Source organism: Nomascus leucogenys, chromosome 22a, assembly GCF_006542625.1.
Source record: "Nomascus leucogenys isolate Asia chromosome 22a, Asia_NLE_v1, whole genome shotgun sequence".
In the NCBI taxonomy this organism is placed as follows: Eukaryota; Metazoa; Chordata; class Mammalia; order Primates; family Hylobatidae; genus Nomascus; species Nomascus leucogenys.
Genome location: NC_044402.1, coordinates 138,338,772 through 138,585,694, shown reverse-complemented (window position 1 = coordinate 138,585,694; position 246,923 = coordinate 138,338,772). Strand labels below are relative to the sequence as shown.

At 49.3% G+C, this 246,923-nt stretch overlaps 4 protein-coding genes and 1 pseudogene across 10 annotated transcripts; 1 reads left to right on the top strand and 4 right to left on the bottom strand.

The window, feature by feature from the left end:
* Nucleotides 1-7,791: 7,791 nt before the first annotated feature.
* KLHL30 (kelch like family member 30) lies at nt 7,792-20,269 on the bottom strand. Its single transcript, XM_030803605.1, has 8 exons — nt 20,233-20,269; nt 17,454-18,297; nt 16,030-16,162; nt 13,877-13,963; nt 13,032-13,187; nt 10,815-11,003; nt 9,694-9,839; nt 7,792-8,111 (listed from the first exon to the last, which is right to left on the bottom strand). The coding sequence occupies exons 2-8, from the start codon at nt 18,225-18,227 to the stop codon at nt 7,860-7,862; spliced, it is 1,737 nt and encodes a 578-aa protein (XP_030659465.1). The 5' UTR covers nt 18,228-18,297; nt 20,233-20,269; the 3' UTR covers nt 7,792-7,859.
* A 6,878-nt stretch (nt 20,270-27,147) lies between these two features.
* Nucleotides 27,148-58,603, bottom strand: ESPNL (espin like). The gene is made up of 9 exons (XM_030803343.1): nt 58,310-58,603; nt 56,890-57,080; nt 54,175-54,361; nt 51,064-51,246; nt 42,830-42,961; nt 32,880-32,994; nt 31,130-31,242; nt 29,965-30,162; nt 27,148-28,752 (listed from the first exon to the last, which is right to left on the bottom strand). Exons 1-9 carry the CDS (start codon nt 58,601-58,603, stop codon nt 27,148-27,150), a joined length of 3,018 nt encoding a protein of 1,005 aa, XP_030659203.1.
* Nucleotides 58,604-59,610: 1,007 nt separating this feature from the next.
* SCLY (selenocysteine lyase) lies at nt 59,611-101,836 on the bottom strand. Of its 6 annotated transcripts, none has more exons than XM_030802565.1 (12): nt 101,803-101,836; nt 94,616-94,728; nt 90,930-91,030; nt 89,609-89,789; nt 77,461-77,588; nt 77,088-77,252; nt 75,946-76,052; nt 67,706-67,742; nt 64,994-65,077; nt 64,428-64,530; nt 62,064-62,139; nt 59,611-60,763 (listed from the first exon to the last, which is right to left on the bottom strand). In XM_030802565.1, the coding sequence occupies exons 2-12, from the start codon at nt 94,716-94,718 to the stop codon at nt 60,610-60,612; spliced, it is 1,239 nt and encodes a 412-aa protein (XP_030658425.1). In that variant the 5' UTR covers nt 94,719-94,728; nt 101,803-101,836; the 3' UTR covers nt 59,611-60,609. The 6 variants fall into 6 exon arrangements, with proteins under 6 accessions (XP_030658425.1, XP_030658422.1, XP_030658427.1 ...); XM_030802562.1 differs by lacking the exon at nt 101,803-101,836 and adding an exon at nt 97,940-98,189; XM_030802567.1 differs by lacking the exon at nt 101,803-101,836 and adding an exon at nt 97,940-98,063 and having other exon boundaries at nt 90,930-91,026.
* A 14,738-nt stretch (nt 101,837-116,574) lies between these two features.
* On the bottom strand, nt 116,575-191,258 carry UBE2F (ubiquitin conjugating enzyme E2 F (putative)). Of its 2 annotated transcripts, none has more exons than XM_030802560.1 (10): nt 191,071-191,258; nt 184,969-185,102; nt 171,210-171,239; nt 164,397-164,462; nt 140,593-140,660; nt 131,748-131,818; nt 126,520-126,577; nt 124,885-124,917; nt 121,184-121,246; nt 116,575-117,869 (listed from the first exon to the last, which is right to left on the bottom strand). In XM_030802560.1, the coding sequence occupies exons 2-10, from the start codon at nt 185,084-185,086 to the stop codon at nt 117,819-117,821; spliced, it is 558 nt and encodes a 185-aa protein (XP_030658420.1). In that variant the 5' UTR covers nt 185,087-185,102; nt 191,071-191,258; the 3' UTR covers nt 116,575-117,818. The 2 variants fall into 2 exon arrangements, with proteins under 2 accessions (XP_030658420.1, XP_030658421.1); XM_030802561.1 differs by lacking the exon at nt 191,071-191,258 and adding an exon at nt 190,515-190,816.
* LOC115832579 lies at nt 128,093-128,184 on the top strand (annotated as a pseudogene).
* Nucleotides 191,259-246,923: the final 55,665 nt, after the last annotated feature.

Sequence of the window (246,923 nt, the reverse complement as noted above, 5' to 3'; positions counted from 1 at the left end):
TCCTGGCCCTGGACCCTCGGCCCTCGCGACCCCATTTTCTTTGCGGGGAGCCAGGCGCTGCCTCCTCCCAGCCGGCCCGAGGCATCCTTTCTCCCCGCTCCGTCCCCAACGTCCTCTGCAGGGAGCCCCGAGGTACCCCCTCCCCATTCTCCTGGCCGCGCCCCGCGAGGCCCAGGCCTCTATGACACAGGTGGAGCAAATCTGAGCCGGGGGACCCTCAGGGCCCCTTCTCAGCGCCCCTTTCCCAGGCGGGAACTCCCCTTTCCAGGCCGCCCTCCCTCCATGGCTGGCGTGCTGTTCTTCCCCACCTGTAGCAACTGCCGGGACCGAGAGGATGCAGGGAGCCAAGAAACAACTCAGGACAGCTGCCCTGCCCTGGTGGGGCCGAGCGGGGCCTGGGCTGGGAGAACTGACCCCTATCGTGCCCTAGGGGGGTGTAGGGGCAGACCAGACCGGAAGCCGGGCTGCCCACCGCCCACCAGAGTCTTGCCCCCAGAGGTGGAACAGACCCTGCAGGTCTCGGAGGTGGCAGAGAGGCCTCTGGGCGGCCCTATGGGAAAAAGCCAGCCCCCAGACCCACCCTACCCCTGGCTTTGTTATATCGCATGCCCTTTTGGCTGTCTGCCCCACCACTGGACGCTAAGCCGAGGAGGGTCGCACACTTGGCTCGCTTGCCCCACCCCCGAGGCACCTGCCCCTGGTGGGTACACAGCACTTTTTGTTAAAGAACGGGAGAAGGCTCCGCTGGAAAAGCACCTCCCACTCACACCGAGGGCTGCTGTTCCCCTCTTTTGAGAAGAGCCCGCTGGGGAAAGGAGGCCTTACCCTGTCCTGGTTCACAGGATGTGGCAGCAGGGACTGAAAGGGGCACCAGCAGCTGCAGGTGGTGCCCCCCAGGCTTGGGGATGGGCCAAGGTCCGTCCTCAGGTGCAAGCTGGCCTTTGTCGCCTGCCTTTTCTGGCCACTCATGCGATGTTCCACCTGGCTGGCCTCATGCCTGGCAGGTGGGGAAACCAGGAAATACTTCATACTTTAGGAAAAGCGTGGGATCAGAAGGTAATTATTCCCTGTGATTCCACCCCTTTTCCCATAGGATATGGGAATGGTGTAGAGTTGGGTGGGGAGGGTGTTTAAAGAAAAACATACCTTGCCCAGCATGAGAATCTGTCTGGCAGGGTTAAGTCCCATGGACTTACTCTGTGAAGATGCCTTTCAATGGCAGGTGAAGACACAAGAGGGAAGTCCTGCCTTTAAAAGCCACAAATGGGCCAGGCGCGGTGGCTCACGCCTGTAATCCCAGCACTTTGGGAGGCCGAGGCATGTGGATCACCTGAGGTCAGGAGTTCGAGACCAGCCTGACCAACATAGTGAAATCCCGTCTCTACTAAAACTACAAAAATTAGCTGGGCGTGGTGGTGAGCGCCTGTAATCCCAGCTACTCAGGAGGCTGAGGCAGGAGAATTACTTGAATCTGGGAGGCAGAGGTTGCAGTGAGCCAAGATCACACCACTGCACTACAGCCTGGGTGACAGAGCGAGACTCCGTCTCAACAAAAAGCCACAAATGATTTTTTTTTAAAAAAGAACAATACAATGAAAACATTTGAATTCCTATAAAACATGCAAGTCTTTAAGACACATTTGAGAAATATGAGAAACACTGGCTTAGGTCATATGTACCCAGCAAGAGATCTGAACTTATTTCATCGCAAACATTCTGCAGGTTTGTCACAATTAAGGACATTTGCTCCCAAATTCATGCATATGAGGGGGATGTCTTAAGGCCCTCAAAGAGTGAAGGGTTTCTCTGGTGGCTTTTCATGTCCGGTTCTATTGGAATGTCTATTAAGAAGCCTGATGTGTAGAACTTTGTCATGACATGTCTGAATGTGACATGCACATTCAGTGTAATGTGTTAACATTTCATTCGGTTTCACTTATTCAAAGGGCCTGTATCTGTGGACCACAGGACCCTGGCGTGCCATGTTCTCCTGTGCTCTGCTGGTAGAGAGGGACTCCTGTCCCCAGGAGTTGCAGCTGTGTGAATGGTACCTTCTGGCTTCTGGAGAAGCTCATCCACACCAGCACCTCATTCGATTCCCCAACAATTAGCCCAGAGAGGTGGGCAGCTTGCCCAGGACGCAGCCCCTGGGCAGAGCCAGCGTGGGGCTGGAGAGGCCCTCCTGCTGGGCAGGTTACATCTTCACAGCCTTATGTTTGGCTTGTTAGGGTTCCTCCTATTCTAGTTGGTGTGAAAGAGCTCCGTGATGAGTTGGAGCATTACTGCAGAAAACATAGCCCCATCTTTTCCCTGTGAGGAATGGGTATCCCACAGGTCTGAATTCCCTCTGGGGCCCTGGCTGCAGCTATGGCTCAAGGTGGATGCTGTTTGGCCCCACCCGAGCCCTGGGAAGGTGAGGCTCAGGCTCTGCCATCGTCGGCAACACTGAAGACACGCAGGGATGAGGTGCCCCGATTTGGGGGACATTACCCTTAAGATACTGGTGTGATGTCATTCCCCTTCGCAGTGGGGGGCCCCAGCTTTCAGGCCAGCATTGAGGACAGGAGCCGTTGCCATGTGAAAAAGTTATTTTCCCAAACAATGAACAATCCTCATGATGTCATGGGCCCTGCCAGAGGCCCAAATCCAATCGGTTCTGGTGCTGGGGCAGCCTCCTGTAACACTATCCTGAGGGCATGACTCCGCCTGGGTTGGGGGCAGAGAGCAGAGAGGCCGGGGGTCTTCAGGTGGGGCCCCTGCATGTGTCTGTGTTCACATTTCAAAGTGGCTTTCACTCAGAGGAAGGTGGAGCCTAGCAAAGAATTGCGCAGATCAAGGAGCAGCAGAAATGGGGGCCTCCCCCTGCAGGAGCAGCCCATGGGTCAGAAGTGGGGCTGGCATCGGGGTGAGCCAGTGCATCCCAGGGTGGAAGGACTAAATGAGTGGCCACAGAATGGGGATCACTGGAGCAGGAGGTGGCCTCCCCCACGCGCCTTCACGCCTGGCTGAAATCTAATCCTCATTCTTGGGCCCTCATGTCACGGCCCGGGCCTGGCTTCCCAGCAGCCTGATGCAGCCAAGCTGTTCCCACTCTTCTCTCTTCCTCCAGAGGAAGGACCTTTGCCGATGAAGTCATGGGAATAAAAGCTCCCTCTGCCCCAAAAACAGTGGGACCGTGAAGTCAGCTTGTTGTGTGGCCTCCCGAGGCCCAGGCGGGCAGCCTTCGCTGTTTACTGGGCCTTGCAAGCCCGCGATGTCATCTAATTTGCAAATCATGTGATTATCCCCATTGCACAGATGAGGAAACTGAGGCTCAGATCTTGGGATTGGCCCAAGGTCATGGAGCCATCAAATGAAACCACATCCAGGTCTGGCCCCTACAACTTGAGGTCAGTTGCTCTGGAGAACCCACAGATTTAGCTCAGTTCAGTGAGCATTTGTGCAGTTGTGCAGTTCCCGTGACGTGCCAGCACCAGGCCAAGCGCTCGGAATACACTGTGGCCTCCTGCATGGGTGTGTGGGCAGTCTCAGGTCTCACAGGAGACAGTCCTTTCTCACTCCTGCCCAGAAGGTCTCTTGAGTTTTCTGCTAATTGTCTATATGTTTTTAATAGATTAATTAAAACAATCATCTTTAGCTCTCCTCTCAGTTGAACGCAATGCCATTTTGGAAAGAATCACATTCTTAAATGTGACTGTGATCAAAATCGCCTTGGCTTCTGAGGGAGTCACGATGGCTCCTGGGGTCTGTTCCAAACAGGACACTTCCCCCATGGAGATTTCTGTCCTAGTCTGCCTCACTCTCAGTGACAGCCACACACCTGGCTGCCCTGCCACGTACCTGGTGCTGCAGAGCCTGGGAGAAGCAGCCACACTTCAGACCAATCAGCCAGCACCGCGCGGGGCACTGGGGAGGGACGGTGAACGACACAGCCCCAGAGGTGCAGACATCTTTCCTGTGTACGTGGCTGTGCCCTCTCTCCTTAAGCCATTGGCACCATTCTCCATCCATACACATGCTTTCAGCTGGATAAACTGATGGCCCAACCAACTGGAGTAGTGGCCTGTATCCATCTGTTTTCTTGCTATAAAGGAAAATGTGAGGCTGGGTAATTTATAAAGAAAAGAGGTTTATTTGACTCACAGTTCTGCAGGATGTACAGGAAGCATAGTGCCAGCATCTGCTTCTGGTGAGGCCTCAGGAAGCTTCCATTCATGGTGGCAGGGGGAGGGGAGCAGGTGTGTCACACAGTGAGGGAGCAAGGGAGAGCAGGGGAGGTGTCAGGCCCTTTAACGATCAACTGTCCTTGAACGCACCAGCATTACTGCACCACACCATGCCTGAGGGATCTGCCCCCATGATCTAAACGCCTCCCACCAGGCCCAACTCCAACACCGGCGATCAGACTCAACAGACTCAACATGAGATTCAGAGGAGACAGATCTCCAAGCTATGTCATGGTCTACACTGACTATGGAAAACTGTCAGGTGACCAGTCCATTTAATTACAGTCACATGAGGGTGTCAATGGCCCGATCCAGAGAAGATGCTGGATAATAAAAGGGGCCTGTCTGGGAGGGGTTGGAAAACTCAAGTCCAGTGGAAGTGGCTGGAAGCATGCCTAGGCCCCGGCTTACCTGGGGACCCGGGGAAGCTGAGATAGAGTTGGCAGTGCTGGGCCTGGCCGAGGGCCCTGAGTGCTCACTGAAGGCTGAGGGGCCTCAGTTTACCCAGCATCCTCTGTGCGAAAGACAACACGCACCTACCTGGAGGACATGAGCACGTGGGGCCGGGAGGTGGGTTTCACCCGCACACCCCGTGGGCTTTTGCACATGTTCCAAGGCTACACGCTCCCCTTTCTAGAAGCCCATATTAGCCTCAAGCCTTCTAATGAGTCCTTGCTGTCCTGGATTTTGATGACAGAAAGGGATGCCTCGGCTGCCCTATGGCTGTCGCTTGGTGAGTGAGTGCATTAATGTCCCTTCGTGCAAAGCTCTCAAGTGGGTGATGTGTGCCAGACCTTCTGGCTGCCGTCCTGGTGCCCTGGCCACCTTCTCCACCTGTTCTCTGTCCCCAAGTGGCCACTACAGCCTGTCAATGGCCTCTCTTCCCTCTGGGTTCTGGTTGGGTTTGGCCTGCAGGAGGCGCTAGTGGGAGACAGGGGGCAGGCCAGAGAGAGTAGGAAGATGGACTCTGCCACCTCCTCCCAGCTGGGCAACAGGGGTGGTGGCTGCGTTCCTCCGCCAAGGCCCTCTCTCAGCAGCTCCCTGGAGTCTGCGTCTGCCCTTTCCCTTCTCCCAAGACAGAAGAGGTGGCACTTCCCACTGCTGCTGTCCTGGGACGCCTCTCCAGCCACTGGGCTCCCTTCACCCTGCCCACAGCATGGGGAGAGGCCGTCGTGAAACTCTCCTTAGCCACTCACCTCAATACCCAGCAGACGCCCCTTTCCTCCTGGTGCCCTGAAGGCTGCGATGGCCCCCTGAATCAGGAGCCCAGCTGATCGGACGAGGTGCACTTTGGCACCTCAAAGCTGGGAGCCAGGCCCTGGAGAGGTCCACGCCCTCCACCCGAGGACCGCCCATATTCCCTCAGGGTGTGCAGGGGTGGAGAGCAGGCCTTGCTCTGGCATGCCGCCCTTTTGGCTACTTTGTGATCAAAGTCAGCCTATGTTGACATTTCATGTCTTCGGTATATTTTTATTTATTTTATTTTATTTTATTTTATTTATTTATTTTTTTGAGACAGAGTCTCGCTCTGTCGCCCAGGCTGGAGTGCGGTGGCGCGATCTCGGCTCACTGCAAGCTCCGCCTCCCGGGTTCACGCTATTCTCCTGCCTCAGCCTCTCCGAGTAGCTGGGACTACAGGCGCCCGCCACCACGCCCGGCTAATTTTTTTGTATTTTTAGTAGAGACAGGGTTTCACCGTGGTCTCGATCTCCTGACCTCGTGATCCGCCTGCCTCAGCCTCCCAAAGTGCTGGGATTACAAGCGTGAGCCACCTCGCCCGGCCATATTTTTATTTATTTTAAAATATTCTTGCAGAAATGGTTTACGTGGAGGCTTTGTTTTTAAACAGCCCTTTGGCTGACCTCCTTCCATCACTGTCTAGAAGACATTTCAGATTTCCACATGGAAACAGAGCCCAGGGCCCCAGAAACCCTCACCCTTGCTACATCTGATCCATCTGCTGCCGAAGGTCTCCTCAGCTCCGGGCTCTTGTTCCTTTGGAAGCACCCAGAGGCCACACTCTGTCTGGCCCTCCAGGGTCAACTCTCTTCTCCCACACCTTGTAATCCCAGCACTTTGGGAGGCTGAGGTGGGAGGATCACCTGAGGTCAGGAGTTCAAGACCAGCCTGGTCAACATGGTGAAACCCCGTTTCTACTAAAAATACAAAAATTAGCCAGGCGTGGTGGCGAGTGCCTGTAATCCCAGCTACTTGAGAGGCTGAGGCAGGAGAATCGCTTGAACCCGGGAGGTGGAGGTTGCAGTGAGCCAAGACGGCACCATTGCACTCCAGCCTGGGCGACAAAAGCGAGACTCTGTCTCAAAAAAAAAAAAAAAGCTATGAGAGGCAGGTCTGGGAGCAAAGCAGATCCCTACCTATGGAAGCTCAAGAGGCTCAGGGGTTTCCGTCCTCAGAACCCAAGGATGTCAGAGGCCCCTCTGGTCCCCAGGGACAGGGGTTGTTAAGGAGGAGCCCATGGGCTGGTCCTGGAGAGGAAGCCTGGATCCGGCGGGAGACGGGAGCTGCCCAAGGCCTCTGCGGGGCAACACCAGGGCCTGTGCCTGGCCGGGCCTGACTCCTGACTTCTAGCCCCATGTCCCAGGGCGGAGCCTGTGACAGGAAGGACATGCCATTGGGCACCCAGGGAGAGTCCTTCATTGTCTCCTTAGCTACAAAGATGGGTGCCTCATTCAGGATGAGGGAGAAGCCACTTGGAGCCTGAGCCAGCCGGAGTCGGGCTGCGTGCTGGCAGGGGCCCATCAGATGCTACCCCTCACCCTCAGGAGGCTGCCACCAATGCACCCAAGAGTCATCCCTGGTGGGAAATTCCATTCTAATGAAGAGCCTTTGTTCTGACACAAAGAGACGGAGGCAATCCCTTCTGAGAGCAGTCTTTCCTGCTCACCTCCCTGGGACCCTCCGGCTCCACCCCACGCCCTGCCTCCCTCCTTCCTGGTGCTTCTGTGGGCACCGCCCTCTGGGTGCAAGAGATGGGTGGGGGCCTCCTTTGTCCACAGAAGCAGAAACACAGCACCAACATGCAAAGGCTGGGTGGGGACCCAAAGCCCACACAGCCAGCCCCGTGTGTGGTGGACACGGAGCTTGAAGCCCAGAGAGGGGAGGTGGCCGGCCACGGTTACGCTGCTGTGAGCTAGGCAGAAGCAGGCCCACGAGGACCTGGTGCTGACCCCATCTCCGGGGCCTGCCTTCCCCAGCAGCCTCAGCTTTCTGGGACACTCCACGTTCACCCTACATTCATGCAACTGCTCCAAAAGCCCCTGCTGGGGTCCAGGCGCAGGAGTGGAGCTCACAAGCTCTGGGAATGCTGGCCCAGCCCCCGGCTCCCCTCTCTGAGGTCTTGGGAACCCCAGGGGCAGCAGAGCTTCCTGTCCCCGTTGTGCCGGCGCCCGGCACTCAGGCCCTTGTCACAGCTCAGCTCGGAGTTTAGTGTGGTGGCCACAGAGACCAAGGCTGTCCTCCAAGCAGTGCTGTCTGATCAGCCCTGGTGGCCCGAGTCCAGGTTGGAAGGAATGGTAGCTCCAAGTGAACGAATAAGTGAAAATGAAAGGGGCCGTTCCACAGGGTGATGAGGGGCCGCTGTGGGGACCCTTCCCCGGGGAGCCCGGCCCTGGTTTAGTGCTCCTGGGTGGGGCTGAAGGGCTGGGTCCACTTGGAGACATCCAGGAAGACGGTGGAGGCCCCGTGGTAAAGCCAGAGCCGGGGCAGGGCGCCATGGCGGGTCCAGGTGTCCCGAACTGTGTCGTAGGCCTCCATCTCCACGTGGTAGTCACCTTCCATGCCCTGCCAGCGGCCGCCTGTCACGTACAGCGCATCACCCAGTGGCACCAGCGCGCCGTTCTCATGCAGGCTGTGCTGGGACTGCACCTGTGCACCATCAGCCGGTTAGTGTCCGGTGGGCGGGAGCCGGAGAGCAGGGCTGAGGATGCCCTCAGCAGGGTCGGGGGAGTGGCAGAGAGGACAGCCGGCCACCTGGCCCAGATCCCCTCCAGGGCATGAGCGCAGAGTACCTGGGCAGCCCACCCCAGCCCCTCCAGCCTCCTCAGACTCTTCTTTTGGTGGGGAGGTCCCTTTCCCTCTCTGACCCTCAGCCTTTGGGATGACACTTCTACCCCCTGCAGTCAGAGGGGGCCCTGAGGCCTGAGCCCAAAGCTGCCTCCCAGGGAGGTCTGGGCTGACTCGAGACCTCACTGAGGCTTCGCTGTCTCACAAGAGGTAGGTGTGGCTCAGCCCTGGCAGACACTCAGGAAGAACCCAGCCCACCGTGGGTTCCCTTGCCTCACCCCTGCACCCCCTGCTCAGTCTATGGCCTTGGGAGTGCCCCCGGGAGGGGTTGTGGGGTGAGGGCCGGCGGCTTCCCAGAGGCTGGAGAGAGCTGCAGCTTCAGGAAGAGCCCGGGCGGGTGGGAAGCGGGAGGCCGGTCTGTGGCCTCCAGATGAAGACAGGGAAGAGATGAGGACCCATGCCCGGAGAGGGTGAGGCAGAGCCCTGCTGTGCTGGAACCTAAGCCTGGGACAATGGCCTGGGCTGGAGGAAGGCCTGGCTGTGGCCCAGCTGGGAGGGCCCAGGCAGACACGCTGGCCTGGCAGGGCCCGCCCTGCACCTGTCTCACCGCTGTAATGGGGACCCTGGGTCAGCTGAGCAGTGACGCCAGGGGACAGCTGTGGGCAGGAGGATTGCAGAACTCCTGCTGTCACCAGGCCAGCAGCCTGCAGGGGGGCTGCAGGAAGGAGTGCCACCTTCTCAGCCTGCAGGGACTGGGAGTCTTGGGGCAGGTGGGCAGGCCCAGAGCATCTGGCTTGGTGCCAAGACCCATCCTCAACTTCCTGGGCACTGTCCCCTCCACCAGGGAGGCCACCCAGAGGCCCACCTCCCGCCCCTTCCTCAGGGAGTGATGGTCAAAGAGCGGGCCATGGTGGGATGGTGCTGAGGACAACAGGAAAGCCCCCTGGCTGGTGGCTGTCACCTCACCCTCAGCTCAGGAACCCCCTCCCAGACTTGGCCACCCTGGGGCAGAGGACGCCCTTCCTCCTGGTCCCTATAGCACCCTCCGGCTGAGCCTGGTTTTTCTCCCTGAGAAGGAGGACAGGCCACTCCTCTGTAGGAAGCTGTGTGTGCAGGGACAGAGCACCAGTGGCCGGCAACCCAAACCGCATTCTCCCACCATCACCGTCACCCCTGTCCTCAAGGGGACTCGTGCCAGGGCACTGGTGTCACCTTGTAGCCTGGGGGGATCTCAGCCTGCACAACCCCTTTCATTGTGGGCCCTCTGTGGGCACCCCAGCCTGTGCCACCCCCTTCACTGTGGGACCTTTGTGGGCACCCCAGCCTGTGCTGTCCCCTTCACAGTGGGCCCCCTGTGGCACCCCATCCCTCACTTCCCAGGCTGGCTCTCTGATGTTAGGAGTCCCGGGCAGGGGCTCACACATGTTGGGGGAGGGCCGCCCACCTTCTGCCACAGGTTGGCCCCGGGGTCATACACGTAGACCTTCTTGGTGTTGTCCCCGATGAGGTAGAGCTCCCCGTGCAGGGCGGCACAGCGTGGCGAGGACAGGTACTTGGGCAGGAAGGGTGAGGCGATCACACTCCACGCATCTGTAGGGGGCATGGGCACCGGCCACCGTCACCAGGGTTGCCAGGGCGGGCACTGGCACTGTCCCCCCCTCTGAGGGACCCAGACTCAGTGCCTCTCTGAACCTCAGTGAACCTGTCTGTGAAATGGGAGTAGGTCCCTGCGGTGCAGCTGGGAGGGACCCACACCTGCCTCTCACCCCGCCTCGATCTTTCCCTCTGGGGACAGTGACCCCTCACGGGCTGCGGCCCTGTGGAGGGTGCAGGGGTCCCTCGAGACTCTCCCTGTGGTGGGGGTGCTTTGGCCTGGCTGCTGCCCAAACAAAACAAAACAAAACAGTCCCCTGACTGGGGACTGCTGGGGGGCCCCTCCCTGCCCAGCCCCCAACCCCGGGCCTGGTACCCAGGTGGGCCTTGCCTGGACTCTGGGCCCAGTCAGTCTCTTGAAGGACCCTCACATCCATGCCTCAGAACAGGGCCCGCCACCATCTACACTGTCCAGAGGGTGAAACAGGACTGGAGACCAGGGCTGGGGTGGACGGCTCAGAGCTCAGGGAGGCTGCGCTGGGCCTCAAACTGGCACAGAGTCCACAGCCCAACGTGGGCCTCGAGGTCTCGGAGGTCGGGGTCACCATTCCCGGCCCGTGAGGCCCTTTTGGGCAGAAGAACAGCCAGGCAGCTGCCAGGTGCTGGGCTCAGGTCACTGGCACCCCACCCCCAGCCCTAGCCCACCGCTGCCCTAAGGCCTGAGCAGGACAGACGTGCAGCTCGCCTCTGCCCTGGGACTCTGTGGAGGTGACGCAGTGGGTCCCCAACCCCTTGGGCCCCTGCCTTCCTCCACGTCCCCTCCTCTTCGTGAGAGGCCTGCGGCCGCTGGCTCTCTCCACCCCGGGCCCCGTCTATCCTCAGGAGCCCCCATCCTCACCATCACTGCGAGTGGACTGTCGCCAGTCAGAGGGGCCTGTGGTCCTCTGTCCTCGGTCCCCGAGCCCCACCCACCTGTGGCAGGGTTGTAACACTGCAGGGCCAGGGCGTTGTACTTGCAGGCGCTGGAGCCCACCAGGTACAGCCGGCCCCGGCAGCCGGCGGCCGAGAAGTTGCTGACGTATTTGAGGGCCGGGCTGATGGGTGTCCAGCTGTCCGTGTAGGGGTCGTAGCTCTCCACCTCCACCACGTCCAGGGTGGTGCCTGCGGGGTGAGGGCGGGGGCAGGTCAGGGCAGGGGAGGAGAGGGGAGGCCTGGAAACTCAGGGGCTGGGGCTTGGTAAGGCAGCAAAGTGTTGGGAGTCGGGGCGGGCTCCCCATTTCACAGACAGGGAAGCTGAGGCTCTGAGAGGTGCCGGCACCTCCCAAGGCCACCCCGCCAGGAAGTGGTGTGGGGGGTGGACACTCCGGCCTAGAAATGCCCCACTCCAGAGCTCGAGCTGGGGCCGATGTTCGGGAACGGGGTGGCGGGGAGCTGTCGGGAGGCTGCCCGCCCCCAGGCCCCTCATGTGCTGGGAGTCATTTCCTGGGGTGCTCTCTGAACTGGAATGGAGGACGCCAGCCCTGGGAGGGCGGGTTGGGAGACCCTGGAGCTGTAGGCAGCTCCCTCCCAGTCCCAGATACAGTCTGGGTGTGGCAGTGATGGGGACGCCTCCTGGGGAGAGCAGGCCCTGGCCTGGGCCTCTGTGAGCACCTGGGGACCTCACAAGCCCTGGGCTCGGGGACCCTGGGTGCTTTCTGCTCTCTGGTTGGGGACACGGTAGCCACTGAGAGAAAGGGGACAGCTGGGACAGGTGGGGCATTAGAAGTGGCCTCAAGACCAGTTCATCACCTACAGAGCTTTTGGGCCACATGTGTTTTGTTTTGTTTTTCTTTTCTTTTCTTTTTTTATTTTTATTTTTATTTTTTTGAGACAGGGTCTTGCTCGGTCACCCAGGCTGAAGTGCAGTGGCGTGATTACGGCTCATTGCAGCCTCGACCTCTCAGGCTCAGCGATTCTCCTACCTTGGCCGGCACGTGACACCATGCCTGCCTTTTTTTTTTTTTTTTGAGATGGAGTCTCACCCTGTCACCCAGGCTGGAGTGTAATGGCTCGATCTTGGCTCACTGCAACTTCTGCCTCCCGGGTTCAAACAATTCTCCTGCCTCGGCCTCCTGAGTAGCTGGGATTACCTGTCCAGCTAATTTTTGTATTTTTAGTAGAGACAGGGTTTCACCATGTTGGCCAGGCTGGTCTCGAACTCCTGACCTCGTGATCCGCCTGCCTCTGCCTCCCAAAGTGCCGAGATTACAGGCGTGAGCCACTGCACCTGGCCTGGCTATTTTTTTTATTTTTTATGGGCTGGGGGCAGTGGCTCCCTCTTGTGATCCCAGCACTTTGGGAGGCTGAGGCGGGTGGACCACTTGAGCCCAGGAGTTTGAGACCAGCCTGGACAACATGGTGAAACCCCGTTGCTACAGAAAATACAAAAATTATCTGGGCATGGTGGCATGCACCTGTGGTCCCACCTACTCAGGAGGCTGAGGTGGGAAGATTGCTTGAACCCAGAAGATGGAGGTTGCAGAGAGCTGAGATCACTCCACTGCACTCCAGCCTGGGTGACAGAGCAAGACTCTGTCTCAAAAATAAAAAATAAAATAAATAAATAAATAAATAAATAAATAAATAAATAAATAAATAATTTTTAAAAGGGAGACAGGGTCTCTCTGTGTTGCCCAGGCTAGTCTCAAACTCCTGGGTAACATAGAGAGACCCTGTCTTCCTCCAAGCAGTCCTCCTGCCTTGGCCCCGCCAGGTGCTGAGATTACAGGAGCGAGCCACCACACCCGGCCACATTTTGTTTCTCCATGTTCCTTTAATCAGTGAAGGCTCCTGGGTGACTCCTTGCTGTAGCTGCAGGTGCTGGCGGGTGGGTGTGGCCATCCCCACTGGCTGCTCCTGCAGGATCCCCTCCTGGGGCCTGAGTCACCATCTTGCTGTCGCTGTCCCAGCACAGCAGAGGCAATGGGAGCTGGCCAGGGAGGACACCCGGGCTGTGGGTCTCAATGGCCCACCTGGTCAGGAGCCCTGCCCTGTGGCTTGCCCGCCCCACCTGACAGCGAGCCCTGAGGGTGGCAGTGGGAGCGGCATCTCTGTGGTCTCCGAGGCCAGCATGGGGCTCTCTGTTCCTGTTGCTGCAGGGATGAGAGGCTAGAACCAGGCCCCAGGGAGGGGTGGAGAGGAAGGCCTCACCGCCGATGACGTAGATCTCCCCATTGAGGGCCGCGCTGGCGTGGTTGGTACGGGGCTTCAGCATGGGCGCCACGGGTTTCCAGGAGGCCTCCTTCAGGGGGAAGCACCAGGCCTGGGTGGTTGACCAGGTGTCTGTCTTTGTGCCCCGAGAGCCACCTGCCGGGAGAAGTGCTGTCTACGTGGGTGCCACCAGCTGGGGCGCCGGGCCAATGGGGTGTGGATACCAATGTCTGGGGGCCTCCTCCCATGCCAGGCCATGATCTCCAACGCAGTGAGCCAGAGGTGGGGCCAGGGTAGCGCAGCCGAGCTGTGTGACTGCCCAGGTCCCTCCATCCCCCATAAACAAGGACGACAAAATCAGTGGTTTCAAGCCCCCATCAGCAGAAGCTTGTCCCCTCCCAAATCTTACAAGGAACCCCAATTTCTGAGATAGGAAAGAGCAAAGTGACCTCTGCATCACACAACTCTTTCTGGGGACCAAGACAGACACCTGGTCAACCACCCAGGCCTGGGGCTTCCCGCTGAAGGAGGCCACCTGCAACCTCGTGGCGCCCCACGCTGAAGGCCCGCAGCAGCCACGCCAACGTGGCACTCAGCGGGAGGTCTGGAGCCCCCCCTGAAGGAGCTGTGTGATGCAGGGGTGGGCCCACACAAGCCTGTGTACAGAAGCGTCTCCCAGCTCCCACGAGTGACCACGGATTTTAAATGTCCTTGTTTTCACATGCATGGAAAGGCCTCGGCAAGCCTGGACTAACCATCAGGGACCCCACGGAGTGCGGGGAGTTGCACTGAGCCCGGTGCTTGGCTCGGCAGTGCATCTCTGGAAGGGTCCCGGGGCTGCCCACCTGTGACATAGATGTTGTTGTTCAGGGCCGCCAGGGAGAAACCCCACTTGTGGTAGTCGGGGAAGTCTGGAAGTGCCATCCACCTCTCTGGCAGGAAGAGAGAGGCAGAAGGGTCAGGCTGCCAGGCTCCCTGCTGGGGCGGTCCCCACTCCCCCTTCCCGGGTGCCTTTCCATGCACCGGGTGCAGAAATGCCCCCCTCACTGGTGGGGAAAGGGAGGGGCAGGGTGACACTGGTACAGGGGCCCAGGGGCTCCTGGCTGCTCTGGCTCATTGTATCTCTCCCACCCACTCCGCAAAGCCTGGCACTCAGAGTGGACACAGGATAGCCCCCTGGAGAAGGAGCAAGACTTTGGAGGCCGGGGTCTCACCTCGACCCTGCAGTTGACCCCACTGACCCCAAACGGACCATTCAGCCCCTGGGTCTGGTCTGTCGGTTAGATGCAGTGTGGGTTAAGTGGCCTGATCTGTGGGTGTCACCAGTGGGTGATAACATCAGCAGCATGCCTGCCTACCTGCCTGCCTGCCTGCCTGCCTGCCTGCCTGCCTGCCTGCCTGCCTTGCCTGCCTGCCTTCCCTCCCTCCCTCCCTCCCTCCCTCCCTCCTTCCTCCTTCCTTCCTGCCTTCCGCCTTCCTGCCTTCCTGCCTTCCTGCCTTCCCGCCTTCCTGCCTTCCTTCCTGCCTTCCTGCCTTCCTTCCTGCCTTCCTTCCTTCCGAGCACCCTCCCTGCCCTCCTGGCAGCCAGGCACATACGGGGGATCAGGCCCTGCAGCAGGCAGAGCAGGTCCAAATCTCAGCTGTCATGCCCCAGCTGTGTGTCGCTGGGCAAACCCCAGCCTCAGTTTCCTTGTTGTAGAATGGGGATGACCCCGGCCTCCTGGGAGCTATGGGGACTTCACATAACTGCTCAGCTGATGACAGCTGTTAGGATTATTGTTCCTAGGGTCGTGGGGCAGAGCAATGTGCCCAAGTCAGGCCTGCCTTTTGGAGCTACAAGAGATAAACTGAGGCAAGAGATGAGAAAATGCTTTGGAAAATCAAGACAAGACAATAAATGTGGAAATGGTAAAGTCCTGTAAATGGACATATTTTGGATGTTTGTGGAAGAGACACAGGCCTTCGGGATGTCCCCTAGGAAGCCTCTGTTTACTGTTTATGACCATTTTTGGGAGATGCGGAATTCCAGGCCTCCCTGGGAGCAGAGCCTGGCACTGTGGGCAGGGACCGTGTCCCTGTGACTCATGGCTCTGTCACCCCAGGGTGGGGGTTGCCCAGCTGTCAACAGGCTCTTCCTGCCAGCGTCCCCGCCTCCCGGCCAGGTCTGAGAGACAGCTGCTCCCTCCTGACGTCAGCCCCAAATCCCCTCTCGTCAGCCCCTGACCCGAACAGCTGGCCTCGGGCTTCCTGGAGCCTGCCAGCCACTGATGCCAGGGAGATGGTTGGCGACCTGCCTGGTGGCCCCACGACACCAGCCAGCCTGCATCAGCCCTTTCCAGAGCACCTCCCGGGGCCAGTGCAGGGGGCCTCCAGGGCTGCTGCAGGGCCCCTCATGCCTCCTTTCCCGCCAAATGGCAGACTGGCCTCAGCGCCCACTTCAGGGCTCCCTACTGTGTGAGGAAGCGGCAGGAGCCCATTTCACAGATGAGGAAGCTGAGGCTCAGAGTGAGGTCACCTGTTTGAGGGCTTGGATTAGAACCCCGTTTGGGCTGACCCAGAAGCTAAGCTCTCACTCCTCCAGCTGCCTGCACCCCTTCACCCCCCTCTCCACTCTCCCCTTGGGGTCTCGACTCCCCTGGCAGGTGCACTGAGCAGGGAGCATGGGGAGGAGGCAGTGGCCGGGCCGCCCACCCCACAGGGTGCAGTCTGGGCCATGGAGCCCTGTACACCGGCCCCAGGGCCTAAAAGGGACCAGAGTCCTGGGCTGCGGCTGCAGGGAGAGGGAACAGCAGTGCCCCCCAGCCTTCCCCGCCACTGGGGTGCCCCAGGCTCCTCTGCAGCCCCCAGGTGAGGCCCACCCAGGCATGCCCCTCACAGTGGCCTCACACAGCTCCGGGTCCTCTGCGAGCCTCACTCGCTCCACCTGCAAGGTGGACACAGCGGCTCCCACCGGGACAGAGGGACAGCAGGTGGGCCCGGACGTGGGAGGGGTACTTACTGGCCTTGCTGTTGTAGAAGGCGAAGTTCCCAAGGCGGGGGGTGGGCTCCTCACCTGCCTCATCCTCCTCCAGCGCCTGCCCGCCCACTACCACCAGGACCTCCTCCAGCTTCTGCTGGAGGGCAAGTGGTGCCTGTGGGGTGGGAGGCCAGGGTCAGGGCAACAGCAATGCCTCCCCATGCCCTGAGCCCCCGCGTGTCCTGGGCAGGCCTCAGCATGTGTGTGCATGTGTGCATTCATGTTGCTGGAGACGGTGTGTGCCCGAGTGCACCAGCTGCTCCCTCCTTGCACCATGTGCCTTTCGGGGGCATTCCTGGCATTCCTGAACCACCTTCAGAACCGACCCCACAGCAGGTCTGCAGCGCCACACATGAGCTTCTCCCTGCCCCTGCTCCCTGGGTGGCCTCCAGCAGGCAGCACAAGGGTGTCCCGGCTCAGTGGGAAATGCTGGCCGTCTTAGGAACGGCCGGTAAGCAGTCACTGCCTGGGGCTCCCAGGACCCCAGGCTCTCCGACAGCCATCCGCCCTGGCCCCCCATATGGAACCCCCAGATCTCCCACTGCCAGGAATTAGAAGACAAGGTGACCGCCTACGGTCTGAAGCTTCAAGGCTCTGAAGCTCCAGCAGGAGGCCGGGCGCTCTGTGACTGGCTGGAATCCAGCGGGGACAGGGGTTAGGGGTTAGCCCACTACTCACTCCACCCTTGGCCTGAGGACCATCAGCCTGAGCCACTCTTTGTCCCCGGACTTGGCTCTAAAGGAGTGCCCTGGGGCAAGGCCCCTGAGCAGGGTGCCCAGCAGCTGACCGAGCAGCCACTCCGAGACCTGTCACTCCGAGACCTGTCACTCCATCATGACCTGCCATGCCTGCCAGGCACACTGCCAGCACAAACAGGAAGTAGCACCCCTAAAAGCTCAGGCGGACTGCCAGGCCTGTCTGTGCCTCCTTGCCTGTGCACAAGCTGCACCATCTTCCTCGATGGTTTTCCCCTCTTTGCCTCCTTGTGAGCTCCTATCCCTCCTCTAAGGCCCAGCTCAGATGCTGCCTCCTCCAGAGAGTCCTCCTTGACTGCCAACCCCTCCCAGAATGCATCCTAGGCCTGTATTTGGCCCTTCCACACTGCCTGAGGTCTGTTTCCAGGCTTGTCCCACTGAGCTGCAGGCTCCTTCAGGACAGGGTCAGATCTTACCACTTCCACATTCCCCTGCCCCTTGCACCCAGGGTGTGACACACACAGAGGCATGATCTGCACTTGAGGGGTGAATAGTGATGTCCTCATAGGGAACTGGCCCAAAACAAGGAGCACTGCAAGGTCAGAGCGCACCTTGGAATGTCCACTCCTTACTCGGTCCCTACTCAGGTGGGGCCTCTGGGGCTCTCCTCCCTGCTTCCCAGGGATGGGGGCCTGCCAGCCACTCACTCACCCCATCATGGCCCCGGGACAGGGCTGCCCGGCATGCCTCTGACTCCTGGATCAGGGGCTCTGAGGCCAGCAGTTGCTGCACGCAGGGCCTGGGCACGGCGTCCAGGTGCACTAGGCTGAGCAGCTCGGGCAGGTGGGCAGCCCGGGCCCGCGGGTCGTGGCGCACCCAGCGCAGCAGGGCCTCAAGTCGGCTTTGCTCTGGTTGCACCTGCAGCAGGTCGCTGGCCAGACAAGTGACCAGCCGGTCTCGAGGAAGCTGCAGGAACTCGTCCTCACGTGCCACAGCCTCAAAGTTCTCTCGCAGGAAGGCCCAGGCCTTGGCAGCCACGCCCAGCAGCCCTTGCTGCTCCCCAAACTCACAGATGCCCAGGCAGTTGGCAGCATCCAGTTGCTGCTGCAGGTAGCGGCCGCAGACCTTCTGCACCGAGGGGAAGTGCAGGCGCGCAGCCGTGCGTGTCAGTGCCTCCACATTGCCCTGGGTGATGGTCAGCCGGCCTGTGTATACGAAGTCCACCAGTTGCCCCACCACAGCTGGCTCCACGTCCCGCAGCTCCACGCGCGCAGAGAAGCTCTCGGCGAAGTCACCGGCAAACATGGCATGGAAGTAGGGGCTGCTGAGCGCCAGGAGGCCGCGGTGGCATGGCAGCTCCCGGCCGCCCACCAGCAGCGTGACATCCGCCAGCTTGGGCTGAGAGCGCAGCCGCTGCAGGCCGTCCAGCATGTCCTGGGCATGCGAGGGCAGGTGGAAATCCAGGTCATCCACGTTCCGCACCATGACGCCGTGCCCAGGGGACCTCAATAGTCCACCCACTCAAGGGAAGAAGTGCCTGGAGCCGCCCGAGCTCCTAGGAGAGAAGACAGCAGGGTCAGCCGGTCAGCCAAGTGGGGAGGGTCTCATTCTCCCGAGCAGCCCACCCGGTCTGTCCATCAGCCCTTTCCATCTCGATAAACACAGGATGAGCATCGACCATATGCCAGTCACTTTACCCACCATCTGCCTCAAGCCACCCCCAGAACCCTGCAAGGTAGGGCAGGTGTCATTCCCATTTGCAGTGAGGAAATTGAGGTTCAGAGAGGGTGGGAGACCTACCCATGGCCAGGCATTCAGGGAAGGACAGGGTTGGCAAGAGAACCCATGCCCTGGGTCTGGTCCACAACCCTGGGCTACACTGAGCCCACCCCCTAGGGGCCCCGGAGGCACCCAAACTCCCGGGAGGCGTCCTCTGTCCCAGATCCCACATTGCTGGGGAGGCCATTTGGGGGCTGCAGCAGCTCCCGCTTCCGCGGTGCTCCCAGGTGCCAGGCCACGTGCCAAGCATGCAGAGAAGCTGTGCATTCACCACTCAGCCCCACAACAGTCCTGGAGGGTGGGTGCAATCATTGCCTCTTTTACAGCTGGGGAGACTGAGGCACAGAAGATTTCAGTCACTTGCCCAAGATCACACATTTAGGAAGTGGTGGAGCTGGAATTTGAACTCAGAGCTAGGCTTGGGGGCCCAGGCTCTGAACCCTGCATTCCACGTGGCGGGGTGGAGGTTGCTAAACAGAAACGGCCAGAAACGGCAGCGTTCTGGAGGGTTTCACATCACCACGCCCGCATGGTTGAAGTCAGCAAGGCCGCTTTCAGGCTCATGTAATTATGTGCATGTGGTTTATGTCCTTCTGGTATCGCACCCTACGACAACCGTCCCTAGGAGAAATCAAGTCTGTGCACAAGCCTTCGACCCGGGTCACCCCAGGGCGAAAAGCTGCGCAGCGGAGAGGCCGTTCGTCCGCTAGGGGGCGCCTCGCGGGGCCATCCCGGGCAGGAGAGGCGGCCGCGCGTCCACAGGCACAAAATGCGTGGGAACGCCAGCGGCATGGAAATGACAAAGCTCAGCTGGAGAACGAGGAGGCCAAGAATCTGGCCCGGGCAGCCACAGTGCAGGTACAGGTGCAGGCAGTGGGAGCTAGGGCACCCCGACTTCCCGACCCCGGTGCCACCTCTTGACCCCAGAGCAGGGAAGCACCTGGGAGCTCACAGGGCCTCGCGCACCAACCCAGGCTCGCGCACAGGGCAGCTCAGGCGGCCGGCGGCCCCACGCCCCCGCATCCCAGCCAGTACACGAAGTACCCACCCAACACTGCATGCATGGGGGTCCTGCCTGGCCCCTCCCCAGGAGGCGCTGGCCCTGGTGAAGGCGGCTCTGCCCTCCCCCGGCAGCTGGGAGATGAGCTGGGGCCTGAGTAGGCGACGGGGCTGTCCCTGGGCCACCGCCTGCAGGCCTTGCATTCCCGTCATTGTTGTGCTCCCTTGGGCTAGCTGCTGCCGGGCAATGGGCCGGCAGCCGTGAGCGCCCCCACTTCCCCTGGAGGCCTCAAGGGGTGCCTGCTGACACCTGTCACCCTGTAGTCCCTGCATGGGTTGGGGCTTCCTGAGGGTCTCAGAGCCTCACCCCAGTGCCTGCCCAGGCCCAGAGTGAGGAAGCTGAGTGGGCAGGACAACAAAAGGCCTGAGCCCAGCCAGGCTGGCGACTGTGGCCGAGTGTCCCTGGCTGCCATCCGAGGGGTGACCCAGCCTCCCCCTCCCACCTCTCCAGCTGGGACACAGAGGGAAACCTGTCTCCTGGGCCCCCACCCTGAGGAGCCTGTCTTGGCCGCTGGCAGGGGCCGGGGGCGTCTCCGAAGCACCCTGCTGTGATCCCTGGTCTCCGAGGCCTAACCCACCCTCCCCGCTGCTCCTAGCTGGGTTCCCCCTGCCCTCTCTGCTGTCCCCTGCCCCAGAGCCCCCTGGATCCTACCTCTCACTCAGCCTGGACCTCGAAGCTGAGAACACAGACCCGAGAGAGCAGGACTGCCTAGCCGGTAGCCAGGGGACAGGGAGGCCTGCAGGGCGGGGCAGGGCTGGTCTGGTGGCCACGTGGGGAGGGTATTTTTAGCCTCTGTCTGCAGGGCGAGGGGAGGGTCAGGCAGTGAGGGCTGGGCTGGTGGGGGAAGGAGTGAGATGCCGGCTCCTCGGTGACTGTTAGCTCAGAAAGCCCACTGAGGCCTTCCAGGGACTTGTAGCCTAGGACAGACATCAGGAAGGGCTCCAGGGCGAGGACAGGTGAAAGCTGTGGCGGTTGGGCTGGCTGGTGGGGGCAGGGATGCAGCTTCCCCACCTGTTTCCTCGTCTACAAGGTGGGGCCAGTGGAGCCCGTGGTGGGGGCCCAGGGTCACAGAGAGCCTCAGCCCAGGGCCAGGACACAGACAGGCACTGCCCTCACTGTTGAGGTCAACGGCACCTATGTGTCCTCTTGTTCTGTTGTCACATGGGAAAATGTGATTATCATGAATAAGCACAGGTTGGTCAGCAGAGGCTTTCCAAGCTTGGGGTCCATGGTGGCGGTGGGGAAACTTTGCCCAGAGAGGGGAGGCACCACCCTCAGTTGCCCCGCCCTGCTAGCACAGATAGGGGAGATCCTGGGGCTCCTTGCCCTGCTACCCCATGGCCTTGGCCTCGGGGCTGCCCAGGATGGCTAAGAAACAGGGTCATCTAAAAATACAGCGGACTCTCAGCCTCCCGTCCAGCGCTTGGTTCACCGTAGTCGCAGGGGGAAGCCCTCACGCCTGGGACGGAACTGGGCTCAGAACCGCAGGCCCTGACCAAGGTCAGGTGAGTTGAGTTGGGGACCGGGAGGCCACTGGACATTTCTCACACCAGTGGCCAGAGCAGAGCTTTGTGGCTGAGGGGCTTCAGGTGCATGGGAGAGAAGCCCTCAGCCGTCAGCCCTCTACCCATCCGCCATGTGGGCCTGACCAGTATGACCATTTCCAGGTGTGCTGCGACCTGGAGGAGCTGGGGAGTGTTGGGTCCGGCTGTGGCCTCTCGATGCTACTAGGGATTGTCCTAATGCTTTTACAGACCAGAGAGGCCCAGGTGGCCCCCAGGGAGACAGAACCCCACTCCTGCTCCTGAGATGCACACAGCCTATGGAGGGGAAGCTCACCCACAAATTACTGCCAAGTCTGCAAGGTGCCCTCAGGGTTACCTTCCACAGAGGTTCCCTGAGTCCATGCTTCCTCTACAGCCCAGCCTGGCCCAGCCATAGCCCAGCCCAGCTCAGCCATAGCCCAGTCAGAGCCCAGCCAGAGCCCAGCCATAGCCCAGTCCAGCCCAACCATAGCCCAGCCCAGCTCAGCCAGAGCCCAGCCAGAGCCCAGCCATAGCCCAACCATAGCCCAGCCCAGCTCAGCCATAGCCCAGCCATAGCCCAGCCCAGCCCAGCCCAGCCCGGCCTGGCCCCCGCTCCTGCTCTTTCCCCTGCTCGTGTCCCACACTGTCACAGGATTTTCCCCCTGGCCTTGGGCATCAGCCTCATGTTGGGTGGGGGACCCTCATGGAGGACCCCAACTCTCGCTGTGTCCAGGACCACTATGGGGCGGGCGCTAGAGTGTTGGGTTTCCATACTGTGCCCCCTGTTTGCAGTCCCGGCTCGGGCTGGAGGAAATGAGGACAGGGGATTCTGATGACAGGCTGCCGTCACGGGGAGCTGGCTCTGCTCGGGGAACAACACTGCTTGCCAAGTGTGGAGTCCTCACGGCAGCCGTCGTGGGGCTCGGAGCCCCAGCACCTCAGATGACAGGTCAGTCTGGGAAACTCAACACCGGGGGCGCAAAACAGATCCTCCATCAAGAGATTGCTACTGAGTGGCGCAGTTTTTAAAAATACACCGCTTGTTTCTTTTTATGAGGATAAAAATAACACAAGTTCCTTTTGGAAAACAGAAAAATAAAAAGCAGAAAGTGTCACCAGTAAAAGATCATTTGCCATTAATATGCTTCCAGCTCTTTCCTGTTGTCAAAATGAGCCTGCCTGCGTGTGTGAGTCAGCGCCCTTTCCTCACACCTTGTTATATTGTGGGCGATTCTGATGTGATCAGCACTTGAAGATTTTCAATTTTTCCAGGTGTGGTGGCTCATGCCTGTAATCCCAGCACTTTGGGAGGCTGAGGCGGGTGGATCACCTGAGGTCAGGAGTTCGAGACCAGCCTGGTCAACATAGTGAAACCCCATCTCTACTAAAAATACAAAAATTAGCCAGGAGTGGCGGTGCACACCTACAGTCCCAGCCTGCAGACCCTCCCGCCCCAGGCCAGGCTTCCCATGACTGCAGTTGGGCTGAGCACTTCGTGGGACCCTCCTGAGACATCCTGAGGTGCAGCCACCCCACACACGTGCTCCCGAGGAGAAACTGAGAGACGATGCATGTGACCATGCGTGTGCGCTGTTCTAGGACATTGGATTTCAGGCAGTTGACTATGCAGCGCTAGGTCACTAGTGCAGTGGACAAAAACACGTAAACAGCAGAGCAATGGGGGGCTTCCATCTCAGATACGAAGACGTCATCATTACAGCATCATATGCCATCAAACAAGGTGGTTTTGACCCAAGAATAAACAAATCCCAACAGCGAACGCACAGAAAGCGGTGCCACAGCAAGTCCGCAGGGAAGGAGGGGCCGTCTGACGTGTGAGAGTGCTGGTGAAAGGGAAACAAGGACAGCCCGATGGAACCCAGGCCCCAAATCACCCCGGATGGAGTGAGAGGTGCTGTGCAGGGCTGTAAGGCCCTCGAGAGGTGGGCAGACTGATATGCGGACCCGGCCTGGGACGTCCTCAAGCGGGAAGGCCCCAGCGCAGCAGAGGGGAGCTCACTCACAGAGTTTGTTTTTTTTCGGAGATGGAGTCTCGCCCTATCACTCAGGCTGGAGTGCGGTGGTGCAGTCTCCGGTCACGGCAACCTCCGCCTCCCGGGTTCAAGCGATTCTCCTGCCTCAGCCTCCCGAGTAGCTGGGATTACAGGTGTGCACCACCACGCCCGGCTAATTTGTTTGTATTCTTAGTAGGGATGGGGTTTCAACATGTTGGCCACGATGGTCTCCTGACCTCAAGTGATTGCCTGCCTTGGCCTCGCAGAGTGATGGAATTACAGGCGTGAGCCACTGCACCCGGCCTTACACATTTTAACTTGGTGATTTCACGCTCAGAATCTATTCTGAGGTAATAAGCACACAGGTGACGCCACCTTCGTTGTAATAGTCCCAAATGGAAAACAGCCTGCGTGTCCACGAACAGAAGAAGGTTATCACTCCCAGCTTCACAAAGAGCGATGTCATCCTATTGAGATGAAATTGAAAATCTTTTTTGTTTTTGAGACAGAGTCTTGCTCTGTCACCCAGGCTGGAGTGCAGTGGCATGAGCTCAGCTCACGACACCCTCTGCCTCCCAGGTTCGGGCAATTCTGCCTCAGCTTCCCGAGTAGCTGGGATTACAGGTGCCCGCCTCCACGCCCAGCTAATTTTTGTGTTTTTAGTAGAGACGGGGTTTCACCATGTTGGCCAGGATGGTCTCGATCTCTTGACCTCGTGATCCACCCGCCTCAGCCTCCCAAAGTGCTGGGATTACAGGCGTGAGCCACCGTGCCCGGCCGACATTGACTTTTTAAATGAGCTGGGCTTTGCATTAAGCCTGTGCACCGACATGCAGGGAGCCTGCCCCTCTGCACATTGACCCAGCTGTGAGGGAGAAGCTGGGGTTCCAGCACTGCCCTTGGGGAGGGTTTCTGTTTTTCCACATCTCCATCCTGCCCTCATCTATGGGCTGGGGACACAGGGCTCCCTTTCTCCTGGATGTTTTTGACTCATCGGGAAGTCCCCAGGCTTTGCGCCTTTGCTTTGCATGTGGCCGCCTCACTGATGTCGGCACCTCCGGGGCGCTGTGGATGCCGTCTCTGGTCCTCAGTGAGTTTTTTGTCAATTGAACAACAGATTTATAGGCACCAAACGGGCCCTACAGCTGTGAGTGTGGCGTTATAGGGGCCAGTGCCTGCCTGCCCCGGGGACACGTGCTTCCCACAGGTGAGCTGCTGGTGGGCCACGGGTTCCAGCTGCTGGGAATCAGAATCGCCTGGAATGTCTTAAAACCCCAGCTTTCCAGACCCACCCCAGGCCAAGGGAATCAGAATCCCTGGGGCAGCTCCCCAGAGGCCGGGTATTGGCAGAAGGTCATTTAGGGGTCACCCCAGGGCACCCCAGCAGCACTCCATGGGCCCAGCCTGGATCTGAGCCACACCTCACCCCTCGCCTGGCATCCCATCCCAGGCTTTCCTGGGACCCCTGATGCGTGTGTCCCCTGCTGGCCTTGATCCAGCTCCTCAGCTGGGAAACTGAGGCCTGGAGGCTATGGAGGACTTGCTCAAGGGCACAGCCAGTGGGCAGGGACAGCCGGAGCCAGGAGGGCCGACTCCCTGCCCAGTGCTCTCTCTTGAGCACCCTCGGCCAGGGAGTGACCTGAGGCCTGCTGCCTCTGCCTCCAGCCCCCTCCTCTGTCAGGGCCCTCAGAACAATATTGCCAGCAACTGGTGCGTGAGGGGATCCCAGGAGACATGAGCGCCCAAAGCCAAGGGCTCTCCCTAGACCCACCTGCTGCCCCTTGCCCTCTGCCAGCCCTGGGCAGTGGCCGCACTGGGTGGAGCAGCCCTCCTCTGTCTCCACTGGGCGCGTGTCGTGGCCAAGAGCCAGGGCCCCACTGACGGAGAAGCAGTGTTCAGGATGCTCCTGGCCGCTCCCAGTGCCCTGCTCTTTAGAAACAACTCTGAAACACCTGTAATCCCAGCACTTTGGGAGGCTGAGGTGGGCAGATTGCTTGAGCCCAGGAGTTCAAGACCAGCCTGGGCAACATAGCAAGACTTTGTCCCTACAAAAAAAAAAAAAAAAAAATTAGCTGGGCGTGGTGGCTGACACCTGTAGATTCGGCCACTGAATCTACAGAAAAGAAAAGAAAGAGAGAAAGACAGAAAAGAAAAGAAAAGAAAAGGAAAGGAAGAAAGAAAGGAAAAAAAAGAAAGGGAAGAAAGAAAGAGAAGGAACTCTGAAATGCTGGCTGCACGTTGGTGCATGTCTGAGACGATGCTGATTCCCCAACACAGAGGCCCCTCCCATGTGGGACCTCCGTCCTCTTTCACCACAATCCCAGAAGCGTGAGGTCCACACGCACCCCAAGCTGCAAATGAGAAACCAGAGGCTCTGAGGGACCAAGGACAATGGCCCTGGTATTTCAGCAGAGCTGAGATGAGGACTCAGGTTTGGTACCGGGCTCTGTGAGGGCGTAGGCGGCTCTCAGGGGTGGGTGAACAACAAGCACAAGAGAGGGGGTGGGCTAGGAATGGGAACCTTTATTTAGCAAACACATGTTCAGCTTCAGCTCTACGGCAGGGTCTTCAGCAGTGGAGGAAGCTGGAGCGGGCCGGCTGCAGAGCAGGCCCTTGGGGAAAAGCCACTGGCTTGGGGCTGGGGCCAGTGCTAGTTCCCTTCCCGGCCCTGCCTGCTCCAATGCCAATACCACCCCTCCCAATCTGACATCTTCTTGAGTGTCCCTCCCCTTGGGCCCTGGTCAGCTGCGAGAGTCTCTCTGTTCCATCCAACAGCTTGCCCGCTGCCCTCCAGGTTCTGCCTGGACAATCCCCAGGGAGCGAGGCGGGGAGCCCTGCCAAGCCTGTCCCCTGACTGCACCCTCCTCTGTCCCAGGGGGCCTAGACGCCAGGAGGAATGAATATTCCTGAAGCCTCCCCTCCCTGCCACTCCCTGCTGGGCCATCTCACAGCTGCAGAGCCCTGCCTCCAAAGTCCCTGTGGGCTTGGGCCCAGCCCCCCTCAGCCCCAGAGCCTGGGTGATGACCCATTCTCCTGGATGCCATCAGGAGCTGGGGACAAGCCACACCCTATGCCAGCCATGCCCAGCACCATATGCCCATACTCGGCAGCACTCAGAGCCCCCGAGGACGGAATCCATCTCCCTTCCTGCATCCCTCCCTCCAGTACCCAGGCCCCCGTGAAGAGATGCACTGTGGGTGACACCCAGGTGCCCTCACGGAGTATCCACGTCCCACCGAGGTCCGGCTGCTGCCCACCCCTGCCGGCATTGTCCTCTGTGTGCAGCAGCCTTTGAGAGTGGGCGCCAGCCACCCTGCCTGGAGGACTCTCTCTCAGCCACTGCTACTCCCACGTCCCTGATCTCTGGCCCTGCTGGGGCCCATGACTAGGCCGGGGCTGGTCAGGCTGGAGGACAGGGGCCCCATGGGGAGCCTTCCTTTGAGGGAGCAGGGCCTCTGGAGCACCCTGGGGTTGGGGCACTGGCCTGGCGGGTGTCAGTGTGTGACCAGCAGGGATGGCCTGGCAGGAAGGCCTCCTGCCCATGGAATCTGTCCTCGGAATCACTCCAGCTCCCCCAGATTCACAGACGGGAGGTGAAGGGGTGTGGCCCAAGGTCAGCAGGAGAAACAGGGGCAGGACCAGGGCCTGGGGCCACCTCAGACTCACGTGAAAGTTGGATGTGGCCGAGGCCACCAGCACCACAGAAACTGAGGGACAGGACGCCAAGGTAACTGGTGGCACTGGGGAAGAACACGCAGGAAACAGGCAGCATCCCAGGTCTCGGGGGCTGGCTGGGCAGAGGTGCCCTGGGCTGGGGTGGCCCATTGCCTCACTTCAGGGCCTGCCAAGGAGTCTGAGTCCCGGCTCGGAGGAGAACCATGCCACAACAGAACTGTCCCGCAGCCTCTGATAACCGGCAGGACTGGAGGCAGCCTTGCCTGGCTCACCTGGCCACCAAGGGTGTGAGCAAGGATAAGAAAAGAGAAACCCCAAGTCACCCCCAAACCACATTCTGGAAAGCAGGGTCATTCTCCAAAGCTGAACATCTCAGCTTCCTTCTCTTTCCAGAAGGCAAAGCTGCGGTTGATGTAGCCGCAGATGTCCTCACTGTTGAAGCTGCCCTGCTGGGAGCGGAACCCCAGCCGCTGTGCTGTGGGCTCACGGCCGCTGCAGGGGATGGTGGCGTGCGGCAGGGGCCCGAGCAGGGTCAGGCCTGACTTGCGGCCAGGCTCCGTATCCCAGGCAGGACGCTGGCTGGAGCCAAAGAAGCGGGCTTTGATGTCCTCGAAGCCATCGGTCCAGGCCCGGCGGCCGGCGGCCACCTCGTCGGTCACGGCCTTATGGAAGGCGCGCACAGCCTCCCAGCCGTGGGTGCCCAGGTGCTCGAAGACCTCGAAGCACAGCAGGTGGCGCAGCTTCCGCTCCTCGGCAGGCAGGTCGCACTCCAGCAGCTGGAAGTAACCCAGCATGAAGAGATCCAGCGAGAGGCTGCTGTAGGGCATGGGAGCCCCATCCACGTGGGGCAGGAACTGCTCGGGGGACAGGGCCCCGCGGGGCCGCCGGCTCAGCCGCCGCAGCTGCCGGGCGGGCACGTGAGCCATGATGGCCTTCCAGTTGCCCAGCAGGTGGGTGATGGTGCTGCGCTGCTGCCACAGGTGGCCCAGCCGGGGGCCCTCGCTGGGCGGGGAGGGTGGCCCAGGGCTCCTGGCGGCCTCCTGGCCCCTCGACCCCACGTGGCGGGCTCCGAGGGTCCTGCAGGCCGCTGTCTTGAGGGCCGGTGTGTAGGCTGACCTCCTCCAGTGGCTGAGGAAAAGCATGATGATGCGCTCCTTGCGCAGGCTGGCCAGGTCCGGGCCGGCTGCGGCGCCCGCCTCCGATGGCACCTCCTCGCAGCTGATGCCGGAGTCGCTGGCCTCCTCTGTGTCACCAGGCCTGGGCTCCCCTGAAGCCGGGCCACTGCGGGGCTTAGGCAGGGCCGGCCAGCAGCCACTCAGGCACTGCCTGCGCTGGGCCCCTGGCTCGCAGGGGCCAGGGTTGAAGCCACAGAGTGGGCCGGAGGCCGACTCGAAGTTGCCCCGCAGCGTCCGCACAGACACCCCCCACTCCTGGATCTGGCGCTGGGCCTCACTCCGAGCGGGGCTGGCCGAGGCCTCCCTGCAGGTGTCCTGCAGGGGCTGGGTGGCCGGCTTCTCATCCCCCTGTACCAGCCCATGCACGCCCTTCAGCAGCAGGGACAGGCTGCGTACCAGGCGGGAGATGTGGCTGCACCAGAAGGGCAGGGGCTGCCCCCTGGGGGCCACCTCCGAGGCTTCCGCAGAGCCTGCGGGCTCAGCCGCTGGGGTTGAGAGCTCCTCAACATCCAGTCCCGGCGCCCGGGGCAGGAAGTGGCTGTTGACCGTGATGCTGACCAGGGGCTCGGGCAGCAGGGCCTGCAGCTCAGCCGCCAGCCGTCCCAGCTCACTCTCATACTCTTGACAGCGGCGCCGAAGCTGCAAGTCTGCAATCTGCTTCTCCAGGTAGACCAGGTCGTCCTCCGTCAGCAGCTCCCCAAAGGGCCCCAGGATGGCCTGATGAGTCTGTGAGTACCTCCAGGCCGCCTGCTCCATGGGGCCTGAGCTCCCACCGTTGTCCTGGCCACAGGAAGGGCAGGGTGAGCAGGGTGAGCCCGCCCACCCACCATCAGCCCACCTAGCTTCCAAGTCCCTGAGTTCTTAGCATCTCTGCAGAGCCTCTGGTCCTGCCCCAAGGTAAGACTTTAAAGGGCTTCCCAGCTAGGGCAGAAGCCCCTGACCTGCTCTGCCCCAGTCTTGCTCTGCTCTCAACCCTGTGGCTTTCAGCCCCTATGGCTTCCGGCCCACCAGGCAAGGACAGGCTGGGCCCTCAGACAGGGCTGTCCCACAGTCCTGAGACGATGGAGACGGGCTGTATTCCAGCAGCCAGGAGCCACCTGGGACTACAGAAATGACAGGTGGCTGGTGCAACGGAGGGGCAGGACTTTTACTTTCCTTAAATTGTAATGAATTGCAATGGCTGCCTGTGGTTGGCGGGATTGCGCTGGGCACAGCGCTGGACCAAGGGCGCAGAACTCAATCATCCTGACAAAATCGTAGGCCTCTGAGGGCACAGTTCCTGAACTCTTGTCTGCACAGCAGCCGGGGGATCCAAAGCACATCACAGCCCTTCTCTGCTCAGATTCTCTGTGGCTCCCCACGGCCTCACAGAGATGCAATAATCCCAGCCAGGTTCCTCTCCAACCTCAGGCGCCCACTGCACGCCAGGGCGCCTCCTCCTGCTCCTCCCCTGGCCGGCCAGGCCTCAGGACCCTTGCACTGGCTGTTCCCTCTGCCTAGGAGGTGCTTGCCCCAAATTCCCACAGGGCTCCCCCTCTCTTCCCTCTGGCCCCTGCTCAAGGCCATGTCCCCAGAGGGGGCTTCCTAAGCACCCATATATCATAGTCCCCCAACTGCTTTGCTTCTCCAGCAGTGGGAATCGCACCCCACACACCTGCCGGCACCTGCCCATGGGCCACCGTCTTCCCTGCTAGACACTGCGCCCCAGGAAGGCCTAGAACAACGTTTGGCATAGGCAGGCATGTGCCATAAATCCGCCAAGTGGAAGGATACGTGGGACCCGTGCCACCACAGCAGGTGAAGGGGCTCTGCTCAGAGTCCTCCGGTCAGGTTCACTTCATCCTCCAGCGGAAGCAGCAGTTGAGGCCACAGAGGAGAGGGGCCCCTGGGTCTTGGATTCAGTTCTGGGCTTCGGGCGCCCTGACTTCCACTTCCACCTACCTGGAAAAGGCCCCGCCCAGCCCACTGGTCCCGCCCCTCCCCGGGGCCTACCTGGGCCTCTGCGGAGCTCTCTGCACCCAGGCGCGCCTGCAGCTTCCGCACCATCACCTGCCGCTTCCACTCGGGGATGGGCCGGCCGCGCTCATCCCGCGTGGGCACCAACCCGTCGATGTCGCCTGAGGGCAGCCCATCCAGCTGTAGTGCGGCCAGGCCATCTGAGGTGTCCCCCGCCAGCACCGTCTGTGTCCCCTGTGCAGAAGGGGGTGGGTCACACAGGCCCGAAGGGGACCCAGGCCCTGAGTGGAGGGAAGATCCGAGAGGACGTGGGGGGTTGGCTCCGCCCAGGGCACGCTAACAGGGCGCCCTGAGAGGAGGGACAGTGGGGGCCACGGACAGCACCCCACCCCCTCATCCGCAGTTTAAGAGTGACGCCTCGGAGGGGAGGGACTGGAGGGGGGCGGGGTAAGATGTGTGTGAGGGGATTGTTGGCAGAGAAATGAAACCAGAGGTCCCTCCCCGTCCCCTATACAAGCCCAGCAGATGCTCGCGGAGCACACCGTGTCCCTGGGCAAACTTGCTCTGGGCGCAGCTACATAGACGAAGCCTGGCAGCCAATCCTGTGCCGCAGAGGGCCTGTCAGAGCCTTCGATGTGCTGTGCACACTCCAGCTCTCCAGGATGGGCAGCAGCGCCACGTGGCATTTCTCAGACTCCCGCAGGACATCTCAGTGGTTGAGAATCTGCAGTACCACTCAGGGAAAGGCTGGGCTGGCTTTCTAAGGGCCCGGCGCCCAGGAAAGGGAAGGTAAGGGGGAGCAGGACCCTTCTGCTGGTCTGGGCTGGTGGAGGCCCTGAGGAGGACAGTGGCAGCGGGGCCCTGCCCAGGGATGGCTGCTGCAATCTCCGCACTCCAAGAGGGCAAGGAGCACCCTTGAGCTCAGAGGTCAAGGAGAGGGGCTTGGGCCACTGCAGCCCTCTGGGATGACAGAGAAGGGTCCCCGTATTTCTGTGGTGGGGGGACAGCTGCCGTTGCCCTGACACTCCCGTCTCCTCAGAACTCAGCGTGTTCTTGAGAGCAGCGGAGTGACGCAGGCAGCCTGGCATCCACCCTTCAGGAAAGGCCTGGCTGTGCTGGGGGCTTCCCTGGGCCCCTGAGGATGGGAATGGAGGCTGGCTGGGGGCCCCGGGAGACAGGAATGCAGGGGTGGGGGACGCACCTCGGGGTCGGCCGTGGCACTGGTGGTGATCCTCGGAGGGGCCGAGCTGGTCATCTGCTCCCTGGGAAGAGGCTGGTCAGGATGGCCAGGCCAGGCCAGGCTGAGGGACATGGCTGCCAAGAAGAAGGGGGGTGTTGCAGAAAGGGCAAGGGCTGGGGAGCAGAGACCCAGAGCCTGGGAGATCCGGCCCTGGGGGCAGAGCTGACCTCCTCAACGATCTGCGAGCTGGGAGCTGACCCCAGCCCGCCCTGCCCCAGAACGCCTCGGGGGCCCCACTGGACCTTCTTTGGGGAGTCAGTGGGGCCCACCCCCGCCTGGTCGATGGGAGAGCCTGCGGCACACCCCTGGGTCACGCTGCGGCCCCTCCTGCAGCAGGGGAGGAGCTGGGAAGGGCTTGAGGCCTGGAGGTCACCTGCCCCTAACGCAGCTCTGCAGGCCCCAAAGCTGGTTCCTTTGCTGCCCGCAATGCTCCCTGCCCCGATGAAAACACACACTTCAGTGTCAACCTCGAGTGAAGAACACGTCTGCAACACAGCCAGGCAGACACACACAGACACAATCACATCACATACAGACACAGACACAATCATACACACAGACACAATCATAGAAACACACACAGAACACAAACACAATCACACACAGATACACAATCACACACAGATACACAATCACACACACACAATCATACACAGACACACAGACACAATAATATACAATCACACACAATCACACAGGCACACACACAGACACAATCACAGACACGATCATACACAATCACACACAGATACACAATCACATACAGATAATCACACACACACACAATAACACAATCACACACACACAATCACACACATACACAGGCACAATCATACAGAGACACACGATCACACACAGACACAGACACAATCACAGTCAGACACAATCACAGAGACACACAAACACAAACATACAGACACAGACACAATCACACACAGACATAATCATGCACAGAAACACAAACACAATACACAGATACACAGAACACACACATATTACAGTCACCACATACAGACACAATCACACACACGAACACAATCACACACAGATGCACACAGACACAATCACACAGACACAATCACACACACACAGACACAACATACACGGATACACACAGACACAATCACACACAGACACAATCACACACAGAAAATGGTCCCCGTATCTATGTGTATCACACACAGAACACACATACACAATCACAGAAGCACACTCCCACATGTGAGTACAGGGCTGCAGCAGGGCCTGTGGAGGAAGCTCGCCCTCACTACCTGTGGCACCTGTTGATCATTCCAGTCCAGTCCAGTCCAGTCCAGTCCACTCTACTCCACGCTGGTCACAGACCCCTAATGGTGGTGGCCCACAGTGTGAGGACCGTTGCTTGCCCTGCTAGCCCATGCATGCGAGGTGTGCTGGGGTCTGAGGGGCAGCAGCCCATCCACAGGGGGCCTGGGCCCAACCGGCCCGTCTCCCCGCTTTTACCCCTGGATAAGTTGCTGTGACTGTAGGTGCCCACCATGGAAGATGCTAATCCTCACCTTTGTAAAGCACCAAAGACAGTCAAGGAAACCTGGAGGCACCTGGCGAGGGAGGGTGATGGGGCCCGGCCGCCCGCAGACTTCCCCACCGGCCCAGGACCTCGGAGGGGAGGCCAGTGGCACCCTCTCCCAGGCCCATGCCCCGGGCGGCCCACGTGGGGCTGTGCACTCACGGCTGGGGTTCCCCGGCCCTGGGCCTCCTCTTCTTCCATCCTCCAGGGAGCGTCTTGTGGCCAACAGTGGAGGTGGAGGGAACGGCGGTGGTGGGGGTGTCATCAGCAGGGGCACCTGTGGGTGGATGGACCTGGTCAGTGGGGGGCCCCCGTGGGCTCTTCCCTGCTCACCTAGACAGGGGCGGGAGCACCCAGTGGGCGAGCCTTGGGGAGCTTGTGCATCTGAGAAGGGCTGGGACAGGTAAGGAGGTGGCAGGAGAGGGGCAGGTCCTTGATCAGGGTTCTGTCCCAGGGTCATCTCCTGCCTGAGTGCCATCACTTCCGGGCACCCCACCTTGGTTCCCCGCCCACTGCCACCTCTATCGGGTGGGCCACCCCCATCTCAAAGCTCAGCTTCCAGTCTCCGTCTGGAGGCAGCTGAGCTCTGGGGCTCTGGGCACTGGGTTAGGGCCTGGTTTCCAGCTGTGCCCAGCATCCTGTGGTCTCACAAAGACGTGTGCACGTGTATGTGCATATACTCTCCCGCACACACACACGCATATACTCTCCCGCACACACACACGCATATACTCTCCCGCACACACACACGCATACCCCCGCCCACCACGCATACTCTCCCGCCACACACACGCATATACTCTCCCGCACACACACACGCATATACTCTCCCGCCACACACACGCATATACTCTCCCGCCACACACACGCATATACTCTCCCGCGCACACACACGCATATACTCTCCCCGCCACCCCAAACCCCCCCACCACCGCATATACTCTCCCGCCACACACACGCATATACTCTCCCGCGCACACACACGCATATACCTCCCCGCACCACACACGCATATACTCTCCCGCACACACACACGCATATACTCTCCCGCACCACACACCACGCATATACTCTCCCGCCACACACACGCATATACTCTCCCGCGCACACACACGCATATACTCTCCCGCCACACACACGCATATACTCTCCCGCGCACACACACGCATATACTCTCCCCGCACACACACGCATATACTCTCCCCGCACCACACGCATTACTCTCCCCCACCACACGCATTCTCTCCCGCCACCACACGCATAACTCCCCCGCACACACACCAACCCCCCCCCACCAATACTCCCCGCCACACACACGCATATACTCTCCCGCCACACACACGCATACTCTCCCGCGCACACACACGCATATACTCTCCCGCGCACACACCACGCATATACTCTCCCGCGCACACACACGCATATACTCTCCCGCGCCACACACGCATATACTCGCACACACGCATATACTCTCCCGCACACACACGCATATACTCTCCCGCCACACACACGCATATACTCCCCGCCCCCCCCCCCCCCCCCCCAATACTCCCCCCACACACGCATATACTCTCCCGCCACACACACGCATATACTCTCCCCGCACCACCCATACTCCCCCCCCCCCCCCCCCCCCCCCCCCCCCCCCACCACCCATACTCTCCCGCACACACACGCATATACTCTCCCGCACACACACACGCATATACTCTCCCGCACACACACACGCATATACTCTCCCGCACACACACACGCATTACTCTCCCGCACACCACACGCATATACTCTCCCGCACACACACACGCATACTCTCCCGCACACACACACGCATATACTCTCCCGCACACACACACGCATATACTCCCCGCACACACACACGCATATACTCTCCCGCACACACACACGCATATACTCCCCCCACCACCACCCCCCCCCCCCTCTCCCGCACACACACACGCATATACTCTCCCGCACACACACACGCATATACTCTCCCGCACACACACACGCATATACTCTCCCGCACACCACACGCATATACTCTCCCGCACACACACACGCTATACCTCCCCCCCCCCCCCCCCCCCCCCCCTCCCCACACCACGCATATACTCTCCCGCACACACACACGCATATACTCCCCCACCACACGCATATACTCTCCCGCACACACACAGCATATACTCTCCGCACACACACACGCATATACTCTCCTGCACACACACGTCCTGCACACACCACGCATATACTCTCCTGCACACACACACGCATATACTCTCCTGCACACCACACCCCCCCCCCCCCCCCCCACACCACACGCATATACTCTCCCGCACACACACACGCATATACTCTCCTGCACACCACACGCATACTCTCCCCACCACACGCATATACTCTCCTGCACACCACACGCATACTCCCGCACACACACGCATATACTCTCCCGCACACACACACGCATACTCTCCTGCCACCACACCACTCCCCACCCACGCATATACTCTCCGCACACACACACGCATATACTCTCCTGCACACACACACGCATATACTCTCCTGCACACACACACGCATATACTCTCCTGCACACACACACGCATACCTCTCCACACACACGCATATACTCTCCTGCACACTCACACGCATATACTCTCCTGCACACACACACGCATATACTCTCCTGCACACACACACGCATACTCTCCGCACACCACACGCATATACTCTCCTGCACACACACACGCATATACTCTCCGCACACACACAGCATATACTCTCCTGCACACCACACGCATATACTCTCTGCACACACCGCATATACTCTCCTGCACACACACACGCATATACTCTCCTGCAACCGCATACACTCTCCGCACACACACCTCCTGCACACCCAGTACACTCTCCTGCACACACACAGCATATACTCTCCTGCCACCACACACCATCGCATGTACACTCTCCTGCACACACACGCATATACTCTCCTGCACACACACATCCTCCTGCCACACACCATTACTCTCCTGCACACTCTCCTGCACACACACGCATATACTCTCCTGCACACACACCATATACTCTCCTGCACCACACCAATACCCCCACACCACGCATATACTCTCCTGCACACACACCATATACTCTCCTGCACACACGCATGTACACTCTCCTGCACACACACGTACTCTCCTGCACACACACGCATATACTCTCCTGCACACACACACGTACACTCTCCTGCACACACGCATGTACTCTCCTGCACCCACACATACACTCCAGCACACACACATGTACACTCTCCTGCACACCCCCCTCCCCGACTGCCCTGACTCCTGTGCTGTGGTCCACTTGGAACTTCAGCCCTGACATGGGGCCTGTCAGTGTCTTGGGGGTGGATGGCCCCGTGAGAAACCTGGTGAGGAGAGGGAAGGGCAGTGGACTAGGATGGGGTCCCCGATGTGCCCACCAGCCGAGGGCATGGGCAGCCCTTGTCCCCAGCCAGCAGGGCCGCATGCCACCGTCCCTCTGGGCACCTCCCCCCCATGCCTGTCAGACCAAAGTTCTTGTCCCTGCCCTCCAGTGGGCACTGGAAGCCAGACGTGGCCATCAGGGCTCCAGGATCAGTGCTAGTGAGAGCCCTGGGCAGAGCAGAGCACTCAAATCGGCCATGATTCCGGACGTGTGGCCTGGGCCCAGGGCCTGTCGTGAGAGGGGGAGGGACCCTTGCTCGAATGCACGGCTGTCTCTGCCTTCAAATTCGTTCTCCTTTCCCAATGAAGGGCCCCCATTTTCATGCTGCACTGGGGCCGGCCTGCAGTGAAGCCAGCCCTGCCTGAGCAAATCTTTGGCCTCCCTAAGCCTCCCTTGCTCATGGACGAGGTGGCACAGGCTGCCTCCCAGCAAGGACGCTGGGTGGCCCCTCAGCCACCTCTCCTCCAAGACCCTTACCCCACTGGGCCACTGGGGAGGGAACACAGTCTGAAAGCCCATCTGCCCGGCCCCCACGCACCTCACTCCTTCCGGGAATCTGTGCCCACAGCCCAGGAACCCTGCTGCACGGTGGGCTGGGGAGCCACTGCCCAGCCCCAGCCCCGGAGGCCCTCAGACGCAAACTGCGGAGTGCAGGGAGCACAGCCGTCCTGGGACACCGGGGGCTGCTGAGGCTGCCGCCCCCAGGAGTGGGAGGTGTCACATGAATATTTGAAGGCCGAGGTGTCAGGTGGCCAGGCGGGCTTGGGCTGGGTGTGGGATCTCTTACCACGGCACCTTTAACTCTCCACAGAGCAGGGGCCCGGTAAGGGACGCTCTGGGAGATGGAAGGGGACCTGAGATCCCTGGGCCCCATGAGAAGAGAGACCTCCCAGAGGAATCCCCAGCCCCACGGTATGGCTCCCAGGGCACAGATGGGGAGATTGAGGCTCAGAGAGGGCAAGGGGCTTTCTCAAGGCCCCACAGCCGGGCTGCCGCAGAGCCGGGATGACAGTCTCACTAGAGACCTCGGTCTCTGCTCCCTCCAGTGCCCCTGAACAGCTGCTTCCTTGGTGGGGACACCACAGAGGTCGGCCTCTGGGGAAAGACCAAGAACACAAAGCCTGGCTGTCCTTTCTGGGCCACTTCTGAGGGCTGCGTGTGCAGGGAGTGACCGAGGGACTAGGAGCGACTTGCTCTCTGCTGAGCGACAGCGTGTTCCCCAGACCCAACGGTCCTCGGAGGATACAAGCCTGCGCGGCATAGCTGCCATTCGGACCCAACTCGCACCACCTGGGACTCGGGGGCAAGGGAATGCCACAAAACATGATGCGTGCTCCCTGCCGTGCTGAAGGAAGGTCCTCCGTCTTGGACCCAGGAGTCTGGTGTCTTTCTCCACGTTCAAGACATAGTGAGAGGCTGGCTTCGCGGCTTCAAGCAGGGCAGAGTCAGACTCCAGACCAGACACGGCCAGAAAAGCCAGACACAAGTGGTGTCACCGACAGAGGTGGGCTGAGCCCTGCCTGGAGTGGGCCCTGCAACAGCAAGGCCACCCCAATGCCGCCGCACTATCCCCTGCCCAGCCAGGACCGAGCCGGGAGTGGGATGGTGCTTCTTGCCTCCTCTCTGCCCCTGCCTGGGAGCCCTCAGCCCCCTCCCTGAGATGGAACCTGCTGTCAGTGGGGAGGGGCCACCCCTGGCAGAGTGAGGGCCTTGGCAGGATGGCAGCGGCCCTCTTATGCTGGGGAAGACAAAAGAGGTGGAAGTTAGTCTGGGGCTCAGGGGACTACTGGACTCTGGCCCCAGCACAGCACCTGTGGCTTGGGGGACCTTACTCGAGGTCCCTGTGGTCCAGCCCTGCTCCACTCCTCACCAACAAGAAGCCCGGGACACCACCCCCTGAGCCTCCATTTCTTCGCCTGTAAATCAGAGTTCTTGGAAAGTTGAGGGACCATGGAGAGCACCTGGCATGGGCCTGCATGACGGTGGCATTCAGACCTCGACACTGCTGCCACCGTCGGTATTAGGATGGTCTGAGTTTAACAGGGATGAGAAGTCTGGCTGTGGCATTTCCCCAGCAACGGGAGTAACCACACCCCTGGCTCCCATAGGAAGGCCCTGGACACAATGGAGCCTCAGGGATCTGGAGGCACAGATGTTGGGGTCCTGTCCATTGGGGTCTGAACATTTAGACATGTACTGCCCCGAATCCCAGCATTGGACAGTTGCCCTGAGGTTGGCGGTCATGTGGCCCCACAGCCCCGCCCGCTGTCCCTGTCCCTGGTTTTTGGTGAGATTTGAGCACCGCAGAGGCTCCATGCATTATACATGGAGAGCATCATGGTGAGCCAGGTCACAGGCCTGTAATGCCACCCGGTCGGAGAGAATCACGGCCCACGGATGGGTGCCGGACACCAGTTGCCATGGCTGAGATTCCATTACTGGCTGCATGGGTGCCACCCTTCTCAGCAGGAGGACAGTGCCCAGGAAGCCTCTCACCTTCTCTGGGCCTCAGTTTCCTCATATATAAAATAAAGATGTCTTAGTACCTTTCTGGACCAAAGGGGAGGGAGTGCACCTGTCCCGAGGGCCCACCAGGGCAGACGCCTCATTGGCTGCTCGAGGAGCTTCTTTACCCAAAAAACAAGGCTCTGGGCCGGGTGCTGTGGATCACGCCTGTAGTCCCAGCACTTTGGGAGGCAGAGGCGGGACGATCACTAGAATCCAGGAGCTCAAGACCAGCCTGGCCAACATGGCCAAACCCTGTCTCTACAAAAAATACAAAAATTAGCTGGGTGTGGTGGCGCACACCTGTAGTCCCAGCTACTTGGGAGGCTGGGGTGGGAGGATCACTTGAGCCTGGAAGGCTGAGGCTGCAGTGAGCTGAGACTGTGCCACTGCACTCCGGCCTGGGTGACACAGACCCTGTGGTGAGAAAATTGGGGTTTAGAGACGCTCAGAACTTGCCAGTGCCCCATGCCCAGGAAGGGCAGCACCAGTGCTGGCGGGTGGGGGTGAGTGGGACAGCCCTGGACACCATGGGAGATGCCAGAGGCTCTGCTCCCCAAGCATGGAGGGTTCTATGCACCATCCCTGCCCAGACAGGGCGCTCAGAGCCCCACAGCCAGGATCCCAGCTCCTTAGCTAGCAGAGGGGCAGGGGCCTGCCTCGAGGGCAGCCCCTGGCCTTCAAGACCCCATCCCTCATTGTGTGGAGAGGGACCCCAAGGCCCAGGGAGGGGCAGGGCTGGCCTTCCGTAGCACCCTGAGCAGACCCCGAGCTGGGTGGGCCCCACAGACACAACACAAAGGAGGCACCGAGGGGACACCTCCCACAGGGCAGGTCTCAGCACTACTGTCCAGCATTGCTCCCCAAGCTGCTGCTGCTGCTCTTGGAATGCACGAGTCCCCTGGGGGCAGACACAGGCTGTGCTGTCATGGGGAAGATGATGGATTTCACCACCTCTTCTGAGGCCAGCTCGGAGGCGGCCGGTGTGAGCAGCCCCTGCGGATTGCATTCCCATCAATATTGCAGCAGGCACATGGCCTCCCCCGGCCCACAGCTGACAGCCTGCCCTCCCTCAGAGGCCTGGAGAGGGGACAGCTCTAGTGGTGAGAGACAAGCCCCCCTCCGCCCCCGTCACCAGACCCTCCCAGAGGGAGAAGACAGAGACAGGCTCCAGTCCTCACCCCGAGCTCCCAAACCGGCTCCTGAAACACACTGAGGAGCCAGGAAGGCCCTGGGGTTGGGTTTTCATGCACCGGGCGGGGGGCGCCCAGGTGCAGGCAGGAAGAGACTGTGGGTGGGAAGGACGTGACAAGCCTAACACGATCCGTCCTCCACTACCACGGGGTCTGGGGACAGAAGGCAGAGGCGCTGCTTGGACAGAAAGCCCAGGCATGGGACCCCAGAGTGGCTGGGGCGGGAACAGTGTCAGAGACTCCCAGGAGGTCGGGCGGGGCTGTTCCCTTGTGCCAGGGGCTTGTGGAGGCTGGGATACCGGCAGAGCGGCTGCCCTCCCCACCTGCTAATCTCGGCTGCCATCCAGGCAGGAAGTGCAGGGAGGGGCTCAAAAAAGGCCGAGGCCAACCCAGCGGCCTTGAAGGAGCTGTGGGGAGACCCAGGCAGCCGGCACTCCTGGGCTGTGGGCCATGGAGCACCATCTTCTGCGGCAGAAGCCAGCAGAGCGCTACCACCTTCTCAAGCCATGCCAGAAAGACAGCCTTCTGCTGAACCAGGATCCATCAGACGTCTAGCAAGCCCACCATTTAGTAAATACATGACTTCCAACAGTGACTGAATTCTAGTTCCTGAAACTGCTGCACCAGGGCAAAACCAGGGCAGAGCTGTGCTCTCCGGAGGCCACCTGAGCCACCTGCGCAGCACGGCAGGACCAGTGTGGGTTTCCATCAGTGCTAACAGAGGCCTCGGTGGTGGCAGTGTGACAAGAGTCCAGCAGGCCCCAGGGGCTGGGGGCCGGGGGGGACTGTGGCTCTGCTCCAGTTGGTCCCAGATGCTTTGAGGGGACACATCGGAGAAGAGGAGGCACAGCAACCCCTTGGGGAGACAAAGGGTTTGGGCGGTGGAGGGCAATGACACCTTCCGGGCCTCAGTCCCCTCACCGGAAAAGAAGGGCCAGGTAATTTCAGAACACCTTCCTGAAGGGGTGGCCACTAAAAGAGGTGTGGAAGAAACTGAGGTGGGTTAGATGGATTTGTTACAGTAACTGCCCTAGGCCTCCCCTCCTCCATCTCCCCTCCTCCATCCACCTCCTCCATCCACCCTTCTCCATCCATTCCTCCTTCATCTAACCTCCTCCATCTCTTCTCCTCCATCCACTCCCCTCCATCCACCCTCCTGCATCCATTCCTCCTCCATCCACCTCCTCCATTCACCCTCCTCCATCCACTTCCTCCATTCACCCTCCTCCATCCACCTCCTCCATCCATTCCTCCTCCACCCACCCTTCTCCATCCATTCCTCCTCCATCCACCCTCCTCCATCCACCCTCCTCCATCCATCCTCCTCCATCCACCTCCTCCATCCACCCTCCTCCATCCACCCTCCTCCATCCATCCTCCTCCATCCACCCTCCTCCATCCATTCCTCCTCCATCCACCCTCCTCCATCTCCCCTCCTCCATCCACCCTCTTCTATCACCCTCCTCCATCCACCCTCTTCCATCTGCCCTCCTCCATCCATTCCTCCTCCATCCATTCCTCCTCCATGCACCCTCCTCCATCTCTCCTCCTCCATCCACCCTCCTCCAACTACTCTCCTCCATCCATTCCTCCTCCATCCACCCTCTTCCATCCACCCTCCTCCATCCATTCCTCCTCCATCCACCCTTCTCCATCCCCCTCCTCCATCTCCCCCATCCACCCTCCTCCATCTACCCTCTTCTATCTGCCCTCCTCCATCCATTCCTCCTCCATCAATTCCTCCTCCATCCACTCTCCTCCATCCACCCTCCTCCAACCACCCTCCATCCATTCCTCCTCCATTCACTCTCCTCCATCTCTCCTCCTCCATCCTCCGTCCACCCTCCTCCGTCCACCCTCCTCCAACCACTCTCCTCCATCCATTCCTCCTCCATCCACCCTCCTCCATCCACCTGCTCCATCTGCCCTCCTCCAACCACCCTCCACCATCCATTCCTCCATCCATTCCTCCTCCATCCACCCTCCTCCATCCATTCCTCCTCCATCCACCCTCCTCCATCTATTTCTCCTCGGTCCATCTCTCCTCCATCCACCCTCCTCCTTCCCCCCTTCTTCGTCCATTCCTCTTCCGCCCATCTCTCCTCTGTCCACCCTCCTGAGCTCTCCCGCCTCCATGTATCCCTCTCCTCATTTCTCACTCCTTTGGCCTCCCTGCCCCATCCATTCCTCCTCTGTCTGTTCCCTCCCCACCCATCCCCTCCTCTACTCACCCTCATGCATCCACCTGCTTTTCTATCCACTTGCTCATTTGTTCATTCAGCAAACACTTGTTGAGCCATGTCATGTGCTAGGGGCTGGGGACCAGTGGGACAGACAAGATCCCTGTCCTTACAAATGGGGAAATGAGAGGCTGTGGGGTCCCAGGCTGAGAGATAAGAGCCAGGGCTGGAATCTGCTGCCTTCCGGCAGCTGCAGAGCTGTTGGCCGCCTTGCAGTCACCTCTGGGAGGTTCTGCTCCCACTCCTGGGGCTCATCACCCACGAGGAACTCTGGCCACGGAGGCTCTTGAGTCACAGATGTGGTCTCTGTGACCCAGATGAATGGCATGGCCTGGCCAAGTTCCAGCCACAAGCCCAGGCCGGGCCCTGGCCACAGCCATGGTCCCAGGCCCTGTCACATGCCCTCTGTCCTGACCCCTGTTACAGCCCCTGTCCTTATCACAGCCCTGGCCCCACCCTTCACGGCCCCTGTCCTGGCCCCTGTCACAGCTCCTGTTACAGCCTGGCCCTAGCACTGGCTGCCCTGTGGTGCCTCAGTCCTGCCCAGGCCCTTGCTCCTGGCTCCGATGCCATGTATGAGTTGGACATGGTGAGCTTCCCAGCTGACTATGCTGCAGGTTCAGCAGTGGGGTCCTGGCTGGGATCTGGGCCCACCCCCCATGCCTCCAGGGCAGCTGGAGACCGTGAGCCTTACCGGCTGGGCCACCTCCCGCAGGTACTGGGCACAGTCCCGGTGTCCGTGGTACTCTGCCAGGTCTGCCGCCGTGTAACCATCTTCATCCCGCAGGGAGGGGTCCACGTGGTGGGAGACTAGGGTCTGGCAGCACTGCAGTGAGGAGGGCACACGTGTGACCCACCACGACACAAACTAGGTGCCCATGGGACTGGCCCTGTGCAGGCTGCTGCCCTGATGCCCTTCCCAGCAGGGGCAGGCCTTGAATCTGGGCCGTGGGGTTCCAGAGACCTGCCTAGGAGCCCCCAAGCCTCATCCCACAGCCACCCCGTCCTGGCCCAGACAGTACCAGGCACTGCATATGAAGCAGTGCTGAGCTGACAGGCATCAGGGTGCCCTGTCCAGACCCCTCATAGCTGCCATGGCCCAGGTGTTAAATGCAGAACCAGTTTCCATGTTTGCCACCCTTGGAGGTGTGGATCAATGCACATGAAGAAACGAGGCTCAGAGAGACAAGCAACCGGCCCCTGCCCCGGGGACTCAGGGCTACCTCCCGCCACAGCCCCACTCTCCGTGTGACCATCCTCCTGGCCCCATGAGGGTCCCCCCTAGCGCCCGGAGCACCAGCTCATGCCTGACCAAGGCCGCTCACCACCTTTGCCAGCCACATTGCATGCTCCTACCCAGCCAACTTGGGGCCAAGACCCTCCTATCTCCTTGTACCTGATGGGCTCTTGTGATGGGAGTGGGGAGGAAGAGGGGAGGGAAGGAAGCTGGGGAGGGAGTCCACAGGACTGGAAGGCTAGAGGCCATCTGGGCCTGTGAAGGATTCAGATGGGAGAGGGACGGGGGACCTCAAGAATGAATTCTGTACTTTATTCTATAAACATTTCTGTGTCTCTTTTGTGGTACTAGGGAAACACAAAAATGAACTTGAGTTAGGCGAATGCTGTGTTCACAGAACTGTGCCTTTGACCCAAACGTATCTCTGAGATAGACCAGCTGGGCCTCAGCATCTTTGGGTGACACTGAATTGAACTAAGTAAGAAGTTGTGAGACCCTTGGCCGGGCGCAGTGGCTCATGCCTGTAATGTCAGCACTTGAGGAGGCCAAGGCGGGTGGATCACCTGCAGTCAGGAGTTCCAGACCAGCCTGACCAACATGGTGAAACCCTGTTTCTACTAAATACAAAAGATTAGCCAGGCGTGGTGGCGGGCGCCTCTAATCCCAGCTACTCAGGAGGCTGAAGCAGAAGAATTGCCTGAAGCCGAGAGGTGGAGGTTGAGGTGAGCCAAGATGGCACCACTGCACTCCAGCCTGGGCAACAAGAGTGAAACTCCGTCTCAAAAAAGTTGTGAGACCCCAAAGGAATTTTTAGCTCCTCTCTGGACTGCAGTGCCTCACCTATAAAAGGCGCAATTAGTGTTCATTCTCTACAGATAAATACAGGTTCAGCATGCATGTGGGGCGGTGGGTGTGCCACACCATGAGTAAGCACAACGTGATGCTGTCGTGGGTGGCAGGGGGCCTGGCAGCGAAGTCCAGTGGCCTTGAGCTCATCTGGCTCTGTGACTTGCTGGTCAGAGAACTTGGCCAGCTAACTGGGCATGTCTGTAAAGTAGGGACAGCTGCACTGATCTATGGCCGGCACCACCAGCCTCGCTTGCCCCTGGTCCCTACCGACACTCAGCTGTGCAGCTAGCAGGTCAGCTCGAGACCTCAAGGATGAGTGCCTCGTCCTGGGGGAATCCTTCTCTGGAGGGCTTCCCTTCGCTTCCTTCCTCTGCCCTGAGTTCCATGGCCTCCAAGGTGGCCACAGCCTGAGGAGGCCATGGCACCACCAGGGGAAAGTGGACAAAAAGATAGAAAGAGCCCTGCTCCCTGGAAGCCCTGCAGGTCCGAAAGACCAGTGCCAGAACCACTGCAAGATCAGCGCCAGAACCATCGCAAGATCAGCACCAGAACCGTCGCAAGATCGGTGCCAGAACCGCCGCAAGACCAGCTCCAGAACCACTGCAAGATCAGCGCCAGAACCACTGCAAGATCAGCGCCAGAACCGTCGCAAGATCAGCGCCAGAACCACTGCAAGATCAGTGCCAGAACCGCTGCAAGACCAGCGCCAGAACTGCAGAGCCACAGGGCTTGTCACTGCCTGAGGATGATGACCCTGCGCCTCTAAGCCGCGGACTGGGGTGTCTGCTTGCACACTACCTGCCTTCCTGGGTGCCGCACTACCCTCCAGAGAGTAAGCAGCTCAGCCCGGGGGCCACCAGCTCTGGCACAAATATGCAACCCTGGTCGTGGTGCGAAAGCTGCCACCCATAGCTTGGCCGGGTGCCCACAAGGCTTTATTTGTGGACACTGACGTTTTAACTTCAGATGAGTTTCATGTGTCATGAGATGTGATTCTTTTTCTTTTTCCCCATTTAAAAAGGGAAGAACTATTTTGAGCTTGTGGGGCCACACAAAATCAGGCGTGCACGCACCCCTTCCCGGGGGCTGCTGGGAGGCTTGCATCAGATAACGCCTGAAGGCTCTTGGAGGCCCAGAAGGGCTGAGCCAGTGGCTGGTGTGGCTGAGGAAGCAGGAAGCATTTGTCAGATGTGCAAGGAGGCTGGGGCAGGTCGCTGAAGCCAGTCGCTGGAAAGCAGCACTGCTCCCGGAGGCTCTGGGCTGGGGGAATGGCAAAGGTCTGCCAGGACATGGTGGGTGTGTGGGTGGGTGGAGGTGCAGCGTCCCTAAGGAGCTGTTGCTGGGAAGAGGAGGCCAGGATGTGGAGGAGGGGAGTTACGGGGTCTGCAGGAGTATGAGGGGTGTCACAGCAGAGGAAGGGGGACAAGTGTCGGACCTGGCCCCAGATGCTGCTGGGGAGAGAGGGCAAAGCCCTGACAGGTACAGAGCCATGGGGAGGAGGAAGGGAACCTCTCCCCCAGAGTGACGGACCCCATTGCCACTGGGATTGTCAGCAGAGGGTGGGTGGTGACAGACAGACAGAACTCTGTCTGGAAGTCTGTGCAGAGGCCACAGCAGTGGAAAAGCAGGTGAGCAGATGGATTCACTCCAAGGAGGAGAGAACCAGGTGGGTCAGACCAACCCACTGCCCAAGGACGTGAAACACGGATTCACTGTAAAAGTCACCTGCCGACAGCCTCAGTAAGGTAACACAGAAGTCAGGGAGGAGTGACCCGGCCACACTCAGGAGAAAAGGAAAGCCTCGGGAGTGAGGGGTGTGGGGGAGCCCAGCACTCAGAACTGCCCTTGCCCTGAGCCTGGGCTGATGCTGGAAGAACAGTTACATGACATGTTGTCCTCCAGCAGCCTCAGGGGACCAGGGAGGCTAGAAACAGTGCCGGTTCCACCAGGGGTGGGGGCTCTGGCTGACCACCTCCCAATGTAGGCCAAGGGCTCCACCCTCAGAGAAAATGGAACCCAGACACCAGCCAGGCCCCGGGTTCCTGTCACAGAGGTGGTCCTGGGAACTTCCTGCCTGGAATGCGGATTAAGATGATCCTAGGCCCACATGTGCCCAGCAAAGGCAAATAAGATATTGCCAAGGCCTCCAGTTATGCCTATGCTTCATTTTTCATGTCAGCATATGTCAACAAAAATAAAAATACAAGGAAATAAGATACCATGAACGAGAACCAGAAGACCCAGCCCACAAAGAAATAGAAATAAAGCTCTGAGAACTAACAGACAAAAAACAACTGTGCTTACTACTTTTAAATAAAGAAAAACCCAGGCAGCCAGATCACATCTCCTCAAAATAACAGAGTAAAAATAAACCCCTAAACATTAGTAATTATACTGACTATAGATGGTCTAAATGCACCAATAGATAAAGACTGTCAGGCTGATGAAAAAAATTAAGTATGACTGCATATGCTTAACCAGAGGTACTGGCAAACATGAGGATTCAGAAGGCTGAAAGTAAAGTATGAATAAGCTTCACCATCAAATAAGTATAGAAAGAAAAGTCATGTGTGTACATATATCAGATAAAACAGACTAGATATGGGGTTCAAAATATATAAAACAAACGGTGACAGGATTATAGGGAAACACAGACAAATCCAGAATAATAGCCAGGAATGTTCACACACTTCTCTCGAGCCATTTGAAATCCAATAAGCTAAAATATGTACCTATGGAGATCTGAAGAACACAATGACATAATGGACACATAGAGAACAATCTGCAAACTCTACAGTCTTTCCAAGAACACACGCAACATTGATAAAAATTGACCATACACAGGGCAATAAAGTAACTTATCAAAAAATCAAAGGATTGAAATCACCAGAGCATATTTTCTGACCACAATGCAATTTGGACAGAAATTAATAACAAATAGAACACCTGTTTGTTATGGAAGGAACACCTTCATATCTGGAAATTAAGAAACATAATTCCAAGGAATCCCTAGGGCAAATAACAATCAACATGGGAATTAGAAAATATTTTTAACTGAGTAATTATCAAACAGTGGGATACAGCTAAAGCAGTACTTAAGAGGAAAATTTATAGCCTTCAATAAATATATTAGAAAAGAAAAAAGGTTGAAAAGTAAGTGAAGTAGGCACCCATCTCAGTAATTTAGGAAAGTAATAACAAAGATAAATGCAGAAATTAATGAAAAAAACAAACGTACATTGGAGACAATTAAATGCTTTTTGGGGGACCTTGAACAAGTTAAAACCTGATGGTTGGAAAAACTAGTGACTAACATCTAGTGAGGCTGATTGAGACAAAAAAAAAGAAAGACGAAAATAACCAATATCAGGAATTAAAAGTGGGGAAATTACTACATACAGACAATAAAGGATCATGAAGGGATATTAAAAATAACTTTATGCTAATACACTTAACAACTTAGATAAATTTGATTCCTAGAATATTTCTAGGAAATAAATCCTAGAAAAATATAATTTGCTGAAACCAACACATAAAAAATAGAAAGCCCTAGTAGTTCTATAATTAAATAAATTGAATTAGTAATAAAAAAACTTCCCTCAAAGAAACAGCCAGATTCAGAGGATTTCACTAGTGAATTCCACAAAATCTTTAAAGAAAAAAATAAGTCTAATATAACCAAAATGTCTCAAAAAATAAGAAAAAAAGAAACACTCCTTAATTCATAGCATACTTTGATACCAAAATCTAACAAGAATAAAACAAAAAAAGGACATTCCATGCCAATTTTACTCAAGAATGTAAGGCCAAAAATCCTAAACAAAATGTTAGCAAACTGAATTCAGCTATATTTAAAAGGAATAATATGTCATGTTGAATTTATTCCAGGAATGCAAGGTTGGTGTAACATTTTAAAGTAATCAGGGTAGATCCAGGTATTCTAATGCTGGGTATACATATCCAAAAGATTTGAAGGCTGGATCTCAGAGATATTTACACACCCCTGCTCATGGTAGCATGACTCACAACAGATAAAAGGCAGAAGAACCCAAACGTCCATTAACAGATGAATAGAGAAAGAAAATGTGCTATATACATACAATGGAATATTATTTAGCTATAAAAAAAGAAATTCTGACGTGTTACAACAGGGATGAACCTTGAGGACATTACGCTAAGTGAACTAAGCCAGAGACAAACGGATAAATACTGTACAATTGCACTTATATGAGTTATCCTAAGTCATCAAGTTCATAAAAAACAGAAAGTAGAATGTTGCTTGCCAGGGGCTGGAAGAAAAGGGAGGTGGAGAATTGCTGTTTGATGGCCACAGAGTCTCACTTTTGCAAAATAAAAAAGTTGTGGAAATTCTGCTGCACAACAATGTGAACAGACAACGCTGCTAAAGTGTATGCTCAAAAATGGCTAAGACGGTAAATTTTATGTTATGTATTTTTTAAATCACAATTTAACAATTTTAAAAAATAATTAGTGTAATTCACACCATTCAAAGAATAACTAGGCCAGGCACGGTAGCTCACTCCTGTAATCCCAGCACTTTGGGAGGCCGATGTAGGTGGATCATTTGAGGTCAGGAATTCGAGACCAGGCTGGCCAACATGGTGAAACCCTGTCTCTACTAAAAATACAAAAATTAGCCAGGCGTGGTGGTGCGTGCCTGTAATCCCAGCTACTCAGGAGGCTGAGGCAGAGGTTGCAGTCATTTGAGGTCAGGAATTCAAGACCAGCGTGGCCAACATGGTGAAACCCTGTCTCTACTAAAAATACAAAAATTAGCCAGGCGTGGTGGTGCGTGCCTGTAATCCCAGCTACTCAGGAGGCTGAGGCAGAGGTTGCAGTCATTTGAGGTCAGGAATTCAAGACCAGCCTGGCCAACATGGTGAAACCCCGTCTCTACTAAAAATACAAAAATTAGCCAGGCATGGTGGTGCGTGCCTGTAATCCCAGCTACTCAGGAGGCTGAGGCAGAGGTTGCAGTGAGCCGAGATTGAGCCTCTGCACTCCAGCCTGGGCGACAGAGTGAGACTCCATCTCAAAAAAAAAAAAAAAAAAAAAAAAAGAATAACTAATGTGATATACTGAAACATAAAACCTATTAAAAATAACCATCATTCCTCTTTAGAGGTTGCTGGAGGATCAACTCATTGTTTTGACATTTTATTTTTAAATGGGAAAAAGCTGTCGGAGCCAAGAGGCATCTAAGGAGACTTGATAACTAAATATAATATGTCATCCTAAATGGGATCCTGGGACAGAAAAGGGACATTCGGTAAAAGCTAAGGGCATCTGAATGAAGTGTGGGCTCTAGTCAGTAACACTGTGTTAGTTTGGGTTCACTAATTGTGACAAATGTACTGTACTAACATAAGTTGTCAAGAATGGAGGAAAAAGCCGGACACAGTGGCTCACACCTGTCATCCCAGCACTTTGGAAGGCTGAGGTGGGAGGATTGCTTGAGCCCAGAAGTTCGAGACCTGCCTGGGCAGCATAGTGAGACTCCCATCTCTACAAAAAGGAGCCTGAGGATTCAGCTGATTTATTAAACTTCTTGGGCTCCTATGGAATATTTCATTTGAAAGAAGATTTTGCTGCTTTAAAAAAGCTTGAAAACCACTGCCCCCTTCTGAGCCAAGGTCTCCTGGGGGCCTGCCTGAGCCACTCAGCAGAGCTCCTCCTGCCACCAGCTACCTGTTGGGGACACACCTCCCATGGCCTGTGGGTCACCCCTCCCCCCACTTCCTGTCTCTGTCTAGGTTGGGGACAGAGACTGGGGAGACAGGGCTGGGTTGTACAGAGCTGAGTGGATGGGGGATGGTGAGAGGAAAGGCGGTAGTTGGGGGGCCTCAGAGAAAGATGCTTTCAGCAGCGCTGCTGGGAGCAGGGATTGGATTTCCTCTGCATTCTGCCAAAGGCTCAGCTCTGCAGGGAGTGTGTGCCTTCCGATGGATGGCTCTGCGCTGCACCGTGTGTGATTGTTTCAATGGCACTGCTGAGACTGGGTGACCCGGGGACCCAGGAAGACCTTGGGTTCCAGCTGGGAGCAGTTGTCTAGACTCGCAGACCCAGAAAGCGATGGCTGGTTGCACTTCCACGTAAGATCCCCCCAGACTAGCCTTGCAGAGGCCTGGAGCACACTTCTGGCTCCAGACTGAGCAGCCTGAGCCCAGAAGACTTCATGGAGGTGAACAGACCCGACACTGCTCAGGACTAGATGGGGCTGGGGAGAAGTAAACTGTGTGCATTCTCCCAAGATGGGGCCTTGCCTTTAGATGAGGTCGACATCGGGTGGGCACCCGTGCAGGGCCAGCGGCTTATGGCTGCGCCCACCCTCAAAGGCTGGGTGTGGTTCTGATGTTGTTGAACATTTGAACACCATCCTTGCCTACGTGGGGTTTTTGGATGTCATGTCCTTGAGGCTGGGCCATGTGAGCCCCCAAGATTTATCTGGGTAATAGCAAAGGGGCTGACATCACACCCCTACCACAGCTCTACTCACAGGCCACCCACGGCAGAGGGTCCGTCCCTAAGGGCTGTTCTGAGAAGACTGTCACCAAGACCAAGCCCTGACCAGGCACGAGGGAGTTTCTGCGTGAAGGGAGGGAGGATGGTACGCAGGACGAGAGCATAGAGCTTGGATCTTTCCACTTGACCCTGGGCTCTTGACCTTGGGCAAGTGACGGTGCCACTCTGAGCCTCAGTTTACCCATCTGTAAAAGGGGGGGTCATCATTCTTACAGGGTTGCTGTGAGGGTCAGTGACACAGCAGTGGGCATGGCTGGCACTTGTGACTGCTCACCCTTTCTCCCTCACGCCCACCTTACCTCCATCTGCCCGTTCTCTGCTGCGTCGTGGAGGGGGGTCCCCCCCCAGGAGTCTCTCAGGACAGGGGCACCCATCAGCAAGAGTCGGTCTAGAATGGGCGTGTGGCCGCCTCGGGCTGCAAAGTGCAGGGCCGTGGCCCCCTCATTGTCCCGTGCCGTGAGTCCGATGTCAGTGAATGTGACCTGGGGAAGAAGGAGCAGAGGGAGCAGCCACCCTCCCAGGGAGGAGGCACACAGAGTGGGAGGGGCTTGGAGCAGAAGTGAAAGTGGACTCTGGCTGTGCCTCTCAGGGCACAGGGTACAACCTCAGGAAACCCTGGACAGGGCTGGCTCAGCACGTGCGTCCCCGTCACCCTGCGGCAGCAGGACCTCTGGGGTCCAGGTGGGGATGAAGTGAGCGCAGTAGCTTAATTTGGAGACACCATGGTCCCAAATCTGAAAGCAAACATCATGGCAAATGAAAACACCTAGGGAACAGTAAACACGTGTTTGCTATGAAGGAAGGAGAGAAGGAAAGAAGGAAGGGAGGGGGGGCAGGGGAGGAAAGAACTTCATTTGGCCCGAGGGTGGCACTGCCTTGTTGGGCATTTGCACTGAGCCCCTTTGCTGGAGCAGCAGGTCCTGTGGCCTCCCTCCAGGGCCTGGATTCGAGCCAGGCAATGAGGTTTGGGGCCCTGACCTGCCGGCCACCACTGCTGGAGCGACCTGAGGCCAGCCCTGCCTCTGGGGCCTCATCTGCCTTCTGAAGGGCCTCTTGCTCTGGTGCACAGCACCAGCCAGGTGACAGTCCTTTACACTGACTCGCTGAAACCTGTGCAGCTGGGACAGCCACGGGGCCTGGGACTGCCAGTGGGACGCGGGGGTCTTCTAGGACAGCCTGCCTTCCTGACAGAGGGGTGATGGGCGTGCTGGCTCCCTGCCTTCACCCTCCTTCCTGCCTTGAGTGTGCCCGCTTTCCCCACTGGGGAGGCCGTGAGAACAGCAGAGCCGTCAGCAGCCCCTGCCGCCTTCGGTGTGAGTGCCTCCTAGTGCAGCCAGGGCGCTCCTGACTGATCAGTACTCAGAAGTGTCTGTTGGGCAAAGCACAATGAGCTGGAAACAGACATGGCTGCCATGGGGCTCCTTCACATCTGGAGTGTCCTCTCTGGCCCTGAGACCCTGAGACCTGCCCGCTTTCTCCCCAGGAAGGGCCGCTCATGCCTCAGCACGGTCCCGGGGGCTCAGTGGACCCCGTGCAGTGAGCTGCTGCTGCTCCGCCTGCTGTATGCAGCCACCGCTCATCCCAGGAGCCAGCCATAGTTTGGGAGGCTGAGGTCTGGAGTGAATGGGTCGGAACTGCTGGAGGGGCGAGGGGAGGATGGCCAGGGTGGGACCCAGGTCCAGAGAGCTTCCTTTGGGGGAGGCCACTCCAGCAGGAGGAGCTGGAGAGGCAGCCCCAGGGTGGGGAGGGGTGCCCTTGCAGGCGAGGCACCAGGAGGGGCTGCAGTCTCCATGAAGGGAGGCTAGAGGCCAATTCAGGTGACCTCGGGGACAAAGTGGGCAGGCAGGCACCAGCCTGAGGACCTTGGGGCCAAGGGGAGCAGGCCAGCACCATCCTGAGCGCCCAGGGGCACGGTGAGCAGGTGGGACCCGTCCCAAGGGCCTCAGGGCCACGGTGAGCAGCAGGCGCCATACTAAGCGACCAGGCCCCCTGTTCCTTCACTTGCCCATTGGTTCAGTAAACATCTCCCGAGCCTGACCGCGTGCCAGGTGCAGGGAACGTAGCAGGTGGCAAAGTCCTGCACCCACAGAGCTTCTGGCGCCTACAACCCGGCAGGTGGAAACCGCCACCAAGGCCAGGAGTCAGACGTGCCATGTGCCCAATGCTGGTGCGCCGGGGGTGGGGAGGAAAGCAGGAGTGAGGACGGTCTGGACAGGTGGCTCCCCCCCATAAACCAGCTGGGCAGGGAAGGCCCCAGGGGCGCCTGGGGAGCTGTGTGCCAGGCACAGGGTGCAGCACATGCAAAGGCCCTGGGGGCAGAGCCAGCCTGGCTTGCTGGAGAAGGAGCTGGAGCTGAGTGGGTGGGAGCCAGGAGACAGGAGGCCCCAGGCAAGCATGGGAGGTCTGGGGGTGGGCAGCACTCACTTCTCCACCAGCAGCCACAGTGACCTTCCAATATGCCAGTCAGATCCTGCTGCTCCTGGCTCCGAGCCTTCCATGGCTCCCCAGGACCCTCAGGAAAGAGCCCCAGTCCTCCAGCGCCTCTGTCTGCCTTCCTGCTCACCCCCGGGCCCCATGGGCCAGGCTCTCCCCGCCTCTGAATGAGCTGTGCCCCCCTCAGGAAACTGCTTTGGGCCCTGCTCCTTGTTCAGCCGCCTCCTGTCCATCCTCAGTTCTGCCCCCAAGTCCCCTCCTCAAAGAGGGCCTCCCCTACTTTTTTTTTTTTTTTTTTTTTTTTTTTTTTTTGAGACGGAGTCTCACTCTGTTGCCCAGGCTGGAGTGCAGTGGCGTGATCTTGGCTTACAGCAACCTCTGCCTCCCAGGTTCAAGCAATTCTCCTGCCTCAGCCTCCCGAGTAGCTGGGATTACAGGCCCCACCTGCTCTGCTTTTCCGTTGTAGAGGCAGGAAGTCCCCAGCCCCCTCCCCCCTTGAAGATGGCACCTCCCCAACCTCAGCCACTCTGCTCTGGGGTCTCAGGTCTTCCTTCCCCAAAGAGGCCAGAAGTGGAGAAATGTGGAGACTGGCCTGGGGATCTCAGGCGGCAAGGCCTGAACAAGTGGCCGATTGGCCCAAACTGGGCACTGCTGGTGTGAGTGCAGACAAAGCACCTGGGCCACCACCAACTGTGAGAGCACCCGGGAGGCCTACCAGGACTTCCAGGGAGAGAGGGACTAGGAGAGCCCCAGGGGAGCCATGGCACGACCCCACGGAGCAGAGTGCACTGCAGGTGGTCAAAACTTCCGGGGCCCAGCCTGGCCGGGGCTGCAGAGTCTCAGGAGCCATGGACCAGCTCATCGGATGCCCCAACAGCCCTGCGTGTCCCCAGTTCCCTCATCCAGGCTCCAGGCTCTGCTTGCTGCAGGGCCCACACTCCCTGGATGTCCCCTTCCCACCTCTGACACCTACTTACCAGCCAGACGACGAGGGAGTAGTGGCCGCGGGCAGTGGCAGCATGCAGGGCGCTCATGCCGTCGAGAGCACGAAGGTGCACGTCAGCGCCACAGTCCTTCACCAGGAACTGGGCCAGGTGCAGGTGGCCCTCCTGACAGGCCAGGTAGAGTGGGGAGGCGCCACTGCGTGTCCGCCGGTTCATGCTGCTGCAGGGAAGGGAGGGTTTGGAGGCCCAGTCCATGCCTATGGCTGAGCCCATCCCTCGGCTGCTTGGATTTCACCGCTGCCCCCTGGCCCTGCCCGTGATGACTGAGTTTCCCACGTGCTTTCCAGCTGCTGCTGCGGGGATCCCCCCTCCAGGTCGCTCCCCCAGGTGGCTGTGCAACCCCACTCTCCTATCCTTCTGTCCTTCTCTGGGGACTCCTGGGTCCAGGTCTGAAACACGCATCTTAGACCTGAGGGGTCACAGTCTTGGCTTCCAGGTTCTCAGTTGTTTCAGTGGAGGCCCTGGATTGACCCCCAACTCCCTTAGGGTTTCCCTCTGCCCTGTGCCCTGTGGCAGGTGGCACTGGGTGCCTGGTAGCTGTGGAGCTGAGGGTTGCACTGGCTGGGCTGGGGTTGCAGTGGCGGCATGGAGGCAGGGCCAAAGTCACTGAGGAAGGTCAACTCTCGGGCTGGTGCCTGCTTTCCCACCAAGCCTGCTGACCACACCACCCTGTCCCAGACCCTCCACCTCCGGGCCCTTCTCCTCTCAGGAGGGGAAGCTGGGGAGTAATGAAGGGATCTCACAAGCACCCCCACACCTGCTCCCCACTTCCGATAGATGAATCTGAGCAACTCAGGGTCCACCCCAGAGGAGAGTCCAGTCACAGGCCTCAGCTGGCAGAGGGGAAACAGAGGCTGGGAGCTGATTTGTCCAGGGGGTTGCACCTGGGTTTGAACCCCCCTCCCCTCACAAAGTCCCTGCCAGTACCAGCCCCCTAGCAGCCTCTCCCCTGCTCCTAGCAAGGGGGACACAGGACCTTGGTGGCTGTTTCCTGGCCTTGGACCACACAGGGATCGTCCCCTGCACCTACAGAGCCTGAGGGTCCACTCCATCATGGAATGTGCCCCAAAGGGCTGCCAGTATGCCTTGGTGCCCTTCTCAGGGGAGGGTCTGTGCTTTCACCGGACTCTGCCAGGTGTCCTTGAGTGCATCCAGGGTTGGAACAGGCAGTGTCCAGCGCGGTGGCTGGGAGCAGGCCATGATGCAGCCAGTGGGTCAGCGGCAACTGGAGGGGGCATGGTCTGGCCAGGGGCAGCCACCTCTTGGCTGCTGGTCAGTGCCAGGCGGGAACTAGGCCAGGGGTACAGGGCCTTCCCAGTTGTGTGTGTGTGTGTGTGTGTGTGCGTGCATATGCATATTAACATGAAGTCTCCTGGTTTTCTTTTTTTTTTTTTTTTAGACAGGGTCTTGCTCTGTCGCCCAGGCTGGAGTGCGGTGGCACAATCTCAGCTCACTATAACCTCCGCCTCCCAGACTCAAGTGATCCTCCCACCTCAGCCTCCTGAGTAGCTGGGACTACAGGCACTCACCACCATGCCTGGCTAATTTTGAAATAAATTTTTTGTAGAGGTGGGGGCCTCACTATATTGCCCAGGCTGGTCTTGAACTCCTGGGCTCAAGCAATCCTCCCGCCCCAGCCTCCCAAGATGCTGGGATTACAGGCATGAGCCACTGTGCTCAGCCCAAGTCTCTCAGTTTTCAATGGAAACTTCTTTAAAAGCCGTGTGGGTCTGAGAGAGACTGTGGCCAGCCAAGGCTGGGGGTGGTGTGGACGCTCTGGGGAAGAGCCACAGAAGCGAATCTGAAAGGCCTTTGCCAGGCAGTCCAGGATGGGAACACCCGGGAATGAGAACCCGATTCCACAAGCAAGCTGTCGGGGCCTGTCCTGGAGCTAAGGAGGTGTGGGGGACCGAGGCCTCTGGGGCAGCGACAGGAAAATGAGATGCTCCCTCGAAAAGAGAAGAGCCATGGTCAGAGGTAGATGGGTCCCTGGGGGACGGGAAGGTTTGCCCTCAGCCAAGACCGTAGGAGGCGGAGGGCCTGTCCCTATGACAACAGTGACCTTTGTAAGTGGGGCAAGGACTGGAGGAGCTTCCAGGTGGGGAGGGAGGCCGTCGGCCTCACTGGCTGTCCTGACCCTGGTCTATCCTCGTTGCCCATCCACCAATTGCAGCAGGGGGCACAGGGCCCCGGAGATGATGAGGCCAGTGCCCGGCTCTAGGGGTCCCAGCACAGGGGTGTGGCAGTGCAGAGGCAGCTCCAGCCTCTGTGTCCCCAAGTCCACTAGACAGTCCCCACTCCTGTCAGATGATGGGAGGGTGCCCTCACAGGTTGCCAGCTGCCCACGTCCCCAGCTGTTTCAGGTCCCGAGATGCCCCCAGGCGGGGCCAGAGCTGCCCTGGACATCACAACAGCATCTTGCCATCGTCACCGCCCCCAGCCACTCTCCAAGCTGAAGCACTGGCCTGTGTCCCCTTGGGCCCTGGCATGGCACCGCCACTGCCTGGCCTGTGGATAGAGGCCTCATTGCCCTTGGCTCCTGCCAGCTCACCCCCACAGTGACAGCATGCTCGCCTGCAGGATTCACCTCAAAGGCCACCAGCCTGTCCTCTTGGCCCTCCTTGGTGCAGCCTCCCCTTGGCCAGCTTGCCCCAGGCTGCCCCCCAGGCGGGACTCAGGGCTCCTTACCTGTCATGCGCAGCTGTCAGGAGCTTCAGGCAGGTCAGGTCCCCACTGACGGCGGCGTGGTGCAGCGGCAGGGCTCCCTCCCGGGTCTCTAGCGTGGCCGAGTGGCCCTCGTGGAGCAGCCACTCCACCAGCACTGGGTGTCCAAAACGGGCGGCCAGGTGCAGCGGGGAGACACCCGAGGCATCTTGGTCCTACCAAGCCCCAGGTAGGTCAGTGAGTTGGGGGTAGGCTGTGAGGCCACAGCCAGCTGCCGGAGGTGGGCCCTGGGCGAGGGCTCACACTGCCTGCAACCCAGTGAAGGGGCTTCTAGCTCTTTCCTGCTTCCCTCCGTTTCTGCCTGCAACATGGAGGGAGGTGCTCCCTGCTGGGACTGAGGTGACAGGAGGGCCAGGACTCAGGTCCAGGGCTTGGGAGGCCACCTCTGGCAACCCTGCCCGCTCCTGGGCTCCTGTCCCCAGTGTGGAGAAAGAAAGCCCTTTCCCACTCAGTCGGGTGCCCGCAGACACCCGCCCACTCTGCTCATGGTCAGAAAGTCTTCCCAGGACACCTGCCTTTGGCTGGTCCCCTGCCCCAGTGCCCTCCTGCTGGCCACAGGGTGCCGGGCCCAGGGAGCGTTCCCACCACAGGTGTCAGGGGCCCGGCAGACCTGGGCCTTCTCCGAGGGCCCTGTTAGAATGGATCCCCAGGCAGCCACAGCTCCCGCCTGCTGCCCTTGGGTTTGGCGGAAGGGTCAACAGGAACAGGATGCTGGGCCGGGACTCTCCGGCACTCTGGCGAACCAGTTGCTGGGGAACCTTCCTGCTCTGTAGTCTCAGCAGGCTCCACCGGCCCCCACCCCAAATCTGACCTCTGGGCGGCGTTCTAAGGCCGGTAAGTCCTACTCGCCCTCAGCCCTGAAAGTTCCACAGGGCTGAGCGACAGCCCTAAGGCCCTCGCCTGCACAAAGGGGACTGGGAAGGCAGGATAGGGGAGGGGGGCCCCGTAGAAATGCTCCGGACAAGACGATCACCATCAGCAGCCCTCACTCCCGTCCCCCAGAGCTGGGATCCCAGCTCTCAAGCCCGAGTTCCCACAGTGCTTCTGTAAGGATCCCTTTCTAGACCCTTTGGGAGGCAGGCCCTGTGGACCAGGCCTGATCAGAGACAGGGGTCCTGATATCTGGCAAGACCCCCACTGGCAACGCCCAGCTTCCTGGCAGGGGAGGTGATAAGAAAATTTAGGAGGTGTTCTTGGCTCTCAAGCCTTTGTGCTCTGAGAGGCTGGGGCAGAGACGGCAACCACTGACTGAGTCCCTAAGAGAAACAAAGGGCCCAGGGCCGTGGAGCCCGGGGTGGCCAGTACCCTGAGCCTCCGTGGCTCACACCTCCCTGGTTCCACCCCAGCCAGGTTCGTGGAGCCAGGCTGCCCCATCCCCGCTCACCTGCAGACCGCAGCCCCCCTCGCGGACCAGCCAGCACAGCTCGGCCAGGCTGCCCGTGGCAGCAGCGTCATGCGCTGGGGTGGCCCCATTGTGGGCCCGCTGGTTGCCCGGCAGCTGGGCCCGCTGCACCAAGAACTTGACACAGTCCAGGTGGCCAGCCCGGGTGGCGTGGTGAACCAGGCCGGCCCCCAGAGCATCGGTGATGCCCGGGCCCAGGGTGCCAGCCTCCAGCAGCCGCTCCAGTGTCGCCACATCCCCATCCTTGGCAGCCACCAGTGCCCGCTGCTCCTCCATCCTCTAGCCCGGGCTCTCGGTGGTGACTCATGCACAGGCCGGGCTTCCTGTTTCAGACGTGGATGAAGCTGCTGGCTCTGGTTACCCGATAAGCCGCCACAGGGCAGATGGGAGGCGGCGGGGCGGGGTCGGGTGGGGGGGACAGGCCTTGAGGACCTGCCCAAGCCACTCCCACAGTGCGAGAGTGCCAGGTGTCTGGAGCTGGGAGGATGGAGTACAGGGCACAGGGAAAGGCCCACACCAGGCTAGGTCAGGGCTGGGTATGGCCAGCAGAGAAAGGAGGCTGGCCCTGAGGCTGTCAGATCTGTCCAGATGGCAGGAACCCGCCTCTTCATCTGCGGAGCGAGGGCTGAGGCCATGTACCACTGAGCTCACAGGAGCCCCGAGTGGCCTGGGAGACGGTTCCCCTAATTCTCACAGAAGGGCATCCCCCCAGCCACCACCACAGTGTGTCTGAAGTAAAGGGTGCCCAGTAGGTCTACATGTTTGGCTGTGTTGACACCCACAGAGCTGAGCGCCCCACCTCTGGATCCCGGCCCTCGGCCCTGGAGGCTCCTTGGAATCTCTGGGGACACAGTGGCTCCACAGGGCCTGCGATGGGCTGAGGACCCTGACTTGGGTGTGTCCAGGCCTCTGAGGCCAGAAGGTGTCAGCCCCTGCCTCGGCCCCCTCTCCAACTACACTGACCGAGTCTCTGGGCTGCAGCCCCAAGGGCCCAAGTACATTTAACTCCTTTCCAGATTGTTCTGGACAATCCATAGTTCTTTAAGGAAGTCAGGACCACCACAGCCTCTTCCTGGCAGCGATGGGAAGCTGCAGATGGGGGACTCACTACATTTGTAGGGGCTTCCGGAGACGCAGCCTCAAGCTGGATTTCTGGACTAACGCATCATCACACAATGGTGACCTGCGGGCTGCTGCACCCCTGGCTTCCCCTCCACAGGCTCCGTCAGATGACTTTGCGCCCAAGTGCAGCGCCCACTAGAGAAACCACAGGATCCCCAAGCCGGGCACTGAAATCTTTTATTCGTTAATTTAATTTCTGGCAAGTGTTTCCTCAAAATCATCATGTAGTTCCTTGAACTGTAAAACCACACATTAAAAATGTTATTCCACTGAAAATGACTCCTATGCAAATATCGACATGTGATGTGTGTCCAAATGCCAGAGCATTTTGAGAAAAGAATCCTCTGCAAATAAAATTAAGGGAAAAGCTGAGTCAGGGATGATCCGATTCCTACCCCAGGAATGACCCGGAGCTGCACCAGCTCAGCGAGGTTGGAGCTGAAACCCTGAGTTAATGATCAAAAGGGACAAGACAAGAAGGCCTGGGGACTGTGGATGGGGAAGCGCGCAGCCCTGACTGCCAGTGGGCGGAACAGGGTCAGGCTCGGGGAAGCAGGAGGGCTGGTGGGCGGTGGGCGCTGAGCAGATCAGGCCTGGCTGAGGCTGGGGGCCACTGTGCACTGAGGCCAGAGGAGCAGGGTGGTGGGGGCAGCTTTGGAAAGGGACTAAAAAGGGCCTGAGAAGAGACCACTCTGGAAAGATGCATGTGCGAGGCCATGATCAAAACAAAAAAATCGAGTTTCCTATGTTCATGATAGCATTTGGCTGACAATGAGTTATAAATACTTGGATTCTATCTTCCAGATAAAAACACCTTCCAGGAAAGGGCACTCACAACAGGCTTGCCCAGTTCCCAGTGGGGAGGGTGGATGAAGCTGAAGTGTTTCCGTCCTTCACTGGAGAACGGTTCTATGTGGGCGGTCCTATGTGGGCGGTCCTATGTGGGCGGTCCTATGTGGCATTGGTGTCCTGGGCCCTGTGAGCTCTGCAGGGGTACAGGGAAGGAAACTGGGGGTGCACACTCGCACGCACTCCAGGACAAAATGCAGAGGGGGCATGAGACAGTCATCCTGGCACAGCCCTCAGGAGGGAACTGGAGGGACAACCCTGTGCCCTGCCACGGGCTTCCTAGAAGCGGGGTGGGGAGGGCGGCCCTGGCGCTAGGCCTGGTCCTCCAGCTGCGCCACGGCCTGCTTCAGGTCCTGCACGACGAGGTCCACCTCGGCCCTGGTGGTGCTGCGGCCCACGCTGAGCCGGAGCGCGTTCCTGGCCACGTCGAAGGGGACGCCGTAGCTCAGCAGCACTGGGGATGGCCTGGGGAGGGTGAGACCGAGCTGCAGCTGCTGCTGAGGGCACATGGAAGAGACACAGCCCCCCCTGCTCTGGACCACTCCCCCAGTGGGGCTCTGCCCACCCGGGTGCGTGCCTGCCCCACCTGGCATCCACCTCCTGCTGAACTCCCGGACCAGGCACACCCCTAAGACCACCCACATCAAGGTGCGGCTCAAAGTCGCCCCCGTTCTCCCTGCAGAGTTCTCTTGCACTTGGCACTCCCAGGTGACACTGCCTCCCTCTCGCACTGAGCTCTGGGGCCAGGGGCTCTCCTGTCCGTGAGGGGTCTGAGGTCCTGGAGAACACAGATGCCAACACAGACAGTGCCTCACCCATGCGGCCCACCTGAGCCACTTGGTGACTTCATGGCACCTGGCACAGGGCTTTGCAGACACTAGGGACCCAGTCAGTATCTAGCCATGAACAGATGACTGCGTGGGGACGTCCTGAAGCAGGTCTGTTGGAGGCTCGAGATGTGGGCTCTGTCAAGGGGCCTGCCCTCATCACACCCGGGCCCCTTTCCTCCCCTGCCCCTCCTGCAGCAGGGCACTGCCCGCCCCCCCCAAAGGGCCCCATCCTGCCCCTCCTTTTCCCTGGAGCCAGGCCCACCACTGTCTCGCTCCAGGTGCTCCTGCACAATCCCTCTGCCCTGACCTTGATGACCACGTGCTCCTGGCTACAGTTCTGCTCTCTCCCCAGAGCCCTGAGTGTTCCTCCTGCATCCACTCCGACCTCCCATAGGGGCCTCACATTTTCAGCAGGCCAGACCCGGAACAGCTTCTCCCCTGCTGCCAGCAGGCCGCTGCTTGGGTGACCCACGCCCTCTACCCCACAGTCTCCGCCAGGCAGCCCACCCGCTCACCCGGGCCCTGCTATCTGAGAATCTCTGCTGCATCTTGCAGATGGCTGATCTGACACCTGAGTCTGCTCACACCATGGCCCTCAGGGCTCCCACTTCCGTGAGGTTTAAGGGGCCATCCCCGCCCCAGCCCACCCCAGCCCTCCCCAGCCCTGGCCATGCTGGCCCTCCAGGCCCTGCCCCCGCTGCCTTCAGAACTGAGCATGAGAAGCCCCCTTCTCCCGCACAAGTCCTAGTCCTTCAGATGGCAGCTTGGAAGTCACTTCTTCCAGGAAGCCCTCCCTCTGCCCCTTCTAGGGCCCAGACAGGGCTGTCCTTCACCAGCCAGAGTGCGGCCCAGTGGCCGGATCCTGCTGCCTGCCCACCACACCCAGTGCCCAGAGGACCCCTATGCCCTGGAGTGGGTTTGTGAAGCGCACTTACTGGTCCCCGTGGTCCGAGTGGCACGCGGCCCCCACACTGGCTATCAGCACTCGGCACTGCGCAAGCACCACGCGGCCTGCGGAGACAGAGCACACGCCCCTGAGATGGGGCTCCAGCCAGGCCACCCTTCTCTCCCTTCCTGGGGTCCTGCTGGGCGCAGGATGCTTCCCTCCCTCCGTGCCACCTGGTGGAATTCCAGCGCCGGCCATTCTGGCAGTTGGGGAGAGATCTCACAGCAGGAGCCGAAGAAAACGCTTCCTTTCTCCCTTGGCTGCAGAAACGCAGACACTATTCTGCCTCACAAAGTTGGCCTTGAAAACCGCATTTGTAATCAACTGCCTGCTAAGACACCTGGAGTCCTGACCCGCTCCTTCCTTACAAGCTGGCAGTCCCAGCAATATCATGTCTCCACCTGTGTTCTGGATGGTAGCAACACGTGGGAGTTCTATTAAGCCAGAAGGCATTTCCCTCTTCTTTCACAAGCACAGCGATTAATGACTGCTGATGTAATTAACATGAGAATTTCAGCCGGGTGCAGTGGCTTACACCTGTAATCCCAGCACTTTGGGAGGCCAAGGTAGAAGGATTGCTTGAGCCAGGAGTTTGAGACCAGGCTGGGCAACACAGGGAAACTCTATCTCTACAAAATATTTTTTAAAAATTAGCCATGGCCGGGCACAGTGGCTCATGCCTGTAATCCCAGCACGTTGGGGGGCCGAGGCAGGTGGATCACCTGAGGTCGGGAGTTCGAGACCAGCCTTGCCAACATGGCAAAACCCCATGTCTACTTAAAATAGAAAAATTAGCCCAGCGTGGTGGCAGGCACCTGTAATCCCAGCTACTCTGGAGGCTGAGGCAGGAGAATCGCTTGAACCCGGGAGGCAGAGGTTGCGGTGAGCCGAGATCACACCACCGTACTCAAGCCTGGGCAACAAGAGTGAAACTCCATCTCAAAAAAAAAAAAAAAAAAAAAGTTAGCCAGGTGTGGTGGTGCATGCCTGTAGTCCCAGCTACTAGGGAGGCTGAGGCAGGAGGATCACTTGAACCCAGAAGGTCAAGGCTACAGTGGGCTGTGATTGCGCCACAGCACTCCAGCCTGGGTGACGACAGAGTGAGACCCTGAGTCAAAAAATAAATAAATAAAATGAGAACCTCTGTCTCATTTAAAGTAACACAGGTCGTCATTGAATACAAAGTCTGACCCCAGAACAAGGGGAACGTTGACAGAGGACTCTCCTTTCCACGGTGAGGAATTTGAGATGGTCAAGGAGACCCAGGCTTCACTGCCCACAAGAATGCATTTCAGCCCAGGTTCTCATGAACGCGGCCATCATGACGGTTACCCACCGGCTCTTCATGGGCCAAACACGACTGCTGGGTTTCTCTGTGCGATCCAGGAAGAAGAAAGAAGCAACACTTTCATCTTCTGAGAAGTCAAAAACTTGTCTACAGGTGCAGCTCATCATGATCTCAGGGCCACTATAACCTCCTCCCAAATGACACACGGCTGGTCAACCACCTGGACTTCCACTCTCAGGGAGTCAGGGCAGACCAGGTTTTAGGTGCATCTGGGACGGGGGTGATCCTAACTGCTCCTAGCCAAGACAGATGTCGCAGGAAATCCAGATTTGCACTTGATCCTTACTCTGCCAGTTATTTTTGTTGTTTTTTTGTGTTTGAGACAGACACAGTCTCACTCACTCTGTCGCCCACGCTGGAGTGCAGTGGCTCAATTATGGCTCACTGCAACCGCCAGGTTCAAGCAATTCTCCTGCCTCAGCCTCCCAAGTAGCTGGGACTACAGGTGCACACCACTATGCCTGGCTAATTTTTTGTAGTTTTTGGTAGAGATGGGGTTTCTCCATGTTGGCCAGGCTGGACTCAATCTCTGGACCTTGTGATCAGCCTGCCTCGGCCTCCGAAAGTGCTAGGATTACAGGCATGAGCCACTGTGCCCAGCCTCTGCCAGTTTTAAAAACTGATCACCTCACCTTTCCCTTACTCTAATAAAATATTTAATAAAAACTGCCAACAAAATAGACAAATGTCTAGAATTTAATGTTGCTTCCTTCCCTGATGGCTTTTGGGATGGTGCTAATGCCAGACACGAGAGTTCGCCACGGTCCACATCCCAGCAGCAGCAAAATGAGCCACGTCAGGGAGAGGAGGGGCCGGCGGCGAGAGCCCTGTGGACCACAGCACAGCCAACTGAGCCTGCTCTTGGCAACCCCTGCAAGGCCCTCTGACAGCCCGAGCTGTGTCATGCTCAGGGCAGGGCAAGTGGGAGTCGCTGGCTCGGACCAGAATCCATGCACCACGGGAGCTGTGCTCACACTCGGAAAGGCCAGGGTGAGGGGCCATCACCTTGAAGCCGGGGTCCCCGGATAGAGAAGTTGCAGGTGTTGGGAAGCCGCTGGGTGCCTGGAAACTGGCTATTCAGATGGATTCTCTTTTGACCGAATTCAGCCTGAAAAAAATAAGTGAAATATTTGGTGACAGCTTCAAAGACACCACCACCAGCAACTGTTTGAAATTTAGACTTCTCCAGAAACACAACCTCAGCAGGTGCATACTTTTCAATCAGCATCTACCCAGAATAGTTACGGGGACGGACTATGGAAAGCAAAGTTAATTAGGAGAAAAACCAAATATTTGGAAACATATGAACCTTCCACATAAACCATGAAGTATCCCACCTCTGCATATTTGATCCTGTGTCTCTGAAAAAGATCATGCCCCTGGCCTAGGGTCCTGCTTTCGGGGTTTCTGATCCCGCCACTGTTCTTTCTTCCCTCACTGCATCCTGCCGAGTTCCAGGTTACGCTGCAATCCCCACAGGTCCTGGGGTCCAGGAACACCACGCCCCCTCTCTCTGGGCACCTGACCCATGCACCCTCCCCCTCCTGGTGCCCACCCCACACTGCGCTCACTTCCAGCCTCTCTTCCAGGTAGTCGCGGACGTCCCTCATGTGGGCCTCATAAGCCTCGCAGTTCTGGGTCACCAGCTCCGCGGCCTGGGGGCAGACACACAATAACGAGTGGATGCACAATTCTTGCAAAACAGAGGGCAAAAAAGCTTTCAACGGCACAGGTGGCATTTCCTGAAACTGCTCATTCTCCTGACAGTCACAGGCAGGCCATATTTTTTGAGTGCTGCCATTTGGAGGGTGTGGAAGTGCCCCAGAAACTGACTTCACCAGGTACCTCCTGACAGCACCAGGCACTGGAGATGCCTCAGCAAAGCAGCCCTGAAAGGGATCCCAACCCTCGAGGAGCCAGCATCCCAGAGAGGCAGACGGACAAAAGCAGGGGAAGAGGGAAACAGACTCCTACCCACCAGTCGGCGCTGTGATGGGACCTTGCAGGCCCAAGGTGGGGTGGTGACAGAGATGGCTGCACAAGGGCAAGGAATGGCATCCCAGCAAGGGCTTTGCAGGGGACAGAAAGCCATTCTGTCTCTAGAACAGAGGGGCCTAGTGTGGCCAGTGGAGAGTGCGGAGGGGGTGAAGGCACAGGGACAGATCGACAGGCCCTGCAGGACCGGCCACAGGGCAGACGCAGTGAGGCTCTGAGGGAGGGATGCAATGGTCTGACTGGCCTGTGTGTTGGTCACTCTGTGGACGTGTGGAAAATGGCAGCAGCAGGCCCCCAGGAGGCCATGGCAGGTGTCCAGACCCTTGGTCTAGGGTTGGTGGCCATGAAAATGGACATGAGGCCGGTAGTGGGTGTATTCTGGAGTCCAGACAGACAGGACAGGTGCTGCATGAGAGGCAGGGGACGATGACGAGGGACTGAGGGCATCTCCTGGACTTCAGAGGTGAGAACCTGGATAGCAAGAGGTGCCCAGGGTGGGAAGAGGGTGGAGGAGAACAGTCGGGACAGGTTTTGAACTCAGAGGAATGGATCTCTCAGGAGATGGGCCAGGCCCTAGCTGAGATGTCAAGTTCAAAGGCAGGAGCACAGGCTAGCATCACAATGACAGGACGGACAGACGGATCCACAAGGGCTCAGGTGCAGGGAAGGGCCGCCAGCACGCAACCAAGGCAGAAAGGAATGGGTGAGGGAAAGCACGCTGGGGAGGGTGTGTGCAGGACGAAGTCCAGGCTGGGCAGCAGAGGGGGGCTGTCTAGAGTGCTGGTGGCACTGGGGTCTGGGCTGGGCGAAGCTGAAGAACTAGTGGGGTTGTGGTGCTGGGGCTGGGACCAAGCTGTGGCACTTGTGCCATTACAGGTGCAGATGCAGCCGCAGGAGCACGGAGAAGGTCAGGGGCTAGGGGGCTTCCAGCACTGTGAGCTGAGGCTCTATCTAGGAAGCTGTTACCATGATTTCCATCCAGGGGGGATAGCCAGGACTCAGGGAGTTCCAGCAACCTGACCCAAGGCACATGGTGAGTGAAGCTTCGAGCCAGGATTTGAACCCTGGGTATTTCAAAGCCTGTGGACCGCACCACTACTTCATCATTCAGGTCAATACGAGCAGGTACTGGACTCCACTTAAAACACACTCTTCCGGCTGGGCGTGGTGGCTCACACCTATAATCCCAGCACTTTGGGAGGCCAAGGCGGGTGGATCACCTGAGGTTAGGAGTTCGAGACCAGCTGGCCAACATGGTGAAATCCTGTCTCTACTAAAAATACAAAAATTAGCCAGGCATGGTGGCGCATGCCTGTAGTTCCAGCTACTTGGAGACTGAAGTGGGAGAATCTGTTGAACCCGGGAGATGGAGGTTGCAGTGAGCCAAGATCACGCCACTGCACTCCAGCCTGGGTGACAGAGTGAGACTCCATCTCAAACAAACAAACACACTCTTCCTTCTAGTAAATGCAGCCTTAGTTATCACTGTTAGTAATATAATTTTGAATATTCTAAGTAACAGGGAATCCATTCATACTCTTCCCAAGGCCCGGCCTCCTGGGCGCCAAGCCCTTTCTCTGTACTGGGGATACTGAGGCCGACATGGCCAAGCCCCTGCTCTCCCGGAAGCAGGAGGTGGGGCATACATCTGAACACACTACAGAGAAACATCAGATAGGGGAAATAAAGCAGTGTCAGGGATAGAGAGTGACAGCAGGGGACATGGGGGGACCCATTGTAGCTGTGGTTCATGGAGGGTTGCTTGAAGGTGGTGGCCTTTGACCAGAGGCCGCACAGTGAGGGAGCAGCCTGCAGACGCCGAGGTGTGACAAGTACCTCTGCCTTCGCACGGCAAAACCTGAGCCTGGTTACTGTCGCAGAAGCAGGACAGGCCCCAGTGGAGGGCTGGCGGCAGGTGCTGGATTGGCCACCCCACAGACCAATCGGGGACAGAAAGTCGATGGTGCGGGGGCTGCCGACACCTTTGGGAATGGTGAACCTGTGGCCTGACGCTTCACCTCTGCTGTAACAGTATCACTGTTTCTCATGTCAGAAGAGACAGAGACAGGGAGTTTTTCCCTTTTAAATGCTGAACAAGTGCCACTAATCCACAGATCTGAAAAAGTACAGCTCTCCAGGTTGATAAATCAGATTCTAGGCTTTTTCTTGTCAGTCCGCTTATGAGGTCACAAATATGATCTCCCTAAAGCCCCAGAGTCCTACTAGAGCCGCTGGGGACACTGATGAGAAAGCAATCAACTCATCTCCTCAAGCTCACCAGGGCTCACCTTCCCAAGGCCGGCAATCATTGGGGTGTTCTCTGTCCTGTAAGAAACAAGGGATTAAGCAAGAATAAACAAATGTCTCAGGAAGGAATCCCGTCTCCATGAAAGTCATTGTGTTAAAATAAAAACAAACTCATGCTACATCTTTCCTAAGCACGCGCCATGTGGCTATCTCAATGGCAGCTGCAAACCCCAGAAACCTCCCCTGCCAAGTTTTCACTTGCCCTGGCCCAGTGAAGGTCAACGAGGCCCACTGTGGGTGACGTGTTGGGTGTTCACTGTGACAGTTGTATCTGGACCCTTTTCCTACCCAAAGCAAGCACTCTGCCTCCTGCAGGCCCCAAGGCACAGCTCTCTTTAGTCCTCACTGGCAAACCAGTCTAGTATGGAACAGGGGAGAACCCTTTGTTCTCAACATTTCAGGCATCAGCAAACAAGAGGGGTGTGTGTGTGCGCGTGTGCGCGTGCACGTGTGGGTGTAAGCACACCCAGGAGATGGGCAAGAGACCCCTAAAGACAATGGCTTGCATACTCTGACCTAACAAACCGAAAAACAGAACTCATTGCCCTATTTTCAGGAAAAAAAATTAACTTAATAATTTCTTAATTTTTTTTTTTTTTTTTGAGACGGAGTCTCACTCTGTCACCCAGGCTGGAGTGCAGTGGCGCGATCTCGGTTCACTGCAAGCTCCGCCTCCCGGGTTCACGCCGTTCTCCTGCCTCGGCCTCTCCGAGTAGCTGGGACTACAGGCGCCCGCCACCACGCCCGGCTAATTTTTTTTTTTTGGATTTTTAGTAGAGATGGGGTTTCACCGTGGTCTCGATCTCCTGACCTTGTGATCCGCCTGCCTCGGCCTCCCAAAGTGCTGGGATTACAAGCGTGAGCCACTGCGCCCGGCCAATAATTAATTTCTTAATTTTTTTTTTGAGATGGGGTCTCGCTCTGTTGCCCAGGCTGGAGTGCAGTGGATCTCAACTCACTGCAACCTCCACCTCCCCGGTTCAAGTGATTCTCCTGCCTCAGCTTCCTGAGTATCTGGGATTACAGGCACGTGCCACCATGCTCGGCTAATTTTTGTAGAGACAGGGTTTCACCACGTTGGTCAGGCTGGTCTCGAACTCCTGACCTCGTGATCCGGCTGCCTCGGCCTCCCAAAGTGCTGGGATCACAGGCGTAAGCCACTGCGCCCGGCCCAGTAATTTCTTAAGTTTGCCTGAACAAAGTTTTCTTAAACCTCTGGACCCAGCTATTGCTTGTTTACCAATAGATGTTTTCTCTGTGCCCTCACCAGCATTTGGTGGTGTTTCTATTCTTATTTTAGCCATTCTGATAGGTGTTAGTGACATCTGGTGGTTTTAATTTGCATTTCCCCAATAACTAATGCTGTTGAACATCTTTTCCTGTGCTTGTTACCTGCGTCTTCTCTTTGATGAAATGTCTGTTTATATTTTTTGCCTATTTTCTGATTGAATTTTTTATATTATTTTTGCTGTTGAATTTTGTGAGTTCTTGATATATTCTAGATACCATTTCTTTGTCAGATATGTCATTTGAAAATATTTTTTCCTAGATTTGGCTTATCTTCCCATCCTCTTAATATGGTCCTTCCCAGAGCAAAAGCTTTAAATTCTGATGAGGTCTAATTTATCAATTTTTCCTTTTATGGATGCGTTTGGTGTCAAGTCTAAGAACTCTTTGCCTCGTCCTAGAACTTGAAGATTTTCTCCTATTTTTAAACAGTTTTATTGCTTTATGTTTTACATTTAATATCATGATCTATTTTGAGACACTATTTTATGAGGTGTAAGACAGGGGTGTCTAATGCTTTGGCTTCCCTAGGCCACACTGGAAGAATTGTCTTGGGCCACATATAAAATATACTAATGATAGCTGATGAGCTTTAAAAAAAAAAAAAAATCGCAAAAAAAAAAAATCAACGTTTTAAGAAAGTTTATGCACTTGTGTTGGGCTACATTCAAAGCTGTCCTGGGCCGCATGCAGCCTGCAGGCTACAGGTTGGACAAGCTTGGTGTAACACTTGGGTCAAGGTTCATCTTTTGCCTATGGATGTCTAACTGCCTTGGCACGATCTGTTGAAAGGCTAACTTTCATCTGCTGAACTGATTTGCGTCTCCTGCGGTTGTATCTGCACCCGTAACTCATATGGGCCTATTTCTGTTTGGGTCTATTCTCCTCCATTGATCTACTTGCTGGGATTTTGATAGAAACTGTTAGGCTTGTATATCCATCTTTGACATCTTTGGTATGTAGAATCTTCCCATCTATGAACATGGCATGTGTCTCTGCTTAGATCTTCTTCTCATCCACATTATATTATTTTCAGCATATAAGTCCTTTATATTTTGCTAGTTTATATCTGAGTAATTTTGTTTCATTGTAAATGGTATTATATTTTTAATGTTACTGTCCACCTGTTCATTACCACTATATAAAAATAAGATAGATTTTTGCATGTTTATCTTGTGTCCTGCAACCTTGCTATACTCACTTATTAGTTCTAGGAGTTTTCTTGTACATTCCTTGGGATTTTCTTTATAGATAATCGTGTGATCTGATTAGAAACAATTTTACCTCTTCCATTCTGATCTATATGCCTTTTGCTTCCTTTTCTTGCCTTACTACGCTGACCGGAACTTCCAGCACTATGCTGGATAAGTGTGGTGACAGTGGACATCCCTGCTTTGTTCCCCTAGCCACAGGAGTAAAACATTCAGGCTTTCACCACTAAGTATGATGTTAGCTGTAGGTTTTATGTAGATGTTCTTTTTCAAGTTGAGAAAGTTCCCCACTAATCCTATTATTCTGAGTTTTTAACATGAATGGTTGAATTTTGTCAAATGCTTCCGCTGCATCAAATATGATCATGTTATCTTCTTTATTCATTAGCTTGTTAATATGGTAGATTACATTGATTGAATTTTTTTATTGTTGTAGAGCTGGGTCTTGCAATTCACCTAGGCTGGCCTTGAACTCCTGGCCTCAAGTGATCCTCTCACCTTGGCATCCCAAAGTACTGGAGGATTACAGGCATGAGCCACTGTGCCCTGCCTTGATTGCGTTTTTTCTTTCTTTTTTTTTTTTTGAGATAGAGTCTTGCTCTGTTGCCTAGGCTGAAATGTGGTGGTGCCATCTCAGCTCACTGCAACATCTATTACCCAGGTTCAAGCGATTCCTGTGCCTCAGCCTTCCAAGTAGCTGGGATTACAAGTATCTGCCACCACACCTGGCTAATTTTTGTATTTGTAATAGAGACAAGATTTCACCATGTTGGCCAGGCTGGGCCCAAACTCCTGACTTCAAGTGATCTACTCGCCTTGGCCTCCCAAAGTTCTGGGATTGCAGGCATAAGCCACCACTCCTGGCTCTAAATTGCATTTTGAATACTGAACCAGCCTTGCATCTGTGGAATAAATGCCACTTGGTCATAGTGTATCATTGTTTATTTTTTTGAGACAGAGTCTCACTTTGTCACCCAGACTGGAGTGCAGTGGTGTGATCATAGCTCAATGCAGCCTCGACCTCCCAGGCTCACTCAAGCGATCCTCCTATCTCAGCCTCCCGAGTAGCTGGGACTGTAGGCGTGTACCACCACGCCCAGCTAATATTTTTATTTTTTGTAGAGGGGTCTCACTATGTTGCCCAGCCTGGTCTTGAACTCCTGGGCTCAAGTGATCCCGATCCCCCTGCCTCAGCCTCCCAAAGTGCTGGGATTACACATGTGAACCACCACACCCAGCTGTGTATAATTCTTTCTATGTATTGCTGAATTCTATTTGTAAACATTTTGTTAAATATTTTTTGCATCAAAATTCATGAGGATGTTGGTCTGTAAAGGATTTTTTTTGTACTGTCTTTATCTCGTTTTAGTGTCAGGATAATACTAGCTTCATAAAATGAACTAGGAAGTTGTCCTTCCTCTTTATTTTCTGGAAGAGACTGTATAGAAATGTTAATTCTTCTTTAAACAAAGAATTCTTCGGTAGAATTCTCTAGTGAAACCACCGGGCCTGAAGACTTCTCTCTGGGGAGTTTTAAAGCTCTAAGTTCAATTTCCTAATGGTTATAGAGTTATTCAAATGATCTATTTTATATCAAGTGAGTTGTGGTATTTTGTGTTTTTTGAGGAAGTGGTCCGTTTCATCTAAGTTGTCAACTTCCTATGTGTAGAGCTGTTTGCGGCATTCCCTTATTATCCTTTTGATGGCTGCAGGGCCTGGAGTGATACTTCTTGTTTCATTCCTGATGTTATAACTTCTCTGTTTTTTTGGTCAGTCTTGCTAGAGTCTGTCCTGGGCTCAAGCCATCCCACCATCTATCTCAGCCTCCCACATAGCTGAGACTACAGGCCCATGCCACCACATCCAGCTATTTTTTTTTTTTTTTTTTGGAGAAACAGTTCACCACGTTGCTCAGGCTGGTCTTGAACTCCTGGCCTCAAGAAATCTACCTGCCTTGGCCTCCCAAAGTGCTGGGATTAGAAATGTGAGCCACCACGCCCAGCTAATGTTGTCTTTTTTTTTTCCAGACAGAGTTTCGCTCTTGTTGCCCAGGCTGGAGTGCAATGGTACGATCTCGGGTCACCACAACCTCTGCCTCCCGGGTTCAAGCGATTCTCCTGCCTCAGCCTCCCGAGTAGCTGGGATTACAGGTATGTGCCACCACACCCGGCTCGTTTTGTATTTTTAGTAGAGACGGGGTTTCTCAATGTTGGTCAGGCTGGTCTCAAACTCCTGACCTCAGGTGACCCACCGGCCTTGGCCTCCCAAAGTGCTGGGATAACAGGCGTGAGCCACCGTGCCCAGCCAATATTGTCTTTTTTTTTTTTTAAAGAGACAGGGTCTTGCTCTGTTGCCCAGGCTGGAGTGCAATGGCATGATCATAGCTCACTGCAACCTCGAACTTCTGGGCTCAAGTGATCCTTCCCCGTCAGCCTCCTGAGTAGCTGGGACTACAGGCATGCATTGCCGTGTTGGCTAATTAAAAAAATTTTTTTTAGAGATGAGATCTTGCTATGTTGCCCAGGCTGGTCCTGAACTCCTGTCCTCAAGCAATCTTCCCGCCTTGGCCTCCCAAAGCAGGGGATTATAGGTGTGAGCCACCGTGTCGGCCTGTGCTGTCATTTTGCCAGTTCCAGTGAAGCAAAGACCTCGTCTCCTTTTATGTTCCTTTACCTTTGCCTTTCTATAATTATCTTAAATATGTCCTTTATGTACATTTTGAACCACATCAGATATTGCTATGATTTTTGCTTCTGCTATCAAATGTAATTCAGAAAACTCTAAAGGAGAAGGAAAGCCTATTGTATTTGGTGACAAATTCTTGGTTTTCCTTCATCTGAGAATGTTTTGATTACTTCTTCATTCCTGAAAGATAATAGAAATTGAAGATATATTCACTGAGTACAGGATTCTAGCTTGGCAGTTTTCTTTGAGCACTTGAAGAAAAATAATTGTGTCTCTTTCTTCTGGTCTTTCTGGTTTCTGATGAGAAATTCACTGTCATCCAAATTATTTTTCCCTTACTGGTGAAGGGTCATCTTTCTCTGACTGCTTTCGAGAATTCTGTCTTTCATTTTTAGAAGTCTAATCATATGTCTCTGGCATAGATTTCTTTGGGTTTATGCTATTTGGGGTTTGCTCAGTTTCTTGATTCTGTATGTTTATGTCTCTTGCCAAATTCAGGAAATTTTTTAGCCATTATTTCTTCAAGTACTTTTTCAGGCTGTTATCTTTCTTTGTTTCAGGGATTTCAATGAAACGAATGTTATATCATTTATTATCGTCTCATAGGTCCCTGAAGCTCTATTTTAAACCCCATTCTTTTTATTTTTTTGAGACAGAGTCCCACTCTGTTGCCCAGGCTGGAGTGCAGTGGCGCGATCTCGGCTCACTGCAACCTCTGCCTCCTAGGTTCAAGGGATTCTCCTGCCTCAGCCCCCCAGGTAGCTGGGACTATAGGCGTGTGCCACCAAGCCCGGCTAATTTTTTGTATTTTTTTTTTTTTTTCAGTAGAGACGGTGTTTCACCGTGTTAGCCAGGATGGTCTCGATCTCCTGACTTCGTGATCCGCTCACCTTGGCCTCCCAAAGTGCTGGGATTACAGGTGTGAGCCACCGCACCCGGCCGAAGACCCACTCTATTTCTTCTCTGTGGTCTGGATTTCTATTGTTCTGTCTTTCCGCTCATAGATCTTTCCCTGTCCTCTTATTTTTCTATTAAGCCCATCCACTGAGCTTTATATTTTGGCTGCTGCTGTTCTTAGTTCTACAATTTCCAATTTCCATTTGGTTCTTCTTTTATGTTGTCCTCTTTGCTGACACTTTGTTTCACTTGTTTCAAGGGTGTTCACAATTTCTCATTGAAGCATTTTTACTGTGTCTGCTGTAAAATATTTGTTAGATGATTTTAACATCATCATCTTAGTACAGGCATATATTGATTATTATTGTTCATTCAATTTGAAATCTTTCTAGTTCTTGGTATGATGAATGATTTTCACTTGAAACCTGGACATTTTTGCCTTACGTTATGAGAATCTGGATCTTATTCAACCTTTCTGTTTGGGCTGCCATTTTCTGACGTTGTGCTGGCAGGAGAAGGGGTATGCCACTCATTACTGCCAAGTAGAAGTCGAAGTCTAGGTTTCTTTTTTTTTTTTTTTTTTTTGAGATGGAGTCCCTCTCTGTCACCCAGGCTGGAATGCAGTGGCACAATCTCGACTCAGTGCAACCTCCGCCTCCCGGATTCAAGTGATTCTCCTGTCTCAGCCTCCCGAGTAGCTGGGATTACAGGAACACACCACCACACCTGGCTAATTTTTCGTACATTTAGTAGAGATGGGGTTTCACCATATTAGCCAGGATGGTCTGATGGTCTCGATCTCCTGACCTTGTGATCCGCCTGCCTCAGCCTCCCAAAGTGCTGGGATTACCGGAGTGAGCCACCGTGCCTGGCTTTTTTTATTTATTTATTTATTTTTTTTGAGACAGAGTCTCGTTCTGTCATCCAGACTGAAGTGCAGTGGTGCCATCTCGGCTCACTGCAACCTCAGCCTCCTGGGTTCAAGCAATTCTCCTGCCTCAGCTTCCCGAGTAGCTGGGATTACAGGTGTGTGCCACCACATCTGGCTAATTTTTATATTTTTAGTAGAGACAAGGTTTCACCATCTTGGCCAGGCTGCTCTCAAACTCCTGACCCCAAGTGATCTGCCCACCTCGGCCTCCCAAAGTGCTGGTATTACAGGCATGAGTCTGTGCCTGGCCAACGTCTAGATTTTTTACTTGGCGGATGTTGACACTCAATGGGAGGATGCTCCCTGTGACTGACAGGTGTGGGTCCAAGATCCCGACATGGTCTCTACTGACACCATGGTGGTGGTGCCTAAGTCCTCGTTCTCTACCTGGCCTTCTTGACACACCCGGCGGGGGTGTGGGATGCCTTGTTACAGCCTGTATTGGTGGAAGTCTGGGTTTCCCACTCCATCTTTGCAGGTGTGGATAGGCGTGGCTTCACAATTTCTCCTGCAGCATCTGGCTGGAGTAAAGCAGGTGTTGTCTAAAGGTTTTCTGTCTTGCTAGGCCATTCCTTTCCTGGTCCACTGGCTAGAGAGGACAGGCTTTGGTTGGGGCATTCTTGTGTCTGCCCTTACTGGCACATCAGGTTTGCTGGCTTCTTCAGCACTAAGTGTGGGATACACAAGGTGAAAAGAAAACCCAGGGAACTCACCACCACGCTGTTCCTGTTTCTCTGTCTTGTTAAGAAGTTTCTAACAAAAGGTGTAGTGGGGGCAACAACTAATTTCCCAGTTAACACGTCACTGTACATAGAGGGGACACAGGAGCTATCAGAAAGGAGACCAGTGCTTCTGTATGGTCCTGCTGATCCCCGAAGTTAAAACAGCAGCAGGCCTCAGCCATGAAGGGTCCAACAGTTATCTCTTCAGTGGGCTGGACCAAAATTACAAAGGGAATTGGATGTGTTGGAGCAGTTAAAAGAAACAGAGATTTCCTTCATTGCTTTCAATCATTCCCAAAGAGACTGCAGGTCCTGTGAATCCTCAGTGTAAAATCAATCAGTGGAGCCAGTTCTGACACAGCAGCAGTGTGGACACTGCTACAGAGCCTCCACGAGACCAAGAAACGGCGCCATGTTTCTTTACAATGTCACTGCTCTACAAATGACACGGTCAGTAGGTCAGAGACTTTGTTAACTTTCTGCCTTACCCTGGCCTGAAGTTCCGTTCTTGTCCACCTCCAAATAGCATGGGGTAGAGAGGGGTAAATTCACCAAGTCCTCGTACATAAAGTGCACCAATCCTGGGACCATAAAACTGGAAGGAAAAGTTGGTCATTTATTCAACAAGAACTTTCCAAGGACCTACTCTGTATACATGCTAAGTGCTTAGGGGCACACAGGAGAAATGCTCTGTAATACACAGTCCTGCTGCTTCCTTGTGGCGCCTCTGAGTGCCACCCCTTTTGACACGCAGAGTCACAAAAGCCTTCGGGGCAGGGTGGAACCCCAACCTAGGAGGCAGCACAGGTGCCAGACTCTCGTGGCCAGCTCTGTGGCAGGCAGCTCTCCCCTGCACATCATGTGATAAATTTGTAAATGGATCTCAAATCATACGAATCACAGGTTTTAAAAAAAAAAAAAAGAAAGAGAATGCATAAATAGAGAGGGGTTGGAACCAGCGGTTGGCCAGGGCTTTTCCTGCAAATGATTCCATGTTTCCAACGGACACAATGCAGAACTCTGGAGTGCCAGTGTCAGGCCAGCACAGACACTCCTTTGGAAACCAGCTGAGGACTGTGCTTCAAAATTGAGTACTAAAAATATCTCAGGCCCTGGTAAGCCGCCAGAAAGATGTGCAAAATTTTCAGAAGGGTCTTCACTGTTAATTATTTTCCCTATACTCCCACCTTAAAGATAGCTGCAAAGTTTTTGCTGAGGAGCCGCATCTGAAATCACATTAGAGAAAGCAACAATTTCCTGTCCCCATATCTTCCACCCCACACCCTCTGTATATGCTCTGTCCGCTGCAGAGACACTCGCTGGCTGGCTGAACCCCCTGCCTTACTCTCCCTGAGATCTCGACGTCTCCTCCCCTAGCTTGGTCTACCGCCCCCACCCTGCCCCATGTGGGCCTGGCACCCCCATCATCCCTGCCATGGCATTCGTCCTGGCATGCTGGCCGTGGGGGGCTCCCCTCTTAAAGCTCCTGAGGACAGGGATCCCATGTTGCTCCTTGCAGTGCCCCCAAGGCCTGGCTCACGGTGGGCAGTGAGGCTTACGGACCGAGGAGTAAACAGCCACCTGCACAGCAGGCTCTGCCCACAGAGGCAGGAAGCCTCTGCAGACATACCTTGTGCCCCACGACTGTAAGGAAGTCCACACCCAGGTCCTCCACATCCACGCGCTGCTTCCCCAAGGCCTGTGCAGCATCCGTGTGCACGAGGATGGGAGGCAGCCCAGCTGCCACCCGTTCCTGGTTCAGGGCTTTCAGGCGCTGACTGATTTCAGGGACAGGCTGACGGGGAAAGGAAACAGTTGAGTATGTTGCTCCGATTTGATGAAAACTGAATGAAAGAAATCAGGAGTAGTGAGCACAGGCCAAATGTTATCAAAGTGAACAGAGAAACGGGAGAGGTCAGAGCTGGGAAACCTGAAACGCCATGAGTCTAAGCCGCTGTTCTTCCCCATGAGCTCTCCTTAAAGAGAAACAAAGGCCGACTCACCATGACAATGCCAGTCTCATTGTTGGCCAGCATGATGGTCACGAGGCGTGTGGTCGGGCGGACTGCTGCAAGGATGTCGTCCACCGCTGCCTGCCCACTCACCTTGGACACCGGGACAAAGGTGACCTCTGGGAAATAAACATGAGTACCGAACTGAGCTGCACAAATTGATTCCTCTCAAAACTGCGTTCCAACAGAGCGAATTGTTGTCCAAGTTCAGAAGACTATAAAGAAGAATATAAGCTGCCCATCATCACTGGCCCAGCGTCACTGTCAGGTGCTTCAGTGTGAACGCGTCTTTAATGCGGCTGCAGTGAGTGAATCTGTGTCGTGGAACCTATGTGCCTTTCTGCTTCTATGGAGACGGAAGGGGAAGCGGCAACAGGGATGCAGGCTCTTGCTTTCAGGGAGGGTCCTAGCTGCACAGCACTTCACTGCCACGCATTTGGCACCAAGCCAGTGCTGATGAAGCCACTCCTACACGCCAGGCGCTGGCTGCCCCAGGCGCTGAGAGTCTCACTACTACAGATGGAAAATGAGCAGAGGAGATTACATTGTTTAGCTTTAGTCCTTTGAGTTTAAAATGGTGAAAAACAAATGTATCCACTGCCCACTCAGGATCCTACTGAAATGAAAGAGAAAACAGCTACTTCTCCAAATAAGAATCAAATCAAAACAACACCAACAAAGGGTATCTGGCCAGGCGCAGTAGCTCACTTTGGGAGGCCGAAGTGGGTGGACTGCTTGAGCCCAGGGGTTCAAGACCAGCCTGGGCAACATAGGGAGATCAGGCCACTGCACTCCAGCCTGGGTGACACAGTAACACACTGTCTCAAATAAAAAGGGGTGGGGTGGGGTATGTGGACTAGGAATTTTGAGGAGTCCCTAAAATGTAGTAAGATGATGACATTAGATTAACAGAGAAAAGAACACTTAAAGAGCAATCTGAAAGGATCCAGTGGCCGCCCAAGTTCAGGGTGGACAGCGGGAAGCGCAGGGCAAGGGCCAGCTCCTGAGGCCGGCAGAGGACAGTGTCCCATTGTCCGAGCACTCCCTGCTCCCGTACACCAAGTCAGCGGCAGAGGCACTGGCCTCAGACTGAGACAGCACCACAGGCCCAGAGAGGCACAAGGCAGGCCCCCAGGATGGGGGAAGGATCTAGAAAAGGGGGAGGAGCTTGAGGCATCTGCTAGGGGACTCAGAGGAGCAAAGCAAAGGCAGCTCTATCCAGGGAAGTCACAGAGAAAAGTGGGCGGGGTCCGCCCGGCTTGCCGGGCTCCGCTGCCACCACCTTATGCAGAGCCCACCGTGGGCCCTCCCTTCCTGGGAGACACCACCTGGGGAAATGCATTGAGAACTGGAGATGAGCCATCCCTAGCCCCTACATCAAACAATGAAATGCTTCATCCATCCACAGGAACAATCCAGGAGCCCCAAGCCTGAGGAAAAACCAGGATGAACAGGTAAATGACTGATTCTAGATCACACAGAAGCAATCCCAGGAACAGGAAAACTAAAAAAATTCGAACTGGTATCTTCAGTGTGTGGAAAAGCAGGAAAAAAGGCAAGCGATAAAAACTGCCTGCAACTGTACTTAAAGAGATAAAGAAAAGTATGATGACAATGGCTCATCAAATAGAGAGTCCTCAAGATAAACGAGAGAAATTATGAAAAAGAACCAAAAGGAAATCCTGGAGTCGGAAAGTACAACTGATATGAATAATTCACTGGAGGGGCTCCAGAGTATATTGGAACTGGCAGAAAATACATTTAGTCAACATGAAGGTAGATTTACAGAGATTATGAAATCCAAATATAAGAGAGGAAAAACATGAGAAAGATAAACAGAGCCTCAGAGAAATGTGGGACACCATAAGGCACCAAATAGGGAAAACAGGAGTAGCAGAAGGGCAGGAGCCAGAGAAAGGGGCAGAAAAATGTCTCTGAAAAATAATGGCTGAAAGCGTCTCAAATGTAATGGAAAACACTAATCTACATACCCAAGAGGCTCAGTGAATTCCGGGTAGGATAAAACACAAAGACATTCACTCTCAGACACATGATAATGAAAATGTTGAAAGCCAAAGACAGAAAAAGTATCTCAAAATCAGCAAAAGAGATTCCGTCTCAAAAAAGTAAAGGAAAAAAAGGGCAGTGTAACTGTATATTGCTTCTCTTAACTGATTTAAAAGCAACTGTATAAAATAACATGTATGTAATTATTTTGTTAGGGCTATAACACACAATATTTCATGATAATAGCACAAAGGAGGTGAGAGGGAGCAGAATTGTCTATTAAGGAAAGGACACCAGATGATAATTCAGATCCATGGAACAAATGAAGATAATGTGAAAAGGCAACTAAGAAGATTACTCGAACAAAATCTATAAACATATACTTGCTCTTTCTTCCCTTAGCTTCCTTAAAAGACATGAAATTGGCCAGGTGCAGTGGCTCATGCCTGTAAGCACTTTGGGAGGCCAAGGCAGGAGGATCACTTGAGCCCAGGAGTTCAAGACCAGCCTGGGCAACATAAGGACACCTTATCTGCACAAAAAATAAAAAATTAGCCGGTGCGATGGGATATGCCTGTAGTCCCAGCTACTAGGGCAGCTGAGGTGGAAGGATCACTTGAGCCTGGGAGGTTGAGGCTGTAGTGAGTTGTGATTGTGACACAAAACTCCAGCCTAGTGGACAGGGTGGAATCTTGTCAAAAAAAAAAAAAAACAGGAAAAAGAAGGAAGGAAGGAAGGAAGGAAGGAAGGAAGGAAGGAAGGAAGGAAAGAAAGAAAGAAAAAAAGACAGGAAATTAACTAAAATGATATTTGTGGCTGGGTGCAGTGGCTCACACCTGTAATCCCGGCATTTTGGGAGGACAAGGTGGGCAGATCACCTGGGGCCAGGAGTTCAAGATCAGCCTGGCCAACATGGAGAAACACTGTTTCTACTAAAAATACAAAAATTAGATGGGCCTGATCGCACACATCTGTAATCTCAGCTGCTTGGGAGGCTGAGGCATGAGAATCACTTGAACCTGGGAGGTGGAGGTTGAAGGAGCCAAGATTGTACCACTGCACTCCAGCTTCGGTGACAGAGCAAGACTCTGTCTCCAAAGAAAAAAAAAAAAAGATATTTGTAACAATGCACTGTTGAGTTTGTAACATATATAGATGTAATACCCATAACAATAAAAGCACAAAAAAGAAGAAGGAACAGAACTGTATAGGAGTAACATTTCTACATCTTACTGGAATTAGTATAAATCTGAAGTAAATACTGGTAAGTTTATACATATATAGTAAGCCCTTGATAACCACTAAGGAAACAACTAATTTAAAAAGTGAAAAAAGCACTAAAGAATTTTGATGTTAAACTAGAAAATATTCATTAATGCAAAAGAAAACAGTAAGGGGGGAAAGAGAACAAAAAGCATATGAGACATCTAAAAAACAAAAAGTGAAAATATAGGTGGTACTCCAACTATGTCAATAGTAACATTAAGTGTGAATGATTAAACAATCTAACAAAAAGGCAGAAGCTGTCAGACTAGATCTAAAAAGAACTGGCTGGGTGCAGTGGCTCACGCCTGTAATCCCAGTACTTTGGCAGGCCAAGGCGGATGGATCACCTGAGATCAGGAGTTCAAGGTCAGCCTGGCCAACATGGTGAAACCCCATCTCTACTAAAAATACAAAAATTAGCCAGCCATGGTGGCGGGTGCCTGTAGTCCCAGCTACTTGGGAGGCTGAGGCAGGAGAATGGCTTGAACCTGGGAGGCATAGGTGGCAGTGAGCCAAGATCGTGCCACTGCACTCTATAGCCTGGGCAACAGAGCAAGACTCCATCTAAAAAAAAAAAAAAAAAGAGAATCTACAGGAGACCCATGCATCCTGTTCAAGGATCTTGGGGTGGGCCTAGTTAACCTTCCCCAAAGGTGACTTTTCCCTTTTCGTATTATTTACATCAAAGATAAGTCTTAGCTGCTGTGTGATGTTCAAGCAGTTTATTCTGGCAGTGCTCTTACAAGATAGCTAGCAGGAGCAGGCAGGTGGCAAGGGTCAGATACATTCAGGTATCAGATGACTGCCTGGCCGGGAAAGTGTCTGTCCAGAGAACATTCTCAGAGTTTGGGGATTCTTCCCCTTTCTTATCTTGTATTTAGTCCAGGTCAGTTACCAGGTTTTTCTTCCATAAGGGAGTTAAGCTATTTTGGTAAGGGTAAGCTTTGTATTTATGGTTTATAAGAGTTCCATCTATGCTGAGGTGGTCTTACCTCCTGGAAATTCCCAAGCCAGGGTTGGAAATCCCTAGGCCATGTTGCGTCATACTGCTAATTGATACATAGGGTCAGCCCTGCAAGATGTTTGCATGGGCCTTATAGCTATCATTAATCTTATAGCTACAATATGTCTCTTACAGTGCATTACAACATGTCAGATTTAAAGACATAAATGGATTAAAAGTAAAAGGATGGAAAAAGATATTTATGCTAGCAGCAACCATAAGACAGTTGGAATGACTATACTTACATAAAATAAAAGAGACTTAAAAAGTTAACAGAGATAAAGATGGACATTTTATAATGATAAAAGAACCAGTTCATCCATAATATATAACGAATAAAAATGTATATGCACCTGACAATAGAGCACCAAAATACACAAAGCAAAAACTGACAGGTTTGAAGGGAGAAACTGATTAACAGTGTGATCAACTATTAATCAGACCACTGATTAATAATAGTGGGATCATTCAAAATTACATTTTCAATAATGGATACAACAACTAGGCAGAATTTTAACAAGGGAACAGAAGACTTCAATAACACTATAAATTAAGTAGATCTAACAGACATCTATAAGATACTCCACCCAACAACAGTGGAATATATATTATCCTCCAGTGCACTTGACATATACTTTCGGATAGACTACATGGCTAGGCCACAAAATAAAAAAAATTAAAGAATTTAAATCAAAGTATTTTTTAGCTCTTATGGAAGAAAATTAGAAATCACTAGCAGAAACAAATATTAGAAATCAAAAAACATATGGAAATTAAACAATACACTCTTAAATATCTAATGGGTCATAGAAAAAAAACCACAAGGGAGACTAGAAAATACTTTGAGATGAATGAAAACGAAGACACAACATACTAAAACATGTGGAATGTAGTTAAAGCAGTGCTTAGAGGGAAATTTATATCTGTAAATGCCTACATTAAAAAAGAAAAAACGTCTGGGCATGGTGGCTCACACCTGTAATCCCAGCACTTTGGGAGGCCAAGGTGGGTGGGTCACGTGAGGTCAAGAGTTTGAGACAAGCCCAGCCAACATGGCAAAACCCCGTCTCTACTAAAAATACAAAAATTAGCCGGATGTGATGGTGCATGTCTGTAATCCCAGTTACTTGGGAGGCTAAGGCACAAGAATTGCTTAAATCTGGGAGGTGGAGGTTGCAGTAAGCTGAGATCGTGTCACTGCACTTCAGCCTGGGTGATAAGACTCTGTCTCAAAAAAAAAAAAAAAAAAATTCAAATCATAACGAATCTTCCACCTTAAGACACTGTAAAAAAAGGAACAAACCAAACCTAAAACGAGTAGAAAGAACCCATTTATGCCTAGTGCTCCATTATTGGAACGCTAAGCTTGTGGGAGTTATTTATATCCTACTGCTCAAGGTTATTTTAGTGCCAAAGTCTGATTTTTCACACAAAAAAACCTGCGACTTCTGGCATAAATGGGTTAATAAAGATTAGTGTAGAAGTTAATAAAATAGAGACTACAAAAAAAAACACAGGAAAATCAAAAGTTAGTTCTTTAAAGAGTTTTTAAAAAGATAAATCTTTAGCTAAATTGATCAAGAAAGAAAAAAAGAATAAAATTACTAAAATCATGAATGAAAGGGATATATAAATCTTACAGAAATAAAAAAGGATTACCAGAGACTACTATAAACAATGGTATGCCAATAAAATTAGATAACGAATGAAATGCACAAATTCCTAGAAGGACACAAACAACTGAAAATGACTCAAAAGAGATAGAGCCTGAACAGACCTATAAAAAGTAAAGAGACTGAATCAGTAACTTAAAAATTCTCCACAGAGAGAAGCTCAGGCCCAGATGTTGTCATTGGTAAACTCTATCAAATATTTAAAGATGAATTAACACCAAGTCTTCACAAACCCTTCCAAAAAACAGAAGAGGAGGGAACACTTCCCATGATTTATATGGGGCAAATTTTACCCTGACACTAAACTAGACAAAGATACCACGAGAAAACTACAGACTAATACCTCTTATGAATATTGACAGAAAAATCTTCAGCAAAATACTAGTGAATCAAACCTAAAAACGTATGAAAAGGATTAAATGGTTTAACATCCAAAAATTAGTTAAGGTAATACAACATTATAAACAGAATAAAGAACAAAAACCCACATGATCATCTCAATAAATGAAAAAGCATTTAACAAAATCCAACACCCTTTTCATGATAAAAACACCCAAGAAACCAAGCACAGAAGGGAACTTCCTCACCCTGATAAAGGCCATCTATAAAAAACCCACAGCTAACATTATATGAAATTATGAAAGAATGAATGCCTTCCCTTACAATCACCAGCAAGATAAGGATATCTACCTTGGCCACTTCTACTCAACATTGTACTGGAGGTCCTAGCCAAGGCAATTAGACAAGAAAATAAAATTAAAGAAATACAAGTTGGACAACAAGAAGTAAAACTATCTCTAGTTGTAGATGATATAACCCTCTATATAGAAAATCCTAAGGAATCCATTAAAAAACCAACTGAAACTAACAATTAGGCCACGCATGGTGGTTCACGCCTGTAACCCCAGCACTTTGAGAGGCCAAAGTCGGGGAGATCACCTGAGGTCAGGAGTTCAAGACCAGCCTGACCAACATGGTGAAACCCCATCTCTACTAAAAATACAAAATTAGCCAGGCATGGTGGCACATGCCTGTAATCCCAGCTACTTGGGAGGCTGAGGCAGGAGAATCACTTGAACCCAGGAGGCGGAGGTTGCAGTGAGCCAAGATCACTCCATTGCACTCCAGCCTGGGCAACAAGAGTGAAACTGCCTCAAAAAAAAAACTAAACTAAACTAAACTAAACTAACAATTAAAACTAATAAATTCAGCAAAGTTTCAGAACACAAGAGTAACATACAAAATTAACTGTACGGTTGACCCTTGAACAATGTGAGGGTTAGGGATGTGGACCCCTCATGTAGTCGAAAATTTGTGTCTAACTTTTGACTCCCCCAAAACTTTTTTTTTTTTTTTTTTGAGATGGAGTCTTGCTCTGTTGCTCAGGCTGGAGTGTGGTGGCACCATCTCAGTTCACTACAGCCTCCGCCTTCCAGGTTCAAGTGATTCTCCTGCCTCAGCCTCCCAAGTAGCTGGGATTACAGGTATATGCCACCACTCCCAGATAATTTTGTATATTTAGTAGAGATGGGGTTTTGCCATGTTGGTCAAGCTGGTCTCAAACTCCTGACCTCAAGTGATCCATCCCCCCTTGGCCTCCCAAAGTGCTGGGATTACAGATGTGAGACACCACACCCAGCCAGCTCCCCACAAACTTAACCAACAAATAACCTCCTGTTGACTAGAAGCCTTACTGATAACGTAAGCAGTTGTTAACACATATTTTGTATATTATATATTATATGCTATATTCTCACAATAAAATAAGCTAGAGAAAAAATACTAAGAAAATCATAAGGAATAAAAAATATATTTACTATTAATTAAGTGGAAGCAGATCATCATAAAGGTCTTCATCTTCATCATCTTCACATTGAGTAGGCTGAGGAGGAGGAGGAAGAAGAGCGGTTGATCTTGATGTCATAGAGACAGTAGAGATAGGAGAAAATCCACATATAAGTAGACTCACAGAGTTCAAACCCATGTTGTTCAAGGGTCAACTACATTTACATACATTAGTAATGAACAATCCAAAAATGAAATAAGAAAACAATTTCATCTACAATAGTATCAAGAGAATAAAACACTTAAGGACAAATTTAACAAAAGTGCAAAAACTTAATCCTGAAAACTGCAAAAATCGCTGGAAGAAATTAAATATAAACACATCACATGTTCATGGATTGGAAAACAATATTGTTACAGTAGCAATACTGACCAAATTCATCTACAGATTCAATTCAATCCCTATCAAACTCCTAGCTAGATTTTTTTGCAGAAATTAACAAGCTGATCCTAAAATTCTTTTGAGATTTCAACAGATGCAGAATGGCCAAAACAATATTAAAAAATAACAAATTTGGAGAACTCCTACTTTCGTATTTCAAAACTTACTACAAACTACAGTAATCATAACAGTTTGGTACCAATCTAAGAACAGGAATATAGGTAAATGGAATAGAGTTGACAGTCAAGAAATAAACCCTCACATATTATGGTCAACTGATTTTCAATAAGGGTGCCAAGACCATCCATGGAAGAAGAGTCTTTTCAACAAATGTGCTGGAACAACTGGATGTCCACATGCAAAAAAAGTAAATTTGGACTCCTCCCTCACACCACACAGAAAATTAACTCAAAATGTACCACAGATTTAAATGTAAGAGCTAAAACTATAAAACTCTTAGAAGAAAATATGAGTACATTTTCATGACCTTGAGTAGGACAAAATCTTCTTAGATATGACACAAGGAACAACAACAATAACAACAAAAGTAGACTTCATCAAAACGAAAAGCTTCTGTTCTTCAAAGGATACCACAAGAGTGAGAGCAAACCCACAGAATGAGAGAAAATATTTACAAATCACCTATCTGACGAGGGACTTGCATCAAGCATATATAAAGAACTCTTACAACTCAATAAAAAGACAAGTCATCCAATTAAAATAGGATCAAGGACTTTAATAGACATTTTTCCAAAGAAGATATATACAAATGGCCAATGAATACACGAAAGATGCTCAACACTACTGGCCAACAGGGAATTGTAAATCAAAACCAAAATGAGATACCACTTTACACCAACTAGGCTGGCAATAATCAAAAAGACAGATAACAAATGTCAGCAAAGACATGGAGGAATTGGAACCCTGTGACACTGCAAATAGGCGTACTAAGTGGTGCGGCTACTGTGGAAAACAAAGCTTATGGTTAAACAGAGTTACCTAACAGTTGTCAGATAGTTACCACATGACCCAGCAATCCCACTCAAGTATAAACCCAAAAGAAATAAAAACACACCAATACACTAAAACATACGCACAAATGTCACATTAGTCGTAACAGCCAACAAATGGAAACAACCTAAATGTCTATCAACTGACAGACAAATAAAATGTGGTACAGATAGACAATGAAATGTTGTTCATCTGTAAAAAATGAATTAAATACTTATACATGTTACAACATGGGTGAACCTTGAAAACATTATGTTAAATGGAAGAAGCCCATCAAAAAGAGCACGTTATAAGATTCCAATCACAGGGGAGTCTAGAATAGGGAAATCTGTAGAGACAGAAAGTAGATGAGTGGTTGCCTAGGGTTGAGGGAAATGAAGATTTACAGTTAACTGGTAGAAGGTTTCTTTTGGGGCTGGCGAGAATTTTCTATAACTGATAATGGTGATAGCTGCACAACTTGGTGAGCACACTAAAAACTGCTGAACTGTACACTTTAAGTGGATGAAAGATAGCTCATTAAAGCCGATATACAAGAAATCCACTGGGATGTGTGGAGGCAGAGGCAGAAGGAGTGCGAGGAAGGCTTATGAAGGTCCAAGTCCTCATTTTTACATTGAGGATGCTTGTGTTGATAAACCAAGAACTGAGGGTTAGGTTTTTAAGTTATTTAGCTTAAACTGGAAGTGGTTGAAATGATAATATCCACAAGAAAAACTCAAGGCAAACTGTAACAGTGGTTGCCGCTGCAGAGGTTTAGGGGCAGCAGGAGAATGACTTGTTTTTCTGCTTTGGAGACAGTGTCTCACTCTGTCGCCCAGGCTGGAGTGCAGTGGCGCGATTTTGGCTCACTGCAACCTCCCCTCACAGATTCAAGTGATTCTCCTGCCTTAGCCTCCTGAGTAGCCGGGATTATAGGTGCCCACCACCACGCCTGGCTAAATTTTTTTTGTTTTTTTAGTAGAGACGCGGTTTTGCTATGTTGGCCAGGCTGGTCTCAAATTCCTGACCTCAAGTGATCTGCCCGCCTCGGCCTCCCAAAGTTCTGGGATGACAGGCGTGAGCCACGGTGCCCTGGCAGACTTTTTACTTTATACTTTTCTATAATATTTTAACGATTTCCGTCACATGCATGTCTATACTTTTTTTAAATTGTACAATTTTAAACAAAAGGTTAATTAATTATAACAGTAACTAATAATGATATATACTAAGTTGCCCTTCTCTGTATTGGTAAGATAGGGAAATAAAGGTACCAGAGGCTGGGCTCTGGCCGGGCTCAGGTGGCTCACACCTGTAATCCCAGCACTTTGGGAGGCCAAGGCAGGCAGATTACCTGAGGTCAGGAGTTCAAGACCAGCTTGGTCAACATGGTGGAACCCCATCTCTATTAAAAATACAAAAATTAGCCGGGCATGGTGGCGTGTGCCTGTAATCCCAGCTACTCAGGGGGCTGAAGCAGGAGAATTGCTTGAACCCAGGAGGCAGGTGTTGCAGTGAACTGAGATCACACCACTGTACACCAGCCTGGGCAACAGAGTGAGACTCCATCTCAAAGAAAAAAAAAAAAGGTACCAAAAACTAACAGTACTTAAATAAGAAAATCAGATTTTTTTTTAAGTGGTAAAAAATTAAATCTTGGAATCTAAATCCTTCACGTGAATATGTTTACCTATGGGAAGGCATTCAAGTAAGACCACAAAGAGAATGTTATAATTTTTTTTTTCCCCGAGATGGAGTCTTGCTGTCTCCCAGGCTGGAATGCAATGGATCTTGGCTCACTGCAACCTCCATCTCCAGAGTCCAAGTGATTCTCCTGCCTCAACCTCCACAGAAGCTGGAACTACAGGCACACACCACCACGACTGGCTAATTTGTGTATTTTTCGTAGAGATGGGGTTTCATCATGTTGGCCAGGCTGGTCTCGAACTCCTGACCTCAAGTGATCCACCCACCTCCCCCTCCCAAAGTGCTAGGATTACAAGGCTTGAGCCACTGCGCCCAGCCAAAAAAATTTTTTTTCAAAAAAGGCTTCATAGTCAAACCAAGCAGTTCGGCCACAGTCCCTTAATCTTTAAGATAAAAATATTTTCTTTTTATTCACCTGCAGGTTTCCAGACAGATTACACAAGAAAACTCAGGCTGAGAAGAAAATCTGTTTCAAGGACAGTGTTGATTAATTGGCTGCCCCATTTTTACAAGTTAATGGTCTACACCTGGTGAACATGTCACTCCCTTTTGGGACTTCCTATGACTCTGTGGCTCTGTCCGTGCTGTGTGACAGCCACAAGGCCACTGCTGCTGCAGCGAGCCTCCTCCTCCCTGAGGGCCCCTGCGCCTCCTACTGCACCTAGGCACCACCTCACTCCACTTCTCCACACACAGCAGGAGGCCTCACGTCATGGGTGCTGAGATCAGGTGTGGCAGCTCGCTTATTCCAGGCTTCACACCTGAAGCTTAGGTCTATTTGATCCTTTTCCTTCATGTGAGAGGAGAGTGGGAGCTGAGATTTTATGGTGAAAACCAAATAATGACAAGCATCATTTGCCTATTTGCAGGCGTACTATTTAAAGGTCAAATATTTATTATATGCAAGTTTCAAATATCACTCAGTTATACAAATGGCTAGTTCTACATATTCATTCTCAATGTTTTTCCTAAGGGAAAGTTTGGCCACACTTGCCGACCCCCTTGTGGCAGCTGGCCTCTGCACCGAGAGGGGCAGCCAGGGAGCCCAGTGACTCACTCCAACTATTGATATAATAGTCCCTCACGGGCAACTATTCACCAAGGTGCCAGGGCCTGCCTCCCCATCAGAACCAGTGAGTTACAGTGAGTGGCACAGTGAATCTACATCTCTGCAGCGGATCCTGGGCTTTGCCCGCAGGCCACTTCTCGCCTCGCAGCTGGAGCTCAGCAGGCTGGTCCCAGGGCCACCCTGCACTCACTCACCTGCCACTTGTTCTTCCACCAGGTGTTCCAGGGGCAGCCGGATGGAGTCGTGTTCCACCGAGGAAGTAATGAAATGGGGCTTGGCCCCCTTCACAGGGCTGTGGTGCCCACCCGTGTGTCCCTTTGAGGTCTGGTTTGCGTGGAAATGTTTCACCACAGAATGGATTACTAAATTATTTGACTGCAGAGATACAGCAAAAAAAGCATTTACAAAAACTGTGCTGAGGTAAGGGTCAGAGCAACAATTTCTGTTACTTAATTTCTTTTGTGGCTAACATCAAAAAAGCTTCAAAGAAATTCAACTTCCTGAGTTGGACCTTTTGAAAGATTTGGGGTTTTCCAAAATTCATAAACATGAGATTCATTTCCAGTCAATCATGTCTGTTTTATTGTTAAGCAATATTATTAATTTTTAAGAATTTGTATAAATGTGTTGTTATAAGTGCAGTTTGGTTATATGCATAGAATATTATGAATTTTTAAATTTTATAAATCTGCCATAAAGAGTATTTTGTCCAGCCACCCACTATTGGTGGGAGTATAAATTGGTACAACCTCTACTGTGGGCCATTTATCACATCTACCAAATGAGCCACATGACCCAGCAATTCTAGTTCTTGGACTTTTTCCTACAGCGACATTCACAGTGAAACAAAACAGTGTGTATAAAGGTTACTTATTAATATTAAGTGCAGCACTGTTTGTTACAGCAAAACCTTGGAAAGCCCTTAAATATCTATCAATTAGGGATGAAAAGGAATGATTCCAGGGCAACAATGACGGGGAAACCTTTATGGAAATAACAGTGCAAAGCAGTTTCTTTACATAGTACATTACAAAAATCCTATCAGCCACCTGGAATTTACTTAAAGGATATATACTAATTATCTCGAGCTAGTATGCAATATAGCAAGACCACACATTACTCTTTCTTTCTGAGACAGGGTCTCGCTCTCTTGCCCAGGATGGAGTGCAACAGCATGATCATAGCTCACTGCAGCCTTGAATTCCTGGGTTCAAATGATGCTGCCACCTCAGCTTCCCTAGTAGCTGGGACTACAGGTGAACACCACCACGCCCAGCTAATTTTTTTTTTTCTTTGTAGAGGTGGACTCTCCCTATGTTGCTCAGGCAGGTCTCAAACTCCTGGGCTCAACCAACCCTCCTGCCTTGGCCTCCTAAAGTACTGGGATTACAGACATGAGCCACCACACCTGGCCTACTCTTTCTTTAAATGAAAATGTAGCAAAAAGGCATCACTTTCTGTGCATTTTATTATAACTCACAGTTAAAAGAATGTGAGTGTGTTCAGAAGCTTTACCTCGGTGCCCCCGGAAGTGAAGATTATATCTTGAGGTTTCCCCCCTATCATCTTCGCGAGGCTTTCCCGAGCTGCATTTATAATATCCTTGGCCTTTCTTCCTTGAGGGACCAAAAAGGAAATTCATTAACATTGCTTCACCAAGCTCAATCAACGCATCTAAAAGGACAACCAAATACAAAGGAATAAGAGGTCTGCATGGGCCGTTCTAAGACAAAACCTGGCCCCTTAACGTGAGTACAGCAAAACGCTACAACCTAGACACAACCCGGCAAAGGGGCGGCCGAGACAGCAGCGAACCAGGGACCAAACTGAGAGTTATTAACTCCATGAGACCCAGAAACAAGTATGGGAGCCTGGCTAAGAACCTCGATGTCCCCCAAGATGTGGCTTTCTTCTTACTGGATGCTAGAGGGAGGGAAGCTGTGGCCATCTCCCTTGCTTCCCATTCATCAAGAGAGGAGAATGAAAGGATGGAATGAGTTGCAAACAACAAAAATAAGCAAAAACGGAACTCATGACTCCTCAATACGAAGTCCAGTGCCATATCTCATTTTCCATGTCGCCCACAGCGTACCTGGGCTACGAAGGTTACTGTCTCAGGGACACACCTGCTTTCAAACAGGGCTATGCATCCGGCCATCACCCAGTTTCACTGGCTAGAAGGAAAACACAGGAACCATGCTTGATGGGGCAAAGAAAGAAAGGCTCTGGCATGGGAATTCCAAAAGTTTCAGTGACCATTCTTAGTGTACACACCAGGAGTCCCCAAACTTTTTTGACCATTCAGTCTTATTAAAAAAAAAAAAAATTGAACAGGCACCACTAAAACATATACTATTACAAGACATCATAAAAAAGAGAAATATAGAAAGCTGAGGTAAAATAAATATGCAAAGTAATTCTGCTGCTCCTTAACGCTACTGTATAGATGTCAGTTTTAGTAGCAGTTTCCTAAACACCTAAGTGGTATTTAGGAAAACTCCATCATTTTTCTTGGTGACACTAAAAGTCACCGTAATAAACTGTCACCCTCACTCTCAGCCTTCCCTCTCTCAGTGATAATGGTTTGGCTGCGTCCCCACCCAAATCTCATCTTGAATTGTTGCTCCCATCATTCCCACGTCATCAGAGGGACCCGGTGGGAGGTAACTGAATCACGGCGGCAGTTCTTTCCCATGCTATTCTCCTGATAGTGTATCAGTCCCATGAAATCTGATGATTTTATAAAGGGGAGCTCCCCTGCACACACTCTCTTCTCTGCCGCCACGTAAGACATGACTTTGCTCCTCTTTCGCCTTCCTCCGTGATTGTGAGACCTCCCCAGCCAAGGGAAACTGTGAGTCAATTAAACCTCTTTCCTTTATAAATTACCCAGTCTCAGGTGCATCTTTATTACCAGCATGAGAACAGACTAATACACTCAGGAAATGGCAACTCCATCCCTCAGCAGCCCAGGGCAAAAGCGTGGGCTCTTTCCCTTTTCATTCCCCGCCAGTTAATCCACCAGCAAATGCTGTAGGCTCTGTGTTCAAAAGATGTTCCAAACCTGACTCTGCCTCTCCACCGCCCAGCCACCGACCAAGCCAAGGCCACTGCTGTGATGTTCTCCTAGCAGGCCCCCACCAGGGTCCATTCTCCACATAGTGGACAAAGTAATGCCTCAAAAACCCAAATACATTTTGGGCACCGTGCTTCGTCCCTCCCCCAGCAGGGTGCTGAGTACACAGCTGGTGCTCAGTCATTGCTGCTTACATCAGCGGTTTCCAAAACCCCAAGGGCCTCTCACGAGGTCCACAAAGTCAAAACTGTTTTCATGATGATACTAAGAGATAAATTGCCTTTTTCATGCTCCTTTTGTCACAGGTATATGGTGAAGCTTCCAGAGGCTTCCGTCACTATGTGACTGCAGTGGGCTGGACGGGGAGGTCTGAGCACCAGCTGTCTTCCAGCAACAGGCAGTAAAGAGACTTCCACACGCACAACAGTGCGACGCTCACTAGGTTTCTTCTGTTTTGCCGAAGATAGTTTATTTTTCATAAAAATTCATGAATGCTGAGCTTATTTTCAGGGTTTTTGTTTGTTTGTTTTGCTATTATAAGCAAGACTGTGATAAATATCTTAGGTATGTAAAATCTTTCCCCACATCTTCAGCATTTTCCTTAAAATAAATTTCCCTCAAAGACTTTAGATAATAATATTTAGGCCGGGCGTGGTGGCTCACACCTGTAATCCCAGCACTGTGGGAGGCCAAGGTGGGTGGATCACAAGGTCAGGAGTTCAAGACCAGCCTGGCCAAGATGGTGAAACCCCGTCTCTACTAAAAATACAAAAATTAGCCAGGCATGGTGGCACGTGCCTCTAGTCCCAGCTACTTGGGAGGCTGAGGCAGGAGAATCGCTTGAATCCGGGAGGCAGAGATTACAGTGACCCGAGATTGCACCACTGCACTCCAGCCTGGGCGAGAGTGAGACTCAGTCTCAAAATAATAATAATAATAAAAAAAATTATTAAATAATGTTTAAATAAAAATATTGTGAAAATAATTAAACCACTCCATAAATTGATTTTTTTTCTTTTGCATTTCTATCTGAGTAGCAACAGAAAGTAAACTGCAACACTTTTGAGTTTATGGTTCTTAATTTGTGGCAACAAAGGCTATCGAGGAAACCTAAAAGCCACTGCCAGGCTTCATTCAGGTCCAGAACATGATTTCTCCCTGAGAGCGATTCCCAGACTTTTTCATGAGACAATGCCTGTCATCGGCATTTAATTATTCTCCATATTTTCAAGTTTAATACGTCAGAAATTTCAATTTTACTAGAGGAGAGACTGGATACAAGGCAATGTGCAGAAGATTAGCCAGAATAGACCAACAAATAAGTTAATGAATGACTAGTATCTGAGCTGAAGGGCTTTGTTATTAAGTTGCTGAGAAATGTTTAATAAGCAAATGGATATGAGAACATATTAAACCTGTAAATGGTACACAAGTGTTACTAAATCGTATGGCCTGGCAATATTCTGTTTGAAGTTATTTTAGTTCATCATAATCCACAGTTAACATAGTTTATCTTCATTATCCCTAATAAACATTAAATAAGAAAGGTAAGACTTTAGCTTGCTCATCTGTCTGAAAAACAGAATGTAACTCTGTCATATAACTGACTTGAAGCAAATTATTCTCCAAAACCTCCAGTTTAATGCTCTACATTACAATAAGAATAAATTGGAAACAAATAAGAATATTCATAACTAAAGTAATTAATGAAAAAGTAATTTTCATCTTTAAAAAGGGCCAGGATTATATGTTATCCTGATGACCTAAAAGACATATTTTGCAAATTCTGTAAGGATTGACTGAGCTAGATCTGTGAAGTGCTCCACAGGTGCTACTGACTGCTACTTCAAGGAACTCTCAGTAGACACCTTTCTCATCTGGGAAAGGGTGACAGGACAGCATGTTAAAGATTAAACATTAAAGGTTAAAGACTACAGTATCGACAAGGCTCAGCTTACAAATGGGGACTTCTCAGAAAAGAAACTATCAAAAATTATAGCTAAAGATTTGCAGCTAACAGAAACCTATTCAAAACAAAGCCGTCACATGTGGGTGTGCAATTTCTCTAAGAGCGCCCCATCCCCATTATCTCCCATCTGTGAACACGTGCATCTTCTAGAATTACCTGCTGAATACGGGCTGCTGGGATTTCCCCAGGCTTCCCACATGGCCTCGGTCATGGCCTGGATAACTTCTGGCTCCAGGGGAGTGGTTGCATTATAGTCCATATAAACTTTCCTGAAGGAAAGAAAGCAAAGACACCCATTAAGGAAAAGGTGATGGCATATGGGAAATACGGCTGCTCTGTGTCTATCCCATCAGCAAGGGCAAATAATGTCAAGGGCACGGCGGTCCTCTGCATAAGCACTGCAGGCATCCACAAGCTGCACTTGGGAATCTCCAGATCCGCACTACTTATGGAAAATGTATGCATAATTTCTAATAACCTAGTTTTTGTCAATTTATTTTATAATTGATAGGACTTGGATTTTCATTTAGGTTTTCAAAATTTCTTTCTAGCAAGGTGCAGTGGATCGTGCCTGTAGTCCCAGCCACGGGGGAGGCTGAGGAGGAATGACCTCTTGAGGCCAGAAGTCTGAGGCTGCAGTGAGCTATGATGGTGCCTATGCATAGCCACTACACTCCAGCCTGGGCAACACAGCCAGACCCAGTCTCTAATAACAAACACTCTTTCTACCCCTTGGTAGGATTAATGGTCTGCTGGGCCCAGATTACCCATCTGACTGCTGTAAAGGGCAGATCACCAGCCTCTTCCTTATGGAAGGAGGGGAACAGCTGCACATTCCCAAGGGAACTTTCCTGTCTGCTGTTTTAACTTCATCAGAGGTTCACCTTATTTCCCCACACCCATTTTTGCGATGGCCTGTGGGGCTGGTGGTGACCTGGGCTTCTCCCTGGGGCAGGTGAACTTTGGCCCCAGACCTTGCACTTTCAGTTTCTTTGCCCAGAAAGACTACATGCCCTGCCCCCACCTTACTTTTTTAGGTCTTTGTCCCAATTTAGTCCTCTTGTGAGACCCCCTGCCCCGCAGCTCTGTTTAAAACTACAGCTGGCTGGGCGTGGTGGCTCAGGCCTATAATCCCAGCACTTTGGGAGGTCAAGGCAGGCGGATCACTTGAGGTTAGGAGTTTGAGACCAGCCTGGCCAACATGGTGAAACTCCCTCTCTACTAAAAATGCAAACATTAGCCCTACTAGGGAGGCTGGGGCAGGAGAATTGCTTGAACCGAGGAGGTGGAGGTTGCTGTGAGCCGAGATCATGCCACTGCGCTCTAGCCTGGGCAACAGAGTGAGACTCCATCTCAAAAAAAATAAATAAAAATAAATAAATAAACCCACAAAACTGCAGCCACCTATGTCCCTCCCTCCCCAGCCTCCAGGTCCCCTTCCCGCCTTCCTTTCCGGGCAGCACCATGATCTGACACACTAGACTTGCTCCCTTACTGTCTACCTTAAGAGAGTGACAGAAGTATGGCTCATGGGCATGGGGGCTCTGTTTTTCTCACTGCCCTGTCACCAGTGCTGAAGCCCATGGTTGCCACACAACAGGGGCCTGATTTTTATAAGATGAGAAAATAGATGCCACAGAAAGTACAAATTCCCTGAAAGATCCCTCACTAAGTAAAATTTATCTGTATATCTTTTTACTAATATCCAAAACCTTCGAAAGCCTTTAGAAAAATGTGTAGTAGTAGTCCTGCCTGATATTAATTTACCTAGTTTTTAAATAAAAAGTGCCTACACCAATCCACATGAAAACCCAGATACAATGACTAACTATGGCTGTTAAGCCACTGAGTGTGGACAGAATGTGCATTAGTTGTAATGAAGCATCTTTTCTGTTCAAAATCATCAACAGGCTGTGCCCTGTGGCTCATGCCTGTAATCTGGGCACTTTGGGAGGCCAAGGCGGGCAGATCACCTGAGGTCAGGAGTTCAAGGTCAGCCTGGCCAACATGGCAAAACCCCATCTCTACTAAAAATACAATAAAATTAGCTGGACGTGGTGGCACGTGCCTGTAATCCCAGCTACTTGGGAGGCTGAGACAGGAGAATCGTTTGAATCCAGGCAGTGGATGTTGCAGTGAGCCAAGACTGCACCACTGCACTCCAGCCTGGGTGACAGAGTGAGACTCCATCTCAATTAAAAAAAAAAAATCACTCAATAGGTACAAGGCTTTGACAAGTTTGACTTGCCATCCTTTACCACTCTGGTACTAGTATTAATAGTCCTAGGAATCCCCCAGCCCGGCTTGACTTTGCATGTGTCCTTAAATCTGTTTTTCTTTCCTATAAATAAGCATCCAAAGTACCTTAGGCTAGCTGGTGTTTGTTGAGCGACTATAGCTCTTCAATCTGCTGCTGGGCTGAACAAATCTATGGCTCGAATTTCAGATTAATACTTTACACATTCCTTTGCTTCATTATTTGCTGCTTCCTTAAAATGCTATCAGTATTGGATGAGCAGGCTCAAGTTTGTTAGCTTCATAACTAAAAAATAAAAAGTCTTGGGAATCTCGCTCCACTGATTCCCTAGGGGATATTTTCCCAGATCCCTTCACTTTGTTCCAACCAAGGTAGAACGCCAAATGTGTGTGCTTTAGGCCTGGACCCCTCATATCCTAAGCATGGGTAGCGAATGAGCTCACAAAAATGAAAAAGAGGGGTCTGGAAAGAGAAGACACACAAACCGGAAAATGCATACCCCTGCCTCCTGCCCTTCTCGGACTTAACTAGTCTGGACACCACGTGCTCCGGGTCTCCGCGCTTCTCAGCGGTGGCTTTCCCCAGTTTCCAGCGGCTGGGCCAGTAGCCTGGGAGAACCCTTGATTCCCTTTCACCTGTCCCAGTGCACAAGCTTCCTACCAACGCATCCGTTTCTGGGTGCACACCACATCTCCCTCCTAGGTTGCTACAAGATCCCCAACTGGCTTCCCGGCTTCCTCTCGTCCCACGCCTACCCGCGCCCCTACTTTCTAGGAAGCAGCCAGAAGGGCTCCTTCAAAACACTTAAATTGCATCGCCCCGTGATCAACCTCCGAGGCCCCATAAGTCTCCGAATGAACCCCAAAGTTCTTCCCGGGCTCAGGGGCTCTGCCGGGTCACCTCCGACAAGTTCCCTGCCCTTCGCATCTGCTGTACCCTCTTCCTGGCAGGCTCTGCTTCCCCAGAACCTGCAAACCTCGCCCCTGGAAGTCACTCGGGTTTCGGCCCCAAATTCACCTCTCCGTGGGCCCTTCCGGGGCCACAGCTCGCACCTGCTCCTCCTCGAAGCTCGCATCCCTGACTTAGGCCGACCTCGCGGACATCCCCGCGCGGGACGCCCCACGCGAGAGCGGCCACAGGCCGGCAGCCCCCTTCGTCCTCCCGCGCGGGACAATCGGCGACGGGCGCCGGCCGCTCCCCGCCCCTCTCCTGAAGGCGCGCACCTCTCCGGCGAGTTGTGTTTCCCGCAGCCGCTGGGCTTACTCGCCGCGGGTGCCGGTGCATCCCTCCCCGGCGCCACGGCCTCCTCCATCTCCGCCCCACTGCTGCCGGGTCTCCAGCCTCCTTCCCGCGGAGCGCTACAAGTCCCGAGCGCCGCGGAGGAAGCGGGGCCGCGACGCCCGGGCGCGCCCGGATTGGCTGAGCGAAGCACCCCCAGCCAATCCGCCCGCTTCACAGGGCCGCCGAGCCCCCAGCGGGGAGGCGGGGCTGCGCGGGGTCAGGTGACGGGTGGGGGCGGGGCATAGCGCGTCACAGAGCTTCCCGGGAACTGGGCACGAGGAGCCGCGTCTCCTGGGCCGGCGGATCCCCGCACTTTCACTTCCGGGGGAGCCCCATGACCTTCGCTGTCTTGGGCAGGGCCGCCATCGGGCCGCGGCCGGTTAGTCGGCGGCTGGACCTGAGGATCAGAGGCGGCTGGGCAGTCCTGCGGATGCCTCCCTCTAGCCTCATGAGAGCGGGACCGTGCGCTCCGGAAGAGCCGGGGCCGCGCGGCCTTGTTCGCCGCGAACCCTCGAGGGGAAGTGCCGGGACCGCGGCAGCAGGGCCAGGACCCCGGGGGTCTCCCGCAGGCCACCCTGGACGGTGATGAGCAGGTCCGCTGGACCCGCGCGTCCGTTAGTCGGAGCGGCTCCATAGGGGACCTGGATGGCATGAAGTTAGAGTCACGCATCGAGGATGGACTTGAGGGGATCTGGAGTAGAGGATGGGAGGGCATTGAGAAAATAGGGCCAGAGATGAGGGACTCTAAATGGGCGTGGAAACGCAGGAAAGATTAATTCAAGATCTGTTTAGGCCGTTAAATAGGAATTGGGGCATGAGGGACAGGAAGGAATCAAGGATTAGACAAGTGACTGGGAAGATGTTAGTGCCTTTATCTGGGTAAGAGGGAACACGGGAGGGGGAAAGATGATGGGTTGAGCTTTGGACATGTTGAGTTGTCTGTGAGACAGTCACAAGTGTAAACATCCACCATTCAGGTGTCCTGCCAACCATTAAGAAAAGTCAGTTGTGAAAGTGGTAAAAATGACCAAAAATCCCTGAACTCTCATGAAGCCATCCTACCATCACTTATTTTTTTGGTTGTTTTTTTTTTTTTGGCATAATAGTGTCTAACTTTGAGCCTTGAACTATGCCAGGCAGTGTTCTAGGTATTTTTCGTGTGTTCACTAATTTAATCTTGATGATTAACCCAGTCCGGTAGGTATTTATATATGAGGAATCCAAGATACAGAAAGGCATCTTGCCCAAGTTCACACGAGTAGTAGTTGGAGCCAAAACTCGGTTTCAAGCATGCTTTGCCAAGAGGTTGAATTTTAATTGGCTTTTCATAGGCTTTCTCTATTTTATGTCCTGTTGGGGTCCAGAATAACTTGACTTTTCCAGCACAGCAAATCTGCACATTTCTGGACTCATTCTCTCTCATTCTTCCCTATAAACGCAGCTCATTTCTTGCCAAATGCAGCCAATAGCAAAGGGCCCACCAACATTTAAGAAGCAAATGGATGCACAGGAGCATGAGAACAGTCAAAAGAGATGGAAAGGAAAGGGAATTGAGAAGGAATGTCAAAAAAGCCAAGAAGACAGATAATAGTGTAAAGTGTGGCTGAGAGGCAATCCGAAGTCTACTGTGCGTACCAATTAGGAGGCACTGATAAACTAGCGAGAGGCATGGAAGTCGTGGGAGAGGCATGGAAGTTAGAATGCAAAGATGGGATATGAAAAAATGAAGAATGCAGTCAACTCTTAAAACGGTTGAGAAAGGAGGAATTAAAAAGGCGTATAAGACTACAGGCAAGCTGGGCGCGGTGGTTCACACCTGTAATCCTAGCACTTTGAAAGGCTGAGGTGGGCGGATCACCTAAGGTCAGGGGTTTGAGACCAGCCTGGCCAACATGGCAAAACTCCGTCTCTACTAAAAATACAAAAATTAGCTGAGTGTGGTGGTGCATGCTTGTAATCCCAGCTACTGGGAAGGCTGAGGCAAGAGAATCACTTGAATCCGGGAGGTGGAGGTTACACAGTGAAGTTGAAACCATGCCACTGCACTCCAACCTGGGCAACAGAGTGAGACTCCGTCTCAAAAAAAGAAGAAGATTAAGAGCAAATAGAGACTGAACATGTTCATAGGCTAAAGGGAGGTAGCTAACAGGACATGCAAGAAAGAGGAGCCAAAGTCCTGGAGGAGATGACGGGGGATGAAGTGAAGAGTAAAGGTGGCTAGGGAAGTTGATAGGCATGGGGAGAATTCATTCTCTAAATCTGTTTGGAAGGCCGTAAGGATAGGAGCCCAAGGACAATGGACAAGGTGACGATTCATCCCAAGCACTCCTTGGGTCACTTAGGCAGCAATAAGGTTTGTGTTTCCAGGTGAACATAGTGAGTGTAGTGGTGGAGTCAGACAAGATAGTGTCCAACATGGCTGGTGATACCCAGAAAGAACTGAGTACAAACATACAGGAGCCCAGGTGCTGAGGTAGCCCAGCTGAAAACAGTTTAGGGTGCAACATGCAGCAGCAGCTACCACCATTCCAAGTATACTGGTCACACATGCAACAGATGACCTACCAAGATGTCTCTAATACAAACACAAGTGCCCCACAGTGGCAACATTTGAGGAATGCCATCTCCATGAAGACAGTGAGAGGTAACAGCATGCTGGCAGCCCTCGCTGGCTCTGGGTGCCTACTCTGCCTGGGTTCCCACTTTGGCGGCACTTGAGGAGCCCTTCAGCCCACTGCTGCACTGTGGGAGCTCCTTTCTGGGCTGGCCAAGGCCGGAGCCGGCTCCCTCAGCTTGCAGGGAGGTGTGGGGGGAGAGGCACGACTGGGAACTGGGGCTGCGCAGGGCGCTTGCGGGCCAGCTGGAGTTCCGGGTGGCCGTCGGCTTGGCGGCCCCACACTTGGAGCGCCGGCTGGCCCTGCCGGCCCCAGGAAATGAGGGGCTTAGCACCCGGGCCAGCGGCTGCAGAGGGTGTACTTTGTCCCCCAGCAGTGCCGGCCCACCGGGGCTGCGCTGGATTTCTCGCCGGGCCTTAGCTGCCTCCCCGCGGGGCAGGGCTCAGGACCTGCAGCCCGCCATGCCTGAGCCTCCCCAGCTCCGTGGGCTCCTGCTCAGCCGGAGCCTCCCAGACGAGTGCTGCTCCCTACTCCACGGCAGCCAGTACCATCGACCGCCCAAGGGCTGAGGAGTGCGGGCACACGCCGCGGGACTGGCAGGCAGCTCCACCTGCGGCCCCGGTGCGGGATCCACTGGGTGAAGCCAGCTGGGCTCCTGAGTCTGGTGGGGACTTGGAGAACCTTTGTGTCTAGCTCTGGGATTGTAAACGCACTAATCAGCGCCCTGTCAAAACAGATCACTGGGGTCTCTGTAAAATGGACCAATCAGCAGGATGTGGGTGGGGCCGGATAAGAGAATAAAAGCAGGCTGCTCGAGCCAGCAGTGGCAACCTGCTGGGGTCCCCTTCCACACTGGAAGCTTTGTTCTTTCACTCTTTGCAATAAATCTTGCTGCTGCTCATTCTTTGGATCCACACTGCCTTTATGAGCTGTAACACTCACCGCGAAGGTCTGCAGCTTCACTCCTGAAGCCAGCAAGACCACGAACCCACCGGGAGGAACGAACAACTCCAGACGCACCGCCTTAAGAGCTGTAACACTCACACGCCGCCTTAAGAGTGAAGGTCCACAGCTTCACTCCTGAGCCAGGGAGACCACGAACCCCACCAGAAGGAAGAAACTCCAAACACATCCGAACATCAGAAGGAACAAACTCTGGACACGCCGCCTTTAAGAACTGTAACACTCACCGTGAGGGTCCGTGGCTTCATTCTTGAAGTCAGTGACACCAAGAACCCACCAATTCCGGACACAATAGCACACGCACCAAATAGAATTCTCACCTAAGGGAAAAAGTTAATAGAGCTATCAGAGTAGGTCTCCAATACAGCAAGTTCTTGAGACAAATGGGTATTTTATTTAAAAAAAAAAAAAAAAAAGGCTGTCATGAAACAAGAACAAACAATGAAAAGAGATACTGGACATTAATAATTGAAGTTTAAAACCTCAATATGAGTTGTCAGGTGTTGGGGGAGGAAAAGATGCATAGGCAGAGAACAGAATTTTTAGGGCAATGAACTATTTTGTATACTATAATGGTGGATACATGTAATATATTTGTCAAAATTCACAGAAGATACAACACCGAGAATGAATCCTAATGTAAACTATGGACTACGGGTGATGATGTGTCAATGAAGGTTAATCAGTTGTTAACAAAAGTACCACAGTGCATGTTGATAGTGGAGGAGGTTGTGTACATGTGCACAGGCAGGGGATATACGGTAACTGCTCAATTTTCAAGTGAACCTAAAACTCTTCTAAAAAATAAGGTTTATTGTTTTTTTTTTAGAACCCCCCAATAGATGGGTTGAAGAACAGATTAGGCATAGCTGAGGAGTGAATTCGTGAACTGGCCCTAGGAATTCTCTGATTATTGCTCAAAAGGATAGAGATGGAAAATATGAAATAAAATCGTCCATTGAATACGGTGATTCTCAAGCAGGGGTGATTTTTCCTTCCAGGGGTCCTTTGGTCATATCTGGAGACAATTTTGGTTGCCATAACAGGAGCTGTGGTGCTTCTGGGCTGTAGTGAGTGAGGCTATTTATACCACTGAGCATCCCCCACAATAAATTATCAGCCCCAAGTGTCGCCAGTGCCAAAGGGGAGAAACCCTGATGTGGTTCCACGTTTCCATTTGGTATCATTTCTTCTGCCAGAGGACTTTGTAGTGCTAGTCTGCTGGTATGCTTCCTTCAGCTTTTGTACACATGAAAACTCGTTATTTTGCCTTCATATTTGATATGTTCCTTAGATCTAGAATTCTGGCTTGAGTTTTTTCTTTCAGCACTTTAGTTACTTCTCCAATATTTTGCTTGTATTGTCTGCATGAGACATCTGTTGTCACCCTTATCTTTGTTCCTCTATATGTTGTCTCTTTATTTCCTTCCTGCTTGCTTTGAATATTTTGCTCTGGCCAGGCACAGTGGCTCATGCCTGTACTCCCGGCACTTAGGGAGGCAGACGTGAGAGGACAGATTGAGCCTATGAGTTCCAGACCTGCCTGGGCAGTATAGCGAGATCCCATTCTTCACAAAAAATTTAAAAAAGTATTTAAAAGATTTTGCTCTGTCACTGATTTTGAGCAGTTTCATTATGAGACTTCATTATGGAGTAACGTTCTTCATGCTTTTGTGCTTTGGGTTTGTTGACCTTTTTAGACCCATTGGATTAGAGTGTTTATCAATTTGGAAAACTTTTCTTTTCAAATATTTCTTTCTCCCCTGCTTCTTTGGGGATTCACAATTACAAGTTATCTCACAGCTCATGAAGTTCTTATGGGGGGAGAGGTTCCCAGTTTTTCCCTTTATTTTGGATTGTCTTTGTGGCTCTATCTTGAAGTCCATGTTTCTTTCGCAACATATAAGCTGCTGTTAAACCCATCCAGTGTCTTTCTCTATTTTTTTTTTTTTAGATGGAGTCTCTCTCTGTCTCTTAGGCTGGAGTGCAGTGGCGCGATGTTGGCTCACTGCAACCTCCGCCTCCCGGGTTCAAGTGATTCTCCTGCCTCAGCCTCCCAAGTAATTGAGATTACAGGCATGCGCCACCACGCCCAGCTAATTTTTGTATTTTTAGTAGAGACAGGGTTTCTCCATGTTGGCCAGGCTGGTCTCAAACTCCTGACCTCAGGTGATCCCCCTGCCTTGGCCTCCCAAAGTGCTGGGATTACAGGTATGAGCCACCGAGCCCGGCCTGTAATATTTAATTGAATGCTAGGCATAGTATATTTTCTCTGGTGGGTATTTTTTATTTTTGTAGACAAGAGTCTTGCTCTGTCACCCAGGCTGGAGAGCAGTGGCATGATCTCAGCTCACTGCAACCTCCTCCCAGGCTCAAGCAATCCTCCCATCTCAGCCTCCCAACTAGCTGGGACTACAGGTGCATGCCACCACACCTGGCTAATTTTTGTATTTTTTGTAGAGATGGGGTCTCACCATGTTGCCCAGGCTGGTCTCCTGTGCTCAAGCCATCCTGACCTCTGCCTTAGCCTCCCAATGGGCTGGGATTACAGGCATGAGCCACCACTCCTGGCCTGGATATATATTTTTAATTAAAAATTTTATTGAGATCATTTTGGGATTACAGACATGAGCCACAACTCCTGGCCTGGATATATATTTTTAATTCAAAATTTTATTGAGATCATTTTGGGATTACAGACATGAGCCACAACTCCTGGCCTGGATATATATTTTTAATTCAAAATTTTATTGAGATCATTGTAGATTTACATGCAGATGTAAATAAATGAAAGAGATCCTGGCCGGGCACGGTGGCTCACACCTGTAATCCCAGCACTTTGGGAGGCAGAGGCAGATGAATCACCCGAGGTCGGGAGTTCGAGACCAGCCTGACCAACAAAAATATAAAAATACTCTCTACTATACAAAAAACTATACAAAAATACTGTCTCTACTAAAAATACAAAAAATTAGCCAGGTATAGTGGTGCATGCCTGTAATCTCAGCTACTTGGGAGGCTGAGGCAGGAGAATCACTTGAACCCGGGAGGCGGAGGTTGCAGTGAACTGAGATCGCACCATTGCACTCCAGCCTGGGCAACGAGAGTGAAACTCTGTCTCGAAAAAAAAAAAAAAAAAAAAAAAAAAAAAAGCGATCCTTTACCCAGCTGTCCACAATGATTAAATCTTGAAAACTATAGTATAACATTACAACCAGGGGCAGGCGAGGTAGCTCATGCCTGTAATTCCAGCACTTTGGGAGGCCGAGGTGGGTAGGTCACGAGGTCAGGAGTTCGAAACTAGCTTGGCGAATATGGTGAAACCCCGTCTCTACTAAAAATACGAAAATTAGCCAGGCGTGGTGGCGTGTGCCTGTAGTCCCAGCTACTCGGGGGGCTGAGGCAGAAGAATCACTTGAACCCGGGAGGCAGAGGTTGCAATGAGCCGAGATCACCACTGCACTCCAGCCTGGGCAACAGAGAAATACTTTATCTCTCTCTCTCTCTCTCTCTCTCTCTCTCTCTCTCTATATATATATATATATATATATATATATATATATACACACACACACATATATATACACATATATATACACACACATATATATATATACATATATATATATCTCACAACCAAGAGATTGACATATTGACATTGATACAATTCATTGTTTTTCCCCAGCTTTACTCATTTGTGGGGTGTTTAGCCCTATCCAATTTTTTGATGTGTACATTTGTGTATCCACTACCACAATCAAGACACATTTCCGTCATTACAGGGATCCTTGTATTAGTCTTAAAAACAAATCCACCCCCTCCTCCTGCCCATTCCTGTCTCTAACTCCTGCCAGCCACTAAACTCTTGTGTTTCTAAAATTTTGTTTTTCCAAATGTGTTATATAAACAAAAACATACATCATGTTACTTCTTCAGATTTTTTTTTTCCTCAGTGTAATTCCTGGAGACTGGTCCAAGTTGCTGTGAATAGCTTATTGCTGTTCACTGCTGAGTAGTATTCCAGGGTATGTGTGTACCACAGTTTGATTAACCATTCATAGGTTGAAGGACACCTGGGCTGATTCCAGATTACAGCTGTTATAAATAAGGCGACTATAAACATTGGTGTAAAGGTTTTTGTGTGAACATTAAGTTCTCATTTCTCTGGGATAAATGGTCAAGAATGTAGTAGCTGGGGCATACAGTAATTGCATGTTCACTGTAATGACTCAGCAACTGAAATTTCCAACTATGACTGCAGATTTGTCTGTCTCTTTTCAGCTCTATCAGTTTTTACTTCATGCGTTTTCCGAGTCTGATGTTGGTAAAGGCACATGTAGGACTGTCTGGTGGTGAATCTTCTGTTATGTAATATCCATCTTTGTCTCTGCCAATTTTCTTTGCTCTGAAGTCTAAGTGACCAGATATCAATATAGTCACTGCTGCTTTTTTTTAAAATTAAATTCCGCATATCTGTTTTCATCCTTTCAATCTACAAATGTTTAATTTGATCGGAGTTTCTACTAAACAATATAATTGAGTTGTGCCTTTTAATCCACTCTGCCAATCTTTGACTTAAGAGAATTACTGATATGTTAGCTCTTAAATCTACCGTTTTGTTTGTTTCATCTGGTTTTCAGGCCGTATCTCTTTACTTGCCTTCCTTTGGGTTACCTGAACAGTTTTCAGTATTCTGTCTTGATTTCTTTATACTGTTTTCAAAAACTGAGATATAATCCACATACCATAACCTTCACCCTTTTAGAGTACACAATTCAGTGGATTTTCATCTATTCCCAAGGTTGTGCAACCATCACCACTAATTCCAGAATATTTTCAACACCCCAAAAAGAAATAACTGTGCTCATTAGTATTCATTTTCCATACCCTAGCAACCAATAAACTTTTTTTTTTTGTAAGATGGAGTCTTGCTTGTTGTCCAGCCTGGAGTGCAGTGGCTCAATCTCGGCTCACTGCAACCTCTGTCTTCTGGGTTCAAGCAATTCTTGTGCCTCAGCCTCCCAAGTAGCTGGGATTACAGGCGTGTGCCACCATGCCCAGCTAATTTTTGTATTTCTAGTAGAGACAGGGTTTCACCACTAGCCAGGCTCTTGTATTTAGGTCTTTAATTCATTTGACTTAATCTTTGTATTATAATATACGACATGAGGTAAGAAAAGACAATTCTTTCTACCATTGAATTGTCTCCATACTTATCAAATATCGATTGACTGTAGGCCAGGTGCAGTGGCTCATGCCTGTAATCCCAGCACTTTGGGAGGCCGAGGTGGGTGGACTGCTTTGAGCTCATGAGTTCGAGACCAGCCTAGACAACACGGTGAAACCCTGTCTTTACAAAAAATACAAAAATATCAGCCAGGCGTGGTGGCACATGCCTGTAGTCCCAGCTACTCGGGAAGCTAAGGTGGAGGATGGCTTGAACCTGGGAGGCCAGAGGTTGCAGTGAACTGAGATCGCACCACTGCACTGCATCCTGGGCAACAGAGCCAGACCTTGCCTCAAAGAAAAAAAAAATCAATTGATCAAGTCAGGCATAGTCCCAGATACTCAGGAGGCTGAGGTGGGAAAATCCTTTGAGCCCAAGAGTGCAAGTCTAGCCTGGACAACATAGTGAGGCCCCTATCACTTGAAAAAAAAAACTCAATTGACCATAGATGTACAGGTTTATTTCTGGACTCAGATAATCTATTAATCTATACATCTCTCCTTATGACACTGTCTTGATTACTATGACTTTATAGTTAAGCTTTGAAATCAAAAAGTGTGAGTCCTCTAGATTTGTCCCTTTTCAAGATTGTGTTGGCTATTCGGGGCCCCTTAAATTTTCTCAAGACTGTTAGGATTAGCTTGAGAGGGTTTGCACTAAATCTGTACATTTATTTAGTGTATTAGTCCTGTTTCATGCTGCTGATAGACATACCAGAGACTGGGCAATATACAAAAGAAAGAGGTTTAATGGACTTACAGCTCCATGTGGCTGGGAAGGCTTCACAATCATGGTGGAAGGCAAGGAGGAGCAAGTCACATCTTACATGGATGGCAGCAGGCAAAGAGAGAGATTGTGCAGGGAAACTCCCCCGTATGAAACCATCAGATCTCGTGAGACTCACCCATCACCACAAGGACAGCACGGAAAAGACCTGCCACCATGATTCAATTACCTCCCACCGGGTCCCTCCCACAACACGTGGGAATTTAAGATGAGATTTGGGCGGGGACACAGCCAAACCATATCATTTAGGGAGTCTGGTCATCTTAACAATATTAAGTCTTGCAAAACAAACACAGAATGGCTTTCCATTTATTTGTCTTCAGTTTCTTCCAGTGGTATTTTGTAGTTTTTGTCTCTAAGTCTTGTTTCTTTTATTAAATGTATGACTAAGTATTTTTTATGCCATCACAAACGGAATTGCTTTTCTTATTTTCATTTTTAGATTGTTCATTGCTAGTGATTACAGTATACTGAACTTACATATTACAACCTGGGAAAAGCAGTTTTGTCCTCAGTGAGCTCTAACTCAAGTCAAATACAGCCTTGCAAGTGGGGTTTTTCATGGAGCTACAAGATTTGTTAAATGACACATTTCTCAGCTGGGCGACATGGCTCATGCCTGTAATCCCAGCCCTTTGGGAGGCTGAGGCGGGCGATCACCTGAGGTCAGGAGTTTGAGGCCAGCCTGGCCAACATGGTCAAACCCCATCTCTACCAAAACTTCAAAAATTAGCAGGGTGTGGTGGCGTGCACCTGTAGTCCAGCTATTTGGGAGGCTGAGGCAGGGGAATCACTTGAACCTGGGAGGCGGAGGTTGCAGTGAGCTGAGATCATGCCACTGCACTCCAGCCTGGGCAACATAGCAAGAAAAGGACACATTTCTCCAGGAATGAGGCTTTGAAGGATCTCCAGCCGTGTTCTGCTCCCTCCAGTGGTGTCCAGGCTGTGCATTTGCACTGTGAATGTGTTTAAGGCTACTGTGGAGTTTGAGGATGTGAAAGAGGGATAGTGAGCCAGGCATGGTGGCTCACAGATGTAGTTCCAGCACTTTGGGAGGCCAAGGTGGGTAGATCACCTGAGGTCAGGAGTTCAAGACCAGCCTGACCAACATGGAGAAACCCCGTCTCTACTAAAAATACAAAATTAGCCAGGCATGGTGGCGCATGCCTGTAATCCCAGCTACTCAAGAGGCTGAGGCAGGAGAATTGCTTGAACCCGGGAGGCAGGAGGTTGAGGTGAGCCGAGATCATGCCATTGTTCTCCAGTCTGGGCAACAAGAGCAAAACTCTGTCCAAAAAAAAAAAAAAGAAAGAAAAAGAAAGAGGAATAGCGTAAGTTAAAAATGCCATAAACCTCTGTTGTTAATGAGATTTATATATTTTTCTTGAGTAAATGCTCTGGATTGCTTCAAGCCTATGATTAATTTCCAGAGCTATAAAAAGGTGACTGATAATTTTTTACTAGTTTTGTTACTTTTATGGAAGAGAACATTTTAAGAAGTTCTTGGCTGGACGCGGTGGCTCACGCCTGTAATCCGAGCACTTTGGGAGGCTGAGGCAGGCGGATCACTTTAGGTTAGGAGTTCGAAACCAGCCTGGCCAACATGGTGAGACCCTGTCCCTACTAAAAATAGAAAAATTAGCCAGGCGTGGTGGCACATGCCTGTAATCCCAGTTACTCGGGAGGCTGAGGCAGGAGAATCGCTTGAACCCAGAAAGCGGAGGTTGCAGTGAGCTGAGATCAAGCCACTGCACTCCAGCCTGGGTGACAGAGCGAGACCCTATCTTAAAAAAACAAAATAAGTTCTTTGCCAATTTCACTGATATCATTTTTATTCATACTGTCTCTTAGTGTGTCTCTGTAGTTTCCTTAGTGGCTCTGGTATTACAATATACATACATGACTTATTAAGTCTACTAGTGTCAACATTTTACCACTTCTAATGAAATAAGGAAATCTTACTTGCATTTAATTTTATTCCTTTTTTTTTTTTCCCCAAGACAGAGGGTCTTGCTGTTGGCCAGGCTGGAGTGCAGTGGTGCAGTCATAGCTCACTGTAACATCTAACTCCTGAGCTCAGGTCATCTTCCTGCCTCACCCTCCTGAGTAGGTATGACTACAGGCGTACACCACTATGACGGGCTAATTTTTTTTTTTTTTTTTTTTTTGAGACGGAGTCTCACTCTGTCACCCAGGCTGGAGTGCAGTGGCGCAATATCGGATCACTGCAAGTGCTGCCTCCCAGGTTCACGCCATTCTCCTGCCTCAGCCTCCCGAGTAGCGGGGACTACAGGCGCCTGCCACACCTGGCTAATTTTTTTGTATTTTTAGTAGAGACGGGGTTTCACCGTGTTGGCCAGGGTGGTCTCAATCTCCTGACCTCGTGATCCACCTGCCTTGGCCTCCCAAAGTGCTGGCATTACAGGCGTGAGCCACCACACCTGGCCCCATGATGGGCTAACATTTTAGAGATGCGGTCTTGCTATGTTGCCCATGCTGGTCTCAAACTCTTGGCCTCAAGCAATCCTCTTGCCTCGGCCTCCCAAAGTGCTGGGATTATAGGCATGAGCCACTGCACCCTGCCCTATTTCCTCTACTTTTAAATATCATTGTGTTGAGCATCAGACAGCATGATTTTTAATTTAATCAACACATATGATTTATGAAGATTATTTTATCACTTCTTTTGTTTGAAGAACTTCCTTTAGCTAAACTTTATGGGTAGATTAACTAATTCTTCGTTTTATTTCATCCAAGAATGTTTTGATTTCACTCATTCCTGAAAGTAAGTTTTGCTGTATATAGAATTCATGGTAGACAGTTATTTTTCTTTCAACACTTATAATACCATGCCACTTCCTTCTGGCCTCCATGATTTCTGAGGAGAAATTCACTGCTTTCAAACTGGTGTCCCCCTATAGGTAATGCATTATTTTCCTCTGGCTGCTTTTAGGACTTTTTGTTTTCAGTTTTTAGACGGTTAACTTATTATTTGCCTTGGCATGGATTTTTTTTTTTTTTTTTTTTTGAGACGGACTTTCACTCTTGTTGCCCAGGCTGGAGTGCAATGGCATGATCTCGGCTCACCACAACCTCCACCTCCCGAGTAGCTGGGATTACAGGCATGCAGCACCATGCCCAGCTAATTTTTATTTTTAGTAGATATGGGGTTTCTCCATGTTGGTCAGGCTGGTCTCAAACTCTTGACCTCAGGTGATCCACCCGCCTCGGCCTCCCAAAGTGCTGGGATTATGGGCGTGAGCCACCATGCCCAGCCTCTTGGCATGAATTTCTTTGAGTTTATCCTGTGTGTGGGTCGCTTAGCTTCATCAATCTGTGTTTCAGTCTTTCCATAACATTTGCAAAGTTTTCACATTTATTGTTTCAAATACTCTTTTAGTCTTATTCCCTTTCTCTTCTCCTTTTGGAACTCAATAGGAAATGGAATCTTTTGTCATTGTTCCATTGAGGCTTTGTCCTCTTGCATTCCCCCTTTTTGGTTTTTCTCTCTTCGGATTTGGTAAATTCTATTGATCTGTCCTCAGATTTGCTGATTGTATCTTCTGTTATTTCTACTCTACTATTAAGCTCATCCAGTAAATTTTTAAATTTTCTGTCACTGCACATTTTAGTTCAATAATTTCCACTTGGTTTTCTATAAGTTCTATAACCTTGTAGAGATATTCTATTTTTTTATTTGTCTCAGAACAATTCATTATCAGCTTTCGAAACATTTTTATGATGGGTACTTTAAAATACTTATTAGAAAATTCCATCTGATTTAACTCATGATTAGTGTCAGTTTATTGTATTTTCTTATTTAAGTTGCAATTTTCCTGGTTCTTGGTATGATAAGTGATTTTCATTTTTATCTTGGATATTTCTATTATGTTAGGAGATTGTTAATTTAAATCGCTGTCATGAACTGCCTGACGTCATGTCTGAAAGCCTGAAAAGCCATAGATATTGTTGGGTTTTTGCTTATTTCATATAGGAGGGTAGATCCAATCCTTGTTACTCAAGCTGCAAGCACAAGTTCCCTCTGTCCTTTCTGTTATCTTCCTTCCGATGGCTTTTGTCTGTTTTCTTCTGCATTCTGGGAGGATTCCTCAAATTTGTCTCTACATCATTGATCTACTTTCTCAGCATCAATTCTGCCCTTTGCTGTGCACTTTATGATGATGACTTTAGTTTCCTCATCTAGTTCTTTTATAGTTTCATTCTGTTTCCTTTTCACTTTGGCCTATTGCCTACTTAGGGCTTTTTTAGTCAAAGGTGCAATTTATTGCATGTTCCTAAACATGTGGATTTTTCTTCCCTAAAAGATTTTTTTTGATTCTACACTTCATTTCCAAAATCATGTTTACCCTTAGAATCTCTGGGATATTACTTCTTCTTTTCTGCAGCATTTTCCCACAGGCTTTACTCAAGCAAAGTAAACTCTGCTCAGCCTTGACATCTGTCAGCTGATGGAAGGGCAGTTACCTTGCCTGGGTGGTGCCAGACACCATCCTCAGCTATTGCCTGGGCTACTAAGTGCACCCAGCTCCTGGTTGACTGCCACAAGCAGGCTTGCAGCTGGTGTACTGTGCTCTTAAGCTACTACATATTTACTCAACAGCCAAAAATCACATTGTAGTAATCTACTCAGTTACTGCAGCTGGCTAAGGCCTGTACTCCAGATGCTGACTCCTGGGAGAGGCAGGAATACATATGTGAGTAAGTGCAGTCCACACCCTTGGTGCTTCTGGAAGCTTGGGAAAGACGAGGATACTCAGAAAGTGTTCGTCTACCTGTAAGAGCAGGAACAGCTTCATAGCAGTGGCACCATATGAACTAACTCTTGAAGGAGTCCCAAGAGGGAGGCTGAGTGTCTTGGAAGAGTGGACCTCATCTCAGAGCATATAAGCACTATTTTGAGGCCAGGGTCTTCAGGGTAGTGGCTGGCAGGGTGGACAGGGGCCCAGTGACAATGGGCTCTGTATGCCAGGCACAGGAATGCTTATTCTGAAGGCAAGAGGAAGAGGTGGAATGGTCAAAGGTGTTTCAGAAACCTCTGTGGCAGTAAAGTGGAGAGGATGTGGGTGAGGAGGCCATCCCCACGGGTTTTAGTCTCACCTGGATGTCTGGCCAGCTCTTCCACATCCCACTGCCCTTCCTACAATGACCATGGTTTCTGTCACATGCCACTGTGATTGGTATGGCAGAGCACACAGCCATGTGAGTGGGATCCACAGAGTCACTGGGCTCCACCTGTGTCTCCTGCTCTATCTGGAGCTCCTTGCCACAGCATTCCCCAGGGAGACAGGTTTTCTCTTTCCAGACTAACTTGAGGTGGAAACCTCTTAGGAATAGGAAACAAGGCTACTGACCCACAGGGCTGCACCCAGCTACAGCTCCTCCACCTCACCATGGGAGGAGAGGAAAGGACACAGGTGAACAGGGTCACTGAGGTTGGAATACATATTTTTAGAAAGGGATATCTGGTAATATCAATGACTGGTTTGAGATAAAGTAATCTTCTAACATTAGGCATCAGGAATGACATATGAGTGATGGGCTGCTAGGAACGTCATGAGGTTGCACACTGAGGTGATGAAAACCCAATACTGAAAAATGCAACAAATACAGACAGAGGAGGCCTTATAGGCCACAAGAGCATCACTTGGGTATCACCTAATTATCAGAGAAGGGGAAACACCCACACATGAACTGTGGACCAGAGGCCCAAGGAAGAGACAAAATGGAAGTGCTAAGCCACTACAGCTACTATGTAAGTCTCTCCTGGTTACTGTGCCTCCCTGACAAGTATTTACCCCAGTCGGCTGTGCATGGAGGCCCTGTTCACAGGTGTTCTCTTCCCCAGCATGGGGAACTCTTGGAGTAGGCACTGTCATTTCCATCTGGCCCTGACATAAGCTTAAAAAAAAAAAAAAAAAAAAAAAAAGCAGTGAAAATACTGGAAGAACTCTGGCTCAGTGAATTTGCCAATGAGAATCAGCAAGGCCTAAGATGAATTTTTTGAAGTGATCATTCAGTTCTTTATATAACTGTGTGAACAAACAGATATTCTTAACAATGCAGGGTCCCCAAATGCTCCCATCAGTGGGTTTCTTGAAGAACTTTATTTTTTCAAACCACAATTCTTTCAATAAATAAATTTCTGTAACCTATGGAAACCTGGGGTAAGAGAGGTGGCGTAGATAGGTGATATAGACACCTCTGAACCAGCCCCTCTCAGCTGTTCAATATTTTTTTATTTTAGGCAGGGCTATAGGAGGGAGGAAAGAGGGGAGTGACAGGTTTTCTCATTTTTCAAATTATTCTTTGGCAAAGAACAAGTTAAACATTTTACTAATACTATATATCAACATTTTACTAGACTTATTTTATGAAGAATAGTGAACGTGTAGCAAACTTGAATTTCCAAAGCGAAACATATGGTTAAAAGTGAAGGCCAGGTGCGGTGGCTCACACCTGTAATCCCAGCACTTTGGGAGGCCAAGGCGGGCAGACTGCTTGAGCTCTGGAGTTTGGGACCAGCCTGGCTAACATGGTAAAACCCCATCTCTACCCAAAATACAAAAAATTAGCTGGGAATGGTGGTGCATGCCTGTGGTCCCAGCTACTGGGGAGGCTGAGGTGGGAGGATTGCTTGAGCCCAGGAGGTGGAGGTTGCAGTAAGCTGAGATCACACCACTGTACTCTAGCTCCAGCCTGGGTGAGACAGTGAGGCCCCATCTCAAAAAAAGAAAAAAAGAAAGTGAAAACAATCCTGAATTGGTGGTTTACATCTTCTTGTTGGAATTCTTACATGAAAAAACACAATCTGCTTGATTTGATTATTGGCAAAAAGGGTGATGTTAACAGGAATATGTGACTTATTTTGAAAATCTCTTAGGGAATAAGAACGTTCTACTTAACAAATGTAAATCAGAATGCACCAGTAGTGCCGTGGGTTTTACAGAAGAAACTGGAACTGATTTTTCACAGCAGTTCTTTAAATAAGTGGGGCTGGAGAGTGGCAGCAGAGCAACCCCAGGAACAGCAAGTGGGGTTTGTTCACTGAAGACTGTGACAGATTTTTGTGATCACCACCGCCTGGGAGTTTGCCCTCTGGGATTTTTTCTTTTTTTGGGGTCTAGAATCCAGCAGAAGGGCTATTCAATCTTTCTGCTGCCATAAGAAAAAAACATGCTGGGTCTATCACCAGATGGCCTCTGAATGGGGCTAGGACTCTGCTGAGACTGGCTTAGCTATGAACACTGTTATGTTCTACACTCCACAAGGTCTTTCCAGACAAGTGTGCAAGTAACTACAGACATGAAAATATGCACAGGTGCTTTGAATCATGTAAACTGCCAAATACAAAGGTACATGATCCTTTAAAAGAACGGACATTCACAATGTTTCAGCTCCTGAGCAGCCTCTCAGGCCTCTCGTGCTTGGAGACGAGGGCAGGTGAAGACAACCCTAACCCAAGACACTGGCTCCCCGTGGTCCATGGTGGAAACACCACAGATGACGAGTCATGGGAGAAAAGGCGAGGGGCACAGCTGAGATCCATTTTCAATATCTGAATAATACTCTTGCCTTGGCTCCTTAGTAGAGACTGCAAAGGGATGGTCACCTGCTGGTGGTTACTTAGGGGAAGATCAGAGGTAAGATGTGAGGCTTCTTCTGAGAGGCTTACCCTGGAAGTGTTTCCTTCTAGGAGTGCTTGAAAAACATACAGCTTATGCATCAAATTCTAAGCAATAGTCAGAAGGACCCTCTGGAGTCTAGCCAAGAACCAGGATTCAGGAAGCAAAGGTTCTGGATGTCCAATTGGATGTCAGAGCTTCCCAAGAGCTTCACTTCCCCAAGGGCCTGCCCACTCTCACCTATTTCCAGGACTGGCCTTTTGGCCAAGTCTAAGGATTCCCATTCCCTGACAGATCAGAAACCACCAACTAGTACCCGGTTGGTTGGGGGCACATGCACTGGAGCCAGAAATGTGACTTTGGCCTGTGAAAGAGGGAGGGGAACGCCAAGAAGTCAAAAAGTCTGGAAGGAAGCTGGGTCCCACAGTCACCCAACAGATCCCAAGGGCCCCACTGGCCAAGGACCCAGGACAACAACAGCTGCTTACTGCAATGGGCTGCATCTGAGTGTGCTCCTAAGATGCGGTGTGTGTGCAAAATATCTCTGGGGGATTTCCACTAGACAGAATCGGATGATTCAGTAATCTGGACATTTTGAAAGAATTGCTTAATCCCTGATGAGCAAACTGTTTTTCTACTGTGCAGATACTTTGATGTCAGAATAGCTGATATTACCACTTTCAGTGTGGTCCAGAGGGCACACTGTCTTTCATGTACGCTGCATAAACGTTTCCACTGGACAGCAGGCGTTTCTCACTTTACAGAAGTGCTCTTCTGAAAAGTCCTGCATCAACACCTGCACCACCAGCTGGGGAACTCCAGGGAGCCCGAACAACTACTATGGGATGTGCCCTGACTTGGGCCTGGGACTGGCACCAAGCAGAGAACCTCATTTCCTGGGTCGCAGGGGGCAGGAATTAGCTGCTGGCCTCCTGCCCTGCCTAGAGAGGAAGCCTAGTGCTCAGCTGGCAAGTTCCTCTGACACTAGGCAGAGGAAAAGTGTGAAGCTGCGGTACCTCCCTCTCCTAGGCCCTGAGAGGTGGGGATTAATGTGTCTCCTGGACAAGCCCTGAGCTCCTGAGATGCCATCATTCTCTTTATCCAATCTCACCCTTCCTGCTCTGTGTGGCCCATTAGCCAGGGGCCACCCTCAAGTCTAAAGGGTGCAAAGAGGAAGCAAGGCCTACATTCCTCACCTGCTGGGTCTCCGTGACAGACTGATCTCACAATCAGAGATTCTATAAATTGAGAAAAACAAACTAAACCCAGTAGATGGCAGACGGGGAATCCAGAGGTCTAAGGAAGCTGGCAGTTAAATTTGAGAGTGTTAGGCAGGCAGCAAATGAAACTAGACATACATTTATTTTGCGTTTGATTTCACTGGTTCAAATGTCTACATGCTGGAGTAAATCCACTTGCCTCTCTTCAGGGCTCTTCCTCTGCAGAACATTAACCTGGCCAAGGATGGCCTATGCCACTGTTGACTCCTGGTCCTCCGCTCACCCCACCGGCAGGGCCTGGAGCCATAGCAAACTGAGAAGAAGGCCACAGGCACAGTCTCAGTGACATCAGACATTGGACTGATTCCTGAGGCATTGCTCCTGTCTCCCAGGACAGCAGGGTCTGGTGCTCTGATAAGTAGCTACCAGGTCACAATCACATGACCACTGCAGAAGCATCAACTCCAGCTGGTCCAGGCTCCAGCCAGTTTCCTCTGGGCAGCATGTTAGAATGGGCTCCCTGCCTTTTTTTTTGATCATCCAAATCTAGCTTCAAAGGGCTCCAAAACGTTCTCACCACATCTGGACCTGAAAGCAACAGCTGATTTTTAAGAGTCAGATTCTCACTGCATTTGGACAAAATGAATAATGTGCCTTTCATATTTTCTTTGTATTTCTCTTCAATAGTTGCTTGACCCAACATCTTTCTGTCTGCTCTATACAATGAAAATACAAACTAAATGAGAATAGAAAAAATAATTAAAGCATTGAATTGTACAAATTACAAATCTGTTCCAAAATATACTTACATTAAATAAAATACGCATTTCAATAAGAGATCTACAGTGAATGACTCTATGCATTCTGGGAAGCTTCACAACATCTAGGCAGGGCCAACATTCGTGAAAGAAGCTAAGAGATTTTGCATCCAATCACAGTTTGTAGCGGGTATCTTATTGCCAATCTGCGAGTTACACTGAACACATCATTAGCATCGCTTGTGCAGAAAACCAATTTTGTTTGGGAAAAGGGAAAGCAAGCTCTGGCCTCAATTTTGAGTTCATTACAACTTCTTAAGAATTTCACCAACAGCCTATACAGTACAAGTTCAAAAAAGTAAACATGTTAAGGTAAGCAGACAACTCTTCAGAAGCCCAAACACATTTTCTTGCTGTATTTATGTTGAATTCTCCATCTACAATGAGCAGTCATGAAGATGGTCTTCTTCAGGGCAACATGGTCACAGGACTGGGGCAATCCAGGGGACTGAGAGGGAGTATGAGGATGGGAGAGGGGGCTACCTCTTGCTGTTTCACGTTAGAGACAAACTGTAACACAGTCCATGGGCCTGCAATCGTCCCCTTTTATCATCTGGCATAACGTTTGATGTAGTCATCCACTTTATTCCGGAAGTCCTCCTGTGGAGTAACAGCGTTGGGGACAGAAAGAACAGGAGGAGTGAGTGAGTGAGTGAAGCAGCGCTTCAGGGACAAGTCAGACCCACCAGCACCAAGGCCCCCTGTGGTCGCCAAGGTGGTAGAAGGACCGGGACCTTGCGGAGTCTGACTGCCATTTCACCACGACCTGGGTGCCTACTGCACGCAAGAAACAGTGCTGGGTAGGCTGAGGGGGGAGCACGTGGAAGGCTTGAGTGGGAGGGACCCTAAGGGGGCACTTATCCCTCCTCATTTTCCAGATGGGGAAAGTGGAGCCCAGAAAAGTGTGGTTGAGGTCACAAAGCCAAGACTCCTTTGGCCACAATGGGTGTGAGCCACAGCTGCTGCTCTCAGGAAGACCCTTGTTTCTGGATTTGTCTTCCTAGAATGATTTCCCTGGATGCTGCTACCTATTTAAAATGTGCCTGCTCTTCACAGCCCATGTACAGCCCCCCGTCTCTTCTGGGCAGGATTACTACCCTGCCCAGAAGAGAGCTGGGTGTGCCACAGAGCTCCATCCTCATGCATTGAAATGAAGGTGGACAGTGACCAAAGGTGGTGTGGACCTAGGAATCACCCCAGGCCAGTATGGGTGGAACAATCTTCTCAGATCTGGGCCACTGTCAGGTTTGTCCCTGGATCTGGTCTCCCCAAGGTTAGGAGTAAAATCCCATGGGATTGTATGAGCCGTAAGAGTGACTTGGAGCTCTTAACCCTCTCACTCCTACAACACAGCTGCTGGGTCTCAGATGTCCCCGCAGGATCACACTGCTTCGGTCCCATCAATGCCATGCAGCCCCCACTGCACAGGGAACACAAGGCTTTACCAGACAACACAAGCCCATCAGGACCACCGACGGATGGCAAGGGTCGGGGACTGACTGCCCCCATGGGGAGCTGTGAGCACAGGGCTGCCTCACACCCCTGCTACTTCTCTTGAGGACCCCTGCTGCTCCAGCCCTTAGGACAGAGCTCGCCTCCTCGGCAGAACACCAGCCTCAGAAGATGGCCTGCTCTGCCCGCCTGGTTGCACTGCACCACTCCCCATGCCCACTGTGCCTGCCACTTGTTTTGTGAGTCTGAGCAGGATGCATGCTGGGTGGCACTTCTCTTGCCTCCCTGTCGGAGGTGCTCCTGCCCACTCTTTGGGGCCGTGGTCAGGCAGCACCTCCTGGGCTCAAGACTGTAGCGAGGACTTGGCAGGGCACATTTCAAATGCCCTACTTGGTCGTGGCACATAGTAGGTTTAACTAACGTTAACAGAAGCCATGGCGCTGAACATCCAGCATGATGTCTAGAACTAGCTAGAGGGGTTTTAGAACTGTGTTCAAAGCTACATCAGGTCGGGTGCAGTAATCACTTTGGGAGGCTAAGGCAGGTGGGTCGCTTGAGGCCAGGAGTTTGAGACCAGCATGGACAACATGGTAAAACCCCCTCTCTACTACTAAGAATACAAAAATTAGCCCAGTGTGGTGGCGCACGCCCACAGTCCCAGCTACTCGGGAGGCTGAGGCACAAGAATTGCCTGAACCTGGGAGATGGAGGTTGCAGTGAGCCAAGATTGCACCACTGCACTCCAGCCTGGGTGACAGACTCTGTTTCAAAAAAAAAAAAAAAAAAAAGCAACTTCAGCCAAGCAAACAGTGGTGGCTGACCGACTGCCACAATGGCAAGGCTGCTATAGGGAATCTGGTTCAGAAGATGGAATGCGAGGTTCTACCACCAAATCCAGCCAGAGCCCCTGGCCTAAGCTGAGCTACCTCGACGCCAGCCACACACGGCCTGCCTCTGCAGGCTCCTGCTCCATGTGCTTTGCACTGGGCCAATGGTAAAGTCATTTCAGACCCCCTTTCCTGACAGCACTTCCCCTCCTCAAGGCTTGTATGCTTTCTTTTATCAGACAGTTAAAACCACTGCTGCCTTGCTACTCAAGCACAGTGGAAAGGTGCTTCAGCAACTATAATTCTTTCAGCGTGGGTTTTGTTATACTTTTTTCTTCCCAGTGAGTTTTAATATATTGTTTCTAGGTAAACGGTCTTCCTTAAACAGGTGTCTTATTAGAAGACCTCAGTGTGGCTCCTGAAATGAATGACTGATCATTTATGCACTGCATTAGAGGAAAAAACTTTTTAGAAGTGGAATTGAAGATTAAAAATAATGAACAGGGGGAGCTCTCTGAACCTTTACAAGCTCAGTGTGCTGCCCTAAAAATTAAATAAATAAAAATTAAAAACAGTAATGAACAGGATCTCATTATTTTTGGGTAAAAATCAAAGTCAAGTGTGTATGAATGTGTATGAGCTCAGCAAAAGGTGTAGAAGGATAAGGTGGGCTGCTGGGGGTCAGGAGGGTGCTAGTGGGTGTGACACCGTCCATTCTCCTTCTCTGTTCCTACTATTTATTTATTTATGTATTTAAAGATGGGGTCTCACTCTGTCAGCCAGGCTGGAGTGCAGTGGCACAATCTTGGCTCACTTAACTTCCCGGGCACAAGCAATCCTCCCACCTTAGCCTCCTGAGTAGCTGGGACCACAGGCGTGTGCCACCATGCCTGGCTAATTTTTGTAAAGACAGGGTTTTGCCATGTTGCCCAGGCTGGTCTCAAACTCCTGAGCTCAAGCAATCTGCCCACCTTGGCCTCCCAAAGGTTGGGATTACAGGTGTAATCACAACGCCACCATGCTAGTGCTATACCTGTTTTAAATTACTCATACTAAATTCTACTAGGAAATCACATCAAATAAAAAATCACTTCTCAGCTGGGTGCTGTGGCTCATGCCTGTAATCCCAGCACTTTGGGACGACAAGGCAGGAGGATTGCTTGAGGCCAACCATTCAAGACCAGCCTGGGCAACAAAGCGAGACCCCATCTCTACAAAAAATAAAAGTAAAAAAATTAGCTGAATGTGGTGTCATGCACCTGTAGTCCCAGCTACTTGGGAGGCTGAAGACGGAGGATCACTTGAGCCCAGAAGGTGGAGGCTGCAGTGAGCCACTACTGCAACACTGCACTCCAGCCTGGGTGACAGAGTGAAATCTTGTCTCAAAAAACACAACAAAACAAAACAAAAAACAAAAAAACAAACACACACCAATTCTCTCTAACCTTGGGTAAAGCATTTTCCTGAGGTTACACACATTTACTATACCATATTGTTTACAAATTGCTTTGAATTCCAGCCTTGCATCTCACCACTCTCTTGGTGGATAAATTTCTCATTTATCCAATCAAGAGACAGTAGTAATCGTCTTTGTGACAAGTACATCAGCCTAGAATAAGCCTGTTACTGGCTCACCTTGTCCCGCAAATGATGTTCTGCAGCTTCAATATTCAGTGGATCATCAAAATTCAAAAGATCCTTAAAAAGAGAGAAACTTAAAGTAAACATTGGAAGAATTGCTTTTCTGCTGTTAAAGTCTTCATTTTATGGCACAGTAAGAGAAGTCTAACTAGCAAATGGCAGACCAAACTGGAGAGCTGAGAATCCCACTAAGAACTCAAGTGCTTGTGATATCAAAGTATCGAATACGTAGGTATTTTTTTCAAAATGGTGACTGACAACTGACTGAAAGAAGTTAGAGATATATTGACATGCAGTTCTACAAAGTTTGGTGAAGATGGGGTAATTGCAATCGCATTCATTTCTAATGCTATTTGTGATAACTGGAGAATGAAAACCACTATTATTAAGCATTTCCAAATAAAAATCCCCTTCTTTTCCATAAAAATTAACTTTTTCTTTTGTTTTGTGATTAACAGCTTTGACTTTTTGAGCCCCTTCCCTGGACTTTCCTTTCTCTGATTCACCAAGCCACCCATGCAAAGCCAATAGGGACGACATCTGGAACCCGAGCAAACTGCACAGCAGTGTTGCCAGGCTCATATCCCCAGACTCCGGAGAGGGAGCCAGACCCATTCTCCCCTAGAAAAGCACTGCAATGGCTACGCCCCTCAGCCCCAAGAAGCACTCTGGACTTTGGACCAAAGCTGCATCTTATCTTCACACTGCTCACCCCTCTTGTTGAGAATCGGCAGGCTTGCCTGGCCGGGCATGGTGGCTCACGCCTGTAATCCCAGCACTTTGGGAGGCTGAGACGGGCAGATCACCAGAGGTCAGAAGTTCGAGACCAGCTTGGCCAACATGGTGAAACCCCATCTCTACCAAAAATACAAAAATTAGCCAGGCATGGTGGCGCATGCCTATAATCCCAGCTACTCAGGAGGCTGAGGCAGCAGAATCGCTTGAACCCAGAGGCGGAGGTTGCAGTGAGCCAAGATGGCGCCACTGCACTCCAACCTAGGCGACAGAGCAAGACTCGGTCTCAAAAACAAAAAAAAAAAAAAAGAAAAAAAGAAAAAATCAGGGGGCCTCAATTTGTCCTTATGATGAGTCATGGCTTTCCAATGCAGGCTGTAGGATGGATCATTGTCAAGACAATCATATTTCTCTTCAGGAATGATGTTAAATTTGGGGACTATGTTCCTGGAGATTAATATGGCTGTGACCATTAAAATGTTACAAAATAGGAAAGAAAAACTGTAAATCTCTATAGTCATTCACAGCTGGAAAATTAGATTCCAAGTCCTAGAAAAAGGCAAAAATGTAAAGTACATATTAGATAAAGACTGTTATCACACAGAATTTCTTATCTTCTTTACTGTATGTTAGACCTAAGATAAATGAGTTGATCAGAATAACCATTACAGACTTAATTAGCAATTTTGATTGGCTCTTTTAGAATTTACTTAGAGCACTGAGAGATGGGGAGCTAGTGTGGCTGTAGCAGATTTCTTAAAAAAAAAATTTTTTTTTTTTTTTTGAGACAGAATTTCGCTCTTGTTGCCCAGGCTGGAGTGCAATGGCATGATCTCGGCTCACTGCAACCTCCACCTCCTGGATTCAAGAGATTCTCCTGCCTCAGCTTGCCAAGTAGCTGGGATTACAGGCGCCCGCCACCACGCCTGGCTAATTTTTTTTTTTTTTTTTTTTCAGTAGAGATGAGGTTTTACCATATTGTCCAGGCTGGTCTCCAATTTCTGACCTCAGGTGATCTGCTGGCCTCAGCGTCTCCTAAAGTGCTGCGATTACAGGCGTGAGTCACTGTGCCCAGCCAACAATTTTTTTTTAAGTCCAAGGAGCCAGTGTTTCTTTCCTCCCATTAATTCCCCTGCAGCAAGTCACCAGTCAAAACCTATTCAGAGCCAAGGAACCTGGGACAGACATGGTGGGCTCCAGAAAAAATCATCATGGTGGCTGATGACAATGACGGCATGTGGGCCCCTAGAAGGGCCTGAGTTCACACCTGTCCTCTTTGGCTCTCTCAATCAAATCTGGAGATGCCAAGGCTCAATATTACAATGGGGCACAACTGCCAGACAGATTTCAAATTAGGCTCCAGAAATAAAACTCCATTCACTTCAGTGAAAAAGCCAAAGACAGAAGCAGAACAAAGTGGCTGAGACCAGCAGAAACTGTCAAGTCCAGGTCTCCATCAGGTATGACCTCCCATGGAGATTCAGGGAGATCCTGAAATCACTGGAAGTGCTTGGTTTCTCTGCTTGTGTGATAGACATTCACCAGCTAACATCTGACAGAAAGACAAAAGGTGGGCAGGGACTCAGTTTAGTTTGAGGCTCTGCTTTTGCTGAAGATAAGAACACTGTGCCCTCAGATGACAGGACAAGTAAGGGCAGACCCACCCTAGTTTAACTGAGTCCTGCAGGTGCCTCTGCTGTAGGCAACAGCCAGTGACCCACATGACACCTGGCCAGGAGGATGCTCGTAAAACAGCCCACTGGCCTGGGTGGGCTATCCAAGATCATAGAGGCACCTTAGGTTTTATCAAAAGTAGCAAAAACTATTTTTTCACGAACAGATCTCTGAAGCTTATTTCTTTAAAAGCACCTTTATGAATCGAAAAGTAAAAATTCAAAGGAACGTGTAATATTGTATAAAAAAAATCCAACCAACAGCTTTTGGCTGAGTCCATTTAGCCTCTTCCTGCCCTAGGGCCATTGTCTGAGAAATGCTATTTCCTGAGAACAGCAAACTTCAGCACCTCATCACTGACAAAAAGACAACAACTCTGAGGTTCTGGACTCGTGAAAAGCCCGCAAGGCTGGGTAACCACAAAATCATCCACCCCAATCAGGACACCTGGGAGGTGACAGGGCCACTCCCTGGGCTGTCTAGTGTAGCCACGGGCACAGAAGTGGCCTGGGCCAAGTGACCCCAGGGTAACAGCCACCCTGCTGGAAGGGGCTAAGGCAAGTGCAACCAGCCTCATCCCCTAGAAACCGGGGTCAGCCACCTCAGCAGGGCAGAAGTGAGATTGCTGTGGCCCCTGCCCCAGACAACCTCCCCACATGTCACTCCAAAGTCCCCTCATTCCCTACCTCACTGTTCTACTTCTGACTCATAAAAGAGCAACAGAAAAAAGGGGTAACTATGTAACTATTTGCATGGTGGGTTATTTTTTAATTTATTATTTTTTTTAGAGACAGGTCTTGCTATGTTGCCCAGGCTGGTCTTGAATTCATGGGCTCAAGTGATCCACCTGCCTCAGTCTCCCAATGTGCTAGGATTACAGGTGTGAGCCACCATGCCCAGCCAGGATGTCTTTGGGGGGTTTTTGTGTGTATCTGTTGAGGCAGAGTCTCTGTCACCCAGGCTGGAGTACAGTGGTGCAATCTCACCTCACTGCAACCTTTGCCTCCTGGGCTCAAGCAATTCTCCCCCCTCAGCCTTCCAAGTAGCTGGGACTACAGACATGTGCCACTATGCCCAACTAATTTTTCTATTTTTTGTAGAGATGGGGTTTGGGCCTCCTGGGCTCAAGTGAGGATCCGCCCAAAGTGCTGGAATTACAGGCGTGAGCCACTGTGCCCAGTCCATGTTTCATTTTTTAACATGGTTTTGTGTTAACCTTAACGCAATGTCTAAAACTAGCAACAAGGAAATTGAGAATAACTTGGGATTTTGATCACTGTACTTACAGTAAACAAAGAGTTTAATCCCCAAACGACATCCTGAAATAAAAAAGAAAACAGAAAACAAGTTTTAAGCCAAAGTGCACCTAGTCTTTTAAACCCATGATCAAGAAATACGCTTTGTACTCTGTCAAAACCTGTCTTCAGCATGGTTTGTTTTTCTCAAGATAGAAAATTAAAATAACTTCTCTTCAAGTATAACAACAAACTCTGGAAAATTCAAAGCGATGAGCAGTCTCAGGCAGTGAATATAAAATCAAAGATAGCATCAGCCACCCTCCCAGTCAGACCTGACAAGCCCAATCCTGCACGACAGGGCCCGCAGGCCAGTGTCTGCATAGGGGCTCCACCTTAAATCACCTCTTACTTGTTACCACCAAATATGGTTCTGACTTCTAAAAAGTCACCTTCAAAATAACGTCTGTTGTTTTTACATCTACTGCCTCTTGCGGTCGTAGATAAGTTAATTACCCCTCATCCTATTAAGTTTTCTTAATGATTTTGCATTAGTTATTTAAAGAATCATAGAAGATTCACAATTCAAGGATTAGAGATTTTCATTAAATAAAACTGAAAGCCAGAGTTGTTCCATCTGTACTGACCTGCCACCTGTGAATCACAAATTCATTCTCCATTTTCCTCTTCATCAACTCAAGAGTTTCGTCCTTTTTAGGCCTGTTCTCATGCTCCTCCCCTACTTTTTGCTAGTTGGTAATTTTATTTGCCCTTCTCTGCTTTCTCTAGTCCATCAATCCATCCACCCACCCATCCCTGACCTTCCAATGTGAGCCAGGCCTAGGGTTGGAGTGTGGGTGAAGGCGAGCCCTCAGCCTGAGGAAGGGGGATGGACAGATGGGCAGGTCAGCAGGCCAGCACTGTTCACGAGACGTGTTCCCCAGCACCCTGGGAGGAGAGGCTCCAGAGGCAATGACAGCCATCTGAGCCCCAGGGGAGCAGGAGTCTGCCAGGGAGAGGGCTGGAGGAGAGGGCCGCCTTCCAGGTAGAGGCACCACCTGCAGAGGGAAAGTTCTGAGAGGGCAGGACATTTCTAGAGCGTGGGGAGAAGCTAAGAAAAGGCTGGGTGGGCTGCCCATGGTGGCAGAGACTACAGCTCGGAGGAGCTGGGTCAGGACTGCATGCAGTCTGCAGTGTTCCCTGATGCAGGGCCAGGGCCAAAAGCCCCTTCCTGTGCTGTTCCCCTAGGGTCCCTGCCTGATGTTAGGTACCCAACACCTGACAGTCTTCTCTGGCCGTAGGGAGTGGTTTGCACATCAGTTTGCTGCTCCTTCTCCAACACCTAGTGGCCAGAAGAGCTCAAGACATCCCTGTTGAATGAATGGTGGCCACGAGGTTTCCTATGCGGCGGGTGGTTTGGCTGTGAAGCCTGCAGTTTGGGCTCCTATCTCTGGTTCTAGAATGGTGCCTGGCAAAGCCAACAGGGATGCTCATCTGGCCCAAACTGACTGAGGTCAGTGACTGGCTAAGTAGCCTGGGCAGCAGGGAGAAGAGGAGACAGGGTGTGTCCGGCCACTGGTGTGGATGTGACAGGCAAGGACATGTGCTGCTTTCTCAGGAGGCTGGCTACTGCAGGGAGAGGACCACAGGGACAACTTATGATCAAGATCAAGGCACAGACTCTACCTTTAATGTTCTTGTGGGAGCCCAGCCAGTGCCATCAATTGAATGTTCTCTCAGTAAACTGAAAAAGACAAACACACAGTGGTTAGTGAGGAGCAGCCACAGGTGCCCTGCATGCTGCCAACTAGTCCTCTCGGTGTGTGTTTTGTCTTATTTATTATATATTATAATAAAGAGCTCTACTTTTTATTAAACCCATCTTTTCCTCTGTGGCTTCTCAGTTTTCTCTTGCTGAGGAAGGCATTTCTACCTCCAAGTTTATATACATATTCAATTATAACGTCTTGTGTTATGTTTATCTATTTGTTGTAATACTTGATATGGAAGTTTTAGGCTGAGGAAAAGCATGTTTAAAATAACACACAAAGAACATGTCAATTTAATATGCGGAAAGTGACAATGGTGGCTGGGTACGGTGGCTCACGCCTGTAATCCCAGCTTCTGGGAGGCCGAGGTAAGGCGGGAAGATAGCTTGGGTCCATGAGTTTGAGACCAGCCTGGGCAACACAGTGATATCCTGTCTCTACTAAAAATTAAAAATTAGCCAGGCACAGCGGTGCACGCCTGTACTCCCAAAGGCGGAGGACTGCTTGAGTCCAGGAGTTTCAGGCTGCAGTGAGCTGTGATGGTGCCCCTGTACTCCAGCCTGGGAATAGTGTGAGGCCCTGTCTCAAAAAAAAAAAAAAGAAAGAAAATGACAATGGCAACAAAATGACAAGATGACAACAGGAGTAACTGAAGCTTAGAGCTTATTCTGTGTATGTCAGGCACAATCCTAGGTGCTGTGCCATTAAATTCACTTAATGCCTATAACCACCCGTGAAGAGAGCATCACTGTTTCCCTGTCTTATACAGGAGGAAACCAAGGCACAGCGAAGACATGCCCAAGGGCACACGCCTCATGAACAATGTTGTTCTTCCAACCCAGGCAGCTCACGGGCACCGACATTCTGAAACACTGCTGACGCAGGTTAACAACAATGGGAGCTCCCAGCATATGACATTTTAATAACTGTTTTTTTTTTTTTTTTTTTTTTTTTTTGAGACGGAGGCTCTCTGTCTCCCAGGCTGGAGTGCGGTGGCACGATCTCGGCTCACTGTAAGCTCCACCTCCCCGGTTTTACGCCATTCTCCTGCCTCAGCCTCCCGAGTAGCTGGGACTACAGGCATGCACCACCTACGCCTGGCTAATTTTGTTTTTTGAATTTTTAGTAGAGACGCGGTTTCACCGTGTTAACCAGGATGGTCTTGATCTCCTGACCTCGTGATCCGCCCGCCTCAGCCTCCCAAAGTGCTGGGATTACAGGCGTGAGCCACCACGCCCGGCCGTAACTGAGTTTGTTTGTTTGTTTGTTTGTTTTTAAGTTCAAAAGAAAAAGCTTGAGGATAAAAGATTAATGCAAAATTCTGAATATCAATCACTCCTTAGGTGGGGGGCCCATGCTCAGGGAAGGCACACCAGGATTCAGAGGTCCGGTGAGGCCCTATTTCTGAAGCTGGTACCTGAGAGTCCTGGTCATTACTGTCTATCAGCTGTAAAGGCACACCATATACTCTCATGGAAATGATCAATCCAGTGCTCACTTCCGCGGCACATATGCTCAAATTGGGATGATACAGAGAAGATTAGCATTTTCCCAATAATCTTAAAAAGTAAAAAAAATTTTTAAATAATTTTAAAAGGATTAAATGATCATTCCATACTTTGAAAAAGTATAATTTATTGCCAAGCTTCCTTCTGGAGATAAAATTACTTTTGTATTTGTTGAATTATTGTGCTGTGGCTTTGATCTGTAAATAAAATATCAGGCTTTATCCATAATTGTTACCTCTGATAAACTTTTTTGAATTAGAGCATGTTTAAATTCACAAAAGTCAATTTAGATCAGGAGAAAAATATGTAGAGTTTGAATCAAAGCTATAATCTTAATTGTCTATGAAGAGCAGTTAAAAAAACCAGGTAACTAACCTTAAATTGACCACTAAAATTTACTTTTAGCCTTAAAAAGAAAAAAGGAAAACTCAAATCATGTACCCTACCAACTGGGTGGACGTCTTTCTAGCCTATAGAGGTATTGGTGACTTGTGGATCTGAATTGTCAACTTCTGAATATCTTTTTTGGGAATGAAGTCAAATCCTAGTGACTATATTTTGTTGAATGGAGGAATTATTTCTGATCTAGCTAATCAGTTTCTTATATAGATCTTAATGCAACCTTCAGTTATATATTTGTCATTTATTTGTTGAATGCCTGTTTCATCCATAAAAGCAAGGAATGCTAATTCCTCTGCCAGTGCCTAAGCTCAATCAACATTAGCTGAATGAAGGAGAAGGAAGCTCACCCTGAGCTTTGCTGTCAACAGCACAGCCAGAGCAGGAAGGCTTTGCATCTGGCCGGGGCAGGTAATAGGGAGGCAAGGCCGGCCCCAGCATGTGGTGGCCACTGGTCTGGGCAGCAGTGAGGCCCATCAGGGGTGCAGTACCTCCAGTCACTGAGGAAGTTCTAGCCTGGCCTCACAGAGGATAGTCCCAGCAACAGCTCAGGAGACACAGACACTCGGCTATCAGAGATGTCATTAAGCAAGGAGACAGAGGACACCCCAGGAACTGTAATAGAAGCTTGGGCTCTAGGAGAAGCTTTGACTGAGCTCTTGACCTAGGCCCTCCAATCCCACAGACATGGAGCCTCTGACCTTGTGCCAGAGCAGGGGAAGGGTCCCTGCTGGGACAAGAAGGTGGAGCCAGGGCAAATCTCTCTAAAAGAGGAAGCTGCTCCTGTGTGCCAGCACTAAAAGGCCCGTGGAGCCCCAGGCACCCATCAGTCCTGCTGTGGGAAGGGCTGATGAGCTGCTGTCAGCGTCACCACAAACCAGAGGTGCGGTTGGGCTTTTCCTTCCCTTTATTCGGGACACACCATAAAGCTGCCACTGGACACTGTCTGCTTTTCACTAACAAGGTGGTCCCTGTACATCAATCTGGCACATTATTTCCTTAGATTAAATCCCTACAAGTGCAGCTGACAAGTCCAAGGGTACATACGAGTTACAGGTAGTCTACATGGCTGAAGGACCAATGAAAGGTGTGCAAATACACACACCCTCCAACGAGAGAGCCTGCTCGCTCTGTCATACACTGCCCCACCACCACCAAGTATCTGCCTTTGTGCCTGCCAATCTGGTAAGTGGTAAGCCACACTTCATGGTTTTCTGCGCCTTTCTCTGGTTACCGATGACAGTGAACATCTCCTCAGATATTTACTGCTCACCTCTATTTCTTCTTTTATGAATCACCTATTTGTAGCCAATGCCACATTTTTCCAGAGAAGTATCCATCTTTTTTATAATGAATGGTAAGGACTATTTATATACCAAGGATGTTAATCCAGTTGATCATTTCTCCTTCCATTTTGTGTTTTTAATTTTTACGTGGTCAAATCTGACAATCTTTTTCCTTAAGATGTCTGGCTTTTACATCAGGATACCATCTGTTCATCCTTATAAGGCTTTGCTAATCATCTGATTTCCCAGAAGATGGCAAAAGGAACAAGAGAGCTTCCTATTCTGGACCCATTTCTGACTGAGGCAGGGGCAAGACAGGGAAGTAGAGTATGGCCCCCCAGAAAGTGAGCCAGGTGTCCTCACAAGCACAGGAGGAAGTGGGGCAGTGGGGGCCTGGGCCAAACACATTTATAACCTGCAACCAAAGATAGTGGAATTTTAATGTTTCAATATGTAAAGGACAGATACTTCAAAGGGAAGATGCTTTTTTAAAAAGGTATGTCTGGTAAAATGTATTTTTAACTATCTGTGAAAAATGAGGCTGATATTAAAGAAAGGGAGCAGTATATACAAAAATGAAATGGGCAAATGGGCACTAACTGTACTTGTGAAGAGAAAGGCATCCGGCCGGGTGCGGTGGCTCACGCCTGTAATCCCAGCACTCTGGGAGGCCAAGGCGGGCAGATCACGATGGTCAGATCGAGACCATCCTGGCTAACACAGTGAAACCCCGTCTCTACTAAAAAATACAAAAAGTAGCCGAGCGTAGTGGTGGGCGCCTGTAGTCCCAGCTACTCGGGAGGCTGAGGCAGGAGAATGGTGTGAACCTGGGAGGTGGAGCTTGCAGTGAGCTGAGATCACGCCACTGCACTCCAGCCTGGGCGACAAAGCGAGACTCCGTCTCAAAAAAAAAAAAGAGAAAAGAGAAAGGGATCCTAAGGTAAGATTTCCAGCAGCCACAGTTCACACATTTCCTTTCAAAGGTGATTACTGTTTACTAAGGAGAGAGGACCGAAAGAAAAGAGATACGGAAGTTGAGCATGAGAAATGACTTAGGCCACTAATTGCATTTCATGTCAAAATTAGGAGAAATGTGCTAAGAAAACGCTTTGTGCCTACATTCCAAACTGGCTGAGTGTGAGGCACATACGGGTCAAATACCTAGCCTAAAGTCCCACAGCTGCCCCAGGCAGCGGGGCAGGGGCGGGGGTGGGGGTGGCGAGCTGGACTCAGGTCTAGGTGGTCTGATATCAAAGCCCCTGCAATCAACCTTGCTGCCTTAAAGTGATGAAAGGGAAAAGTGCAGAAAAAATAAAGCCCAAATGCGAAACTTACTTTAAAAACCAACCAATCCACCTATACAACTTTTCCAGCAGCCTTAGGAGGAGAAATCACTGATGCCTGACGTTCTGCCCATGCCAGGGATCAGGGACACAAGTCACAGCAGACAAGAAGCTCCGAGAGGCTGCCTGCCCTAATTGCCCTGATACCTATCAGGACCATTTTGGTAGAGAGAGGGCAATTTAAATACAAGTGCCCAAGGTCGTCTCAAGCCTGCCATCTACATTTTTTCTCCTGGGTATCTATCGTTCATCATATTTTCTCATCTTAGCTAAAATCAGCCACATGGAGGTAATGTGGTCTCTCATTTAAATAGGAGGGGAACAAGGCAAGGGACTCCAAGGGTCCATCCTGGGCAGGCAAGGAGGCTGTACTAAGAACTTAGTAGGGCTGTGGCCCCCAGAGGGCCACGAGAAGACACTGGTCTGGAGGCAGAAGGTAGGGTAGGGTTTGGGAGCAGGCAGGCAACTGCAGCTACTTCAGCTGAGTTCAAGCCCTTCCTAATCTTGGCCATGCCTCAAAATCTTTTCAGAGGAGACAACACGTTTAAAAGCCCAAGACTGGCACATGACACTCACGAATGTAGAAGAAAGAAAAGACAAGAAACTCACCTCAGACATATTTCCCCTGTCTCTGTGATGTTGGGGTGCCAGATCTTGGTCAGGCATTTCACTTTGGGAGGCTGCAACATAGAGAGAATGAGAGAGATCACGCCGACAGTCTGCAAATCATATCTCCAGGCCAGAGCCTTACCATATCCCCTATCTAGACACTTGTTTCATGGCTTACTCAGCGTGCAGTTTGACTCGCTGAACATGTGTTCAACCCTGAATACTGGCTCACCTCACCCATGAGGCATGTGTTGATGCGCTGCATCCACAAGGGCTAGTCTCAGCAGCCAAGTCTACCCGTGGGCTTCTGAGCACCTCTCTACAAGCCCCATGTGTCCTGCTGGCTGACGGTGCTGGTGACTGGACCTCTGTCACCTCCCACACCCCCTGGGTTTGGGACGGCAGAAGGTATCCACAGTGCACTCTAAGGAATAGTTCTGCATCCTCTGGGTCCAAATCCAATCAGAAGCCCCAGATTCCTTTGCAATACAAGTTACTATGGCTGAAAGTTACTGCTCCTTGCAAGAACAGCCTGTTCCATTTGCTGGATTTTTCTGAAGATGCTATTGTCACATACATTTTCCTAGATGAAAGCCCTAGTCCACTTTATATTTAAAGGAGAGAAACAGAATGAAAATGAATTTGTGGGGATAAAGTATATCAACATCATTTATGACTTGGCATGTTTGGATAAAGTTCTTTTAAGATTTTTCTAGTTTGGGCGTATTGGCTCACTTTGGGAGGCCACCTAAGAGAAGAAAATATAATTAATGATAGACACCCAGGAGAAAAAAATCTCAACACTTTGGGAGGTCAAGGTGGGAGGATCGCTTGAGGCCAAGGGTTTAAGATTAGCCAAGGCAATATAGCAAGACCCTGTCTCTCCAGGGAAAAAAAAAGAGCTGGGCATGGTAGCTCCTGCTTGTAGTCCCAGCTACTCAGGAGGCTAGGGTGGGAGAATCACTTGAGCTCAGACGTTGTAGGCTGCAGTGAGCTATGATCGCACCATTGTACTCCAGCCTGGGTAACAGAGCGAGTCCCTGCCTCCAAACCAGAAAACCAAACCAAACCAAACCAAACAGATTTCTCCGTTACAAAGGCAATCCACACTCAGAGAGAAAAGGACAACAGAAATGAAAAGAAATATATGTAAATATATAATAAATTCTGCTCTTTCACTTTTGTTTTTTATGTTAAGAATATATATACTCCATCAAAATGGTACCCAGAAATTATGTGACACCTGATGTACATGTGTTTATGCCTCTTTTCTAGGCCACACACATCGTGTGCATGCAGCATACTCATTTTTCTTTATAGAAGAAAGCTGTGCTACATATGTTTTAGTTATTTCTGCCATCATTTCAGATGGCATCCTGCATTCCATGGTACACCTGCCTGAGTTTAATAAGCACTTCCCTAAGTAACCTGGGCCCTCAGGTTACTTCCTCTTCTCCCAACCCTGCTCTATCAATGCAGGGTTCATCCTGGGTGAAACGTTTCCTCAGGATGAAGCCCAGGAAGAGGATCTGCTGGTCAGAAACCCTAGCTTCTGATACACTGCTCACGTCCTTCAGAAGCTTCTGATACACTGCTCACGCCCCCCTGCCACCCCGCCACAACCTGCAGTAAGGGAGAGGGCCTCTTCTCCAGGACCTCCCACAGCAAGGTTCCCTTGGTTAATATGCAGAAGTGTCAAATCACACAATCTCATCAGAAAGGTCATCTCAAAAAGGAAACAAACCTTTGTGAAATGGGTAACATTTTCCCAGTGTATCATCTGCTATTAACTTTTATTTATGATGTTTTCTGAGGAGGTTATTTTTGTAATCAAATTTTTATCTTTGATGCCATACTTAGAAAATACTTCACCATCCAAATATCCTCTTTAACTTTCTAGTAAACTTTTATAGTTTCATCTATTTATTTGTATAAAGCAAAAATACTTTTTCGACACTCTAATGAGCATTCTTCCTAATTTCAAAATACCACAAAATCTGTAGATTCCAAAAAACTGATTAAACTGACTGTGCAAATCCATGTGTCTGAGGACAAAGAATTTAGGCTCAGAATGAGTTTAAATAAATTTCACATTGTGCTTTTCTACAAATAAATGGGAATGTATTTAATAGAAAGGAGGAACTGCATCTTTCCCTTACACTGAGGCATTTGGGCTGCAGACGGAAGGTCAGACTGCCATGAGGGGCAGGGCTCTGTGACCCCCCTCTGGGTCACTGGATGGTGGCAGTCTAGTGCTAGGCCAAGTCACCAACTCTCAGTTTTTGTAGGAACCTAGAAAATTGGCAAACTCACTCACCCTCCCAAGCAGGTACCCCTTCTGTGGAGGCCCTCACACATGACCACGCAGCCTGGTGCTACCACATCTCCCAAAGGCTTGGGGGTATTCGCCCTTCCTCCTGTCCCCTTCACACCTTCCATAATTTGATGTTAACACAGATACCTCCTTTTGGCAATGGTCCTCTTAACTGTGGTTCCAGAACAGAGAGCAAAACTCTGCACCTGGCTTCTGACATACATACTTTCCAAACTGAATTAGGCCTGTAGCCCCTTCCCCCCAACCCCAGTGGCGCATAGCTAGACCAACGAGCAATGCCCAGCCCTCCCACATTCCCCCTCAGTGCTTGGCACGGCTACCATCACTCACCCTGCCAGAAGCCTAATGTATGACAAATCTGGCCTTTCAAACCAACAGAGAACTGGGTTATTTGGTGGGCCGCTGGCTACCCATTTGGAAAAACACAGTGTTCCAGATGGCGTGACATGGCCTGGGGATGCCTTGGAGGAGGAGAGAGCCTTAGCCCAGACCCTAGCTGGCCTGTGGTGTCACACAGCCCTCAGGTGCATTGGTCAGGACTGTTTGGAGGAAGCTGTGTGCTGCAGCAGGAGAAAGGATTAAACATAAAAAGGAATTATAGGACTAGAAGAAAATGTAGATGACCGTCTTGGGGTCTGAAGGCTGCTTTAAGCATATCATAACATACAAAACTCAAGCAGTGAAACAAAAAAAACAAACTTGTATAGAACAACAACTAAAGACGGCAAATGCAAAACAAAGAAAGTATTTACAGAATAGCTAAAAAACCTAAGAAAAAAGTTTCACATACTTTGCGTGTAAGGACTCTAGTAAATCTAGAAGAAAAACAAATATCCCCAATGGAAACATGGGCAAAGGACATAATAGCAGCTCATAAAAAATATAAACAGCTTATTAGTGGGAAATACTATTCAGCATCCGACTTAAGAAATGAAAATGCAATTGCTTGAACCCGGGAGGCGGAGATTACAGTGAGCTGAGACTGCGCCACCAGACTCCAGCCTGGGGGACAGAGCAAGACTCTGTCTCAAAAAAGAAAAGAAAAGAAAAAGAAATGACAATCGGATATTAAATGAGATACCATTTACTCCCCAAAATGGCAACAACAACAACAAAAAGGCAAATATTCTACCTTGGTAAGTGTTTAGGGAAACGGAATTTTCAAACATTGACGGTGAGGATGTCAACTGGCATTCCTCTCTGCAAGGTAATTTAATAGGATTTATCCAGAACCTTAAAATGGAGCATCAATTACTCAATACCCATAATGCCATGTCTAGGAACTGATCCAGAAGAAAGAGGCAGACAGACATAAGATGCATGCCCCAGACTTACCTCACAGCCCTATTTATTCTGGGGCAGCAGACCATAGCCTACAGACCAAATCCAGGCTGGGACTGTTTTCACATGGTCAAAGACTGGTTTTTACATTTCTAAAAGGTTACTGAAAAAACAAAAAAGAATATGGGATAGAGACTATATGTGGTCCACAGAGCCTAAAATATTTATTGCTTAGCCCTTTACAGAAAGTCTGCTTTATACTACAAAAGGTTGGTCAACCAGTGACCAACGATAAAGGACTGGTTTAAATGACACATCATACATGGAAGTGCTCTTATTAATAATGATGCCATCGTGCATTGACTGACATGAATGTGTACGTCCATCATATTATGATGGGAAAGCCCCGAGTTACCAGACTATGGTATGTGGGATTGATACTGTTTGCAACAGACATTAGAGAGTCAGGGTGATCATCTCTGGATGGAGAGATTACGGGTTATTATTATTCTATTTTTGCATGGCTGTGTTGTCTCAATTCCCTACAAAGTCTGATAATTTCATACAAAGAAGAAGGGAGAGTGGGAGTTCAGGTGTCACTTGTGGTCGTCATCACTGCTGTTCAACAAGTGTCTCTGGCTCTCCTCCTCCAGGGCCCATGGCAGGACTGGCCTTCCTTAGTCCCTCCGGGCTGGCCGTGGTCATGTTATCTGATTTGGCCAACAACATGTGAGGAGACATGGTGTCTTCACTTCCAGGAGGAAACCAGAGCCAAGAACAAAGAGCTGTAATCCTTTCTCCTGCTGCAGCACACAGCTTCCTCCAAACAGTCCTGACCGATGCACCTGAGGGCTGTGTGACACCACAGGCCAGCTAGGGTCTAGGCTAAGGCTCTCTCCTCCTCCAAGGCATCCCCAGGCCATGTCACGTACTCCTCCTCTGGGCGTCCCCACCAGCCTGAGGAATAGCCGTCGCCCACATCACCACCCGGGCTCCTCATTGTCATGTCAGCGTCTGTCTGCCCAGAGACTGAAATTCTTAAAAGGCCACCAAGTTCCCATCCTTGGCCCTCCAGTGTCTGACACGGAGCCTGGCATAATGTAGGAGCTCACTAAATGTCACTACGTCTGTTTGGACAGTTTCTAAACTGACAAATTACAAGGTAGGCTTTAGGCTGGGAGTTAAACTTCAAAGGCAAAGGGACAAAAACACAAAGAAAATTTGAATCTTAGCTGCTGGGATATTGGGTGGGGTAGGGGATTCCAAATAGACATTTTTCTTTTAAAAGTTTATTCTAAAATAATGATCGACTTTATTAAAGGTTTTCCACATTCACAGTCTTAATAACAGACCTTCACTGCAGGAACTGTAACTCTTAGGAGATAAGTCCTTATGAAGTACAGAAATTGTGTCAAGTCAGTCATGGCAGTGAAGCAGATGCACCCTGAGAAGCTCCAGCCCACCCCTAGGCTCCGCACTGGCTGCTGCTGTGTCCGTTCTCACTTCCCCACCTGGTGCCCTCAGAGTGTGCCCTCACACTCCCTATCCTGAATGACTGTGCCTATGTGATCTTCCTATGCTGGTTGAATTATTTCATCTCTTTTCTACACTAAGTTTGTGGGGGGCAGAGAGAGGGGCAACCACTGAACAATCTGTGTTTTTTGCCTAGCATGCTAGTCACAGGCTACACATTGGAAATAGTGTGGGCAAGACAGCTGGCACTCCCTCAGGGCTCACAGCCCAATGGGAAAGAGATGCTCGGGAGAGTCTGTAAGCAATGATTCATTATAAACATGGCAAATGCAACTACTTTTGTGTTCAACCAAGTACTACACCCTAATGATCCCCTGGAGACTTCCTGCTGGGGACACTAGTGACATATGCTGGCCCCTAAGGAAGTTGCCCCACACTTGCCTGAATGAGAGGCAGACAGGAAGAAAACACGAGAAGGGGACAGGAGGCTGGGTGCAGTGGCTCATGCCTGTAATCCCAGCACTATGGGAGGCCAAGGCTGGCAGATCACCTGACGTCAGGAGTTCGAGACCAACCCGGCCAACATGGTGAAACCCCGTCTCTACTAAAACTACAAAAATTAGCCAGGCATGGTGGCAGGCACCTGTAATCCCAGCTACTCGGGAGGCTGAGGCAGGAGAATCAGGAGGCAGAGGTTGCGGTGAGCCGAGATCACACCATTGCACTCCAGCCTGGGTGACAAGAGCAAAACAATCTCATTTAACAACAACAACAAAAGAGGCTGAGCACAGTGGCTCCCCAGCACTTTGCGAGGCGGAGGCGGGCAGATCACCTGAGGTCGAGAGTTTGAGACCAGCCTGACCAACATGGAGAAACTCCGTCTCTACTAAAAATACAAAATTAGCTGGGCGTGGTGGTACATGCATGTAATCCCAGCTACTCAGGAGGTTGAGGCAGGACAATCACTTGAACCCGCAGGCAGAGGTTGTGGTGAGCCAAAATCGTGCCAGCCTGGGCAACAGAGTGAGACTCTGTCTCAAAAAAAAAAAAAAAGGCAGGGGGGACAGGAAGGAAAGGCTGGGGAGAGGAGAGGAAAGGACGCTAGCTGCTCTCAGTACTTCCGGGTCTGAGAATATGGGGTTTTATTCCTGATGAAATCTGACCAGTCCATCATTTATGAAACTTCCAAAAGAGACAGCAGTGGAAATAGAAAAATGTAAGATCATCATTACAGAGCTAAAGGTCAAACACAGCACACAGAACTTCAGAAAGGCTGCACGGGGATGATGTTTTCCCACAGGGACTGGTAGTGGGGATGGGGGAGGGGGGCTGGGGAATAGCAGGTCTGAGAGAAGGACAAGAAAATTTAAGCCTTACCCCTCCACCTCAACCTCTGTGCCAGTCTCAAACTAATAAGGGAAACAAGTCTTCAAGGCTCAGTGGCTTTCAAGTCATTCTTTATTCCATTTTCCTTTCTATTTCTTGAAGTCACAAATGGGACAAGACAGTATGACAAACATTTTCTCACCACCTGGTGTGGTAGGAAGGGCACACGCTTAAAAGCTGGGCAGCCCTGGACATTAAGTGACTTCAACAATTCAGCTGTCTCCATTGGCAAAGCCAATGTTTTTAACTTTAGCTTTCAGAACCCTAACTTCCTAATGTAAAAAGATATGAATGTTAAGATCGCCCACTGACAGGAGGCTAGGGCAGGAGAATTGCTTGAACCCGGGAGCTGGTGGCTGCAGTGAGCTGAGATCACGCCACGGCACTCCAGCCTGGGGAACAGAGCAAGACTCCGTCTCTAAATAAATAAATAAATAAATAATACACTGAACTATCAGAAGAATGGAATAAAGTAATGTGAGTCAAGACACCTGGCACACAGAGGCTCTCAATCATGCCCGTTCCTTCCCTGGTATTTTCTCTTAGTTTGCTTTCTTCCTATAGTGAAAACAAGGAGCTCTGCTCCTAGATGATGCCAGATATACCTGAAACAATGGTTCTCTGATGCCTCACAACTTGTCTGGAAAGTTTATCAGCTTAAACTTAACTCCCTGCTATGACATCCAGAACCGTGTGTCATAAGTATTTAGCGGCAAATCTAAATACAGAATTTCAAATACTGTATGCCTGTTTGTTTCCCGAAACCACCAGAGTCCCCAAATTCTAAACATCTGTACTGAAACCAAGCCTCTGAAACCACCTCCCACCGGACATGGTGCAGTGCTCCGTCGCCAGGCTTCTCAGTGTGGTTTGGGAAGGATGGAAAGTCTCAGCAGGTGGTGGATGGACAAAGACTGGAAATGTGTATTTTCCCGTCTTTGTCTACAAATTTAAAAATTTCTTGGACTGCCAACTCTTCCCCATCCCCATAAATTACATTTCAAAAAGAACCTTAAATGGTGTAGTCCGGTAAAAAGTCAATTTCCATAGATGAAGGTTTGCTTCTAAAACAAGTGTTGCAGCCACTAAACGGAGCCCGGTGGCTAGGGCTGGGGGCAACTCCACTCGTCAGGCAGTGGGAGCACACTTCCCACAAGCGAAGTCACAGGCACAGTGTCCCCAATGCCTACATCCTCATGATGGGAGTGAGGCTTCCTTTTCTCTGGCAGCACCATCAGCTTGTGCTTTCCTACTGGATGGGCCAAGAGGGTTAGTCAGAACACGTGAGGAGGAATACATATATCCATGGTGCACGCCAATAAGACAAGCACGCTGAACTGCCTGTACACCAACTCCTGGCAATTTGGGCCGAGACACATCACACTCGTCCCTGAAGTGCAGCCACACCTCCTCTAATACCCCAACTTGGGGGCATGGAATTATTCAGAATCTCCAGTGGTTTGTCACTGCCAAATCGAAAATGCCCAACCAAACCCCCACATCCGAGTTTTCCCATTTTTTCCTCTATTCTTCCCCAACTCCAATTCTTCACTCGAGTTGGCCTGGCCCTATCTGCCTTCTGCAGGTTGCAAGTTCTCATGTCCACACCTGTCACCACAGTTCACCACGTTTCCATGTCACCTAGAACACCCTCCCCTGGTTCTGGGCCACATCAGGGTGACTCCAGTTAGATTTCCCCCTAAAAGCTTAACTAGCCCCGACCACTTTCCAAAGGGATGATTACTTTCCCTTCTCTGAATTCTCAAAAACTAGTTTCCTATCCTTGATCAGTATCACTACTGTCCTCTACTTACCATTTTTATCACTTTATCAACTTTCTACACTTTATCTCTCCTAATTGGTCTGTAAGTTCCACCAAAGCAAAGATATAATGTAATGGTATTTGGTATGATTATCGCCTAAAAGGATCTTTGAGGGATTAACATGAAACTATAGGTATAAATTACTTATAGTTTAAACTACAAGTCACTGTTCTCTGAAATTCTAAAATACACATTTTATAGACTTCTGGAATTTTGGTGTTATATCATGAACAGAACTACAGTCATTTTATTAAATGCTTTTTTCCTTCAGTGCCAGACTGTAACAGATAATATGAGTTATAGAAAATACACAGGCAGGCTGCCTGGCACATAGTACTCAGAAGTATTTGTTGAATAAACGAATTCTCTACTAACACTCTAAATACTGCTGATGAGTGACATTCATCACAAAAATACTGAAGTGAGTACTCAGTCACACATGGACACACGCAGAGGGGAGTGCTAGGGCCCTGTGCCAGTGGCGGGCCACAGCCACAGGCAGCCCCGCCCGAGAAGTAAAACAACAGGCTCAACGCAGGCTACTCACCACCATGTTGTACGCATCGGGAACTTCAGTTTCAAACTGAAATTTTCCACCCTGGTAGTAACCCTCATCTATCAAAAAACACAAAACAAAACAAAAAAATCCTTTAAATTAAAAAAAAAAGGAAACAAAAAGCAAACACTCTGTTAGGATATGGCAAATACAGAGAATCAGGAGTTTAAAAACAGGCCTGCAGAGTTCCTCGGTTCCATCACCAAATGCACACACACTGGTGGAAGTCCTGCCCCTGCCTGAACAGAAATGGGCTCCATGCTGTCACCTGCCTGCTGTCTGTCTTCTCGGGGGGCCGAGCACACCCTCAGGGAAGGGAAGGGACATCCTTCTGGGGCCATCTGCCTGGCCTCCTTGCATCCTACCATCTTCCTGGAACTTCCAACCCTCCGAACACATCTCATGCCTTAAGTGATTTCTTTATCTGCCTACTGCTGGTCTCCCCAAGAGAATGTCAATTGGAGGACACAAGACTAACAGTCACCAACAAACCCTTACTGAGCACCCAACCTCTGCTGGGCATGGTTCTAGGCCTTGGGGACACAGCAGTGAACCTGACAGAATCACTGCCTCAGTGATTGCTTGGTGCAGCCTTCAGAACAGAGCAGGCCTTCTAGAAATGCGGGCTGGTAGGCACGAAGGAGGATGCCCAGGGTCTGAGCATCACCAACATTGCCATCCACATGCTGTGTACCCCCACTCCCTCTTTACTCCGCCCCCCACGCCCTGTAGACCCCACAGGGCAGTCCCTCTCCTCAGGTGGTACCCAGCCTGGGGTCACTAAGTGGCTGCTGGTGCCAGCAGAGGGCACTTCAGCATGAAAGAGCTTGGAAAAGCCACTGGAAATAAATTATTCTCAATTTTCAAATTTGACAGAATTAGCACCATTTTAAAATTAAAATTCAACTTCCCCTAAAATATTTATCATCATGAACAAACCAGTAATATTAAATCTTATCATTTTCCTCAAATTTTTTATATGAAATGAATGCATAACAGCAAGTTGTTAGCCTCAAACAAGTCATCATTAAAAAAAAAAATTCCATTCCTTAAGAGTTGAGACTGTATCAACATTTATGTCATCTAGTAGTTAAAACTGGCATTACCTGGACCCTAACATTTTTTTTCTTTGCCAATTTGATAGAAGAGAAATGCTAGTTCTCTTTTATTTTACATTCTGTAATGAATACTAGTGAGGCTAAAATTTATATGATGATTGGTCATTTATGTTTTTTCTTTTAAGAACTGAATGATCAATGTTCTGAAACTCTCCTTTTATTACTGAGGTATTCATCTTTTAATTACCAATATAAAAATCTCTTAATTAGCCTTTGCTTTTTAAATATGCTACAAGCAATTTTTCTTAGTCTGCTGTTTGCATTTTGATTTTGTGGTTTCTGAACACTAGTCTTCCATTTTTAAGAAGCTAATCTTTCTTTAGGGTTTCTGTCTTTGGTGTCATGCTTAGAAAAGGCCTTTCCCAACCAAGATTGTATCAATATCCTCTTATATTTTCTTCTAGTAATTTAATGGTTTCATAGACTACATTTAATCAGCTCATTCATTCATCAACTGATTACAGACTAAGGTCATATTTTTTTTCCTAACTGGTTGCTTAATCATCCCAATGGCATTTATTATTCTAGCCTTCCTCCACTTATCTGAGATGCGTATTTCTAGTTTTTATAAATACACTTGGATTTCTGACTGGCAATATAAACTCTCTGGCAAAGATACTTGTTTGGGGAAATTTTTAACTCCAGATATAAGAACTTTTCAAATAAGTGGCATCTTAGATATAAAATACTCAGAGTATATATCCTTGTTCATCAAAGCATGTGTGGATGTTGGTGTCTTACACGTATTCTGATATTGATCACTGTGGCACAACACAGAAATCCATTGCCAGGCCTAACATTACAAACCACGCAGTCCACTCTGTGAACTGTTACCACAGCTTTTGGATGATGCTGCTGCACCCGCGCTGTCCTTTTCCTTTTCCTTAGGAACGATTACTACCCATGCAAGACACCCTGGTCATGGCTGTGCTCTGGCCATTCCATCCTGCCATGCTATATTTTTTCTCCAGTTGGCTTTCCAGTTCATGGATTACAGAGTTTCAACTCTATTGCCTACCACTTTCAAAGATGTTATTTGGTCTAATATGATTATCACTTTACCTTATTCCCTCTGCTCCAGTCAAGTTCTTACTTAATAATTATTAGGATTATATCTTTTCTTAACTCATTAAAAAGTGAGAATAGACTTTTATTTTTTTCTCTTTCATGAAACAAATCTCTCAGGAAAATGATCTGCTCCTGCATCAGTACTTCTTTTTCCCTCTTTGAAGTTGCACGGCTTTTAGACCTGATCCAAATCTGCTTATTTATTACTGAATTTGCCCAGAAATTCCACAGTCCAACTTAAAAAGCAGTTTGGGAGCAGACTGGACTGAGATGAAACCCAAGAGCATCTCTTATTTACAAGGTTTCCTTCACGATGTCCCCAGCTTAAAAGTTCAGATTCACCTTCTACACCTGGCTCTGGGAGTACCTGGCCCAAGGCGGAGACAGCTCAGGGAAGGCCTGCTCACTTCCACAGCTGGCAAGTAGTGGACTCATTGAGAATGTCTGTAACTACACGTGCACCGTGGCCCACAGCACAGTATACAAGTCCAAGACAGGCCAATTCTATGTTACTATCGTCCATGGCTGCTGGGGCTGAAAACATTATACTTCTCAGACAACTAGGTTTTAAAATACAATAATGAAAAGCAACTGAGGGAAGTTCCTGGCACTCAGCTCTCAATCAGCCATCCTGGCCCCTGCCCCACTGTTATAATTAGAGGAATTATCCTCCTCTTGCCTTGTGCTTTAGAGCCCACTCCTCACTACCTTTGAGGAACCATACTCCAGTGTCTTCAAGATTACCGAGAGGCCTGGGAAAACAAACCTTTTGAAGGGGTATGTCGGCACAAATCACTGTGACAGAATCCATTTCTAGATTCTAGATGGCAACATCCACATATGCTGTCTGGTAACAAATCTGTGGACAACGCCCTTGAGACCAAGGAGTCATGCCAGCTCTCCATCCCACCTCCTCTTTTACAACCTTCTTCCCCCCTGTAAAAAAAAGGCCTACCTCCCAATTCCCCCTGTACTAGAATGAACTGCCTCGAGGAGTGGACATTCCCAGGGGACAAAAGTACCCGTGATGCACTGATAAGGGTAAAGCCACCTCAAAGCGACGCATTAAGGTAGGGTTGTGCTTTTCCCTATATTTGCTTTCTCCCCCACCACTGTGTCTTCATTCGCTTTTCCCTACCTATAACCATTTCTTTCTTTCTTTTTTTAAATTATTTATTTATTTTTGAGACAGAGTCTCATTCAATTGCTCAGGCTGGGGTTCACAGCTCACTGCAGCCTTGAACTCCAGGCCTCAGGTGATCCTCCCACCTCAACCACCCAAGTAGCTGGGACTACAGGTGTGCGCCACCACGCCCAGCTAATCTTTTGTAGAGATGGGGTCTCACCATGCTGCCCAGGCTGGTCTCAAACTCCTGACCACAAGCGATCTGCCCATCTTGGCCTCCCCAAAGTGCTGGGATTACAGGCATGAGCCACCACGCCTGGCCTATACCCATTTCTGTAAAGGACAAAGCATGGTATTATAAATAGTATATCGTGGTTCACACTGGAGTGTCTTGGGTTCAGACGCTGTGGAGTCTGATGGCAGGGATGATGAAAACTTCATTTAGTAACTTCAAACCCTAGACCACTGTAAAAGCAGGCATTACCCCTTTGAGAGCCAAGCAAAGAGGATGCCAAGAAACAACAGCCATGGTGCCTTCCTCCACCTAGGGCACTGGCTCCACATCTCACCTATCTAACCAGGAACCTCCAGGAGCTCAGAGTGAGATGGCTGTCACAGGCATGTTGTTAGAATGAAAATGAAGTAAGACTTTTGCCTGAGGGAAAGAGTCTGATTTCACTGACTAGTTTGACAATTAATGTATATGGCAGACAGTTTTGATAAACTGAATGGGCTGAATCTGGAGCTCCAAGCTTTGGGTGAAAATAGGAAGAATGTGATAAGATTTTAAAAATACTACATTGGTATACATATTAGTATGTTGAAATTAATAATACTGCTGTTTTTCTCAACTCTTCCTCAGCATTTCCAGCAAAAGCCTGTAAAGCTGCTCTGAAGTGAGGAGTGACAGATGTAACTATTCAGGGTAGAAAAGCATTCTGATGTCCCTGCAGCTGACAGGGATTGGTAAAGTGATTCTGGTGGACACTTCAGAAACTGAAGCAAAGGACTCCAATGACTGAGTGACAAAGCCTTCTCCAAGTCAGGTGGCTTCCAATTCTCTACTTTCAACAAAATGGAAGAAGGAATTTAATCTAATAGTCAGTGGAAAAATCATGAAAATACTTTATATGACGATAGGCAAGGTGACTTATGCCTGTAATCCTGGCACTTTGGGGGGCCAAGGCAGGTGACTTGCTTGAGCTCAAGAGTTTGAGACCAGCCTGAGCAACATGGCAAAACCCCATCTCCACAGACAAAAAATAAATTAGCCAGGTGTGGTGGTGTGTGCCTGTAGTCCCAGCTACTTGGGAGGCTGAGGTGGGAGGATTGCTTGAACCTGCAAATTTGAGGCTGCAGTGAGCCATGACTGCACCACTTCACTCCAGCCTGGGCAACAGAGTGACACCCTGTCTCAAAAAAAAAAGAAAATATTTTGTATGATCTTTGGCCTTTAACTTTGAAGTCCAAAGACAAAATGGCACAGCCATAACAAGACACCTTCCATGCCCATCTAATCTACTTATTTATGTGAACAAGCAGTCCTGAGTGTTTATATCTATAAAGACAAAATAATGGAAGAAAACTGGTATCAGATCTTTGTTTCTAGCATAAAATAATATTCATTCACAAATGCATCAATTTAATCAGGGAAAATGCTAATAGTAACCCCATCATTTTCAGAGATACACTGCAGGTGAAATGTTTAATTATCATCAAAATTTGCTCAAATTCATTATTCATTACACAAATAGTTGATGAGTGCCCACCACGTGCCACACACTGTTCTAGGCCCTGGCGACACATCAACAAGAGATAATTCCCGCCCTTATGAAGCGTATATTCTAGTGGAAGGGAGAGAAAATACATAAACTACATAATAGAAGGAGTAGAAAGTGGGAAGAGGCTGCAATTTTAAGCAGGGAGGTCAGAGAAAATGATGACTTGAAGGAGGAGGGTACTGGGGTGAAGGACACTCCACGCAGATGAAACAGGGTGGGTACAGTAAGAGGCCTAGTATGTTCCGTGAACCCTGCAGAAGCCAGTGTGGTCAGAGAGTAAAGTGGAGGAAGAGGACCTGAGCCCAAAGAGGGACCAGATGCAAAGGGTGTTGGGCCCTGCAGGCCCCTGCATGTAGCTGGCTCTGATTCAGAGTTAGATGGGGCCATGAAAGGGGTCTGAGTAGGGGACGGACAGGAGCATATAAACAGATCACAGAGCAGGAGCCCAGTTGTGGGTATCTGTTGTAATCATCCAGGTGAGAGATGGTAATAGTTAGGATCAGGGTGGGAGCAGGTGAAGCGGACAGATTTTGAAGGCAGCAACACCAGAATTTGCTGACAGATTAGGCACGGGGGGAGGAGAGAAGGAGTCAAAGAAGATCTTTGACCTTGCAATGGAAAAGGCAGAGTTGCTACCATGAAGATAAATGGACTGCAGACAGCACAACTGTGTGAAGCTCAAATCAGACATATTAACTTGAGATTTCAAGTTGGCATCCTAGTGGAGGTGTTGAGTGGGCAGCTGACAGATCATTCTTGTGTACTGGGAGAGGTTGGATAGAGAGGGCAGTTTGGGAGCCATTCAGGGTAAAGCATTCTGATGCCACAAGATAGCCAGGACACCAGAGAACTGACTATACAGGTCCAAAGACAGAATGAAGCCTTGAGGCTCCCCCACTTCGAGGGGCTGGAAGATGAGGCACAGGACAGGCAGCCAGAGACAAAGGAGGAAAAATCAGAAGCAGGAGCCTGCACAAATAACAACTGCAACAATCGTTCAAAAGCAAATGTTTAACACTTAAGAGTCTTACAGTTATAGGAACTTTTCAAATAGTGAGCTCTGGGCCAGGCACGGTGGCTCACGCCTGTAATCCCAGCACTTTGGGAGGCCAAGGCAGGCAGATCACGAGGTCAAGAGTTCAAGACCAGCCTGGCCAACATGGTGAAACCTGTCTATACTAAGAATACAAAAATTAGCCAGGCATAGTGACGGGTACTTGTATTCCCAGCTACTCGGGAGGCTGAGGCAGAAGAACTGCTTGAACCCGGGAGGCAGAGGTTGCAGTGAGCCAAGATTGCGGCACTGCACTCCAGCCTGGGCAATAGAGCAAGACTCTGTCTCGAAAAAAAAGAACAAATAAATAAAGCTCAATCTATCTGTCTACCTGTATATCTAGTTACAGAAAAGTATAAAAAAATGACAAATAAAATACTTATAAGCACAAAAATGTTTACATTAGGGTGCAATTCGAGGGAACAAGTGGAATGAAAACATGAGTGCCAGGAGAAAAGTAGCAAAGGTTTTCCAGCCAGTGAAGTAGAGCTTATTCACATCAAAACAAACAAACAAACAAACAAACAAAAAACTGTGATGATGGGCATATCTGTGGTGGTGGCATATCTGTGGTATTTATATTCTATACTGGAAACATTTCAAAGAGTAACTTTCATTTTTAAATGTCAATATTTACAGCACACTGGAAGTGACATCCTATGCAAACTTTAAACTTAAAAGTCTCTGATCCATCTCAGATCAGACTGTTGAAAGAGAAGAGACAGAGACAGATGGTGGAGAAGAGGAAGTGAGTGCGAGCAGAGGCAGGAGGCAGGACAGACATGGGCACCGGGGAGCGGGCAGGACTCTGGGATGCAGGGCTGCAGACAAAGGCACAATGACAGCTATTGTATAGAGATGCTGAGACTTAGAGGAAAACATGAACATAATGAGGAAAAAAATGGACAGTTAGGGGGAAAGCACCAAATGGAACGTCAACAGCTAGAAAATACAGTATCTGAAATGAAAAATTCACTGGATGTGCTTAACAGCAAATGAGACATTGCAGAAAAAGAAACTATCCAAAATGAGGCACGGAAAGAAAAGTGAACAAAGCCTTGCGACCCAGTGGAGGTATAATTTACACGTAGAAGTAATCTGTATGTAAGACATATATGATATATATAAACTAGAGTGCCAGGAAACGATCACAGAAAAATATTTAAAGAAATGTTGGCCAAATTTTTTCTAAATTGGATGAAAACTGTAACTCACAGATCCAAAAAGCTTAATAAACCCCAAGTGTCATAAAAAGAAAAAACCACTTCAAAGCACATTATAATCAAACTGCTGAAAGCAGTGATAAGGAGAAAATCTTAAAAGCAGCCAGAGAATAAAATGCACATCGCATAAAGTGGAACAAAGAATCACCACTAACTTCTAAGGGAAAAATACAGAAGGCAGTAGAATGACATCCTTAAAATGCTGAAACTGTCAACTTAAGAATTCAACCTTCAGCAACACTGACAGAATTCACCATAAGCAAATCTGCACCACAAAAAAATCTTCAAGGATGTTCTTTAGGCAGAAGGAAAATAACAGAGAGGAGAAACCTAGATCTACAAAAGGGAATGAGGGTCATAAATGTGAAGTATGTGGAGACATATATTTTGAAAACAGACTGTGTAAAGCACAGATAATATATTCTGGGTTACAACATATGTAAAAGTAAAACAAATGAGAACTATAAAATAAAGGCTGGGCTGGGAAATGGAAACATACTACTGCTTGTCTAAGCTTCCATCTTAAACATCAGAAAAAGAAGAGCAAATTAAACTGGAAATAAAGAGGAGGGAAATAACAAAGACATGAGCACAATTCAAAAAACAACAGGGCAAAATCGATGAAACTAAAAGTAGGTTCTTTGCAAAGATCAAAAAAATTGACAATCTTCTCATTAACCTGATCAAGAAAGACAAAAATTACAATATCAGTAATTAAAGAGAAGATACAACACAAACTCTACAGAACTTAAAGGATAAGATGATACTAAGAACATTATATCAATAAATTGAAAAATGCAGATGATATGAGCAAATCCCTTGAAGGACACAAATGAGTGAAGCCCACTCAAGAATGACCTAGGCAGCCCTATATCTATTAGAAATTGTGTCTATACTTAAAATCTTACCACAACAAAACAAAATTCCAGAGACAGGTGGCTTCACAGGTGAATTCTACCACTGAATAAAGAATTAATAGGCCAGGCACAGTGGCTCACACCTGCAATCTCAGCACTTTGGGAGAATCACTTGAGCCCAAGGGTTCGAGACCAGCCTGGGCAACATAGTGAGACCCCCATCTCTATAAAAAATAATTAGCTGGACATGGTAGTGCATCTGCCCACTACAGACGGTGGGCATCTGTAGTCCCAGTTACCTGGGAGCCTGAGGCGGGAGGATTGCTTGAGCCCAGGAGGTTGAGGCTGCAGTGAGGCGTGATCATGCCACTGCACTTCAGCCTGGGCAAGAGAGTAAGACCTTGTCTAAAAAAATAATTAATTAACTAATTAATACTAATTCTACACAAGCTCTTCCAGAGAGTAGAACACTTCCTAATTCAAAGACCAGAATGCATTACCTTGACATCAAAATTAGGCAACTCATTACAAAAAAAACTACAAATACCCCTCACAGACAGGTAAGGATTTGTAAAAATTCTTAACAAAATACTAATATATCAAACTGAGCAATACATGAAACCATTAAGACATTAATACACGATGAATTATGGTTTATCTCACAAATGCAGCTTTGGTTCAAAATTTGAAAAATAATCTATCAATGTAATTTACCTTATCAACAGACCAAAACAGAAAAACCGTTATGATCACCTCAGTAGATGCAGAAAAAGCATTTGGCAAATTAAGCATCCATTCATTATTGGCCATTTTTGGTTTGTGGGGAAAAAAGCATCCATTCATGATTAAAAAAATACATACATATATACATATACATATATATGTATATATGCAAACAAGAAGTAGAAAAGAACTTCTCAACCTGATAAAGGGCATCTGCAAAAACCCTATAGCAAGGCCAGACTCAGTGGCTCACGCCTGTAATCCCAGCACTTTGGGAGACCAAGGCGGGCAGATTACCTGAGGTCAGGAGTTCGAGCCCAGCCTGGCCGATATGGTGAAACGCCGTATCTACTAAAAATATAAAAATTAGCTGGGCATGGTGGTGGGCACCTGTAGTCCCAGCTACTCAGGAAGCTGAGGCACACGAATCGCCTGAACCCGGGAGGCAGAGGATGCAGTGAGCTGAGATCACACCACTGCACTCCAGCCTGGGCGATAGAGCAAGACTCCGTCTCGAAAAAACAGACAAAAACCCTACAGCAAACCATACACATAATGATGAAAGACTGATAGCATCCCCCTAAGATTAGAAACAAGCCAGCCAGGTGAGGTGGCTCACGCCTGTAATCCCAGCACTTTGGGAGGCAGAGGTGGGCAGAACACCTGAGGTTGGGAGTTTGAGACCAGCCTGACCAACATGGTGAAACCTCATCTCTACTAAAAATACAAAAATTAGCTGGGTGTGGTGGTGCATGCCTGTAATCCCAGCTACTTGGGAGGCTGAGGCAGGAGAATTGCTTGAACCTGGGAGGTGGAGGTTGCAGTGAGCTGAGATCACACCACTGTACTCCAGCCTGGGCAACAAGAACGAAACTCTTTCTCAAAAAAAAAAAAAAAAAAAAGGAACAAGCCAAGGATGTCCCTCTCACCACTTCTATACATGATTGTACTGGAAGTCTTAGACAAGAAAGTAAAGCAAGAAGAGGAAACAGAAGGACACAGACTGAAAGGGAGAGAGAAAATTGTCTGTATGCAGAGATGGCAGTTTACATAGGAAAGTCTACAGAATCCACAGTACAACTACTACAATGAAAAGCAGGTTTATCCAGGTTGTAGGACACACGGTCACTATACAAAAATCAGCTGTATCTTTATGTACTAGCAACAGAAAACTGAAATGGAGATATAAACCATGTTCATGGATTAGAAGATGTGATAATTAAGATGACAAATGATATGGTTTGGACGTGTGTCCCCTCCAAATCGCATGTGGAAATGTGATGCCCACTGTTTGTTTGAGGTGGGGCCTGGTGGGAGGTGTCTGGGTGATGGGGGCAGATCCCTTATGAATGGCTTAGTGCCATGGTAATTAGTGAGTTTTTCCTGTTAGTTCATGTAAGAGTTGGTTGTTTAAAAGAGTCTCCATCTCTTTTGCTCCCTCTCTCACCATGTGATACGCCGGCTCCACTTTGCCTTCCACTAGGATTATAAGCTTCCTGATGCCCTCGCTAGAGGCAGATGCCAGCATCGTGCTTCCTACACAGCCTGCAGAACCATAAACCAAAATTAGCCTTTTTTCTTTACAAATTACCTGGCCTCGGGTATTTCTTTATAGCAACGCAAATAAACGAACACAGCAATTCTCCCCAAATTGATTTACATTAGAGTCAACGTAGTCCTAATCAAAATCTCAGCAAGTTTTTTTGCCGAATTTGACAGGCTGATTCTAAAGTGTATGTGGAAAAGTAAAGGAACAAAAATCACCAAAATAATTTTGAAAAAGTAGAAAAATGTTGAAGGAGTCAGAGGTCACATGATGGGATTTCAAGACTTACTATAAAGCCATAATAATCAAGCAGTGGTATTTGTACAAGTGTAGACGTACAGAACAATGGAATGGAACAGAGTCCAGAAGCAGACCCACACACATATAGTCATGTAATGTCAACAAAGGTGCCAAGGTAAGTCAGTGGGAAAAACCCTCTTCAGCAAATGGTGCCAGAAATGGACAATGCAAAAAGAGACAGAAAAAAAAAAACAGAAAACTACACTCTTCTCTTGTATAATATGTGAAAATTAACTCAAACTGGATCACAGATCTAACTGTAAAACCTAGAGCTATAAAACTTCTGCTTTTAAAAAAATAAGGCCGGGCATGGTGGCTCCTGCCTGTAATCCCAGTACTTTGGGAGGCCAAAGTTGGCTGATCACCTGAGCCCAAGAGTTCAAGACTAGCTTGCGCAACATGGTGAAACCCTGTCTCTACAAAAAATACAAAAATCAGCCAGGTGTGGTAGCATGTTCCTGTGGTCCCAGCTACCTCAGGAGGCTGAGGCGGAAGGATAACTTGAGCCCAGGAGGTGGAGGTTACAGTGAGCCATGATCCTGCCACTGCATTCCAGCTGGGGCAACAGAGCGAGACCCTGACTCAAAAAAAAAAAAAATAATAATTTTAAAAATAAGAGAAAATCTTTGTATTTCTTAGACAAAGATTTCTTAGGACACAACAAACACAAACTATTCTTACTAGTTTTGCATTGCTGCTATAATAAATTTCCACAAACTCTGTGCCTTGAACAATACAAATTTATTATCTTCCGGAGGTCAGAAGACCAAAATGGGTCTCACTGGGCTAAGATCATGAAGTTGGCAAGGGGGTACTCCCTTCTGGATGCCCCAGAAAAGGCTGTCTCTTTGCACTACCAGCGGTCAGAAGCTGCCAGCATCCAGGGCTCATGGGCCCTTCCTCCATCTCCAGCGGCAGCAGTGGCAGGTGAGTCTTCCTGCCAGTGCCTAACCTGCTTCCTGCTTCCAATGTCACATCACCTTCTCTGGCTCTAACTGCTTCTCTCTCCCTTTCCACTTTAAGGATCCCTGTAATTACACTGGGTCCACCTAGAAACTCCAGGACAATCTCCCTCCCTTAAGATCAGATGACTAGCAACCTTAATTTATCTGCAACTCTAATCCCCTTTTGCCATGTAACATAACACATTCAACAGGTTCCAGGAATTAAGACACGGACATCTTTTAGGGCCATTATTCTGCCGACCACATTAGCACAAAGAAAACAATCATAAGTTGGATATCCCCAAATGAATTTAAAATACATGGTCGTTAAAAGACAGTATTAAGGAAATAAAGATGAGCCATAGACTAGGAAAAAACATTTATAAAACACATCTGATAAAAGACATATCTAGGGTAAAGAACTCTTAAAATCCCACAATAAGAAAAAAAACCTTATTTTTTTTTTAAATGAGCAAAACAGTTGAGCAGACGCATCTCCAAAAAAGAGATAGTCATTAAGAAAATGCAAATTAATACCACAATTAAATACCACTATGTAACCATTACCATGAGTAAAGTTTTTTAAACTAAATGCTGGTGAAAATACAGAGCAACTAGAATTCTCATACAGTGCTGGTGGGAATGCAAAATAGTACAGCTACTTGGAAAAAGCAATTTTGTAGTTTCTTATAATTTAAGAAAACTGAGAGCAACTCAAATGTCTGCCATTTGATGAATGGATAATCAAACTGTGGTACATCCATACAACTGAAATGACAATAAACACAACAACATGGATGAATGTCAAAAGCATTACACTAAGTGGGAGAAGCCACATACAAAATGTTGCATACTGTTTGGGTTCATTTAAATAATATCCTGGTAAAGGGAAAACTATAGGGAAAGAAATCAGGTCAATGACTGCCAGGGGCTGGGGATGGAGAGGGGATCTACAAAGGGGATCGAGGCAACTTTTTGAGGTGATGGAAACTTCCTGTATCTTAATTGCAGTGGTGGTTATGTGAGTACGTAGGTCTGTCAAAAAGCAGAGAGCTGTCTACCTAAGAATGGTAAACTTACTGTATGTAAATTATAGCTCACTAAACATGATTCTTAAAAAAGATAAAAAGCCTGTGCCACATAAAAGACACCATCAGGTGGAACGGGAAACTTAAAGAGTGGTGGTAATTTTTTAAATGCCAAAAAACTTAAGATTTAAATACTATGTCATTTTTGGAGATTTTATACACACTATACACATTTTTACTGGAGACCACCAGAATCTGTTTTTGCCCATGGAAATGAATGGTTTTTAAAACAATTCATATCATACTCACTTCAGGAAGCCTGAGCATCCCACAAGAGAATTTGACTTGGAGTTACGTTTAAGGCAGGGGACAGACCAGTGTGAGAACAGATCAGGTGTCTCTGTATCAGATGATGGGGTGGCCTACTCAGTAGGTGCAGTAAGCAAAGAAGCATCACACCAGCCAAATTCTTGGAAGGAGCAAGGAGAGAGCAGTGAATATTTCCTGATGAAAGTTAACAGAATGCTTTGGCAGATAACTGACATTTTAAGAGCTCACATCACATTTCTATTCTACATCGCAAGAAAATTGGCATCTGTATTTTTAAGATTATTTGAAAGAAAAGATTCTACAAAAAAAATAAAACTGTGCTTCTTCAAATTTATCCCCCTTATAATGGTTATCTCCATACTAAAATTAAAAATCAAGCTAGAAAGAAACAGGGATGATACCAGTACCATGCTGTTTTGGTTACTGTAGCCTTGTAGTATAGTTTGAAGTCAGGTAGCGTGATGCCTCCAGCTTTGTTCTTTTGGCTTAGGATTGACTTGGCGATGCGGGCTCTTTTTTGGTTCCATATGAACTTTAAAGTAGTTTTTTCCAATTCTGTGAAGAAAGTCATTGGTAGCTTGATGGGGATGGCATTGAATGTATAAATTACCTTGGGCAGTGTGGCCATTTTCACGATATTGATTCTTCCAACCCATGAGCATGGAATGTTCTTCCATTTGTTTGTATCCTCTTTTATTTCATTGAGCAGTGGTTTGTAGTTCTCCTTGAAGAGGTCCTTCACATCCCTTGTAAGTTGGATTCCTAGGTATTTTATTCTCTTTGAAGCAATTGTGAATGGGAGTTCACTCATGATTTGGCTCTCTGTTTGTCTGTTATTGGTGTACAAGAATGCTTGTGATTTTTGTACATTGATTTTGTATCCTGAGACTTTGCTGAAGTTGCTAATCAGCTTAAGGAGATTTTGGGCTGAGACAATGGGGTTTTCTAGATATACAATCATGTCATCTGCAAACAGGGACAATTTGACTTCCTCTTTTCCTAATTGAATACCCTTTATTTCCTTCTCCTGCCTGATTGCTCTGGCCAGAACTTCCAGCACTATGTTGAATAGGAGCGGTGAGAGAGGGCATCCCTGTCTTGTGCCAGTTTTCAGAGGGAATGCTTCCAGTTTTTGCCCATTCAGTATGATATTGGCTGTGGGTTTGTCATAGATAGCTCTTATTATTTTGAGATATGTCCCATCAATACCTAATTTATTGAGAGTTTTTAGCATGAAGGGCTGTTGAATTTTGTCAAAGGCCTTTTCTGCATCTATTGAGATAATCATGTGGTTTTTGTCTTTGGTTCTGTTTATATGCTGGATTACATTTATTGATTTGCGTATGTTGAACCAGCCATAGATCAATGGAACAGAACAGAGCCCTCAGAAATGATGCTGCATATCTACAACTATCTGATCTTTGACAAACCTGACAAAAACAAGAAATGGGGGAAGGATTCCCTATTTAATAAATGGTGCTGGGAAAACTGGCTAGCCATATGTAGAAAGCTGAAACTGGATCCCTTCCTTACACCTTATACAAAAATTAATTCAAGATGGATTAAAGACTTAAATGTTAGACCTAAAACCATTAAAATCCTACAAGAAAACCTAGGCAATACCATTCAGGACATAGGCGTGGGCAAGGACTTCATGTCTAAAACACCAAAAGCAATGGCAACAGAAGCCAAAATTGACAAATGGGATCTAATGAAACTAAAGAGCTTCTGCACAGCAAAAGAAACTACCATCAGAGTGAACAGGCAACCTACAGAATGGGAGAAAATTTTTGCAACCTACTCATCTGACAAAGGGCTAATATCCAGAATCTACAATGAACTCAAACAAATTTACAAGACAAAAACAAACAACCCCATCAAAAAGTGGGCAAAGGACATGAACAGACACTTCTCAAAAGAAGACATTTATGCAGCCAAAAAACACATGAAGAAATGCTCAGCATCACTGGCCATCAGAGAAATGCAAATCAAAACCACAGTGAGATACCATCTCACACCAGTTAGAATGGCCATCATTAAAAAAAATCAGGAAACAACAGGTGCTGGAGAGGATGTGGAGAAATAGGAACACTTTTACACTGTTGGTGGGACTGTAAACTAGTTCAACCATTGTGGAAGTCAGTGTGGCGATTCCTCAGGGATCTAGAACTAGAAATACCATTTGACCCAGCCATCCCATTACTGGGTATATACCCAAAGGACTATAAATCATGCTGCTATAAAGACACATGCACACGTATGTTTATTGCGGCACTATTCACAATAGCAAAGACTTGGAACCAACCCAAATGTCCAACAACGATAGACTGGATTAAGAAAATGTGGCACATATACACCATGGAATACTATGCAGCCATAAAAAATGATGAGTTCATGTCCTTTGTAGGGACATGGATGAAACTGGAAAACATCATTCTCAGTAAACTATCACAAGGACAAAAAACCAAACACTGCATGTTCTCACTCATAGGTGGGAACTGAACAATGAGAACTCATGGACACAGGAAGGGGAACATCACACTCCGGGGACTGTTGTGGGGTTGGGGGAGGGGGGAGGGACAGCATTAGGAGATATACCTAATGCTAAATGATGAGTTAATGGGTGCAGGAAATCAACATGGCACATGGATACATATGTAACAAACCTGCACAATGTGCACATGTACCCTAAAACCTAAAGTATAATTAAAAAAAAAAAAAAAAGAAAGAAAGAAACAGGGATGAGAGTATAAATTTTATGTGTCTGAAACCTTTACATATCAACAACGAACTACATGTAAACTACTACATGGTCAGGATGTTGGTCAAGGCAATAGGTCTACTCCGGTGCTCTGCTCCATTTCCTTACCTTCTTACATGTCCATGACTATTTAAATGTTGTTCCAAAACATTCATGCGTCAGCCAGGCATGGTGGCTCATGCCTTTAATCCCAGCACTTTGGGAGGCCAAGGCAGATGGATCACTTGAGGTCAGGAGTTCGAGACCAGCCTGGCCAACATGGGGAAACCCTGTCTCTACCAAAAATAAAAAAAATAAATAAATAAAATAAAAATTAGCCGGGCGTGGTGGTGCACACCTGTAATCCCAGCTACTCAGGAGTCTGAGACAGGAGAATCGCTTGAACCCAGGAGGCGGAGATTGCAGTGAGTCAAGATCGCGCCACTGCACTCCAGCCTGGGTGATGGAGTGAGATTCCGTCTCAAAAAAACAAAAAAACAAAATGTTCATGCATGGAACCAACTCGGGTTTCAGGTTTACCGACTGTAATTCAGTGCTCAAAAATTGGAATATTCCGGCCGGGTGCAGCGGCTCATGCCTGTAATCCCAGCACTTTGGGAGGCCGAGGCAGGAAGATTACCAGAGGTCAGGAGTTCGAGACCAGCCTGGCGAACATAGTGAAACCTCATCTTTACTAAAAATACAAAAATTATCTGGGTGTGGTGGCGCGTGCCTGTAATCCCAGCTACTCGGTAGCCTGAGGCAGGAGAATCGCTTGAACCTGGGAGGCAGAGGTTCAAAATTGGGATATTCCTTTATTACACATTCAGAACCTTCTCCTTCCATAGCTCCAAAGCTCTGAAACAAACCAAACATGATGGGGATAGCAGATAAATCCACTAAACGTTTATGACTCAATGAAAGCTGCACGTTTATTATCATGTATCAAGGAGTTTTTATAAATTAAAATTTCAAAATAAGAAAACATCAATAATCTAATGACTGATACATTCTTTTTTGTTGTTGTTGTTGAGACGCAGTCTTGCTCTGTCGCCCAGGCTGGAGTGCAGTGGCGCAATCTCGGCTCACTGCAAGTTCCGCCTCCCGGGTTCACGCCACTCTCCTGCCTTAGCCTCCCGAGTAGCTGGGACTACAGGCACCTGCCACTGCGCCCTGCTAATTTTGTTTTGTATTTTTAGGAGAGACGGGGTTTCAACATGTTAGCAAGGATGGTCTCGATCTCCTGACCTCGTGATCCGCCCGCCTTGGCCTCCCAAAGTGCTGGGATTACAGGCATGAGCCACTGGGCCCGGCCTAATGACTGATATATTCTAAAACAAATTTAGAGGAATACACACATAACTATATAAGATTTATAATCTAGCTATAGAAGTCTCTAATCAGAATTTTTTCTATATGTAATATCAATAAAAACCCTTTAAAAAACACCACATATCTGATAAAGGATTCATATCAAGGTATATAAGGAAAGCTTACAACTTAATAAGACAATCAGGCTGGGTGTGGTGGCGCATGCCTGTAATCCCAGCACTTTGGGAGGCTGAGGCTGGCAGAACACCTGAGGTCGGGAGTTCAAGACCAGCCTGACCAACATGGAGAAACCTTGTCTTTACTAAAAATACAAAATTAGCCGGGCGTGGTGGCGCATGCCTGTAATCCCAGCTATTTGGGAGGCTGAGGTAGGAGAATTGCTTGAACCAGGAAGCGGAGGTTGGCGTGAGCCGAGACTGCACCATTGCACTCTAGCCTGGGCAACAAGAGTGAAACTTGATCTTGAAAAAAAAAAAAAAAAGCAAAACTCCATCTCAAAAAAAAAAAAAAAAGAAGACAATCAATCATATTTTTAAATGGGCAAAATATTTGAAGACTCTCTTGAACAAAGAAGATATACAGATTGCAAACAGGCAAACGATAAGATTACCATCACTAGTCATTAGGGAAACGCAAGTTAAAGTTATAATGAGATATATACCTACTAGAATGGCTAAAATTGAAAAGAATGACAATACCAGTTGTTGGTAAGAATATAGAGAAACTGGGATTCTCATTCAGTGCTAGTAGGAATGCAAAACTTTGGAAAACTTAATGGTGGTGGTTTTATAAAGTTAAACTTATTCTCACCACATGGCCCAGTAATTCAACTGCTTTGTATTACCCAGAAGAAATAAAAACATACTGGCAAATGAAGACCTGCACATACAAATTTTTAACAGCTTCATGTATAATAGCCCCAAAGTGGAAACAACACAAAGGTTCGTCCACTGGTGAATGGGTAAATAAACTGGTATGCGTCCATACAACAGACTACAATTCAACAATACAAAATACAGAATACTGATTAACAACATGGGTGAAACTCAAAAACACTACGTTAAGCAAAAGAATGTAACTTATATCTCAATCAACATTACTTTTAAAAACACTAAAATAGATATATACACACCAATGATCTAGGTTCTACTTTAAGAAGCTATAAAAAGTAAAGTAAAACCAAAGTATTAGGAAGGAAGTAACAAAGAGCAGAAATAAATGAAATAGGCAAACAATTGAGAAAAAAGTCAGTTGTTTGCAAAAATCAACTGCATAAACCTTTAGCTAACATGATCAAGAAAAATGAGAAGCCACAAATTACTGTATCAGTAATGAAAAAGGAGACATCAATATAAGTCTTACAGATATTAGTAGACTAGTAAGAATATTCTGGGCTGGCTCACGCTTGTAATCCCAGCATTTTGAGAGGCCAAGGCGGATGGATCACAAGGTCAGGAGATCGAGACCAGCCTGGCCAACATAGTGAAACCTGTCTCTACTAAAAATACAAAAATTAGCTGGGTATGGTGGTGTGCACCTGTAATCCCAGCTACTCAGGAGGCTGAGGCAGGAGAATCGCTTGAACCTGGGAGGTGGAGGTTGCAGTGAGCTGAGATCGTGCCACTGCACTCCAGCCTAGGCGACACAGTGAGACTCCGTCTCAAAAAAAAAAAAAAAAAAAAACATCAAAATACTTACCTCTATGCCTAAGGGTAAACACAGACCAATGGAACAGAATCAAGTCCAAAAAGCAGAACTACACACATACAGTCAATGCTTTTTGGTCAAGGTATCAAGGTAATTCAATGAAGAAAGGAAAGTCTTTTCACTGCAACAGCTGGATATCTATATAGATAAAGTAAATCTCAACCTCTGTCTTACTCCATATACAAAAATCAATTCAAGATGGATGATGGACCTTAACATAAAACCTACAATCCTAAAGCTTCTAGGGAAAAAACACAGGAGCATATATTTATAAGCTTTGGGTAAGCAAAAATTTCTGGACAGGACATAAAAGGCACAAACTGTTAAAAAATTGATAAACTGCACATCATAAAAATTAAAATTTCAGCCAGATGTGGTGGCTCATGCCAGTAATCTCAGTACTTTGGGAGGCCAAGGTGGGCGGATCACTTGAGGCCAAGAGTTTGAGACCATCCCGGCCAACACAGCGAAACCCCGTCTCTACTAAAACTACAATGGGTGAAACTCAAAAACATTACGTTAAGTAAAAGAGGCTGAGGCCTGAGAATCGCCTGAATCCGGGAGGCAGAGATTTCAGAGGTGAAGTTGCACCACTGCACTCCAGCGTGGGTGACAGAGCGAGACTCTGTCTCAAAAAAAAAAAAAAAAAAAAAAAATTCCTCCTCAACAAAAGACAGCATTTTTAAAAATGAGCAGAAAAGTCACAGAATGGGAGAAAATATTTGCAGCTCATGCATCTGACAAAACACTTGTATTCAGACCACAGCACAAAATAAAAAGTTCTTTTAGGGAAAAAAACTGGGGCGCTTCAGAAAGGACGATGTATAAATGGCCCGTAAATACATGAAAAGATACTCTACATCATCTGTCACTGGGAAATGCAAATAAAAACCCCAATGATATACCATTTCACACCCGAATGTTGATATATGTGTAGAACAATGGAAACTTCTCATACAGTGCTGGTCAGGGTATGGCACAACCACAGTGGAAAGTTTCTTAAAAGGTTAAACATGTTATCTTTCCTATGACTCAGAAATTCCACTCTTAGGTAGAATTAAAGAGAAAGGAAAACTATGAACACGAAAAGCTTGTAAAAAAAAAAAAAAGCTCATGGCAGTCAAACCTCATAGCTTTTGGTTTATTGATACTAGCCAAAACCTAGAAACTACTCAAATGTCTATCACTAGGAAGATAAATTATGGCATATTCATTAAAATTCCATAAAAAGGGAATAAACTACTGATTCACACAACATGTGTAAATTTAAAACTGTTAAGTGAAAGAAGTCAGAGACCAAGAGTACATATATAAGATTCCATTTACATATAAAAAATTCAAGAACAAGCAAAACTAATTTATGGAAATAAAAATCAGAAAGGAATTTTGGATGGTGGTGTGGGGGGCAAGGAACTGGCTGCAAAGAGGCAGAAGGAAACTTTGGGAATGATGGAAATGTTTTTCATCTTTATTGGGGTTATGGTTACATATGTGTATACATTTTCCAAATGTAAGCTATACATTTCAAATTAGTACATTTTATTGTTTACAATTTTATACCTCAGTAAAACTGATTTTAAAAATTTAAATTTAAATTTAAAAAATTGTCATTGTTACTTAGACCCATGCTCCCTTCAGCCTAAAACCATCACCACCATCACAGCAGGGCAGGCTGAGGTGACTCCGTCAACATGTCAGCCAGGCCACTCACCGAACAGGTCCAGTTTTTCAAACTGTCCCACTAACTTCACAGAAGCCTCCATGGGATATTTCAGGCTATCTTTTAAGTTTTTGTTTTGTTTCATTTCACTTATTACTACTTTTTCTTGTTTTGTGAGATGATGTGGACACTTTTTTTCTAAATTCGGTCCCTTTCTTTTCCCCATCACCAAATTACATTTTCATGTTTTTCTCTAAAGAGTGTATTTACTCCCAAGCATGAGCAACCATTCCAAAAACAAACAAAACTATGAAAATGTTAGCAAGTGTGAACAGGAGCCAGATAAAGAGGTATGAGCTGAAAATTCAGACGCAATTCTCCCACTCTTGACCATTCTAACCCCCAGATCATAGATATTAGTGAGTTTTCAGCCCTAGCTCCAGGATTACTGGCTACAAATAAGTCCATTTCAAAATCATTTTATTTCATATATTGTTAAAACTTCACAACTTAGACATATCACTGTAATTTGTTTTCAATATGAAGAGGAGTATGATTCTAAATTTTTTTAAAAAACCATGATATGAGGCAAGTTTTTCCAGTTGGCATATCTCGGCCACACTTCTCTTAATAATCAAAGGGCAGGCATCACCACAGCTTTCTAATTCACAGACATCACAAAATAAGGGCATATACACAGTATCTAAAAAGCATGCTGTGCACAGCTCAATGTTAATGTCCCTGAAGTACACTTATTAAAAATATGAATGTTCAGGCATTAAGTATTTACAGGTACCAAGACACAAGTTACTTTTTAATTATTATTTTTATTTTTTTTGAGACAGCTCTGTTGCTCAGGCTGGAGTGCACTGGGCCGATCTCAGCTCACTGCAACCTCCACCTCCTGGGTTCAAGCGATTCTCCTGCCTCAGCCTCCTGAGTAGCTGGGATTACAGGCACGCACCACCACCACGCTGGGCTAATTTTTTTGTATGTTTAGTAGAAACGAGGTTTCACCATGTTGGCCAGGCTGGTCTCGAACTCCTGACCTCAAGTGATCCACCCACCTGGGCCTCCCAAAGTGCTGGAATTACAGGCATGAGCCACTGGGCCCAGCTACAAGTTACTTTTTAATCTGATGGAACGGTGAATACAAAAACTGTAACAATTATGCTCCATTTTCAAGGACAATTCTAAGACCAACATCAAAAATGCTGTCATATACACAGTAATCACAACATTGAAGTGATTCAGTAAAAAATTTCAGTTAAAAAATAAGGGGGGCTGGGCGCAGTGGCTCACACCTGTAATCCCAACACTTTGGGAAGCCGAGGCAGGCAGATGACCTGAGGTTAGGAGTTTGAGACTAGCCTGGCCAACACAGTGAAATCCCATCTCTACTAAAAATACAAAAATTAGCTGGGCATGGTGGCGCATGCCTGTAATCCCAGCTACTCAGGAGGCTGAGGCAGGAGAATCACTTGAACCTGGAAGGCAAAGGTTGCAGTGAGCCCGAGATTGCGCCACTGCACTCCAGCCTGGGTGGCAGAGTGAGACTTGGTCTCAAAAAAAAAAAAAAAATGGCAGAGGGGAGGCGGGGAAGAAACATTTATCCAGAGGTTAGACTTGCCAGAAACCCAATCGTATGACAGTAAAGAGCCTGGAAAAATCAACAAACATCTTTGAGTGGCCAAGGACCACAAAGCCCATGCTTGGGATGGGCAGAGCCACAGAATCCCTGATAGCCATTGAAAATGCCCTAGAAAGGCAGATGAAAGAAAATATTTTACTATAAACACACAAGTCTGAAATTAGTAAACAGAGAACCAATCTTAATCACTACAATGATTTCTGAGAATACTCTACATTACTTAACAGAATAGTAAATGATGTCCATAAAAGTGACCTTGAGTCACCAAGAAAGCATTAGAGCATGCTCAATACCTCTCGTCAAAAACAGCACAATATGCAATGTGTTTTAGGAAGGCAGCCAAAGGATCGTTAGAGTTTTCATCATTTTCACAGTTTAAAGCCCTTCACTACATTTATCTATAGATGTCAGGCATGCGGAACACTCTGCTTTCTAACAATGGTGTTCTATTTGGCATAAAGTATAGCTAATAGAAAAAACAAGAAAGAGAAGAAAAAAATACATAATGATGATGTTCTAGTATTAACTCCCATACCCAAGTACTCTCCTTATCTTAGAAGAATCAGTATCAGACTGATTTACACTTCCAGAGCCCTTTGTGGAACCATTACATAGATAAAATGGAATTTTTTTTAAGTTTCAAGCATATTTTCATATTCTGAAACCAGGATTTCTTGTGCTATTATTATCAAACATCTTCCACAGAAAAAGCCCATCCTGCCTACAGAGAGACAAGGCCAGGACTTATTTGTGGGTTCATTGCCACCTACCAAAATCCTGTATTCCTTTCCACATTTTAATTAGCTAGTGACTAATAATTCTCAGTTTCTCACTACCTTTCCATCCCCCAAATAAAATAACACCCTATATTTCCACCACCAAACATCCTTCCCTCTTGTTAATTCCCCACAACAGCATCGACCGGTTGCCATCCACTGTCCAACATAAACACCAGTGGGTTGTGAAGTGTGGGAATCTGCAGCTCTTGGAGCTGCATTGTAACTAGAAAATATACAAGTCCTCCTCTTGCTGTCTACTTTGACCAAGAAGAAATATGTTGCCATGCTGGGGCAGCTTAGGGATTAGACACTTATCAGTCTTACTGAGGACAGCTGGTAATCTTCTGTCTGCTTCTGTGTGCCAGACCCTGGGCTTAAGTGCTTTACCCACACTATCTGTTTAATCCTCACAACTGTCCTATGAGATAGGTCCTATTTGATCCCACTTTATAGATAGGCAGGCTGTGGCTAAAAGGTTAAGCAACTTAACCAAGGTCACACTATTCCTACGTAAGGGAAAAGGATTGGAACCCACTTATGACTTCAGAGCCCACACTCTTCACTATACACCAACTGCCTCAGCTGTCATTAACTTTAGTTATTTATACATCATTATGGAGAGTGTATACTGAATGCCTCAAATTCACTTTAATATGCTTTATTTCATTCACTATGAAGTATGTATCTTATCTTCATATGAAATTGTTATTAATGTGTTAATTTTTTAAAAGCTAGAGGACAAACCAAAGCAAAGATTACAGGTTTGGGTAGCCTTTATAATTTGCTGTTTGAAATCACTTTAACACTTAAGTTATGTAAGAATATTACCTGGGGTTACTGTTAGCTGAAAACAATGAAGCTTGTTTGGATCAGGAAAATGCACTTTACATGTACCTGCAAAAGAAACAGCACATCAGGAAGGTCTGGCAGTGAGCAGCAGTCCATATGTTGAGGCTAACCTTTGAACACATGTAAAGTTAGCGGTGCTACAGGGATTTGTATGGTTTACGGAAAGTTGGTAGATCTCTCTCCCTATTTGTCTGATAATAATCGTGACAATACTCTAAAATTGCAAACCAGTGGTTTTTGTCTTGTGCTTTTCTCCCTACAGTCTTTTACTAGTTAATTCCAAATAGAGATGTTTTCCTTCAACCTTTAAGTGGTCACTAAACAATTTATTTCAAGAATTATGCTACTGTACTTTGACAAGAAACCGTATCTCAGGGAGATTAATATATGCAGGCAAAGGCTAACTAAACACGAAAAAACTAGGAAAGAGCCCAGGTCAACTCTGTTGCCTTAGCACCACAGACATTCAGTCACCATGGTAAATGGAAGTTCTTTATAAAGAAGGCTGCTGGCCGGGCGTGGTGGCTTACGCCTGTAATCCCAGCTACTCGGAAGGCTGAGGCAGGAGAATCGCTTGAATTCAGGAGATGGAGGTTGCAGTGAGCCAAGATCGCGCCATTGCACTTCAGCTTGGGCAACAAGAGTGAAACTCTGCCTCAAAAAAAAAAAAAGAAGAAGAAGAAGAGTGCACCCAGGACTTGGCTCCCACCCAGCCAGAGTTTACCATAATATTTTGTCTTTTTAAAAAATACCTTTACTACGTAAGTGGTAAGTCAGCTTGCTTTATTGGTAAAATAATGCTCTACTGACCCAGATGGCAATGTTCTGTGCCCACTGGTCCAAATCATAAGAGGCCTGAATCAGGACAAAGTGTTCCCTTGGGAGAGAAGCTACTGGCTGCTAGTGCAGGCCAGGGAAGTTGATTGCATCCCACCCGTCTCCTTCAAACAAATGACACACGGCTAATTACCCATTGGAAAAATACCCAAGGAATCTGGAAGGAATATATATAGAAATTTTCTACATCTATAAAATCAGAACATACTACGCTAAACGTTTTTTAGACAGGGTCTCACTCTGTTGCCTGGACTGGAGGACAGTGGCATGATTCCAGCTCACCGCACCTGTGCCTCCAAGGCTCAGGTGATCCTCCCACCTCAGCCTCCTGAGTAGCAGGGACTACAGGTGCACACTACCACACCTGGCTAATTTTTGTACCTTTTGTAGAGACAGATTTTCGCCATGTTACCCAGGCTAGTCTTGAACTCCCATGCTCAAGTGATCCACTTACCTTGGCCTCTGAAAGTGCTAGGATTACAGGCGTGGGCTACACCAGGCCTATGCTAAACATCTCAGTTCACCACTGGTGGTGAACTAAACATGGAAAAACCCAGGTCAAATTTCTACTCTGTTCTCCTAGCACCACAGACATCCACAGTCACCACGGCAAATGCAAGTTAAAAAGAAGAGTGCTAGCCAGGCATGGTGGATCACGTCTGTAATCCCAGAACTTTGGGAGGCCAAGACAGGCGGTTCACGAGGTCAGTAGTTTGAGACCAGCCTGGCCAACACGGTGAAACCCCATCTCTACTAAAAATACAAAAATTAGCTGGGCAAGGTAGCAGGCACCTGTAGTCCCAGCTACTTGGCAGGCTGAGGCAGGAGAATCGTCTAAACCTGGGAGGCAGAGGTTGCAGTGAGTTGAGATCACGCCACTGCCCTCCAGCCTGGGCAACAAAGCAAGACTCAGTCAAAAAAAAAAAAAGAGTGCTGCCCAGGAGTTAGCTCCCACCCAGAATTTACTATGATATTTTGGCTTTTTAAGTTTTTAAAGTTTTTTTAGAAGCCTTTTTAAAAATTTGTTTAAAGTTTTCTTACAAGTTCCACCAGAAGTATTTGCTTAGTTTGACAATCATAAAAATTTTTATCGAAAACAGGACAATTCAAATTTCTACTCAGAGGTGACCTTAGAGACGATCTAGTCCAACGTCCTCAATTAGGAGACATAAGTAGAAGGTCCAGAGAGGTTTGGTGACTAGCCCGAGATCATATAGGTTACCAACAGAAGCAAGGTTAATTCCTACATTAATAACTAGTTCATGACTCCTTCCCCTACCTCATGCCTCATTTCCTTTCAGTACTTAATGACCATGTTAAGACATGACCCACCTGTATATACAAACAACAAATAACACAGGACTGTTAGTGGGGTTTCCTTTCCAGAGTGAAAACTGTCTAGAAAAGCAAGAAGCAGTCTTAGAGATGACAATGTCACAGTCCTTACTTGAGAAATAAAGAAACTGGAGCCAAAGAGTTCAAGACTTTCCCCAAAATTACACATTTAGAACTATGTGTGAAATACTTAAAATGGGCTTTATTCTTCCTAATCCTAACTTGCAAAGATAAATGCCACCCTTCTAGTGAGTTCTAAGTAACAAAAACATATAATTCTGACTTGGGAAATGTTTCAATGATTCACTGAAGTTGGCATCATGTATTTGTTTTTAATACCTGGCATTCTCCTTTAATAGACAGATGCGGAAATCAATAGCTCCAAAAAAGCTGGCCCACCAAGAATAAAGAAATTATCGGCCGGTCGCAGTGGCTCATGCCTGTAATCCTAGCACTTTGGGAGGCCAAGGCGGGTGGATCACCAGAGGTTAGGAGTTCAAGACTAGCCTGGCCAACATGGTAAAACCCCCTCTCTACTAAAAATACAAAAAATTAGCCAGGTGTGATGGCGCATGCCTGTAAGCTGAGGGGAATGCTGAGGCAGGAGAACTGCTTGAACCCAGGGGGCAGAGGTTGCAGTGAGCCGAGATTGCGCCACTTCACTCCAGCCTGGGTGAAAGACGTGACTCTGTCTCAAAAAAAAAAAAAAAAAGAAAAAAAAAGAAATTATCAAAGTGGATTAAGAAGCAATAAAACTATGCCAGGCGCAGTGGCTCACGCCTGTAATCCTGGCAAAACCCTGTCTCCACTAAAAATACAAAAATTGGCTAGGCGTAGTGGCGGGCACCTGTAATCCCAGCTACTCAGGAGGCTGAGGCAGGAGAGTCACTTGAATCCGGGAAGTGGAGGTCGCAGTGAGCCGAGATCGCGCCACTGCATTCCAGCCTGGGTGACAGAGCAAGACTCTGTCTCAAAAAAAAAAAAAAAAAAAAAAAAAAAAAAAGGAAGAAAAGAAAAGAAAGGTTACGTTCTAAAAAAAAAAAAAAAAAAAAAAAAATTCATAGGTTTTTGTTCTAGTTCAATGCATTAGAATTAAGCTTTTTATCTACATGTAGGCATGCACTATCTGAGCCTCTTAATATTTCAGTCTATCTGAAAGAAACATTTTAAATTTTTAAAATTTTTTTGCAGAGAAACCTCTACAAACTTGCATGTACAGAGCTCGAGACTAGTTCTGAATCGTTACTAAGTGGTACTGATACAAGGCAAGTTATTTTGTTTGCCTTTGTAAATATTTTAGAAAGATAATTAAATAGATAGTAAAGGGTTATTCATTGGTGGCTTCTTGTTTTCTCTTTAGAATAATGAGACATACTTTTGGAAAGCATGGCTTACTTGAATAAAATGATATAATTTCCCCCTCTTTGATTAGGAGAGAAGGTAGGGAGAAAGAATGAAAGAAGGGGCAGGGAGCATGCTGTCTTTTTATCTGACACCATAGCCATAGGGCTAGGAAGATGTGCCATGCTTCTTTCAAATCTAAGGTATGTATGCAGTTACAATCCTGATTTGAAAGCCAGTCATAAAATTTACTTGTTTTTAAAGTACACTCTATGGGTTAAAAACCAACAATCTCTGTAAGATATGTATCAAGGATGAATGAACCATTTATAAATGGGACCTTTTCTGTGGTTTTGATTAAATGTCTACATGTGGTGGCCATGCACAGTGGCTCGTGCCTGTCATCTCAGCTCTCTGGGAGGCCAAGGTGGGAGGATCACTTGAGCCCAGGAGTTTGAGATCAGCCTGGGCAACACAGGAGACTCCATCTCTACAAAAAAATAATAATAATTTTATTTATTTTTTTTTTTGAGACAGAGTCTCGCTCTGTCGCCCAGGCTGGAGTGCAGTGGCACTATCTTGGCTCACTGCAAGCTCTGCCTCCCGGGTTCACGCCATTCTCCTGCCTCAGCCTCCCGAGTAGCTGGGACTACAGGCGCCCACCACGACGCCTAGCTAATTTTTTATACAAAAAATAAAAACAATTTTAAAAAATTAGCTAGGCGTGGTAGCATGCACTGAGGTCTGAGGTCTCAGCTGCCCAGGAGGCTGAGGTGGGAAGATCACTTGAGCCCAGGAGGTGAGACTGCAGTGAGCCACACTCATGCCACTGTACTCCAACTTGGGCAACAAAGAGAGACCCTGTCTATTTAAAAAAAAAAAAAAAAGTTTACATGTATATACAGGCTCAAGTTGGGGGCCTGTGGGAAGATAAGATGGGAGTGGAAAGCAGAGGGATTATTTTATTTTTATTAGGAAAATGTCCTAATAAAAGAGAAGAGTATAATGAACCCATCCCCCAGCTTCAACATTTTGCCAATCTTGCTTGTCTACCCTGCCCCCACACAGTTATTTGTTTATTGTTTGTCTTCCTGTAGCATTTTAAAGCAAACCACTTCATTTGTAAATACTTCAGTGGGTAGAAAGATAACATTTTTTTTTTTTGAGACAAGTCTCACTCCATCGCCCAGGAGTGCAGTGGCGCAATCTCAGCTCACTGCAACCTCCGCCTCCTGGGTTCAAGCAATTCTCTTGCCTCAGCCTCCCGAGCAGCTGGGATTACAGGTGCATACCACCACAACTGGCTAAATTTGTACTTTTAGTAGAGACAGGGTTTCATCATGTTGGCCAAGCTGGTCTCGAACTCCTGACCTCAAATGATCCACTCGCTTCAGCCTCCCAAAGTGTTGGGAATACAGGCGTGAGCCACTGCACCCAGCCAGAAAGATAACCTTTTAACAGAATCTCAAGATATTGCCTCACTTCCGAGTTGAAGAAAACTTTGAGGTCAAGCAATCCAGTGTCTTTCAAAACACTTTCGACTGAGATCCACAGTAAGAAACATATTTTACATCACAACTCACTATACCTACCCATAAATTCTATATGTTGAAAATAATCTTTTGGCTGGGCGCGGTGGCTCACGCCTATAATCCCAGCACTTTGGGAGGCCGAGGCAGGCGGATCACTTGAGCCCAAGAGTTTGAGACCAGCCTGCCCAACATGGCAAAAACCCATCTCTGCTAAAAATACAAAAATTAGCCTGGCGTGGTGGTGCGTACCTGTGGTCCCAGCTACTCCGGAGGCTGAGGCTCAAGAATCACTTGAACCTAGGAGGCAGAGGTTGCAGTGAACCGAAATCTCACCACTGCACTCCAGCCTGGGCGACAGAGTGAGACTCTGTCTTGAAAATAATAATAGCTTTTTAAGAAACATTACATACTTACCCTCTCAAACTGATTTCACAACCATGGAGAGGTTGCAACCCACCATTATCTTTCCTACTTCAGATGGAGGCTGGAATGGGCCCTGTCCTGCCCCATGTCAGAGATACCTCCACATCCAAACCCAAGTTCTCTCTAACACTCACCCAAACCAGCAGACCCACTTATAAAATATTTCACCATCATCCATAGACATCCTCAGCCCCAGAACTAATTTTAAAGGAAGTACGACGATAAAAAGTTGTAATTCAAAAAATACTAAAATGATCAAAGCTTTCAGGCTTTAATGATCTTTTGAAATAATCAAGGGTTTGGAAGATTAATGATAGAAAAAATATGACATATATTACAAAAGTGAACTGCCTGATAAATAGCTTTCCAAATGTACAGTGCTCATGAGTGAAGACTGCATGCTGACCCTGTGTGTCTGGGGCAGAAACAATCAAGCAAGATGGACACCCACTGACAGCAAGGCAGTGCAGCCACCCCTCAAACATGAAGACAAGTTACAAATGAGAACTTTGCCAAAAAGCTGGTATCATCCCTAACAAAAGTGGAACTGTTATTGATTTATATACTTTTTCACTCAAAGTGTATGTGGGACAGAATGCATCTGGAAGAGGCAAAAACCTAACCAAATGCACCTCTGCTATGCTAAGGACAGAAAGCACTCAGAAAGATGGCGGAACCTTGTTCTTTTTTTTTTTTTAAGACAGAGCCTCATTCTGTTACCCAGGCTGGAGTGCAATGGCGCAATCCTAGCTCACTGCAACCTCTGCCTCTTGGGTTCAAGCGACTCGAGTGCCTTAGCTTCCCGAGTAGCTGGGGCTACAGTGATGCAGCACCAGGCCCAGCTAATCCAATTTTTTTTTTTTTTTTTGAGATGGAGTCTTGCTCTGTTGCCCAGGTTGGAGTGCAGTGGCCTGATCTCAGCTCACTGCAACCTCTGCCTCCCAGGTTCAAGTTATTCTCCTGCCTCAGCCTCCCAAGTAGCTGGAACTACAGGCACGCATCACCATGCTCAGCTAATTTTTGTAGTTTTAGTAGAGACAGGGTTTTACCACGTTGGCCAGGCTGGTCTCGAACTCCTGACCTCAAGTGATCCAGCTGCCTCTGCCTCCCAAAGTGCTGAGACTAGCGGCATGAGCCACCATGCCTGGCCTACCTTGTTCTTATTAGACACTTGAAAAAAATCCTACCTTTTCACAGAAAATTAAAATTCATTCCTAACATACATGAAAAACAGGCTTTTTACTACACAAGGTTATTAAAACATAAAAAGTTTTCTTCATGCAGTTATTTCACAGTACTTAGTGTTTGGGGATGCTATACTTACAAGGTAAATTAGCTTCAAGTTCTGCAACCTCTGTAGAAACAAAGAAATTATTATTAATATTAGTCAATTACTCCACATAAAATCACCAGTTCTAAATTGGCAATTTCCTCTAGAACACTGAATTAAAAAAAAAAAAATGGATGAACTGAATAAAACCTGGTCTAAAGTTTAGACTTTAAGCCATTTAGCTGCTTTCGATATACAAAGTGACTTGCAGAATGCCAACAAATTCAGTCAAAAGTCCTTGAATATTCACTTTAATGTAAAAGAAAAACATTTTAAATTAACATAGAAATGACCTATAGGTAGCCAGTCACTACAGTGTTTTTAAAAGTGGTTCCAAGTACTGGAATGATTCCTCTCAAAATCTGATCTATATGCACCTTGTGTCTATGTCTGTTCCCAGTGCTATCTTCCAGTTACCCCCTCATAGCTGCATTTCTTGGCCCCAGTCCTCTGCCCCAGGGCCTCGGACATCGAAGTCCCTCTTCTACAAGCCATTCATTTGGTGTTTAAGCCCAGCACCCCCTCTGCAGGACAAAACTGCAAACCCCCGCCACAATCCTGCTTACCACTTCTATTCAACACAGTATTAGAAGTCTAAACCAGAGCAATCAGGCAAGAAAAACAAATAAAAGGCATCTAAACTAGAAAAAAAGAAAGAAAATTATCCCAGTTTCAGGTGACATGATCCTATATGCAGAAAGCCCTAAAGACTGCCCCCCCTTCCCCGCACACACACCCACTTTAGAATAAAATGGTTGGGAATAAATTTAAGGAGATAAAAGATCTGTATACTGAAAACTGTAAAACATTGATGAAAGACATTAAAGAAGACACAAATAAATATATGGAAAGATATACTATGTTCATATATTTGAAGAATTAATATTGTTAAAATGTCCATCCTACCCAAAGCAATCTACAGATTTAATGCAATCCCTATCAAAATTCCAATGGCATTTTTCACAGAAATTAAAAAAACAATTCTAAAATTTGTCTGGAATCACAAAACACCCTGAAAAACCAAAGCAACTTGAGAAAGAACAAAGTTGTAAGCATCACACTTTCTGATTTCAAGCTATAGAAATCAAAATAGCACAGTACTGGCATAAAAACAGACACATAGAACAGAAAAGAGTCCAGAAGTAAACTTAAGCATATAAAAGTCAACTAATTTATGACACAGGTACCAAGAAAACACCATGGGGAAAGGATAGCTCCTTCAATAAATGGTGTTGGGAAAACTGGATATTCACATGCAAGGGAATAAAACTGGCTCCTTATCTTATACCATACATGAAAAATCAACTCAAAATGAATTAAAGACTTAAATGTAAGACCTGAAAGTATAAAACTCCTAGAAGAAAAGATAGGGAATAAGTTCCTTGACATGGGCCTTGGCAATGATTTTTTTGATATCACACCAAAAGCTCAGAGAACAAAAGCAAAAATAAGCAAGTGGGATTACATCAAACTAAAAACCTTCTGTACAATAAAGGAAACAATCAGCGGAATAAAAAGGCAGCCTATGTGCCAGGCATGGTGGCTCACACCTGTAATCCCAATACTTTGTGAGGTCAGGTGGGTAGATAGCTTGAGCCCAGGAGTTTAAAGACCTACCTGGGCAACATGGCAAAACCTTTTTTTTTTTTTTTAATAAAATATACAAAAATTAATGGGGTGTGGTGGCACACACCTATAGTCCCAACTGCTCAAGATACTGAAGTGGGAGGATCACCTGAGCCTGGGAAGTTGAGGCTGCAGTGAGCCGGGACCACACCACTGCACTCTACACCACTCACTCTAGGTGACAGAGTGAGACCCCGTCTCAAAAAAAAAAAAAAAAAAAAAAAAAAGAAAGAAAAGGTAGTCTATGAATTGGGAGAAAATATTTACAAATCATATATTCGAAAACAGATTAATATCTAAAATATGTAAGGAAATCACACAACTCACTCAATAGCAAAAAGAAAATTAAAAATGGGCAAAAAACATGAATAGACATATCTCCAAAGAAGAAATAAAAATGGCCAACAGATATATGCAAAGGTGCTCAACATCACTGAACATCAGGGAAATACACATCAAAATCATGAGACATCACCTCACACCTGTTAGAATGGCTGCTATCAAAAAGAGATAAATGTTGGCAAGAAGGTGGAAAAAGAGAACCCTTGTATACTGATAGCAGAGCTGTTAACTTGGTATAGCCATTATGGAAAACAGTATGGAAGTTCCACACAAAAATTAAAAATACAACTACCATATCACCCAGCAATCCCACTCTGGTTATCTACCCAAAGATAACAAAATCAGTATGTGGAACAGATATCTGTGCTTCCATATTCATTGGAGCATTATTCACAATAGGCAAAATATGGAAATAACCTAAGCGTCACTGACAACTGGATAAAGAAATTGTGGTATACACAGTATATATGTTGGAACATTGTTCAGCCTTAAAAAAGAGATCCTGTCATTTGGGTAATCTAGACATGGGTAAATCTAGACATTATGCTATATAAAATAAGCCAGACACACGAAGACAAATACTACATGATCTTACATATATGTAGAATCTAAAGTCAAAATGAAGAAACAGAAAACGGTGGTGACTAGGGCATGGGAGTGGGGAAGGGGGCAGAATGCGGGGGATACAAAGTTATAGTTATACAGAACGAATAAGTCTAGAGATCTAAAGTACAGCATGATGACTACAGTTCATAAATATTGTTTTATATGCTGGAAATTTGCCAACAGGGTAGATTCGGGTGTTACCATTTACCATATGAGAAGATGAATATATTAATTCACCTGACTGTAGTAAACAACCTACTACTATGTTTATCAAAGCAGCATATTGGACCAGGCACTGTGGCTAATGCCTGTAATTCCAGTGCTTGGGGAGGCCGAGGCAGGAGGATTGCTTCAGGTCAGGAGTTTGAGACCGGCCTGGGCAACAGTGAGACCACCATCTCTTTTTTTTTTTTTTTTGCCTTTTCCCACAACCTCCCAACCTCTTCAAACAAACAAACAAAAAAGAGTCAGTCATGGTGGTGCACGCCTGTAGTCCCAACTACTCAGGAGTTTGAGGTGGGAAGATCACTTGAATCCAGGAGTTTGAGGTTATAATGAGCAATTATCGCCTCATTGTGCTCCAGCCTGGGCAACAAAGTGAGACCCTGTCTCAAAAAAAAAAAATATATTCTTGTTGTATACCTTATTTACAATAAACAGCTAATTAATTAAAAACAAAAACCTGCAGTTTAGCAGGGCATGGGGAAGGGTACCCTCTGAAATAACTGACCCGGCAAAGTCCTCTGTGCCTCAGACAGAAAGCAGTGTGCTCTGGGGTCTTTGGGACAGGGAGATTCTCTCCAGCTGTGGGGACTAAGGAAAGAGGAAGTTTCTGAGTTGGGCTTTGGTAAGTAAGTAAAATTTAGTCCTGCAGAGTTAGGGGAAAAGAGGAGTATTCCAAGCAGATAAATTAGCAATGTGCGGAAAGCACAGTGCACGGAAAAGCACAGAAACCAGACAGCATCCAGTGTGGCCAGAACAAAGGTCCCAAAACAACAGCAGAGCACTGGGAAACAAAGCAGAAAAATAGAAATAGGAGCGTGGAGAGAGCCATTGGAGATTTCTGAACAGAAGTTTCTAAACTTTGCCTGAAGAGGACAACCTTAAAAGGGCAAAGTGGAGGCCAGGTGACCTAAGAGATGGGCAGCAAGCACCTGGCAAAGGCAGAAAAGTGCGGGGGCTTCAGAGCAAACAGAATGGAGAGGTTCCAGCAACTGTGAGTGGGTGGAGGAGGTCAAAGATGGCACCCAGGGGTGATGTGCCGGGATGTGGGAGTGCCAGAAAGCCACGAGAGACAAAGAGGAGGAGTAGGGGAGGGGGAGGAAGAGGAAGAGTAGGGGAGGGGGAAGAAGAGGAGAACAAGGCTGGGGGCACAATGAGGGCAAAGGTGAGGGGTTCCTGCAAAGTGATGCCACCTGTCATCATGAGATTGGGTAAGGTCAACAAAACGGAGAAAAAAGAACCTTGGAGAAAGCAATGGCCAAGGAACAGGGAAAGTTACAGATGAGAAACATGCCAAAAAGCAGGACAGCCATTGGGAACGTGGTGATTCAGTGAAAGAGCACAGAGTGTCCAAGGGGAAAGGCCATTGGAAGTGGATCAGACCTTGCTAATTCGCATTCAAAACAGCAGGAAAGCAGGAAGAGAGATGGAACCCAGAGTACAAAGTGAAGAAGCAAATGTGTGGTCAAAATAGCTGCAGCACAATTCCTTCAAGAAGTGAAGTGGGGAAAGGCGGCAAGGGGAAGGGGCAGTGGAGGCCAGAATGCTCGCAAAGCTGACCACCGAGTGGAGGAATGAGAAGGCTAGCTGAGGGCTCTACTCCGAGGCTCAGGGTTCAGGAGACCTGCAGGCCTCTGATCTCAGCTATTTACATGCTACAACTAAGCACCTGTGTAGAGGCACGTGGCCCATTAAATGCACTCCTTCTAGGACCCAGGTATATGGAATGGGCACCAAAGGTGAAGACAGACAGTGGAGAAGCTAGAGAAAGGGAGAGGCCCGCCCACAGCCGCTCCCTCTCGGGGCCAGGACATGTTCTGGACAGGGCAAGCTTCTCACACTGAGAAAAAGAGCAGATCTCTTCAGCGGAGCTGAGTGTGGGGAGAAGAGGAGAAACAGTTCACCCACTTGCCATGATTAGAAATAGAGCAAGTTCTGTGACTAAATACAACCCTGGGAGCCTATCTTCCTGGCAGTCTTATGTGGTGGCCCCTACATTAAAAAACATTCCCTTGACTGGGTGTGGTGGCTCACACCTATAATCCCAGCACTTTGGGAGGCTAAGGCAGGAGGATCGCTTGAAGCCAGGAGTTTCATATCAGCTTGGGTAACATACTGAGACTCTGTCGCTACAAAAACGTAAAATATATACATATATTTACTTAACAAAATATAATGATGGTGATCCTAGGAAAGGTTCACCATTATTCTTCTCATGCCCACACTGATACATAGCTGTCTTTCCGATGGGCCAGATTTTGCCCTTCCTTAGAGCAATGTGTGGGAAAGGCAGAGGATAGAGAAAGACAACAGAACCTCGGACCACAGCACCCAACACTGGTCACATCTGACAGGTGTGACCTACACAGGTGAAGAGCAAATGAGTTGTTCATAGTGATCACTTTTAAATAAGGGTTACCTATATAATTAAACTTGATCTTAAAGCAAATACTAACATTTTATTCTGTATTATTTATATTTTGTTGATTAGAATTTACAAGAAACTGTTCTTGAGGGCCCTTCTTTTGAGAGATTGATGCTGGCCACTGGAATCCAGCTTTCCCTGGCGTGACTCTGGAAGTGGCCCAAGCCACCTCAGTAGAGGGTGGTAACTCCTGTCATCCAGCTTTTCCTACGGGAATTTAGAAATGTGTCCAGACGGCATGGTAAGCAACTGTGGATTGTAAGCAGAGGGGCCAGCATGACAGAAGCAAAAGGTTCAAGAGGACAGTCTAGTGACAAGGGAAGAGGTGAGGTCTGGGCACAGACGGACAATGAGGAGTGAGGCCACTGACCAGTGCTAAGACTGTGATGTGGTAGGGCGGAGGAGTGGGAAGAAATGGGCAACAGAGCCAGGCCCCTTCTCCTACAGGGATAGGGGTGCAGGAGCAAGAGGCACTCAGGGGCCAGCAAAGTGACAGCCAGGAAGATGCCAGACAACACCTGATAAAGAAAGGAACGGAAGCCCTGGCTGCACATTCGTCACTTGGGGAGTGTTTTGCTGGTTTGACATTTGACAGCTTTGTCAGGGACCAATTTACATACTGTAAAATAGACCCATTTTAAGTAAATGATTCAATAAATTGTAGTAAATTTTGGAGCTATGTATCCATCACCACAATCTAGTACCTGCTGAGCTTTTAAAAATCCTAATGCCCCAGCCCTAACCTTGACCAATTATATCAAGAGTTTCAGGTAGAACTTAGGTCTCTGAATTTTCAAAATTTTCTCCCAGGGCTGGGCGCAGTGGCTCATGCCTATAATTCCAGCACTTTGGGAGGCTGAGGAGGGCAGATCGCATGCATGAGCTCAGGAGTTTGAGACCAGCCTGGGCAACGTGGCGAAACCTTGTCTCTACAAAAGATATAAAAATTAGCCAGGCATGGTGGCATGCACCTGTACTCCCAGCTACTCAGGAGGCTGAAGTGGGAGGATCACTTGAGCCCGAGAGGCAGAGGTTACAGTGTGCTGAGATCATGCCGCTGCACTCCAGCCTGGGTGACAGACTAAGGCCCTGTCTCAGAAAAAAAAAAAAAAAAAAGAATTCGAATTCCAAGATGAGCATCAGGCGTTCGGTGCAATTCACTCACGGAAGGAGGACAGGCTGAGGGAGCTCCTGGACCCAGCCTACCAATGATCCCACCACAGTCAGAGTCCCCGCAGGCTTCTGGTCCAAGAGACAGTGCAAGCAAGGACTACAATCCTGGGGCACAGGATTTCAATAAAGATGCTTGGCATTTTAGTTCCACCGGGGCAGAAAATAAGCCAGGCACGCTCCCACAGTGCTCCTCTCAGGAAGTTGTCACAAATGACAAGAAGTTCTGCCGCACTTCCAATGAGGGCAAATCAGAATTCACTAACATCAACAGTTATCACCTTAGAGTCAAGGTACAATAAGACTATTAGCAAAGCTTGGCAGCCTCTGGGCAAAGCAGTGGCCCTTCTCTGCACACCCTCACCACCTGAAGAATGCCACCCACCTACAAGGTAATGAGAAATGAAGATACTTTTAAAACTGCTCAAGTCTTGCCTATTCCAAGATGTGACCTGGCATTTCTGGGAGGCACCTGGCTGACACCTTGCACAATTCCGTGGCTGCATAACTTCCTTCTGCTAGATTAGACTCTTTTCCTTTCTAACTAAAGATCAAACCACAGGACCCATTTGAAGCATGACTACACTGAAATATCAGATTGCAAAATCCACCTGATCACCACAGAGGCCCCCGCACAGCAAGTACTCACCTTCTCCTGCCCTGGCCCTAACACAGGGCTCCTGCTGGCTCCTTGCCGCCTGCTCCCTGACCCTGCATACCCTGTGGGCGGGGCCACGTAATCTGCCCCAGCCCTATGAGCTCAGTACCTGGCACTGGGGCTGGGCACACATGGGGTGCTCGGGAAAAGGGGGACACATAAGCATACTTGCCTACAGGGTGGCAGTGCCCCTGCTGTGAGTTTCCTCTAAGACCCAAGAATGTTTCTTTTCACATGGCTGGGAACTGAGGCATTCCAAAGGCGCTGTGGACTGAATTTATGCCCTCCACCCCCAAATTCATATGTTGAAGCTCTAACCCCCAATGTGATGGTATTTGGAGGTAATTAGGTTTAGATCAGATAATGGAGGTGGAGGCCTCATGATGGGACTCAAGCCGTTATTTAAAAAAAAAAAAAAAAAAACAAAGAGGGACCAGAGCTCCCCTTCTCTCCTCCATGTGAAGACACAGCCAGGAAGACGCCATCTACAAGCCAGGAAGAGCGCTCTCACCAGGAACTTGATCGTGGCCTTCCAGCCTCCACAAGGGAAACACATGCCTATTGTTTAGGCCAAACCATCTACGGTCCTTTGTTACAGCAGCCCAAGCTGACAAAGACAAAAGGCTGGTCACACAGGCAGATGACTCTTGGCAAAAGCCAGCTCCAAGCCCCATCAGACAACACTAGGCAGAGCTGCCGAGCCCTTCAACCTAGGTAGAGACAGCTGCCACTTTCCAGGTGACCTGATTACTTCCTTAAACCTGAACCACTGCCTCACAGATTTCTAGAACTAGAAGTTTTTTTCTTAGCTTCCCACTGCCTTTATGCATTAAAATCCTCAAATCCACCTTTTCTGCATGCTTCACATCTGGGAGACACTTGACTCACACACAGGGCCTCAGCCCCTCCAGAGAGAGCACCACCATGGCTGAGGCCTCACACTACAGAGTGCAGGCCCACAATGCTCCAGGCTCTGGAGGATCAAGGCTATAACTCTGAAAAGCAGTCACAGCCCCTGTAGCAGAGCCTGGTATCACTAAGAATGGAGCCCACAGGCCTCCTACCACTTACTTTGAACACAAATGCAGATGATGTCAACTTGAGCCCTCATCTATGCTTCCACAGGGTCCTCCCTGCCCACTGGGCTATGTGGTATACCTGAGGGGCTGCCAAGTTTCCTGGGGCAGCTCCACTTTAACCCTCCAACAAAGCATGTAAAGGTCAGCCCGTAGCCAACTGCCTTACATCCGCACTAGCTGGATTCCTCCCCTTGGGCCACTGTTCTAGTTTTTAAAATATGTATTGTAGCACAGAACCTCCCAGCTGCACACACTGCTAAATGCTGCGACTACCCTGACAATGTGGCATGCCACACCCTGAGCCCGCCCTGCTAGAGTTCCGCGCCAGGACACGCTGGACACAGTGGTTCCAGAAAACAGTAAATGCTTCTCTTTCTCCCCCAACACTGAAATGGGGACATGTGGCAGACTTCATGAGGGGTCCCACCTGTGACTGGACAGCTCAGGCAGACACAGGTGCCCTCACAGAGGGAGGCCCATGCATCCTAGACACTGGGAAGCTCAGGCAGATGGGTAGCCAGACCCTCCCACTGCCCCAGCCCCCATCAGCCAAAACAAGAGAAGGTTAGAAACCACCTGGGACTCAGGGGTTGATTGGGACAAGGGGTACACACAGAATCAACCCCCTTTAGCTCCTCTAACTCCAGACTTGACCCTGAAATGGCTCAATTCCAAATCCCCACATTTAACAAAGACTGACACGGGCAAAGGGTCCTGTCAGACCTCCTGGAGCCCCTTGAGGTCTTTGGGGGTCACTAACTGTATGCTGGCACTACAATGTATGTTGGGTGAACAAGTGAAAGAACAGGGAGACAGACAGGCATTGAGCTATTAGATGGAAACAGTGCCAAACTTCAGACAGATAAGAAAGCAATTAATTCTGCCCTGAGGGGTGTTTGGGGAGTAGGGGGCACCATGGACTCAGACCCTGATGGACTCAGCCACACAAAGGTTCACAGGGAATGCCAACAACAACACTGGCAATGGCCAGCCCTCCAGTCAGGCCTGGACCCAAGTCAGGGCCAGCTCAAATGCAGATCTGACTCTCTCTCCTCAGTGACCCCAGCTTCTGGAGTCAGGACAGACAGCAGCCCAAAACACTCATCATTCTACACTCTCCAGGCAATGCAGATACAAGCATCACTCCAGCTCCAGCCCAGAGGGTGCCCTCAGAACTGGACTGAGGATGCTGAGGAAATGTGGGTGTGGCTGAGGGGGGAGCCCTTGTGGCCATCTGGAGGCCTCCCCATGGCCGGCCACTCCAAAGCAGGCCACGTGTTTCCAGAGACCTGGAATCGAGCCAGGAGAGCTGACTCTGGCCTCCCATCACTGTTAAGAACTGGGCTCACTCTTTCAAGAAAAAGAAGGGGCCTCTGTTGTGCAGATACCACGGGCCCTTCCTCGCACCCCTCCCCAGGGACAAGCTCCTGCCTCCTATAAACTCAGCCCTACTGCCATGTGCACCACACCAGAGCCCACATCACAGGTGAACAAGGCAATGAGCCAGGCGCTGTGATGCAGCAGCACCCAGATCCCCTCAGTGAGGGCTGTGGGCAGGCAGCCTTCAGCAATCAGCCCTTTCAGGGATTTGGTGGCTGCACAGACGTGCACTCCACACCACACCTGTCCCAGGCAACCCTCATCTAACGACTGATGGGTGCAGAGCAGGAAGACCTGACTATCTCACCAGACCGGGGACAGCTCTGAAGGGCCGTGCTTGTGCTTGCTCTTGCTGCAGAGCAGAGGCTGTCGTGGGGCCTTCCTTGCCGCTTGAGTCTCCCTCTGCCTGCTGTTGCTTCCCTTGCCTACCCCACAGATGTTGTCCCAAAGGTACCCCTTAGTAAGGATCCTGCATGACAAACTCCCTACCTCCTCTTCAGGAAACCCAGCCTATGGCATAAAGTCCCAAAGACATATTGATACAATTTTCTACCACCTATGGATGCTCGTGAATAACACCCTTACACAAGCCATAGTACCAGGTGACAGTTCTGACTATAATAATCTTTCTGAACTCCAACACTCTACTTTTCTCAAAGTCCCAAAAGGGAGTTTGGATTTCACCTGGAAAGGATTCTCACTTTATCACCCCTCCAAGTGCCTTGCCATGCCCTCCAACAGCCACAGCAGCCTCCACAGCACCACTTCCGCCATAACTCCCCAGAGGATAGAAGGCCAGACTGCCACCAGGGTCAACAAGCCACCCACAGGCAAGCTAAACAAAGAAGCACTCTAGGGGAGGACCCCACAAGCATGAACCATCAGGCACTCTTGTTGCACTTTGTGTGTACAGCCACCTCTCTCAGATCAGGCCCTCCCTTCTCTTTACCCAACCTCCACCACAAGCCCAAACTACTCACCACTAAGCCTGGCCTGCAGCCCCTGAGGTGGGTGGAAGGAAAGGCCACGAGAGGGGAGGTTACACTGAGTTCTACTGCCATTTATCACCAGTGCTTTGGACTCTGAAACTTAATTGCCACCAGTGCCTGGGGAGGATGGAAATGGTAGCCTTAAGAGTTGGCTCTGCACTTCTCCTTCTGAGACCCTTCTTGTTCTTGATAGGTCGCACAAGGTCAAGGAACCTCAGCTGGGCCCTGTCAACCCAGCCAAACATATTTCCTTCCTTGGAGCTGGTGGGGCGCCCAGGTTGGTAGGTCTTAGTGGGCTCTGTCAGGCCCTGGAACCAGCAGAGAGCTCCAGGGTGAGCTCCTGAGCAGGGCAGGAGACATGGAGATGCAGAGCCTCCTTGAACTCTCTTTTCTGTGGACTTGCACTTCTATTCTGCTACTTTGGTTTCTGCTTGTCACATCTGCCCCTCCCAGAGCCTGTCCTACCCCAGTATGTGGGTCTGGCTGTCTTGCTGCAATAAACCTGCAAACTGGGCAAGTTTCTTAACCTGAGTCTCAGCAGTTCATGGGTAAAATGAAGCATCAATCTGGCATGGCTTTGAAAAGTCAAACTAGAATTACCCCATTAAGTGCCAAAATGTGAAATACCATTCTCACTCCACTTTCAACCAACCATCAGGCTAGATAATCCAAAACTAAGTGCAAACTCAGGGGCAGAAGGAGAATAAGAAAAAGAGTACAGGCCAGGCACAGTGGCTCATGCCTGTTAGCCCAGCATTTTGGGAGGTTGAGGCAGGCAATCACTTGAGGTCAGGAGTTTGAGACCAGCCTGGCCAACATGTTGAAACCCCGTCTCTATTAAAAATACAAAAATTGGCTGGGCCTGGTGGTGCGTGCCTGTAATTCCAGCTACTCAGGAGGCTGAGGCATGAGAATCGCTTGAACCCAGGAGGTGAAGGTTGCAGTGGGCCGAGATCGTGCCACTGCATTCTGTCTCAAAAAAGAAAAAGAGGACACTGTTAAGTCCCCACAAACCCAGTGCCCTCACAGTTCCCATTCCTTCCCCAGTTTAACAGTGATTTGTGTCTGGGAAGGCCAAGCACAGCACATTTACATACAGCAGCTCTTCTGCTGTTAGATTCTTCAGGTCACGTAAATGCCTGTAATCTCCATGTTGTCAACCTAATACAACATGAAAACAGGGAGTTCGAATACACTAATCAACTCATTGCTTTCTAGCTGCTCTACATGTAAGAAATGTAAACACTTGCTGGGTGCGGTGGCTCACACCTGTAATCCCAACACTTTGGGAGGGCCGAGGTGGGTGGATCACTGGAGCCCAGAAGTTCAAGACTAGCCTGGGCAACATAATGAAACCCCATCTCTACAAAAAAATAAAAATAAAAAAATTAAAAAACTAGCTAAGCATGGTGGTGCACGCCTGTAGTCCCAACTACTCAGGAGGCTGAGGTGACAGGATCACCTGAGCCCAGAAGGCTGAGGCTACAGTGAGCCATGATTATGCCACTGCACTCCAGGCTGGTGACAGAGTAAGAGCCTGTTTCAAAAAAAAAAAAAAAATTTTTTAAAGAAATGTAAACACTTGTTATAAAGTAAGGCCAGGCACAGTGGCTCACGTCTGTAATCCCAGCACTCTGGGAGGCAGAGGCAAAGGCAGGTGGATCACCTGAGGTCAGGAGTTCGAGACTAGCCTGGCTAACATGATGAAACTCTGTCTCTATTAATGGCCGGGCGCAGTGGCTCACACTTGTAATCCTAGCACTTTGGGAGGCTGAGGCAGGTGGATTACCTGAGGTCAGGAGTTCAAGACTAGCCTGGCTAACATGGTGAAACCTCGTCTCTATTAAGAATACAAAAATGGCCAGGCACGGTGGCTCATGCTTGTAATCCTAGCACTTTGGGAGGCCGAGGTGGGCGGATCACCTGAGGTCAGGAGCTTGAGACCAGCTTGGCCAACATGGCGAAACCCCATCTCTACTAAAAATACAAAAAATTAGCTGGACGTGGTGGCAGGCGCCTGTAATCCCAGCTACTACGGAGGCTGAGGCAGGAGAATCACTTGAACCCTGGGGGCAGAGGGTGCAGTGAGCCAAGATTGCACCACTGCACTCCAACCTGGGCGACAGAGCGAGACTCCATCTCAAAAAAAAAAAAAAAATTTGGCCAGGTGTAGTGGCTCACGCCTGTAATCCCAGCACTTTGGGAGGCCAAGGCGAGCAAATTATCTGAGGTCAGGAGTTCAAGACCAGCCTGATCAACATGGAGAAACCCCGTCTCTACTAAAAATATAAAATTAGCCAGGTGTAGTAGCGCATGCCTGTAATCCCAGCTACTCGAAAGGCTGAGGCAGGAAAATTGCTTGGCACTCCAGAGGCTGAGGCAGGAGAATTGCTTGAACCCGGGAGGCAGAGGTTGTGATGAGCCAAGATTGCGCCACCGCACTCCAGCCTGGGTGAGAGTGAGACTTTGTCTCAAAAAAATAAATAAAATACAAAGTTAACTTTATTATAATTAAGCAAATTATAATCTCCTTAAAGGCTGCAACTGTTTCTTCATCTTTTATAGGTCTTATGACCCCCAAGAAACCGACTTCAAAGCACTCGAAAATTTTAAGAGTTTGCTAAATGAATAAATGCAAAATTTACGCTCAAACATACAAATGAATGCATATCTGCATGCACGCATACTCTCATACATTTTACCAACCCTTCTCCAAGGATAAAGTTTCTCCTCACCAACATGGATAGCAGAAGTCACTAAAACTCTAGAACACTGTATGTTATTAATTCCGGGAAGAGAACTAATTTTTCACAAGACTCGCCATAGGCTTTGACCTGAATAAAACAGGAAAAGATCCTAAGAGATTACAGAATTTGACTCCTTCCCCTTTACAGAGCAGAAACTATGGTGCTGAGAATCAGAAAGAAAGGAAGATAATGGCAGCTCTGAAACCAGTCTTAGGCCTTGCTGACTCTCAGCACCTTATTCTTTCTGCTAGCATTTTGGCAGACGTGACAAAGAACATCCCAAGTGTATAAGACACACTGCAGTTTCTAATACCATCTCCCTGCAGCAGCGTGCTCATATTATCTGTGTGGTACAAGGTACTTCACTATAAGAGATAAGCAATTATATTTTAAAACCTTTTAAACAGGTATTTCTATAAGCAGTAGGTTGCTTTATATCCCCAAAGACTCTCCAGTCAAACTTCCTTTTGTTACAGGATACAAAAACAGTTCACACGAATGATCATTACCTTTAACAAGCAATTTGTCTCTCACAGAAACCCTCCGAGTCGAGTCGGACGCTGTGGTTGCTGTCCGGGACCCTTTGAGACCATCGTCACGCTTCAGTTTACTTGCTAGCGTTAGCATTACTGCTGCCTTTACCCTGAAAGACAGCAATGAAAGCAGGGTTAAGAACCAGGTCTCCAGAGACTAATTAGACATTGAGGAAAATGTACAGGTGCTTTTGTATTTTGATTTTTTCCCATAATTTAGTTATGGAAAAAATTTGTACACATTAATAAGATTGGATTCCTTCATAATACATTTGAGAAGCTCTATGCCATCCTCTATAAGCCTAACTTTTAAAATTATGAATTGATGTTTTTTAAAAAAGAGAGTCATGGCTGGGCACGGTGGCTCACAACTAATATCCCAGCACTTTGGGAGGCCAAGGTAGGAGGATTGCTTGAGCCTAAGAGCTCAAGACCAGCCTGGGCAACATGGCAAAACCCTGTCTCTACAAAAAATACAAAAAAATTAGCCAGGAGTGGTGGCATGTGCCGGTAGTCTCAGCTACTCGGGAAGCTGAGGTAGGAGGATCCCTTGAGCCTGGGAGGTTGGGGATGCAGTGAGCCGTGATTGTGCCACTGCACTCTGGCCTGTGTGACAGAGCAAGACCCTGTCTCAAAAAAAAAAAAAAAAAAAATTTAAAATTAAAAAGAGTCATGCATTTCACACTCAATGGGTGCCAGGCCCTGGGATGTGGTTGTGACAAAGCTCCCGTGGAACACAAGGTCTAGGGTGGCCTCCAAAGCTTCTCAACCAGCATGCCCTCACCAATGGGTTCCACATGAGTCCATTACTGCCCACGGGTAAGTCGGCCCTTCCCTGCTGCAGGGGATCATGCACACACATGGTACGGTCCCAGGGCCTGGCCCATCACCAAGTGCAGCAGCACAGCCTTTGGTGGAAGAGGAGCACCACTCTTTGCTCTCCTTCCTCTTTTAATAAAGGTGTGGATAGAGCCTTAATAAGCATCTTCTCATTTATTCATGCTGTGTTGCATTTACTTACATTTGTGTTTTATTTATATTTTTTGGCAATTTCAACATCAAGACTAAATTAAAATTAATGTCCCAAAGTAGACTATGTTCACTGGTGGCTTCCACCCCATCTGTTTGCAGGTTCCCCTGCTGCAAGCTCACTGGGAGGGACAACAAAGACCAAACACAGGTGATGCCCCTTGCTATCTGGGAGACGGTTGAAGAAATGCCACAATTTGTTTAAGATTTTATTTTTTAAGGGCAATTTTAAGTATACAGTAAAATTAACAGGAAGGTACAGAGATTTTCCTTATGCCCCCTGCCCCAACACATGCACATTCTCCCCTATTACCAACATCTCCCACCAGAGGGTACATTTGTTACAATTAATGAACCCACATTAACACATTATAACTCAAAGTCCACAGCTTACATTATGATCCCGCTAATTATAACAGAGTAACTATCCTCTAGACTCCGCCTTCTGTTTCTAACATAAACTGACATTAATCTTCCTCCTAACTCTTGCTTACTTTGCCACGGTCAGAGGGGGTCAATGGAACTTCTTTTGACTGAGGACAAATATTTGTCACCAGGGCCAGGTGCCGTGGCTCACGCCTGTAATCCCAGCACTTTAGGGGAACGAGACAGGTGGATCATGAGGCCAGGAGATCGAGACCACCCTGGCCAACATGGTGAAACCCCGTCTCCACTAAAATACAAAAAAATTAGCTAGGCGTGGTGGCCCACACCTGTAGTCCCAGCTAGTCGAGAGGCTGAGGCAGGAGAATCACTTGAACCCAGGAGGCAGAGGTTGCAGTGAGCTAAGATTGCACCACTGCACTCCAGCCTGGCAACAGAGTGAGACTCAAAAAAATAAAATAAAATAAAATAAAATAAATTGTCACCAGTTCAGTATTTCCATAATTTCCTTTGTTGCTTTCGTATCATTTTATTTCAACATCACTCTGATCATTTCAACAGAAAATGATCTAAAAATTCCATGTGAAAAGTTTGACCTAAGCACAGAAATTTTAGGTTGAGGCTAAGATCCTGAAAGTCAAATAAGAATACTCCTTTCCTCATCGGCATTTGAAACCATTTTTCACCCAGGTTTCTTACACAGTTTCTCACACCATCTTCTGCATATCCCCTAAAGGCTGTCAGATTTTATTTTCTATTGTTTGTACCATGAAAACAGTACAGGCCAGGCACGGTGGCTCATGCCTGTAATCCCAGCACTTTGGCAGACCGAGGCAGGTGGGTCACCTGAGGTCAGGAGTTCTAGACCAGCCTGGCCAACATGGCAAAACCCCATCTCTACTAAAAATACCAAAAAAAATTAGCTGGACGTAGTGGCGGGTACCTGTAAATCCTAGCTACTCGGGAGGCTGAGGCAGGAGAATAGGTTGAACCCGGGAGGTGGAGGTTGCAGTGATCATGCCATTGCACTCTAGCCTGGACAACAAGAGTGAAACTGCATCTCAAAAAATAAAAAAAATTAAAGAATTTTTTCAAAACGAAAACAATACATAGAATACAATCTTCTGAACTGCATAGTCTTTTCCACTAGAGGACACGGACACACACACACCCTAAACCCCTTAAGAAGCACTGGTCTAAAGGCTTCAAAGACAGCTCTGCACTTTCAGGGTCATAAGCTCTTAGAATTGCAAAGTTGGAATGGACTTCTCCCACTCCCATTCCATTTTAACATGTGGACCCCAGGACAACAGAGGCCCAGAAGGTAGGCTGCCCAAAGTCACTCAGCTGCTAGAAGCTGTCACCACAGACACACTAGTTTCCCTCTTGTGGATGACAAAAATGTTTTTTGTTTTTTGAGACAGGTCTTGCTCTGTAGCCCAGGCTGGAGTGCAGTGGCATGACTTGAGCTCAATGCAGCCTCAAACTCCCAGGTTCAAGAGATCCTCCCACCTCAGCACCCTCCACCTCCTAAAGCAGCTAGGACTACAGGCAGGCACCATCATGCCCAGGTAATTTTAAATTTTTTTGTAGAGACAGGGTTTCACCATGTTACCCGGGCTGGTCTTGAATTCCTGAGTGGAAGCAATCCATCTGCCTCAGCCTCCCAAACTGCTGGGACTACAGACGTGAGCCACCATGCCGGGCAGGAAATGTTTTTATCTCGAGTGTGGTCATGGTTTCAGACTGATCAATTACGCAATTTAAATATGGGCAGTTTAGTGTATTTCAATTACACCTCAATAAAGTTGACAAAAATGTGAAAATAAACCAACATTAGTTTCTTCATTGTTACGCCACTGTGCCATCTCCTCAGGTGGACCTCCATAAGAGCACATCTTCACAGCTTCACCCAGGACAAAGCAGCTGGGTTCAGCTGATGAAGTTACTTCACAGGAAAATAGTCACAAACACCTGTAGGGGCTTTAGCTACCACAGACAGTAGCACCATCTAGAGCCAAGCTCTCCTGCTTCAGCCCCTACCTGGAATGATCTTGTCAAAAATCCCTCACAAGGATTCCTTGTCATGGAACAGTGTTTCCCTTCCCAGCCAAGTCTGCTGCCCTGCGTGCAGACTCGAGCACATCAGTCCTGCCACATCGTCAGTGTCACCCAATTATGGACCAAAACATGCATCCATCCATCACCTGGGGGTCAGCTGGACGCACCAGATGCCTTACACAAGGACTACGAGGTCTCTGGCTGACCTTGGGAATGCAAATGAAGCAAAGAGTAAAAAATAAAAGCACAACATGCTTGAACATGAGTTCAGCAGGCAGTAACCTAGGAAAGTCAGAATGAAGAGTCCCACAGAACAGCAAGCACCAGGGCCACAGCCAGCTCCCCGAGAACCTGCACTGAAGGAGGCTCAGGGGAGCCTGGGGAGAGAGATCCCTCACACACTGAAAGGCCAACCATCAAGAAACTCTTCTGCACCACTACAGCCCGCAGGCTACGCTTAACGCTTTTATACCCCCAATCACGCCACGATGAAGTCTTCTCTGTGGGCAGAAGATGCTCCAATATTCAATTCCACTGGAAGAGTCAGATTGCTGGTTTACTATCTTCAAGTCTGTGACTTGCAACATATAAAAGAATGTAACACTGGTGCTTTGTTTTCCATAGAAAGTAATAAAAAATGTACTTCCCTAACATTCTAAGAAATCTAATATAGTGACCATCTAATTTTCTATCATGTGTATCATTTTCACATGCCACTTTAAGGATAAACCCAAGGCCTAATTTGGGAATGTTTCCATAGCTGTAAAATTAAATTTAAACCAAAGGATTCTAACAAAAAAATAAGTATTCAAACTGTCAAGAGGCTAGCTGAATACCTGCAGTTGCTTCAGAATTCTTTTCCTTCTTCAATATGCTTCAACTCTTGAAGATCTGGTTTAAAACAAAACTTCCTCTTTCCTGCAAATTACGCTCTAAGGCAGCATTTCGGTAACAGATCAGCTGTTCTGAACAGCATTCTCAGTTTCTAAATTCCACAAGTTGTAATTGGCCCAGTTAGGTTCCTCCTCTGGGTGGGACCTGCTTTCAGACGGCCCAGAGAAGAGTATCTGGTGTACAACTTACTAGTGCCATCAAGTGATATTTACTCAGCATCCCTGCAAGCAATGGCAAAACCAGGCCATGTCACTTGTGCAGGGACACCAGGGGCCAGTCAGCTCAAGGTGAGGGGGCTACTTATTTACAATTCCTTCCGAATGGAGACGTCTCAATCCAAGCATAAAGGATGGGACTGCGGGTCACTAGGGGACACTCAACTTCCCCAGCCAAAGGGGCCCCGATCAGGGCACAATAAAGTCCACATCCCACTCTTCTACAGAATGCCAGTGCCCAGGAACCTCCCGCTCGGCACAGGAGTACGCTGGTTGACTGACCATCTTTGGAGCCCAGTCCCTTTTATGTTCAGCAGTAAACCTGCCCCTTCCTGCACTGCCTACTACCTGAAAGGCAGGTATGTCCAGGTGGGGGGTCCTCAAGCCCCACAGCACTAAGCTTGGTGAGATTCTCTCAATCTCTCTCTCTCCCACCTCTATGCTCCCCCTTGCCTTCATCTCACTCCTCAGCCAGGATTCCTCTGCACCAGGCAGGCCAGTTTCCTCTTTGTTCCTTCACAACACCTTGCTCATTTCCAGAAGCTTCTGTTCAATCTGATACCCAGGTCTGGAATGCCCTCCTTCCCTTCACAAACGAACCCTATCTACCCCTTCCTTAAGGGGAAGATTCCTACCTACATCCCAACGTCTCCTCCAAGAAGCTTTCTCTGGCTATTCCAACCCATCCGGCCCCCACTTCCAGGCGGTCGGGAATGCAGAGTGGGGGGCCCAATTCTCTCCTGTGACAGATGAGGAAACTGAGCCCAGGGAGGGGAAGGCCACACCCAAGATGACACACCAGCAGAACCAGGTCTGGAACCAAGACTCTGCTGCAATAATTGTTCCAAAATGCCCTTCCTTCCTCGTCTCCTTTGCTGTGGTAAAAATTTTCCAAACTAGCCTGGCCGCCCCCAATTGCAGGTAAGCGTCCATACTTACTCTTCCCGCTGCAGGTACGAGGACAGGGCTCGAGCTGTCGCTCCCCTCACCTCCCCCGCTCCTCACGGCCTAGCGCGACTCCTGCCGCGATCGGGAGTCCAGTCCCGCTTTCTGCGGCCACGTCGAGCCGGTGACCTTGGCCAGGCGCTGGACGCCCCGCTTCCTCCGTACAAGGCAGGCAGCCGATCCCGCGAGTGGGGCGTGAGCGCGGCCAGGTCCGTGCCACGCTCGGCCCGGGGCCTGGTTCACACCAGGTGCTCGGCGCGGGCCGTCCCCCGCCGCCGCCGCGGTCACTTACTGCCGGGCGAGGCCAGCGCCCGGGCCGCCGACGCCGCCTCCGACCCCCGGCTCGCTGCCCGCGACCCGCGGCCCCTTCCCATTCACGCCGCTCGGCCTCGCGTCCGGGTGCCCGCGCGCGCCCGGTCCCCGGCGTGAGGAACCCGGCGGGCCTGAGGCGGCCCCGCCACCGCTCGCGCCCTCCGCCCGGCCCGCAGGCCAGCCCGTGCACCGGCGGCCGCACCTCGCCCCGCCGCAGAGCCGCACGGTCGCTCCTCACCTGGGCTCTCCGAGACAGGCGAGGCGGGCCCGGCGCCCAACACCATGCCCGGCCCGGGCGGCTGCTGCGAGACGCGGCCCCTCACAGCCGCACCGGCTCCCGGCGGCGGGACCGGAAGTGGTGGGGCGGGGACTCGGCAGCTCTTGCCCGCGGCTGCCGAGACAGCAGCGGGCGCTTTAAAAAAAAAATTCAAAGTCGCGAAAAACTTTATTTGGAACCAGACACGCGAACAGCGGCGTGCCTCGGTCGGGACTGGGCTGGACGACGGGCCGCTCGGACCTCGCTCATTGGCAGAGGGCGCGGCCAGGGGGCGGGCACGGATTTCGCGACCGCCGCTGATTGGCGAGTAGCGTTAGGGGCGGGGCTCCGAGTTGCCTCTGGAGCCCGAGCGCCCGAGGGCTGGGGGTTTTGCGCCTGGTTCCAGCCCGGGTTCACTCCGTGGTCTGCAGGGTTTAGGGGCTCGGAGGAGCCCAGGCTATCCTTCCCTGAAGGAGCGGCCTCCGTGGCTGGAGCTCCCGCTGTCCAGCACCGCACCTGGAGTGCAAAGGACTGGACCGGCCCCCGCAGCCCGCAGTGCAAAGGACTGGACCGGCCCCCGCAGCCTGCAGTGCGGGCGGTGAGGGAGACCGGGCGGTCAGATGCGCAAGCCATGACCAACCCCCACTGTTCTTGTCACGTCCCTTTTATTCCTTCTTTTCTCTCTTAAATGTGTTTAAAGTACCTTAAAAATCCATTTCAACTTGTCCTCTTTTGGGCGCCCAGATTCATCCCGCGCCCATTAGCGTCCTGTGTGATGGACGAGGGGCAGCTCTGGGCGTCAGGCAGGCCCCTGGAGGAGTGGGCCATCGGAAAGATGAGGTTCAGCATGGAGACGGTCAGAAAGAGACAAGGAGTTAGACTTTCATTTTCAAAAACCCCACTGAGAGGTTTCTAACAGTGGAGTGACAATATCAGGTTTTCTTCCTAAAGGAGGCTGGCAGGCCTGGTGGCTCATGCCTGTAATCCTGGAACTTTGGGAGGCCAAAATGGGAGGATCCCTTGAGCCCAAGAGTTTAAGACCAGCCTCCTGATGGTGGCAAGACTCCATCGCTACAAAAAAAGAAAAAAAAAATTAGCCGCGTGGTGGCGCGCGCCTGTAGTCCCAGCTACTCAGGAGGCTGAGATGGGAGGATCACTTGAGCCCAGGAGGTTGAGGCTGCAGTGAGCCGTGATCGCACCACTGCACTCCAGCTTGGGTGACAGGGCAGACCCTGTCCCCATAATAATAATAAAGGCTTTGGCTCTAAGTCGGTGGGAAGGGAGTCACGAAAACTAGTCAAGAACACAACTCAGCCGGGTGCAGTGGCTCAGGCCTGTAATCCCAGCACTTTGGGAGGCCGAGGCAGACAGATCACCTGAGGTCAGGAGTTCAAGACCAGCCTGGCCAACATGGCAAAACCCCGTCTCTACTAAAAATACAAAAAAGCCGGGTGTGGTGGTGCGCCCCTCTAATCCCAGCTATTTGGAAGGCTGAGGCAGGAGAATCGCTTGAACCCGGGAGGCGGAGGTTGCAGTGAGCTGACACTGCACTCCAGTCTGGGTGACACAGCAAGACTGTTTCCAGGAAAAAAAAGAAAAAAGAAAGAACACAACTCGTGTTATTTCTTGTGTTTGGGACCATGTCTCTCCCTTTTTTGCCCGGCTAACTCTCAAGTTTTTCTAAGCTAAGACACCACCTTCTCAGAGGCCTCAAAGTCTGGGGGTGGGGTGGGGCAGTGCAGGTGCCCTCTGTGTCTTCCTTGGAGCCCTGCACTTCCCTCTCCTTATTGTCATGGCCTGTTTCCCTGACTAAGCTCAGCTCCTCAGCCCTCCTCTTCCTTCTTCCTCCAGCCTCACCTCCTGCCACCCCCTTTCCCATCCTGGAACATGCAGGTGATTAAAACACATCTGCTGGATAGAGATTGCATGCACTGGCGGCATAAGTCCTGGTGAGAGGAGATAAGGGCTTGAAGATTGCAGTGTGTGAAGGTGCAGCCGGAATTGTGTGAGCACTTGTCTTACTCATAAGCGTCACTGTCTCCAGAATGGATTGCACCACACATGGCCCACGTAGGCCCAAATTCCACCGCCGTGGATGAATGAAGTCATTTCTAGCTCCATATCATGAGGCTGCCTAATTATTTCACTAAGACTTATTTAGGACTTCCTAGTTTATTAACTCAATTAATCCAAACAATAACCCCATGAAACAGGTATTATCCCCATTTTATAGATGAGGAAACTGACACAGAAGTTAAGTAGTCTGTTGGCAAAAAAGGTCAAACTGTAAAATATTTGAAGAGATTTTATTCAGAGCCAAATATGAGTGACCAAGGCCTGAGTCACAGCCTCGAGAGGTCCTGAGAACATGTGCCAAGGTGGTTGGATCACAGCTTGATTTTTATAAATTTTAGGGGTGTCAGAGACGTTTGAACCAGAGCAACTCCATCTTAAGGCTGAGACCTACTGGGCTACATTCCCAGGAGGTTAGGCATTCTAAGTCACAGGATGAGATAGAAGGTTGGCACAGGTACAGGTCACAAAGACATTGCTGATAAAAGCATGCCATTAAGAAGCCGGCCAAAACCAAGATAGCAATGAAAGTGTTCTCTGCTCATCCTCACTGCCCATTACGCACTAGTTATAATGTATCTGTTGCTAAAAGACACTCTCACCCGTGCCATGACAGTTTACAAATGTCATGGCAAAGACAGCAAGTTATCCTATGTGATCTAAAAATGGGAGGACCCCTCAGTTCCAGGAATTGCCCAGCCCTTTCCTGGAAAACTCACGAATAATCAACCCTTGTTTAGCATATAATCAGGAAATGACCATAAAAGTGATCACCCAGCAGCCCTTGGGGCTGCTCTGCCTCCGTAGTAGCCATTCTTTTATTTCCTTACTTCTCTAATATGCTTGCTTTCACTTTACTCTGTGGATTCCTCTTGAATTCTTTCTTGAGATCCAATAACCCTCTCTTGGGGTCTGGATCAGGACCCCTTTTTGGTAACAGGGGGACAGAAGTTACAGGCAGACACCAATCAATACATGTACATTAGTTCAGTCTGGAAGGGCAGGACAACTGGAAGCAGGGAAGGGTAGGCAGGGGCTTCTGAATCGTAGGTAGATTCAAAGATTTTCTGATTGGCAATTGGTTGAAATAGTTATTATCTAACAAACTGGAATGAATAGAAAGGAGTGTCTGGGATAAGATAAGGTGTTGTGTAGATCAACGTTCTTATGTAGATGAAGCCTCCTGGTAGCAGGCTTCAAAGAAATAGATGGTAAGTATTTCTTATCAGACCTAAAAACATGCCAGACTCTTGGTTAGTCTCTCCTGGATCAGGAAAAGACCTGGAAAGGGAAATCTACAGAACATAGATTTTCCCCACAAGAGACAGCTTTGCAGGGCCATTTCAAAATATGTCAAAGAAGGCTGGGCATGGTGGCTCATGCCTGTAATCTCAGCACTTTGGGATCACGAGGTCAGGAGTTCGAGGCCAGCCTGGCCAACATGGCACAACCCCATCTCTGCTAAAATACAAAAATTAGCTGGGTGTGGTGGCAGGCGCCTGTAATCTCAGCTACTCAGGAGGCTGAGGCAGGAGAATTGCTTGAACCCGGGAGGTGGAGGTTGCAGTGAACCAAGATTGCTCCATTGCAATCCAGCCTGGGCGACAGAGCAAGACTCTGTCACACACACAAAAAAAAGTCAAAGAAATATATTTTGGGGTGAAATATTTCTCTTTCTTTCAGGGCCCACTGTCGTGTGATGCCATACTAGAGTCAATTGGAATTTGGCATCTTATTAATACAAAGAGCCTGTTTTATCAGTCTTATGATCTCTGTTTTAATGTTAATGCTGGTGAGTTGTGCTTGAATGCCAAAGGGAGGAGGGTATAATGTGGCATGTCTGACCCCTCCTTCCCATCATGGCCTGAACTAATTTTTTAGGTTTCTTAAGAATCCCCTTGGTCAAGAGGAGTGGTCCATTCAGTCGATTAGGGGGCTTAGAATTTTATTTTTGGTTTACATGTCCAACGTGGCTGTGAGGAATAGGGAAGTTCTTCTTCAAAGTTTCTTAAAACCATAAAGAGCTTGTCATTTCTTTGCTTTATGCATATCTATATATGTTCCAATGCAGCTGCTCTGACTTGACCTGGCATGCCTGGACAGGGTTAAGCCAGCCCGGGACCATAGTGCCTGCCATTCCTTATTTGGAAACCCTCCTGGCCCTCTCATGACTAGCTTCCTCTTTCCTTTGTCCTCTTTCCCCTTTACCCATTTAGAAAAGTTTCAAGCTGTTAGCCAATCAGGTCAAGCTTAGAATGTGAGGTCCCATTCTGGCCAATGGAAATGGGACACAGTCATAGGATGATTGCATCAGGTTACAAAGATTATAAATGTCCCCATCTCCTTTGTTCAGGTGTGCTCTCATGGCAAGACTGCTAGTGAGCGGCACCCTTTCTGCAGAAACTAAACTAGCCTTGCTGAGAGATCCTTTGTCTCAGTGTTGATTTTGCCACACCGAACACCCATTTCCAACAATGGCAGAGCTAGGATTTCAAGCCGGGCAGTCTGACTCTGAGATTTGCCCTCAGCCAGCACACCTTGAGGCAGCTGATACAAAGAACTTGAGGTCAGCTATGGGAAGCTGGAGATGGTGCCATAAGTGTATTGCCTGCAGGCCTTTCACCTGAGTCCTGGCCTCTGTGGGCTGGTCTTGCCCTCCCAGGTGCCTCCAGGGAGCTAGGGCCTGGGCTTAGCCATCTTCACAATCCAGGACATAAAGGGGGCTGGTGCCTCTAACTCTGAATTTCATGTTCTCTGGGAGGGACTGGCTCTGCTTGAGTCACAGAGCCACTGTGTGTGTATGTGGGAGTGGGGTGGAAGTTCAATGTGAGCCTCACAGAGGGGTGTTGTTGCCCAAGGAAGGGCAGGGGGAGACAATGTCCTCACATCCCTTCCTCCCTCACCCCTATAAGTTCAACCCCAGAGGCTTCCAGCTCGGATGTGGAAGGGGAGATGGCCTGAGCTATCTATCTTTCCAGCCTGGTCCAGGGCCGGGGGCACTCCGGCCTGGGCTGGTGCAGGGACCTGGGAACCTGCCTGGTGAGGGAAGGGTCTCCTAGGCAGGAAAAGTGGCCTCTGCCAGCATCTTATTCTGCTTAGGCTGCCATAAAATACCACAGACTGGGTGGCTTACACAACAGATGTTTATTTTCTCACAGTCTGGAGGCTGGGAAGTTCAAGATCAAGGTCTGGCAAGGTAGGGTTCATTCTGAGGCCTCCTCTTGCTTGTAAGCAGCCACCATCTGACTGTGCTCACACAGCCTGTGTGTGCTGGGGCAGAGAGAGAGAGAGTGGGCACACAAGCATGAGAGCTCTCTGTTGTCTCCTTATAAGGATTCAAATCCTGCCAGGTCAGGGCCCCAACTTTACGGCCTCATTTAACCTTAATTGCTTTCATAGAGGCCCCATCTCCAAATACAGCACACTGTGGGTTAGGGCATCAACATATGAATGTTGGAGAAACACACATTGTGTCTCTTGCTTCCAGGAAAGCCCTGGAGGGGCATCCACTCCATTTAGCCGTCCACTCCACTCTTCCCTCCTGCCCTCACTGTCGGTGGGGCACACTCCATTCATTCCCCATTGGGGTAGGCATTCCTGGCTCTGGGCTTCAGTGGAATATTGGCCTCCAGAGGTAGAATCTGCAGTCTGTGTGAGCTGGCATCACCAGGCCCAGTGGGTCCAGTGCTCATGCCCCTTCCTCCAGACACAGTGTCCTTACCCCAGGCAAGACCTTAGCCATGTTCCAGGTGCAAGCCCTTGTTGTGTGAATTGGGAAACAGCCCAGGGGACACAAAACTTGGAGTAGACTTGGGAGAAAGGGCGCAACGCCGCCCTTGGCCAGCCCTTGCTCCACCTGTTCTGTGTTGTTCTAGATTACTCCCAGGTGTGCATCTGCCCTCCAGCCTCATCTGGTGCTCCTGGGGGGCAAGGACACTCAAGTGCAGGCCTGGACACATATAGGCCCCATGTCCCTGTGGAGTCTTCTCAAATCTACTTCAGTCCAAGTCAGGCACTATATAATAAGTACCTGTCAAGGGCTAAGTGTCGTTGGGGACAGACCCTGCCCTCCAAAAGCCCGAGCTCATGGGAGAAACTAGCATTTAATAAACCACCACAGAATAGGGGCAGGGGTACAACTGTGGCCGCTAAGGTTTGTTCCAGACAGGGGAGAACAAAGCCTCCACTGACCCACATGAGTTTAGGGATCATTGGGGAAAGGAGGGAGAGAGAACTGTGCTGACAGTAAGGCTCGCCTTAGAATTCAACTGAGGAAGCTGAATATAAATGCCCAAAATCCTATGTCCCCCTAGCCCATTCTCTTGCTAAAAGGGGAGACAGGTAAATGGTGTTTCTGTTAGGAAAAGCTTTATTGGGCCTTTTGGGGCCTGGGGTCTCACCTGGAGAGGAGGACAAAGATGAGACTACAAAGCAGCCGGAGGTGGTGTGGAGTACTATGAGGCTACCTGAGGGGCAGAAGCTGAGAGGTGACACCCAAGACCCCGTTCTGGGGTCCTCCGTGGCATGAGGGAGGGATGAACTTCCTGTAGCTGGGGCAGACAGGGGCTCAGATTATCATCATTGTTATTATTATTTAGTAAGGGGTCATCCAGGAAGCAGACAATTGAAAATTCTAAGTAGTATAATTTTAATTACATATCTGGCATAATTAAGTTTTGCTTTTGCAACTGGTCCCCAGGGAATACAGCTTGTTTCTTTTTATTTCTTAAAAAAAAAATAATACAGTGGGCTGTGATGGCTTTGTTGGAGAGGGACTGAGTCAGAGTGGTGTTTTAAATCTCATCAGAGGATTGAGATTGTCATCATTCACCTACAGCAACAATGGGCTCCTTTTAATAAGGTCTGTGCATGGGGACTGGAATAGGGACATGGTAGTCCTGTGGTTCTTCCTCCTTCCTGGATGCCCATCAAGTGACCCCAGAACTGGCAAAGCCCTACAGGACCATCAAATGTGAGACAAGCCACCTTCCTCTGGGGCTTTTTGCTTTTACTTTCTTGCAGAAATGGATTTAAGTTGTCTGCCTTTGTCACACTGTCTCCCATTTTGTATTGCAAGTTCTTTTGGATTAGTCACTAACCAAGGTTAGTTCAAGTTTTCAGGGGTTTTATTTATTTTTGAGATGAAATCTTGCTCTGTTACCCAGCCTGGAGTGCAATGGCACAATCTCGACTCACTGCAACCTCCGCCTCCTGGGTTCAACCAATTCTCCCACCTCAGCCTCCCAGGTAGCTGGGATTACAGGCACGTGCCATCGCGCCCAGCTAAATTTTTGTGTTTTCAGTAGAGATGGGTTTTCACCATGTTGGCCAGGCTGGTCTTGAACTCCTGACCTCAAGTGATCCGCCCACCTCGGCCTTCCAAAGTGCTGGGGTGACAGGCATGAGCCACTGTGCCCAGCTAAGTTTTCAGGTGTTTCTATGCAGCTAAAGAAAAGTGCCACCTTTTATGGTTTAGCTCTGATAGAGGTCTTACGTGGTAGATGTGTGTGGTATGACAGGTCACAACCATATGTGGAGGTCTGAATAATGGCCCCTAAAGATGTCCTTGTCCTAATTTCTGGAATCAGTGAATATATGACTTTACATGGTAAAGGGACTTTGCAGATGTGAGTAAATCCAGGATCTTGAGATGAGATTATCATGGATTATCCAGGTGGGGCAAAGGTAATCACAAAGGTCCTTATGCCAGGAAGGCCAGAGATCTATCAACAGGAGATGTGAGGACGGAAGCAGAGGTTGGGGGCATTCAAGGAAGGGGCCCAAGCCACAGAATGCAGGTGGCTTCTAGAGGCTGCAGAAAGCAAGGAAGGGGGTGCTCCCTTGAAGCCTTCGGAAGGAATGCAGCCCTGTTGTTATGGGCTAAATTGTGTCCTCCTCCACATTTATACATTGAAGCTCTAACCCCAAGAACTTGGAGTGTGACTCTATCTAAAGAGAGGGCCCTTAAAGGTAATTAAGTTATCCAAGAAGGCTGGTACGCGTGAAAAAATTTTGAATGTAAAAAGTAAATAAATAAAAAGGTAATTAAGTTAAAAAAGAGGTCATTAGAGAAGGCCCTAACCCAATACAGACTGGTGTCCTTATAAAAAGAGGAGTCTAGGATACAGACATGCGTGGAGAGAAAACCAAGTGAAGAAACAGGGAGAAGACAGCTGCCTACAAGCCAAAGAGGGAGGCCTCGGGAGAAACCGGCCCTGCCAACACCTTGATCTTGGACTCCAGCTTCTAGAACGGAAAGAATTAATTTCTGTGGTTTAAGCTGCCCTGCCTCTGGAGTTTTGTTATGGAAGCCCGAGCAGACTCACACACCTGCCAGCACCTTGCTCTTAGATTTCTGACATTCAGAAAGGTAAGAGAATGTGTGTCGTTTTTGAGCAACTGTTTGTGATAGCCTCTATGGGAAGCGAATGCACTGTGTCTCCCATAGAGCATTCCCAGTGGATGGCAGCTGGGGCCGCAGCCTGGGGTCTGGGCTCAGGAAGGCCTGGCTGCAGGGAGAGGCACTACCATCACCCGAGGGCACATCAAGGTGCTTTTCACAGGCACTCAGGATGCTGGGGCTGCTCTTGCAGGCAAGTACTGCAGCCGCACTTTCATCTGGCCCGGCCTCTATAGTCTTCATTGTTCTCACTATCCGACATTGTGCACTTCAGTGGGTGTTGTGTGGAAAATACCACAAAACACTTTTCCCTAAACACCCGGATGAAAATGTGTATCTGCGAGTTCATGGGAACGCTTAAGTGCACAAGGCAGAACATGATCAGGAGCAGCCATCCCAAATTTGGAGCGTCAGTGATGGTCGGGACGGCATTCATGCTGTTTGTGTCTCAGGCTGCCCCCCCGGGGCCCTACTGGGGCCACCTAAGACAGTCACCTGGCATGTCAAGGCAGTCCCTTCCCCTGCAGCCACAGCTCTTGCTAGAGACTTAGTGGGAACCAACATTCCATAACTCCTTTCGAAACCCACGTGACTGAGGTCCAGGAGAATTCAGGTGATGGTGATGCTACAGGTCTTATTTGTAAAAAGGAGGAGCCGCCATTCAGAATGGGCCTGCCCAGCAGAGGAACAGGTTCAAATATCCTATCAATGATGTATCATCGGTAGCAACATCCCAGAAGCAAGCTAAGTATTCCCTGTAGGGCCCTGGGGAATACATGATGGGGCATTAGTGAGAGAGTCTATACAGCTGCTCCAAAAACAAGGTAAACACACATTCCCTGCTGGAAAAGTATCCATCACACATGATAAAATGAAAAAATAAGTAGGGCCAGGCCCTGTGACTCACACCTGTAATCCCAGCACTTTAGGAGGCAGAAGCGGGAGGATTGCTTGAGCCCAGGAGTTCGAGACCAGCCTGGGCAATACAGCAAGACCTAGTCTGTACCAAAATGAAAAGGAAAAGAAAACTTAGCTGGGTGTGGTGGCATGAACCTCTAGTCCTAGCCATTCCAGAGGCTGGGATGGGAGGATCACTGGAGCCCAGGAGCTGAAGGCTACAGTGAACTATAATCACACACTGCACTCTGCCTGGGTGACAGAGTGAGACCCTGTCAAAAGAAAGAAAGAAAGAAACAAACGAAGAAAGAAAGAGAGAGAGAGGGAGGGAGGGAGGGAAAGAAAGCAAGGAAGGAAGGAAGAGTAAGAGAGAGAAAGAAAGGAAGGAAGAAGGAAGGAAAGAAAGAGAGAGAAAGAAAGAAAAAGAAAAGAAAAGAAGGAAGGAAGGAAGGAAGGAAGGAAGGAAGGAAGGAAGGAAAAAAAACTTTTAAATAAAATGGTCTGTTTGGATAGAGATAAGTCTATGAACTATTAGAAAATATTTAGCTGCATATTGTGTTCATTTGCTAGGGCTGTTGAAACAAAGTACCATAAACTAAGCGGTTTAAACAACAGAAATGTATGGTCTCTTCCTTGGGGAGGCCAGAAGCGCGAATGGAGGAGTGGCAGGCTTTCCTTCTGAAGCTATCAGCTGCGGTCTGGCCTGGGCCTCTCTCCTTGGCTTGTGGACGCCACCGTCTGCTCCCTGTGTGCTCCTCTGCCTCCACCTCTGGATGTCCCTTTTCATAAGGACACCAGTCATATGGGATTAGAGCCCACCTTAACGACCTCTCTCCAAATAAAACTTAGGGGGAAGCAGCTCTGAGGTACTGGGGGTTAAGGCTTCAGCATATGAATTTCGAGGGGACAGCAATCCTACCCCTAACCCACAGACACCAGCTGTTGCTCTGGGCGCAGTATGGGGTCGGGGCGGGAACAGGGGTCTTTTCACTTCACAGAACCCTGAACCGTTTTGATTATGGGGGATCGAACGGAGGTGGGATGTGGGGGAAAAAGCTGCCAAGCAGGGCCTGGCGGGCCGCCTATGGGAATCTGGGAGAAACCTTTGGAAGCGGCCTGAAGTTGCTAAGGGGCCTGGGGGCGGGGGTGGGGCGGGGGTGGACGCAGCCCCGTCATCTACCAGTTGGCATCTGTCCGTTCAAGGGCCCCGGCCAGCAGCCCAGAGGGAGCTAAGGGCACGGCCGATCAGCCCTCCCTAGTCCGCTGGAGGGGCAACCTCCTTCTCGCTGCCCCTCTGTGGCCGACTCGGCTCCTCAGACAGGGACGGGGCGGGTCCACGGCGCCCACCGACCTCCCCGCGCAGGAGGAAGCCACAGTCCCCCAGCTCCGCGGGAGGTGGGCGTCTCTCCGAGGGCTGCGTGGAGATACCGCCAGAACCAGGGCCAGGGTCAGCAGGGGTGTCCTTCCACGAGGGGAGCCCTGGGGTGGGCTGCCTGCACGCCAGGACAGCCCTCGGGGGACGCGGAGGCGTCTAGGGGGTTCCCGGGTGCTGCGACATGTGGGCGCAGGGGGCGCCTCTTTTGGCTCCGCCCCCACTCCCAGCTCGGTCCTTGGACTCAGCAGCGCTGCGGGGCCGAACCCTGGGGCCTTGCATCTCCGCCCTGCCGGGAGGGCCAAGTGGCCGCGCCCAGGGCGCACGGCTTCACCAGGCTGCGGTTACACGGGACCGGGTTACCGGGGGATCCCAGGACACGGGGCGCGGTTACACCCAGCGCGGGGCTACAGAGGGTGCGGGGGTCCAGGGCGTGTGGTTAGTCAGGACTCACGGGGCATCGCCGCCGGGGCTGGGGGTACCCCTCCCTGTCGCCCTTTGGATGGTGGGCGCTGGTGGCCTCGCCCGGGGTCCAGGGGTCCACGCAGTGGGTGGCCCAGGCGCCGCAGGTTCCCCAAAGCCCCGAAGCCGGGTCCTCCCGGGGCAGGAGAGTTGGGTGGGGGCGACACCCGGGCATTGGGCTGCGGGTGAGGCTCCGCCTGCATCTTGGCTCCGCGGGTCCCGCAGGCAGGTGGTCCTGGCTGTCCCTGGAACCCGCCGGGCCCTCGGAGGGCTAAGCACCGGCAGCGGGGCAGTGCACAGCCTTCGGGGAAGCCCGACTGAAGGAAGCTGACTGCAGGGTAGGGCCTGCCTCCGAGGGGGGCATCTCGAGGAGCCAAGGTCAGAGCAAAGCAGAGGAAATTAGTGAGGGGAAAGGCTTGGTACACTGCGGGGCAGGGCTGTCTTTGCACCGAGCGGCCTGCTACCCCCTCCCAGCCCCGTCCCAGCACTGCGCACCACCTTAAAGGAAAGGTTACAACGGGATTCAGATTCCAGATGAATTGTAGCTCTAAATGTAAAAGGTAAGACTACGCTTTTAGAAGAGCTCATAGGAAAATGGTTGCATGGAGAAGGCAAAGCTTCTTTAGGCAGAACACAAAAAAGGACTAGTCATAAAGGACAAAAAGACTACGCTATAACTCAGGACCTCTCTTCATCAACCCACACCATCAAGACAATCAAAAGACAAGCCGCAGGGTGGGAGGAGATATTTGGCACACATGTATCTCACAAAGAATTCATAGCCAGAACTGTAGTCTATAAGTCAACAAGAAAAGGCAGAAATTCCCCAAGAAAAATCATCCGATGATTTGATCGGGCACTTCACAAATGAGGTAAGCCAAATGGCAAGAAGCCTGTGAACCTGGGAGGTGCCTGCAGTCTCAGCTACCTGGAGGCTCAGGCCGGAGGGTCTCTTAAGACCAGGAGTTTCAGGCTCCAGCGAGCCGTTGGCCACTCACTAGTCAGCAGGAAAAGAAACCATCTGACATTGCTTCATGCCTGTCAGGATGGCTAAAACGAAAAAGATGGCAAGGCTGTGGGGCAAATGCAACTCTTATACACTGCAGATGGGAGTGAGTATTTATACATTGGCTTTGGAAAATAGGTGGCGTCCACTAAAGTTGAAGACACGTTTACAACCCAGCAATTTCACTCTTAGGTATGTGTACATACACTCACCAAAAAAAGTACTTATTCCACAACTTAGTTCTTTAACTTAATACTATGGCTTTGAAATCTATTCATACTGATATATAGAAATCCATAGTGTTGGCCGGGCGCGGTGGTTCACGCTTGTAATCCCAGCACTTTGGGAGGCCGAGGCGGGCGGATAGCGAGGTCAGGAGATCGAGACCACGGTGAAACCCCGTCTCTACTAAAAATACAAAAAATTAGCCGGGCGTGGTGGCGGGCGCCTGTAGTCCCACCTACTCGGAGAGGCTGAGGCAGGAGAATGGCGTGAACCCGGGAGGCGGAGCTTGCAGTGAGCCGAGATCACGCCACTGCACTCCAGCCTGGGTGACAGAGCAAGACTCCGTCTCAAAAAAAAAAAAAAAAAAAGAAATCCACATTGTTCCTCTTGTTTTTTTTGAGACTGGGTCTTACTGTCATTCGGGTTGGAGTGCAGTGGTGCAATCACAGCTCGTTGCAGCCTTGACCTCCTGGCCCAAGCAATCCTTCTGACTCAGCCTCCAAAGTAGCTTGGACTACAGGCATGTGACACCTGGTTAATTTTTTAAAATTTATTTATTTATTTATTTATGTATTTATTTATTTATTTTTGAGACGGAGTTTCACTCTTATTGCCCAGGCTGGAGTGCAATGGCGCGATCTCGGCTCACTGCAACCTTTGCCTCCCAAGTTCAAGCAATTCTCCTGCCTCAGCCTCCCTAGTAGCTGGGATTACAGGCATGCACCACAATGCCCGGCTAATTTTGTATGTTTAGTAGAGATGGGGTTTCACCATATTGGTCAGGCTGGTCTCGAGCTCCCCACCTCAAGTGATCTGCCTGCCTCAACCTCCCAAAGTGCTGGGACTATGGGGGTGAGCCACCGCAAACAGCTAATTTTTTAAATTTTTATAGAGATGTGATCTCTAACTCCTGGATTCGAGCACTTCTCCCACCTCTGTCTCCCAAAGTGCTAGGATTACAGGTGTAAGTCACCGTGTCTGGCCATATTATTCCTTTTAATAAGTGCATATGTTATTCATTCATAAGAATATTTCACAATTGGCCACATGCGGTGGCTCACACCTGTAATCCCAGCACTTTGGGAGGTCGAGGTGGGTGGGTGGATTACTTGAGCTCAGGAGTTTGAGACCAACCTGGGTAACATAGTGAAATCCCGTTTCTGTCAAAAATACAAAAACTAGCTGGGTGTAGTGGCATGCGCCTATGGTTTCAGCTACTCGGGGGGCTAAGGTGGGCGGATCACTGAGCCTGGTAAGCCAAGGCTGCAGTGAGCCACGATTGTGCCACTGCACTCCAGCCTGAGTGACAGAGGGAGCCCCTGTCTCAAATAAATAAATAAATAAAAATCTATAAAAATTGGCCGGGCACAGTGGCTTATGCCTGTAATCCCAGCACTTTGGGAGGCCGAGGTGGGTGGATCACCTGAGGTCAGGAGTTCGAGGCCAGCTTGGGCCAACATTATGAAACCCCATCTCTACTAAAAACACAAAAATTAGCCAGGCGTGGTGGCAGATGCCTGTATCCCAGCTACGCGGGAGGCTGAGGCAGGAGAATTGCTTGAACCCAGGAGGCGGAGGTTGTAGTGAGCGGAGATCATGCCACAGCATTCCAGCCTGGGCAACAGAGTGAGACTCTGTCTCAAAAAGAAATTATGTGTATATATATATGCGTGTGTATATGTGTATATAATATATATATATAAATTAAAAATAAAAATAATAAAATAATTTTTTAAAGAAGAATATTTCACAATTGTTTGTCCAGTTTCCTGTTTCCATTTCATTGCTTCCAATTATTTGCAATCACAAACACTGCTGCAGAAAATACACTGCCTGGTGAAAGTAACCTGGAGTCAGGTCCAGAGGCAAAACTCCTTATCTAAGAAGCTTAGAAGTAAATTAGACTTCCCTATTATCTAAAGCCAGCATCCGGTTCCAGGCTTCTTTCCCAAAAATGTATAAGTAATTCGAATTTGTATACATCTGAGGAACGCAGATGTCAAAACTCATTGTGCAATCCTTGCTGGCACTAAGGCAGCAAAATGTCTACAAAGGGAATCATTTATCTGTCATGTCTTACGTGGCTAATATGGCCCAAATTACCCTTAAGCTCACACTTTAAGAAACTTAAATAGCCCTAAGGAAAATCCACTGCAGTGTGCTGTCCTCTCTTGCTGAAGCGCCCACTGTACTCTTCTGCAGCACAGTTTCTATCTAATAAAACTTAACTTTCCTTCCTTCCTTCCTTCCTTCCTTCCTTCCTTCCTTCCTTCCTTCCTTCCTTTCTTTTCTGAGAAGGAGTCTCACTCTGTTGCCCAGGCTGGAGTGCAATACTGCAATCTTGGCTCACTGCAACCTCTGCTTCTCGGATTCAAGCAATCCTCCTGCCTCAGCCTCCCACGTAACTGGGATTACAGGCATGCGCCACCACACCTGGCTAATTTTTGTATTTTAGTAGAGCGGGGTTTTCACCATATTGGTCAGGCTGGTCTCAAACTCCTGACCTCAGGTGATTTGCCCACCTCAGCCTCCCAAAGTGCTGGAATTACAGGCATGAGCCACCACGCCTGGCCTCCTTTTAAAACCTATACTATTGGTAAATTCTTCTCACTACCCAAGAGTCAATCACTTTCTGTTGCCCGGCCTCTGACACCTCGCCTGGCATAAGGTAAGGAGTTTCTCTAAAGCCTGCCCCAAAAAGTGAAATAGCTGGATGATAGAGTATATACATTTTCAGCTTCGCTAGAATTGCCACATTGGTCTTTAGAGTGGCCATACTACTTAGCATGCCTACGAGCAGTATGTGAGGATTCGCACTTCCCCGTAACCTCCTGGTATCGACAGGCTGATTTCGGCAATGTGATGGGGATGAAATGATATCTGCCTGTGGCTCTCCTTTGCATATCTCTCAATGGCAAGTGTGTGCAGCTTTCCTGTTGTCTATTGGCCATTCACAGTTTTCCTTCTGCGAATGGCCTCTTCATATTGTTTGCCCATTTTTCTGCTGAGTTATCTTTTTCTTATTGATTTGTATAAGTTCTTTAAGCATTCTGGAACAAATCCTGCGTCTAATACATAAGACATAGTGTATATAGTACAAAATCTTCTGTTCAGTGGCTGGTTCCTTAGCTTTTTTTTTTGTTTTGTTTTGTTTTGAGACAGTCTTGCTCTGTTGCCCAGGCTGGAGTACAGTGGCACGATCTCAGCTCACTGCAACCTCAGCCTCCCAGGTTCAAGCGATTTTCCTACCTCAGCCTCCCGAGTAGCTGGGATTACAGGCTCATGCCACCACACCCAGCTAATTTTTGTATTTTTAGTAGAGACGGGGTTTCACCAGGTCGGCCAGGCTGGTCTTGAACTCCTGACCTCAGGTGATCCACCCACCTCGGCCTCCCAAAGTGCTGGGATTACAGGCATGAGTCAGTGAAACCAGCCTTAGTTTTGTTTACAGTTTTCTTTTCTTTTCTTTCTTTCCTTCCTTCCTTTCTTTCTTTACTTTCCTTCCTTTCTTTCTTTCCTTTCTTTCTTTCTTTCTTCCTCTTTCTTTCTTCCTCTTTCTTTTCTTTCCTTCCTTCCTTCTTTCCTTTCTTTCTCTTTCTCTCTCTCTCTTCTCTTCCCCTCCCTCCTTCCTTCCTTCCTTCTTTCTGTCTTTTTTTTTTTTTTTTTTTTTGAGACAAAGTCTCACTCTGTCACCCAGGCTGGAGTGTACTGGTGTGACTGCAACCTCTGCCTCCCGGGCTCAAGCAATCTTCCCGCCTCAGCCTCCCCAGTAGCTGGGACCACAGGTGTGCACCACCACGCCCAGTTAATTATTGTATTTTTGTAGAGATGAGGTTTTGCCATGTTGCCCATGCTGGCCTTGAACTTCTGGGTTCAAGCAATCTGCTCACCTTGGCCTCCCAGTTTTGTTTTGTTTTTTCTTTTTGACAGTGCTAGGGTAGAGAGTGCAGTGGCACAGTCTTGGCTCACTACAGTCTTGACCTCATGGGCTCAAGTGATCCTCCCACCTCAGCCTCCTAAGTAGCTGGGATTACAGCATGCTCCACCATGCCCAGCTAATTTTTTGTATTTTTTGTAGAGAAGGGGCTTCACCATGTTGCCCAGGCTGGTCTCAAATTCCTGGGCTCAAGCCATCCTCCTGCCTTGGCCTCCCAAAGTGTTAGGATTACAGCTGTGAGCCACTGGACCCGGCCTATAGTTTTTTGTTTTGTTTTGTTTTTGTTTTTTGAGATGGAGTCTCACTCTGTCACCCAGACGGGAGTGCAGTGGTGCAATCTTGGCTCACTGCAGTCTCTGCCTCCCAGGCTTAAGCAATCCTCCCACCTCAGCCTCCCAAGTAGCTGGGACCACAGACATACACTACCACACCTGGCTAAGTTTTTGTATTTTTGGTAGAGATGGGGTTTCACCATCTTGCCCAGGCTGGTCTCGAACTTCTGAGTTCAAGCAATCTGCCCACCCTAGCCTCCCAAAGTGCTGGAATTACAGGGGCGAGCCATCATGCCCAAGCTGGCCTATATCTTTTTATTAGTTCATTCCCACATTGCTATAAAGAACTACCTGAGACTGGGTAATTTATAAAGGAAAGAAGTTTAACTGGCTCTGTCTCCCAGGCTGGAGTGCAGTGGCACGATCTTGGCTCACTGCAGCCTTGACCTTCTGGGCTCAAGTGATCTTTCCACCTCAGTCCCCCAAGTAGCTGGCACTACAGGTGTGCACCACCATGCCCGGCTAATTTTTGTATTTTTTTGGTAGAGACAGGGTTTTGCCATGTTTCCCAGGCTCTTCTCGAACTCCTGACCTCAAGTAATCCACCCGGCTCAGCCTCCCAAAGTGCTGGGATTGCAGGCATGAGCCACTGTGCTCAGCCTTTTGGTTTTTTTTCAAGTCAATCTCTGGCAAATAAACAGTCATATTTTCTTTGGAAAAAAGCTCTTCTACTCCAGGACAGATCCAGTTTTGTGGGGTCTCTGTCTTGATACAGAGATGAGGAGTCCTCTTTAAGAAAGAACATAATTATACAAAGTTATTATACAAAGTGCTATATACTTGGCTGGGTGCCATGGCTCACTCCTGTAATCTCAGCACTTTGGGAGGCCAAGGCAGGCAGATCACTTGAGATCAGGAGTTCGAGACCAGACTGGCCTACATGGTGAAACCCCATCTCTACCAAAAAATACAAAAAGTAGCTGGGTGTGGTGGCAGGTGCCTGTAGTCCCAGCTACTCAGGAGGCTGAGGCAGGAGAATCGCTTGAATACAGGAGGTGGAGGTTGCAATCATGCTGCTGCACTCCAGCCTAGGCGACAGAGTGAGACCTGGTCTCAAAAATCAAACCAAACCAAACCAAACCAAAACAAAGTGCTGTATATTCAAAGAATGCAAAGTCAGGGATGAAAGTCAATATTTATTTAGGATGAGAAAATAATAAATAGCACAAAAATGACAAAATGCATAAAAATATAATCACATAATATATATGACACGTAATATTATTTACAAAATAATAATTATATTGTATTAGTCTGTTCTCATGCTGCTAATAAAGACATACCTGAGACTGGGAAATTTAGAAAGGGAAGAGGTTTAATTACTCACAGTTCAGCCTGGCTGGGAGGCCTCAGGAAACTTATAATCATGGTGGAGGCACCTCTTCACAGGGTGGCAGTAGAGAGAATGAGGACCCAGTGAAGGGAGAAGCCCTTTATAAAAACATCAGATCTCACGAGAACTCACTCACTATCACGAGAACGGCATGGGGGAAACTGTTCCCGCGATTCAATTATCTCCACCTGGCCTGACTCGTGACACCTGGGGGTTATTACAATTCAAGGTGAGACGTGGGGGAGGGACACAGAGCCAAACAATATCATATATATTATATGTGACGTATATAATATTTTCCTATTTTTTTGAAGTTTGTCATATTTGTTTGTTTGTTTGTCTTGGAAACAGAATCTCATTCTGTCTGGTGTGTGGTGGTGTGATCTTGGCTCACTGCAACCTCTGCCTCCTGGGTTCAAGCAATTCTCCTGTCTCAGCCTCCCAAGTAGCTGGGACTACAGGTGTGCACCACCACGCCTGGCTAATTTTTGTATTTTTAGTAGAGACGGGTTTTACCATGTTGGCCAGGCTGGTCTTGAACTCCTAACCTCAGGTGATTTGCCCATCCCAACCTCTCAAAGTGCTGGGATTACAGACGTAAGCCACCACCCCTGGCCAGTTTGTGGTATTTGTGATTTACTTTCTCACCACCAATAATATTTATGTTCATCCTTAACTTGTAGTCAAAATTGAGCGTACTTTTTCTTAAAGGAACTCTCCCCACCCCAAAGCTGTATAACAAACCTCTCCAGAAGTTTCTATGGCCACTGGCCATTGTTGTGGGCAAAATAATGCCCTCCTCCCAAATGTCCACATCCTAATCCCTGGAACCTGTGAATATGTTACCTCACAAGGCAAAAGGGACTTTGCAGATGTGATTAACTTAAGGACCTGGAGCTGGGAGATTATCTTGTATTATCTGGTGGGCCCAATGTCATCACAAGGGTCCTTATAAGAATGAGGCAGGTGGGGCGCGGTGGCTCACTCCTGTAATCCCAGCACTTTGGGAGTCCGAGGCAGGCAGATCACGAGGTCAGGAGATTGAGACCATCCTGGGTAACATGTGAAACGCCGTCTCTACTAAAAATACAAAAAATTAGCCGGGCATGGTGGTGGGTGCCTGTAGTCCCAGCTACTCGGGAGGCTGAGGCAGGAGAATGGTGAGAACCTGGGAGGCAGAGCTTGCAGTGAGCTGAGATTGTGCCACTATGCTCCAGCCGGGGCGACAGATCGAGACTGTATCTGAAAGAAAAAAAAAAAGAGTGAGGCAGGTGTGTGAGGGCATCTTTTTCCTCTGCTTGTCTTAAGTTTTCCAGCTGCGGTCCTGAAAATTAGGCTATCAAAAGACAGACTAACAAGAGAAAAACAAACAGATTGTTAGAAAGTGCAGCACACATCAACTTGGGAGAAACCTTAGTGATGAGTAACTCAGAGAGATATTTAGAACTGGGTTTATGTAGGCCAGGCATGATGGCTCATGCCTGTAATCCCAGCACTTTGGGAGGCCGAGGTGGGTGGATCATTTGAGGTCAGGAGTTTGAGACCAGCCTAGCCAACATGGTGAAACCCCATCTCTACTAAAAATACAAAAATTAGCTGGGTGTGGTGGCATGAGCCCGTAATCCCAGCTACTCGGGAGACTGATGCAGGAGAATCACTTAAACTCAGGAGGTGGAGTTTGCAGTGAGACGAGATTGTGCCACTGCACTCCAGCCTGGATGACAGCTTGAGACTGTATCTCAAAAAAGAAGAAAGAAAAGAAGAAGAAGAAGAAGAAGAAGAAGAAGAAGAAGAAGAAGAAGAAGAAGAAGAAGAAGAAGAAAGAAGAAGAAGAAAAGAAAAACTGGGTGTACATAGCATTTTAGCAAAGGAACAATACAATTTTAGAGAAGCGATGAGACAAAGGAAAAGGGTTTTAGGCTTCTAAGGGTGACAAACTGTGAGAAGGTGACCAGATGAGGGAAGCTAACAGAAGAGTAGGGCTACCTGGGCAGGTCCATCTGGATGCTGACTTTCCATCTTCTATGTGGCCATAATGCTTCCCTGGGAGACGGAATTTGTAGCAATCCTCATTCCCCAGAAGTTTCTGCTTTTTTGTCAGGTAAGAGAAGCACCAAGAAGATGTTTTTCTGCATCTACTGATTATCATTTGCCTCTAGCTCAAATTACTCATTATGCCAACATAGCGTATTTTGGGGTGGAATATTCCTATGAACTACACAGGAGATCAGAGTCAGAAAGAAAGAGATGTGAAGGCTGGGCATGGCTCACACCTGCAATCCAAGCCCTTTGGGAGCCCAAGGTGGGAGGACTGACTGAACCCAGGATTTCGAGAACAGCTTGGGCAACAAAGCAAGAGGCCCGTCTCTACCAAAAATTGAAAAATTAGCTGGGCATGGTGACATACACCTGGAGTTCTGGCTACTCGAAAGGTAGTGATCCCCTGAGACAGGGATCACTCGAGCCCAGTGGATTCATATTGCAGTGTGCTATGATAGTCTGGGTGACAGAGTGAGACCCTGTCAAAAGAGGGAGAGAGACAGAGAAAGAGTTGAAGGAAGGAAGGAAGGGAGGCAGGGAGGGAGGGAGGGAGGGAGGGTACTCTGAAGATGCTCCTCTGCTAGTGAAGATGGAGGAAGTGGCCACAAGCCAAGGAACTCAGGCAGCCTCTGGAGGCTGAAAAACACAGGAAAGAGATTCCCCTGAAGCCTCCAGAAGGAATGCAACCCTGGTGACACCTCGATTTTAGATGTTTTGCCTCCAGAACTGTAAGATAACAAATGTGTGTTGTTTTCACCAGGTTTGTGGTAATTTGTCACAGCAGCAATTGGAAGCTAATATAGCCATGTGTCCATATCTGCATCTTGAACCCTTTCTCTCTCTTTCTTTCTTTCCTTCCTTCTTTCTTTCTTTCTTCTTTCTTTCTTTCTCTCTCTCTTTCTCCTTCCTTCCTTCCTTCTTCCTTCCTTCCTTCCATCCTTCCCTCCTTCCCTCCTTTCTTTCTCTCTCTTTTTCCTTCCTCCTCCCTCCCTCTCTTCTTCCCTTCCTTCCTTCCTTCCTTCCTTTCTTTCTTTCTTTTCTTTCTTTCTCTCTTTCTTTCTTCTTTCCCTCCCCTCCCCTCCCCTTCCCTTCTTGACAGAGTCTGGCTCTGTCACCCAGGCTAGAGTGCAGTGACACATTCTCGGCTCACTGCAACCTCCACCTCCTGGGCTCAAGTGATCCTCCCACCTCAGCTTCCTGAATAGCTGGACCACAGGCCTGTGCCACCACCCCTGGCTTGTTTTCCTATTTTTGGTAGACATGGGTTTTCACCATGTTGCTCAGGCTGGTCTCAAACTCGTCAGCTCAAGCAACCCACTGCCTTAGCCTCCCAAAGTGCTGGAATTACATGCACGAGCCACTATGCCTGGCCTATTAAGGGTTAATTGAACCATTTCTTACCCAAGTGGGATCATATTCTATATGAGTTTTGTAGCTTGCTCTTCTTATTTTTCCAGCTAACAGCAGGTCTTGAAGGCCTTTTCTGTAAGCGCACGTAGAGCCATGTCACTCCTGTTAAAGGCTGGTGGAGGTGGTGGTGTTCACTACCTTTCTTCTGCTCCCCATGCGTCCAGCCATCTGCAGTCAGGTAGGGCCCTGTGCCTCGCTACGGCTGTTGGGTTGTGGGCAGAAATGATATGACTGGCTCTGATTTACGTGAAAGAGGGAATTAGAAGTCCAGTTTTATTATCCAGGCCTAAGAGTTGCACTCAGGCACCCTGTTCCCAGGGGGCATCTCATGGGGAGACACGCAGCAAAGAGAGTGGCAGATGATGCTGGTTGCTATGCCAACATCTACCCTTCCCTTTCTTCTCTATAACAAAGTCCTGGCTTGAAGCTGGGCACATCACTTGGTCTCCCTCAATGCTAAGTGTGGCCTTGTGCCTCAGTTCTGGGTGGGAAGGCTGCTCAAACGGGGATGACTCACGTAGGAGGCGCTGCTTTGCCTCCTGCACTCCCTGGGCTCTCCAAAGTGATTTTAAGAAGCAGGCACTTGAGAGCCCAGAAGCTTCTCTTCATCCACCGCTTGGCTTAATTGAGGCGGTGGTGGGAGGCCACAAAGGCTGCCCAGCCCCTCGGAACCACTGTCATGTCTTTGGTTCAACCTTCCTTCATCCACGTTGCTCTAGCCAAGAGTCTTTGGTAGCAACAAACAGAGACCCATGCAAGCTTGCTTCCACTAAAAGCAGGCAGGCCAGGCAGCAAACTTCAGATTCCAGAAGGCTTCAGGAATGGAAACTAGATTCTTTGGAGGCCTGCGTCGCTCCACAGCCCTGCCTCTGTCTATTGCTGTATTACTCTCCATTGTCTCTGAAGCTGCCTCAGGATCCTTAGGGTGTTTCTTTTGCAGTTGGAAACCTCTGTGGCTGGTGGTGCCTTTGCCCGAGTTTTTGCTCAGGCCCACTTGGCTCATTCTGCCCACTTGGCCTGGCAGGCTGCACTCAGCTTGTGCTACTGGCCCAGATCTCACACCTGACAAGGGTGAGCCAGTAGCAAAGTGGAGTGAGTGTGGGGTCCAGCCACTGTGCACAGCCAGGTGAACTGGCTGCTGCTATGGGACAGGCAGCTCCAGGCACTGGCACAGGTGCCAACTCCATGCAAGGCTGCAGCTGGATCAGATGTATTGCAGGCGGCTTCCTCTGTGGTTACCTATGTCTGGACGAGGGGAGCATGGTGGTGCCTGGAAGCTTGGAGATGCCAGGAACCACAGAGCCCCAAAGAAGGTGTCACAGCCCTGGCTCAGGGAGCCCCTAGGTCTGGGCTTCCTGAAGGGCCACAGCTCTTCTCTCCTTCTTGTTGCCCACAACATGGTGAGTGGGGGGTTGGGGGGGCATGTTTCAGCCCTGCTTGTGTTACAGCTCTTTCAGTCACACCATGTGGTGAGTTCTTGCCCCACGTCCAGGAAGAATGAGGTACGTTGGCAACTGGAGAGTGAGCAAGATGGAGAGGAATTTTATTGAGTGACAGAACAGCTCTTGGGAGACCCAAAGTGGGTAGTTCGTTTCCACAGGGAGGTAGTTCTGATGAATGCAGCCCTCAGCAGAGAGGAGATCCAGAGTGGGTAGCTCCTTTCTGAAGGCAGAGGGCATCCTGATGAGAGTCCAGCTCTCAATGGAGAGGAGACCCAGGGTGGGTAGCTCCTGTCCACAGGCAAGTTTTCCCGATGAGTTGAGGAGACCCAAAGTAGGTTGTCCCTTCCTGCAGCTAGTAGTCCTGATATCTGCAGGAGTCTGGGGTTTTTCTAGGCTTAGAAGGGACGAAGTGTGTGCTGACCTTGGGCAGCCATAGGTGGGCCTGGAAAAATTACCATAAGTTCTCACTCCAGGCTGTGGACTCCATCTGTAGCTGATAGCCCGGCCCCTAGGCTTTAGGCTGTCCCTGGCTTGAATGTGGGGCTTCACTGGGGACCCTCCTCTTCCCACTCAGGAGCCTGTCTGCCTCCTGCTGCCATCCATGTGCCATCCATAGCACCCAAGCTGTTCACATTGAGGGGCACCTGCAGGCCCACACTGAGCTGCCCTCCCATGCTGGTTGACACCCAAAGTCCAAAGGAGGCAAGGTGCCAGGGGGCTGGCATGTCAGCACCATCCCAAAATCAGGCACTCAGCCAGGTCATGACAGTGCCCAGGCTTGGCCACAACTTTGCTCTACCCTAGAGTGGGCACTGGGAGCAGGGGGAAGCCAGGCAGCAAGAGCAGACACTTTCAAGCCTGCAGGGTTAAGGGGCTTCCTGGGCCCCCACGAGTGCACAGATGCCTGGGTCTGGAGCTGAGGCTGAGTGGCTGCAGCTGTGCCTGGGAGCATGGGGCTTCTCTCCTGCCGACTCAGTAGGGGCCGGGGCTCCCGCCTGTTCTGTGGAGCATGCCGCCCTGTCCGCACCTCCCCCACTGCAGCTGGCATTTTCACAGTGGCCTCTCCAGATGGGCCACTGCTGCCATCAAAGCCCATGATGTCTACTTGCTCCCTGTCCACATGACTGGTGTTTGCTGTGTCTCTAGAAAAATTGCATCAGCCAAGAGGAGGCTTAATACCCTATGCCAGGCCCTGTGCTATGATTGGCTGCTATGTTGATTTAAAAAGACAAGGTATTAAATATACCTCCCCTTAAATAAAGCCATGGGACTGGCAGCTTATGTACTTAACAGGAGCTGGGCAGGGCAGATGAAAATGAAAGAAGGGAACATATATTCAGGGCAACTTGACTATATGTCTCCTGGGTTGCAGTCCTCAAATTTGGCCCAAATAAACTCTCTAATTATACTTAAGAGAGAAAGAGAGAAAAGAAAATCACAGAAGACAAGAATGAGCTGCATACAAACTTCTTGGTTCAGAGGGGCCTCATTACCCACCATTGCAAAATTAGATAGGAAACCAAAAGTCAGCTGAAAATAACCTCTGAAGAACAATCTACTTATAGCCAGGTGTGGTGGCTCATGGCTACAATGCCAGCACTTTGGGAGGCCGAGGCAGGAGGATCGCTTGAGCCCAGGAGTTCAAGACCAGCCTGGGCAATATAGTGAGACCCCCGTTTCTAATATAATAAAAGGAAAAAAAAAAGAAAAAAATTAATATAGCAAGTGATGTTAGTGAAAATACAATAAGGAACCCTGAAATTATTGTGCATTCTAAGAAGCAACAAAACATTGGCCCAAAATGCTGCAGTTAACTTCGTGGAACTCTGGAAATTAAACAGAGACTTGTAAGAAGTCAGGAAGCACTTGATAAGAGGAACAGCTGAAGGAAGGGCTGGGGTCTCCGCAAAAGCAGCAGGCTTTGTGGCAGTTAACTTACTCTATTCCCTTCCCTGGCTCCCCAGCAAAGCAGGAAACTTGAAAATGAGAGGCCCGTTTAGGCACAGTGGCTCACGCCTGTAATCCCAGCTAATCAGGAGGCTGAGGCCCAAGAATTGCTTGAACCTGGGAGGTGGAGGTTGCAGTGAGCTATCACGCCACTGCACTCCGGCCTGGGCAACAGAGTGAGACTCCTTCTCAAAAAAAAAAAAGAGAGACCAAATTACAGACAATGGCCAGGCCATATACACAAACAGAACTCTCACCCACAACCGGTAACAAGCAGCCCAGGAAGGAAGCCAAACCCTTATCTGCACAAAACAATGCAGGAAGCCAGCATGCTACAAGTCAGACTTGTCGGAGGTCCAATTGCTCTCTCCAGAAACAATCCACAAAGTAAAAACAATTACTTCTGTGACAATTGGCCCCAGGTAGCCAGCTGACTGATTAATAACTAGCCACTTTCCGAATTTGTGTCCCCCCTTCCAGCTTAGGACCAACCAGAGAAAGTCAGTTTGCTCCCCTAAGCAATCCTATAGGAGCCCCATTTCTAGTGGGCCCTCCAGCTCCCCTAGGTCAACAGCCTCCAATCTGCACACACCTGAGCCTTCCCTTTTTTCCACCATGAAGCTTCCCCACTCCCCTGCCTGCTTTTGAGTCTCTGCCGAAACACAGGATAGTGGCTTCCCCCCTTGTTACAGCAAGCTCTGAGTAGATAAATAGCCTTTGCTTCTCTCTTTATTTCCATACAGGTAACAGCACACATCCCCAGCACCAGAGAGAGCAGAACAGACCTCATTCTCAAAGAACTGTCATCATGTGACCTGTCTTCCCTGGAAGACCAGCTCAAAACACTTTATTTTTGTTTGACCCAGAACTTTCCCAGTGTTGAAGACTTATGCAGGGAGTGTTTGTCAAAAACACTTATAGCCAAAGGCTTTAGTTGTTGCTGCCCGAGGCAATAGATAACAGTTGAGAAAAACAATAATTGAAATTGTTCCTTTAATTGGAAATGGTGTTCAAAACCAGTATCTGAGTGCTCAGTGTGCTTATTGCTACCAAGGTGTGTGTGTGTACGTGTGTGTGCGTGTGTGTGTGTGTGTACGTGTGTGTACGTGTGTGTGTATGTGCGTGTGTACGTGTGTGCACGTGTGTACGTGTGTATGTGTGTGTACGTGTGTGTGCGTGTGTGTGTACATGTGTATATGTGTGTGTGTGTGTGTGTGTGTTTGAGATGGGGGTCTTTTTATGTTGCCCAGGCTGGTCTTGAGCTCCTGGACTCAAGTGATCCTTGACTTCGACCTCTCAGGTAGCCAGGATTACAGACTCATGCACCATTCCAGCTCAGGGTATTGGTTTTTAAAGGCCCTTTCAGCTAGCAGGGTAAAAAATAGAGTCATGCACCACATGACAATGTTTGGGTCAATGATGGATGATAAATTTGATGGTGGTCTCATAAGATTATAAGACTGTGGAGGCTAAAGCAATTCCATCTTGGATTCTAACCCACCATGGTGACTTCTCATTAACCCCTGTTCCGGGGGGCCTCTAAGATTTCTATTTTATCTACTATTACCATAAACCCTGGCCTTGGGTCAAAATGACCTCGACGATAAATCCTCCCCTTAGGCAGATTCACATAGCATTCTTGCCTTTCCCTAGGGGATCAGCTTCACTTGTCCTGCACATTCCTTCCCCTATGGTAGGAATGGTGTGGGGTTCACCATCTTTTGGCCACCTGAGACATGGCTTCTCTTCATAAGCCTTTATTAAATGCTTCTTTCTGAGGAGATGGATTTGTCAGCCTGTTCTTTAGCCCTCAGCTTCCTTGGACTGTGGGGGTAGGTTTGCATAGACCGGCCTGCTATGAAGCAAATACCATGTTTTTACTATACTTTTCTATGTTAAGATATGTTTAGCTACATGAATACCACTGTGTTACAATGGCCTACACTCTTCAGTACAATCACATGCTGTACAGATTTGTAGCCTAGGCACAATCGGTTATACCATACAGCCTAGGTGTGTAGTAGGCTACACCATCTATGTTTGTATGAGTACACGCTATGATATTTGCACAATGACAAAAATCACCTGACACATTTCTTAAAAGGTATCCCTGACATTGAGAGAGGAGAAAGAAACAGATCAGACAGGCAGTTAGGGTGGGTCCTTGGTTGAATTCTTTCAAACAAAAGAACGGCCTGCAGGCATAGATAAGGGAACTTGCATGGGGGGGCTTGCCTAAGACATGCCCACAGCTGCGCTGATAAGAAAGGTGGGCAGATCACCTGAGGTCAGGAGTTCAAGACCAGACTGAAAAACATGGAGAAACCCCATCTCTACTAAAAATACAAAATTAGCTGGTCATGGTGGTGCATAATTATAATCCCAGCTACTCGGGAGGCTGAGGCAGGAGAATTGCTTGAACCCAGGAGGCAGAGGTTGCGGTGAGCAGAGATCTCACCATTGCACTCCAGCCTGGGCAACAAGAGTGAAACTCCATCTCAAAAAAAAAAAAAAAAAAAAGAAAGGCTACATAGGTGACTTGCCCAGACATGCCCACAATGGAAAATTCTGTCCCCTGACACATGTGCAGTAAGGGTTACAAAGCAATATGGAGTAACTCAAACCAAGGGCACACATGCGCATTAGGAGGATGGGGTAGAGCTACCAGAAGTTTGTACCTTAAACAAATGAGACACCCAGCCCTCTTCAGTTTCTTATAAAAGCCTTGGCATTCAGTTGTAAAAATGGCAACCCTCTTCAGGTCCCCTCTCTGCAGCAGAGAGCTTTCTTCTTTCACTTATTAAACTTTTGCTCCAACTTCATCCTTTGTGTCCACACTCCTTAATTCTCTTGGTTGTGAGACAAAGAACTCTGGGTGATACCTCACAAAGAGAGACTGCTCCATTGTGGTGCATTGATGAGACTGTAACACCATTAAGTGACACATACCTGTATATGTGTTCATACTAACTCATGTCACATATGTAACCAGCAGCGTGTATCTACAACTATTTCCACATATAGCTATTTGCATCTATAGTAAGCTAAGAATGAATTCATACTGATGTATAATCCATCACCACATGGATCATTCTAGCTTTCTCCCCTTGCTTTTGTGTAAACACACTAAGAAATGTAGCTTCTACCATCTGCCACTGTTTACATAATTGCTCTATTCGAGTATATATGTATAGCAGTATCTGAATTATTAGCTCATACCTCCATAGCAAACAACTTTATTAACTAGACTACAGTGCTTATGTGCAATTCCTTCTGTCTTTAGTCTTAGAGGTGCAACTCATTTTCAAGTTACTTAGGTCAGCACCTTCCCATCCCCTCCACCCCTCACCCCTCCATCCCCTCCAGCAAAGTTGTTGCATGCATTTGTAATAGTTTGTTGTGTAAACCAAAAATACAATTCTAAGCCCCCCAACTGACTGAATAGACCCCTCCTGTCTACCAAGGGGGTCCAAAGAAACCTGAAAAACTACTTCATGTGATGACAGGAAAGAGGGGTCAGACATGTCCCATTATATTCTCCTCCCTTTGGAGTTCAGGCACAACTGACCAGCACTAACATTTAAACAGAAGTCTTAAGAGTGACAAAACAGACTCTTTATAGTAATAAGATACCAAATTCCAACCTGAATCTAGTATAACATCACTTGACAGATAGTGTGCCCTGAAAGAAATCAAAATATTTATCCATATATATATATATTTTTATTTTTTTTATTTTTTGAGACAGAGTTTTACTCTGCCATCCAGGCTAGAGTGCAGTGGTGCAATCTCAGCTCACTGCAGCCTCCACCTCCTGGGTTCAAGTGATTCTCCTGCCTCAGCCTCCTGAGTAGCTGGGATTACAGGCATCCACCACCACATCTGGCTAATTTTTGTATTTTTAGTAGAGCTGGGGTTTCACCATGTTGCCCAGGCTAGACTCAAACTCCTGACCTCAGGTGATCCACCTGCCTTAGCCTCCCAAAGTGCTGGGATTACAGGCATGAGCCACTGGGCTTGGCCCCCAGATATATTTCTTTTCTTTTCTTTTTTTTTTTTTCTTGAGATGGAGCCTTCCTCTGTTGCCCAGGCTGGAATGCAATGGCACAATCTCGGCTCACTGCAACTGCTGCCTCCCAGGTTCAAGCAATTCTCCTGCCTCAGCATCCTGAGTAGCTGGGATTACAGGTGCACGCCACCATGCCGAGCTAATCTTTGTATTTTTTTTTTTTTCTGAGACGGAGTCTCGCTCTGTCTCCCAGGCTGGAGTGCAGTGGCGTGATCTCACTGCAAGCTCTGCCTCATGGTTTCATGCCATTCTCCTGCCTCAGCCTCCCAACTGAATAGCTAGGACTACAGGCGCCTGCCACCATGCCCGCCTAATTTTTTGTATTTTTAGTAGAGATGGGGTTTCACTGTGTTAGCCAGGATGGTCTTGATTTCCTGACCTCGTGATTGGCCTGCCTCGGCCTCCCAAAGTGCTGGAATTACAGGCATGAGCCACTGTGCCCATCTGGAGTTTGACTTTTTAAAATCAACAACAGTTAGATTCTCTCGTCACAGTCTGCATTCCTTCCTGAGAGCCCCCTGCCCAACCCCCTAAATTATACCATCTGTAGGAAAGTAATAGACTGTCAAATATTAGCAGGTATCCTGCAGCATTGCTGTAAACACTGATTCATTCCGGGAGTCTTTATTCTTTCGGATGTTCTACATAGACAATCATGTCATCTGTGAACAAAGACAATTTTGCCTCTTACTTTCCAATATGTATCCATTTTATTTCCTTTTCTTGTTTTATGGCGCTTCCTAGGACTTTGGTATGATGTTGAATCGTAGTAGTAAAAGGGGATATCTTTGCCTTTTTCCTGTTCTCAGGGGAAAAGCATTCAACTTTTCTTCATTAGTTACGATATTAGTTGTAGGGTTTTGGGGTAGATTAAAGAAACAAATTGACAAGGTTCCCCCCTCTTTCGGGTTTTATTTACTGAATGTTTTTTATCATGGATGGGTGTTGGTTTTGTCGAACGCTTTTTCAGCATCAATGAATATGATCATATGATTTCTTTTCTTTAGACTTTTGATGTCATGGATTGCATTAATTTATTTTTGAATGCTGAATCAGTCTTGTATATCTGGAATAAATACCATTTGATTGTATGTTTAATCCTTTTCATGTGTTGTTGGATTCAATTTACTAATATTTTGTTGAGAATTTTTTTTCTTTTTTTGAGATAGAGTCTTGCCGTGTCACCCAGGCTGGAGTGCAGTGGTGCGATCTAGGCTCACTGCAAGTTCTGCCTCCCGGGTTCACGCCGTTCTCCTGCCTCAGCCTCCTGAGTAGCTGGGACTACAGGCGCCTGCCATCGTGCCCAGCTAATTTTTTTTGGTATTTTTAGTAGAGGCTAGGTTTCACCGTGTTAGCCAGGATGGTCTCGATCTCCTGACCTCGTGATCTGCCCGCCTTGGCATCCCAAAGTGCTAGGATTACAGGCATGAGCCACCACGCCCAGCCATTTTTTTTTTGTTTGTTTGAGACAGAGTCTCACTCTGTTGCCTAGGCTGGAGTGCAGTGGCACCATCTTGGCTCACTGCAACCTCCGCCTCCAGGGTTCAAGCAATTCTCCTGCCTCAGCCTCCTGAGTAGCTGGGACTACAGGTGCATGCCACCCAGCTAATTTTTGTATTTTTAGGAGAGACAGCGTTTCACCATGTTTTCCAGGATGGTCTCGAACTCCTGACCTCAGATGATCCACCTGCCTCAGCTGCCCAAAATGCTGGGATTACAGGCATGAGCCACCACGCCTAGCCCTCTGTCACCTAAATTCTGACAAATTTACAGAATATTGAAATTTGATTTGAATTAACATGCCCCCACTGCCACTAGGTCCCAGAATGACTCAGAATTTCAGGGGTGCCAAGCACATTGGGTTCCATGCAGAGCATCTTTGTGGCCCTGGGAACCTGCCCCCACCTGTTTGCCATCTTTGTTTTTCGTTTTTATTTTGTTTTTGTTTTTTTTGAGACAGAGTCTAGCTCTGTTGCCCAGGCTGGAATGCAGTAGCTTGATCTGGGCTCACTGCAACCTCTGCCTCCCGGGTTCAAGCAATTCTCATGCCTCAGCCTCCGGAGTAGCTGGGATTAAAGGCACGTGCCAACCATGCTGGCTAATGTTTGTATTTTCAGTAGAGACAGGGTTTTACCTTGTTGGCCAGGCTGACCTTAAGTGATCCATCCGCTTTGGCTTCCCAAAGTGCTGGAATTGCAGGCGTGAGCCACCGTGCCCAGGCTGTGTTTGCTGTCTTGATCTTGATGGTTGCATCATCAAAGAGAAGATGGAATCAAACAAAGGGCATGACCTTCTTCTTGCAATTTTGTAATCATATAAAGTAGTAGACAGACTTACTTGTGTTAAAGAAAAAATTAATCCAGGAATACTTATTAAAGCTCAATAAGGAAGACTTCTATTCAGGACCATCGGGTTCAGTGTAGGGAACACTTGCAGTGGGGGAGGGAGACTGGGCTCAACTCGGACTGCAGCACCAGCAAGCAGGGACTTGCAGCCAAGGAGCAGGGTGGGGTCAGCAGATGGAAAATGACTGAGAGGAAATATCACAGGTGACAAGGATTCTGGAGCAACTGACCTCACAGGATGCTTGCTGAAGACAGGCCAGGGCAATCAGGAGCAATCAGACATCCCCTGGGGGATGGTGGGCGATGAGGAACCTGTTCAGATGTGGAGGGCGATTGACTCTCGAGAGAGTAGGAGTTCTGGCTAAACTGATTTAGCAGAGGGTTCTTTTGCTAAAACTGGATTTTCTGAGGAAGTGCACAGAGGGGCCCAGGGGAATGAAGGTTTAGAAGCCTAACCAAAGTATGGTCAAGCAAACAATCATTGTCACTTTTAAACTGAGTTTAACCTCCCCCCCACAGTTTTTTAACTGCTGAATTTTTAGGTCCGTTTGCTAACTAAAGCATTTATTTGTTTAATTGTTCCTGTAAATAAGCAATATTAGACTACATGCATATGTAAAAGTACATCTCTGCATGTCTCAAAATTCATAATAGGAAAAACAAAAGCACCAAAACAAGAGGAAAATAACCTCAGCTTGTAATTTGTAAATAAATACTCCCTATTTCTTTTCCCTGTTTGAAGATAATTAATGGCAGTTGACTCTGTAGCTGGTTTTGTTGTATAAATATGTTCTTTAGGAAGCTTGTCTTTTTTAACCTTTTTTTTTTTTTTTTTGAGGCAGGTTCTCACACTGTCACTCAGGCTGGAGTACAGTGGTGTGATCTTGGCTCACTATAACCTCTGCCTCCTGGGCTCAAGCCATCCTCCCACCTCAGCCTCCTGAGCAGCTGAGACTACAGGCGTGCAGCACCACACCTGGCTAATTTTTGTAGTTTTTTGCAGAGATGGGAGGGGTTTTGCTACATTTCCCAAGCTGGTCTTGAACTCCTGAACTCAAGCAATCCTCCCACCTCGGTCTCCCAAAGTGCGTGGATTACAGGTGTGAGCCACTGTGCCTGGTCCTATTTTAAATTGATTCTGTTTAAAAAAAAAATTGTGACATCTTTTCTCCAAAAAAGGAGGGAAGAAAATATTTTCTAAAAGTAAAATTTTAAATGATGTTACATTTATTCATTCATTCAAAACTTCTTTTTTAAATGAGACAGGATCTTGATCTGCTGCCCAGGCTGGAGTGCAGTGGCATGATCATGGTTCACTGCAGCCTCCACCTTGTGGGCTCAGGCAATCCTCCCACCTCAGCCTCCTGTGTAGCTGGGACTACAGGCATGGGCCACCACACCCAGCTAATTATTGTATTGTATTTTTGGTAGAGACAGAGTTTCTCTGTGTTGCCCAGACTGATCCAAACTCTGGAACTCAAGAGATCCATCTGCCTAGGCCTCCCAAAGTGCTAGGATTACAGGCATGAGCCACTGCGTGGGGCCCAAAATATATTTATTGAACACATTCAACATCCAGCGTCTGTACAAGGCCATGGGTGCTCTAAGCAGAAAACAAACAGGCCAAATCTCTCCTTCATGGGTCTTAGACTGCAGTGGGAGGCCAGGCAGCAGGGAATGAGCACTCAGAGGAGGTGTAGTGGGGAAGGAAGCAGGTCGAGAGGGCCACAGGGAGGGCTGGGGCTGGATGACCAGGGAGGGTTACACACTGGGCACAGACCTGAGGATGGTGAAGGGTGAAGGGTGGAAGAAGTCATTCTAGACAGAGAGAACTGCAGGTGCAAAAGCACTGTCCACAAGTGCTTGGCTCACTTGAGGACAATGAGGTGGTAGGCAAGCTGCCTGGTGTAGGAGGGGCAGATGGTGGATGGGATGAGGTCACAGTGGATGCAAAAGCTGGGCCATGTAGAACCTTGCAGGCCACTGCAGGGATTTGGGCTTTTACTCTGAAGTGCATGGGAAGCCATTGGTGGGATCTGAGCAGAGAAGACATGGTATAGCTGCTCTTTTAAAAAGATTACTCTGAGGGCTCCAACAGACTGCAAGGAAGAAAGGCAAAAAGTAAGGAGAGTAAAAGCAGGATTACAGCAGCTATTTTGGTGTCTTGGAATGGGGTCTTGGTGGTGTAGGCAATGAGAAGTGATCAGATGCTGGGCTGACTGTGAAGGTGGAGTGGACAGGACTGATGGGGTGGAGAGGGGTAGAAGGGAAGAGACCAGTTGAGCTGGACTCTCAGTTTTGTGGTCTGTGTGATTTGGAGGATGGCGGTGCCGCTACTGAGGCAGGGGAGGGACAGAGAGGAGGAGCATGTGAAGCATCAAAAGTAGGCTTTGGGTCAGGCGCAGTGGCTCACGCCTGTAATTCCAGCACTTTGGGAGGCTGAGGCAGGCAGATCACTTGAGGCCAGGAGTTCAAGACAAGACTGGCTAACATGGTGAAACCCTGTCTCTACTAAAAATACAAAAATTAGCCGGACGTGGTGGCAGGTGCCTGTAATCCCAGCTACTCGAGAGGCTAAGGCAAGAGAATCGCTTGAACCCAGGAGGCGGAAGTTGCAGTGAGCCGAGATCGTGCCACTATACTCCAGCCTGGGCGACAAGAGTGAAACTCTGTCTCAAAAAAAAAAAAAGGAATAAAAGAAAAAGTGGGCTTTGGATGCACGGTCTGAGATGCCACTTTGTTCTTTAGTTTCTTCAGGTGGTTCAAAATATAGGCATTTCTTCTCCATGTACAATCGAGGCTTTACATTTCCCTGATTCCTGCTTTAAGGGCATCCCGTGAACTTAGGTATGTTGCATTTCCTTTTTTTTTTTTTTTTTTTCTTTTTGAGACAGTCTCGCTCTGTCACCCAGGCTGGAGTACAGTGGCATGATCTCGGCTCACTGCAACCTCTGCCTCCCAGGTTCAAGCAATTTTCCTGCCTCTGCCTCCCAAGTGGCTGGGATTACAGATGCCTGCCACCACATCCAGCTAATTTTTTGTATTTTTAGTAGAGATGGGGTTTCACTGTGTTGGCCAGGCTGGTCTGGAACTCCTGACCTCGTGATCCACCCGCCTTGGCCTCCCAAAGTGCTGGGATTACAAGCATGAGCCACCGCACCCAGCCTGGTATGTCGCATTTTCATTTTTACTCAGTTCAAAATATTTTCTAATTTTATTTTTGATTGACTCATGAATTATTTAGAAGTGTGATATCCAGTTTCAAATACTTGGGGATTTTCCAGAGATCTTTCTGTTTCTGGTTTATCATTTGATTCCACTGTGGTCAGAAAACATACTTTGTACAGCTTGCATTCTTCAAAAACATTTTTGAGACATTCTTTATGACCTGCATTCTAGGACACAGGGGTGTCTAATCTTTTGGCTTCCCTGGGCCACTTTGGAAGAAGGAGAATTGTTTTGGGCCGCACATAAAATACACTAACACTAACAACAGCTGATAAGCTAAAAAAAAATGCAATAAACATATTATTATTATTATTATTTTTGAGACAGAGTCTCACTCTGTCACCCAGGCTGGAGTGCAGTGGCATGATTTCGGTTCACTGCAACCTCCACCTCCAGGGTTCAAGTGACACTTGTGTCTCAGCCTCCCAAGTAGCTGGGACTACAGGCGTGTGCCACCATGCCCAGTTAATTTTTGTGTTTTTAGTAGAGACAGGGTTTTGCCATGTTGGCCAGGCTGGTCTCGAACTCCTAACCTCAAGTGGTCCACCCACCTCAGCCTCCCATAGTGTCTCATAATGTTTTAAGAAAGTTTATGAATTTGCGTTGGGCTATATTCAAAGCCATCTTGGGCCACATGTGGCCCACAGGCTGCGGATTGGATAAACTTGGCCTAGAATGTGTTCTATCTCTGTAAATGGGTCCAGATACAAGCTCAGCAATTGCTGTTCTAAAATTCTTCACCTTCTATGTTTGTTTGTTTGTTTATTTATTTATGTTTTTGAGACAGAGTCTCACTCTGTCGCCCAGGCTGGAGTGCGGTGGCGCAATCTTGGCTCACTGCAACCTCCGCCTCCTGGGTTCAAGCGATTCTCCTGCCTCCGCCTCCCGAGTAGCTGGGACTACAGGTGCCCGCCACCACCCCTGGCTAATTTTTGTATTTTTCGAAGAGACGGGGTTTCACCATGTTGGCCAGGCTGGTCTCGAACTCCTGACCTCAGATGGTCTGCCCACCTCAGCCTCCCAAAGTGCTGGGATTACAGCATGAGCCACCGCACCTGGCCGGCACCTTCTAAGTTTTTTGTTAATTGAAAAACAGTCTTGTGCTGTGCCAAGGACGCCTGGGGATGAATAGAACTGTTTGGAGCGTGTGCCTAACCTGTAATCGTGGCACTGCCACTGCAATGCATTGTGGGGGGTGGGCTGTCCCCACTTACATGACAACTGTGACAATCATTGCTCTGGAATAATCAGGATTCTCATTTGAGACTCCAGCTGGCTTTGATGTTTCGTTTCTAGAGACCCACCCAGCAGCGTAAGAAAATAAACAAACTCTGAGAGGCTGTGAGTTTTGAATTGCAGAGGGTAAAACCAGAGCCAAAAGTTCCAGAGAAAATATTTCAAGCTCTGGGTGTGTTTGAGGAACTGAGAAGTCACAGAATAGCTGGAAAAGAGGATGTAGTGTAAAGTAAACTCAGCTGCACAGACATATGGTCTGTTGGTGGAACTGGAGTCTGACCAGGTAATGATCATCAGCGAGGTGGTGCTCTGAAGAAGACTCTCATCCACAGGCGGGGGTCAGCGCTGCTGCAAACAGTTGTGCAGGTGTGCACTGCACAACTCAGGGCCACCGTTAACATCAAACACAGTGGCACATGGCAAAAGCTCCCGCTAGGTACAGCCCTGCGGCTTTACCATGTTAAATGCCTTTTGCCTTTCTGGGCCAGCCACTGTGAATCTGAGTGCCTGTGAGGGCACAAACCCTGCACAGTTCCTCTGCTCCTGGCAGTGTAGCATCCCATAACTCCTCCCCAGGGCCCTGCCAGTGCCAGCTCAAAAATCTCCCTGTGGGAGGGTGTGGCAGACAGACCCTAGGGTTCATGCCCTGTATAATCCCTTCCTCTTTAGTGTGAATGGGACCTGTGACTTGCTTATAACCAGTAGAATATAGCACAGGTGACAGGATGTCACTCCCATGACTGAGTTACTATAGATACCTAGACAAGCCTCCATCTTACCAGCACACATTGGAGATTCTCCTTCCTGGCTTGATGATATAAGGACTGCGTTATAAGTTCACCTAACAAAAAACCACTAAGAAGGACCTGAGGGGGACCTTGAGTCAGTGGCCAGAAAAAGCCAGGTACCCTTGGTCACATGCCCCACCCATTCAGCCCACTGGGCTACACTGAGCTTGTGCACCAGCTCAACCTATAGCTGGGCCATGTGTGCCCCAGCCTGCCTGTGTTATAGCTCCTACCCATGTTTGGTGGTTCCTGAACTCTTGTCTCATGTCCAGGAAGAATGAGATTACCCTGACCATTGAAGGGTGAGGAGGGCAGATAATAACTTTATTGAGTGATGGAAAAGTTCTCAGTGGAGAGGGGATGCAAGGGTTGTCCTCCACTCTAAGTTGGGTGGTCTCTCCCTCAGTGTGGCTGGGTCTGGGGCTTTTATAGGCTCAGAATGGGGAGGTGTGTGCTGATTGGTTTGTGAGTATGCAAAAAAAGTTAAAACAAAGGCACCACTAAAAGGTGGGCACAGCAGTGTAAAAAACCTATTAGGGTAGGGTAGGTTTCTGTAAAATAGGTCAAGGGTGGGGATCAATCAGAGGAAAGTGCACCAAATGGGAAGACGGGTTCTCAATCCAGTCTGTGGATTTGACTTGTAGCTTGGCTTTCAGGTTTTAAACTGTCTTTGTCTTGGAGATAGGGTTTCACTGGGGCTCCGCCCCATCTGCCTAGGCATTTGTCTGCCTCCTGCATCTACAAGAGGAGGATGTGACCCAGCGGACACCTGATGACAGCCTCATGAGACCCTGCCATCTCAGAGGACATAGCTGGGCCACGCCGGGACTTCTCACCAGCCGGGAAATATGTTACCCAGTGATAGAAATGACTGCAGGGGGTCTTGAGAACACAGGCCAGTTGGAAGCAGAAAATAGGGGACTCGTCTTCAGATGATGAACATGCTATTGGTACTTCAATTGTGTGGTTTTTTTTGGGGGGTGGCTTTGGGGTGCTGGTGGAAATTACAGTAGGCAAAGTCCCTGTGGGCCACCCCAGGACCCAGCAACTAGCCCAGCAGCCTGGAGGAGTGGGAGGCAGGGCTGGGCCCTGGCCTGGGGAAGGAAGGGGATATTTGCTTGGAACATTCTAGTACAATCAATTAGAATGAAAGGGTTGTCATTTTAACTTTCTGACACAGTTTGGTTAGGTTAGACTTTAAAAATCGTAATGTGGCCGGGCATGGTGGTTCATGCCTATAATCCCAACACTTTTGGGAGGCCAAGGTGGGTGGGTCACCTGAGGCCAGGAGCTTGAGACCAGCCTGGCCAACATGGCAAAACCCTGTCTTTACTAAAAAATACAAAAATTAAAGGCTGGGTGTGGTGGCTCACGCCTGTAATCCCAGCACTTTGGGAGGCCGAGGTGGGCAGATCACAAGGTCAGGAGATTGCGACCATCCTGGCTAACACGGTGAAACCCCATCTCTACTAAAAAATAGAAAAAAATCAGTTGGGCATGGTGGTGGGCACCTGTAGTCCCAGCTACTCGGGAGGCTGAGGCAGGAAAATGGTGTGAACCCGGGAGGCAGAGCTTGCAATGAGCCAAGATTGTGCCACTGCACTGCAGCCTGGGCAACAGAGTGAGACTCTGTCTCAAAAAAAACAAACAAACAAACACAAAAACAAAAATTAGATGGGCGTGGTGGTGTGCGCTTATAATTCCAGTTACTCGGAAGGCTGAGGCACGAGAATCACTTGAACCCAGGAGGCAGAGGTTGCAGTGAGCTGAGATTGTGCCAGTGCACTCCAGCCTGGGTGATGGAATGATAGACTGTCTCAAAGGAAAGGAGAGGAAAGGAGAGGAGAGGAGAGGAGGGGAGGGGAGGGGAGGGGAGGGGAGGGGGAAAAGAAAAATTATAATGTAATGCATGTAATGTTACATGATACACAAAGTAAAACTTCAATACTTAAGAGGGTACACAGGCCAGGCATGGTGGCTCATGCCTGTAATCCCAGCACTTTGGGAGGCCAAGGCAGGTGGATCACGAGGTCAGGAGTTCAAGACCAGCCTGGCCAACATGGAGAAACCCCATCCCTACTAAAAATACAAAAATTAGCTGGGCGTGGTGGCACGTGCCTGTAGTCCCAGCTACTTGGGAGGCTGAGGCATGAGAATCACTTGAACCCAGAAAGTGGAGGTTGCAGTGAGCCAAGATCGTGTCACTGCACTCCAGCCTGGGCAACAGAGCGAGACCCCATCTCAACAAAAAAAAAAAATAGAGGATACACAAATTTCCTTCCTAACCAGTATCCCAGAACTTTCCTCTGAGTCAACCAATGTTGTTTCTGGTTTGACCTGCTGGAAAATTTCAGTGGACAAATTCGATTATTTTTATGTTCCTTTCAGCTAACAGAATTTTGTGGGGTTAATTCCACATCAGTATTTACAGATCTGCGCTGTTCTTGTTAGTTCATGATTGTCTTTTGTACTGGTGGATGCGTGGTTCCCTGCCTCACCTGCCGAGGAAAATCATTCAAATGATCTTCCAGAACAAGCCTCGGTTCAAGGTCAAGATGGTCTCAATTCATGCACAGCTGAAGCTATCGACCCTCACTTTCTGTGGTGACAAAGCCAAGTCCCCGTGAATCACGCCCCAGAACCTGGAAGGCTCCTGCTGAAACCCACCCAATTGTCCCATAGAACTGATGTTTATAGGCCAGGTGCAATGGCTCACAACTGTAATCCCAGCATTTTGGGAGGCTGAGGTGGCCTTGAGGCCAGGAGTTTGAGACCAGCCTGGCCAACATGGCGAAACTCCATCTCTACTAAAAATGCAAAAAATAAAAAAAAATTAGCCAGGCGTGGTGGTGTGCACCTGTAATCCCAGCTACCTGGGAGGCTGAGGCATGAGAATCACTTGAACCCAGGTTGCAGCGAGCCAAGATGGTGTCACTACACCCTAGCCTGGGCAACAGAGTGAAACTCTCTCAAAACAAAACAAAACAAATCAAGACTGATGTTTATAGTTTATTTTGAATAAACATAGGAATTGCCCTTCCCAGTCTTGAAATTTGAGAAAGTTATGTTTGTCTTTTCTGAGCTCCTTTCTCAGGAGACCACCCAGCTGGCCTCCCAGATAGTATCAAGAAGCTGAAACTCACCAGTCACACCGCATTTGGACAATGAGAAGCCAAACCCCTCACCTCTGACGACTGCCTAACTGGCCACGTGCTCCCTGTTAACTGACTCCTCTTCCTTACCCCTCCCTAATTCCTGCTTTCCTGCATGTGGTTACATTTCTGCTATACCAACCCCTAATTGTAGTCAGTCAGGATGGGTTTGAGACATATCTCCCGTCTCGTTGGCTGCAGCACCCAATTAAAGCCTTCTTCCATGGCAATAATTGTGGTTTCAGTAATTGGCATGGCAAGCACTAGGACCTAGACCAAATTCCTGGTGTTTCGGTAACACTGCCAGCCATGCCAAAGTCCCAGTTTGCCCAAGAAGACTTGTAGGAGCAGCTTTGAGGGTTTGTAACCCTCAAAGTGGATCTCCCAAAGCACAGAAAGAGGCTGCCCCAGAGCTAGTTCTCTGCCTCCTGGAGAGAGACCTATTGCTACTTGCAAAAGATGGACTGCCCTGCCCTGCCTGCTTACTTCCCCTAGCCCCCATCCTGCCCCTTTCCTGTTCCAGCCTCTGGTGGGATCAGGTGTGGGGTGCACACCTGTAACCATGGAATACCCTGGGGAGAGCCAGAGGTATCAATAGCTTTGGTCTTCATGCCATGGGTTTCTACTTAGAGCCTGGTGCCATCTTTTAGCTCTGGGGGTTTGGGGTCCTGATGTTTCTCCTGATCCTTCCTAGGAAGAGCACAGGGTGCTCATAGGTTGTCATAGGCTGAGCCAGGTTGTCATAAGTTGAGCTCTGGTGCAGCTCCAGGGGTGAGGACCCATCATCTTCCTGGTGCCACCTGCCCATTCTAGAACAAAGAATCCATCAAGTATTGATTAGAGTTTCAGCAGCCAGGAGGCTGGACAGCTCCATGTGAACTCCTACCTAGCGTGTTTGGCCTTCTCAAGAAAGAGGGTCATTTTTGCAAAAGTACTTGATCGCCTTTGATATTCAAATCACTGTCTTTTGAACCATCTCCACAATCATCTGTGTTGCGTTTGAATTTCAGTGTTGGGTATTTTCATTCTACAACCTACAGGGACACTGACTCACCAAACTGATGGAACAGGGACAGCCCTGTTTTTATCTTTTCAAAATAATGTTTTATTTTAGAACAGTTTGAGATTTACAGAACAGTTGCAAATAGAGTACAGAGAGCTGCCATATACGCCACACTGTTAACTCTACCACTGACATTTTGTGTGAATAAGGTACATTTGTTACTATTAATAAACCACTATTCAAATGCATTATTGTTAACTAAAGCTTATATTTTATGCCTATTTCCTTAGTTTTTTCGTAATATTATTTTTATATTCAGGAGCCCATCCAGGATGCCACATGACATTCAGTTGTCATGTTTCCTTGAGTTCCTCTTGGCTGTGACAGTTTTTCAGACTTCTTTTGTTTTTATGATCTTGACAGTTTTGAGGAGTGCTGGCATATATATATATATATATATATATACATATATTTTTTTTTTTTTTGAGACAGGGTCTCACTCTGTCACCCAGGCTGGAGTGCAGTGGAGTAATCTTGACTCACTGCACCCTCCGCCTCCAGGGCTCAGGCGATTCACCTCAGCCTCCCGAGTAGCCAAGACTACAAGCACACATCACCACGCCGGGTTAATTTTTGTATTTTTTGTAGATAAGGGGTTTCACCATGTTACCAAGGCTGGTCTCAAACTTCTGAGCTCAAGCAATCTGCCCGCCTTGGCCTCCCAAAGTGCTGGGATTACAGGCGTGAGCCACTGCACCTGGCCTTTTTACTTTCTTTTTCTTTCCGCCTCGGCAGCTGCACAGAAATACTCTCTTAATGGAGTCATTTGATGCAAAAAAGTTTTAAGTTTTGATGAAGTCCAATTTATCTATTTGTTCCTTTTGTTGCTTGTGCTGTGGTTTCATACTTAAGAAACCATTGCCTGACCCAAGGTCATGAAGATTTATACCTATGTTTCCTTCTAAGAGTTTTAAATTTACATCTAGGCCTTTGACCCATTTCGAGTTAATTTTCACATATGGTGTGAGGTAGAATATACATTCTTGACCAGGCAAGGTGGCTCACACTTATAATCCCAGCACTTTGGGAGGCCGAGGTGGGTGGATCATTTGAGTCCAGGAGTTTGAGACCAACCTGGCCAACATGGTGAAACTCCGTCCCTACTAAAAATACAAAAAAATTAGCCTGATCAAAAGAGACTCCTTCCCTGCAAAATGACTACAGAGTGGCTTATGAATATACATGCGAAAATACTCAAGAAAACAGGGGCCTTTCGTACATAAGTTCCTGAACTTACGGGGGCAGACTGCTGTTATGAAGAGTGTCATAACTTACACATGGGCCACAGGCCTGTGCGGTATTTCGCCAAAGAAGACTTCCTATGGCCACACCCATGGGGAAAACACTGGCCTTGCTGTAATCAATGTGTGTAATGAAAACTGCAGTTGAGAGCATCTTTTCCTGATCCAGCTGTTAAAGTTAGTACCCAGTTCTGGCTAAAGTGTGAGTAAGCAGAAACTTGCATCAATGCTGGTGTGTCGGGGAGATGCAAACATGCGTGAGGGATCTGGCAACAGCTACACAGAGCATAGGGATCTCCTTGACCCAAATATTCTATTTCTAAACATTTGTATTATGGAAGTGCACATCAGAGCGCTATTTATAAATAGCAATAAACAAAACAGGCCAGGCACGGTGGCTCACACCTGTAATCCCAGCACTTTGGGAGGCCAAGGCGGGCGGATCGCTTGAGGTCAGGAGTTGGAAACCAGCCTGGCCAAGAAGGTGAAACCCTGTCTCTACTAAAAATACAAAAGTTAGCCAGGCATGGTGGCAGGCGCCTATAATCCCAGCTACTTGGGAGGCTGAGGCAGGAGAATTGCATGAACCTGGGAGGCGGAGGTTGCAGTGAGCCGAGATAGTGCCACTGCACTCCAGCCAGGGTGACAGAGTGAGACTCTGTCTCAAAAAAAAAAATAATAATAATTAATAAAATATAAACAAACAGATGAAACTCCTTCCCTTCAGAGCTTATAAAAAATGTGTAGTCATTTTCTAAAAAAAGTAATTTTTAAATTGATAAAGCCATTTACAAAAGAGTATGAGGCCATTTTAATTAATTAATTAATTATTATGTTTTGAAACAGAGTCTCCCTCTGTTGCCCAGGCTGCAGTGCAGTGTCACGATCTTGGCTCACTGGGAATTCTGCCTCCTGGGTTCCAGCGATTCTCTCACCTTAGCCTCCTGAGTAGGTGGGACTACAGGCACGCACCACCAGACCCAGCTAATTTTTGTATGTTTAGTAGAGACGGGGTTTCACCATGTTGGCCAGGTTGGTCTCGAACTCCTGAACTCAAGTGATCTGCCCACTTCGGTCTCCCAAAGTGCTGGGATTACAGGTGTAGCCACCGTGCCCAGCAAGCCCTTTTTTTTTTTAATAAAAGCATCTATCTGTCTATCATCTATATACTTAAGTATAAATTAATGCCAAAATGTATGTTAAAGATTATCTGAATGGTTGGAATTAAGACTGTTTGTTTACCTGTATTTTCCTTTTATTCTTTTTTTTTTTTTTTTTTTTTGAGACAGAGTTTCTCTCTGTCTGCACTGGAGTGCAGTGGCGCGATCTCGGCTCACTGCAACCTCGGCTTCCAGGGTTCAAACGATTCTCCTGCCTCAGCCTCCCAAGTAGCTGGGATTACAGGCTACATGACGCATGCCACCATGCCCAGGTAATTTTTGTGTTTTTAGTAAAGACGAGGTTTCACCATGTTGGCCAGTCTGGTCTCGATCTCCTGACCTCGTGATCTGCCCGCCTTGGCCTCCCAAAGTGCTGGGATTACAAGTGTGAGCCACCACGCCCGGCCTTGTTTACCTATATTTTCTACAATGTACTCGTATAATAAAAGAAGGTGACAAGAAATAGGGGGAAATTGGTAACAAGCTTCATGTCTAACAATAGAGGATTGGCTGGTGAAGTGTATGTCACATTTATTTACAATTAATGACGCCAATGAATAGCTTTTTTTCAGTACCACGTGCTAGGCACTGGATGTTCTTTGGCTGTTCTGTGCTGTGCATGTGATTATGCTTTTTGTTTAAAAAAAAGAAAAGGGGAAAAAAAGGAAAGGAATGGGAAAAAAAGGAGAGGAGAGAAAAAAGAAAAGAAAAGAAGAAAAACAAAACATAGAAAGAAAAAAAGGGAGGGGAGTAAGAGCAGGAGAACTCATGGCGTCCTGGGCCGGGCTCCCCGCAGGGCCCTCGTGGTTCTCCTGGCTCGCGCGCGCCCCTAGCGGGCGGCCAGCGTCCTCCGGGCCGTGAGGTCCCGTGTCCTCGTGCTGGGCAGCCCCGGGCCCACAGGGCAAGCTGCGCCTCTGTTTTCTTTCCAGGGTCCCCTGCCCTCCAGCGAGCCGAGTTGAGCCCCAGCTGGACTCCAACTCGAGCCTCCGCAGCCAGGTGTCCGCCAGATGTCTTCCAAGGCCAGCAAGGGAACCGCCTGGGCACGTGTCAGTCTGGCCTGTTTCCTGATCCAGAAAATTATTTTCAGCTGCGCGTGACCTTCCACGGGGCCAGGACTGGAAAACTAGACAGCAGTGATCTTTTTAAAACCGTGGAATCTATGAACTAGGAAAGTCCCCTCCAAACTCGTCAACAGGAATTCACTGCTTATTGGTACCAGTTTGGGAAATCATTGTTTTTTAATTAAAAATCAGGGGGCTGGGAGGAAAGGAGGGTCCCCTGGCAGTCTTGGGTGGGCTGCAGGGCTGCAGGAGCGTGACAGCAGGGGCAGTGGGGCTGTGGGAGGGTGCTCTGCCCGTGGGGCCAGTTTGTGATGGGCTGGGGATTGAGCTGAGCTCTGGGGACACACACAGATTCCTCCCTCGGCTGGGTGGCCTTATGTTCCCAGGGTTTTCCCACAACTTGTCCTGGCTGGGGGGCTGAGCTTGTCAGCTTTCCTGGGGGAACAGGGGGCCACAGCAGGCCTCTATCCCCAGGAAGCACAGGTGAGGCTTATGAAACAGGTGCAGGACTTGCAGACACAGCTCTCCTTTCAGCAAACCCTGCTGAGAGGCAGAGCGGAGGAAACAGGAGGTGCCCCAGTTTCTTCTCCCGGGTAAGACTTAGAGCTGTCCTTGAACCTGATGGGCCAGAGAGAGTGCTGAGGAGAACCAGAGCATCCCGTGGGGCTCCCTGGGCTGGGCTCTGTCAGGTGGGTTTCCCAGGAGATCGGCCATGACAGCTGCTGCGCTGGGCACTCCTCCAGGGCAGGGGTGGCCCCGGGAGAGCTTGGGCAGGAGGGGGCATGAGTCACACAGAGGGTGGCCCACTGGGTTTATGGTACCCGGAGTTGCAAACCCTCAGTCGTGAGCCACCTGAGTGCACACATGGCTGGAGGCAGACAGCCTCCCTTGCTCTCCCCTCCTCGAATCCCAGTTCCCGATGGTTCTGCACTCTCCTGTGCTGAGGGCAGCGTAGACTCATTAGCAAACTGGGGGCCTTGGAGTCGGAGAGCTGGCTTCCAGTTCTGGCTCTAGTACCCGCGCTCAGGGACACTGGGCATGTGTTGTCACCTGCCTGTGCCTCAATCTCCTTAACTGCAGAATGTACATAACCTCCAGGCTGATGAAGACTAGGAGAGCAGAGGTCAGGGACAGACCCCTTCATAGGGGCTCAGTGCCTTTCTGTTCCTCCATTGCTTTCTCCCAGCCTGGCCTGCTGTGTGAGGCTGGCCGGCAGACATCTGTCTCCCTCAATTAAAAAAATTTTTTTTAGTAGGGACAGGATCTCACTGTGTTGCCCAGGCTGATCTCAAACTCCTGGCCTCAAGCGATCTGCCCACTTTGACCTCCCAAAGTGCTGGAATTGCAGGGGTGGCATCTCTTGGCCTCAGGAAACAGGCCCAGGCTGCACTCCTGCCCTTGTCCCCCATCTCCCACTGCAGGCTGATTTGGCAGTCCTGCCCTCTCCGCCCCTACTCCCCCTGGTGGGGGAACACAGGCATCAGTGGAGAGTTGCCCATTTTTCAGAAGTGGGATGACAAGCCCCTGCTGCCTTTCACCAATGCCCGTGAATGCACCTGCTTGGGAATCCTCTGTGGAATCTCCCTGAGGTCTTTCTGCCCCTCCCCATGGCTCCCTCATTAAACCACATTTGCCCACAATTTGAGAATGTGCCATGATGTGCATTGATGCAAAGCAGGTCTTTATTCAATCATGTGATATTTCTGTAGCCAATGCCTTGCTGCAGTGCCATTTTCCATGACTTTTCATGTGAATCACAACACTTTAATTCCATTCCAGCTGAAACTGGCTGTATTGGGTCGGGTAAAAAACTCCACTGCCCTGGGTGACACTTTTATGGTTGGGGAAATGGCTCTTGTCCTGGCTGAGTTGTGTCCCTGCCTCAGAATGTGACTTCACATCTTGAAGTCCTAACCTGCAGTACCTCAGAATGTGACTGGGTTTGGACCCAGGGTCCTTACAGAGGTGACTAAGGTTAAATGAGGTCACTGGGTGGGCCCTAACCCAATGTGACTGTGCCCTTATAAGAAGAGAAGATTAGGGCCAGGTGTGGTGGCTCACGCCTGTAATCCCAGCACTTTGGGAGGCAAAGATGGGTGGATCACCTGTGATCAAGAGTTTGAGACCAGCATGGCCAACATGGTGAAACCTCATCTCTACTAAAAATACAAAAATTAGCCAGGCGTGGTGGCACGCACCTGTAATCCCAGCTACTTGGGAGGCTGAGGTGGGAGAATTGCTTGAACCCAGGAGGTGGGGGCTGCAGTGAGCAGAGATTGCGCCACTGCACTCCAGCCTAGGTGACCAGCTGAGACCCCATCTCAAAAGAAAAAACAAAAGAGAGATTAGGATGCAGGCACAGAAGGAAGACCATGTGAGGCAGGGAGGAAATGACAAGCCAAGAAGAGAGGCATCAGAAGGAACCAACCCTGCCGACCCCTTGATCTCAGGCTTCCAGCCTCCACATCTGCGAGAAACACACTTCTGTTAAGTCCCCAGCCTATTATAGCACTGCTTTATCTTCGGCTGAGCCCTAGGAGGAGGAGAGAATCCTCAAACTTGATCGTTTCCTATCATTATGATCACCAATTATTCTCCCTTTGACTCACCCGACCTTCTGTGCAGAAGGGCTGGGAACACTGAGAGACAGGAGCATTTACCCATGTATGTTCACGTGCAGGTGCAGCCACAGCTCCCAGCCCTTCTGTGAAAGTGAATCACTATGGCCCTGGTTAGCAGCGTTTGTGATGTGCCCATCACATGGCCAAGGGCTGTCTTCACTGTGAGTCCCTGAAGTGTCCATGGCCAGCCCTCTGCAGGCGATGACACTGAAGCCCAGAGGGTTGAGGAGGTTGCCTCGCCTTTTTCTTTCTTTCTCTTTCTTTCTTTTCTTTCTTTCTTTCTTTCTTTCTTTCTTTCTTTCTTTCTTTCTTTCTTTCTTTTCTTTCTCTTTCTTTCTTTCTTCTTTTTCTTCTTTCTTTCTCTCTCTTTCTTTCCTTCCTTCCTCTCTCTCTTTCTCTTTCTTTCTTTCTTTCTTTTCTTTCTTTCTTTCCTTCCTTCCTTCCTTCCTTCCTTCCTTCCTTTCTTCCTTCTTCCTTCCTTCCGTCCTTCCTTTCTCTCTCTCTGTCTCTCTCTCTCTCCTTCCTTCCTTCCTTTCTTCCTTCCTTTTTTTTTTTTTTTGACATGGGGTTGTTTTTATTTTTTTGTAGAGATGGGGTCTCACTATGTTGCCTAGGCTGGTCTCAAACTCCTGGGCCCAAGTGATCCTCCAGCCTCAGCCTCAGCCTCCCAAAGTGCTGGGATGACAGGTGTGAGCCACTGTGCCCAGCCTGCCTCACCATTTTTAATCAGCACAGCCAGGATTTGGTTTGAACTAAGGCAGCTTGGTGCCATCACTTCTATGCTACAACTTTTAAAAATATTGTTTTTTTAAAACATTTTATTTACATTATATACTTTCACACCTATGACCATTTGAAACTTCTTTTTTTTTTTGAGATGGGGTCTTGCTCTGTCACCCACACTGGAGTGTGGTGGTGCGATCTCGGCTCGCTGCAGCCTTCCACCTCCGGGCTTAAGTGATCCTCCCACCTCAGCCTCCAGAGTAGCTGGGACCACAAGTGTGCACCACTATACCTGGCTAAGTTTTTGTATTTTTGGTAGAGATGGGGTTTCGTCATGTTGCCCAGGCTGGTCTCGAACTCCTGAGCTCAAGCAATCTGCCTTCCTCAGCCTCCCAACGTACTGGGATTACAAATGGGAGCCATTGCACCCGGCCTGACCATCTGAAACGTTTTAAAGGTGGCACTGCTTCTTGTAAGAAGAGACCTTAGGTGGCAGGGGCAGGGCTGGGATGTAGGTGCTGTCATGGCAGGCTGCACTGGGAATGGAAAGCAGCTGTCACCTGTCATGGACATGCACCTCCAGTCACCCCTGTCTGCCTCCCGCCCTACCCCCAGAAAACAGGGAGCAAACTTCCCGGCCTCCTGCCAGGGTGTCTGTGGGGACGCGATTCACGTCGGGGCATGAGCACTGTCCCCAGGCCCAAGGATTGTGGCTGGGGTGGGGCAGAGAGGGATGCTTTGGAGGGCTGCCCTCTTTCTGCTGTTCCTCTGCACCCCCTTCACATTTTTGTAACCCAGATAAAGACAGGCACCCATGGCCACCTCAGCACAGGCCCAGGAAGAAAAAAACAAAGTCAGATCCAAACTCACTTCCTAAAATAGCCTTGAAAAGCAATTTAGGTCCTTCTTAAGTTTGTTCTAGGGGGAACCAAAGGGCATGTTCACAATCTAGAGAAAAATGTCTTGAAACCTCTTTCCCGTTCTCAAGGCTCCCAGCCTACCTGTGCTCTCTTCTTGCCCATCTTCATCCCTGTCCCCGCAAAATACGGGTCCTCCGGCAGGTGGCCGGCTCTTTGGAGCTCAAACACCATCCTTAGGACAGGGCATATGACCAAAGCTAAGTCATCTTTTCCATGCACACAAAATTATCAGAAAGATGAAAAGGTTGCTCAAAGTCACACAGCTAAAAAGGGATCCAGTCAAGACTCAGAACCTGCTGGGCATCGTGGCTCACGTCTGTAATCCCAGCACTTTGTGAGGTCGAGGTGGGTGGATCGCTTGTCAGGAGTTCAAGACCAGCCTGGCCAACATGGTGAAACCCCGTCTCTACTAAAAATGTAAAAATTAGCCAGGTATGGTAGCGGGCGCCTGAATCCCAGCTACTTGGGAGGCTGAGGCAGGAGAATTGCTTGAACCCGGGAGGTGGAGGTTGCAGTGAGTGAAGATCGCGCCACTGCACTCCAGCCTGGGAGACAGAGCGAGACTCCGTCTCAAAAAAAGAAAAAAAAAAAAAGACTCAGAACCTGCCAAGTCTGATCTAACGCCAGGGAGTGACAGCCCAGTAATTGGGACGTGGCACCTAGATCCAGACCATAGCCTGTTGTGTTGTTATTGTTTCTGCTAGTTGTATAATGTGCTCTTCCCCCACTTGCATATGGCCTGGGGAGTGTGTTCACACACACACCAAGATTGAGATCAGTTCACTCTCCTTTTTCATAATCTGCCTTTTCCAGATAACTCTACACTATGAAAAAAAATTCCCATGTACTTAATTTAAGAACTTCTTTTTCCCAACCAGGCATGGTGGATGGCTCATGCCTGTAATCCCAGCACTTTGGGAGGCCAAGGTGGGAGAATCACTTGTTGTCAGGAGTTTGAGACCAGCCTGGCCAACATGGGGAAACCCTGTCTCTACTAAAAATACAAAAATATAGCCAGGCATGGTGGTGCACACCTGTAATCCCAGCTACTTGGGAGACTGTGGCAGGAGAATCGTTTGAACCCAGGAGGTGGAGGTGGCAGTGAGTGAACCAAGATTGTGCCACTGCACTCCAAGGCCTGGGTGACAGACTGAGACTCTGTTTCTGGAAAAAAAAAAAAAAAAAAAAAAAAGAACCTATTTTCCCTGTCATCTGGATTTGATTGAACAGTTTTTCCCTGTCATCTGAGTTTTAATCTGATTGACAGTCCTCCAGTGTTGGGCACTGAGGGTGTTTCCACCCTTTGCTCTTATAAATAACTCCAGGTGAAGATCTTTCCCTCCAAGTCCTTTTGCATATCTTTATTTATGTCCTTGGGATACATTCTTAGAAGGGAAATTACTGGGAATAAGCATTTTAAGACTTTTGGTACATATTTCCAACTTGGCCTCCAGAAAGATGGTACCATTATCTATCTATCTATTATCTATCTATCTATCTATCTATCATCTATCTATCTATCTATCTATCATCTATCATCTATCATCTATCTATCTATCATCTATCTATCTACCTATCTATCCATCATCTATCTATCTATCTATCTATCTATCTATCTATCTATCATCTATCATCTATCTATCTATCATCTATCTATCTATCTATCTATCTATCCATCATCTATCTATCTATCTATCTATCATCTATCTATCTATCATCTATCTATCTATCTATCTATCTATCCATCATCTATCTATCTATCATCTATCTATCTATCTATCTATCATCTATCTATCATCTATCATCTATCTATCATCTATCATCTATCATCTATCATCTATCTATCTACCTATCTATCCATCATCTATCTATCTATCTATCTATCTATCTATCTATCTATCATCTATCTATCATCTATCATCTATCTATCTATCTATCTATCTATCTATCTATCTATCTATCTATCTCTCTATCTATCTATCTACCTACCTATCCATCCGTCTGTCTATCTATCTATCTATCTACCTATCTATCTATCTATCTACCTATCTATCCATCCATCCATCCATCTATCTGTCTATCTGATGGAGTCTCACTCTGTCTCCCAGGCTGGAGTGCAGTGGTGTGATCTCAGCTCAAAGCAACCTTCGCCTCCCAGATTCAAGTGATTCTCCTGCCTCAGCCTCCAGCGTGGTTAGGATTACAGGCACGTGCCACCACGCCCGGCTAATTTTTTTGGATTTTTAGTAGAGACTGGGGGTTTCACCAAGTTGGTCAAGCTGGTCTGGAACTCCTGACCTCAAATGATCCCCCCACCTCCACTCCCAGCCTCCCAAAGTGCTGGGATTACAGGCGTGAGCCACCGTGCCCAGCCTCGTTTTCATTTCTGACGAACAAGAGGCAGATTGCATCTCCAGAGGCCTCAGGGCTTTCTCTCCGGCAGGAGTGACCTGTTCCCAGGCTCGGGCTCACTGTGCATTCCGGTGCTGCCTCTGCCCTCCGTTCCCAGGCTGTCTGTGGCCTCCTGAGTGGCGAATCCAACAGCAATGTCCTTTCTTTGAAGATTTTTCCAATCCAGAGCTGCTTCTTGGTTTACAAGAAACCCTGTCCCCAGAGCAATTTTATTTCTGGGAGCTCATTAAGACATGCATTAAGTGACGTACTTGGGCAATTCCATTTCCCATGCTAAATTCCATATTTTTCCCTTGCTTTTCAAAGCTTTTTTGACTTCCAATTCGTTTTTTTCCTATGGATTTCTGTGACATTTTATGACATGGATTTTTATGACAAGCTCTGGATAAGGGAGTGTTTCTCCAGCTCAGGACACAATAAAGCCACTCAATCTCATTTCTTTTAATTAAAATTGCCTTTGGAGGCTGAGTGTGGTGGCTCACACCTGTAATCCCAGCACTTTGGGAGGTCAAGGTGGGCAGATCACCTGAGCTCAAGAGTTTGAGACCAGCCTGCCCAACATGGTGAAACTCCATCTCTACTAAAAATACAAAAATTAGCTGGGCGTGGTGGCACATGCCTGCAATTCCAGCTACTCCAGAGGCTGAAGCAGGAGAATTGCTTGAACCCAGTAGGTGGAGGTTGCAGTGAGCCGAGATCATGCCACTGCACTCCAGCCTGGGCGGCAGAGTAAGACTCTTTCTCAAAAAAAAAAAAAAAAAATTAATTTTAAAAAAAGAACAAAATAACCCCCAAAACCAAAAATCAAACACACACACACACACACACACACACACACACACACACACCCCTGCCATTGGTTTCCCAGTCAGCTTAGCAGAGACCCCAGGCCCTCCCTGTGTCAACACTGCCTCCTGTCCTGGGCCCATCAGAGAAGGCTGGAGAAGGGACGGTGCTTCCACGCCCGGCCCACCTCTCCTTTACCACCTTACGTGCTGGCGTTCAGTTCTTGGTTCCTAGCCTTGTGATGTGCAAATACTTGACCAGGAACCTGAGCGGACAGGGCACCCTGGTAAGGGCAGAGCTTTGCCCATCCCAGCCATAACTGGCCTTGCCCGTAGACCTCACCCGCTGCCCATCGTGACCTGACGAGGAAGAAGGAAAACCGAAAGCTCTCTTGCTCCCCCTAAACATTCACAAACGCACATTCTGAAGTCCAGTCTAGATACTGAGAAATTCTCTATCACCCTCATCTCTTCCCTTAGCTTGGATAATTTTAAAGTAATGACATTGCGCACTGCTAGTACTGTCTAAAGCATTCTAATGGTAACACCTACTGAGCTGTGATTTCAGGAGGGGCTGCGGAGGCTGTGTCCTCTGAAGGCTCTGCGGGGAGCCTCTGTCTCTCGCAGCTTCTGGAGCGATACCTCGGCACCCCCGTTTCTTCACTGCATCGCTCCAATCTCCGTGGCCTTCTCTCTGTGTCCTGGTGTATCCCTTCTTCTCTAAGGACACGGGCATATTGAATGCGGGGCCCACCTTAATCAAGTACAGTCTTATTTGAATTTAACTAATTACACCTGCAAAGTCCTTATTTCCAGATAAGGCCACATTCTTTGGTTCAATCAAGGGAGCAGAGCCGACCGAGGGCCCCAGCTGCTGGCTCTGAAATGCCTCGTGGCTTCTTGCGAGGCCACGCTTCACGAGGGCTGCCCCGCTCCTTGAGGCTGGGGTGGGAAGGGATTAAGGCAGACCTCCTCCCCCAGGAAGGCTCTGACAGCTGGCTTTGGTGCAAGGACACCCCCATGGCTTTGTGGAACCTTAGACGGCATGGCAGCCTAGGGCAGATCCCCCGGTCTTTCCTCCTGGCTCCCTAACGCTTCCGGAGTTTGCCCCAATAACCACCCTGCATCCGGAACCCAGTCTCCACATCTACTTCTAGGAAACTCACACTAACCCATTTTACCTCATTAACATAACACCCACTTGAGGAAGATGCCATTACTGTCCCTGTGAGTTGGGAGTGTGGGGAGGCAGGACAGTAAGGAAGACCTGGTCTTAGCGCAGTCTTTTCTGTGGCCCCTCCTCTCCCCTCCCCTCCACTCCTCTTCTCTTCGTCTCACTCTCTTGCTCAGCCTGGAGTGCAGTGGCGCCATTTCGGCTCACTGCAACCTCCGCCTCCTGGGTTCAAGTGATTCTCTTGCTTCAGCCTCCTGAGTAGCTGGGATTACAGGTGTGCACCACCATGCCTGGCTAATTTTTTGTATTTTTAGCAGAGACGGGGTTTCACCTTGTTGGCCAGGCTGGTCTCGAACTCCTGACCTCAAGTGATCTGCCCGCCCACCTTGGCCTCCCAAAGTGCTGGGATTACAGGCGTGATCCACCATGCCCAGCCTGTCACATATATTTCTGATGACAGTAGACACACTTTTCTAAGTTGTAGAATAGGCATACCATCCTTATTCCAGAACAGCTGACACTGTGAAGTTTATGAAGTTGGGTGAAATCTTTTGGATCAGACCGTTTTGATTAGAGTGCTCTGGGAACACCTTCTTCTACATAAAGCCAGCCTCTGAATTTCAGTGTCTAGTTTCCCATGGTCTGTTTCCCTATAATGGGACAGTTGTCATGAGGGTCTGTCGGTGCTGTGATGTGAAAAGCAGCCAGGGTCCCGGTGTCCTGGGAAAGGTTACTTTCCTTAATCAAAACAAATCTTATTAATCTGAGGCAAGTGGTAGCACAGCTGTGAGTGGCCACCTAGAAAGATGTGTGGCAGGAGATTCCTGTCCACAAAGTATAACACACCCCGCCACAACCACAACCAGCGCAAACAGCAGGCCTGGAACCAACGAAAAACGCATGTTGTGACCACTGAATAAAGCAATAGAACATTGGAGGGGATAGTTCCACTTGAAGGTTACTGTTTCTACACACACACACACGCACACACATGCACGCACACACATGCGCACACACACGCACGCATGCACACGCTCGCACGCACACATGTACCCACATGCACACGCACGCACATGCACACACATGCACACGCACACACACACACACACACACGGTGGGCAAAGCACATGGCAAGGTGAGGGCCTTGTCTTTGAAGATGCTACAGCCCTAAAATGGATTCTGGGAGGATTCTGCATGTGCAGCAGTGGGCTTTGCACCCGCACCTGGGGGCCTGGGGGCCGGGCGGGGCTGCTGAAGCCAGGGCCTGGGGCTCTGCCATGGTGGTGTGACCTTGGGCTAGCCACTAGGGTCCTCAGGGCTCCCTGGCTTTCTAGGGGAGAAGTGGGGGATGAGCCGAGACAATTGTCCCATTGTCTTCCAGCTCTCATAACGAGTTTGTGACATAAGAGTACAGGTGGGTTACAACTGGGGCCTTAGGAAAGGAGGCAGGTGGAGGAAGAGCTGGCCGAGGGCTCAGGGGTCCCTGGATCGCAGGGAGGGGTGAGATTTCTGGAAGTGGAGATGGCAGAGTGAGTGGTGTGGACTTGACAGTGTCTTAAAAAGCATCGTCAACTAAGGTGACAAATGCTTACTGGTAAGAGGACAGCCCCAGCCTGGCCTCACTGATAACGTTCCTGGAGTGGGCCTGTGGGCCAGCCCCGTGGGCGCTCTTTCGGTGGTAACTTTCAGTGAGTCCCTCTTTTCCCCAGTCCCCTGCAGGAGGACTCCATCCCAAGCTCCCAGGCCTGCCTAGCCGACCGACCCAGCCATGGCCCGGGCTCCAGGGCAGCCCAAGGGCTACCTCCTCCGGTGGTCCCTGACTCAGGTCCCAGCACAGCGCCCCCACCCAGGTTGGCCCGGCTGCAGGTTGTCTGAGAGATGCCGTCAGTACCGCAGGTCGAAATCGTGTGAGAAGCTCCCACGTCCCGTCTCCTCACCCTCACTGGGGCCTCTCAGGAAAGGCCAGCTTGTGAACACAGGGGCGAGGCCTGGCCCCCACTGTGGCCCAGGGGGGAGGTGGGGGAGGAGCTGAGGGGGGAACAGAGGAGAGAAGGAGGAGGCAGCATCCTGGCCCCTCTTTGCCTTCATCTGTCCTGTGTATTGGAGTATCTCAAGGAATCTTATTGGACAGATTCCTGAGGTAACTCGGGCAAGTGACTTGAACTCTCTTTTCCTCCTCTGTGACATGGGGACAATGACAGGCCCTCCCTCAAGGGGCTTCTCTGAGAGTTTTATGAGCACAAGTTCACAGTGCAGTGCCCGGCTCATGCAAACGCTACTGCTGTTGTCATACTTATTATTTCCTTATGGCCCAAAGCCACTGGCCCCAGAGCACCCTCGGCTTCTCCACTCACAGGTGGTCACATCCTAGAAGTGAAAGAAGCTGGGGCCTGCTGTTGCAGACCGACCAGACCCTCACCAAGGGCCCAAGGCTGAGACTGGGTCACGGACAGTGGAGTCCCGGCAGTTCCCAACAAGACAGAGACTAGGATCAGTCCCTGAGGCCACCGCCCACTGTCAGTAGACCCTGGGCTCCTCTCCTGACCCAGTGTAAGGCGCAGCCACGCCTGCTCCTCTTGGGAAAACGGGCCCACACCACAGCCACGGTTCCACTGGAGAAGCCAAGAAGCCACACGGGGCTACTTCTGGTCTCTTAGGCTGGGGATGCCTCTTGGGACTGGCTGGGTGGGGAGGTGGGGACTGCCCGTGATGGGTGCACCTTGTGGGCGTGGGGTGGGGACTGCAACACCCGGGAGGAGGCTCAGGGGCTCTATGGGGGGAGGCTGCTGTGATAGGCTGCCTGGGGTCTGGTGGGCTCAGCCTAGCCTGGGCGGTGGGGGGCCCCACGTGGCTGTGGTGTGCTAAAGCTGAACCTACAAGGCCATGGCACTGGCTACCGTGTTTAGATGGGGCTGTCATGTGGGGCAGAGGGAGAGGACAAGCTGAAGGTGATGGAGGAATGGACACTCTTCTCAGTCACT

Coding starts and splice junctions, on each gene's coding strand:
- KLHL30 (XM_030803605.1), bottom strand. CDS start 18,227: ATGGTGCGGAACGTGGATGACCTGGATTTCCACCTGCCCTCGCATGCC. Junction 13,964..16,029: donor CTTCTACAACAGCAAGGCCA/GTAAGTACCCCT, acceptor TCTTCCTGCCAG/AGAGGTGGATGGCACTTCCA. Junction 13,188..13,876: donor CAACAACATCTATGTCACAG/GTGGGCAGCCCC, acceptor TTCTCCCGGCAG/GTGGCTCTCGGGGCACAAAG.
- ESPNL (XM_030803343.1), bottom strand. CDS start 58,603: ATGGAGGAGCAGCGGGCACTGGTGGCTGCCAAGGATGGGGATGTGGCG. Junction 57,081..58,309: donor AGGGGGGCTGCGGTCTGCAG/GTGAGCGGGGAT, acceptor GGGGCTTGGTAG/GACCAAGATGCCTCGGGTGT. Junction 31,243..32,879: donor AGGGCCGGGGAACCCCAGCC/GTGAGTGCACAG, acceptor TCTTCTTGGCAG/CCATGTCCCTCAGCCTGGCC.
- SCLY (XM_030802562.1), bottom strand. CDS start 98,028: ATGGAGGAGGCCGTGGCGCCGGGGAGGGATGCACCGGCACCCGCGGCG. Junction 77,253..77,460: donor ATGAGACTGGCATTGTCATG/GTGAGTCGGCCT, acceptor TTTCCCCGTCAG/CCTGTCCCTGAAATCAGTCA. Junction 60,764..62,063: donor CACTCGGACCACGGGGACCA/GTAAGTGCGCTT, acceptor CACCCTCCCCAG/GCCATCCCCAGTGCTGCTGA.
- UBE2F (XM_030802560.1), bottom strand. CDS start 185,086: ATGCTAACGCTAGCAAGTAAACTGAAGCGTGACGATGGTCTCAAAGGG. Junction 121,247..124,884: donor GATTAAACTCTTTGTTTACT/GTAAGTACAGTG, acceptor TCTCTTTTTAAG/GATCTTTTGAATTTTGATGA. Junction 117,870..121,183: donor AACATCATTTGCGGGACAAG/GTGAGCCAGTAA, acceptor GTTACTCCACAG/GAGGACTTCCGGAATAAAGT.